The sequence below is a fragment of the Poromitra crassiceps genome (genome assembly GCF_964638095.1).
Source record: "Poromitra crassiceps genome assembly, chromosome: 15".
Classification (NCBI taxonomy): domain Eukaryota; kingdom Metazoa; phylum Chordata; class Actinopteri; order Beryciformes; family Melamphaidae; genus Poromitra; species Poromitra crassiceps.
This window is the reverse complement of record NC_139634.1, coordinates 34,162,704-34,436,318: the sequence shown is the minus strand read 5'-3', so window position 1 is coordinate 34,436,318 and position 273,615 is coordinate 34,162,704. Positions and strand designations below refer to the sequence as shown.

General features: G+C 43.8%; 2 protein-coding genes across 3 annotated transcripts; one reads left to right on the top strand and one right to left on the bottom strand.

Moving 5' to 3' along the window:
* Positions 1-55,269: 55,269 nt before the first annotated feature.
* Positions 55,270-237,918, top strand: fstl5 (follistatin-like 5; the record flags this gene model as incomplete). Of its 2 annotated transcripts, none has more annotated exons than XM_083651485.1 (15): positions 55,270-55,401; positions 67,234-67,264; positions 98,486-98,734; positions 136,944-137,140; positions 144,391-144,511; positions 171,791-171,957; positions 185,113-185,233; positions 194,691-194,852; positions 197,566-197,700; positions 212,191-212,217; positions 212,453-212,571; positions 219,333-219,482; positions 222,435-222,542; positions 225,358-225,482; positions 237,216-237,918. In XM_083651485.1, 15 exons carry the CDS (start codon positions 55,270-55,272, stop codon positions 237,916-237,918), a joined length of 2,547 nt encoding a protein of 848 aa, XP_083507611.1. The 2 variants fall into 2 exon arrangements, with proteins under 2 accessions (XP_083507611.1, XP_083507610.1); XM_083651484.1 differs by having other exon boundaries at positions 67,231-67,264.
* A 20,825-nt stretch (positions 237,919-258,743) lies between these two features.
* On the bottom strand, positions 258,744-262,759 carry LOC310790323 (uncharacterized protein). Its single transcript, XM_083651996.1, has 3 exons — positions 262,129-262,759; positions 261,193-261,265; positions 258,744-261,032 (listed from the first exon to the last, which is right to left on the bottom strand). Exons 2-3 carry the CDS (start codon positions 261,208-261,210, stop codon positions 259,824-259,826), a joined length of 1,227 nt encoding a protein of 408 aa, XP_083508122.1. The 5' UTR covers positions 261,211-261,265; positions 262,129-262,759; the 3' UTR covers positions 258,744-259,823.
* Positions 262,760-273,615: the final 10,856 nt, after the last annotated feature.

Here is a 273,615-nt window from a genome sequence, read left to right as displayed (position 1 = left end):
CTGGGGCTTCCAGTCAATAACAGTCTTAGTTTTTTTTTTGTAAGATTGACCAAACAGATTTACAGATATGAAGAAAATGTGAATCTAGACATAAAATCATTGCAGAACAGGGAAGACTAATTTATACATTTTTTGTTAATAGACACGACAGCTCCAGATCACCTTACAGACCCTGTCGTGGTCCCCAACCTTTTTTAAGGGACCCCTATCTATGAGTGAGTAAACAGACAATCCCTGACGAAGTGACATATTTGATTGATATTTGATATTATATTCAATGCATAACAATAACAGGACAGAACAATTGATTAACCTATAGTTTTAATGCCAGAACCATGCAAGTTATTACGCTACACTATATTACATTGCTGCAGATCTTTTTGTCTGCATACTGTCCTGTCCTGTCAAATAAAGGCAAAACGTGCCCAAAAAATAATATATATTCTTACACATTCCTTGAAACCAAGAAGGCCTTGCGACCCCCCCATGATGTTTTGGCGGCCCCTGCTGGGGGTCCGGACCCCCAGGTTGGGAGCCACTACCTTTGACTGAACAATGAACTTTATTTAATGATTTATTTATTTTTACATATGTATATTTATGATTAGACAAATACCCAGTTGGTGTATTCTGGAGCTGCGTATTTAGAAAAAATATATAGTCTTCCCTGTTGTACAATGCTTTTATTAATATGTCTACTCATGTTTTCTTCATATCCTTTAGATTGTTTTTGAGTAACATATGCATTGTTTAGGACGATTGGTCCTCTGCCTCTCTAATGTTTCTTTTACAATTTAAATTGGAGGTTGTATAGATTTACTGACGAATTGGCATTCATGCCCTAGCTTCATTATGCTATTTATTTATGCAATTGTACATCCTTGACTTGTAACTATTCAATGCCATTCGGGACAGTGAACATGTTTGTTGACAAATTTTTGTCCCTAATTTATCTTCCTTCCAGACATTTTTATAGAATGTATTTACATTGTTTGATAACACCATAAGATTAATGATACATCAACATTATTTCCCTTTAATTCACTTGTTCTTCTTGTGAGTCAGGAGTCCACATTGCTGCAGAGAAGTCAAGATAGGTGGTGGAGGTTATGGAAATTCAATGTGACAGCGGTGGGGGATCTCCAGCCGCATTAAGGAATCCAGAGAGGCCGGTCCGGTGTGCCTCCTCCTCTGCCTCTGACACTGATGAATGTGCCAGTGGCAGTGCCACAGGAGCGGAGGCTGGGTCTTCACCAGCTGTCAGCCATGATGATTTCACCAGCTGTCAGCCATGATGATTTCACCACTTTGGCCTCTTTTCTGTTTAGACTATAGTGTTCAGACATCAGTGCCTCCCCCTGATGTGGCCTTCAGGTTTTGCCACTGGGGTCGCATATCTTGTAGAAGGGGTCATTTCACAGAGTTTACAATAGTCTTTGAGTAAGAGAATCCTCTCCCCATAGCAAGGCACACTCAGGATCAGTCATTTGGTAGCATACTTGTAGAGCCTTGTGCCAAAGTTCAAGCTGGAAAGGTCCACCAGCCCTGACACAAGACTCCAGACGGCACTCAAGGAGCTCACACAGGCTGCAGAAAGAAAACGCATGTATATGGTAGGCAGCCTGTTTGTAAAGAATAGAAGAAATAGACAGAAGACAATAGACAATAGAAGAAAATACATTTAAAGCAATCAGCAACATGAGATGGTTTTGTTTAATTTTGGCATCACTCATTATAGATGATGATACAGTGGCAGCATCTAATTTTGGGGTATTAAACGTATATAGACATGCTGCAGATATAAGAAATGTTAGACCAAGGACACTGAAGTTCCTTACCTTTGGAGGGGGAGACCAGGCACAATTTATCACAGAAAAAGAAATAAATAATAAATCTATCACAGAATAAGTAAAGGATGCCCAGCTGCTTTGCTAAACCATTTATCTATCTATCTATCTATCTATCTATCTATCTATCTATCTATCTATCTATCTATCTATCTATCTATTTATTTATTTATTGTTATAGCAGTGAGCACTAGGTGTCACTGTAAGACTTTGTGATGCTCGTGACACAGCAGCGAGCAGCCTCTCATTACCTGGCCGTGGTGCTTTGTGTTGCCGCGCCAAGCCGCCATACCAACCAGACACTTCCCTGTCCTCATGAATAATGCAAGCCGGGTGGCCTTGGCTCCCCTGTCACTGCCGTGTAGCCCCCGATCTGTCACACTCACCTGGATATGACACACACTCCTGCCACAGGGAATTAATGCTTTGTTTGTCTAGCCTGTGACACACGCACTGACACACACACACACACACACACACACACACACGCATGCTGACACACACACACACACACACACACACACACACACAGAGGATTTCAACACAATAATAACAATGTCCCACTGTCTGCTTTGGACCTGTTTTGAACACTGCAGGATTATGTGAATCAACAAACACAGAATTAGAGGCGCACACACACTCACACTGTAACCTCCATGCAAGGCTGAGTATCTGTCAGCCACTGTACACTCCTTCCTCACAGCACCATGTGGACACACTGGACTGAATATAGCAGTACAGTAGCTGTTTGTATAAATAGTACAGTAGCCTTATTGCTACATGCCGACCTCCATTCAGTCTGACTGTGTCCACATCTGTTTTGGAGTCAAATAACCTCCACCATGTCTCAAATTCTGGGCCATGGCATCTGTCTCTCTTACTTTATGTATCCTTGGTGATATGGTCAACCTTGATCTTCAACACCAACACTCTGGATCCTTCTTGTTCTTGCCCCAAAATACAAATAGGCAACAAACAAAAAAATCTTCTATACACAGCAATGGTATTATCAGCAATCTGGGAATCTATCAGTTTTACCCAATAAGGTAACGCTTTAGAATACAGACCACAATTACAGGGTACGTACAGTACAGGGTAACTTGCAGGGTAAGTAAGTACAGGGTAACAAAATATGAATTTATGGAATAAGGGGGTAACAAATCAAGTACCTATTTTTGTAACTACTAATGTACCTATTCTGTTGTTACATACGTATGACCAATGAGAAATACTAATTTCAATTTAATTTCAATTTAGGAGAACTTATAGTGTAGTTTATTCTTTAACTATCGGGTACCTACCTATACAGGGTAACTACAGGGGCGCGGGCTGTATTCTAAAGCAATGTTAATTCCCTCCTACTTACATGGTTAGTTAATAAATGACTACAGTATAAGTTCTCTTTTAATTCCTCTTGAAATTCTAGGTTCTATGTCAGTCTGCCGCACGCATCATGTAATAATAGCCTATTACAACTGCCCAACTGCTGGCCAGTTCTGCAGGCTTGGGTACTCTCCAAGGTGCTGAAACCCCGTCCACTGCTGTGCATAAAAATTCACATATAGGACAATATATTTTCTTGCTAATCGAAAACCTGTCTTGAGAGATTATCTAATCAGTGAATATATCAGTACAGAACAAACCACAATGCCTGTATCTGTTTTCAGTAAAAACCTGGAGCCCATTAGTTACCAAGCTGAACCTCTCTGCCACTTGATCATCACCTATTTTGTCTACTTTTTAATTGATTTCTTTGCATTTACCCCATCCCCCCAAGATACTTTCTTCCATTTCTGTTTTCTCTTTCAGGTATGGTGTGCTGGGAGGCAGCATCAAGGCGGAGCCAACAGACCGAACAACATGGTGAAGAAGACTGCCTCTGTTGTTGCAGTCAAACTGGACAGTCCAGAGGCAGTGGCAGAGATGAGGATGAGGTAAGGTAAGGTAATGGGAAAGATCAATGCCATCCTGGAGGCCCCATATTATAGATTTACTTATCATGCAGTCAACCTGAATAGGTAATAGAGCAAAATTATCGACTGCAAACAAAAATGTTTTATTGCAAGTAAAAGAGATGTGTGATTAAAAATGTATTCATGCGAATCCAAAAGTTTTGCTTGCTGTTGAGCTGAATGTTGTGGGCTAATGACCTACGCTGAAAGCTGTACAGTAAGACACGTCCCTATTGGCCAGTCTCGGTCAGAATGAGCTTGGTAACTAACATCAGATAGTAAATGAGAGGGAGTTTTGAAGTCAATGGAGAAGACAGATTGGGAGCGGGAGAAGACAGAAAATCAATGTGCAGGACAGGTACTGTATGTTTACACCTAACTTCCTTCTCAGTTCTTCTCCGCTCCCGCTCTGTCTTCTCCATGGACTTCAAAACTCCTTCTCTAACTGTGGATGTTGCCAACTTCACCCCTATCGAGACTATCCCGCACACAAAAGTTAGATCAACAACAAGCAAAACTTTTGGATTCACAAAGCAAACTTTTGGATTCGCATTAATAGATATTTAATCACACATTTATTTTACTTGCAATAAAACATTTTGTGATTGCAGTGTGGATAGTTTTGCTCTCAAATATTTTTTTTCCCACAGCTTGGTCCCAGCAGGCCCCGCCGGGGTCAGAAGATTGCAAGGTCACGACAGTCATGGACTTTTAGTGAGGCTAGGGTATTCGATTCAATTCAATTCAATTCAATTCAATTCAATTCAATTCAATTCAATTTATTAAAGAAAGAGTTTCACAGAGACAGCTCTGAAATGCACTCTTCTTAACAACAAAGATAATAAATTGACAAAGTGTACATACTGCAGTGTAGGCTAAAAACTAAGCAGGGATAAATGATTTAACTACTATAAGTGATTCAGCCTCAACATGGAGATGGTGACGGTCAGACAGTTTTCACTTCTTCACTTCTTAGAGTCTGCAACTGTATAGGGTCGTGCAGGTCGTGGAGAGTCAGGATTTGAAGGGTGGGTAGGGAGAGTGGATAGGGGGATATGGGTGGTGGTGGTGGGGGCAAAGGAAGGGTGGGTTAGGGGAAAGGGTCCAGAGCTAGGGATAGGAAGGTGGTCGACAGTTGGGATTGGCGGGGTGGGTAGGGGGAGTGGCTAGGAGGGTATCGGTGGAGGGAGCGGATGTGGTGCCATAAAGCCCAATGTTCACACCACTGCATTGTAGCCTTAAATGTTTGCGCTTGTTTATTGCAGTGTGGACATTTTTTGCTCTGAAACCTATTCCGTTTGATTGCACGATAAAGACACAAACATAACTCCATAACTCCTGACCAGGACCTGGACCAGGACCTTGGAAAATACAGGAGGGGAAAGTGAGTGATAAACCAGCGCACCCTGGTCGGTTGCCAAGGCAACTTGGCAACTACTTCCAACTTGCCGACGGGCTCGTTGGCAGGCTGCTGTCTCGATGCTGACATTTTGGATAAGTGTTTTCCTTCGACCGCTTTTCAACTGACAAACACTCTCCCCTCTCTCGGCAGGAACTGTCGAGAAGCTCTTGAGCAAGGCACTAATAATGATAATCACCAACAATAATGAGAAAGTTATCCCATTATCTCAGGAAAACGAACTGTTATCTCGAAATAAGGAAAATGGCATTTATGAATGTCCTCAATGGGCTCCCGTACTTCACTTATTTTTTATGAATTAGAAACATACAGTAGTATGCCTTTCTGACTGTGATGATTGATTCTGAAATTCTTGAATGAGTAATACAGAAGAGCATTTGCATGAGCTAACATGAGCACACTACACACAGTACAGTCTTATCCCAGCGTGTGCACAAGCATTCCCAATATTACACTTTCCTGGAATTGTTGTCAGTGTAAAGCTTGCCCACCAGATTGTGTTTGTTTCAAATGCAACATCTCTCTGACGAACCTGTTCTCTTTTTAGCAGCTTAACAACAACAGAGGATTGGAGAGCACTGCTACTATTCATGCTTTGAGAAGCTCTGGGTTATATCTCTCGGTCTGAAAATGTGACAGCAAAGAACCTCTTTCATCCTCGTGTTTCCTGACAGACATGGGCTATGATTTTGGATTAAAGTTTGCAGTCTTTATTCCTGCATAAGTCAAAAGTCTCCGACGCCTCAAGCTATGTGCTAGGCTTTTAACTGGTGAGAGGGAATCATGACTTATAGGCTACTAATCACTGTTAGTGTGCGATCACACCTACAGGTAGTTTGAAGTGGCCAAAACCATAGTGGAAAGGTTTTGGTTTGTTTGGGCTCACATCTGCCCAATCACAAAAAAACAAAAGTCACATGGACGCACAGATAGCTTGTTTATTGGACAGAGTTTTGGCAACCTGACATCCCAGCAGGTTAGCGATTTTGGCAAACAAATCTGATTCTAGTCCCAATAATTTTAGCGAAGCATGATGGACTAATTTCCCTTCCCTGGTGTTCAGGTCCATTAAGAACACATGCAGGAAGAACTGAATATGAGCGTCATTCCAGACTGCTGTTTGCCCTTGCTTCATTTTGTTGTGGGATTTCCAATCCCGAGGAACCTCTGGCTATCAGATGCCAACACCAATCTCCTTAAATCCATTGGACCTTGTGTTTTGGGGTCATTTCCTGCAGTTGATTCAGATTCCGTTCTCAGTCCTAATGGACCGTACCACAGTTCATTACGCTTGCTGCAGTTTAAATTAACAGCTCCAAACATGCATGCTATGAACGCGCCCTTAAAGCACAGAGGTTATTTCTCTGAGGATCTCTTTAACACCTCGAGCCTGAGTGCAGCCTCAGATCCCTGGACAGAATTTAAACTCAAGGAGATAGAGCGTGCCATCAAGACACCTACAACCCTCTCTGAGGATCTTAGGCTGGAAGAATGACAATAACTGTCATCATTTAAATCACTTCTTAACATCCATCTCTACATATCGATGTTCATGTAAGGCTGTTCCTCTTTCCACTTTTTCTTCCACTTTTTCCTTTATTGGATAGGACAGTTAGGCAGACAGGAAAGGTGGGAAGAGAGAGGGGATGAGAGGATGTGGCAAAGGACCACAAATTAATGAATCTTGAATCTTAAGTAAGCCTTGTTCATTCAGTGTATCGAGCATTAACAGTATTGAGATAGCTTTCATGTTGCCCTCAAATGACAACACCTTTGACATTAAATTAAGTGCGTACGGTTCCTCCTTTTGTTCCCGTGGCTTTGGGGATGAAATATTGTCAACTCAATTAGCTGCACTCGCCCTCTCAGCGACTGACACATGTCGTGGGTTGTTTTAGTCTCCGGCTGTGGCAGCCAGTTCTATCCAGCTATATTAGACTGATTCGCTCAATATTGACAGAGAGGCCATGTTTCCATCTCACCCCCAGACAGACTACCATTAGTAAACAGGACGCCCTCCCTCACGTCTTTTTCGCCTTTGATGCTTTTGAGACACAAAAAAGCCCCCAACAACATTTCCTTTCATCCCTAAGCTGTGTCTTAGCCTCACTTTGTCTGCTGCACGACTGCTCCTTCTCATTGTGACAGTGTCCAAATGGGCTGCCTGGAGAATAGGCATGATGCTAACGTCGTTTATTGCATGCTTTATTGACTTGTAATTGTGTTGGGTAGCTGAATGTTTTAGAGAGCGTTTTCTAAAGGGAGCTAACCAACGCAGGGAACAGTAGGGGAGGAGGGACCCAGATAACAGGAGTTAGATGAAGAGAGAGGGAGTCGGTCGGGTACATACACCACCCAGTGCAATCTGTCTGAGCCTGCTCTGTGTTCTGGCCACAATTGAAACTTTATCCCTCGTCGACATCTGCAGGAGAATGTTCCTGCCTGGATGTAAGAGTCAGCTATAGTCCTCCCGAGGCCGCTCATCTGTACCCAGGAAAAGATCACCACCTATAATACATATATTTTTTTACTTTTCCTCAGTCAACACTAGATGTCCCCATAAGGCTTTGATAAAATCAAGCGCAGACCAGAGGATCTCGGCATGGTGACTTGCTCATTGTCTGTGAACACACTGTTTTGATTGTCATGAGCATATATATTCTATTTTATTTGTCCTTCTTTCTTTCAAAACGGGTATAATTATGCAAATCAAGAGATTATGCACTGCAGAGATTAGGCAAAGCAACTGTAGAGACGTTGCTAAAGTGAGGTAGTAAATACTATGCAAGCTGGCAAAAAATACAGGCACCACAGTGTAATAATCGTACAGCCATGCTGGCCTGAAGACAAACTATGAGCTTTCAATAGACAAGCCAGTGTTTTGTGGGCCAGGTGATGTAAACGGAGAGGATTAGATAGTGAAGCCCGAGGGCCATAGAGTCACAGATCTCACAGCAGCTAGGCCTAAAGTGGATTATGAAACTGATATTGGTGTCAGAAGTCTACTGCAGGGCAGACGACGGAGGAACGAGGGGCCCCGAGTAATCTGTCGGTAGACAGAGAGGAGGAGATGTTGAAGGCTGATGTAGGATAAAACTCAAAGTATGGCTTGCCTGGAGTAAGACTTAGGCTCCGTGTGGAGAAGCAATAAGCGATGGTGTTGATACTGTAGTGTCTGTTGGGAGGGGAAGGTGGAAGAGGGGTTTAGGGGGGGAGGAAGCTGTGATTAGAGAGAGATCGGAGGTGAAATCTCAGGGAATCATCGGCGTCTGTGCTGCTGCTTATTGAAGTCTTGCGTTCATGGGTGTGAGGAAACAATCCAAATAGAGCTGGGGAAGAATCAAGAATGGGATCGGTACATATCTGTGCCTGCGACGCCTATCACGTATAGACTATAAATGTAGAATATAAATTGACCCGCACTCAGGAAAAAACATTGATTTCTTTTATTTTAGAGTTACACTATACAGTATGCATATAGTGTAACACACACGAGTTACACTATACAGTATGCATATAGTGTAACACACACACGAGTTACACTATGTATATGTAAAATAAAATAAATCAATGTTTTTTCCTGAGTGCCGGTCAATTTATAGTCTATTGAAACCTTTCGCCATGGAGTGATCCAGCACCAGAGTGAAGTGAATCAAGTAGTTTTTTTGGGGGTGAGCACATTGGTTGTTGAACCTTCTAGACTATAAATGTGCCAGCAGCTGTCAGACAGTAGATTTGATCAATTATTAAGTAAAAAATAAATAAATAAATCACACCACTATCTGTTATCTCAATCGTTTGATTGGGCTAACTCAGAGGTTCTCAAATGTTTTTCAGCCAAGGACCCCTTACAAGATAGAAAATATACCGGGGACCCCCTCATTCTGATTTGTGATTTTGGGCTAAGCTTAATTGTTTCCACAGTAACGTGCTTGACTTTTAATTTGATAGGTTTGTTATTAGAATGTAATCCATGAACCATTTTAGATTTAAAGCATAAACTATTTTCGTTGAACTATGAAGATTTTGCAAAAAAAAAAAAAAAAAGTTTATTTTTTTATTACATTACATTTACATTACGTCATTTAGCAGACACTTTTGTTTTATCCAAAGCGACTTACAATATCACAATTTGTCAACAGTACAGAAAACCACTATGCAACACAATCAATGACAGCCAAGATATTTTGATAGACTAGCACCATGTAGGAAGTAGTTTGAGAAGGAATAAGTAACATGTAGCATTTTATAAAAAAAAAAAAAAAAAAAAAAAAAAAAAAAATACTTTTCGCGAACCCCCTGGCAAAGTGCCACGGACCCCTGGGGGTCCGCGGACCCCCATTTGAGAACCACTGGGCTAACTGGTTTTAGTGTTGTCGTTTTCTTTTTACGCAGTAGATCACAGCATCTGAATCATGTATTGGTGTCGGAAGTGGACGCCTTGTGTTGATGAGTCTCATTTAATTTGAAATAATTAAGCAATGAAACGTTCACTTAATTTGGGGTTTGCTCGTCTCACCTTGCGTCCAGCGTGGAAGCGGAGGCGGGTGGGGATTTTATACACATGGAGTCTTTGGGATGTGCATAAGAGATAAATGCTGGTTTGTGGAGGAGATAAGACGTATAAAGATAAGACATATTTTAAAAGGATGCAAGAGTGTTCAGAAGAGCTCTTATGTGGCACAGTTCAGTCTCCCAGGGCCATTTCTTTTGTGACTCATTCGATTAAAAATAAATTGTGTCTTCATATCTCGCATAATGTCTTTGGAGTTTGGAATGCATTCCGAATTCAAAGGTACATTATATTGAGTTTTTAATATGCATCATTATGGGTCGGTTTCATGCATTGCTGCACATCAAAGATCTGTTTTCTTTGAAAATTTTAATTAAACAAGAAATCGTTTCTCCGATCTTGTCTGCCATTCTGAGTAGAGAAGAAGAAGAAGAAAAAAATAAGCATAAAATATTTTCTGAGTGATAAAAGCAAGATTTCACTTCTGACCTTCTGTTCAAAGTTAAAAAGAGTCAAAGATAACACCTTGGAGGGTGTTTGGAAGATATTTGACATTTACCAAGAACACCAGATATCACCTTGGTTGAATCAAGCATAGGCTAATGCAGTTTCGCATTTCATTTAATCACATTATGTCTGCAAGACATTGCTTGGGAGTTTCTAGACTGCCGCACTTATCAGCATAAAGAGGAAGTTAAAGTTGAGTGTCAGTCATCAAAGTGGAAGGAAGAAACATAGTCTGTACATATGTTGACAGACAGATCAAAGTTAGTTTTACTTCAGACATTTAAACTAGTGCATGTTTAAAATAGCAGCACATGTTACTGATTCAGACTCAGAGCAACAGTCAAATGAGTTGAGGATAATAATTAAAGCTCTAATTATAATTCTTGTAATTTTCACCAATAAATGAAACTCTAGAGCAAAAACGGGCCCCCCAAATCTCTATAGACCCTTTTCACAGCAGCCATGTTGTGTCTCAAAGGCAGGGTAAACACAGGTGCAATAACATTAATGAGGGCCCCGGCAGTGGAACGCCTAAATGGAATGGGAGTTGGAAATGGTCATTAATGTTTTGGTTACACCTGTGTTCACTCTGCCTTTAAGACACAAAATGCCTGCTGCGAAAAGGGTCTTTCTGATCAAACTGTTCAGTGCACAGAAAATTGACAAGGTTTGCCATTTCTAGTCGGCAATTGCACATTTATATACTGTCAATGTATAAATTGACATTTGGGTGTCCCAAATTGAGTAGCTTTTTCCTGTCTCATGCTTCCTTTAGAAACATTTTCAATTATCTAAAATGTCGGTCAAATGAATAGTCTAGTGACAGAAGTGACAGAAGCTGGAGGCAAGAAAAAGAAAGCAGAGGGACACAGTGTGGAGGAGACTGATGGACAATGTTAGGAAGATAATAAACACTGAAAAGGGTTTTAAGAAAAATATATGGAAATATATGTTTATGTTATATGTTGCTGCTGAAGGGAACATTTGAGACACATTTAGACATTTAAATATTTGGCACCATGTTGCCTGTCATTGTGTAAATAGATACAGTATGGATGTAACGCTGTCAATCACATCTTCTGTGGGCTGGCTGACATGCTTGAAGTGCTAATAAGTGTTGTGAGAATCTAGACCAAATGTTGATGGAGGTTCTCCAAAGTAGGAGGCCTCTGGATGTTGTAGCTTAAATGCAAAAGTTATTTTACTTGTCACTGCAGTCAAGTTCAAGATGAAATCTGAAAGACAGAAATAATGAAAGACATCAACATGCAAAAGCTCCCTCTTGGATAATAGCCATTAGCTGTCTAAGCTAACAGCTAATAACAACATATTAACGTTTAGTTGTATGGGTTTAACTAACTATTGTATTGGTATGCTGATTGGTCTGAAAGCTTACTATTGTTGAAAAGAAAAGAAGAGTGTGTCAAAAATGTGTTTTAAATTCTTGCAATCATGGGTGGCCATGTTGAAATGACATCAAATGATGCGCTGGGAACAACTGGGGTTTGAGAAATCATACCCAAGTTTGCGAGTATAGGAACTCCCAGTTAACGTGGCATTTTATTCGATTTTTGCTAGTAGCAACTGGCAATTTGCCACTTGCCAGTTATCAACGAACGCAGTATAAATATAGAGTGTTTGCAGAAGAAGTATCCCGCCACGGGGATCGAAACACACCGCTGGACCCCACTCTGAGAACCATAAAGTCATGGGTAGAGTAATGACGTCAATGCACTCCTTTTCCGTTAAAAATGTAAAAAAAAGCTTCTTCCTGTGCTCTGGAATGCAGAACGTTTATGGAATTTCAAATAAAAAAGTATTAGCTGCTATTTAGAGAGCAGCTCATACTTGCTATGCTCATCTTTGTTGGCAATTAATGGCAGTGTGGTATATCTGTCATCATAAAAACAACACATAGCATTCAAGGCTCCAAGGTCCACTGGGAAAACACAACTCCCAGTTCACATCTGTGTATTAATTTTTGTGTGTGTGTGTGTGTGCGCGCATGCGTGCATGTGCGTGTGTGTGTATGTACGTGTGCGCGTGTGTGTGTGTGCGCGTGTGTGTGTTGGTATGTGCGTGGTGACTTATTATAGTATAATGATGTGGCCTTGTGTTGTGGGGGTGTAAATCCCATTGCATTTTAACATCATAAAAGGCTTTGATCAAAGTATTTTTTCCATATTATCAGGTCTGTCCATATGTGAGATTTCTTTTAATCTTGTTGGTTTCTCCTTTGTGCAGATTCTCTGGGCAGGTATGTGGCTGGAAAGAACCTGACTGGTCCATCTGAAAGATGTTTTTTTTTTTTTTATCCCTTGGTATGGATCCAGCAACTAGCAGACGTAACGGTAGCCATCGGTGGTGCTGTGTAGTGAGTAAAGTTCACTCATTAATGCCTTATAAGAGATGCTAGCAACAGATGCTAGAGCCCGAAGTTTTAGCCTCCTTGCTAGAGCGTCTGCCTCCCATGCCGTACGTTCCACAGACATGACCAAGGCCTGTTTCTCCACTTCCCAAAACCTCAATTTACCTCCCCTGACTCCCTTTACACTATTAACATGCACTAAGTAGCAATCTGGAGTGCGTCGAGATAATGATTGATCTGGATTCCATTTCCACCTGACATTAAGATGCATCTCCACTCCACAGTGAAATCAGATTTCACTTTCCCTCGTGAAACCAGATTCCTGCACATCACTTCCTCCAGGAAATGTTATGTTGCAAAACCTGTTTTTTACAAAAGTTTGTTACAGTATCTTATTTTACCTTTATTTTACCAGGTAGTCACTTGAGATCAAAGATCTCTTTTACGAGCAAGATCTGGGCTGCCTGCCACCTGTTTGCATGCATTTCCAGGTCAGATCCACATGCAAAAAGTGTATTTCTGTCACTGCTATATGCGGAGATTGCACTTACACTTGTGTGCCCAGTGCTGCCCACACTGTTAATGTGGCCAAATGAGCCTCTGACCTCTTTCAGAGGTGGTTTTCTTGGTGTCTTGGGTGCATTTACCATTTGGATTTTTATGTGTTTTTGATTGAGCTAAAAAAACAACCTGCTCACCTGGGACACATGTTTATGCCAAATATAAAAGAGATCTATGAGAGTGTTTGTCCACTTGGCCTGAAAATGCCTGTTATGTGTCTCCTGTGGCTGTATTCATTACCTCGGCCAACAGAGTGGGCTGGGAGGTGACGTTTTTTGCCCCGTTTGTTTGTCTATGCTTCTTGTCTGTTTGTCAGCAGGGTATCTCAAAAATGACCGGATTTTCACAAAGGTTTGTACAAAGGTTGGTACAGGGCCAACTTAGAACTGATTCACTTTCCACGCCCGCTGGCCCAACAAGGGGTGGAGCAATGGGCGTAGCCAGACACAAAAGGCCCCTGTCTTCCTAACGGATTCACGCAACACCAGAAAACTTTGTAGAAAGGTAAATCATTGGACCAGGAAGAACCGATTAACTTTCCACGCCCACTAGCCAAAAGGGGGTGTGGTCATTCACAAAATGTGCCTAACTTCCAAACGAATTCACGCAATAGAGACATGATAGATAGAGACAATAGAGACAATAGACAATAGAGACAATAGAGCATGTCTGGGAATGCCCATACAGCCTCTAGGAACGCCCACAATAGACGCTGGTTAGCTGGCTCAGCCTGGCTGTGGGCGTGGTCAGGGTGGGGTAAAAACCCCCGTTGTATCCATTCAGCAAAGTTAGAATTTAGCTGCTAGCCCAGCCCAGGCAGACACGATCGGGGATCTAACCACCGCAGTAAACGCACATCTGAGCAGATGTCTTGTGTTCTGCTCTAGAACCCCCAAACCTGTAGTTTAGAGCCACATCACCGTCTTTTGGTGAGTCAGCCCATGAGATATATCGGCGGTTTTACCCCACTCGCGCGCCAGCCGTTTAACATTGTGTGGGCGTTCCCAGACATGCGGACTGTCTCTATGCCACAAGACTTTAAAGGTTGGCAGAGGTACAGTATGCTCTTGAGTGCCCTCTAGAGTCTAGTTTAATCTGTGTTTCATGGTTGTGGACTTTTGCTTCTTCTTCATTTGTCTAGGTTTTTGTATTCCTTTGTGTATTGTTACTCATGTCTTCTTGTAGTTCTGTGCGTCAGGTTCTCTGTTTGGCTCCCCCGCTGTGTCTAATTGTTGGTAATCACCTCCTCATGTGCCTCGCAGTCAGTCTTGTCGGATCATTGTTGCTGTTATGTGTCTGTTGATCTGTGGTGAGCTCCGTCTGTTAAATACACTCTTGTAAAGCGCCAGCTCCTGTCTCTGTGTCGCTGTCTGCATTTGGGTCCTCACCACACCACTCATCGTGACACTGCGTCTTCTACATCAGCCAAGGATGCCAGTAATATAGAACAAAAGTAATAGAACATGCAAAAAAAATAATCAGCTTAATTACAAAGAGGGAGTGTACTCTCTCTCTCTCCTTTCGCAGTACTCTCTACCTCCTACAACTTTTGGCATCTTGTTGAGTGCAGAAACCCTTCAATGTGAATTCTGGCTCCCTGCTGCCCTTGGCAAACATGCAATAATTTGATTGTAGAGCACACTGAACATGAATGAAGTTGGGGGCGGTCCGGAACCACCGTGACGACGCGCCCCAACTTGGACGCTCAGGTTCCGACCCCGCTGCTGTCAGACTGATGTTTGAACTCTGCCCTCCTGCCTCCAAGAGCCATGACTGCTGCATTACCAATGTACTCGTGGAGTATTCCGTTAGGAATGACTCAGCAAAGACTTGCACTCATTTTCTAAGTATCACTCAAAGCAGTTATATTGACTACGGCTAAAACAGTCATCACTGAGGCCTGCAAAAAGCATTTGAGAGCACAGAAACAGCTATCGTTTGGGCTATCGTTTTCCTCTGTCTGTTGTGTGAGACTGTTGTCATTATGCCAGGCGTGCCTTTGTGTGCTGGAGTTACTTTGTTAACGTTTGATTTTTCTCTGCACCCGTTGTCACCATGACAACTCCATCTACATTCATTGCGCATGACAAATAAAGTGATTCTGAGGCCAAGTTTAATACATTTAAGACTTGAACAGTATTTGTGTCTTTAGCCAAGAGCCAACAATCTCACAACTGCTTATGAAAAGCTCATTCGGGTACCAGTTGCTACATTCCTGTTGCATTGATTCAATGTGTTTATTCAACATGGTCCCCTTTGTAAAAGTCTTCTTTTCATGAGCCAAGGACTAAACCAACATCATATCCTGTTGAAAATACTGTGAGTTGGTTTATTTTTATGAAACCAATCCTTTTGTAATATTATGTGCATTTTCTTTCTTTCTTGTCAAACGGTGGAAATCGGATTTTGGAAGCTCTTCAAGTGTATTTTTCCGGCCGTCCTCACAAGGAAAACGACCGATGTTTGCGAATGCGACTCTTGCCGTAGTGTGAGTAAGTGCATGCGTGCAGTGGATACAGAGTTGGGAGCTTTGACCAGGAAGTAGCGGGTTGTAGTTAGGGTAACGACCAGTCTGATTTTGAAATTGGTCTCTAACGGCGCGTCCCGGCGGCTCACCTGGTAGAACGCATTCAAACAAAGCCTTAGTCCTCCGCGAGGCCGACGCAGGTTCGAATCGGACCCATGGTGCTTTGCCGCATGTCATCCCCTCTCTGTCTCCCCACCTTTCCTGTCTGCATACTGGCAAAATGCCACAAAAAATAATCTTACCAAAAAAAAGAGAAAGAAATTAGTCGCTAACATGATGTGGTAACGCCCTCCTCGTCGCGAGAGACCCGCTTCGCCTCCTGATGTGTTCCGTTTTTAACCGTAACCCAAACCATAACCCTCACCTTAACCAAGTTGTTTTAGTTGCCATCCATTGGAAATCGACTCATTCGGTCGTTTCAGTATGAGGACGTGTTATTGTTTTTGGCTTCCACATACTGCATGAAATGACAAATTATCAGCACTATTTCTGCTTGAACGCACAGAGGTCAAATGGAAGGCCTTTGTTTGAGAAGTTGGCTCCAAACTAAAGTCACTTTCTTCCCAGGGGGAAGGTGTGGGGAGGTGTGTGTGTGTGTGTGTGTGTGTGTGTGTGTGTGTGTGTGTGTGCGGCAGAGCCATATGCTTGGTCCTAATGCAGCAGTCACAGTGAATGTACACCGAGTTGACATCGCAATCTGGAGGCGTGCGCGACAGCGTGCAGTTTAACGGATAATGGAATGCGAAATTGGTCACATATCACATCTGTGTGAGCGCGCGCCTGCTGACGCCACCCATAGGATGTGTCAGAATCTATTACACTCTCTACCACACACACACACGCGCACACGCACACACACACACACACACACACACACGCGCGCACGCATGCGCACACACACACGCGCACACACACACACACACACACACACACACACACACACACACACACACACACACACACACACACACACACACACATTTGTACAGTTATGAGGACATTCCTTGACATAATGCGTTCCCAGCCTAGCTCCTAACCTTAACCATCACAACTAAAATGCCTAATCCTAACCTAAACCTAAATCTAACCTAACCTTTAAAACCAAGTCTTAACCTTCAAACGGCCCTTTGAAGGTGTGTGAGAAAGTGTGAAGACCGGCCAAAATGTCCTCCTCACTTTCCTAAAATGTGACCTGCTCTGATGAAATCAGTCACATGGGCCCGTTTGTGTAGAAACGTGATTTTATGAATTTCTTTTATTTTGGCTGTTTTGGGGGTTTCACCAGATTTGAGCAATATAAAGCCTTGCTTTCATTCTGTGTAAAGATTATTGTGAAATGTGAACGTTAAATATAGATTTGAAGCTCATAAAGGTAGAGTGACAAGCAGAACTAGAGTCGTTGAGGCGTTTTTTCAAGACATAAAGGAATGCATCTCACTCAATCTCTGGAGTAGAAAGAGAATTGTGATATCAGCAGAAAGCTTACATTCTCCTCTTTCCAATCGTGTATAAAACTCAAAATGTGTTTCGAGGTCAATGTGACTGATTTATTTTGATAGAGCAGGTCACGAATGTCCTCACTTCCATGCAGGTACAGTATAAAAGTCAAATTGGTCCTCGCAAAGGTAGCTATACAAACACACACACACACACACACAAATACACATACACACACACACACACACACACACACACAGTCAGGCACACGCACGCACAAATTATTTCACACTGTTTCCATAACAGCGTGCAACGACAAGCATATTTCACCTATCGAGACAATTGGTTTCCCCCCTCTTCCTTATTTAACATGCAAGGCATTAATTGTCCACATGATAAATGGCTGCCATCTCAGCAGCACCCATGTGACAGATCCACGCGGGTTGTTTATAAGCACAGATGTGGCGACATCATCTCCGCATCCACACAGGGAATGTCAGGGGAGCGCTTCTTCTTATCGGCTTTAATGAATCACGCTGTAACTTCATTTTGCAGGAGCAGCGGCACATTTGGCATATGGGCCGCACGCGCGTCAGTGTGTACATCATGTTTGATTAGCCTATGGTGATGTGTGACTTGCGGTAAATTTAAACTCGCGAGGCTTGAATCCACTGTCTGTTGAAGATTTATGTTTGTGTTTGTTAGCTCAAGCGAGCGCTGTGGTGTTTCTGCTCTGCACTTCACACAGATCAGCTGTCAATCAAACAGTGTGGGCAGGACTGTGACGTCTTTTTATAGCAAGACCCCGCCACCCCACCCCCCGTATCCCCTCCCCCCCCCCTGTTTTCTCTCCAATTGTACTTGGCCAATTCCCCCTAGGCTGTCCCGGGCATTGCTCCACCCCCTCTGCCGATCTGGGGAGAGTTGTGTACAAGCACATGCTTCCTCCAATACATGTGACGCCAGCCACTTCTTTTCACCTCACAGCGAGGCATTTCACCAGCAGCATTTTCACGTAGCACATGGGAGGATCACGCTGTTCCCCCCAGTTCTCCTCCCCCCTGAACAGGCGCCCTGACCGACCAGAGGAGGCGCTAGTGCAGCAACCATGGACACATACCCCTAATCTGGCTCCCCACCCGCAGATACGGCCAATTGTGCCTGTATGGATGCTCGACCAAGCCAGAGGTAACACAGGGCCTTGAACTTGCAACCCTCGTGTTGGTAGGCAGGGAATCTACCACTGAATGTGTATGCTGAGACAATGTATTGTCTTCAATGTTTTTATGTTGTGTTTTATGTTTTTATGACATGTCTTATGGTGGAACTGAAGACAAATTTCCACTTGTGGACAATAATGTTTTCGTAATCGTAATCGTAAACAAACTGCTGGTACTGCAATACTCGCCCTACTCTGCCTCTGAACGCCCTACTCTGCCTCTGATTGGCTTACCCTGATATTCTTACCCTTAACTCCAACCAATCGTCCTCATGCCTAAACACAACTCAATCAGAGGCATATCTATCTAACTTTACACACTATCTAACTTTACACACTTGCTAGCTTAGCTAGCAAACAAACATACGTTATAGGCTACATGTTGCAGATACGTCATAAAACCTTGTTACCAGATACAATGACAGTTTGTTATTGTCAGTTTTAATCTGTCTATAGGAACCTAAATTGAACCGCTATGGAAACAAACCGGGCAGGAGATGCAAATCGGGTAGTGTCAAACTCAATTCTAACGTGGTTTGTCCAAGTGGTGTGTCGCCGTACGTAGCTGTCCGAGACAGTAGTAACAAACCTGTCAGTTCTGTTATGCAAAGTAACAGGATCACCAGTGACAGCATTGCAAAACAATCTATAATGAATACATATACAGTACATACTGAGTCAAATAGGTCAAGAGGAGCAAATGTTAATCCAGATTAAGGGTGATTATTTGAAATGAATGGCTTCTGTCCCGTCAACCCTGTCATCAACCCTGTTACATGTTTTGATTATGATGTCATAACCTCACCAAATGGCATGCAAATATTAGTTTGTATGTGTAGGGAAAGAGGAGACAATACTGTATCTATATCGATATAAAAGAGGCAAGTGGACAATCTCTGTATGTTCTCTGTTTCAATTTTTGTCCCACTGATGATGTCATAGGCATTTGTGACATTACTGATGTCATAGGCATTGTGACTTTGGTGTGTTCTTTCACCAAAGTTGCAATGCCTATGACATCATCAGTGATGTCACAAATACCCATGACATAATCAGTCATGTCATAAGAGCAATTGTGATGTCATCAGTGATGCGAAGTTGTGACATCAGTGATGTCATAAGAGCAAGTGAGCCCACATAGCGGATCGGGCTGCAGGGCGGGCGAGGCCGTGCAGCGGAACAGCTACGTATGCGAGCTGCAGGGCCAGCTCTGCAAGCTGCAGGGCGGGTGAAGCAAGCCCGCACAGTGGGCGACCCTAGGAATTGAGCCTAGTATCCTAAAATAATGGGGAAATCCTAAAAGGGAGCAAGTGGGCAAGATCTTAATTCTTTCTTGTGTGTTTTATTTGTCTTAAGTGTTGTTCATGTATGTGTTTTTCTATGGACCTTGTGTCTGATAATAAAAGTTGATTGAATCTGTTTCAATTTTTGTCCCACTGATGTTGTCACTATGTCTCCGACATCATCAGTGACATCATGATTGACCAAATCATCTTATGACATCACTGATGATGTCATAGGCACTGATTATGTCATAGGCATTGTGACATCATCAGTGATGTTATATGCATTGTGACATCATCAGTGACAGTGCTGTCATCAGTGATGCGAAGTTGACCATTGTGCGCTGCGCATGCCAATAGTGCAGGTGATTGTGCGCTGCACATGCCAATAGAGCAGGCGAGGCCACGCAGCAGCCGAGCTGCGGGCGAGGCCGCACAGCAGGCGAGCCATAGGCATAATGGTATTTATTTTAAACACAAGTACCCATTGCATCGCATTGCATTAGAACAATTGTTTTATAGATTTAATATTCTTCTGGTAGATAAGAAAATGTTAAAAGCTTTAGAAACAATAAGAAATAATTGTAACAGCTGGTTGACTTATGTGGTTTGTTTTTCAACATTTTGTCAAAATCCACAGGATTTTGTTGGACCAACAGGATATATTTTTCTGCAAGTCAAACCTGTAAAAAGGTGGTAAATGGATACTTGAAAAGTAGACATCATTGTGTCTAAAAAGCACTCATTGTGAGGAATGACTCATGCTTTCATGATGCTTGAGCTCCTGGAGGGTAATCCCATGAAAACCCAGTTTACCTCCCTTATTTGCCAAACAGAGTTTATGTAACGTAGCCAGCGGGTAATGCTGTGCAGTGAGTCAAACCCCCCCATGCCTCAAGAGACGCTCTAGCAACAGATGCTCGAGCCCATGGGTTTTAACTTCCTCGCTACAGTGTCCGCCTCCTATGCCAGAGGTTCTGAGTTTGATCCCCAGCTGCAGGGGTCTATACACGCGATAACACTTGGTGCCGCCGTGGCAGTCATCATCAGTGATGAGGTGGTCATACTGTGCAGTGAGTAACCCCCCCCCCCCCCCCCCCCCCCCGAAGCCTCAAGAGATGCTCTAGCGACAGAGGGGCTTTAGCCTCCTCACTAGAGCATCCGCCTCCCGTTCCGAGTTCGATTCCCAGCTGCTGGGATGCATGTCACATCTACACACCCACACTTTCAGGTTGACATAAACCTTTGATGTAAATTGACTGAATTCACAGTATGTTATAGTAAAACAGTGCCAAACTATAATGTAAGTTATATGAGGACATAGGCTTTTAAGGGGGTAAACATAAATCATAACTCATAAGTGAAAATATAATTGATTTGTTTTCAAGAAAAGAAAAATAGAAAATTAATGATTTCTTTGAAAATCGAATTGATTTGTTTTCATGTCAGAGGTTGTTTTTGCCTCAGGGTGACGACAGCAGAAAAGAAAAATGCCTTAAATTAATGCGTTTCTGAAAATAATTTGATTTTGTTTACCTTACTGGTTATTTTCCCTGGAGGTAGTTTGCCCACCTTTTGTTACTTCGCTGCAGCTGTGGGGGGGGGGGGGCGGTAGGGGTAGGGGTAGGGGTAGGGGTAGCCATACAAAACCCCACTCTCTTTCCCCTCCCTTCAGTGGCAATTTTGCTTGGCACTGGATGGACCGAGTCGTTCCTGATTGTCTGTCCCATGGTCTGTCCTCGTTTCTTTTCTCTTTTTTTTGCTTTACTGCATACTACGGGGCTTTTTGATTGGCTCGTCCCACCCTCCCACCCCCGTGGTTGTATGTAAATCGGGACGGAGGCAGTAGGTGAGGTTGGGGCTGGTGGCTCCTGCCTTGGTGGTGGCGCACACGAGACCCGACAGCGGGCGAGGTGAGATCGCTGCCTGCCTGCGCCGCCTGCCTGGAGCTGTCCACTCTGCCGTGGTGCTGAACTCCACATCCCACATCGGCTCTGCTCTACATGCATGGTGCACTATTTCGGGAAAGGATTAACACCCCCCGCGGCTGTTTAGGTGCAAACTTCTCCAGGACATTGTCTATCCAGAATCGGAAATTACACTACCAGCCGTGGATTTGACCGGACCCAGCTCGAGATAATACTAATAATAATAGTTTGTTGAGAAGTGTTGCGTTTTTCCCCTGCCACTAATCTCGTGTGGATTATCTTCCTGGATGGTTTACGTCTGGACACACAGGTAAAGAAAACAGTGTGATTCTCTTGTGGGTTTCCCCCGCTTATTGTAGTGTAGGCTAATTGATAATACTGTCTCAATGGGCTCCATCCCCGAAAAGTCCCCCTCTGACTCGCCATCAGACAGCGAGTTTAACCCTCGTAAACGCTGAGGCGCCTCAACTCTTACCTACTAATCCACCACCAGGTCACTCTGCTCGACACGGATTTTCAATCCAATGCCTTCAGCGCCTCGATCTTTGTCCCCTTCCAATTTACTTATCGCCAGGTCCCAGAGGTTACTATCAAACACGCTGATATTGGGGCTATCTGAAGTTGAGATCTGGCAGGACGCGGCGCACACGCACGCACAGAGAGAGAGAGAGAGAGAGAGAGGGAGAGAGAGAGAGAGAGAGAGAGAGAGAGAGAGACGCAAAAAAAACACTTCCCATTGTATTATAATCTATGTATTTGCAACGATTGGGGGCACGCCACGTTGCCCACAGCTTTTAATTTATCCGCATAGTACTTAGTGTGTCATCTTTTTTTTTCTCCTTGGCACCCTAATCCTTGAGTGACACCGTTAGCAGCGGAGGGATTTATTCTACTTTTTTTTTCATCCCCAGCTTTGTGCCTGACTCATTTGACAGTATATTACATGCGATTGGCCGGGGATGCCCATTAATTGTGTTGTTTGAATGCTAGGAGGAATAACATTTTGGATCATTTAACACCCAGTAGTGCAGCAGATGCAGTTAGATTTAACCCTAAACCTGATTAAGTTCTAGTTTTGATACTGCTTAGGCCCTTAGCCTAAGCCCCTTTGGAGATGTCTCTCTGTCACGGGATACTATAGTGATCCTATCCTATGAGGAGTTTTAGAAGATAGCCCACTGTACAAAATCACAACAACACTACCTGATGAAATACCGTTATTATATAGGCTAATGATAGCATACTGTATGACAAGGTTAGCATAAACTCACAATTGAATATAATAAACACACTGTAAGTCCTTATTTTGAATATTATACGAGTATTGTTTTCTTTAGGGTTGCTTGAAATGTGTTTAAGTTGAATATTACATGAGTTGCTTATGACCATGTGGGCAAGAAAAGCTTGAATCCAGATTGTATTGTGGATACAACTTCATTAGACTTGTGGTAATAGAGAGAGGAGACAAAGAGAGACGAGCGTGTGGAGAATTGGTAGAGGTTCTTAGGCTCAGCAGGCTATAGATTTCGTTACACTATTTCCACATTCTTCGTGATTCACAAGGGATGATGAAGGTCTTAGCCTCATTGCAGAGTGATTGAAAAAGGCTGTAAAGTGGAGAAAATGCAAGTGGGAATCTGGCATTGGGTTGAATCATAAGGTATTGAACACAATGCATATTCACTTTACGAGTGAAACCCTGTCTTTTACATAGGAGTGGGTCCTGCTTTTCAAGGTTGCACTGAAGTTATTCTCCACTTCAAAATGGATCTATTTGAACCAAGATGATCATCATGGGATCAAGTATGTAACATTCATAGGCTATGCATTATCTATGTATCTGGGGGAGTAGTCATATTACTGTACATGGTGGATCATGGACATACTAGTGCTCAAAAATAACTGGCACACTTCCAGAGCGAGAGAGAGAGAGACAAGGCATTATTCAATCTCGGAAGTGTTTTGTAGTCATCCATACACTCTAAAGAGACTGATATCAGTTCATATAATTGGGATAGGCACTTGGAAACGAGTCTGCAGTCTTCACCTTGTCAGAACATCTTCACAGGGAAATCATTTTGCACCGTAGGAAAAAAGCCCTCGCACCCCGAGCTGCGTTCTCTTGCCTCCGAGCCAATTATGCCATTTAGCAACAGGTAGGAAATTGTGCCAGCTGAGAAGGTGGTGGTAATGGAGCTGCTGGAGCCTCTCATTACCACCACTTTTCTTCAAGCACCACGGTGAGGCAAAAGGAGCACTGGCTCTTTGAGTCAACAGCACTTTTCACGGCAACGAAAGAAAGAATAAAAATGTCAGAAATCAGAAGAAAGCGTTTGAGATTTGAGAGGACTCGCGGTGAAGTGAAGTTGTGGACACCTAGTAGTGGCAGCTGGTAGCGGGGGGGTGGTGGATTTGGATGATATGACAATAAAGCGGTGTGCTGGGGAGGAAAATAGCCCTGTCACTGAAAATAGCAGCGTTTTCCAGTCTTCACAATCAATCATCTCAGTTGACTTGGCATCACAGTGGGTCCAAGGTTCTTTACCAATTACCCCGCTGGAGTTCTTTTTATCGGGCTGTTTCTGAGCCCTGTTCAGAGAGGGGTACTGCCATTGTTTTAAGAAGCTTATTTTCTCGGCGTGTCAACTTGCAGCGCCGCCATTGCGGCCCACGGTGCCACGCGCCAATTTCTGTGTGCTTGTCAGTTGCATTGGCAAATGCTGCAGGTTCACTTGTCAGCGCCAAGTCAGCGCTATATAGAGTTTTTACATTCCACCAGAACCGACCTGGGCCTGCGCTGGCCCTCCTATGGCTGCCATATTCTATAATGTTGGCAACCTATGGTTTACAATGAGATACAGAGAGAGTGGGAGGAGGGCAGCATGTAGAAACCATAGAAGTCTTTTGAAATGACAGTACTACATCTACCACACATTGTATTTTTAGGTGCCTTACACATACTGTACCATTATATTAGGTAATTTAGCAGACATATCGTTATTGAACTGAACTGGGAACAAAACATAAATGGAGCAAGATACCATACTGTGGCAGGATGGGGAAGAATGGCACTATATTTATGCAATGGATGTCATATTACAGTAGACTGCCTTGGTGATGGGATCCTCCAGGCTCTTACTGTATGCACTGCCCCATAGAATAAACCCTCTGAATTCATCCATATGTTCCTATATCCACTGCCAGCACTGCTGCTATTTTCAATACTACCTTCCATACTATACATTCAACAATGAATCCTGTTTTTGAACCCTCTCTTCATTGAAAGAAAGGACAATTTTTAACCTTTTAACCATTTATTTTTTAAAGAAGTTTTGCTGAGCATGCTTTCCCTTTTGAGCAACACCCTGTTTCACATTCACAATTGCATACATTCGTTCATACCTGGGAGTTGGCCATTATAATTGATTGATTGATTGGTTGATGATTATAGCCACAGTTGTCTCTTGTTGACCTGTGCAACTCCCCTGGAGCAACAGGGGAGGAAAGGCATCTTGATCAAAGGACAGTCACAGAGTGCATCTACTTGCAACGAGTTTCCATGTCAGTTTGTGACCATTTTTGGACACATGCATCACAGTTAAAGATATTTTGAAATCAGTTTTGCCAAACCTGTCAAGAGTCATTTGCTCCCTTTCAGTTCTAAATGACACAGAATACATAAACGTCTGTAAAAGTAATCCATTATTACTCACATTTTGAAAGGTTGCATGATCAGAATACTCTCACTCACTGTTCCATAATGAATGTGAGATTTCGGGAATGCCAGGAGAGCCGAGATAAGACAGTAGGGGGCGTGCTACTTCCACTTTCTACTTGTCTGATTTCTGCGTTTTGCTCTCCAACATAACATTTCTGACCAATAGCCTAGCTAACATTATTTGCGGTAAAGTTAAGTACCCGTCTTTCTGTCAGTCATCAAAGCAAAACACGTCCGCCAGCTATATTAAAGTTAAATGAGGCAACAAAGTAGATACATTTCTGTTTTACTGTACATGTAATGTTTTTGTGTGTGAATCAGCTGATTTCCTCAATCAAATGCCCACAAACAAGCAGAAACCCTCAGTTTTAACTTTAAGAATCCTTTCGATACCTCGATACCTCGATACTGACTGATACTGATACACGTTTTATGGTACAGAAAGGTTATCTTTAAAAACAGGAAAGTCCGCACACTGGAGGCTCTGATCAGTGTTTTTTTTTTTATTGTGCAACGTAAAAAAAAACACACACACACACACACACACAGTTTGGAGCCACGGACTTTCCTCTGTTGTTATAGCTACTCTTTTGTCCAGCACCTGTACATTTTTCTTCTGGATGTGTGGATGTGCACATATTTGTTTTTTCTACAGAAAGGTTATCTCTCAACAGTAGCTCAGTCAACTGACCGCCTCACGACGACTGCTCAACATTGCATTCCCCTTTTCCACCCCCCCCCCCCCCCACTCTAAACTAAGCACCAACTGCTGCTAGCTCCTATCTGTGTCTGATTTTTTGGGTTTTTATCTTAAATATGTAAACCAACATATTGACGTTACTCTGCTGACATGTTTAGGACAGATTGCCTCTTGGCATACTTATGCCTGCTGGCTAGCAGGAGCCTTGTTTGTTTGATGATGATGTGAAAACTGTTTTTCCTTTGTGCTGCACGTTGAAAGATTCTTGATACCAGCCTACTGTTGCTGAACCAAACCAAAATAAAACACACGAAGCAGTTACAGATGAGAATAGTTATAATATAATTAGCATTATTAGCGCGCACTTAACGTGCTGTAATGATCTAGAACATGTCTTCCCTTGCGCAGAGTTCCCATTTGCAGAGGATCATATTTCCCCCTCGTTTGTTTGTTTGAGAGATTATTCTCAGAGGGAACAACATGTCTGTTTTCGGACTTCCCAAACAGCCCCGAGGTTTGCCGACGCGTGACCTCGTCCGCTCCATGGCTTGATTGAACTCCAAGTGGATTGTTAAATTGTTATTGTTGTAAGCCATTTCACACAGCATGGCAGGGTGATCAGGGCGGAGTGTCCAGGCGAGTCTTTCTCCATCTCTTTTGCTCTTTGGCAGATGGTCAAATCACTTATCGGAAGGTCCGCTGACCTGGAGGGTGAAGGGCAAACGCACTGTACTAATCTGTGTGCTGGGAGCGGGCGGGCCGATGGCGTGTGGGGGGGCGGGGGGGGGGGGGGGGGGGGGGCTTGGGGGATCGTGGGGGAGGCTAGATAAGGGGCATAACAGTGTTGTTTTTGTTGTTGTTGTTGTTGGCCCGAGATAATACAGTAACAGCGTTGTTGGAACGGTACAATGACACTGATAATGTAAGGGTACGGAGGGGGGGGGGGGGGGGGGGGTGCGTCTGACCATGCGTTGCATTTTAATGGCCTCACAGGTCGCAGTTCACCGCGCGCCGCCGCTTTGGCCCAGTGTGACGACAGTGTTCTGCACACGTCCGCTCTGATTATGTAATGCTTGTTAATAATGGGAGAGTTGTAGCCATACAGTCTGTCTGTACCTCCGGGCATTTGGAAGGGTCCATAAATGAAACGTCTATAAATGAAAAGTCAAGGTCTGTCCCACCGCCGCCGCAGCGAGTGTGGAGACTCCTTAGATCACCAATGCTTGTAATTTGGACCGCTGGACTCGTATAATGTCCAGCGTCACACAGCACATTGAGCTTATAGTGCTCTCCAGTCCCGGCACAAAACGGCCGTGAAACCGCTGCTGTGACAAATAAATGGAGACAACCTGCGAGGAAATGTTTTGTGGCGCTTTACTCCCTGACTTAATTGTTAATTACTGAGGCTTTTGGGTGAATTTGAGGTTACAATTGAGGCTGGTTTCTCAGGTGTTGTGCAGAGCTATACAGAATTCTGTGCATTAGAAACGAGAGAAGGATTTTATTCTCTGTCTATTCAGAGCTTTGATGTATAATGCGGGAACTTTAGTTCATATTTCATTCAGCACAAAGTGGCAGGCAGGCTCGGGCCACAGCGTGATATCTGGCATTTCTTGGAGGACTGCCTCTGTGGATCAAAGACAAATGATATACTCTGACAAAACCTAGATCCCGCTTACAAGGAGTGCGTTTACATGCACACCAATAAACTGATAACTGTGAGTAATCAGTTTATGGCAATAATCTGATTTCTGCGTTTACATGCACTTTAATAATCCGACAATAGGAAAAACCCGGGTTTACATGATTCAGTCAATTAGCGGGTTTCTCTCCAGAAGGCGGCGGTAATTCAACTTTTTACATGCAACTTGTACATGCGCAGATGTATAAACCCACAAGAAACCTGATACGCTGTATACATGCACTCAAAAGACGGGTTATTGGCCAAAAACCTAGGTATGTTTATCAGTTTATTCATAACCTGATAACGGCCATAAACGGATAAAGCTTATCGGTTTATGCTGTTTACATGACCATTTGAATAATCAGGTAACTCCAGAAATCCGCTAATAAACTGTTTATTGTCTGCATGTAAACGCACTCAATTACTAGACATATTTAGAGGTCTTAGCCTACATGTTCCCAGACATTTCCTCACTAGCTCTGTAATTTTAGTGTTGGGGGAAAGTTACTTTTAAAAGTAATTAGTTAGTTACCTTAAAAAGTAACTGTTACATTACAAAGTTACCCTTTGTTAAAAGTAACTCGTCACCTTTGTGTCAACCAATACATTAGCCTCAACGCGAGACTCATCAGTCATTCTTCTGAAGGAAGAATGACTGATGGGTCTCGCGTTGAGGCTACCAATACATTAGCAACATGGCTACCGAGTGTGTTATTGATAATTGTGCACTCTCTTATCATCTGATGTATCCTCACATAGACCCTGCGTGGTCGAAACCGGTCAGCGTTTTTGGACTTTTAAAGACTTTGACATGCCCTAAATCAGTGTTTCTCAACCACTGGGCTGGGCCCACTGGTGGGCCTGCCCCTTAGAGCGCCATCTAGTGGGCCGCGGAGGACCTCTCACATCAAGATATCAGAATAACAGCCTATCATTTATTTGGGAAGGTGGTCCTCGGAAATGTTTTAACCATGAGAAGTGGGCCTTGAATTACAAAAGGTTGAGCTCCCCTGCCCTAAATAATATGAAAGGCATTTTAGCTTCATCCCTGGCTCTGGGTGCCTGGCTCTGGGTGAGAGCCTGAAGCAATTGCTTTCTGTTTGGTTCAAGTTGATATTAAACTTCAAGAGCACCTCGCATCCACTTGGCTACAAATGAGCACTTGGTAATTCTCTTCTTGTTGTTATTGATCATTATTTAAAAATGCAATGGAAGACGATTATTCCGTTTTTATAATCCTAAATTCAAATTTTAAAAAGCAATTGATAACGGATTAAAATGTTGAAAAATTATCCCATTAAGTTAGTAGTTATGACAATAACACTAGCAATCATTCAGTTCAATCCTTCAACAATCTTATAGCGCTCTCTTAGAAAGGATGCATATCATCATGTTCAACTCATCTGTGTCTCGCTCGCAAAACCTTTGTCAACACATTTACAGTATGTCTAAACAAGAATGACAGTTTGTCATGTGACAAACGTGTGGAAAACAACACCTCCTGCTTGAGAGTTTAATGGTTGCAAACCCAGCGTTACAGTTCACGCCCCCCCCTGGTGATCGTTGGAAATACTGCAATAATGGAGTGCTGAGAACAAAGCCGGCCGCTAAGTTGGAAACACATCAGGGACTCATTAGTGTTGCAGTGATTGACCAGCTGAACTCTCGTTAACCTCTCTCTGCTTTTCCTCCCCAAAATCCCTCTGCCTCTCGATGTACAGTACGTGCTGCCTTACACAACCGGCATCGCAATAAAGATCCTTCCATACCCACCATATATAAGGTCAAGTGCAGGGTTTAAACGAGGTGCCGGTGCGTTGTCCCAAGTAAAATGACTGCCTCGATTGTTTGGTTGGTTGTTTTATTCTGGTGCTCGCCGAGTGTGAGCTTAATTGAAATTCCACGTTTGATTTCAACTTACTCATGCCTAGATATATGGACTGTCTGCCAGGATTTCTAGCAGATTACCTTTTGAAAGTGATTTAGCGCTTTGCTTCTGTGGCTGCTACCGGGGAGGGAAAAACAACTTTTTACATCCACTGGCCTTGGTGCTTCAAGGTTTCCAGGATTCACTCAATATGCCAAATATGTTTTATATTTTCAATAGAAAAGCAGCTCTCCAAACAGGGTCTGGTTATCTGCGAACATGTCTGGCAGAGTAGATTGTCAAGATTTACCAGTAGGCCTACTTGACCGCGGGCTGGTGTTTCCCATCGTCAAGTTTCCCATCATGGTTGCTATTTTGCCATCTAAGCAACCGTGCCTCAGTCTATTAGAGATGCAATGAGTTAGCAGGGTAACATATTTGCTGATGCCACGAAAGGAAAACCATATTTGTAAAAGCATATAGAGACAAATTATAGGAAAATACCTACAGTATAGGAGCATACGCACACAGTGCATAACACGCGCGCGCACACACACACGCACGCACACACACACACACGCACACACACACACACACACACACACACACACACACACACACACACACACACACACACACACACACACACACACTTCTGCTGACATTTCTCCATCAGTGGTCAAACGTATCAGGGATTTAGTGGGCAGACACACTATGCCAGCCTCAGGTTCAAAGCTCAGTGTGATCACATGTTATGTGACTTTGGATAGATATCTGAATGAAGCAGATAACAGCCTCGTAAAAAGGGATAATGAATTATGTCGTCACAACATGCAGATGACAAATTCGCACGAGGGCCTGTCTCCTTCTTCTTCTGTTATCTGGTGGCGCGCCGCTGTCATCTGCTTGGCATTTGGAGCCATGTTTTCCTCCTAATGAGTTGGGGATACTGGAGCGGTGATATCCTAAAGGTTACAGAAGCTGTCTGTGAACGGCAGGCGGCTCCTTTTCAAAGTATAGGTTCCCCAATTAGGGAGCTGCTTACCCCCCCGAAAATAATTGGATTACTATGGACTTCAATGGAGAGTTGTGTATCGCATGATGGTCTAAATCTGAGTACACTTGAAGATTGAATATATCTGCACAAAATAATGGACATTGTTGTGTAGCTTATTGGTCTTCAAAAAAAGACCAATAGTCTTACCAATAGTAGCACGTCCAGCAGGACGTGAAGCTCCCCGCTCTCAGGTGAAAAGAAGTGGCTGGCAACTGCTGGTAACTGCTGGCAACAATGTGTCGGGGGAAGCATGGTGCTAGTCTACGGCTCTTCCCAGATCGGCACAGGGTGGAGCAGCAACCGGGGCAGCAGAGGGAAATCAGAAAAAAGGAAAAAAATCAACCAATAGTCCCTACATTTACAAGCCTTCAACCTTATTGCCTCACCAAATTATTAGTGAACATTTCAAACTGAACACAGACTCACACACTACACCTAATCAACTAAACACAGACTCACACACTACACCTAATCAACTAAACACAGACTCACACACTACACCTAATCAACTAAACACAGCTCACACACTACACCTAATCAACTAAACACAGACTCACACACTACACCTAATCAACTAAACACAGCTCACACACTACACCTAATCAACTAAACACAGACTCACACACTACACCTAATCAACTAAACACAGCTCACACACTACACCTAATCAACTAAACACAGACTCACACACTACACCTAATCAACTAAACACAGACTCACACACTACACCTAATCAACTAAACACAGCTCACACACTACACCTAATCAACTAAACACAGACTCACACACTACACCTAATCAACTAAACACAGACTCACACACTACACCTAATCAACTAAACACAGACTCACACACTACACCTAATCAACTAAACACAGACTCACACGCTACACCTAATCAACTAAACACAGACTCACACGCTACACCTAATCAACTAAACACAGCTCACACACTACACCTAATCAACTAAACACAGCTCACACACTACACCTAATCAACTAAACACAGCTCACACACTACACCTAATCAACTAAACACAGACTCACACACTACACCTAATCAACTAAACACAGCTCACACACTACACCTAATCAACTAAACACAGACTCACACGCTACACCTAATCAACTAAACACAGCTCACACACTACACCTAATCAACTAAACACAGACTCACACGCTACACCTAATCAACTAAACACAGCTCACACACTACACCTAATCAACTAAACACAGACTCACACACTACACCTAATCAACTAAACACAGACTCACACGCTACACCTAATCAACTAAACACAGCTCACACACTACACCTAATCAACTAAACACAGACTCACACACTACACCTAATCAACTAAACACAGCTCACAGACTACACCTAATCAACTAAACACAGCTCACACGCTACACCTAATCAACTAAACACAGACTCACACACTACACCTAATCAACTAAACACAGACTCACACGCTACACCTAATCAACTAAACACAGCTCACACGCTACACCTAATCAACTAAACACAGCTCACACACTACACCTAATCAACTAAACACAGACTCACACGCTACACCTAATCAACTAAACACAGCTCACACACTACACCTAATCAACTAAACACAGACTCACACGCTACACCTAATCAACTAAACACAGCTCACACACTACACCTAATCAACTAAACACAGCTCACACACTACACCTAATCAACTAAACACAGACTCACACACTACACCTAATCAACTAAACACAGCTCACACACTACACCTAATCAACTAAACACAGACTCACACGCTACACCTAATCAACTAAACACAGCTCACACACTACACCTAATCAACTAAACACAGACTCACACACTACACCTAATCAACTAAACACAGCTCACACACTACACCTAATCAACTAAACACAGACTCACACACTACACCTAATCAACTAAACACAGCTCACACACTACACCTAATCAACTAAACACAGCTCACACACTACACCTAATCAACTAAACACAGACTCACACACTACACCTAATCAACTAAACACAGCTCACACACTACACCTAATCAACTAAACACAGACTCACACACTACACCTAATCAACTAAACACAGCTCACAGACTACACCTAATCAACTAAACACAGCTCACACGCTACACCTAATCAACTAAACACAGACTCACACACTACACCTAATCAACTAAACACAGACTCACACGCTACACCTAATCAACTAAACACAGCTCACACGCTACACCTAATCAACTAAACACAGCTCACACACTACACCTAATCAACTAAACACAGACTCACACGCTACACCTAATCAACTAAACACAGCTCACACACTACACCTAATCAACTAAACACAGACTCACACGCTACACCTAATCAACTAAACACAGCTCACACACTACACCTAATCAACTAAACACAGACTCACACACTACACCTAATCAACTAAACACAGACTCACACACTACACCTAATCAACTAAACACAGACTCACACACTACACCTAATCAACTAAACACAGACTCACACACTACACCTAATCAACTAAACACAGACTCACACACTACACCTAATCAACTAAACACAGCTCACACACTACACCTAATCAACTAAACACAGACTCACACACTACACCTAATCAACTAAACACAGACTCACACACTACACCTAATCAACTAAACACAGCTCACACACTACACCTAATCAACTAAACACAGCTCACACACTACACCTAATCAACTAAACACAGACTCACACGCTACACCTAATCAACTAAACACAGCTCACACACTACACCTAATCAACTAAACACAGACTCACACGCTACACCTAATCAACTAAACACAGCTCACACACTACACCTAATCAACTAAACACAGACTCACACGCTACACCTAATCAACTAAACACAGCTCACACACTACACCTAATCAACTAAACACAGACTCACACGCTACACCTAATCAACTAAACACAGCTCACACACTACACCTAATCAACTAAACACAGACTCACACACTACACCTAATCAACTAAACACAGCTCACAGACTACACCTAATCAACTAAACACAGCTCACACGCTACACCTAATCAACTAAACACAGACTCACACACTACACCTAATCAACTAAACACAGACTCACACGCTACACCTAATCAACTAAACACAGCTCACACGCTACACCTAATCAACTAAACACAGCTCACACACTACACCTAATCAACTAAACACAGACTCACACGCTACACCTAATCAACTAAACACAGCTCACACACTACACCTAATCAACTAAACACAGACTCACACGCTACACCTAATCAACTAAACACAGCTCACACACTACACCTAATCAACTAAACACAGACTCACACACTACACCTAATCAACTAAACACAGACTCACACACTACACCTAATCAACTAAACACAGACTCACACACTACACCTAATCAACTAAACACAGACTCACACACTACACCTAATCAACTAAACACAGCTCACACACTACACCTAATCAACTAAACACAGCTCACACACTACACCTAATCAACTAAACACAGACTCACACACTACACCTAATCAACTAAACACAGCTCACACACTACACCTAATCAACTAAACACAGCTCACACACTACACCTAATCAACTAAACACAGCTCACACACTACACCTAATCAACTAAACACAGCTCACACACTACACCTAATCAACTAAACACAGCTCACACACTACACCTAATCAACTAAACACAGCTCACACACTACACCTAATCAACTAAACACAGACTCACACACTACACCTAATCAACTAAACACAGACTCACACACTACACCTAATCAACTAAACACAGCTCACACACTACACCTAATCAACTAAACACAGACTCACACACTACACCTAATCAACTAAACACAGACTCACACACTACACCTAATCAACTAAACACAGACTCACACACTACACCTAATCAACTAAACACAGACTCACACACTACACCTAATCAACTAAACACAGACTCACACACTACACCTAATCAACTAAACACAGCTCACACACTACACACCTAATCAACTAAACACAGACTCACACACTACACCTAATCAACTAAACACAGCTCACACACTACACCTAATCAACTAAACACAGCTCACACACTACACCTAATCAACTAAACACAGACTCACACACTACACCTAATCAACTAAACACAGACTCACACACTACACCTAATCTACAAAACACAGCTCACACACTACACCTAATCAACTAAACACAGACTCACACACTACACCTAATCAACTAAACACAGCTCACACACTACACCTAATCAACTAAACACAGACTCACACACTACACCTAATCAACTAAACACAGCTCACACACTACACCTAATCAACTAAACACAGAGTCACACACTACACCTAATCAACTAAACACAGACTCACACGCTACACCTAATCAACTAAACACAGCTCACACACTACACCTAATCAACTAAACACAGCTCACACACTACACACCTAATCAACTAAACACAGACTCACACACTACACCTAATCAACTAAACACAGCTCACACACTACACCTAATCAACTAAACACAGCTCACACACTACACCTAATCAACTAAACACAGACTCACACACTACACCTAATCAACTAAACACAGACTCACACACTACACCTAATCTACAAAACACAGCTCACACACTACACCTAATCAACTAAACACAGACTCACACACTACACCTAATCAACTAAACACAGCTCACACACTACACCTAATCAACTAAACACAGACTCACACACTACACCTAATCAACTAAACACAGCTCACACACTACACCTAATCAACTAAACACAGAGTCACACACTACACCTAATCAACTAAACACAGACTCACACGCTACACCTAATCAACTAAACACAGCTCACACACTACACCTAATCAACTAAACACAGACTCACACACTACACCTAATCAACTAAACACAGACTCACACACTACACCTAATCAACTAAACACAGACTCACACACTACACCTAATCAACTAAACACAGACTCACACACTACACCTAATCAACTAAACACAGACTCACACACTACACCTAATCAACTAAACACAGACTCACACACTACACCTAATCAACTAAACACAGACTCACACACTACACCTAATCAACTAAACACAGACTCACACACTACACCTAATCTACAAAACATGCAGAAGATCAGGGCCCGTATTTATCAAGCTTCCTAGAATTACTCCTAAGAACACTGCTAAGAGTACACTTATGAGCAAAAAAATTCCCAGCTAAAAGCTGCACTTAAAAGTCAGTTATTATGCATCTCACTCCCTCTTTCAGCGAGGTGTAGGACTGAATCCTAAGTGTCAATCTCAGAGCTGATTTACGACAGGTGTGTGTGCCGTAAAGGGAAATGTTGATGACGCAATTCCAAGTACACAGGAATGGCCAATCGCTGAATGGAATCCCTTATGCACGAAATATCCTAAATAGAGATGATTCAACAGTGAAATGCACAATGGGAGTGTAGCATATATTCACCAATAATTTCAGAAGAAATTATCAACAAAATAATACAAGATAGCCTACATTGAAAATCACTCAAGAATAGGCTAAATGTTTCCTAATCCACCCAATTTACCTAATCCCACAACTGACTCGAAACTGGTGTGCTGTCAATTGACTACCCTATATAGCCAGGTTCTATAGGCTGTATGATGAGCAAACATGGAATCCAAAAGAAAGCCGAATTGGAGGGAGGATGACACGCTGTGCTTAGTGGAGAAGATTCGCGCACGTCTCCGTCTCCTGAATGCCATGATGTCAACATCAGTGGTGTCGTCTACGTGATACGCAGGTATACGCCGTATACACACTGCGAAATGACTCAGATTTGCATATGCGCACTGGGAAATGCGCTATGATATGTATCGTTTTCAATTTCCATTCATAAAATTCACCCTGTGCGCTCTGTGTGTTACCCTACGTTCACACACAGCACCCAAGCCTTGCCTTTACCCACGCTTTTAAATAGGCGTCCTTTTTAGTCAATGAGGCTGTGTACACAGGGCGCCTCAACGTGAACCTTCCGTGTACCCACGCGTCGCCTGAGCTGCGCCGATTTTTACGTGAGTTCTATTTTCAAGCCAACTAGGCGCGTGAAGGCATACTTTTTCTGTCAAGCCATGAAAGAAAAACGCGACAATATCCGTGGGAAATGTCAGTCAGAGTCAGTATACCCTCTGAAAAAAGGTAGACTACACCACTGGTCAACACTCAACATTGCCCTGCTGGCAACTCCTAACCACTTAGGCCCAGGACCCGTATTTATCAAGCGTCTCAGAGTGCCATTTTTGGCACTCTGGCACTTTGGCACGATTTGATTAGGGACATCATCACACCACTGACCCTTCGCAGCAATGCCATAACAGCAGAACTGAAGGTAACCATGATGCTACGCTTCCTAGCCACTGGAAAAATGCAACAGTGTAACGCTGATGATTTGGGGCCATCACAACCATCCATAAGTAGGATTGTAATGGAAACAATTATGGCCCTTACTGCTCCTCACCTTGTGATGCGCTTCATTGACTTTCCAACTACATGCGCTCATCATACAGCCTATAGAACCTGGCTATATAGGGTAGTCAATTGACAGCACACCAGTTTCGAGTCAGTTGTGGGATTAGGTAAATTGGGTGGATTAGGAAACATTTAGCCTATTCTTGAGTCATTTTCAATGTAGGCTATCTTGTATTATTTTGTTGATAATTTCTTCTGAAATGATTGGTGAATATATGCTACACTCCCATTGTGCATTTCACTGTTGAATCATCTCTATTTAGGATATTCGTGCATAAGGGATTCCATTCAGCGATTGGCCATTCCTGTGTACTTGGAATTGCGTCATCAACATTTCCCTTTACGGCACACACACCTGTCGTAAATCAGCTCTGAGATTGACACTTAGGATTCAGTCCTACACCTCGCTGAAAGAGGGAGTGAGATGCATAATAACTGACTTTTAAGTGCAGCTTTTGGCTGGGAATTTTTTTGCTCATAAGTGTACTCTTAGCAGTGTTCTTAGGAGTAATTCTAGGAAGCTTGATAAATACGGGTCCAGATCGTCATCGTCATCCGACCAGTGACGACAACATCCGAAGTTGGTCCCCGGGCGCTGTACGAGAACGCGACCACTGCTCCTGGCCTGCCCCCCGGAGGAAAGGACATGCCTGGATGGGTTAAATGCAGAGGACACTTTTCACCGGCCACCGTCAGCATGAGTGTGTTGTGGCCGCATGCATGTATTGTGGTGTTCGTGTGACAATAAAAGACGGGCTTGTCCCGTTACGAGAGTTTTTTTTTTTTTTTTATCAACTAAACACAGAGTCACACACTACACCTAATCAACTCACACACTACACCTAATCAACTAAACACAGCTCACACACTACACCTAATCAACTAAACACAGACTCACACACTACACCTAATCAACTAAACACAGCTCACACACTACACCTAATCAACTAAACACAGACTCACACACTACACCTAATCAACTAAACACAGCTCACACACTACACCTAATCAACTAAACACAGCTCACACACTACACCTAATCAACTAAACACAGACTCACACACTACACCTAATCAACTAAACACAGCTCACACACTACACCTAATCAACTAAACACAGACTCACACACTACACCTAATCAACTAAACACAGCTCACACACTACACCTAGGCTAATCAATATTAGGGACCTCTGGGAAACATGACTGACTTTAGAGGCATACTGAGCAGGATTGGCCCCTGTTGAAATAGCATGAAATAAACCGATAATGATCCTACTCAATCAATGATTGAGCTCATTGGTAGTCTGGGACTGTGTGTGTGCAGAGAGCCTGGCTTCTGTGTGGATGTGTGTGTGTGTGTGTGTGTGTGTGTGTGTGTGTGTGTGTGTGTGTGCAGAGAGCCTGGCTTCTGTGTGGATGTGTGTGTGTGTGTGTGTGTGTGTGTGTGTGTGTGTGTGTGTGTGTGTGTGTGTGTGTGTGTGTGTGTGTGTGTGTGCAGAGAGCCTGGCTTCTGTGTGGATGTGTGTGTGTGTGTGTGTGTGTGTGTGTGTGTGTGTGTGTGTGTGAGTGAGCGTCAGTGTTGCCAGATGGCAAATGTTGAATTATCGTACCAGAGGGTCAAAATTATCGTTTTTGGAGTGAAATTATCGTACGCCCCCTCCCCAGCGCGGCGCGCCTTCGGCGCGCCTATGTCGGGGGGGCTGCGACTGATCACAGGCTACTTTGGGGGTTTGGCATGATTTTTCAACACTGTGATCTCAGCCTGCGTTGCCACAACAACAAAACACCCTGCAACAGCTTTGAGCCAGCCAGTGATTTGCGTTGCTTTCCCATTCAGTCCGGTACATTTGTTTTCTGTATTTACTTTTTGGCTGTCCAGGCGCGGCTCCCCTCTCGGCTCTCCCCTGTCGTCACATTCCTCTTGGTCAGCAGCGCGCTTCGTTTTCTTTATGTTTTATTTGATAGTTTACAAGACTCGCCCCGTATCTTCCCGCATTCTGCTCTGTGACGCGCACCTACTGTGACTGTCTGTGTTGATGGTTTTCAGGTTGTGCGCGGCCGTGCCGGTTTCTATTTCCTTTCCCCTCCCAACCAATCATGACTCACGTTCACATCACGTGCCTCACGCACACATTGGCTGCAAATATGTTGTCTGAAGAGATGATTGTATAAACAGATACAGAGTGATAGACGTAGGATTCGACTGAGTGTCACAAAATGATGAAATTATCGTACATTTGGGGGATTTTGGGATTATTGATCGTACATCGTACAGAGGTCGAAATTATCGTACAAATACGATAATTATCGTACGTCTGGCAACGCTGGTGAGCGTGTGTGCGTGCAGAGAGCCTGGCTTCTGTGTGGACGTGTGTGTGTGTGTGTGTGTGTGTGCAGAGAGCCTGGCTTCTGTGTGGATGTGTGTGTGTGTGTGTGTGTGTGTGTGTGTGTGTGTGTGTGTGTGTGTGTGTGTGTGTGTGTATGTGTGTGTGTGTGTGTGTGTGTGTGTGTGTGCGTGCAGAGAGCCTGACTTCTGTGCGGATGTTCATCTTTATGAATGTTGCAGACATTTCTGGACATCAACCTTTTGGCAGTGGGTGTCCACCTATAACCTAAACCACGGACTTGTTTTATAACTAAAAGCCTACCATCCTGAACTCTAATACAGAGTTAGCGTAGCTCAGCTGTGGTAGAAAAGCTGATACCTACTGTAGCTAATCTAACTGGCACCTTCATGTCAAATAGAAAACAGTGGTGTGTCCAGGCAATTTTGACTGGGGTGGCTGAGGTGTGGCGGGCATAGCTTAAGCAATGGTTTTTATTTTATTTTATTTAACCTTTATTTATACAGGTGAATCACCTTGAGACCTAGATCTCATTTTCAAGTGCGACCTGCGATGCCATGGTGCGGTGGCACCATGGCACTGAGTGCGGTATTTAGGAAGGATGTAGACACATCCCGGGTCAGAATAGTGAATTCTGAGTCCGAATTCTGACTTTATTGTCAGAAATTTGAGATTAATCTCAGAATTTAAATACATTTTTCACATGTGCCCCTTCAAGGAGCGTAGTTTCAGAAAAATAAATGAACTGGCTTGATGGCCTCTAATGCAGAGAACATTGCCATCGGCCAGTCATAGCTCAGGATTTTGGAGTGGCACCTAGGGTGGCCAATCAGATTTCAGAGGTGGCCAGTGCCACCCCCCCTAGACACGCCCAGCTCACCAACGAGTGAAAGCCAACTCCAGATTCACTCTCACATTGGAATGAGCCTTGTCTGCTTGCCATTTAGCCTTGCTGTAGGCTACTTGCATTATTATATATATATATGATATATTGTCTACTGTCGTTCTTTGAAGGTATGATATTCCTGGACCACCTGGGAACATCTTGGTAGAGAATGTGAATGCCCTCTGCCTTTTCTCAACATCTACAGTACCCTTGCCATGTCCTTGAATGGTGCACTTAATCCCCAGTTGTTCCTATGGAGCTGCTCATGGACTGTAGAAAGGTACGGTTGTACCGGATAACTCCCAGGTGTGTACAGTATGTGTGTAACTTACTGCATGGATGTGTGAAGCAGAGCTCGGAGCAGAACCTTCCCTTGATAGTTACTGTAATAAAAATGGTCCCAGCTTCATCCTTCCTCTGAGAAGACGGTCTCCCATAGCTAAAAACCACAGGGAATAATTTGAAACTTTAGACAGAAGAAGAGAAAGCCTTTGTTGTCGTGCATACAAGATAGACAGAAAGGACAGTTTGGATCAGTGAACCATCGCAGTTGTCTTCAGTGACCATGAAGAAGGGAGAAAAGTTTGCCTTAGTGTATAAGCGAACATTCCCCACTGCCTCTGCAAGCTTGACGTGGAGGGGAAATTGTGTTAGTGCACCACCGTCTCTCATACTGTATAGCCAGAAGCAAGAATGGACAGTTTAATTGTCTTACCATCCAGTACTTTCTTCAAATTGGAATTGGAATTCACCCCATCTACAGCTCCATAAAAGAGGATGAATTAGTTATGATGAAAAGATGACCCTATGCCCCAGATCATTTAGGGATGACGGTACATTTTCTGGTTCAGAACTGAGAATGCTACTTTAGTGTGGAACACATTTGGGTGTAAAAAGAAAATCTGAGAAATCCATGGTTTGTCGCTTTGGAGAGTCATATTCGGAGATACTTAGCGAACTGTCTTCGGGTCATATGAATAACAACTACATTGTTGACCACAGTTGCCCATTACATTAATTACCCACCCGAATATGAGTAAAAAAAGAGAAGAAGTAAATTCACAACTATTATAAAACAGCTCAAAAATAGCCAATCTGGCTGCTCAAATAGTTCTCAAAAGTCATAGAGTCTGGAGGTCGCCGCGCACCGTATAATGTTAATTATTCACATATCTAGAAATATAAAAATGCTACCAAAGTTTTTGTCCAGAATTGTCCATATATTACATTTCTTTGGATTGTAAAAAAGGTGCAATGCCATCATTTGTATCTGGTGACTGGGCTGGCTGCAAAGATTTGCATATTAATGAAGAGATTTTCCTAAAACTACCATACATCCTGTTTAAGATACTGTAATAGACTTAATATTAAGACCACCCATCTGTTGTGTGGAGATATTCACATCGAAATGTTAATGCTAATTAATGCATTCATTAAGCAATTCTCGCTCATTGATCTCATTAGCATAACTGGTCATATTGAATATATCATGGTAATTACGGCTGGACATCGGCAGCTCGGGTGCCTCTTATTTGGACCTGGCGCAGAATATCTGAGAGGTGATTAAGGCCATGCCAGGATTGGGCCTCAGCTGTTCAAGGCCAGAAAGAAAGAAAGAAAGAAAGAAAGAAAGAAAGAAAGAAAGAAAGAAAGAAAGAAAGAAAGAAAGAAAGAAAGAGAGAAAGAAAGAAAGAAGTAGAAATTAAGAATTCAAAACACAGCATTAGCACAGACATGGAAACCTTTTCAACCCGTTTTTATTTTATTTTACTGTATCTTAACCTGACGCTGCCAAATGGATGGGTTTGGTTCAGATTCTGTTTCACAAACTTGTGAACCCAATACCGCCCCATCTGGTGGAGTCAGGTTAATTGCTCACTACCTTGCTGTGAATAGCAACTTCTGTGGGCATTTTAAATAGTGCAGTGGGCTACCACTGAAGGTTTGACTTTCATGTCATTTGGTGGGTTTGAAATTTCATGTCACACTTATTTCTTTCATTTCATTTTCTTTCCTTTTTTTTTTTTTTTTTTTACTTGAGTTAATCATGAGAGTGATCTGGTGTGTTCTGTAATAATAAAAACACTTGATCCAAAACTTGTTCCATACGTGTCAGCAGGCTTCTAATTTAGTGACAGCTTACAGAAACCATAGCATAACTGAAACGTCACAGTGAGTTGGTCTGGATACAGGAACGTCAGCTAAATACCGCGCATCAAATGTAAATCCATCCTTCATCGGTCGATATCACTGACGAACTGAAAAAGGTTGCACACGAGGCAGAATCCACGTTAGCTGTCAGTGGATACAGCTGCTAGCACAGCCGGGGGGCTGCGGAGGAAGTGCTCTCGTTGCTAAAAAGCCACCGTCTTTCACCAAAACATCTGTCGCCATGTCATTTGAGATGAATCACCAAAACACCTGCGCGTGTCATTTGAGATGAATGGTTGGTGATTGCACAATGACGGCGTTGTCAGGATGTACCTTCGCAGCCACCTTATTCTGGGTAGATGACAAAAATGGTCTGTGTTGCTACTTCCTTTCGAGGATGTTGTTGGGATGTCTCATGGTCAGAATTTGAAATCAATAAAAACTCGAAATAAAAGTTGAGTTCTAGTTTAATTTAGGAAATCGCGGGCAGCCACAGCTCCGGTGTCGGTGCGATTTCGGCTCGGCTACCAAATCGGCTCGGGCTGTACGTCGGGCACGTGGGATTAACGTGGGCAAAATGGCCGACAGCTTAGCAAACTAAGTTACTGATGTTATCAGACATTTGGGAACATTAATACATTAAAAAATATAAATCATACAAACATTTAATGATGATGATTCAACTGTAGGCTACAGGACCATTTCTCATAAACATGAGCCTTACTTTTTGAAAATAAATGTGAGAGTTTAACTTCATCTGTAGTCGTGGCCCCCGAGTCGAGCACTTCCGCTAGGGTGAGCTGATGTGGTAGGGGGGCGAATAGATCCGGTACCTGCACCGGCTCAAACAATGGAGGTTTGTCAACATCATAGAAACCAGGGCAGAGCACGACAATGCATTCACTGTAGCAAAGACCAATGACTATGTGGCTAGCTAGATAGCTCCTGAAAGTTTGGAGTTTACAAAACTGTGCTCTCCTGCAGAAGAGAGTAGAGGCAGAAGAAGTCCAGTCGTTAATTAGGGTTGATATACGATAATCGCATTTATGTATTATTAGATGAATTAACAACTTCTAAATACATAAATCACAATGGATAGCTTTATTAGACCATCGGCCATTGCATGGACCAAGTCAGGTCAAGTCAAGTCAAATCAAGTCAGGTTCAAGCTCATTGGTGCGCGAGGATCGCACCCTTAGCGCGCTCGTAAAAAAGGCCTCTCCATCTCAAACTCCCGGGCTGAATTTCAGTCCCAGTCCATCCCTGAGACCAGCCAGCCATGCCTGGGAAGTTAAGAGGTCTATTTCCCAACTTTTGAGAGGAGCTGCTTGATCACCTCCAATTGAGCTAAGCTAACCCGCCATGAGTCTGGGTAAGTAGGAAAAACAGACACATTCCCCCTAAAAACAAACTCGCTTTAAGGGAGAAGTATGGTGATTTTTGGACCCATGTTGTCCCTTACATAACCTACCTGTAGGGTATAGGCTATCATTTGTCTCTTACATAACCTACCTGTAGGGTATATGTACTGTAGGTCCAAAATCGACTTATCCTTTAAGTCTTTGATTTAACTTTTACAGACCTCTATATTTTCTTTTAAATATCGAATTATGAACTTCTCACAATGCATGTGTTAATGTTGTAAATCGATATAAAACCTTGCAGTTAGCCTATACCCCTATACCAGGTCATAGCCAAAAACTCTCATAAAAAAAACTCTCGTAACGGGACAAGCCCCGTCTTTTATTGTCACACGAACACCACAACACATGCATGCGGCCACAACACACTCATGCTGACGGTGGCCGGTGAAAAGTGTCCTCTGCATTTAACCCATCCAGGCATGTCCTTTCCTCCGGGGGGCAGGCCAGGAGCAGTGGTTGCTTTCTCGTACAGCGCCCGGGGACCAACTTCGGGTGTTGTTGTCACTGGTCGGATGACGATGACGATCTGATCTTCTGCATGTTTTTGGTGGGGGGGTTATATACGGAGGAACCCCCTGGGGGAGCACGGGGAGAACATGCAAACTCCACACAGAGAGAAAGGCCCTTACGACGAGATACCCCACCTGGGCAGTAGGCACTGAAGATATGGGGGGGAACACAACCACAGCGCCCACAGTGTCCCAGGCGAGAATCGAACTCAGGACCTTCTGACTGTGAGGCGACAGCTCTACCACTGAGCCACCGTGCCCCAGAGGTCTGTTTTCACTGTTATACTTAACACTGAAACACTGACTGTTTTCCACAGCCTGCAAGAGCTGTGGATCATCAGCACGAGACGGTAACACCAACACAGAGTGAGCCATGCTGAGAAACGGCTCTCGACGCTTTTATAATGGCTTCAAACTCCACAATCGAGTAAAAAAAATACTGATCTTTCAAAAGGTTTACAGCCCATAAATAGCTCAAGTTTAACTTATAGTTATTGCCTATATAGCTGCACAGTTTATAGCATATATAGTATACAGTTATGAGACCGGTGTTTTGAAGCACGATGAGATCTGTGAAATGAAAAGAAATATTGATCTCCATCTGCGAGTCTCTATACCGTCCCTCCATAACTTTGGTCAAAGAGGAGAACATCATCTTTACTCCAGAAGAATTTAGACAGAGAATGCATGTTCTTTCCCCACTTGCAGCTGTCCATTACAACCATGTTTACTGCTGGCCAGGCCATGTGCAGTGGTGAATGATGGAAAAGGCTTTAAGGGGAACGCCTCCAGCATTTGTCGAGGGAGAATTAGAATGTTGCTGCTTCACTTTAAACAGCCAGATTGTCTGAGCCGGTCTAGGGATTTGACCCAAAACCCACATTCACGAGCCAACGTCTCTAACCTCCAGGCTAGCTGCTAACCTATTAATTTAGTATTGATGGATTCGCTGACTGCAAGTCTTTCAGAAATAAATAAAATAAAATAAGAGAATTTACCCATGAAGAAAACTCACAAAACTCTAACGAAAAGCGTTTCTTCCAATGCAAAAAAAACAACACTCAGAACCACATAAGAAAACATCCTTTTGAAACCTTAAGTGTTTCGTTTTCATGTACATCATAAACATATGGACTCGAGCTTCACAGACGATCGGAACTAGCGCTTCCTTGATATATCAAAAGCAGGCGCAGTATGCTTGGTGGCAAAGCGATTCAAATATACACACACACTAGAGACATAAAAATACTGCAAGACTCATTTGGGCATCTATATGTCATTCAAAGTGATCCTTGCGTTCCTTTGTGGTCAGGGACCGCTCCATCTGAGAGATTGCCGCAGTATTTTTCAGCGTTTGTAGGGGGAAGAACAAGGACCAAACAGAAGTGCTACCCCAGTGGGAGAGAGTGGCGGCGCCAGAGGTTTTGGTCGCACTTTGAACTTGAAGGAGTCCTTTATCAGTGGTTCAGGGCTGGTGGGGATGTGTGGGGATGTGTGAGCAGTGAGAAGTGGCACGATAACTCTGCCAAATAAGACATGGGGCGCGTGGGGCGCTCGGGCTGAAAACAGACAGCAGATGCGCCAGGCAGCGTTCTCCTGATATCTCGGAGACAAACTGCGGCACTCCAACCAAATTGATCTTTACACAGAAATACCGCTGAGGCTGCTTAAAAGAGATCTGCCCACAGGGGTTCAGGCCAGGGATGTGTTAGCAGAAGCATATGGTGACACAGGGAGCAGAGAGGAACAGAGGGGAGGTTATCTGCTGACTTCAAGTCCCCCTCCAGTGACCTCACTGACAATGTGAGAAATTTCCCCCAAAAAGCCTCCAGCAAATCATTGGTTTACAGAGCAAACTGGGAGTACCAACAGAAGATTCCCTGCCAGATAAAACAGGCACCTGTGCCCCTCTAGTCTCAAACCGAATTTCCCTGCTATACAGACACTGTAGGCTTAATTGGCAGGGATAATCAGTAATACCTTGAGAGCAACCATTTATACAAGAGCTACAAAACTTAAATGAGGTCATGAAGCCACTAACTGCATTGGCCCAATGGTCTTACCCAGTATCTAGTCCGGCCGGGGCCATTTGCCTAACATTTGCACATCCTGTAAAGCGGATATGAAACCAGTCTGCTCCAAAATACAATTTCGCTCTCAAAATCCTCCATAAACCAATGGGTAACTAAATGCAATGCGAGTTATCTAGCTATGTAGCTAATCAAAAAAGAAATAATAATAAATGAACTAGGCCTACGATTTTGAGATAAAAACAAGCGGTGCACTGCAGCATACACCAGAACCACGAACCACCACCGGTCGGTCGGAAGACAAACTGAACACTAACCTCGCGTCAGCAGGCTCTTCTCGGCGAGAAAGACTGAACACTGAACAGTAACCAGGCTCTCGTCTCCACAGAGTGTGTGGAGAGCCTGGTGACGTGAGGTGGTGCGTAAAGAGCGCACACTGCTGGTGTAATTGCAGGTTTTCACGCTGCAGCAAGGAGATGGTGAGTGAGTAGCCTACGCAGTAGCAATAATAACAAATAGCCTACTTACCCATATTAATGCGACGGCGCGGGCATGCATCAGTAAGCTAGGTTGACTAATGTTGAACATTGTTGAAGATGGGTTCTCTGTGTGCCGAAAGTCTCTCTCTCTCTGTGTTTAGCCTAACATGTGGCGAGCTAACTAGCAAAGCTACAGTGAGATGTCAACAGATTGTTGAAGATGATATTAGCACTAGCAGTGTCTGCAGCACATGCAGCAACAGGTCAAGTAGGATACCATCATGCCAAGCAAAAATTATGTTAGACTAATATTGACGGTTTCAACTCGACAACATAAACAACATTCTAAATTGCTCCCAGCTTACTTCCTGTTGCAGGGTTTGCTAGTAGGCCACTGATAGGACATAAGCTAGGTTCCAAACTGTTCTGCTAGCAACACAATTCTGTGAAAACAGTTTATAGAGACCAAAGAAGGAGAACTATGATATTCAAAACAAATGCGTAATGCTGTAATTGGCTTAATTGTAATTTTGGGCAATATAGCATTGTGAAATCTGTTGTTACAAACAAGGTGATTGTCTTTTTTTGTACACATATCTAACATGATTGAAAAAAGAAAAATCTGGTTCTCGGGAAACAGAAGAAGCTTGGTGTGCTAAAAAAAGGACAATCTTTAAAAAAAAAAAGTATGTTACATGCTTAACAGTCAACACAGTAGCAGTTATAGTGCTTCTGGTCTCTATGGGCACATTCACAAATACCGGTAGGCCTGAATAGCCCAGGGCAGCAATAGTCCTGTCAGCTTGTGTCTGATAGGTTTGAACTCTCTAAAGAAACAGCGAGGAAAGTGAATTAGTAACACTCTCTCCTCAACTAGTTTACCCTTGAGCAAGGCCTTACGTTTCAGTATTGCTGCTCTAACAGTTAAAGACTGTAGTTGTCCTGGGCTGCTCCTATGTGTGGATGTGTACTGTACGAATTTGAAGGAGAATCGTGCTGAAAAAAGATCAAGCATGCTCAGTCAAACCCTAGATACAATGAAAAAATAACGTTACATTTTTATTTATTTTTGCACCCCCTACATTTTATGGCTCGAAAACAATACCTGTCAGAGTGCAGAAAAGTTGCTGTGACAGGAATATGATGAACGAAGCTTCAATAATATCATATCAACACTCGACAGGTTTTAAACAGTTTTGAAAAATATCTTTTAAATAAACTAGGGAAACAAAGGAATGTGTTTACTCCTGCAGAACTGATATTGTTAAATTATCTGCGAGCAGGAGCACAGCCTTTCCTACAATTTCTTTAAATGTATCTGTCACCAGTTTGTTTATGTGGCAGCATATGGATCAAAAGATAAGCTAATATGGCAGGAAAGGGACCCTGTGTGTTTTTCATTCCAGGATGAGATATGCAGCGCTTGGAAAACCATGACCTCCTGCTAAATGATTGGCAGCAACTGAAACAAATTGTGCTATGGGATCATAGGTAACTTGGTTGGCAAAATGGAAATGCTTTCATTGACTGGATCATCTATATTTTAAAGATATTGAATGGGGGGGGGGGACTTCTAAAATAGATGTGTAGTGTTTTTGGAATATAACTCTTAATTTATTTATTAGCTCCACACCACATAGTTTGTCAGTCTATTACATTTTATTTTGAAATGTCAGGAGGTCTGGTTCATACTGTACGTTGTATCTGAATAATTCACCCAGCTCAGTGGCCTTGCAGATCGACTAGTCTCCACCCTGAGAGCCTCCCAGTGGTTGTCGTTAACATTATTTATTCGGGGTAAATTGACTGAGCCTTTGTACCGTTACACACATTTAGCACGTTCACGCCTCGAAGCTGCGCGAGAAAAGAGATTCCTCTACTGTTGCCAACTGAGCAGCATGGGAACATTGGGGGTTTAATTATACAGTAGGTCCACTAGGAAACATTTGGCTCCAAATGGCAGAAAAATGTCAGCTTTGAACTTCAATACCCAGAAATCATCTGTGTTTCACTTTCATTTTCAATTCGTTACTTACTGTGGATTAGGGTTAGGGTTAAAGAAGTGTCCATACTGTAGTATGGACACTGGGTATGGACTCCATACCCAACACCAGAATTTCTCTGGGACAAATACAGCGGATCTACAGTCTTTCAATTATGGGGATGGGAAGCTCTTCTCTCTTGCAGCCCCACTTTGCACTTTGTGATATACGCATATAAAATAAATCTACCCTCTTACATAAAATCTCACCCATAGCTTTACTGCCTTGTTCAAGGACACCTCAGTAGAAGTTATTGCGCGGGGGGGGGGGGGGGGGGGGGGGGGGGGGGTCTGAGTGGATTTTTCATTCACTTTCTCCCGACTAGATTTTCCTAGCTGGTCCAGGGATTTGAACCTGTGACCTTGCTGACACCTATTTTATGATGTTGCCTCTCAACATCATAACCGTATCTCTCTGAGGAAGGCCTGATCTAGTGGGTCTAAACAGAAATAAGCGAGAAAAGAAAAAAAAACGCTGTAGGAAAAGTTGGCTCGTAGTTCTAAACAGATGCTTGGGGCGAGCGCTTCTCACATTGCTTTTGTTGTTGCTAAAATATTCTGCACACTCTGCTCGAGTGAGGTGCTCTTTTGCTACAAGTTGGAATATTTGCAATTTTTTAATGCTGTGAACGGTAAAAAGCTAAGCTGTCAGCGCTGTGGGGAAAAGACAATAGCGTTTTCTATCTAGTGAAAATACGGAGAGAAAAAGCCACAACGAGACAGAGATGATCCCGGTGGACACAGAGCAGCCTGACTCATAATTCAGAATGGCCTAAGGGCTCTGTGTAATTATATTTCAGACTAGCTGACTGTAATTAGGAAGCTATAATTTGAAGAGATACCACCAATACATCATTATTAGGATCATATGTTGACTTATAACACTTTGTCACAAAAAAGAACAGGGACCAGGAAAACCTTGGCGCCCGTATATCGTGATACCATATTGTGATGCCATATTGTGATATTTATCCTGAAATGTGTATTTTTCTTTTTTTTCTCCATGTAAACTTAATTTACACAGATTGAAAAGATTTTAGCGAGACATCATTTTGCATCGTTCCTTTAAACGTTTCACACGTGGAGTCGTGGACAAGTTGCAGTCAGTGTGTGTTAGTCACACACTGTTAGTCAGTCTGCACTTTGTTGTACATTGTTTCATGTCAATTCTCTGAATAAATACATAATTCCTGCTTTTTGCCTTTTTAGGGGTATTTTTTCCTCTTCAGTTATACAGATGATATCGCAGAATCGCTGTATCGTACCATCGTTATCGAAGACCAAGTATCGCGATGGTATCGTACTGTATCATGAGTTACTCTGCGATTCCCACCCCTAATGAATTTGAACGAAAACAAAACAAATAATAATAATCCCTTAAAGTCATCTATTTTTAGACTCATATTTTGTATTTTAAATGCATTTCTTCCATTACTCTCCGTCTCCAACCCTGTGTACATGATTTACCAAACATGTATGCCACCTGATATTTGGCTTATTCCCACTATCTGCTTCAGGCCAGTGGTGTCCGATACAGTGCAGCCAGGTGGGGCTGGCATACACACATACATACTACGCTCTATTTGAACAACTCTGCTGCGACTCTGCTCTGGTATCTTCACCTGGTGCTTTGAATGGAGAGGGGGAAAAATGCTGAATGAGATGGAAAGGGGGGTTTGGGGAGGGCGACCGGGAGGCTGTCAGGCATGATGCATTGTGTACATAGTGAGAAATAGCTAGTCTTCATTTGAAAGTCAATGTCAAAGTGTAGAGATATGCTCCTGGGGGATTTAAAACTACCAGCCCAAGTTATGACGGCGCTCCCTCGGGGGTTTGGGGAGAAGACTTTCAAACTATTTCTCTCTCTCATTCTCTCATTTTGCTTTTAAGGCAAATAAACAAACAAGATTCAAGAAGACATGTACACACTACACACACACGTCTCTCACACACACACGCACACACACACACACACACACACACACGCACACACACACTCACATATGCAGACTTGCATTCACTCAACACAATATTCTCATTTTTAAGAGTTGATATCTATGACATAAATCAAGCCCAGTATTCAATAGAATATGCACTTGAGGTTTTCCATTTTAAAACTCTGCATTGTGCTTTATGATTTCAGAATTGAATGAGCATATGACATCATCTGCAGTGCACCACTTCACTCTACAGGAGTGTGAATGTTTGTTATTTGAGAAGTGGGCTATATTATATTAATCCCCAAATGACCTTGATGCAGTTTATGAAGAGACATTGAATGGAAAGGGAACTTTAAGGGAGCTATCTGCATGCTCCGCTCAATTACATTTTGCATTTTCTTTTTTTAAATAAACAATGATATTCATAACGACATTGCCATTGTGCCAAAGTCCCATTTACATGTATGCACATTCACAACAAGGAAAAAAGGAATAGACTCAATGACAAGAAAAAAACTTGGACAATGCACAAAAAGACATCATTGCAGTGGGAGGACTACACACACCAGCAGATTGACCTTAACTCGCCTACAGCCGCAAAAACTCAGAGAAACTCTCTGTGTCCACTCTGGTATAGAAACAGGAACAAAATACAGATGTGCATCGTTCAGTCCACAGTTAAGACACCTTCACCATCGAAATAAACCATTTCTAGCAATTACATTACATACAGTATAACTTATCTGGCATTTTATAAAGTGTTTTTGACTTCCATTAGTTGGTAGAATATCAAAAAAATAGGAGCCTTTAACAAGAGTTATCCAAATTCAGCACATAAATCTCCCTGGATTATTGCCATATTATTTATGCATCGTATGCATCGCAGTCGTGACTGATCACAAGCAATTAAATGTCAAACGTCTGAATAGCAGTGGCAGTGGCTATGCAGTACAGTATACCAGCAGTATGACACAGTAAAAAATCTGTACATATGTCTCTGTCTCTGACACAGCATCCAGCCAAAAGTTAGTCCATTAATAACCCATTTAACACAGGGACAGCAAGAGGAAGTTGATTGATTGCACTTGCAGATATGGTAATCTGCCTACTGTGGCTAAAAGAGGGTATTAGCTGCGAAGGGGGAGCGGCAGCAGCTGCAGGCCAGGCAGGGTACCTGCTTCTGGAAAGTTTGAAAACACAGACAATTAAAATAACATAAAGGGGCAATAAATACAATTTGTACTACAACACTACCATCATATATCTGCATGGATTAATTGGGTTGTTGATTAATACCAACGTCGTCTTAATGATTATTTTGCATTTGAACTTCACTGCCCAAAAAAGTGAATGACACAGCAGTAGTATTATTATTATTCCGGTTTCAGATGGATTCCTTCTGCTCTAATTAGCTACCGGTAGTTGTCTCTATCTCTCTATACAACTTAAATAAAAAATACAACTTTCATGTTTGTGTCTATTACAGGCCACCATCACTCAAGGTGACTATGATCACTGATAGAGGTTGATACAGGACAGGAATGATCTATTATATCTCAATGTTTTGAGACTTCACAACATTTGAAGTAGCTACTGTAGAGTGCACAGCCACTCATTTTCACATACAGCATCTTCAGCTTTAAAGTCGCCTAGTTGTAAGTAATATTCTTAGCCCATATTCCCATATGCACAAATCATATACAAAAAGCATTGACCAAACTCTTCATATTCGTTCAAGAAAATAAGGCAGCCGGGGGGGGGGGGGGGGGGGGGGGGTATGGAATTTCAAAGTAGTAAAATGTGGAAGTCTAAGCAGGTGCCTGGCTGCTCGGGAGGAAGGCAATAAAGCCACATAAACCCACAACAATAAAGTTTGGGCGGCGCCTCTGCGTACGCCACATCATAGTGACACGGCACTCTGTGGGTGCGACCTCTGACCTCCGGTGAATAGCCTGTGGGCCCACAGAGCTGCCACTGGCGCGCCGCCGGTGTCTGACTCGGTGTCACTCCACAAGAAGAAAGGAAGCCAGGTCACCGGCCTGCTGTCAATCATCTCTCTGCACTGGAGGACGAGGAGCGGGCGGGCGGTGGTGGATTGAGACTTGAGGCGTGTAAAGTGCAGCTCAGTGTCTCTCTCTCGACCGCTGCCGTCTCTCTCGGCTCCCTCGCCGCTCTGCGACTGTGAAAATCAACAGCAAGTCAAGTCCGGGCGAATGTATTGACTGTATAAAACGCTTTTAACAAACGGGTTCGTCACAGTGCTTTGCAGGGAACAAATGTGGTCTAAAACGCAGATAAAGACAAGAGCAGTCATATTACAACACTGTAAGATACGCTTGTGCGTGTGAGGCTGAAGGGATATGGGAGCACCAGCTCCCTTTCCCTTTGTGTTTCCTGCCTCTTCCAGTGTCGTTTCTGGGACACAAGACTTTTTTTTCTCTCTCTCCGCAGGCCATGTTTTTTTTTCTTCTCCCAAACACTATTTAGTTGAATTCATGTCATGCTGAGGTCAGGCTTGTTTTCATAGTGTGTGATGAATAATTGAAAGCACAGATTTATTGGGAGTGAACAGTGCATGTTTGTGCTCCTTTTAAATAAATATAGCGGGGGCTGTTAGCTCGGCGGGGGGCGTGAAGGAACTGTTTGCATTCAGATGTAATCTCTGCGCTGCATCACAATTGCCTGACTTCGACACTGGGCCTAATTAATCCAAAGTCCTCACTATAATTATCTTAATATATTGGCTCCTTGTCTTCTTTATCTTGATTTTCTCATGACGCCCATTTCCCCTTAATTGATTCAAAAGGAGATCTAATCTCCCCGCCAAGTGCGGGGCACGTATTGATAGCATTAGTTTAAGGCCATGTCCACACGGAGACGACTTTAGGTGTATCCGCTAAAGTTTTTTGTCATATAGCCGTTTCGTCCAGATGGAACCGCGTTCTGGGACTATACGTTCTGGCCGTATACGCTAATTTTTCAAAACGGGTCCCAGAGTGATTAAATCTGAAGACGCCACCCTTGCATTTCCGTGTTTACAACCCATACGCATCTTTCCTGAAACGATGACGCCATAGCCCCACCTCTCTCCACCAGCAACAATAACAATCATGGCAGTAACGTTCGTGCTACAGCAGTGGGGATCTTGCAGCAAAATATAATGCTCCTCTATTACCACCGTCAGTAACAAGTGGACACGGAGAACAGCTTGTAGCCTACAACATCCTCAGGGCTCCACACAGCTGACTCTACCCATCCACCCCTCCCCTCCCTTCATCGGATATTTCCCAGAAGGCTTAGCGGCGGCTACATTTTTACAATAACACAAACAAAATCAGGCTTAACGTGTTAGATAGAAATTATATTTATTTTTAATACAACATGCAATTCTGGAATATTTTAATATTGGACAAAATGAAATGAAATGAAATCTAAACCCTGAGTGTAACCAACATACTTTCTTGCCCTATATATAGCCCTCGTAAATACAACGTGAATAGGGAAGTGAGAGGTTTGAGGAACATGCGGTTGCACTGTGATGTCTGTGATATCCGCTCGTGTCCACTCCAACAAGACTTTAGCTTACTTGACGCAACTTTTTCCAATAAAAACACATTTATGCCATGAGTTTATATAATGTATATTTATGTTGCATCATTTAGCCTGTGCTGTGATGTGCAGGAGCGGCCAATACGCTGGGATGTGTTTGCAACATGTCTAAAGATCATGGAAGTGGATGATATCAGGAATGTCACCGATAGTTAACGTTCTATATTGTAGGCTACAGGGAGACCATCAGCCCTGCTGAACAGCTCTGCATTTGCCTGTATACTGTAGATTTCATCATTTTATTCATCGACATGGCAAACCTCCCCGCAAAGCCAAGGGTTTAAGCTGCTGCTACAGTGAGATACACATTATAGACTGTGCGCGCCTAGAGGTTGTATGCCATTATTGACGAGATTGTCTTTCTCTGTTATTCTACAGCGGTTTCAGTGGTTTCATGTGGATACACACATTTCTTGAAACGTTTCCATGTTTATGGAAAACTTTTCTGAAACGAAAAAAAAAAAGATAGCTTCCGTCTCCGTGTGGACATGGCCTAAATCAGCGACAGTTTTGCGGTTCCCATTGTCTGCACTAATTACAATGGACTTGATGTATTGTCTTGGCCAACCGGGTATTGAGCCTCCGGAGTTGTGGAGAAGAGCACTCACCATTCGTGTCTGGTTCTTGACAGGAGAAGACCAATGAGGACGGCCAGATGGTGGTCGGCGGCCGTTCTGCTGTTGGGGCTCGCTCTGCTCGGCGCCGACGGAAGTCCGAGCAAGGAGGGCTTCGGCACGCCGCTCTATCGACCCGTTGTGAGATTCCGACACAAGGTATGGATTACCTTCTTATTCCATTTGCCGCCCGCAACAAGAGGACTGTGTGTGTTTTGTGTTGTGCCAATTATCAAGTTTTCTTCCAGATCCCCCCCCCCTGTTTTCTCCCCAGTTGTACTTGGCCAATGTCCCCCTGCTGTCCCGGTCATTGCTCCACCCCGTCTGCCGATCTGGGCAGAGTTGTAGACTAGCACATTCTTCCTCTGTTACATGTGCAGTCGCCAGCTGCTTCTTTTCCTGACAGCGAGGAGTTTCACCGGCAGGACACCGCGCGTGGGAGGATCACGCTATTCCCCCCAGTTTAACCTCCCCCCTGAGCAGGCGCCCCGACCGACCAGAGGAGGCGCTAGTGCGGCGACCAGGACACATACCCTTAATCCGGCTTCCCATCCGCAGACACGGCCAATTGTGACTGTATGGACGCTCGACCAAGCCAGAGGCAACACGGGGGCTCGAGCCCGCGACCCCTCGTGTTGGTAGGCAGAGAATCTACCGCTGCACTAACCGGGCCTGGTTTTTGCCAATTATGAAGCTAATTACAGTGACGTATCAACCGACACTCCTGTTGTTGTTGTTGTCGTTTTTCTGCCCACCAAAAAATCCTTCATGATTCATTACCGCCTCTCCTGCGCCAAGGGACTGTCTTTTCAAAGACAACATCAAATGAAAGCTATGCTATTTCTTTTAGATATGGATTCAGAGAGCCACACTTTAGCAGAGATGGATCAATTAAAGCCTGGCTGGAAATGAAATAGTCTACTTTGGCAGGAGGGGACTTGGGGAAAGGCACATTGTTTTGTCAAGAGGCATTAGTTGGATTCTGGTCCTTCAGTACACATTTCCCAGAAGCCCCCTTTGCAATTCTGAGCACTGGTAAACACTTCTCTCTGTATTATCCAAGATCCAAAAAAAGAAAGAAACGATGACAAAAAAGAAACAAGCATAACTGTACGGTCGTATATATTTACTTCAACGCAATCCGTCATCATTAAATAGAGACTTAATATTGTTCTGCACGACTCTTTAAATTGGCTTATTAGTCACGTCTGCATACGAATCAAAGGCAGCGAACTTGGCGTGGGGGGAATGAGAGAGAGCGATGGAGAGAACAGATGGTAGGAGCGTCGTCATTGGACAGAGGTAGGAGTTGAGGCAGAGTTGATGCTGCGAGCGGTACAAAGCTGACACAAGGGTCAAACACATTCTGACTTTTTAAACGAGGCTAATTTAGAAAGAAATCATTTAAACACACAAATCTACCCGCTCTGCAGGAATTCAGGTTCTTTCTAGATGAAGTTCATTACTGGCTAGGGGAGGAGAGGGGAAAGAATCACACGTGAAATAATGATAGTATAATCAAAATGTAGGAGATCTAGAAGTTAAAGTCCCAACGAATCAGCATTTTGAGATCATCTTGCTTCCTTAATGTGATGTATTTCCTGTTGAAGCAGGATTTTGTGGCGGGAGGAATCATTCAACAGTGTAAACCAATGGGAGATCAGTTAGGGGGAGATTGAGAAGGGCCGTTTTATTTGAAAGGGAGGGGCAGAGGGGCGGGGCTGTTCAAATTCACTGATAGTTTTATTGTATGGCATTTGAGTTTACCTCCTGGTACACGATGAAGTCACCACTAAAGAGTTTCTATTTTCCAGGAAGTACAAGTCATGAGATATACAAATTCAATAAAGCAATAAATTGTCAAATAGGTGTATGGTATGAGTTATAATGAGATACAAATGCAAAACAGGTTTCCATTTCAGTCAGACTTGAAAGCTTTGGTGGCTGCAAATGGTGTACAGCAACTGTTTGAATAATTTCAACTTCAAATTTCGACCAAAAAAAAGCATCAATTCAGCACCCCCTGTGGGGGGAGAAATGTACAGCACCCCCTGTGGGGGGAGAAGTGTACACACTTGGTGCCAGAATTGCAATATTGTGGATATGCGGTGAATCCACATGGGTGTCAATTAGAGGGGATAGGATGCTGTTCCATATTGGCTGAGAAGACAGGAGTAGCTTGGCATCATCATAATAATAATAATAGTAGCTAGCTGTTACTATGAGTTTTAATGGTTAAAGAGATATTTAGAGACAGTTCTGTTTTGGCATCACATTCTCCTTTCCCATAACACAATCCCAGGAATCCCTACTTCCACTATACACTGCATTGACTTTGTACTAGGTATTTTTCACCGTACTGCAATGTCAGTACTTTGGATGCATCAGTGGCATAGGGTATTCATGATAGGCCCCAGTGCAAGCAATTTAGACAGGGTCCCCTAGGAGGCTAGGAGTGTGTACTTCGTTAGTTACGAACGAAGTACACACACCGTCACGCAAGCAATGCACAGACTCACTCACACACACACACACACACACACACACACACACACACACACACACACACACACACACACACACACACACACACACCATGTGGCATAGGCTATATACAGTATATATTACCAACATATGTTGGATTTTACAGTTGAATGAGTTACTTAGGCTATTGTGGGGGGAAAATAGAGAGGTCATAGAGCAAGATATCAGAACCATGGACAGCGCACCTGGTAAGAGAGTAACAAAGTAAGCAGCATCTGAGAGCAGAAGAGCTGTCTCTTTCACTGTGGTTCTGACATGACCAATGACTTTAACGTATGTTTAATGAATGTAGATTTTTATGCTGAATAAGCATAATTTTGTTCTAGATTGCTACTGGCTATTTTACAAAAAAAATAATGACATGACAGAGATGGCATATACAAAGTAGCTGGCAGGACTTTAGATCTAATGTGTGTTCTTATTTGAACACGGGCGTATTTCTGGGGTGGCAATTTGAGTACCGTAAATTCCGGACTATAAGGCGCACCGGTATATAAGCCGCAGCACCAAAATTGACTGTTTTTTACATATATAAGCCGCACCGGACTATAAGCCGCGGGTGTTTTGATGTTTAATTACCATATGTAAGGGTTCGTGCACAGAGAGGAATGTCGGGAAAGAGATGGCTGTTTGGGGAAGCTCCCATTTATTAACATTTCAACAAAACAAGCATTACGGTAGGCTATAAGAAGCTCCCATTTATTAACATTTCAACAAAATAAATATAAAAAATAAAACAATAATAATAATAATAAAACAATCCTCAAAAGGATAATGTGCTGTAAACAATAAAACAATCCTCAAAAGGATAATGTGCTGTAAACAATAAAACAATTCTCAAAAGGTTAAGGTAAGGTGCAGTAAACAAATTAACTGGAAAACAATAATATAACAATCCTCAAAAGGATAAGGTGCTGTCAACAATGAAACCAGGTACCGTAATCCTTGTCTTCATCTTTTAGGTGAAGGTGCAGCAAACGGCTGTAAACAGAGTCAAAGTCAAGTCACTAATCCTCGTCTTCCTCTTCTTCCTCCGTACTGAAACCAGCAAAGTCCTCAACTTCAGTGTCGGAAACGAACAGGTTCAGGGTGGCTTCGTCAACCACTCTCCTCTCTCCTTCGTTGTCACTCTCAAAACCAAGGAACTCCTCTTCGTCACTGTCGGTGTCGGAATCGAACAGCCTCTGAAGGCGCCCAGCTGTGCCGGCGTCATCATCACGCAGCAGTCCAGCCTTTCGGAACCCGTTGGTGATCGTGGATGTTTTCACACTCCTCCACGCTGTCAGGATCCACTGGCAAACTTGAGCGAAAGTTGCTTTTCGCATGCGACCTGTTTTGGTGAATGATTTATCGCCGCTCGTCATCCACGCCTCCCACTCAACGCGTAGTGCCACTTTGAACGCACGATTGACACTGATGTCAAGTGGCTGCAGATGCTTCGTTGTGCCCCCAGGAATCACAGCTGGAATGGAGTTTGTGGTCTTGATGGCTGCTTTCACGGAATCTGTTATATGAGCCCTCATGCTGTCGAGAACGAGCAAAGCTTTTTTTTGGTGAAAGAATCCTCCAGGGCGCTTGACGTAGCACTCAGCCAGCCACTCCTTCATGACACTTTCCATCATCCACCCTTTCTTGTTGACTCTGAGGCATATCCCACTGGGAATTTTTTTTTTCGGCATCGTAATCCGCTTGAAAATCACCATTGGCGGCAGCTTTACTCCAGATGCTGTGCAGCCGAGAACACAAGTGAAATTCGTTCTCTCGTGCCCAGTGGTTCTCAATGTGATCGACGATTCACCTTTCTTGTTAACAGTCCGAGTGAGTGGCAGGTCGAACGTCAAAGGCACTTCATCCATATTTATGATCTGCTCCGGTTCGATGGAATATTCCTTGATCTTCCTTTGTGTGAATTCGCCGAAGTTTGTGATTTTCTCCTGGTAGTCGGGAGGGAGTTGCTGGCACACAGTCGTCCTCGCCCTGACGGACAGTCCCTTTCGTCTCATGAATCGGAAGCACCAAGATGGCCCACCTCTGAAATGTTCAATTTTCATTTCGGTGGCGACTGTTTTGGCCTTCAGTCGGATCTGCACCGTGGAAACGCCTCGGCCGTCTGCTCTCTGGGTCAACACCCAGTCTTCAAGGGAATCTTCAAGTTCGGGCCATCTGCTTTTATGACCTCTGAAGGACTTTTTGGACTTTTTGGTCTTCTTGCACTGAGACAGTTCCTCCTGCTGCGCCTTCCAACGCCTCACCATTGACTCATTGATGCTCAGGGTACGCGCTGCTGCTCTGTTTCCCTCTTTTAATGCGAGATTGACTGCTTTCAACTTGAAAGCTGCGTCGTGTGAATTTCTGCGTACCTTCCCCATGGTAAGTGAGAGACTGCTCGTCTTGTTGTGATTGCGGGCGGCTGATGAACTTTGAACCGGTAGGAGTAACCGGTTGATTTCCGCCAATGATGTCAAGTCTTTAATACACAAAGGCAATTCAAGGTGCTTTACAAAAAAATAATCGAAAAAACAAGCAGCAAAGCAATGCACATAAAATGTGCTGATGAAGCTGTGTAACCTGTAAAATCCATCGATTTTGGAGGTCACCGAGTGGCCGTTTGCTTACCGTAATTACCATATGTAAGGGTTCACGCACAGAGGGGATTGTTGGCTGTTTGAGGAAGCTCCCATTTACCGTATTACCGTAACATTTCAACAAAACAACATAACACAACACCACCTTTGTTTATTTTTACAGTGCACACAGTGTCCGCGGTGTGGTGAAAAGAGGGCAAGAGAGGAAATTAAAACAGAAGTGGATTTATAGGTAGAAAGAGTGCTAAAAAAGAGAGATTTTATTTGTATTTGTATTTTTTTTTCTGAAAAAATCCATAGATAAGCCGCACCGTTATATAAGCCGCAGGGCCAAAAAACGGGGAAAAAGCCGCGGCTTATAGTCCGGAATTTATTTGCAAGGGCCTGTTCTCTGCCCAATAGGCCTACATTGTTGGAGAGCCTGCTCTCTCCAGGGGCTCCTCTACCCCAGGGGCCCCAGTGCAACCGCACTGCAACTAGCACTACACCCCTGGGATGCATACTTTCTTAAAGTAGTTTTGACCAACAACACATTTTCTTAACCTTTATTTATTCAGGGGAGTCTCACTGAGAGCAATGCTCTCTTTTTCAGGAGCGCCCTGTTCACATTCATACACAGGTTCACACCTGGAAGCTGACCAGTACAACCACAGTCTGATCTGCTGGCCACTGATCAGCTCCACTGGAGCGGTTGGGGTTAAGGGGTTAAGGGCCTTGTTGCTCAAGAGCACCCCCCCAGATTTATCTTGTCGGTCCCGGGGATTGAACCCAGCACCTTTCCGGTCACAAGCTCGCTTCTCTATCCACTGCCACACATTTAGAAGGGATAGCACTTTATCTTCTTTAGTATCAAGAGAATAGAGTCGCTCTTGTTAAAAGTAGTCCTCTTCTTCTCCCTTGTTATTAAACCCTTGTTTCAGAAGAAGCAGAGAGTGACTAATTAAATTACTGTCCATGTCCACATGTGGACTGGTGGGAATTTGACCAGAAGCTACAGAGATGATGTATGTGCGTTTTCCCTCCGATGAAATTTATGTGCGGCGCGCTCTGTGATTACATGGCACTGGGAACGTCATTACAGCATCTGCATAGCGTTACAATTCGTCTTGTGAGAGGAGAGCGCTAAACTCCGCTCATCTATAACAGCCTGTCAAATAAGTCTGAGGAAATGTACGCCCTTTGGTGAAAAATGGCCCCCGTTGGAAGGCCTTTTCTGAAATGTCACACACCTTCTTTGTTGCTGAGGGATTTTTTTTCCTCCTGCTGTGGGATGGATTACAGAGAGGCCCGGGGGTCGTCCGCTTGTCATTGCAGTTGACTGAGCGACATCGAATACCAGTTGAAGAGTTTTCCCTAAGTGATATCCACTATTTGACGAAAAGCAGGACTCACTTTTACAAAATAAATGATTGTATTTTTTTAAAGGATACCAGGTAACATAAGTCCCTATGATATGATAGTCACAGTTTTACAAGACTGAATCCTGCCAACTTTTCGACAATGGATACTATTTTGGTGTCGAATTTCCTCATTCCATTCATATTCCATTACCCATTCATAATGGGTAAGAGCTAATATAAGCTGGGGCTGCGTTCGAGAGCGCAGCAGTGCGAGCTGCGATAACGCTTTGCCTTTGCTTTGAAGGACAGTGTTTGACAGGGGTAACGGATCGGCTATGACCTCATAAGCTTTCCTCACAGAGACTTCAATCATCCGGAGGAAGTCAGCCGTAAACAGTCGCTCACATCCTCCACCCATAATTCCCATGGTATTGTTTTGGAAATTCACTGTGAAATCCTTTCCGGAGGAGGTTAGGTATAGGACAGAGATCTTGTCTACCAGCAGCAACGCAGCCCCCCAACCATAATTGGTTTCGCCGCGATTACCATTCAAAGTGGGGGTCGCTTTTTTACAGTGTATTACTGTACATGGGCGTCTTCATTCATTCATATGATGTTAGTGAGTCGCGCTCTTTTCAAGAGGGGTTTCATCGGGAGAGAGCGATGGAGAGAGTCCGTGTGGAAAACCGGCTGGTCTGTTGTTGTCACGGGGGACAAAAGCAATTTCGGAGAGTTTGTCGCTCTGACATCAAGCTGTTCTGGCAGGACAAACAAAAATGGCGGCAAGGACAGTTACTGTGTGTGTGCAGAGTCCCAGCCACCCAGCACTAGCTTGGCCACATGGCAAATCTAGATTAACAGGGGATAAGCAGAGAGAGAGAGAGAGAGAGACAGAGAGAGGGGGGGGGAGGGAGAGAGAGGGGGGGGAGAGAGATAGGGAGAGGGGGAGAGGGAGGGAGGGAGGGACAAATGGGATTGAGATAAAGAGGGCGAATGAGAGAATACTAAGACGGAATAGCAAAACGGCCACGTAACTCAGATCTTGGTAAGGTTGAAGCTACAATATGCAACTTTTTTTTGCCTTGACTCAGCGTGTGTTAATCCCGCCCTCCTCCTGCTCAGTTGGTCAAGTTCCCGCCCCTAACACCTGTCACTCAAAACGATGAGCCGGCTAACTCGAAATGGCAGAGCCGAGCATCTGCGAGGCGTCTGCTGGCGTTGGAAAAGCAGACGGTGAACGTAGCCAATTTGTGCCAAAAAGCATAAACATGTTGACTGTCACACATTTAGCTCTGATGTGCTGTTGTTTCTTACCGCTTTCCGCCATTGTTATTGTTGATACGACTTCTCTGCATCGTGGCCAACTAGTCTCACCTTGTTAGCAGCCACAGTCCAAAACATCACTGAAAAGCAATTCTCAAGTCAAAGTAAGAAATTTACCACTTGAGGAAGGGGGTTGTGGCCACATTTACCACTGGTACAGGGTTGTGGCACGAGGCGAAGCCGAGTGCCATAAACCCTGTACCAGTGGTAAATGTGGGCACAACCCCCTTCCTCGAGTGGTAAATTTATTTTCTACAATAGCTACCACATAATATAAAAAATACACAATTGTAACATTCAATTCATTTATTTACAATCATTACTGGTTTCAGAATACATTTATCCTTCCGCCACAGAATATAGTTCCATACATCGCAACATCGAAACATCGCATTGCCCAATTTGTTTGTTTGACAGTCCCAGGTTCACTCCGTGACAACTCAAGCTCAGCCAGTTCTCTCTCCCCAATTTCACCATGTCGTTCTTTGTTCACTTCACCTTCATCTTCATCTAACCACTGCTCAAAACTCAATCCACCCAGTAAATCAAACGTTACTACGAAATCGGACATTTCCTTGTTAGAGATTTGTAGACTGACAGGCTAACAGTGGGCGGAGTCAGCACAAGTGTTCTTCATTCATCAGGGAGCGGAGTGATACTGCGGTTGGAGCCGAACTGTAGATTGTTGGCCTATTTACCACTGTTGCTAGCCAATCAGAATCCAGTATTCACTCATGCTGTTGTAGAAGGGGTTATTTAGGCAATAGGACGAGAGAGTCACAGACTGGTAAAGCTATAATATAATCCTATTTAATTATTATTATTATTATTTGAATGCGGGGAAAAAGTTGCATTTTGCAGCTTTAAGTTGAAGTGCAGTTGTTTGTTGTTGTGGAGGAATGAGGGAAGGGAATGTCACAGCAGGAGAAACAGGGTAGGAGGAGGAGGGTGGTGGAGGATCAGGGGGATAGAGGGGGGGGATCAGAGATAAAGACAGAGACAGAGAGAGAGAGAGAGAGAGTCTGTGTGAGAGAGACAGAGAGAGAGATAGATAGAGAGAGAGTCTGTGTGAGAGAGTAAGAGAGACAGAGAGAGAGTAGAGAGCGGGGGAGATGTGGGCGGTCAGCCAGCTAGCTGTGACAGGGACTTGGGGTTGGGTTGTACAGCTGGGTGCCTCGGCGTCCCCAGAGAGCCGGGGCAGCAGAGACGAGCCTGCCAGCGGCCCGCGGGAAATCACTCTCCTCAAACAGATGAAGTGTGAACGAACGCTGGGCCTGCCGTATGCAAAGAAGAAGCCTGGCTCGTTTGAGATCTCCGCTAGCTGCACTGGCATTCTAAATGTCCTCTCCTCCAGGAAGAATTACCGAGAGTGTCACAAAGCCACAGGTGTTTTCTGTGATTGGTTTCTTCCGGTTCACTACCAGGCGACATTTTGGTAGAACATACAGCGTGATGATCTGCATGAGCTGCTCTAACACTTCTAGCCTGGGTTTGCTTTATTTATTTGCAGTGATCGAACTGAAAGGATACAAGAAAGCGATATAACAGGGAGCAAATACACAAATACACATTTCTGACAGCGAGATGTTCACCTTTATATTCAGGGGAAGTCTCCCTGAGAGCAGTGCTCTCTTTCTCAGGAGGTTCACTTTCACACTGGGGAGCTGACCAGGACAATCACAGTCTGATTTGCTGCCCGCTGAGCAGCTCCACCGGAGCGGTTGGGGTTAAGAGCCTTGCTCAAGGGCACCTCATTGGTGGCGATGAGGGATGGATGGGCAAGCACTGCTTTTCAACTTTCCCCTACCCAGATTTATCCTGCCAGTCCAGGGGATTGAACCGACGACCTTCTGGTCACAAGCTCGCTTCTCTAACCTTTAGGCCACCACCGCCCATAATATAACTCCTCTAAAGAAACCAAAACAAACATTCAGAAATAGGCTGAATTGCCTATATATTTTTTTTTGGGGGGGGGGGGGGGGGTCATATTGCTGTAAATATATTGCTATACCCATTTGCACACTTTTGGATCTGATTGACATGTTTTCCAAACTGAAGGTCGCTCACCACTTCCCTGTCTGCAACATGATTAATCTGTATGGATTAGAACCCAGCTAGCCAAAGATCATTTGCCAGCACCAATATGGAATTATATAGTGTAATCTCTGTTTATTCATCCATTGTATAGCTAGATGACTGATGGCTAGAAACCTGAGTGGACTTTTATGTCTTGTCATTTCCAGACACAAAAGACATTTGATGTGTTTGGATCTGAACTTGCATAATATATTATAATATATAAGTTATTTCCAAAAATATGGATGCATTGTTCTTCAGTATTACCCAAAAGACAGACAGTGCCACCATAAAAAAATATTTTACGTAACAGTTCTAAAAATGCCACATAACTGTTTTTCCATAATACGTGTTACTTGTCTGCACCCGTCTTGTCAGAGTAGATGTTGTTATAATTGACACGGTAGTGTTTCCTTGTCAATCTTCTTGTGACACTGAAAGCAGCAGTACATTAGCATCAACAGCTGTGATAGGAGCCTGGATGCTAAAGGGGGGTCTATGCTTTTCAACGTAACACATGCAATAATAACACACCCGCAAGGGTATTCTTGACTGTTTTGGGCCTCAATTCACCATGATTATGGTCTCAAAAATATCTCCTGGGTACTACCTGTTCTGCTGTAGTAGCAGCACCACTTTTATACAGCTGTTACCAATGTGACAGAATATTTTTTTCCCCCTCAAGGTTGTATGCATAGATAAAAATACAGGAGAAAAGGAGACAGATTCTAACTGGCATCATGGTTACCATGAGGGTTATAGCCATCCGCTGAGATGGGAATTAAAGGAAGTGGGAAACCTATCTCTAACCAATCAGATTACTTTGTTGCCGCTTCCCTTTGTATAAACGCAATGTGTCACATAACTCCGATCGATTGATATGGAACGAGATGAGCTGATTTAAACGAGTGAAATTGATGCAGGCTTTCTGTGCGAAGCCGAGCCTCGGTGTAAGTGTGCATCTGCTATTTTCAGTCGGCAGTCAGAGAGCGTCGCTCATTATTGACTGTAGACCTGTTGCATAATGCATCTTCTCCATAGCACCACCCTGCTTGAGCCGCGAGGAAAACCAGCTCTGAATCTTCTCTACGAGAAGAAGGATGAGCTACAGTACACTGTGGAGGAATCAAATATTTATCCCTCTTTTCTATCTTATTCATGGTTTGTGGTGAACAGCTAGTCGGAATGGTGCTCCCGATCGCAGCATTTTCTACAATCTTCATCACATAGCAACACAGTAATGCGCTAAATTTGGTTGATTTTATAGGGCACCTTTTAAGAATTAGCTTAGAATGCAACGGCGAACGGATCATTGTTCTTTTGCTCTTCTTCTTATTCGAATCATCTCAATGAGTCCACTTACTACTGTATGACTTTGTCTGTCAAATATAGTTTTGTTTCAATTAAGTTTCGATGCATACAACAGAAGTGATAAAAAAACCCTCATAAAAACACATAAGCAGGAGATGCAAATGGCTACAGTAATTTGGTCAAATGAGATAGGAATATTGCTCAATACTAGTGTATGTTCATCAAAGCAAGAATAATGCCTTTGAAAAATTAAGACGGAGAAAGGGGATAGTTTGGATCTACTTGTAGATTGCGGTCAGCGTGCTCCCAGTTTAGAGAAGCAGAGAGCTGCAGCACAGAAGCAAAGCTTAAATCTTATCACTCTGTGTGTGTGTGTGTGTGTGTGTGGTGTGTGTGTGTGTGTGTGTGTGTGTGTGTGTGTGTGTGTGTGTGTGTGTGTGTGTGTGTGTGTGCGCGTGTGCGCGCGCTTGTGGGTCAGCACTTAACATAATGGCACGTACTTGGCTAATTTAGCAACATGTCGTTAATTGCCATTAAAACAGGCACTTACATAATGGTGACATTGAACTTGATTCAAACAGTGAGCATTTGACTGCGAGAGGCGGCTGATGTGTAAAGTGTTCACATGTTGTCTACGCAGCGCAGGGATTTCACTGATTCAGCGTAATGGAAAAAGGGCTGTGTGTCTGGCTGCTGACGCCCCGGCCTGCTCTGCTGCTTTATTATAACTGATCTGTTCTCCATTGTCTTTCTGTGTGTGGTTTATTATAACTGATCTGTTCTCCATTGTCTTTCTCTGTGTGTTTCAGCAGGATGGGATCCCTGCGAGCCTCAGGATAAAGGGTGAGTTTTCTATTCTTTCATATGTGCCCCCCCCTCTTCCTCACTGCCATGGAATAGAGTTGAATTACGTTGCTGTAGCTCATGCAGTGTGCTTATGTTCTGATAAAGGCCACAGCATGGCCGGAACATGTTTTGTCTGTTTAGTTGGAAGAAGGGTAAACAAAACGTAGCTAGTAGTGGATAAGAAGAAAGATGGCTGCAGTAGAAACGTTGGTGTACTGGCTTTAAATCAATGTAAAGAGTGAGAATCTATTTTGAAGCCAAATGTGCTCTTCCACGTTTCCGATATAGCTGTTGCTTTTGATTGAGCCTTTTGGAATGCACCACGTCCTTGTAATTGAAACCAACAACATTCTTGACATTGAGGAGTTTTTTCCCTCCTGCGTCTTGTTTCCAGCCTCGTCTCAGGAAATGTAGTGAATGAAATGTCTCAAAATGCAGAGAAGGTGCACAAAAAGAGACATCTGTTTCCCCAGCACAAGTAGGAACATGCTGTAATAGTTTGGTGGAAAGTTACAGGCAATGTACACCAGATACGTGACGGCTGGGTTGCGGATCCGGCAGAACCAGAGCCAGATTAACACCCCCAGGGGCCCCGGGGCACTGAATCTCCCAGGGGCCCCCCTACCCATCGTCCGGATGTTTGGATGTTTTTTCGCCATATTTAGAGGAATATCTCATTTTAAATTAACATTAGTATTATACTGTTATGTCATTATTCAGTTTCTCAGATTCAGTTTCTCACTCACTCATAGGCGATTCTAGGCTTTGCAAACAGGTAGCACCAGCAGGATAAAAATATTAGTGTGACTGGGGGGTTTGTAGGGGGGGCTGCGCCCCCCCTGGACAAATAAATTTTGTACATTTTAAAGTAAAATGCATGAATCTGATGCACTCTGAGAGCAAAAGGAAGAGGCTAATCTTCACATTAATATCCTCTTCACTGTGCTGTGGCTTTACAATGATGAAAAAATAATTGACATTACATTTCCAATACAAAACAGCAGAGGGTGCCGCAGCACCACAAGCACCCCCACTTCCCGCGCCCCTGGTCACCACTTGCCCACAGGCATCCAATGAGACTAAATCATCAGACCTAATCTTCTTGGAAACTAGGGATGGGCATCGAATTTCGAATTTTCCAATAATCGTTGTTATTATCAAGGTCGACTTTTATTATTGAAATTCGAAATTCGATTTTTTTTTTTTTTTTTTTTTTTTTTTTTTTTTTTTTGAGTGAAATGTTGCATTGTCTCCCCTGATTCTAAGTATAGTCAAATCGCTTGGTTTGAGCAAGTAAAACAATTTTTATAAGCATTTTAAGCAAGGTTTATGGAAAAATAAATGGCGGATGAAATCCCATGAAGAGGGAGAGGGGGTGACTTTGGCACCCCTTTGGCACTCAGACCTGAGCCTACTAAATATTTAATGAACCACTCATGATTGTCAAAACTGTTTTTTATTTTCGAAAATGTCAATGTCATGTAACATGTTCTTTACTTCAGTGGTGCAATGCTTGTTTGAGCTAAAAATCCACAGCAGAAGCTTTTTATATTAATTAATAAAGCCGTAGACTTAGAATCAGGGGAGACAATGCAACATTTCACTCACAAAAAAAAAAAAAATTTTTTTTTTTTTTTTTACATTTTTTTTTTAATTTTCGAATTTCGAATTAAATTCGAATTTGGCCAGCGAATTTCGAATAGTGTTTTTGCTAGAAATGCCCATCCCTATTGGAAACACATTTTATTTTGTCCTGATTGGTCTTAGATTTGTGTCATAGTTCTGTGGAGCCCAACATGAGCCTGACCAAAAAAAAAAAAAAAAAATTTTTGGAGGGCCCCTTCACCCCGAGGGCCCCGGGACACCTGCCCCGGTTGCCCTATGGTTAATCCGGCCTTGGGCAGAACTGACGGATCGACTCTCGCCCATGTTAATTGATGGGTGATGCATGCGGTACGGAAAGATTACGCACCTGTTCTATTTTTGTCGCATCCCACATCTGTCTGACAGATGACATGAGTGTGGGTCTGTTCGCAGCCGTAACGGAGGCGTACCGCATCTGTTTCGGAGGCGGTGCACATTAGCCCTTAGAGTGTGAAGCTCGGTGGATTTGGACGGGTATTCGCCTCATGTAGCCGCGCCTACTTGACCCGTTTGTGTTATGACTTCCTGTTTAAAACGCCGGCTGTTTTACCTGCTCAAACCAGAGATCGTCTCTCTGGTCAAAGCTAGTGACTCACTGGAAGCAGGCTGCGGGGATAAGCTCTGCCACAGGAAGTGTAAACACAATCGGTTCTGTGTTTATCCTGTTTATTTATTTTTATTTTATTTTATTAGTTTTTTTTGTCAGGGACATATACAAAAAAAACATTAAACCCCATAGGGGAAGAGATGCTTTGTAACAGATTTAGCCATAGGCTACTTTCCATCTGGAGTCCCTGGGCAGGTGGATACAAAGGCCATTCAGAGTAAAAAAAAAAACACACACGCAATAAAATACATAAAGTGTAAAAAACAGGGAAAGGGCACAGGTTAGTATAAAATAGATAATAGTACAAAAAAATAAAATGCATACATGCAAACATCTACAGTATATAGGTGCCAAGAATAAAGAATAGTCTCTCAAGCCAGACTGTCTCTTCTACATAAGGTGAATACAGCAGGCTATTTTCTTTTTAGCTTTTAGTAATGACAAATTTTAAACAAATGCAAATGAATGTAATAAAAAAAAAAGTAATGTTTATTGTTTCACTTTTCAAATAAAACTAATATATTTCAGTCAGGACCACTTTAGTCAAAAACACAAGACCACTTAGAGGAGTTACATTTGGCGGTATGGCTCTGTTCTGGAGGCTCCCTGCCCTTCCATGCGCATACATGGAAAGCCTAAGGCAGGGAGAGCAGCAGCAGCAGATTCTGGGAGCTCCTTGCCCCCTCAATGAGCAACATGGAATAGCCTTAAGGCAAGGAGAGCAACAAAAGACCCCCAGGTACAGAACAGAGCAAGCAACATTGACAACAGAAATGACATTGTTTAAGTCAGACACAGCATGAAAGGAGGAGCTGGGGAGGAGGTGGGTTGCAAATAGCTTGTAGATGAAGCAGCCATGTTAGGCAGCAGACTAACGCAGAATTTAAAGAGGGTGCCCTGTTTGAGTTGAGCCAATTGAATGCATCAGCTAAGCAGTCAGCTGATGTGGGCTGGGTTTGAGATCAGCTCCTAATCAGCTGTGGGCTGGGTTTAAGTGGAAATAACAGTAACCAATAACACACTTTATCGATCTACCAGTATCCCCCCACAGACCAATTTTGTCCAAAGAAATTTGAGCTATGTTACCCCTGCTTACCAGCTAGCTAGCATAATATGGCTGGTATCTACCTATTCGGTATCTACCTATGTTTAGTTTCCAATAATACCAGAAGCTCCACTCTAGCTTAAAAACTAAGCTCGCCAGGGCTTTGCCGTGCCATAGGAAATAATTACAGAGGTCTGGACCTCAGTGACCTCATATAACTGGCTATGGCCATGCTCGCTGGGCCACTCGGAGGTTGCTTCTGGGCTGGATGTGGACCGCGGACCACCGATTGATTTGAATAGGCCTGGTATACAGTATAATGTACATTTAGGCCTACTGTACTTTCAACTCCGATGACCAAGGCTCAATTCCCAACTCAAGCAAAGAGGTTTTCTACTGCGAGTGACATTTTTACTTCAAGCCAAAGTTTTGACTAAAATCTTACCCCAAACCAAACCTCATAAGCAAAGTTGTTTTATCAGGTTAACTGCTAGCTACAGTAATCTTTTCACATGCTGAACATGAACGTGAAAATGTCGTGTTCAATTCATCCTCGTCTTGTCACATCATCCTGTTATGGTGGAAGAATGTAATCTTCATATTATTTGTGTCCACAGCATGTCATCCACATTCAAGCGTTTGTGCTGATTTCACATTTCTTGAGACTGTGTTGATTGATATCTCCCTAATCTTCATCAGCACAGCATCATCACCAAACGAGAAGAGAAATCCCATTACAACCATTGCATCTGCAATTCTCATTTCCCTTCCACTGAGAATTATTATATCTTGTGTTCCATAAATTGGTTTATGATTTTCTCCGCTGTCTTTCTGTATAAGCCACACAATGGATCAAGACGCTATTGCACTGATTCAGCATTATCCTGCCAACTAAAATCGCGCATTCTTTATCTGTGAGAGCAAAACACTTTTGTGAGCACAAATCTGCATCTGTTCTAAATATGTCTCCGTCCACACCATTACCTCCTCCAACCAGCTCCACCTCCCGATGTGGCAGCAGGCCGCGTGGGATGCTCCACTGCACCGCGGCCCCGCTCGCTGTTTGACAGCTGCATCTCATCGGTCAACCTGTCACCTTTCTAATGTCGTCTCTGTCTCCTCTAAACAAGAGTCAATGTCAGGCGAAAGGTGGCCCCGCTGTCCGACATGTCTGCCACTAAGTGTTTGGAAGGGCCGCTAAATGGACGTCTCCTCATTTTTCTCCGGCGGGGGGAAGGTCAAAGCAGTAATTGTAGAGGGTGCATTATCATAAAGGGCGGACCCCAGCTGTCTGCAGTGATTCACTTTAATGCACCGTGTTCTGTAAGCCGAGAGGGGAGATCTCACTCTGGCCAGTTTTCAGCAAACTCATTTCCAGGCCTGATAACGAGAAGGCAAGTGAACTGTAGGGAGAAATCATAAATAATTCAAGCTTCACCTGGATATTGGAGGCTTCTTGCTATTACGCAACTGAGGCCAATAGCATTGAAACGTCCATTTTACCAGCTCTGGTCAACATCCGAATTTCGAAATCGAAATCGACATCTACACTTTATTTTCCAGCAAGATTAGGATAGAATAGAACTTAAACCTTGCTGTTGGCTTTATTGTGTGTTATAGTTAAAAACAATAATACAGTTTACAGTTCATGTAATGTTCATTACAGTACAGGATACAGTTCATGTTTCAAATAAAAAAAGAAGGTGCAAATAGTTCCTGGTGGAGAATTGGCGGAAATTCAGATTTCAATTATTGCGCACATATCAGTAACCAATATCACAAAAGTCAACTTGTTGTGAATGCCTTGGGGAACATGTCACAGCCACAGTATTTAGTAATTCAGTCCAGTGAAGCTCTATATGCATAGCGTGTTTACATGTGCGTGTTGACAAAATTGTCTAATATTGTTATTTCTACATTTAGGCTGGGAACACGCAAAAAAAACAATTATCAGCCGAGGGACTCCTGCAGTCGATAAATCAAACTGACTAAGTGCTCTTTTTATGCACGCTGCCAGTGAAATGCAATTTTGCGGAGTAAATAGACTGATTGTGCCATATGAAATACCGGATTTCAGCTTTAGATAATCTTCCCATCCTCATTACATGTAAAGCGTCAGCGGTGGAAAGACTTTTATGAAACCCTCCTGGCGGGTAAGCCGAGCAAGGAAAGTGAAACCCCACCACTGTACTGCGAGTGTTTACCGACCACACTCGGCATACTAAAAGACTTCTTCCACTTCGCAACACACCTGGCATTAACATCCCTTTTCTGCCATCAGATTGCAATCAGATTGTGCTTGACCACATTAGCCTGATGTAATTTACACCTGGCGTTAACATGCGTTTTGGGTGATCAGATTGCAATCTGATGGCAATTTGATCACCCAAAATGGGTGTCCTCTCAATCCGCGTACAGTTACTGTATCCAGATTAGGAGGACACATTGCATTTACACTTGTGTTCAATGTGTACACAATGCGTCCCTGACCACCTCGGGAGGTCGTTTGGCCGATCAGATTTCAATCCGTCTTCAATGTGTCTTGGGGGCGTTTACACCTGTACTTTCAAGTGGTCAAACACAATCTGATTGCAATCTGATCGCAGAAAACTCATATTAATGCCAGGTTTAAATGGCCATGCACTGAGCATCTCCCTATCCCTATAGCTACCGGCCATACTCTGCAGGTCTTATTCAGGTTAAACTCTTTACAGTACACGAACCTTTGCTACCTGCCGATTGAGTCTCTTGCTGCTCTGAATAACAGAACCAGTTAACAGAATATTTCTTTCTACCTGTAGTATCCCACAGAACAGACAGATACCTACCCCCTATTTGAGTGAACAGGTTACTAGTTAGGGTTGTCAGTTCCAGAACTTTAACACCAATACCAATACTTAAAAAATGTGATGGTACTGCAATACGATACCACAGCAAATCACTGTCACAGAACAAACACTGTGCTTTATTCTAACCAAAAGTGGCATGCAAAGCACTACCACATGGGTCTTAATGAATTCAATAGCTTCATAAATATTTAACTTAACGAGAAGAAACAAAACAAATATCCAGAATTTGCATAAAACTGTGTGATAATGTCTTCTAATAATAAACTGAACTTGAACTTGAAGTTGAACTTCTAAAAGTCACTGAGATGCTTTGCAACTACTTGCTTTGTTACTTGTGTTAGCTTGAATTGACTTGGACAGTTTCTGCTGTCGGTACTAGAAGGTGTCTTTTGTGCCACAGTCCTCGTTGTTGTCATCTTCCTCTAGTAGTGACAGACATTTGTTTATCTGATAATCAAACATAATGCCCAGCCATCAGTCATGCATTCATTAAATATCGTCAAAACACAAAACATATTTTCAATGTGGTTGCCATTCAAAAGACAAGAATACTTAGAAAACATGTCATTGGCTCAGCAAGAGTCACAGAACATACTGAACAGTACCATAAGAAAACACATCGGATATCTAATATATATAAAAAACAGGCATATACAATGAGCTTGCTAATTATTACAATGTTCAAGAAACGCTTGCAGAACCGGTCCCTCACAATGAAGATCGAATTAATATCAAAGTAGTATTGAAATTCCAGTTATAGTGACACCGCTTCTTGTAATATAAGGGAAAGAAATGATCCCATACTGCTCGCTATCAGTGTTTTTTGTGTGTTGTTTTGGCATCTGTAGCGATAGATAACACTGTGTGAGTCAGAGCACATATTAACCTGTTTAATAATGGAGTAAGCCAGCCAGGCATTTTAACCAGGTTTCTCATAATCAAAATATGTCGACCGAATCCAAAGTTACCTGAGTAACTTGGTTATTCTCTGTGCATGTAAATGCGGATACTGCGCAAAGATTTCCCCGAAGACAAACTCCAATATCTGCCTTAAATGACAAATCGAACATCCTACTATATGCTATTCCCATTAGTATGGTTCAGCCTTTCAGGTTTCAACTCTGCACAGGAGCAAACATCTCATTTTGTTGCCCGGGCACCAATGTTTCTGTTCCCCCAATCTTACAGTATCGGCTCCCATGCTTTCATATACTGACATACGGTAATTTATTAATTTGTATGCATAGCAGCTAGCTGCCCTCCTCCCCTCCACCAGACCCAAACCCATAGCAGAAGTACATTTGAATAATTCAGGGGCTGCAAACACCAGCTCCTAAATTGTATATTAATTCTAAAATTACACAGCGCCCCCTGGGCCCGGGTTACACTTTTAATAACTCGGCACAGCTGTAGTGAGAGGAGGAGCGGTAAAGATTGTGGCACGCAGCACTTTTCTCAGACAGAATTATTGGAAGACTCCCTGTTGTTCCATCCCGCATTTTCACAGTCTTGCCACAATTTAATTTGTAATAGCTTTGCTACAGTAAGTCTTAATCAAGTTATTATAGTTTTTTTTCTCTCGGTAAAGACAGAAGTATTTTTTAAAGATGTAGAATGGAGGGTTGCATTGCACCGTCTGGTTAGCAGCACCGCTGGCAAGCTTGCAGTCGTGGATGTGTTACCTAGTTAAACCTGGCCTGCAGGATTGTCCCTTTTAATTCCTAGGAGACTTGCTAGCTAGTTTTACAGGCCACTAATGCTCCTTGACCCACTAAGCCATCATGGGACAGGTGGGCCTGGCCTAAATACCACACAAGTGTGTCACCTTCTCCTGGGAGGAGGCAGCTCCAGCCTCCACCTCATGGTCACGCTACAGTACACTTCACAAAGCATTAAGCTTCTGGCATACTCTTCGCGCACGCGCTGGAGGAGGGGCTCCGGGGAGGGTGCACGCACTCTGCGCAGGCCAAAACAGAACATACTCAGTGCTCAGCTCGCTCCTCCAGGCAGTCTGAATGAAATTGATTGTAACGTTCCCAATTCTATGTATTAAATTCTAAAAAACGACCCTCAACATTTGGGAAGGCTAAGCCACACAACTAGTTCGTTATAATCGAACGTCATGCTTCAAAGGTGACTTTACAACGGTGAGGACTCAATCACAGCAGATATCCGCTGATAGCCTACCACGGAGATCTCACAGGCACAGGCAGCAAAACCCGACGCGCTGATAGAAAAATCTCCATGGACGCGCCGCGCTGCGCTCAGACCTCACCCCCCGACACGCCCCGTGCGATGACGTCATAATCGCCGCGCGCCCTATGCGCTTGGCTGGGCGCGAAGAGTATGCCAGAAGCTTTAGGCTTCATTCACACCGCAGGCCTGCATGCTAAACTCCCAAATTGCTGCTCATATCTGATTTTTTGGATGACTCTTCATAAAAATCTGAGGATGTACTCAACTGTATAAGCCATTTCTGATGCCAATATGAACTGGCAGCGATGTCGGAAGGACACATTTTCACAGAGTAACAATAGAAGACACCACATCCGTTTCTGTGCCTACACATGGGTACCAGTCTTCTACTGAACATGGCAGAGCCACTATGGGCCTTTGCTCTTTGATTGCTGCTCAATTTCTGTTGAAGATGTAAACAACTTTGTCAGCAGATGATGGTGCGAGCAAGAAGCAGATACCGGTTTATGGCAACTTACTTGGTTGCTGACACATTTGGTTTTGAGTGTTGAAATACAAATTGCATGTAAGATGCATGCCTTGGGATCTTATTTTGTACCACATATCCATGTGGTCCAGATCAAACTTGGGGGGGGGGGGGGAATGCAACTCCATGCAGCTTTTTTGCTGTTCATACAGATTAAAAACCCTCAGATAAATATGAAGGAGAAACAAATCTTTCAGCTGCAGTGTAAATGCAGCCTTTCAAAGTACAGTATCTGTGTGTAGACTCAACTTACTGTATATAATGTAAACCATATTTGCCACACGGTGTATTATCTATAACGGTGTATTATATATATAAATTTGGCAATGTGGGCAATGTTTGTTTGTTACAATTCTGTGTCCCGGAAGTGATGTCACACACACACACACACACACACACACACACACACACACGGTTAGAGGCACAGTGAAATTTGTCCTCCGCATTTTTCCCATCCTGGCTCATCCTCCTCCACGGGCTGGCCAGGAGTGGTGGGCAGCTGCAGTGAAGCGCCCGGGAACCAACTTCTTCCAACCGACGATGATCTTCTTGCATGTTTTTAGTGGGGGTCCATATTGATGTTATATGGAGGAAACCCCAGGGGAGCACGGGGAGAACATGCACACTCCACACAGAAAGAACCTTTTCATGAGATAACCCACCTGGGCACCAGGCACTGACAGCGTGGGGAGACATACGCTCAGTGCCAACAGCGTTCCAGGTGGGAATCAAACCCAGGACCTTCTTGCTGTGAGGTGAGAGTGCGAGGCAAGAACACTAGCACTGCGCCACTGTGCCCCCTAAAATTAGAACAAAGGGGCGTGTAACTGATTACATTTCGGTGAAGCTACATTATGAGGAATAAAATAGACAAAAAGAATGAACAGCGTGAAACGCAGTATTTGTGAATACTGCTTTCTTTATTAGCAGAAGCGTCTCTTACATTGCCTTTTCATAACACAATATATTACCATTGAACAAAAGCATGAATCTAAAAAAAATAAGTCTTTCAGGAACAACATACTGTATAATATATATGCTGATGTATTACTGAAAATGATATAGTTTAACAGGTTTAACAGATTTGGTATAATTAAAATATAAATTAAAAACAAAGCAATTGTGTGAAGATATTTTCCACACCCAAGCCTCGGTGGCAGCTCTTGGATATATTTGCATCAGCTGAATATTCATAACCAGTAGCCTACTGTGCGTCAAGACCCGAACAGCTGGCATAATGAGAAAGGCTATTGTTTCCAGGGTAAAGATCTAATAATGAAATTTGCATTTGCATCAGCATAGAATTTGATGGTAAAGTGGAAGAACAAGTTTAACAAATCTATGCATGTTATTCGTACTGAAAGTCAGTGATTTATGATTGTGAACAACTCTCTTACCAGAAACTGGGGAACGCTTGACACGTGTTTTGAAAAAAATGAAGTTTTGCAAAGTATACTCTACATTAATATTGTGTAGCCCCTCCAGTTAAAATGACACAGGTCAAATAAACACAATAGTTCTCAAACTTTGTTGGCTTCAGTATACTGTACCCCCTTTCCCCAACTACAACATTCTGCTTAGAAAACGGCAAGAGAAAACTACAGCATTATGATGCAATGGATGAATGATAACCCACCTTTTGAAGAATATATCATTACAAAATATGAAATGAAGTGAAAGAGTTGCAATTAGTGCCTCCTGAGGAGATTTATTTTAAATGTTTCATTTATTTTCATGATTCTTACATTTTAGCATTTTACACTTTTTCTCTCAAGTACCCCCTGTAGTACCTCCGCCTACCCCTAGGTACCCGAGTTCGGGAACCACTGAATAGACCCTTCTCACGGTGGCCATTTTGTGTCGTAATGGCAGGGTAAACACAGGTGCAAGCAACACACTAATGAGGGTTTCCAATTTCCATGATTGGAAGTTGGAAACCCTCATTAGTGTTTTGCCTGCACCTGTGTTTACCCTGCGATTTCGACACAAAATGGCCCCCGTGAGAAGGGTCTATAGTTGGTTAAGTCATACTGTACTTCAAACTTTGCAAATTCTAATTTTGCCAGGGCGGAGGCTGGCACTGGTGCTTGCTTACATGTTTACTGTCAACGATGGAAATCTGTTCTACACTACCCGGGCAGAAAAACAAGCTAGATGTTTTCAAGGGCTTGTGTGTGAATCCTATTTGAAATTCAGATCAGCTCAATGCTGCCTTTAGCTCTGCAAAGGGTTTGTTATATGTCATGTTTTATGTGGAGAATTCCTTCAAAACCAACAGGAGAATGCCAGTTCATAAACATTGCATCAGATACTGCACATTTTATGAAACAAGGCAAAGGAAGGTTAGTGAACCCGCATGACCTTGACTAGTTTTAGCATGTTGGTGAAGAGAAGAACAATTGTCTACAGAAGTCCGTGGTACAACCTATCATTGGCGGTGTTGCTTTGTGGTTCAGTCATGATTGTGATGTCATCAGTGAGGATGTCATTAGTCATGTCAGTTGAGCAATTGCGATGTCATCAGTGATTTCACTTGAGCAATTGTGATGTCATCAGTGATCTCACTCGAGCAATTGTGGTGTCATCAGTGATGTCACTCGAGCAACTGTGATGTAGTATGAGCCGATGAGCGCACAGTTGCACGATGGCGCCTACTAGGTGGGTGGGCCGTGTCTGTCTGTATGTGTGTCAGTCACGATCATCTGCAGAGTCTCCACCCTAGGAATCCATTCCTAGTTATTTTAAATTACAATAATCAATTTCATTGTCTCTAATTTTGTCTTTTCACATTTAAACAAGATCATTATGGAATATCAGTATCTCAGCAACTTACATGTAGGGCATTTTAAATGTTTTACTCTGCTTAAATCTATTTTTTATACCAGTAATTTTACCTCTACACAGCAAAAGTTGAAGCAAAGTAACAGTACTTCTCCTTCAGCAGGATGTTTGCACAGTCTTTCCACCCCTGGAAATTTGGAAGTGCTCCAACGACAATGAACAGATTATTTTGTGGGCTCACATATTTTTTTATTTTTTTTCCACCAAATGAGCTCTAGTCCTGTTATCAGCTCTCATGTAGGAAAAGCAGCCTTATCTCCAGGAAACCTTTCTGGGCCCTTTATCCCAGTCATTTCATTCCACACACTTTCATTCTACAGATTTTAAATTCTGATTACATCCCAGGGTCAAATCATCGTTCTCTCGCTTCTGGCAGCGCAACTGTTGTTCATGTTTATAAATATTGATTAGACTGTCCTAGGCACAGGAATAATTGATCAACCCTTAAACTGATTGGCATACTGCTTTAAGACATAATAGTATAGTGTTATGGCATGCAGAAGTGTGTGAAACTGCTCATGTAAAAATGCTAATAACACAAGATTGAGTGATGGGTACATCATGTCTTGATGATCACCACTAGTTAGAAAAATAAACAGTATTACCATCAACACTTATCTTCAGGCTATAAATGACTCCCTCCCAGGATGTTGATACCATAACCATTTTTATACCATTTTTAGAATTAAATGGAGTGAGAATAATCTAATAGAGATTCATCAATAATTCTCAGTGATCCACATGAACCCCGGTACTTACTAGGGATGGGCATCGAATTTCGAATTTTCGAATAATCGTTGTTATTATCAAGGTCGACTTTTATTATTGAAATTCGAAATTCGAATTTTTTTTTTTTTTTTTTTTTTTTGAGTGAAATGTTGCATTGTCTCCCCTGATTCTAAGTATAGTCAAATCGCTTGGTTTGAGCAAGTAAAACAATTTTTATAAGCATTTTAAGCAAGGTTTATGGAAAAATTAATGGCAGATGAAATCCCATGAAGAGGGAGAGGGGGTGACTTTGGCACCCCTTTGGCACTCAGACCTGAGCCTACTAAATATTTAATGAACCACTCATGATTGTCAAAACTGTTTTTTATTTTCGAAAATGTCAATGTCATGTAACATGTTCTTTACTTCAGTGGTGCAATGCTTGTTTGAGCTAAAAATAAAGCCGTAGACTTAGAATCAGGGGAGACAATGCAACATTTCACTCACAATTTTTTTTTTTTTTTTTTTTTTTTACATTTTTTTTTTTTTTTTTGAAATTCGAATTAAATTCGAATTTGGCCAGCGAATTTCGAATAGTGTTTTTGCTAGAAATGCCCATCCCTAGTACTTACAGTGGATAACGATGAAGGCATGGTGATATCGGTCTATTTTACTATTATTTTTCCATCCTCTGAAGGTCACACAGTAATCGTCACAGGGAGAACATTATCTCAAAGGGCGGTTCCTGCTCTCGGCGGAGATTCACTTTAATGTACCTTTTATCTGAATGGAGGGACCGCTGCAGAGTCCCATCTTAAAACAACCCCACAGCGCTCTCTCTCACACACACACACACACACACACACACACACACACACACACACACACACACACACACACACACACACACACACACACACACACACACAGTAATAGCAATAGGGGAGTTATTGTACTGTAATAACCGAAAATGAATGCCATTTCTTAAGTTGTGTAGCAGCAACCCCCCCCCCCCCCCCCCCCAAAACAACGCCATTAATATCTAACTCCAGAGTTTGGGGTCAATTTAGGAAGCACACATAGACCTTATAAGTCAAAGTGGCGACGGTCTGTCCTGGTCTCTGCACTAGCGCCTCCTCTGGTTGGTCGGGGCGCCTGGTCGGGGTGGAAGGGAACTGGTGGGAATAGCGTGATCCTCCCACGTGCTACGTCCTGCCGGTGAAGCTCCCCCTGTCAACTGCAGCGATAAGCTAAACCACAGCTGAGACAGAGACCATGTAACAAGACAAGAGTCTACGGCCAATCAACATGGCTTTTACATCGCTCAGCATGCAAACACTGATATTGACTCGGCAACAAAAAAAACAGCTCACAATCATAATTTGGAATCTGAGTGTGTTAGAGACACTAAAGACCGTCGTCACTTTTTTTTCCTGAAAATTTTCCCTATTTTCTCCCAATTGTACTTGGCCAATTTCCACCCCCTGCTGCCCCGGTCACTGCTCCACCCTCTGCCGATCTAGGGAGAGCCGTAGACTAGCACCATGCTTCCTCCGACACATGCGCAGTTGCCAGCCGCTTCTTTTCACCTGATGGGGGAAAAGTACAGAACTGCAATTTTGTTGTCTTTCTAGGCGGCGATCACACTGAGGAGTGTCGCTAGAAATGCGTCGCCACCAAAACCATTGTTTTCCTACGGTAGGGCGCGCCTGCCGCATGTCCTCTGTGACGCACATCTCGCTTTTATGGCGGTTTTTAGGCACACATGAAAGTTAAAATATTCAAATTTGTCAATGTCACACTTGGGCTAGGCAGCCAATCAAATCAAGCAGAAGGCGCAATCTATGTCCTTCCTGGTTTGATGCCGTTTTTCATGTGATAGGAAGGAAGTGGGACCGAGGAATACACAGATGAAAAGCTGATATTATCGCTCTTTAACCCGGCCGCACACGCAGCCCTGCTCTACAGGCGGCCAAGCTGTTCTGTCCGACGCGGCCTCTGCGTTTTTGAAGAGGATGTGCCTGCAGCGATGCTTCTCAATGTGATCAACCTCCCTAAGATAGTCTTTCATCAGTCCTATCAAAAATTTATTTTTGCAGATGCGTTTCTTTTTGTGTGTGTCGGGCAGGAGCAATATCTGCTTTAACCTCTTCACTATTCACTTCATGTCCCATTTTCTGGTGATTTTTTTTTTTTTTGCACTTTGAAAAAGGCCCCCATTGAGTTTAAACGGAATAACCCTCCAGGGGATATGCAATAATACCTTGATCCATCTCATTTGCTTTCATACCTCGAGCAGAGACAGATGACCATATTTAATGTTTTTACTCCAAAATTAAATATCCAATATTTGAAAGAAGAAGAAGGAAAAAGAAGACCTCCTTCCTATAATATGATTGCTGGACATAAAAGAGGAAAAAAGTACTTCTGCACTTCTGATTCTTATCTGCTATTATAAATTATTAGTGATATGGCATGCTGATTATATTTGAAACTTGTTTCACTTTTCACAAGAGCACTCGTAGAATTGTGCTTAGCATTGCAGGAAAGCACCTGCTCCTGAAACCCTAAGTGAGGAGTTGCAGGAGACTATTTTCATTCAAAATTGATATGTAGCCTTGTGCGTTCCGGAGTGAGAAAGACTTCATAGTGAAGCTAGTAAATCCCACCAGGCAAGTAGGGAGATTGCCCCGAAAGTTTCAGCCTCGATAAATCGGCTTTCTCATTAATGTCACTTGGAATATGTGCCCATGCAGGCACCATTTCAGAAGGAAAAAGGACTCCAAGCCCAGAAACATGCAAGGGACTAATATACAGTAGTGGAGGCAGGGAGAGTTTACTTCTATTACACATAAATCACTTATATTCATAAATGGAATATGGAATAACCGAATAGAAAAGAAGGTAGATGCTACATTGTGTGTGTGTGTGTGTGTGTGTGTGTGTGTGTGTGTGTGTGTGTGTGTGTGGGGGGGGGGGGGGGTTGTGTCCAGGGACTGACAGATGAACACCCGGGCCCATCTCCTGCGCACTCCTGCTTCTTCATCATGGAGCCTTTGTAGCTTCTTCTTCATCCTTCTAAAAAAGCGCACACCAGCGTTGCCTTGAAGCTGGAGTAGACCAAAGCACACGACTGGCACACTTTTTTTCTCTTCATCATGAAGCTGTTAGACAGAGGCTTTTACACACAGGCTGACAGCATGCGGCTGTTAAGATGAGTGATAATGATGTGGCTATGAAAGACAGAGTTGACATTTTGAGTTACTGTAGAAGAAGAACATTAGAGACAACTTGTTTTCCATCAAGTGAAGAAGCCCTTCAAAACTCCCGGCCCTCAAAACTCACAATTTGGGACTCAAACTGAAGTTTGTTTGATGAGTATTTATTTGGAAATCTCAACTAAATCTATTGCTGTTTTACTCCAGCATGGCGAACTATGGCGACACACGTCGCCCGGTTAACCGTGAAGTCATAGGTTTGATCGCTGCAGCAGCCAGTGTGTCCTGTCAAAGTGCCCTTGAGCAAGATACTGAACCCCTACGTGCTCACTCCTTGTTAAAGCATTGCGTGTTGAATGTCTTTTCAGTCATTTTGAAGGGTCGAATAAAATGTTCAATCCAAACCAGATCTATCTGTACCTAGTCTCGCTGGCCAGCCTCCTCTCCCTTCCGTCCGAGGAGTCTGGCGCCACGGAAACAGGCAACTGGGATAATTAAACCCTCCCCTTCTCTACAGCTGCTCTCCCATTGGAGCGACTGTTTCGGTGGCAGCCGGATGTCCGCTCCTGGCTTATTACAAACTCTGTCATTGGCTCCGACCATGTCAATCAGAGTGGCTTCCGCTCCCTCCTCCCTGTGTGTCGCTGTAAATAGTGCCCTGCCGCCTCAGTGAAAACAACAACGTTAACTAGCTAGCAAGCTAACAGCAGAAACCTACACGCTAGCTTGTTGATACATGCTGAAAACGGCAAATTGGATTGTTTGAAACTATTTTCCAAGGGCACTGCCGCTAAGCGCGCCCATCGCAATCCCACTATGGAGACCTGCGGCGCCAGACTCCTCGGACGGAAGGGAGAGGAGGCTGGCCAGCGAGACTAATCTGTACCATACATGCTTTTGTTTTGATTTCCATTGATGAATGTGTATTGATTGCAATAATTTCAGAATCAACAATAAACGTTCTATCATGTTTTATTGCGTTAGCACATTTTTTAAGCGGTACAACCGCTTCTATGAGTGACTGTGTGTATGAGCATGATATGTAGTCACCTGATAGTTCACCTGAGATGTAGTCACCTGGAAGGGGGTTAGGGGTAGGCAGGTGTGAAAAGTCCCCTGGGCGAATCCATCTCATCCTGGCTCATCCTCCTCCATGCACGGTCAGGCCAGGAGCGGTGGGCAGCTGCAGTGAAGCGCCCGGGGACCAACTTTTTCCAACCGCTGCTGGTCAGAGAAGTGGCTAATCGCGCTGCTAATCAAGCTAGCAAGTGAAACAGGTTTCACTTCCTATACGTACTTCACAATAAAAGCATCCCATTATTTTGTCAGCTGAAAACTCCTTGTAAGGATTTTTGATTTGCGCCATACATATAAAAATAAAGGGGCACACACATTTAGATGCATTCATTCACACTGTCATCTCAAAAGCATGAGCACAAGCACAAAATGAGAGAGCAAAGCAAAATAGTAGCAGACATAAGAGAAACCACACAGCTGTTTTCTAACAACAGACGGCTTACAATTAGCCGGCGCTCCTTGACAAATAGGGTTGTTGGTTCACTTGGTTGAAATGGTCCCAGTGCTGCATTCTGATGGGGACAGAATGAGAGAGAAGTCGGCCCACGTTCGCTCATTAGGCTGGGGAACGAAATGGACGCAAAGTTACCAAGTGGCTGCCAGGTGCTCTCAAATCCACTCTCACACACACACACACACACACACACACACATGCACACACACACATGCACACACACACACAGACGCACACACACACACACACGCATGCACGCACGCACACACAAACACACACACACATTCGCGCACACACACGCATACGCACGCACACACATACACAAACACACACACTGTACACACCTTACACACAAGCACGCACCGCACACACGCATGCACCAGAGACAGACAGAAACACACACGCACACATGAGTGGAAATAAATTACATTTACTCTTGTTAATGCAATAGAGTAACTTTGTACTTTTTAAAGCTTTTTTTTAAGTCAGTAGTTTTACTATACTGTACATCACTATATTTTACATCACATCTAATACAGAGTACAATTCTTTTCTCCATAAATTGGCTGATTGGAAATAACATCTGCATCTGAATCTGCTAAAGTATGTGACACTGTTTATGTACCTGTAGCATTAACTGCTAAAAGTGATCTATGATAGTAATTTAGTTATTGTCAAGTTGTCATGCCAAAGACATCGACAAGTTATGACGCCTTGGTTAATGTCAAGTTCTCATAACGAAGACATCTCAAACAATATCAACTTTGCATTAACAGTGACATAATTTACCGAATGACACTTAATGACAACAGTCATAAACATTCATAAAGCCACCTTAATGTTTATGACAGGTGTCATGACAGCATTATGAACACCCCTTCAAAGAAAGTGTTACCAAACGTGTAATATCACATAACGTTACTCTCTGTCCTCTTGCACGGCATGGGAAAGGCTGTAGCCTACTGTAACTGTCTTATTTCTTACTCTGTATTTCTTACTGTGTACATTTTAAATGAGCTACTTTTTACTTTTACTAAAGTAGATTTTTACGCTAGTCTGTTTAGGCCTACTAATTTCAGCAAACTAACAGTACTTCCTTGAATAATATATTTTGCTACTCTGGACCTGCACACACGCTCTGTGAAGTAGTTGTGAATTGAAATATTACTAATTTGGAGAATATCTCAGAGAATAGCCATGATGTGAAGGTCGCAATAAATATTAGAGAAAAATATTCTGAAATGAATATCTCATGGAACCACTGACAGGGTGGAAAATGGAGTTTATTCATCCATTTTTTTTAAAGCACTTTGTGATGAACGTCTTTGTTAGACAGAATTTATGAATAAATTTGACATGACTTGATTTGGTTGCTCTGTCAGAGCTCAACTGACGTACAGTATTCATGTGCTGTCATTTGTGTTTGGAGAAGAACTACAAGATGGATGTTCAGGGGTAGACATCCCCCTCTCCTGTATCTTCCTCCTCCAGATGCACTGAAAATGCTCCTACATTATCTGGCGCGGTTATTCTTTACGCAAGAATCAGTTGGAGCTGATCGATTATAGGTGTTTTAGGTCCAGGCGGCTTTTCGGCTAATGATATTAATAAATAGCTGCATATGAGACGTTGTCAGACTGTAAACGATGATGGAAGGGGCGGAACTCTACAGTCCACTCTACTGCCAAAACCCCGAAATATTGTCCGTCTGTCCCAGAGTCATATTAATCTTCAGACTGATAGACTCTGAGTCTTATTAGTCTTCAGACTGATAGACTCTTGAGTCTTATTAGTCTTCAGACTGATAGACTCTTGAGTCTTATTAGTCTTCAGACTGATAGACTCTGAGTCTTATTAGTCTTCAGACTGATAGACTCTGAGTCTTATTAGTCTTCAGACTGATAGACTCTGAGTCTTATTAGTCTTCAGACTGATAGACTCTGAGTCTTATTAGTCTTCAGACTGATAGACTCTGCGGTTCCCAGAATGCTACTTTCCTAGAGAGTTTCAAAATGCTTGGCTTTAGGTGCCAGTCGGCACCAATTCAGATTCTGCTTATGTTTGCAATGTTGGCAAGGTAAAGAGTAAAGTGGCTTTTACTGTTCAGTCACCCTGGATAAGAGCTAAACATCTGAAATGTCAACGTAAGCTTTCTCTCAACCTGTGTGTGCAGCGCTTTTTTTATATTTGGGAGGAAAAACGGCTAGTAAGATGGCTGGCACCGTTTCAGAGTGCACCCTTCATTAAACAGGGAGAGGCCAAGCGATGCCAAGGCATTGTCCTCTGTTCAAGTTTAGAGTGGATTGAACTCGAAAAACAAAAAAGTGGTAGCCTACAAGAAAAAAACCTGCCAAATAAAGTTACAGGCAAAGCCATCTTCAGTCCAAGTATGCATCCATGATATGAAACTCTCGAAAGTGATGTACTCCAGCCAGCAGTCACTCATTATGTCATGTGATTAACTAACCAACCAACATCAGAAAGAAGAGAAATGGCCTTCACTTCAATGGTGTCCCTGTCACTCAAAACTACAAATCTAGAACAAGGAACGTATTTGATCTGCAGGATAACGTTAGTTCTTTGTGCCTCAGTATCCATTCAGTTTGGGTTTTTGGTTTACTTGGCAAGAACAGCAAAGGTAGCTAAGGGACACGCCACTCAAATCTATTTAGGCGTCACTGTGTGCTGCATTCAGAGGAAGGTCTTTGGAGCCATTGAGGTGGAAGGGAACTCATCAATGTTTTAAATGCAGTGAGGCACCATAGGTTCCAGAGGGTTGGAAAAAAGCTTGTATGCCTTAAATAGCCTCTCAAGCCGAGTGAAAGCGTTGTCACAGACACAGTATTGCAATTAGCATAGGGGAAGGAGAGGAAGTGCATTTCAGCTGGTGTTAACACACAACACCTCCATAGGCCCTTCCATTTAGACTCATGTATAATACTGTAGTTGCAGTTATTATTTTTGGGGTCAAATGAGGATCAGTTTGGACAGTGGAATTTGAAAACAAGTAATACTTATGCTATAGCCTATTGTGTCATATTTATTGCAACCTGATATCGTGACAAAGCGTGTAATAGACCCGCCGGCTTACCATGTCAGTGTCACATTCTCAGTCCAGCGTGAGCAGCTACTTCCTAGTTACAGCACCGCCCAGCTGCCAGCGTGAGCAGCTACTTCCTAGTTACAGCACCGCCCAGCTGCCAGCGTGAGCAGCTACTTCCTAGTTACAGCACCGCCCAGCTGCCAGTAGGCATGGGTCGATTTCCGGTTTTACCGGTTCGGTTTGGTGTACGAGCCCAAACCGGTTTGATCACGTGCGAACCGAAAAAACCTATTTATTTTTTTATTTTTTTTGCCAGTCCATTCTGATTGCACTATTGTTCGTATTAGCCTCTTCTCAAGTTGCACTAGTATGCAAAAGTCTTATTTTGTTTATTATGTTGATGTTTGAAGAAAAGTTAAGCTGAATAGTTATGAGAAATAAATACAGGGTGTGTTTGTTACACAGGTGTCCTGCTTCTTTTTATTCAGTATCATTGCTGGTTGACAATACCAGCTTAGAGGTGTATTATCGCTATCAGGTTGACTGAAGTTGCACTACAGACAGTTATGGGCCACACTCGGGAGCCCTGCTTAAAAAATAAATAAATAAAAAAAAAAAATTACAAAAAAAATCGGTATACCGGTTCGATCCGGTTTAGACGGCAATATCGAACCGGTTTTAAAATTTTCAAACCGACCCAGCCCTAGCTGCCAGCGTGAGCAGCTACTTTCTAGTTACAGCACCGTCCAGCTGCCAGCGTGAGCAGCTACTTCCTAGTTACATCACCGCCCAGCTGCCAGCGTGAGCAGCTACTTCCTAGTTACATCACCGCCCAGCTGCCAGCGTGTGCAGCTACTTCCTAGTTACATCATCGCCCAGCTGCCAGCGTGAGCAGCTACTACCTAGTTACATCACCGCCCAGCTGCCAGCGTGAGCAGCTACTTCCTAGTTACATCACCACCCAGCTGCCAGCGTGAGCAGCTACTTCCTAGTTACAGCACCGCCCAGCTGCCAGCGTGAGCAGCTACTTCCTAGTTACAGCACCGCCCAGCTGCCAGCGTGAGCAGCTACTTCCTAGTTACATCACCGCCCAGCTGCCAGCGTGAGCAGCTACTTCCTAGTTACATCACCACCCAGCTGCCAGCGTGAGCAGCTACTTCCTAGTTACATCACCGCCCAGCTGCCAGCGTGAGCAGCTACTTCCTAGTTACATCATCGCCCAGCTGCCAGCGTGAGCAGCTACTACCTAGTTACATCACCGCCCAGCTGCCAGCGTGTGCAGCTACTTCCTAGTTACATCATCGCCCAGCTGCCAGCGTGAGCAGCTACTTCCTAGTTACATCACCGCCCAGCTGCCAGCGTGAGCAGCTACTTCCTAGTTACATCATCGCCCAGCTGCCAGCGTGAGCAGCTACTACCTAGTTACATCACCGCCCAGCTGCCAGCGTGAGCAGCTACTTCCTAGTTACATCACCACCCAGCTGCCAGCGTGAGCAGCTACTTCCTAGTTACATCACCGCCCAGCTGCCAGCGTGAGCAGCTACTTCCTAGTTACATCATCGCCCAGCTGCCAGCGTGAGCAGCTACTTCCTAGTTACATCATCGCCCAGCTGCCAGCGTGAGCAGCTACTTCCTAGTTACATCACCACCCAGCTGCCAGCGTGAGCAGCTACTTCCTAGTTACATCACCGCCCAGCTGCCAGCGTGAGCAGCTACTTCCTAGTTACAGCACCGCCCAGCTCTGCAAGCGAGCCAACGTGAGCTGCTGGATCTCCAGCCGTGGCTTCGGCTCGACTGAGTGGCGCAACAGCGGGGGAGACTCGGTGTAACTATTGTGAGGCCGTTTCCTGGTTATGTTTAGGCGAGTAAAACAAGTTGTTTGGGTTTATGCGAGTAAAACAACTTAGTTCAGGTTAGGTTTATGCTTTGGTTCGGGGTCAAAAACGGGACATGTCGGGGGCATAAACTGGCGCTCTCGCGATGAGGAAGTTGGGAGCGGGGGAGCCAGGTGCACCCCATCTCCCTCCTGTCTCTAACGTGTTTTGCGTCTACTTGAATGTCGCAATCCCGTGGCGTCACTTTCACCCTGCGCTCCCCCTGCTGGTGTAGTACCTTCATACACCGTGTACTTGAGCCAAAACATAACATCGTAACACTGACACGGTGCCTCGGCGGCTCTATTACACGATTTGTGCTGATTTATTTATATTTTCCTTAAAAGGCTTATCGGCTGTGCTGTGCAGTGGCTTTTTTTTGGCAAGACCTTATGGGACAAGGACAACTACAGAGAGCCAAAAAAAGAGAGGATAAAATAAATGATTTTTCATTTTTAAAAAGATTAAAGTGGCACTAATATGTGGGTATGTATTGTCCCAGAAAACACACACACATACACGCACGCACGCAGGCACGTACACACCACACACACACACACACACACACACAAAACTATGAAATGTTTTTCAATGTTGGACAAAAGTAGATTACCACGTTGAGTTATGAGGGGATAGGAAATTTGCTGTATTTTCCTGTGCGGAAATACTGGCAGGCAGACTTGTGAAAAATCATAAATTAAAGGTTGCAGGTTTGATCCCCACAACAACCATCTCTTCTCAAAGCGTCTTTTAAGTCTTTAAAGCAAGACACTGAACTACCTGTTCACTCATTGTACAGTAAGTGTGTCTGCTAAAAGGTCTCGCATAATTGAAATCTATAAGATTGTGCAGAACGGAACCTACAGCTCACAATGCCGAAAATAAATCACGCTTTGAGCCATTAAATGTCTCTGTCCATAAATATGTCACAGATAATTCATTGCAGACAAATTGCTGACATTCTGCTGCTTTATTTGCTGTAGAACTCGCTGTTCCCGAGACGTTGCTAATGGTCACAGTTTAATTCAGTCAATGTGTGAGAATGAAACCTTCTTGTTAGGAGCCGAGTGATGGCTGAGTTAATCACCACGTCGGACCTTCAGCCATGAATTCATTCAACTGTTCTTTGCATGACAACAGGTTGGCTAAAAATACGCTTGGTGCCGCTACTATAAATGTTAGCTTATCTGCTACAGTACATGTAACGTAACGTTGGCCAGCGGGTAGTGCTTTATAGTAAGAAAACCTCACTCTCTGAAAGCTCCAGAGCTCCTGGGCTTTAGCCTCCTAGCTAGAGCATCCCCCTCCCATGCTGAGGGTTCCCGGTTCGATCCCCAGCTGTGGGGGGAGGGGGGGAGACTACACTACGCGGGCTACATTGGTGTCGTGACCCGGGTGCGAGTGAGGTTTAGACGCCGAAGCGAAGCTGTACCTACGCTGTACCCACAAGTTTCATTTAGGCGTCCTTGTTAACAGGTGGAGCCGTTCACATCACACGCGCGCGTGCCACGCTGACGCCGCGCCGAAGGCACGCTCACGCCACGCCGACGCGATCACTCAGGCCTGACGCCGAATTTCCAAGCGTGACGCTGAAGCCGTGAAGCCCTGAGGCATGAAGTCAATGGGGGTTGTGGGCGGGTTCAAGGCGCGAGAGTAGGCGCTGAGAGGAGCTGAGAGGAAAAGAGAAGGCGTCTTGTGTGAACGGTAACGGCCGGGACACACATCTTGCATGTGCGTGGCGTGTGCGTGTGCATGGCGTGCTTGCTGTGGCTGGCACGCCCGCGGCATCCACACAGGCAGCGTGGCTGGTGCGTGGCAGCTGCTGCGCTGCTGTCTGTCTGCCAACTGTCTTCCTATAGAGTTTACCTTTTATTAAATTTGCTATAAACAATACAATGATGATTTTAACTGAAGATCGCTTGGGCTCACTTCAGAATCGAGGCAGTATGATTTGTGTGTGTGTGTGTGTGTGTGTCTGTGTGTGTGTGGTGGGGAGGGGAGGAACGAAGCCACGTTGTAGCCTGGTTTTCAGAGGGCAGGAGAACTGCAGCTGTGTGCTCAGCTCATCCTCTCGTCTCAAATCAAAACGAGCCTTGATTGGCTGTGGCTGCCCCTGTAAAATATCATTGTAATGTCTTTTTGTGTCTATTTGTGTAGAGACGCTAGAGACACGTGCGCGGAAAGCTGAAAAAATAGGCTTCGCTTCTATTCTCTAGATGACGCGCGTCTCACGCTCGCAAGACACGCGCCTGAGACGCGCGTCTGATGCCGGTGGTGTGGCTGCTGTAACCTGTTAACATGGGAACCGAAATGAAAACGCCACGCCTGCTTCAAGCTTCAGTTCTGCTTTACGTTCGGCGTCCTGTGTGAACGAGGGCTTGGGGGGGTGAGTGTAACGTTGGCCAGCGGTCGTGCTGTGCAGTAAGTTAGTAGACCTCACTCTCCAAGACCTCGAGAGACACTCTAGCGACAGATGCTAGAGCTGATGGGCTAGAGCATCTGCCTCCCATGCCCTAGGTTCCCGGGTCGATCTCCAGCTGCGGGGGGGGGGCTACACAACGCGGGTTACACACATACAAACTCACACACATCCTAGTATCCGCTGCTCTCCACAGAGCCTTGCGTACCTGCTCGATGTCTGCTGAGACTTTCAAGGAACTTAATCGAGCGGAGTGGCAGCTGGCGTGAGAGAATGCAGCGTTGTTTATGTGCCGTGTAAAGTTTTAGCGTTGTGTTCGTCGTCGTTTATCCGGATTTGCATCCCCTTGTTCTCCTTCATGGGCCTTGCGGGCCGGCTTAGCTCTGACTGTTGTTTACCACACTCTGCTCGCTCCCGCAGGACTCCAACGCAGCTGTAATGGAAAACATCAGATGGCTACCGGACGAGCAGTCTTCAGTTTAGGAAGAGAGGAAATAGGAGATGAATCTTGTTGAAAAAATAGACATAGACGTCTGAGATGGAGTGCGCTTCAAAACGATTGGCGGGTTGCTTAAGCGAATGTGAGCATTTCAAATTCATCCTGAGCTCCTGTGATGATAGAAGGCGGCTCAAGGATGGCTTTACAAAGAGAACAGGTTGTTGCACATTTGCGGAGGAGAATGTCCGTTTTGTGTTTTTCTTGAGCTCGTCTTTTTACCGTGGTAGCGGGGCTTTTGATCCATCCGCAATGCCGATCTGATGGTGTCGGCCATGTCCAAGTACATCTGTCATCCTTTTACTCAGTGTTCACCTCATTATGCATGCATCAACGCATAGTGCCCTTCAAAGGAGGCACAACGGAGTCGTACAGTATATGTCAAGGCCTTGGTGCCGTGTAACGCGTTCTGAATAAACACCAGCGCCGTCCCGCCTGCATAGAGCACATTTACTGCCTGCCTCCTTTTTAATGAGAGGTGATTTCGAAAAAGCATTTTCTTCACATCATTTTCTTCGCATACACTCAGAGACAGTTTCCCTATTACTTGATTTTCTGACAGCATTGATCATCTTATCGCATAATATAGTTAGTATTGTACAGAGGTGGAAAGTAACTAAGTACATTAGGTACTCTACTTACAATTTTGAGGTAATGCCACTTTTATATTGTACTTTTTACTCCACTACATTTTGTCTGAGGACTGGAGTTATTAGTTACATGCAAGGTTTTGCATGCAAAACATACCGTTAGGGTAGGCGACTAGGCGTGTTAGGGTTTAAACTCCCCAACAGTATATGGAGGCAGTTAGACTTGCAATATTAAAATATGTCTTAATGCATCATAATTTTACATCCTGAAAGGGACCGTTCTTCAGAATGAGTACTTTTACTTTTGATACTTAAAGGGGGACTAACCCCCTAGATATGTATTAGAACAGTGATTTGAAAATACCTGTGGAAAAAACCAAGAAATGACATATACTCTTGTCTATACTAGACTCTTTGGCTGTGTTAAGTCAAGATTTTTTTTCGGAAATCGACGCCATTACAGTTTGCCTACTGCCTCAAAAATAATTTATTTGAGAGGGGCAATATCTTTATAAATATCAACAACTAGCCAACGCTGGTGGCCTGTATGGAAACAGAAAATCCTGAAATGGTTGATAGTTATATCAATTTGGCCATTCAGTGGCGAACTAGAAATTTAATTATTTTTCTGCATGTATCTCTATGGAAACTACTCAAACTACGTTACGAGAGCAAAGTGACATGGGCTCGTTAACAGCAGCACACCCACAATAGGACAAACCTCTCGCTCTGGGGTAACACAATGCGAGATTTCTCCACGTAATTCCCTCGTCTAACTAGAGATAAACCGCGCAATGAAATCCGTTTTTAATTTGCGTTTTGGGGCTTTTCGTGATTCTTGTTGAAAGTTACAACACCTCTGATTTTTCCTCTCAGGGCGCAGGCAGAGCAGGGCAGAGACACACACACGCACGCACACGCAGAGCTCACACACACACAGACAGAGCCAGTCGCTCTGCTCTGCTGACTTCAAAGCCCCCGCCTCTCACTGCTGCTGTGTGCTGCTGCCGCGCGCCCCCGCGGGTGCATGAGAGAGCAGACTTTCCCGTTTGACTGGCCGAGAGAAAGTGCTTCCAAGTCGGACTGATAGCCGCGGAAATGTCAGACTGTGCTCTCTCTGCTCTGGCCGAGTCCGAGAGAGCCCAGCTGCTGCTGCGCGCGCGCCCGGAGCTTGGTGCTAGTGCATGAGGTTACAGTAGACTCTCTCCCGCCCGCTCCCGCCTGGCTGGGCTGGAGACAGTGCTTCCAACTCGGACTGATAATATAAACATCATCATTCGAGCTTATCCAGGTAAGATATTAATAAAGTAGTGACACATTCAGTGGGAAACTAACTATAATTAAGACATGTGCCAACTTTGACGACGTTTGGTTCAGTATTTTAAGAGCAAACTTCAATAGGAATAGGCTTGGAGTTCTGAGGAGCCAAAAGGGTACAGGGGGGGTAGGGGAGTAATTATCTTGAAATCCCATAGTCTTTGGGTCACCGTGACGTCACGACGTGTCAAATATCCCATTCATTTGAGAAAAAAAAAAAAAGCAGTGTTCGACCTTTAGAGGGCGCTTATGCCAGGTATGCTGCTGAAAAATGATACAAATGGTAAAATGGCAACAGTTTGGTGTCAAATGTGGAAATTTTGACCAGAATTCTTCACACATCACCCCCAAAGTCATATATATTGGTTAAAAGCTGAAAAAAAGTGTTTTGGAGGTTAGTTACACTTTAAGTACATTTTACTCCAAATACTTCTATACTTTTACTCTAATTACGTAAACTTTTGAATGCAGGAACTTTTACTTGTAATGAAGTAGCCTACTTGTCCTTTATGATTTTGCTACTTTTACTTACTAGGCATCTCGTGTGCTATGTGCGCTCGATTCCTAGGCTCGCCCTCTGCACACGGTCTCACACCTTGCCTGCTCTATTTACGCATGCGGGTGTGTGTGTGGCTCAAAATGTTATTGCCCTTAAGTTTACATGCACGTGTGTGTGTGCCCCTTAAGTTTACATCAATGCCTATGACATCATCAGTTATGTCACAATGCCTCCTATGACATCATCAATGGCATCATCAGTTGTATGAATGTCTCCTATGACATCATCAGTGGGACACAAATTGAAACAGAGAACAAACAAACATTGCCCACATGCTCCCTTTTATATAGACAGACAGACAGACAGACAGACAGACAGATAGATAGATAGATAGATAGATAGATAGATAGATAGATAGATAGATAGATAGATAGATAGATAGATAGATAGAAGTAAAGGATTTCTGTACTTTCTTCACCACTGGTATTGTATCAAATCGTGTCATGTCATGATGTAATGGGCTGCAGGGTGATATATGTGTAGGCAAACTCTGTGACCCAGTTGACAGGCAGCATCTGCTCAGCTCAAGTGTCCTCAAGCCAGATACAGAATCACATTATTTCCATGCGTCTATGCTCCTTGTAGGCATTTTACATTTCAGCGAACTTCCCAGCGCACAGTTTAAAACTCAATGACCCTCGGGTACGTAGTGGGCATGCTCATCCCTATCGCTGCCGGCCCCCTCCCTCCCTCCCAAGCAATATGCCGCCAATAAACCAATGCTGTGCAGAATTAATCATTACTGCGATGCCAGCTGATGGCCAGGCTGTGGGACGTGCGTACTGATAACAAATGGCTCTGCCCTTCGCTGACCCCGCTAGTGGCAGATGACGCCTGGCTGTGCGACACAAATTCCCATTGAATAATCATTATGCCAGGGCACCGCGGGGGAATTAATAAACTAGCAAATTGACTGGCTCCAATCAGGACACAGTGTACACACACTATGTGTCGTCTAAATCCTCTGTGACGGCTGGAGGATAGCGTCGAGCCGCGTGCGGCGGTCCGACTGTGGCTTAGCGCTTCAAGTCGGTTTGTTTGCCCTTCCATCCACCTGTCGAACGTGAGGTTGATATATTCATGAAAAGCACACCTGTGTTAGAAAGGAGGATTTTCAGGAATGAAGAAAGAAGTGAGAAACAAAAAAAAAAAACACAACGCTGAAAGTCGAAGTTTAGCCGGCGACAGCAATATGCTAAACCTCCGTAAAACTCCAGACTGCGCCGAGGAAACAGGTGTCTATAACTGTTTGACATCAACACACTGATACAGAACTGAAAACTCGAAAGCAAAAGTTTCTGCATCACAGCAGCGATATACTTTCTAATATCTTGTTGTGAGCCATGACTCGGACCAAAAACCCACAAGTCAGAGCACAGTTCAAGGGTGTTGTTTACCGAGTGTTTGAGTAGAAGATACAGGGGGCGCTGAGGCCAGATTGTGCACCAGATGAGAAGAGCAGGGACTTGAGTTGTAGCGTGGCTGTGGAGGCCAAGTGGAACCAGGTTACCAGGCGGAACCAGGCTGCCCAACCTCAGCCTCGAGGTGGGCTGGAGGTGCGGCAGAGCAAAGCCATGATGGCAGTGTGGCTTGAGAAGTCCATGAGAGGCTCATCAGTCAGTCAAATGATTGTACATTTTCCATTCCATTTTGTTACATTTGATGATCTGGACACTCCCATCCAGAGCAGCTTTAGCGTGAGCGAGTAGACTGCTATAGTACAATATGGAAGACTGCTATAGTACAATATGGAAATGGAGCCAGCTGCTTCACTGGCTGCTGTGGAGACGGTCTCTCAGCTCGGCTGCCCTGCTGTCCTGTGCTGCAACACAGTCCCACCACATCTCTCACAAAGGAAGATGCTACATGGTACATTACTCCATCATGAAAGCATGATGTGACCTGTTATCTATAGTGTCACACCATTTTTACATGTCCGTCATGGGAAAAGGTTATCTTAAAACAACTTTAAAACAACATAGTCTGCCTTCAAATTTAAATTTATATTAACGTTAATGTTTGAAATCAAAGTAACCCACTAAAATTAAAAAGAACAATCTGATTTTTGTGTGTGTGTGTGTGTGTGTGTGTGTGTGGGCAATTCACTTTCCAACCCAGTTCAAGATCACTGACACTAAATCCAATCTGACGCTCCACACTGAAATGAGAGCGCGGATCTACGGCACATTACAGCGGGGTTCCCCAATTTACGAATGGTCCAGTGTGCAGTCTGGCACTCGGAGTGGCTATTTCCGAACGCACCCTAAACAGTGGGCAGCCAGCAGGAGCAGCAGGTGTGTGCTGATCCACTGATTGCAGGCTGCGAAATGGCTGAAAATAACGGCGTTACCACAGCCGTCACAACGGCTGTGGTAACGCCTTTTAACGACTTTTACTTTTAGTACATAAGTATTTGATAGTTGATGCACTGGACTTCTAATTGAGTCATATGTGAGAGAACTTTCACTTCACTTCTACTTGAGTTGTTCTTTGTCAAAGTAGCTCTAGTTGAATTTAAGTACACGTTGTGAATACTCGTTCCACCTCTAATTGCAATGCCATTCCTTTGATTTGTCTATGTGACCTTTTTACAAAAGAGTAAGCGGTGAACAAACCTATAACCATTATCTCTAATCATTGCCAACTGTCGCTATGTTCACAAATTAATCTATAGCCATTATGACTATTAGCTCCCTCGGTTGTGTTTTTCTCCGCCCATGAGGACGATTCGAAAGGGCAACAGAGATGTTCCCTCAGAGACCATGAGGAGGACTCTTGGAAAGGGCAACAGAGATGTTCCCTCAGAGACCTGCGAGCGAGCAAGCCTGCCATTAGAGAGGCAATACATCTGATGTGGTTCATGGGTTACTGTACAGGCTGATCTGTGGCCTGTCAAGACTCGTTAGTGTTCACGCAGTTGGAGATGGCGAACCGAAACATAATCTCCCCTCCCCTCCCCTCCCCCCCCCCCACAAGCTACGAGAGAGTATCACACCAATCTTTTCTTTAGGGCAAAGTCAACCTTGTTCTTGTAAATCCTTTTGTAAGTGAAACAATCGTCAAAATCCTACCAGCCAATTTCTATGAATATATACAGTGTACTCTATCTCCCCCGCACACTTTTATACAAAGAGCACACGGCTGCACTTTTGCTTTCTCTTATGATCTTTCCCCCCCAGCTCAACGGCGGTTGGTCTCACTCCTCAATACATCACCCAGCTGCTCTCCCAAAATGTACTTCAATTGAAAGTTTAGATTGTTAATGAGTTTTATGATCTTTCAGTCCTGTTTAAAACCCACGTTATTGTTTCAACAATACATGCGCATCGATAAGAAACTGCATTTTTCTCCCCTATGAATGTATTAGTCTTTGACAGATACACGGGGATGCACGATATTTTTTGGGCTGATATTCCATATGCTGATATTTTCCATCTCTTTTGGTCGATTGGCGATATTGATATAATGTGCACATTCTTCTTCCACCTAATTTCAGAGAACATCAAGTCTCTCCTGTAGTGGAATTACACGTTGTTATTATTATGCCTACACTTATCGTGATGGCCCCAATGGCAGATGCAGGCATGAATAAATAAACACAATGCTTTTCAAGCGAGCATTTATCAAGCATTGAGCATGTGGGCATAATTAAAGTGTCATTTTATCGGCCTGTTATATCAGCAGAAATGTTTATTTCCAGGTGGTGGCGATGTTTCATCTTAAGCCTTTAATCTTTTCTTTGTGTGTTTCCCCAGGTTTTATGGGACACAATGGCTACGCCGGCCCATGTGAACACAAGTACTGCGGATTGGGACATCACTGTGTGGTCAACCACGAGACCGGCCAAGGGGAGTGTAACTGTTTGGACCGCTGTAAACCGCACTATAAGCCTGTGTGCGGCTCGGATGGCAAGCTGTACCAGAACCACTGTGAGCTGCACCGGGCATCGTGCCTCGGAGGCCACAGGATTACCATCATGCACAGTGAGGAGTGCTTCTACAAAGGTAAGAGCTCACACCTGACCTTTTTATATGAAGGGATGTGCATGGCCTCTAGTGCATATTGTATGTCTTGCACTGTCTGTGGTGTCCTGTTTGCCCTGTATGGTTTGATTTGATTGGGTTTGAGGAGTTTGATTCTTACTATTGACAGGGCTACAAAAGTATCATAGTACTGTATATAGTATACATGAATTACTACATTTTGAAGTATGGTTCTGCACCAATAGTTGGGTTTCCGTCCAAACGTATCGCAAATTTGAATCGAATTTTCAGAAAGTCTGCAAAAGAAAATGCGTAATAATTCGCGTTTCTATCCGCTGCTATTATGCGAATATAGAGCTGTCAATCACCCGTGTTTTATGGCTGTCTGCCTCTGCTGATCTGCTGCTAGACCCGATACATGTGTGGTCTTGGAGGCAGGCAGCGACCAAGCTCTATTAAAGCAGGACTAAACCCCAAAACACTTTTTTTCAGCTTTTTACCAATATGACTTTGGGGGTGGTGTGTGAAGAATTCTGGTCAAAATGTCCACATTTGAGACCAAACTGTTACCATTGTACCATTTGTATCCTTTTCAGCAGCATAAGTTCCCTCTTGAACACTGCTTTTTTTGTGCCCTCAAATGAATGCGATATTTGGTACATCGTGACGTTACGGTGGGGTTAGCACGCGCCCCACTCATGTGAAAAATTGTTTTGCACGGTGGCTCAGTGGTAGAGCTGTCGCCTCGCAGTCAGAAGGTCCTGAGTTCGATTCTCGCCTGGGACACTGTGAGCGCTGTGGTTGTGTTCCCCCCCATATCTTCAGTGCCCACTGCCCAGGTGGGGTATCTCGTCGTAAGGGCCTTTATGTCTGTGTGGAGTTTGCATGTTCTCCCCGTGCTCCCCCAGGGGGGTTCCTCCGTATATAGCCCCCCCCCCCCCATTAAAAACATGCAGAAGATCAGATCGTCATCGTCATCCGACCAGTGACGACAACATCCGAAGTCGGTCCCCGGGCGCTGTACGAGAAAAGCGATCACTGCTCCTGGCCTGCCCCCCGGAGGAAAGGACAAGCCAGGATGGGTTAAATGCAGAGGACAAATTTCACCGGCCACCGTCAGCATGTGTGTGTTTGTGGCCATCCGTGCATGTGTTGATGTGTAATCGTGTGACAATAAAGACGGGCTTGTCCGTCTGAAATCGGGCTTGTCCGTCTGAAATCGTGTGATTATTACTGTAGTTCACGCGGCGCGAGCCCTTTAAGACCAATGCATCCATGGGTAATGCCTACTGTGGCTAATATTAGCCGCTAGTTAGTTATGTTATATGGCAGTAAAACGCCACTGAATGACCAAATTGATATAACTTTTAACCATTTCGAGTAACACTGTTTCCATACGGATCACCAGCGTTAGTTTGTTGTTTATAACGTGGCTATATTCATAACGTTTTCTATCTCGGATGCGTTATTTCGAATCCCAGATAGGTTACGCCAAAACCACCCCCGAATTGTGTTCTGGCGCAAAGCGAGTGGGTTTCAGGACGAAACAGTCTCGAGCCACTAACGTTATCTTTAGAGCACAATATTCCTGGAATGCAAGTTTAACTAAACAGTTACATGTCCTCTGCATTCTACATCAAATGAAGATATTACGGGTTGTTTTATTTTGTATGTTACATACTTATATGCCAAGATATCTTACTTTATGGGGGAGGAATTCTGCCAGCTAAAGGAGGGAGTATAGGCGGCCATCTTGCCTGCAGAGTTTTCAAATCAAGTAGAATACCGTTTTGCAAGAAATCTGGGGGGTTTAGTCCTGCTTTAAACACATCAATGTTAACGTAACGCTATTCATTTCAAGTTTCTTGATGATCTACAAAGGTACAATAAAATGCAATTTCTGGATTACCAGGTGCCGCTGTTCAACTAACGTTACATATAATCCACGGAGCAGTTAGTAAGTGAATACAATTTCATTAAATTCTAGAAGTGAATCACAGTAAAAGTTAATATCCCAGTCTTCTTCTGTTTGAACACCACGGCGGGCAGTCTAAAAACTGTGCTGCTTATTTCACATTATCTACCTTACAAGTGTCTAGCCCTATTGTACTGTAGGCTACTCCCACATGTCATGTTTTGCGATGATCAAGGCAACGTGAAACTGCATAGTTTTTGAATGGAGAGACAACGGAATATTCGTTTAATCTGTTTCCACTGTACTTATCGCATTTTCCTTTTATCGATACACCCGACTTTTCCACCCTCCCTCAAGCATGAAAACTTTTTTGCGATATTTGGATCCCCCCCCCCCAGCGTTTTCCACTCAGTTTTTGTATGCTCAAAGTGAAATTTTGCATAAAAACAGGTGGATGGAAACCCAACTAACCAGGATAGATTTCTCTACATTTAGTGTAGTTAGTGACTCTGTGGAAGAAAACTCAGGACAAGTGAGTGGCAGTTTGACAAATGTATTCAATCTGCAGGTTGGGAGCCAAGGAATTCACATCTGGAGAGAGTTTTATAGTGTTGAATATTCATGAGTATGTTAATACCGAATATAATAAAGCTATTAGTCAAAAGGTATAAGGTCATATAACAAACCAATTATAATAATTATAGTTGTAGCACACAGAGATGCGTAAGAGGTGATAAGTAAGAGGTGACCCCCTTCTTCTAGAAGACCGCAAGTTGTTATTTTGTCAAGGCCACTTAGTCAATGTTATCTATTTGCATATTCCAGGCCCACAGTTCTGTGAGAAACACACAATGTTACTTTAGAGATTAATATCATGATGGTGAAACAGATTCAGTATTTTTTAAGTTTGAGGTACTTTTAGGTTAGATCAGCAGGAATGTTGCTTGGTATACTGTACTGTAGGTACTTTTCAATTTCTTCCTCAACAGGGTTTAACATACTGTAGATGGCAGATCAATTACTGGTGACACTTTTAGTTGTCTCGCTAGCCAGCCTCTCTTCCCTTCCGTCAGAGAGTCTGGCGCTGCAGGTTTCCATTGTGGGATTGCGAAAAAAATGCTCTGTTTGGGTTAGCCAATCAGCCTCGTCTTGGGCGGTGCTTAGCGTTAGTGCCCTTGGAAAATAGTTTCGGGGTGGAACTTGTGCCGAGCAGGCCTTCTTTATTGCACAATCCAAATTTTCTTCAAAACTTGCCATTTTCAGCGTGTAGCAACGAGTTAGCCTGTAGGTTTCTGCCGTTAGCTTTCTACGCTAGCTAGTTAGCGTTCGGCGGGAGCATTACAGCGACACACATGGGAGCGGAAGCCGCTCTGATTGACATGGTCGGAGCCAATGAACAGAGCGTGACAGAGCTTGCAAGCGGGGGAGCGGATATCCTGCAGCCACCGAAACAGCCGCTCGAATGGGAGAGCAGCTTTAGAGCAGGGGCGGGCTAATCCCTGTTGCCTGTTTCCACGACGCCAGACTCTCTGACGGAAGGGAAGAGAGGCTGGCTAGCGAGACTACACTTTTAGTGACAATAAAAGAAGTATAAGAAAATTACCTACAACACTTAGACGATTAGGTTGAATGCTTTTATCCAAAGTGACTTGCAGTAACAGATCAGTGCATTCATTTTTAGTACGGTGGCCCCCATGGGACACAAACGTCCACAACTGGGCGGTGTTAGTGTCATGCCCTATATTGAGCCACACAGGACCTCATCTACGTTACTTATGACATGGAGGAACGGGAATAGGAACGTGCATTAAGTGCCTTACTTTAAACTTAGAAGAAGAGGAATAACTGAAATGTATATATAAACGAGCGGGTAATTAAGCAGTGTGGGAAATTGACACCAGCCATCAGCCAACTGCTGGCTGCTAAGCTGGTCTACTCCACACCACCCACTTTGGCAGGTATACCAGCCATTATTGTGAAGTTCTGTTATAATCTACTTCTAATTGGTTGGTAAAATAGTGAAAAGTCTCTGGGGAATTTTGGGAAGGATCAGCCACGTTGGCGGATAAACAGAAACGGTTAGTTTCACACCCGGGGCTTAAATGGCTCATAGAGTGGATTTGCAAATACAACAAAATGTTCTAACAAAGATACATGTTCTGTCACTACACCCATTAGTGAATGGAGTGCAGCAGGAACATCTTCTTTGTGTGGTTGTTTTTATGTGTGACATGTTGGACACATGATTGCGTGAGATGTTGTGGCACTGACATGGCAGCTAGGCAAAAGTCTAAGAGGACGACTGGTTTTGGGACACCATCTTACTGTTTTAATTTACTTGAGGGGCCGTGGACATAATTTCAACACAATATCTGTGAAGGCAGGAGCTCATAACCACTTTCACCCAACATCCAAGCTAAGTTTCTACATCAGAATTCACCCCTGTCAAACAGCAGGAGGAATAGTTACATCAGAACCAGTGTATTGGTAAATATTGCATAATTATATACTGTAGAACATCAACTCGAGCGATGTGATCTTCATCTTGTCACTGAGAAGATGATGTTGTCAGTGACCCCGCGTGGGATTATTATACAAGACCTACTGTACATCAAAGTATGAAAACATACATGAAATAACATAACAGAGTGAACATAATATTAGTATAGCACAGAGCATACCACGGTTTACAGAATATATAGTAAAAACATGACACATGAGCTACTCCTATTAGAGCAAACAGTACAGAAGATATGACATACAATACTGTATGCGTATATATCATACCACAGCTAAGAAAACATATCCAGTCACTTTGCACGCGTTTAAGGACACCATCCGAAACAGCTCTGTGCTTCTTTGTGACACGCACGACTTGCTTGGGAAGCAGGAGCAGGTGGTAGCGCAGTAGTGCTCATATTTCCCCAGAGAAGGTTGACTGCTTTCTACCATTGATTGTATAAACACACCAATTATTCCTGGTCCCTGGAAACAAGGCTACTCTCCCTTCTGTAAAGCTCGACATCAGGCAAGCTGCAGCTCCTGACACCGCCGAACCCGTGTTCCATTCGGGGTGTGAGGGGAGAACGCCCAAAAGTGCTCACAGCTCACATATTCATAATATTCATGAACCATTGGACTGTGACTCTCTCCATTGATTCGACAGTTCCTCAGCTCCCTCGCTAACTTAGCTAAGTCACTTTATAGCAGACTGTTAATGGCATTTTGGATCTATATACGCGTGCACATCCAAGCCTCTGTCTGTAGCCTTTCTTACAGTTTTTTTTTTGGGATGTGGCTCTCTTGGATCCTGAATCAAAAAGAAAGACAAACGAAGCAGCACATTGGCCCTGAGCACGGCGTGCGTTCTTCCTTTGAAACGTTCCATTTAGCGCTGAACAAAGCTAAAGCAAGAGGCGGCGAAACAATTACAGCCTTTACACCAATTCCCTAAACCGTACTATTTTGCCAACATTACCTCCCCCCCCCCCCCCCCCCCCACATACAGTAACAGCATCGTGACTTGGCGGTTGGCACGCATTGAGAGCAGCCTACACAGAAGTAGCAAAGGCAAAGCCATTGTTAGCAATCAGGGCATCTGTTTCGTCCCAATCAAAGAAAAAGGCATTCAGATCAATGGCTACATCCCTGGTGGGTGACATCCTAATCAGCCTCTCTCATGTGTCCTGTCTTGTCTGACGACCCCCCACCCCCCTCTTCCCCCCCCCCCCACCCCCAAGGCCACCAATCAGCATCTCTCATTGCAATGCAGAGTGGGATATTTGACCAACGTCAGGCAATCAATATCAGATCAACAGCAGCCGAAAAAGAAAAGGGGATGTCACATGACCAGTCCAGACGTTTCTTCTTCTTCTTTTCTTTCTTTTAACGCTGACTGATATGTAATCAATTTCTCATTGGATGCGAGCGCCGGGGGAAAGGACATGTGGGAACCTGCTGCTGGAGCGGTTAGAATCCTCTGACTGACTGAAGGCATTGTTTTCTCTTCAACACTGCAAATATTTAGCCTGTTTTTGTCCACTGCTTGTTAATTAATTTACCCCAAATTAGCCCCTCCATAGGAAACAGAGGGCCGGGCTTCATAATACACGACGGCCGCAGAGCATTAGTTATTTTCTGTGGATACAAAAGTCACAGAGCCGTGCGCGCGGAGGAGGGGGAAATGGATAATTGAGCAAATGTAATGGAGCTTACAGCCAAATAATCCAGATGTAATTACAATGCAGGGGGTTGTATGAGTGAGTCAAATGGAATGTGCCCTAGATGACACGTTAAATGTGTCATTTAATTACTTCTCCTCCAGGTGATGGTGATGGTTTCAATTTACCTACTGTAGCGCTAAGGAGCTATATGCTCGTTATTACAGCATAATAATGAATTCCTGTCATTTCGATACAGTGGTTAGCTTAAATTGTTTTGCAGTCTGAAACTGCCGGCGGAGAGATTGTGCCATTTTTCTGCAAGGCCGTAGGGTGCTCAGACCAGTAACCATCACACTAAAACAATACATGGTTCAAAAGGGTTTTCTATTAGTGATATGTAGCTTATTTTAGACTGACACCTGTCCAGTCTACCAGAGATCCAAGGGAAAACCTCCAGTCCTCCCATCACACAACCGCCAGTCAAACACAGATCCAAACACACAGACACATTTTTATATAGTGAATTTAAAGATTGTATTTTTACAGTATACACTACCAGTCAAACATTTGGACACACCTGATACTAAAAGGGAGCATGTGGGCAATGTTTCTCTGTTTCTCTGTTTGTTTGTTTCAATTTTTGTCCCACTGATGATGTCATCAGTGATGTCATAAAGTCATTGTAAAGGCATTGTGACATCACTGATGATGTCATAAAAGTGAACCCACACAGCGGTCGATCTGCAGGGCCAGCTCGGCGAGCTGCAGGGTGGGTGAGGCCGTAGTGAGCCCACGAAGCAGGCGAGCCTAGCGCGCGCGATTCCTAGTTATTGGAAAATGGGAAAATCAGTAAACAAAGAAAAATGCATGTCCAAACTGTTGACTGGTAGTGTGGATATCCAAGTGTCATAGTGATGTCTTATTGCAACCAGATCCTGGAAGCAGATAAAGTCCATGGCATCTAAGATCATGGAAAAGATTCTGCTCTAGATTAATTTGATAGACAGACAATTAGTCCCTCGGGCTACCGAGCTGCTGGCAATGATTGCTTTGGAATTGACAGCCATATGCAGATAAGCCGAGCCACGTTTGGTTCTGCTCCCAGCTAGATGAGTCCAAGTTGGAAACGGCCTTGTCAGGCAGACCTTCTCTCTGACTCGTATGTATCTGCTATGGAAGACAGGATAAAAAATGACAGCCATGTGTTGACTGAAGCATCTCATTAGCGCTGGGGAGGTCGTATGACCCCCCCCCCCCCCCCGCGCGCTCGCCGCACGGCAACTTAGCCAGGATTGGATCTGATTGAAAATTAAGTGGTGCACAAAAGCCTGTCCAATCTGTGGAGGGCAATGTGTGCACGAAGGCAAGCGCTCCCTGCAGGCAATTGCCACAACCGCGCAGAGAGAATTAAGGCTAAGGTTGTGGCGCACCAAGCAAGTGGTTTCAGTGCGTTCAGCACATCCAGTTATCTGTAGTTCATACATTTAGAAAACATTTGGTTCCTCATACACCTTGCATGCGGACGGAGCATATTATTGATTTGCTATTTAAGATTGTGGCTGCAACTTTCATCTACTTTGTAAGATATGTTGGAAGGTAGATGGAGGTTTTGCCTAAGCTTTGTTTCCAGTTTGAGATGAGCTCACATCACACGAAACGAAACCAGGACAAGCATGCTTGTCTTTATTGTCATCACACAACACATGAATGCAGCAGCGACACACACACACACACACACACACACACACACACACGCACGCGTGTGCGCGCACACGCACAGTTAATGGTGGCCGGTGATGTCCTTCCTTTTGGGAGCAGCCAGGAGCAGCTTACAGCGATCTTCTTGCATGTTTTTAGTGGGGGTTTTTATCTGGAGGAAACCCCAGGAGAGCACGGGGAGAACATGCAAACTCCACACAGAATGGCCCCTTTTCACAAGATAGATAACCCACCTGAGCACTGAGGACATGGGGGGACAGGCCCTCAGCGCCAGAGCGTCCCAGGTGGGAATCGAACCCAGGACCTTCTCTCTGTGAGACGACAGCACCACCACTGCGCCACCATGCCCACTACTGTACCTACTTAAAGTATAATCGCTTCATATGCTGTAGACTTCATGTACAGTTCAGGCACGATAGGCTGCTTTTGACATGATTAATATGATGAGTTATTTTTAGCAGTGGAGTGGGCAGCCTATCCTGTGCTTGTTTATTGACAAAGTTGAATATGCACTCACAGATAAGAAGATCCTGGTGGAATTTCTCATGCATTTCCTACCAATATGGTGCTTTACCACACCGCTCATTGGCTCATTTCAGGGAAAACATACTGAGATCAAGTCCTCTACAAATATGTCCTGTTTACAAAATAGCATGCGGCCAGCGAGCGCCCCCTGTGTGGCCCGTGCTGGAATTGCAAAAGAAAAAAAAAATTACAGTGCACCTGAACGCAACATGCAAGATACATTTCGTTTCAGTCTGGAATATGGAATAACTTTCAATAATCTTTATGACTAAAAGGCTAAAAGTAATCTCATGTGTAAGAAATGACTGTTCTACATTGAGGAAGTTTGAAGGAATTATTTTTATAATTAACTCGTTGGTTTTGGATTTATTTAGCTTCAAGAGTGCATTTTTGTTCTTGTGTGACCCTCAACACAGGCTTTGAGAATCCTGGGGGCCACTTACTGATAGTTATGCTTAATTGATTGATTAATGACATCACAACTGTTAATTTAAAATGAGTTATTCCTCTAAATATGGCTTCAAATGCCCCAAATTTGTTCGGCCCCCGGCCCTCGGCCCTCAGCAAAATGTGGCCCTTGGTGAAAAGTAATTGGGGACCCCTGGTCTACTGTAATGTAACTATCTCTTGTGTTATTAAAATAATGCTTGTGTAGAAATCTGGATTGGATGTCAGAAAAAAAGAGCAGATCAGGTGTGTCATTGTGGCACCTTCTATTCAATATATTTCATTGAAATAGGCCCACAACTCCTCCATAAAGGCTCAAGAGTCAATTTCGGCATCTACCCCCTCTCTAAAGGTGATCGTAAGGCAAAATACTCTATAGGCTAGAGGAAATTGTATATTTTATTGTCACTATACACGAGAAGTGTCTTGTTTATATGCATTTTGCTTACGCCAGCCTACTGTGTGTGCCTCAACTTTCCAGAATCTTAGCTTACTGTCAAAACATGTACAGTATCCTCATTAAATAATCAACTATAACCTTTATCCACCAAGAACCCACCAGTGTGATACTGCAAGCTACTGTTATATGTCTTTACAACACACACACACACGCACACGCACACGCACACACGCACACGCACACATGCTTACTCTATATGCTGGGATGGCAATTAAGATTGCTATGCAGCATTTCAGAGCCAACTATAAATAGTAAACGATATTCTACAGACCACTCTGTCTCATAGCAGTAGCCAGTGGTTTTCACCGGGTTGTGTTCATTAAATAGAGATATTTTCAATTAAATTCAAAACAAATTGTCGGTTTAATTTATCACTAGTATAGATTGTTGTTGTTGTCGTCGTTGATTATCGGTTTCTGGTGATTATAATAGGCTTTGTGTGTGCACACGTACACACAGTCTGGCATTATGGACTGTAGAGCATGGATCCACTGTAACCAGCAGGTTTGATTATTTTTACTGTACAGTAGAGGGTGGCAACTTCAACATAGTGAATTAGTCTGGCACACAAACAAACCAACCAATGAGAAACCGCATAGGAAAATGTATTTTTTTGAGGTTACAATGAGGCGATTTGTTTTATTGTATCATCCTTGTGTGACTATTGTAAAATGCACAGTTTGATTTCCTTGTACCAAACTAAGCACATTATGCAGAAATTAATGGACATGTGTAATTGGGCTCTGTCTATAAAAGTAGGCCTCGTTGAAATACAGTGCTTTTGTTGTCAGCCACCGCCCATGATGCATCTCACTGGAGCTAACTCCTATTGGACGAGTCCCCCGAGCTCTGCAAAGAAAAATACGCTCATGAAGCATCATAGCTTCCTGCCTCAGGAGACCCTCTACCTTAATGATGTCTCTGCATCCTTAACGATGTCTCTGTGTCTTCCCCGTCCCCGGAGAGACGCTCCGCTGTGATCAGCCTGTGTACAATCAGGAGAGCCCCCTCGTGCGTTCTGGCCTTCCTGTAATGACTGGGCAGGGCCGTTAATGTGGCGACCTCTCTCCGAGACCTGTCAGCATCATCGGCTGCGGCGCCAAAGAACAGGCTCCTCGTTAAAATCTGGACCTGTGGATCATTAAGTTCTCAAGGACGCCCCAGCCGTCGTCGGCCGCAGGGTCTCGGTGCCAGTCGACCCTGAAGTTAGATTGCCTGTTTTCCCTGCTCTGCTTTAGAGATGAAGAGTCCTGCTCTGAAATGAGATCCGTTTGTATGAAGTGCGGACAGCTCTACGAAAGGATTGATACTACAGTACAACTGAAAGAAACCATTGTACCTTTTTGAGGGATTGTAGTTGACTGGATTCTCTTTCCCCCCTTCAAAAGATATTGAATGACGATCTTCGAGTAATACAGTTTTTCTTCTAAAATAGTTATTCTGTGTTTTGGACATGCACTCTTGTGGCTGTGGTGGCTGTTTATTGTGCGACACCCAATCCAGCCAGATGATGTGATCATCTGACAGTGTGTCAGATCAGCAGATGCAGGAACAGTTTGGTTTGTTTGTAATGAAGAAAGAGGCACATAAACATCACATGCTACAGATGCTGTGAGGCCATCTTTAGTGTTTGTGAATTAACACCAAAACAAACGTTCACACGTTATCACACAGTTGTGGATGTTTCTTTCTCTTTTTTTTCAATATTTAATTTTCAGTTTTTCCTTATAACACAAACAACAACAAGCTCAGACAGTAAAATAAAGACAAGAAGAAGAAAAAACATAAATATATACATACATGTGTACAAAAACATAACAGAGATCATGTCCGCCAACCACAGCTGAAAAGAAGGTGGGGAGGGGGACTTCCATTCCTTCAGAGTGAGTTTCTTAGCGACAGTTGTCCCCTGTGTCAGAGACTGGTGCACAGCTGTAGGGAAGTTCAGAGAGGACTGGATGTCTCTTACTGGATGTTCATAACAGCTAACAGATTAATAGAGAGATTGAATTAATGTTTTTGCCGTATGGCCTTTGTCAAGTCATGATGTCAAGCAGCCATTAGGTGGCACAAAGAGAGCAACACAGCACACATCCAGAGCCTTCAAAGTCCTGGGCTTCGGCTTGCATAAGCTCACTGGTGCCATATCACAGACAGGCAGAGACTTTGTTTGACATGACTCGCAGAAGTTAGGAAAATGAGGCTCCTGTCGATGGCATCACACTTGGAAGAAAGTGATGGAAGTACAGTACTTTTTGGAAGTGCTTTTTGGAACAGGAGTGAATGGTGCTTCCTTGACTTTGTGCCAAAACTTTTGAAAGAAGCCATTGAGAGCACTGATGCCCGACTCGTGTTCACATTTTCCTTTCCAGTAGGCAAATCAATGTTTCCAGTTAGAGTGAATTTCACTGAAGATCGAACTTGAAGATGGGGGGGAAACCTTACCGGGATACAGGTTCCCCCACATTGTGCTGGTGGGCAATTCGGTTTTCATTGATTTGTGTTGCTTTGTCTGTGACACGGGTATCTGCTAATGATAGTCATCTCACATGGCCCCGTTACCCTCCCTTATTATAGCTGGATGAAGACAGATGCATTGGGGAAACAGTGTAGATGTACGACATAGCTGTAGGGACTGGCAATGGTCCATTTGTTGGAAACTGATATGGTCAGGGAAATTTCGGCTCAGAATGGTCTCATCACTCTTTATGTCTGGGCTTGCAGTAACAGCTAGTCTCATGCAGAACTTGTGGAAAGATGGATTGGAGAAGGAAAAGGCATATCACTATTAATACACGTGAAATTAGGTGAAGAAATTGGAAATCTAATGAGGGGAAAATGTTAAGTCAAGGTGAATCAAAAATCCACACCTGTACAGTCTAGAGTGTATACAGTATATATTTATTAGGGATGTGTAGAGAGCCCGGTACAGTATTCTGTATTTGTTGACGCAGCACAATTATTATTTGTATTTGTTATTCAAATATTGCAGCCCCTCTGCCGATCTGGGGAGAGCCACAGACAGGTACATGCTTCATCCGTGCAGTCGCCAGCCGCTTCCTTTCACCTGACAGCAAGACGTTTAACTGCCGCAGCACGTAGCGCGTGGGAGGATCACGCTATCAGTGCTGGAAATGGCCTTGATTTGCTCTGGGAACCCTACGTATGCAGGGTGGGGGTCCCCGGACGCGATGCGGCCCACCGCCTGCCCGATATGCTATTTCTGTATGCTTGAATGCTTTTTCTTATTGATTTGACTCATTACCATTACAGCCACATAAACATCTCTTTCAAAAGTGACTCAAATAAGATTGCCGAGATCTACCGATTATTTCCCCTTGATTTTATTCATGACAGAAACAGTGCTAAACATCCACTGTATACGCTTTGTTTAAGAAAACAAAACTCGGACCCTGAGGAATAGGCGAAGAGCGTTCCCATGCGATGATCGCTATGGGAACCCCGTTCCCAACCATTTCCACCACTGCACGCTATTCGCCCCAGTCCCCCTCCCCCCGAAACTGCCGCCTTGACCGACCAGAGGAGGCGCTACTGCGGCGACCAGGACTCATACCCCACCGGCTTCCCACCCGCAGACACGGACTTGTTTCTGTATAGGAACGGCTGACCAAGCCAGAAGTACAGCTACCGGGTAATGTGCACCTCTACACGACCCAGACGCCCCTGGATACGTATATATTTCAGGTTTACAGAACATTTCCAATTTCCACAGTCAGCATCCAGCAGTAGGAGGCCCGCGAGTCAATAGCCACCGCTGGCATTCAGTACATTTCTCCTCGCTCCTGTTATCGATTAAAAGGCAACATTACCAACTGAAAGCCTCAGTCATGGTCTCCGTTACAGGAGAAACAAGGATATCTTTATTCTTCAGTGAGGTTTCAAAAGTGGAAAAAGCTCAGGGCGAGGTGTCACTGCAAGATGACTGGCATAGTTAATATTTATTGAGAGACGAGGCCTGAAGCGAGTATCATGCTGTTCCATTTAACTAGGGTGAGCAGCTACAGAGGCTTGGTGGGGGGGCGAGACCATCACACAAGCTAAAGGCTGCCATTTTACTCCGCGCTAAGTTCATGAACCGGCCGTGTCTCCTGTCAAAATGAGGAGACACTGAACTCCCACCTGCTCCCTCATTGGAAGTCACTCTGGATGAGAGCGTGAGCTAAATTATTAACCTAGGAGCCGGACTTGGATGTTAGAGGAAACGGGTCGGGTCGGAGCAGGTCAGTCAGCAGGTTTGTCAAGTGAGCAACCCCTACCCCCCACCCCCCTTCCCCCTTACAGTAGGCTTTTGATATGATCTGATACCTCCTTAAAGTCTGCTGGCTTGAACCGCCTCCTTCTATAGACATTCTCGGAACTGCTACACCTACACTTAGCCCGCATCAATTCAACAATATTGGTGAGATGTGACTGCGGTTAATCATTTTTCATTTTTTAATGTAGAGCCTCTGAAAGTAAGGGCTAAGGGTTACACGCGGAACCTTTGAAGGTGTCAAACAATTACTGTACAAATCAATTAGCACTTCATTCAAACCCTGCAGTGATTTTACGCCTTTAGTTGCAGTTGTTTGGACAGGTGCCATTTCAACGTGAGTGTGGACCACATACTGTAACTGCACCGATACGCTTGGAAGTGTTGATCTCTCACTCCTCTTCCAAGTGAAATGTGGTGAGGTTTGTTGATAGTGAAAACATATTTTGCAAGTTGTTGTGGGTAAAGTATAAGGAGATGGATTTGATAGGCAGCATACGGGAGCCAAGAAATCGACATGGTGGTGTGGAGAATGTGATGTGTCCAGGATATACTCCATACTATATGTTATTGTTATTGTTATCTAGGCAGATACTTTTTGTCACGATTTCTAGTTTTGTTCTCCCGAATTGGTGTTGTTTTGAGGACAGTATGCAAGCAGGGGGAGCAGTAGCCTTAAGATGCCCTGTTGCTTTAAGACAGATACGGCACTGTTAATTAGATAGGTGTCTCGTGGAGGAGGGAACGGTTATAGTTGCAGTTTTTGGCAGCCATGGAGCCACACAGTTTTCTTACCGTTGTTGGGATTGTCAAGTAAAAGCAAATACTTCTCGTCATCTACAGTACTGTGTATGCTAATAAAAGTGTGAAAATGCAGGAAAAGTGGATCCAATGACTCTCACCCACGTGCAAAGTCAAGGCTATCGAACGGGGGGTGGGGGGTTGGATATACACTAGTCTCGGCTCCCAGACGTTTGGTGAGCGGCGCCGACAGCGCCACCTACACCAAAAGCGGATACAGACTGAGAACTGAGTCTAGATATACAGTAGCTACACAGCAATTACAACACTTATGTTTGGAAAAACACTGTGCAATAAACCATATCTAAACATTTTATTACAGGCCGACATCAAAGCCTAATCACCATAAACTGATAATCAACTACATTACCATATATTAATCAACATTTGATTTGATTTGATTGAAAATATCTCTATTTAATGAACACAACCCCCTGAAAACCACTGGCTACTGCTATGAGTCAGAGTTGTCTCTATAATATATTGTTCACTATTTATAGTCATCACTGCGGTGTTGACCACCCCAGCATATACAATACAACTGCAGGTGTGATCGCACCCTAGAGATCCACTCAGTCATGTTGGTACATGTAGGGAATACTCATGTAGCCTACTGTATGTTAGCTCTCTCTCTCTCTCTCTATTGCTGTTAGCATTACAGTTATCAACTCTCATGATTTAGCTGTCTGCTCACAGAGAGCACAGGCAGAAAGGTACTGCAAAAATGGCCATGGCTAACCTCATGACAAACTAACACAAAGTAGTCATTTAGATTTGGTTCACGGATCCAAAAATATGTGGTTGGAATCTACAAGCTGGGAGTGAATATGAACCCTCTTAGCATAGTTATCCCTTCCCCACACACACACACACACACACACACACACACACACACACACTCACACTCTTAACTCTGTGTGCGTGCGTGCGTGCGTGCGTGCGTGCGCGCGCGCGTGCGTGTGTGTGTGTGTGTCTATAAATAAGATTGTGTCAGGGTCCTTTATAACAATGAGAGAACCCTGGAGGATTTTCTCACAGGATTCTAATTTATTCAGTGTACATCTATGGCTTGTGTGCTTCACTGTTCTTGTAATATCCCTGCGTTTTCCTCGTCGACACCACACAGTCTAGACTCGTCTGGGGTTTAATTTCCCCTGTTTGTAATTAGCACCAGCTATTTTGTCCGTGTTACTGGGAGAGAAAACAAATGTTTTGGCATCTCTGTAGCTCTACAATAAACAGTACAGTGGAGGGTGGCTGGAGAGATTTGGGTAGGGAAGTGAGGACAGGGCAGGTTAATTCAGGCTAAACTCAAACACATGGCTAATGCTATTTACTTAGTGGTGCTCACACGCTCGATCTGCCGTGCCTTGTTCTTTTTACTTTTTGAGATGACTCTATCACCTGATTATGGGAAAAGAGATTTTTTTTTTTGTACAGCTGTTCCCTTTTTGGATGGAATGCAGTGTATCTCCAGAAAGCTAGTGAACTCTGTTGCGCTGTCTTGTCAAAAAAGCGTGCTATTTTTATTTGTTCCCCATTGCAATTCCATGTCAAGTTCTATACGCAGTGCCTTTACAGTAGACTGGAGGGTGCCAAGGGAGATGGGGGAGAGAAGGGTGAGTACAACGATCTGAATTCAAACCCATGCCAGTGCATGATGCATGGTTCCTAGTTCCTACACGGGTCTAGAAAGTCAGGACAACTATTGAAGATGAATCGGATAATTGTCTGTTCTTGAAAAGTTTTTGAAGTGCACAAAATGATTGAAAAAATAATGAAAACCCTTTCAGCGTCAGTATGTTCTACTCCTACCTACTGTACAATATGTGGCTGTATACCTCTTGGTCCTTGCCCTACCTACACCCATTTCACATATTTACCTCTGCCAGCAGAGCTCGCTCGAAGGTCATGTTTTCACCCCCGTCTGTCCGTCTGTCTGTTTGTCTGCAGGATATCTCAAAAAGTTAGGAACAGATTTTCACAAAGCTTTGTAGAAAAGTAGGTCATGGGCCAACTTAGAACTGAATAACTAGGGGCGCCCATGTGGTGTAGTGGTCTATTCCCTCACCTACCAGTCCAGTAGGGAGGACGCTAGTTCGCGCCCCCGTTGTTACCACCGGCTTGGTCCGCCGTCCCTACAGACACAATTTGCCGCATCTGCGCATGGGAAGCTGATAAGCGCCTCTTCTGGTGGGCCGGGGGGCCTGTTCAGCGGGGAGGGGAACTGGATAACGTGTTCCTCCGCATGCGATATCGCTGTCATGTGACTGCACATGCATCGGAGGAGGCACGTCAGTTTACACCCTCCCCAGGTCGGGATCCTTTAGTGAAAAATCCGCTAATTACAATGGAGAAAAATGCTGAAAATGGAAAAAAAAAACATTTTCCACGCCTGCTGGCCAAAAGGGGGTGTGGCAATGGGCGTGGCCATAACTCATACTCTGTTGCTCCGATTGCCTCCAAATTTGGGGGGTGCGCTTAGGGCGTCCTGATGGAGTGCAGTGTGGAATTTGGTGAAATTCGTACAGCGCTGGCAACACAAAAAGTGTTTTATCTCGAGAACCGTTCACCCGATCAACTCCAACCTTGGGGAGTGCACTGCTGGGAACCCGATGGAGTGCAGTAGCCAATTTCGAACACGTGCATAGTAATTGCACCACCTACTGGCAACCGCTAAAGCGACTTCAAACTTGGGGGGTGTGCTGCTGGGGACCCAAGAAAGTGCAGTGTTGAATTCCATGCAATCTGACCAATCAGGACATGGTTCTGACCATTCTGACAGTTTGGTCACACCCCAAAAAAGTATCCAGAGTCTCCACCCTTGAAATTACTAGTAACAATAATAAGTACATATTAGTATAATGTTAGACCAGCTAAATTACACCTCTGACCAAGACCTTGCAGCAAAAACATGGGTCTGAACCCATACATAATGTGCTGTCATATTTGTACAGTACAATGTGGAAAATGCCAGAGCCCCCGCAGGTTTGTACACTTCAAGACAAGGAACCATTGTCTTTGATCGATGGGTTGACTTATAGTTTGCTCAGCTTCAAAACATCCCATATCCATTTGCATGCTCATTATGTGACTGAAATGGCCAATTATTCCATCAAAGGCGTGTGCAGAGGACTGGGCCATGGATGCCAAACAATCATATGACAAATTAGCCAATTAAACCGGTTTTGATGCCCCTCCTCCCTGTTGTGCTGAGTAAGGCTTTGACAGTGCATAATAATATCATTGATGTTAACAAGAGGGATGTCTGAAAGATGAGAATGACTAAACAATTGTTTTGTTGATGACATTTTATTGATTTTTTACTTTCACCTTTGCTTAATCATCAGAGGTCCAATGAGCATGCACCCTTTATTTCCTCATCACCCTGCCTTACACTCACACCGTTCAGACACCCGGGAGCAGCCCTCTACAACAGTATTCTGCTCTTTTCAATTGAGCAGCTCCACTAGACTAGAGCTATACTTACTGTAGCTGTTTAGTGGAAACCTGTAAAACAAAACAAAAAATCTATATCATGGAATAGCAAGCCACCATCCTCAATTATAATATAACAACGACATGCATTGGCTATATCTGCCATATGTGATTGTTTGTTTCCTGTTCTAGACTTTTTATGAATCGGCCAATTGAGGGGCCATTTCAATTTCATTGACTGAACACTGAGTGGATGGATACCAGAAAGATTTCTAGTCAGCACAGCATAGTTTTTCATTAAATCATTGGTAAAAAAAAAAAAAAAAAAAGCTCTTTTCTGTATTTAAGCCATTATACTGATAAGTTTTAATTCCATTGCTCCCTGTCTTGCTCTCGACCACTTTCCTCTCTGTGTTTCCACCCACTTTCTCCATCCTGGATATCATCCCTTTGAACAATTTGGTGAAATAAAAGCAAACAATAGCTGCCAAGATTGCTTGAAGCGGTGTTTTTGTGAGTAAGTCAGAGATGAGGGAGAGAGAGGAGGAGAGCGTGTGGGGGGAGAGTGTTGACTGGGTTACAGTGTTGTAGGCGTCTTCTAATATCAAAGCGTTGCCTTCATTCTAAGTATAGCGCGCCCATCTGACCCGGTGACATGACAAATGTTGTTGGATTTCAGGCACTGGACAGGGCAACAAACAATGGGTGTATCTCTATTAGTGTTGCAACGTAAAAGAACTCGCGATCGATTGAACTAACACAATCTTTGATTGACTGGTGCGGCCATCTTCTGGGGGAGAAGAGGGGTTGAAAGGAGGAAAAAATAAGCTTGAGCAGCACAGGTTGAAGGTGATGCTTGCTAATGGACAGGTTTGGGGAAAGAGCTAGGCACAAACAGTCGGTGTACAGTACAGGAACAGCACAATATTGACAAAACGTCATAATGAGTGTTGTGATTGTGATGTGAATTGCAATACTTGTAGACAGTGTTTTGTAAAATTCTGTTTTCATACTGGGAATTTGAGTAAAGCTGCATGGAGAATTCGTAAGGCATGCAACTTGATTTTTAAATCAAGGATTATGGATGGACCTTGTACCTAGGATGCTGTCTGCAACAGCTTACCTCTGATTTGAAATTACAGCCCAGAATATAATGACAGAGGTGCCTATTCATATTTCAATCATGAGAGACCAGTGGGTAAAATTTAACAAGCAAGCTTTAATCACAAATGGCATGGCAACTAATTTTGGCGTAATGACTCCATGATAAGATGTCGCTCCACTTGTGGTGAGAGAGGAGTGCATCAGCTCAGACTAGGATAGAGAATCCCCCTTGGCTGGATGCTCTTTCAACACCTGTAAACTGACTTCCAAAAATTCATGAAAAACATGTCAAAAGATTTGAAAAGTATAAAATACTTGACCTTAATTTTGCCATATTTTGTATTGGCCATATAAGGCTAATACACTTGAAAATAAGTGTTTATAGAGTACCGCAGGTATGATTCCGGAAGACCTTGATGTTAGCACTTCTGGTTCCTACGTGTAAAAGTCAATGGGATTTTTGTATGGGGGATTTTGATTAAATGCTTGAAATAAGGTCTGTGGTTAACAAAAGTTTATGAAGCCGCAAACTTTGTGTTCAGCAAGATAATCTTCACAACCGCTGGTATGGTTTTCGAAGCATGTACATGTAAATGTGTGTTTTTATGTGATTCAAATGCTTCAAAAGTCATAAAAATGGTCCTCACGTGTGAAAATTATCTTTCTGAATACAAGGTTCGCTGTTTCATAAACTTTTACTAACCACAGACCTTACCATGGATTTAAACCAACATTTCCAACAAAAATATGTCATCCCTGCGGTGCTCTATTAATAGAACATTTTAAATGTTTTGTTAAAATCTTGGTGAAAAGCCACAATATACATGTAGTATTTTCTTATTTGGAAACTGCAACACTCATTGTTGCGGTTTATTTTGCTTATTTTTTCCATTCAATTAAATGTTCAGCCCCTGTGCACACAAAACCTCCTCCTATAAGATTCTAGCCGAAGAGCTTCCCCCCTGATGGCTCTATACGTTTGAATGAGAGTCTGTCAAGAGCAGGAATGACTGAGCTGTCTGCCAATACGGCAGATTACACCATACATCAGAAAACATTCTGATTTCTGACAAACCATCAGCGAGAAAAATGCATGTAATGTTCAGAGAATAAATGCCAAACAACCCGGCTGACCTCGACCCGTTTGCTCCTCCCTGCCGATAACAGATGGTCAAGGTGAACGCCATGCACTTCAACAAAAGAAGCAATACGCAGGATTTATGACATTTCATGATGATGGCAGTCTTGTACTGTAAGACCCCAACATGTATAGGAAGGAAACTAACTTGTTCTAAAGGTCATAATGACCAGTAAATCCCCAAAGTCTTTCACTTTACAGGGCTTGACATTAAGGCTTGTCCGTTTGTCCGGGACAAGTGGATTCTTTTGTAGGACAAGTGGAAGAGAAATTGACTTGCCCCACCGGGCAAGTTAAGTCCCACATAGACTTTACTTGGGTGGGCCGCCAAGGTATATGAATGGCTAGCCAAGTATATTAAAGTCCCTGGAAACCAAAATCCACAAAAACCTTCTAACTATTAAATTTAGGGTCTTACAGTATGTGAGTAATTGTGTGCCTCAGAAAGTCGGAGACATTAGTTTCAACCGAAACCGCCAAAATCGCCACTTTTCTACAAGGTCTGGGTTTCCACTTCCTCATTGAAGAGAGCGGTGCGCACGGTGCTAAAATGAATGATCCTATCACGTCATAAGATTTAATCGAATCACACGCACACAGGCACGCGCGCACACACACACACACACAGTAGCGCTGTGCACTCGCAGCGGCAGTCTCTCTTCCTCTCTGTCAGTATGCGCCGAGCTACGAGCGAACACACACACACACACACACACACACACTCCATCTCTCTTTCCTTCTCTCTCTCTCTCCTCTCTCTCCGTTTCCCTCCCTCTCTCTCTCGCTCTCTCTCTCTCTCTCTCAGAGGAGGAGACCTGCAGTCCTGCACGCACACACACGGGACACACCCACACAGTCAGCGGGAGAAAAGACAGTCTAAAATCTAATTGATTCTCATGACTTTTGTCATGACTGTCAAACCTAAATTTAGATACTTTGCGACGTTCATCATCATTCAAATTTGGCTGGTGGCTTATTAACATAGGTTCCTGTGATGTGAGGAACTCAAAATGCTAAATAATAAAAAATTATTTCTGGTTTCCAGGGACTTTAAGTGGGGACCCATTTTAGCATTTTTGTTATTCTGCTTTTGAAACATGATGCAGAATTCATCAGAACTGCGTGAATTGTGAAAAATCAGTTTAAAGGTACATTCAACAATGTTTCTGTGTTACAATAAGTGTTAAATGGCTCTATATATTCTGACAGCAATCACTGAAATAGAGTGTTTTGGTCAGTGACTTGAAATCCCCAACCCCCCGCTGTCCTCTATCTCTCTCCTGTAGTCCTGCAGGCAGGCCGGACGTATCTCCGCAACTGTAACTCGTAAAGACTCCGTCATGGCGGCATTGGATTCGGGGTGAAAAAATACATATAGTCCTTTATAGGCATCGCGATCCGACCTTCCTTTTCCCAGAAAATCTCAACTTTTCTCTGATTGGATAAAAAATTGCCGCCGGCCTCAAACTATCCAAACTGTTTCCTACGGTCGGACAAAATGAATGTCCTTCAAAATGAAAAAAGTAAATCATTGTAAAATGACTCATTGTTGGACAACTAACTTTTTGGACAAGTGCCTCACAAAGTTAATGTCAAGCCCTGCTTTCACTATACGAGCAAATTCTGTTTTACAATAGACTATGAAATGAACCCGAGCCACCTGCCAATTGCTGCTTAATCTTTGGCTGGAGCAGGTAACTGAAGTCTATTTTATCAGGGACTTTGGCATGTAACCACAGATCATTTAGATATCTCATTCTACTCTTAAAGAAATCAATTTGGCTGGTGAGAAAGTGGCAGGTGGATGATGACATTACCAGCTACTGTGACATGCAGACACAAAAAACAACAAGATTTGTTGCCATGCCTGTTTGTAATCCTGCATGCTATTTGAGCAGATCGATAACAGCTGAGTATTATACCATATCTGGGATAGCAGATCTATAAGCATCAACTCTTTATAGTTCCCAGCTGAGGGCCCAGAGGCTATAGATGGATGCTAAGAGAGTCATTTAACCTCGTGGTGACCCCAGCGTGGGATTAAAAGAAGGGCTCATGGGGACATTGTGATAATCAGAGTTTCAGTCCTGGTCAGTAGCAGTATATTATATCTGCTGTATGTTTAGTGAATAGGAGACTGTGTGTGTGTGTGTGTGTGTGTGTGTGTGTGTGTGTGTGTGTGTGTGTGTGTGTGTGTGTGTGTGTGTGTGTGTGTATGTGTGCGCGTGCATGCGTGCGTGCATCTGTGTGTGTGTGTGTGTGTAAAGCTAGATAGATTCAAGAGTGGATGTACTGTACATGTATTCACCTTATGTAGCCACGCCTATTTGAGCCGGTTGTGTGGTCATGTGACGACTTCCGGCAAAAAAAAAGAAAAAGAAAATGGCTGGCAGCTCCAATATCATCTAACTCTGAATTAACTAATAATTTAGCCAATTGTATGTAACATACCAAATAAAAGCAAACGGCAATGTCTAAGAATGCAACGCCATGTAACTGGCTCGTTAATTCTCGCATTCCAGGGAATTACGTTAACGTCTGTGGGTCTTATAGACGTAAGTGGCTCGAGCTGCGCTCGGAGGAGAGAAACCCATCTGAAGCTTTCTTTGTTGGAGTCCACGTATGTTTTACAAGAAAGTGCTCGTCATTGTCGATGATAACGTTATCTGACCTGGCTAACAGTGGATACTCGCTTGCTTGCTGTGTACCGAGCTCAAAGTAGTAGGCTACGTTCTTTGTTTTACCCCCTGCACTGTCCGCTACAAAGACAACTCTCTTCTTCTGAACGTTCTTTTATATTTCGCGCCGTGACCGCCGGAAGTGTTAACACGACCCGGAAGAATTTGGCCCACATAAGGTGTATAGGAAACGATTTTTACTTCTACAAACATATCTCAGAGGCAGAGGCTCTGGAGGCAGAAATGATCTCATTGGTTGAGTTACAGTTTGATGGGCGGAGGCAAAGAACCACACAGTGTCTAACTAGCTTACCTAGATAGCTAGATAAGCTAGTATGGCTCCGATGATCAGGAAGGCTTCTAACTAGCTAACCTATTTTGGCTTGTGACGCCTTAAAATGAGGTGATGATGAGGCAAAGACGTTGTTTCATTTGATTCATTATCTGAGGAGGCCTAGACGCTGAGAACTATTGAATAACACAGCACCAGTGGATCCTGCATTACTGGCTTTCCTGGGAAGCTAAGCAGGTCTGGCCTAGGATACTCCTTGGATGGGAGACTGGTGCTGGAGGTGGTGTTGGAGGACCAGTAGGAGGTGCTCTTCCTCTCTGGTCTGAATGATCTGATGAATAATCTGATCTGATGAATAATCTGGTCTGATGAATAGGGCAGAGACAGGGACTCTGTCCTGTGAGTGAGCACCGTCCTTCGGATGAGATGTTAAACCGAGGTTCTGACTCTCTGTGGGCCATTAAAGATCCCATCAGCACTCTTCACAAGAGTAGGGGTGTAACCGCGGTGCCCTGGCTAAATTCACACACAGTCCTTCCTTCAATCATGGCCACCTAATCGTTACTTAATTGGCGCATTCAGTCCTCAACTCTCCACCGTGGGAGCTGATGTGTGGTGAGCGTTCTGGTGCAAACTGGCTTGCCTTGCAGGCCCCCCCCCCCCCCCCCCCCCATATGAGGCGATGTGAGTGTCTAGACCAGTGGTTCCCAACCTTTTCCAACTCAGGGCCCACTTTTATGTCTCAAAAATGTTCGCGGCCCACCTCCGACCCCATAAATACAAAGGCCATATAATGCGTTCTCAGAGCACTTTTTTATTGAAAATTGAACATAAAGGACTGAACTGAATACAGGAGAAACATGTTGGAAGCTCCACAGTCACTAACACAGCACCTGTAACATGTTGCAACACCTTCAGCATTACAGTTTTCAAGGAGCTGTCCACACACACACACACACATACACACACACACGCACACACACACACACACACACACACACACACACACACACACACACACACACACACACACACACACACACACACACACACACCAATCATTCAAGGAGCTGTCCATCAGCACCACACAGATGTCAGAAATGACAAGCAAGGGGCTGTCTGTAACAGGCTAATTACCACATGATTAATAAATAACGGTATCCTTCAACAATGGAAAAATGCATTCTCATAACAATTTGACATCCAATATCAGATCCAAACAAAATCCAAATATCAGAAGAAAGCCCATTAAATCGATAGGGTTACAAATAAACACAAACCCAATATAAAGATGATGTAAAGATGAAACTTCAATTCAAGCAAAAGCAATAACATCAAAGAAACAAAAATCATACTTTTTCAAGTATGATTTTTCAAAATCTTTAAAAAAAAAAATTGAAAAAAAAAAAAAAATTTTTTTTTTTTTTTTTCAAAAATCATACTTTTTTGGAAATGATTTGGCGGCCCACTTGCAATACCTTCGCGGCCCACCAGGGGGCCGCGGACCACAGGTTGGGAATCACTGGTCTAGACTCTAGAAAGATGCTATGAGCAGCAGTGGAATGGGAGCTTCTATATTATTTCTAACAATGTGACAGACAGCAAACCACAGGCTGCGCATGTAGCACAGAGGTAAATAGATCATGATTTTACTCATTGTATGATATAATAAGGATATGAGCCGCTGAGGGTCGGAAAATAAGTTTTCAGCTCACACGTCAAAACAGATTAACGATTCTGTGCTTGTTTATCAAACCGAAGTTATCAGGGTGAATAAAAAATGCCAAATAGGTTATGTGCCATTTGTTCGTCTGCCTGACGGCAGGATAACGGAGAAACTACTGGGCCGACCTTCATGAAACTTCTTGGAAGGGTGTACAGTACATGTAGCATGGACCGAGGAAGAGCCCATTACATTTTGGAGCGGATCCGGATCCGACTCACCAACAAGGAAAGATAGCAGCTCATTGGTCTTTGTGGAGGACTGCGCTCTCTCTCGCACTTCACACTGCGTGGCACACGCACATGTTGTGTGAGTGAGAGAGTGAGAGAGAGAAAACACAAAACACTTCAGCGCAAAGTGCGCACACTGAGGCTGCAGGCGAGAGAGATGCAGGATTCAGAACCACGGATAGCTCCCTTCTTCACACTGCAGCCTCAGAGAGAGAGAGATGGGTGAGTAGGCTCTTCCCGATAACTAGTAGCAATAATAACAATAACAATACCAATGGCCAAATACCCAGATGACCCATATTAATGCGATGGGGGGCCTGCATCCTTGCACAAAGCTCTCAGATGTTTGGAGCAACTGAAGACAGTTCACCCAGTTCAAATCTTTCTCAACAGCATCCAATCTTTGCCAATATTTAGTCTTCATATTTAGTCTGCTACACTGCTGCTATAGTTACAAAGGACATTTTTAAATATATTTTTATTTGATGAAAAATCACAAATGACGAATTACAAACCACCATTACATTTTTCCCTCTCGTGCACCCCCGAGCGGCAGCTCGCCACGCTTTTTTCACTGGGCTTTAGACTAACAGGAAAAACTGTTTCTATCCCTACAGTAAACCTCCAGTCTGTCGATGTAGGTGTTTGCTCTAAGGTCTAAATATAGACCTGGAGCCATGTGTTGATGTGATGTCTGGGGGCCCTAGGTGCGTTCGACCCCTGGGTCACTGTCCTCTAGTCATGTCAACAACAAGAGCAGCCACCAAAGGAGCCAGGTCCATCTAATCAACTCTACTGGGATGAGCTTTGGGAATTCTTCTGCCGCCTGCACTGATCAACACAAACACATCGCATGTCCTCCAGTACACACCCTGAGCTTTGAGGGGGCACCAGCCTGAGGCATGGGATGTTTTGAACTAGTTAAAGTGTGTTAAACATACAGATAAATCTCGACGCCATCTGTGGCTTGGCTGGCTCATGTACTGTATTTACTTACTTAATTGGAGCTCCAGCTGACACTCTCGGTCTCCCGTGCCGTCAGCGCGACGCTGGAGTCGAGATGAGTCATAGGTTCGCCCCGCGTTCGCTGTCATTAAATATGGATGCGTTCCATCAGCACTCGGAGCACACGACACACGTACACCGTGGACCCGGCGCTAACGGGGGTAGAACAAAAAGCCCAGGAAAGTGGAAGGCGTCTGGGCCGGGGTGCATCGTAAGCTTTGGGCAGCAGAGGGCAGGGAGGCGCTGACATTCTTTAACGAGGAGATTTGGAGGCTCGGAAACACCTCCGGAGGCTCCTGTCAGAGCTCGGTAGGGAAGAGGAACGGGTGGAGGGAGGGGCGTGGGGGGGGGGCGGTTCGGATGATAATGATCTTCTTCAAGGTGAGAGAGGAGGGGGTGGTGGGGGGTGGGGGGGCGAGTGGGGACAATACATCAAAGATAAAGACATGGGGAAGAGCGGTGGGCCCGGAGAAAGATGGCAGGGAGAGAATTACACCCGCGTCCAGGGAGGAAACAGAGACAGGGTGAGGAGAGAGAGTGAATGAAGGGAGGCACAGTAAACTGTCACGTGTCCAGTGGCCTTACAGACCTACCAAAGTGCCAGGTAGTAGAAAAGCAAAGTCAACCGCCCGAAGAAATATCGCCACTATTTAGTGTGCATCAATTTGAAACTAAAACACACCCATGAATGACAAAGTCCTGACCTGAAAATGTGACTTCCAATACAGCAATATGTATGCTCAAATCTCGCCGGATTAAAATCGCTAGATATTGTTGGTCCCTGTTTGATGAATGAGATGTAAAACGGAGTACTCAGTGCTGCACTGAGACACATGTCCAGCCAGGGGCGTGGCAAGTCCAGACAGGGGCGTGGTAAGGCTTTCAAGATGACAAATGTGTAAATCATTGACATATGCAGTATTATATATTTTTCCAAATTGTGAATACAATTGTAGATGTGTATATGCATGGAACTATGTATTGTCTGTACATGTATGTACTAATGTACATGTACAGTATACAACACTGAACTTCAGGCTACTACTTACTGGTGAATCAGTGATGCTCCATGGGGCCAGTATCACCTGTAGTTGATTTTTTGCAGTGCAGGGTGTAAAGTTACCATCAGCCACCAGCCAAATGCTGGTAAACTTCACCTGTGACTGTAAGTGTGTCCACCCTGTTACACTCGAGTTCTCGAATGTGTTTAACTACAGTATGATTCATTTAGTCTATGGTCTAGGGGTAATTATCTTTTAACAGCCACGCTCTCACTACAGTAGCTCCAATCAACACATCTCGAGTCCGTCGCTATAACTGTTAATTCAACAGTGACAGCTAGGCTGACGAATAGCGCACCTCAATGATGTCACGTCATCACATAACATCATTTTTCCACTTTTTATATCAAATGACTAATCAACCAACATTTGTCCAGCTGACGGGATCTGACCGTCACAACTCTATAGCAGCCACTTTGGCAGGGAGCTAACCATTATTCGGAGTCCCATACTATTCTCAGTGGATGGTGAGAACATGGCCTGTCACAATAGGATGATCGAACCAGCCACTGTGACTGGTTACTTTCCCTTCTTGCATGAAATTAAAAAAACAAATTACGTCTCAACTCTCTAATCGTGCACAGATGCACACATCATCAAGCATGCATATTAGTCAGAGCCTGCATTTGTTATTTGATTCTAAAACGCAGCAGGAGTCCCTTCTCTGTGCAGTTGGGCTGTTGTGAGGATTTGTTTTTGCAATCGTATCATCCTGTGGTGAGTGGCTGTGAGGAGTCTGCAGACCTCTGCCCAGATATCCATTTCAGATGCAGTCAGGTGTGGCGGCAGTGACACCTCTAGTTGCTCTTAAAGATTGCAATCAGTGACCTCTGATTTGGGTAGCCCAGTTGTCACACAGTGCCCACTTGATGTATGGCGGGTGGTGGCAGTACCTGGGGCCCTGGAGAGCGAGATGGAAAAGGTGGAGGAGGGCGTGGAGGGGAGGGGGGAGACTTGACTCTCTCTAGCTATTCCGCTGAGCCACCCTGTTCTTTACATAAATAAAACAGTGGTGCTTTTAAAGGAGTGGTTGGGGGGGAGGGGTTAATCCACGATCAGTCCATAGAGACACTGCATGAAATAGGCCACGCCCATCACGGGGGAAAGCACTCCATTCTCTTCCATACACCAGCGTCGTTTTCCTTGAATTAAACATAGCTAAAAGCTGTCATGTGGTGGGCTGCGCAGTCAACAAATGTAAAAAATCGCCTATTAAAGTTTTTTTGTACTCCCGAGCAAAACAAGGAAGCCATTGAGAATTGGCGAGAATGAAGTAAGTTGGAGTGTTCATCTTCCGTATATATGATCTTTGTGTGCAACACCCGACCATGCACGCGACATAGGAGAACGCCAGGATTGGGGGGCGGGGGGGGGTTTGTGTTTTCCCCCGTTTTGGGCGTGGTTTCTGAATGATGATGCGCTCCGCAGTGTCTCTATGAACAGTCTTGTTATTTCTGTCCTTCTTCTGAATAGCTACTTAGTAACTCGTATGTGCATGTTAAATAACTATTTTGGTGAGTTTACTTATTTATTTATTAGTTTTTTTGCCATTTCTGGTGTGCTACCGACGGGGAGATGCAGCAGTAAAAGCCATTGCATGTGGGTTTACAGTGATTGCTTATGCATGAGCAGTTTCTCCGTGTTGTTGGACAACGTGCACATCAGTGACTGAAGATGCCCTGTGCACAGAGGTGCTCTTCTCTCAGGTGCTTAGTGAGCCGGAATAATTATTCATACTATGTGCAAAGTTTTCTACTGCACACCAACGGCAGACCAGTTCCTTATTCCATTCCTTATACAACAAATACACTTTAGACCAGGGTTGGGCAAAAAAAAGAAATCCCAGGCAGCCATACTGACTTACATCAAGTAAGTGAAGGGCCACACATTGGAGATCATACCTGCCAACACTCCCTATTTTGAACCCTCTCTCCCGTTGTGTTTGGTCATTTATTGTTGATCTCCCGATATAATAGTGATACAAATCCAATGGCTGTAGCAGATGAGATTTATTAACCTAATTCTGCCTTTTATTGAGTTTTTGGGGGTTGTTTTGTTTCTCTTTGAGGACCTTGGGGGCCGGATTGAGATGGTCCAGGGGCCAGGTGTGGCCCTGGGACCGCATTTTGCCCATGTATGCTTTAGAGTGAACAATGTTGTTAGCCTTCACTCTTCATCCAGCTTGCTCATCATCATCATCATCATCATCACCACCCCAGTATACCTGCATTTTCCTGTGTGGATGGGGGCTTATATCCTGCCTAAAAAGAAGAGAATTTATTTTCATTTTGATGAATGCGTTTGCTTTTCACCCTGCTGAAAAATAAAATCTAGCTAGTTTAGGTCAGTCCTTCAACCTCAAGGTTTTTTTGCACTCTCATAGCCAGGCTGGTGGTATTTGTTCCATTACAGATGGATAATTAGTCTGACGTGGACGACTCAGAATGAAACACAATGGAGAGACAAAGCAAAGTGCAACAGTGTCATTACTATAAGGTACTGCATTGAGCTTCACAGAATGACACATTCAAGTGACAGGAAACAATATGTGACCATGAACTATAGTGTGAATGGAGGTGGGAGTTGGACGGTGGCTTGCTAATGGTAAGAGTCCAGGATTTGTACACACACACACACACACACACACACACACAGACACACACACACACACAGTGGTCATGGTGGGTAATATAGTCTAGTAGGAACGGGGGGTCCCCCCGTTCCCCCCGTTGAAATAGTGTCCCATGGGTCCGTTTGGCGGCCATCTTTGCGGGCATATTGCGATGTCTGATGAAAATGGATAAGGGTCATAACTTTTGAACTAGATGTCATAAGTGAATGTGTGGCCCTTCACTTACTTGATGTAAGTCAGTATGGCCGCCTGGGATTTCTTTTTTTTGCCCAACCCTGGTCTAAAGTGCATACAGAGACAAATGACACCACTTTTCTGTATGATTTCTGCATGAGGAATTGATTGAGAGGGTTGTTTTAATGGTTTTAACAGGTTTGGTATAGTAAAACTCAAAAACATTTGAAAAAAGTGTCTAATTTACTCTCAAAATCTTGCAAAAGAAATCTATCTACATATTAGTCCATGGGCCAGAAGGGTTGGGAATAATGCTCATATTGATTTTTGGCAAGGTATACATCTCTAGAGTTAGAAAATATGTGAGAGCATTGCACCAATGGTAGCTAAATGTGTGTTATCACTCGATTTATAACACCATCCAAAACATAACATAACCAAGTTTCAATTGCCTAGGTGAAACGGGGTGGCCGGTAGGCCCAGTTAAGTTTCACTGCATGTTATAGCGCCCCCTGTGAGCTGGTCTCCAAGTGGTTTTGTCCCATTTTGGCCTCAGGGGGCCACAGGGGGCGCTATAACATGCAGTGAAACCTAAATGGGCCTACCGGCTGCCCCATTTGACCTAGACAATTGAAACTTGGTATGTAGCTGTCATTTGGCATGCCAAACAAATTTCCAATTAAACCCATAAGGTCTGTCTGGGTAAAATGGCCGCCATCTTGGAAATTTGAAAATCCTTTGAAAATCTTTTCCTCCTCAACCGTAAGTCCAAATAACACCAAATTCGGCATGGATGCTCGGTGGACATACGAAGTTATTATGTGAGTTGGTTTCACATTTGGTTCCACAACAAAATATGCATTTTATAGCGGCCATATTGAAAATCTTTAAAAATGGCCGAAAAGGCAGATCTTATCTGTGTCTTTGGATAAAAGTTTTTCTATGACCCTAAGGTACATACCTGCCAAAGGAGACATTTGTTGCATGAAGTAAAGTCAACAAGGTACTGTATGTTTTCTGCTAACAGCCTCAACTATAATTCATGTTGCTGTATTGATTTATGAAGTGCATACAGTACCAGTATCCTCTATATTAACACTGTTGTAGCAAAATAGCAAAGATATAACTGGCACCATAATTATACTATGTTGATTTTAATTTACTTGAATACATCTGAAGTTTGAGCTACAACCTACAGTGACAAGACTGCAGCATATTTCCTCCATGTATTTATCCTGCATCAAGATAGGATATATAGCCTGTAAAAAGCCTGGATGTTTTTGCCACATTTTTGCCTGTTTAAACTAGCAGTGTACAGTATATATACTGTACACTGTATATACTTTACATCTGTATACTGTATATACATTATAGAAGTCCATGTTCATGTATTCATCCTGCAGATGCTTCTTTCTGGAATACAGTAGAAGCAAATTCAAGACTTTAAACAAAACAAATAGTGTCTCTCAACCAATTAGTTAAAAGAGGGTTCCTTGAAAAAAGGAGTTCCAAGGCACTCCTCATTAAACAGCAACTCCAAACCGAAGAGCGGCCTCAGCAAATGCCCTCACTCACACACACACACACACACACACACACACACACACACACACACACACACACACACACACACACACACACACACACCCACCCACCCACCCATTAGAAAGACTTTCTATCCTCTCTTCTTTCCATTACCATTCCTTGCAACTTCTAGTGGCGAAAAAGAGTGCAGAACCTGATCTTTCACTCTGGCCTCTTGGGGACGGAGCCAGAATGCAGCAGTAATTCAATAAGCATGCTGTAAAAAGAGACACTTCCTCTGTGTCTAATATATTGCGTTACATTGTGGTTCCTGCATTCAATCGCTGGCTTGCTGCGGGAAGCTAAGCCGGTCTGTCCTGGCCAGTCCTTGGATGGGAGACCATTCTGCTGGAAGTGGTGTACCAGTAGAGGGTGCCCTTCCCTCTGCTGGTCTCACGAATAATATCGCCATCCCCAACGCCCCAGGGCAGAGACAGGATACCATCGGCACACTTAGCAAAAGTAGGTGTGTAACCCCTTCCATCATGGCCACCTAATCATCATCCCTCGATATCTAATTGGCACGCTCAGTCGTCAACTCTCTACCGTGATACAGTAGCTGATGTGTGGTGAGCATTCTGGCACATTAGTGACTGCTGTGTGCATCACCCAGGTGGATGCTACTCTACATCAGTGTGAGTATGTCCCCCCCCCCCCCCTCCCCTATGTGAAGCAATTTGAGTACTTAAGCGTTATATGAATGCAATCAATTGTATCTCTAGAACCTTGTAGGGGTGGGAATCACCAGATGCCCACGATACGATACTAAAACGATACTTGAGTCACGATACGATAGTATTGCGATATCGCCGATATTGCGATATATTGAATATTGCGATATTTCGATATATTGCGATTTCTTACTTTTTCAACTGCAAATGATGTCCCCAAAGGAAAACTTTGTCAACATCTGTTTTATATAAGAACAATTTTCCAGTCTGTTCATCTGACTCCAACCATTTTATTGCAGCAACATTGTCAAGTAGACAGACCAACAACTTTCAAACAGTCATAAAGTCATCTCATAGTTGCATGCACCTGACAAACTTAACTGTTTGTTACAGTCTACTTACAGTCCACCTTAACTGGGTGTGTCTGTGGACTGCTGTACTTGGCATGGCATGGCCTGCAAAATTATTATTATTATTATTATTAATTTTTTTTTATATCGATACTTGGCGTCCAAATATCGATACAATATCGTCAGGCAAAATATCGCGATACTATGGTGTATCGATTTCCCCCCCCCACCCCTAGAACCTTGGTAGGTGTGTTTGATCGCAAAGATCTGGACTCGTGTGTGTGTGTGTGGGGCCGCTTTCTGCCATTGCGTTACTCTTTTCGACAAATGGATTTAATCAACTTCATCACTTGCCCTCAATCGATACAGGCGCATGTGAGTGCTTTTGCCCCGCCGTGTATTTCCATCATGGCGGGGACTTGACCTGCAAATTATGTGACCGGCTCATCGCAATTAATAACCGGCAATGGCTGCTCGCTGTGGAGCCCGGCCAGGCACTTAGCCATGCAGGGCCTGTCGCCAGAAACATTTGTCACAAACAAGGTCATCGTGCAGTAAAATAAACCGTGACAAGTCCGCTCCTCCATAGCTCACTAGCAACTAAATTAAAATTTACACCAGCCACCAGAGAAATACCAGTAAATTTGGACTAAAAGCCACATTGACAGATAAGCAGCCGCTGCTGGAAAATAATATATTCACCTTTTCAAAATAATTAAAGTGGGATGGTGAATTTTGGAATATATTAGCTACTTGAGGAGAGTGGATGAAGACGTTTCTTTCTTCTTACCCTGCAATCCCAAGCCCTACCCCACACCACCACCACGCAAGTCAGCCAATGTTCAATGCTTTCCACAGCACCTTTCAGTCGTATGTTCTTCCTGAATCATGTTGACAGAAGCATCATTATAACGAAGCCCTCCAGAGGGAGTCTTCCTGCTGATGGCTCTATACAGTACAGGACTGTTTACAGTCTGTTTACTCACTTTGTGATGGGATTTTGCAGAAAGGTCTGCAGCATTGTCATCGACGTGTGTTAAAAATGATCATAGCCTGTTGATTTTCCCTCTACCTGATGCGTCCACTATTGTTAAATCACACTCTTCCACCAAGTGTGCTATATCGATTTAATGAACAGGGGTTATGACATGCAAGACAGAAACATATCTGTATAAGCCTTGGTTTATGATCGTGTGTGGCTCATTTATACATACACTGTACATATACTGTACTGTACATTCTTTCATATATGATGTCATGACATGTGCCTTGTTTGTAACCCTAACCGGCCAATAAAGCTGATTCTGTTTCTGAGATAGAAACATACTTGAAATGGAAAGCTCCCTTTACATTGCCTGCTTTTTCACCATACGGTGGGAAATAAAATAGAACATGCAAAACAGCGGAGGGACTGCCTTTGTCAAAAATGTTTATGGATGAGATAACGAGGTGTTTTTGGAGTGGAGTGATTACCTCCACCTACAGTAGAGATTGAAGATGCGCCTGGAAATTAAGTGCTGGTACATGTCTCTACATGATGATTATCCTGAGGAGAGTTGCAAATCTACCTCAGTAAAACAGGGGAACGTGAAATGTCTGTGTTCGTCAAAAAAATGTTTATGGATGATGAGATAACTGGATGTTTTGGAGTGTAGTCATTATCTGCCAATCACATCCAGCGGGCATGCAGGCACATAGCTTTCCAATGGGTCCGGCTCACAGTAATGTTCGGCGCTCCGAAGCAGTATGCAAACCCTGCAGGACCCCTGTCTGCCTTATCCAACCTGTCAGTGGATCTAGATGCAACTTTATGGAAGAGTTCCAAATCTATATTATCTACTATAATATCCCTGTGTGACTTAATCAGGCCTCGCTCACAGAGTTGGCATGCAGCCTCTCCTCTCTCTCTCTCCCCAGAGGGTTTTTATAGTCCACTCAGCTGTGCTCCTTCACTCAGGTGAGCTCCATCAGTAGCTAACGAATGGAGCTCTCGCTCTCCATGGTGCTGAACCTGTATTCACTCATTTTGGACACTAATTAGCCATTTTTGCTCATTTAGTCGTCCATAATTACCTAATTCAGAAGTCCGGCTTCGTTAGGTCAGCCACAGGGGTGCTCTTTACACTTCCTGAAAGATTGTAAAATCGTGTAGCTGTGGCCGAATACAATTTCTGCTCGCTTGCTCACTCACTCACTCACTCACTCACTCACTCACTCACTCACACTCTCTCCCTCTCTCTCTCTCTCTCTCTCTCTCGCTCTCTCTCTCACACTCACACACACACACACACACACACACACAGGATTGGATGGACTTTTTTGACTAAGACACATGGGCAGGGTTATTTTGAGAAGAGTAATGGAAAGCCATTGTCTAATGCTGACACTCTCCAGACATGTACTGTATTGGGTACGTGTGTGTGTGTGTGTGCGTGCACCCGCGTTCGTGTGTGCGCATGTGTGTGTGCGTGTGTGTGCTCGTGTGTGTGCTCCTTTGACGACACTGACCTTCATATCCCCATGGCACTCCAGTAGCCATTTATCTTTGATTCATTCTGCCATGTGTGACCAAGGCAGCATCTCTGCCACTGATGCTCGTCAAAACAGACCCTGTCACATGATGTGTGACAGGGTGTGTGTGTCCGCGCCTCCAACGGCTCGCCGCGGAATAGGTGACCCAGGGTCCGCGGTAGGAATGAAACTTTTTTAGTCCCATTCCCCAAAAGTCAGAGGTGTTACTTTATAAGTACACAAATTCCTCATTCAAGTAAAAGTACAAATACTCATCTAAAAATATGCTCTAGTCTGTTGAAAGTTGAAGTACCAAATCTTTTCAAAATCATTTACTCAAGTCAAAGTATAAACGTACATGGTCTTGAATTTAATTAAAGTTTGTCCGTTCCTCTGAATCCCAAATGAGAGTCTGCACTCTCAAATCATCACTAACGCTGATTCAAACACAGCTGAATTCACATTCATGTTATAATGATCTCCTCTCTTTGCTGCTCCTCTCGTCTTCGTGCTGTCCCTTTCCCTCATTTTTTGCTGGTGTCACTTTGGTTTGCAGCCAATCGCATTTGGCGCTCGATCAGCTGCTTCCAGGATGGAAGCTGTCTGATGAAAACAGATTAGTTGATGTTTTACCGAGCGTATCGAGTCTTCAAAATGCAGTGACTAGAAAGTATAGGTTGTTCTTTTTAAATGTAGCGAGTAAAAGTAAAAAAAAGTGAAAGAAACACTTGACTAAAGTAGCAGATACTTGAAAATGTTATTCACAGCAACAACATATTTTACTTTGTTGTTGATGATACTTCCCACCTCTGCCAAAAATGTGAGTCACTTTCACACAACGGCCAAATCTGTTTGGAATCAGATACCTCCGACTGATTGCTGTGGAGACAAGCTCACCAGCCACTGGTGTTGATCACACCCCACTGGTTTCACAAAGCCTGACTGAGCCTACAGCTCAAACATCTGTCATGAGCTCAGCGTGTCTGCTGCTGCTGACTGAAGCACCTGTCCAAAAACACACATCTTTCCAAACTTCTCTCCGACTGGCTGTAAGGGATTAGTTATTCTAGCAATTATCAGGGAGTTATTAGTTATCAGAACGCAAAGTACAAGAGGAGATGTTCTGGTTAGATGCTATTTCTACATCCCAGAAACAACTGAGAGCTGTTGAACACACATCTCTAAATGCTCTCTAATAGACAGGCATTCCATAGTATTTTACAGTCATTCTCTGTATCTACACCTACTGTACAGTAGGGAGAAGGTGAACAAAGATGAAAAGCTCTAAGAAAACTCCACAACTACAGTACTGTACACCAGGGTGGGAATTACATGGAGGCCATGGCCGCCGTTGCACCTCCCTCTGGCCGTGATGCCCTGAGAAGTGCACGGTCACACCATACGCCAATCCCACGCCAATCCCACGCCAAAGCCACGCAGTTTCATTTCAGCGTCCTTTCAGTGACCAGCCGCTCGCCACGCCATGCTGAAGCCACGCCACGCTGACGCCACGCTATTCCGATAGTTTCAGCTCCAAGCTGGGCGCTGAGGAAAAGAGACTGCTCCTGGTGTGACCGGTTAATCGTCAGATCAGCTTGAGCCTGCCTCAAGCTTCAGTTCTGCATGGCTTTGGCATATGGTGTGGTGTTGAGCTGTAAGACCACCTTGGCAGTGCCCTGCTAGCAGCCTGCTACTGTCAGTTGCTTTAAAAGCATCAGTGGTCTCAGTTTATTGTAGCCTGCTGCCCTATGCAAAGGATGTGTCATTGGATCATTTTAACACACATTTCATAAAAAATCACTCTTCATGATGTCAATAGAGCAATGGCCTTTGTGCGCTGGCATGTGGCCTTGTGCCCTAAGAAGAATTGCGATGGCCTTGCCCCTAAAATGACAAAATTCCCACCCTGCTGTACACCAGGGTTGAACTAGAAAAAGACTACCGGGCGGTAACTGTGTACTGTAGGTCACAACACCTTCCTTACAATACAAGGTGTCTGCTCCCTGAGATATTACAACACCTTCCTTACAATACAAGGTGTCTGCTCCCTGAGATATTACAAGGTCACATCACAATTGAGATGAAAATTACATTTTTTGTTATAGCATCTCTGGAAGCTCTGTGAATTGTGTTGGGGGGGGGGGGTGTGGAAGTCGTCTTTTTATGACTCAGGCTCTCATACCCAATTGTCTTCGCTGAGCATCTCATTTAAATAATCGCTGATTGCTCAAGTTGTTTCGCTAAAGGAACGCTGGGAGAAACGACGAGACACACATGAGATCCGTGCCCAATAATGAGATGTCATCAGTTTGGATATATTGAAACTAAACTAGTCATCAGCCCTCAGGTTGTACTGCGTGCAAGATCTCATCACTACATCGACGAGCTCATTCTCGGCGGATTGTCGCCGGCAAAGTTCATTTTGTTCTCGCGGAAAAGACTCCGAGCCACATTTATTTGTCCATATTTTCCTAGGTGATCACACCGAGAACGGTGACAGGGATGAGGAGCAGATCTCGGAGAACAACAACGTTGTTCCCCGTGGGGGCCCCCGGGTTGCCATCAGCTAATATAACCGTTATTATTAAGGGGGAGAAACACTTCCAAATCTGACGATGACAAGTTGATGTGACATGTGTCACGCGCTAGTCCTAGTCATTATTTTCTCCCTGCCTCCATGCTACTCTGCTGCACCTTTTCATGTAGTTGACTCCTTTGATCTGCAGCCTTTGATGGTGGGTTGTAAATACAACACCATCATGTTTTTTGATGCTGTCAAGGGTGGTGCTTGACACCGGGGTGATGGATGTGCTCGTCGCTTGCTTTGTGTTGACAGGGACGCAGCTTTTTTTTTTTTAAGCTGTGAGGTTGTCATTGTTCTCGCTCCCCTCGCGAAAATAATCCTCACCATTTGTTGTTATTGTCATACAGACAAGCTCAGATTTTGGTCTTGCCATACACTACAGTATGCAAGCAGAAACGCATTGTTTAATAATGCACGTTTCACGGGGATAAAAGATTTTTTCCAGCTACTAATTGTCTAGATTTTAAACATTTTATCCAATTTAATTTCCACTGACAGGAAATCACAAGTGCGACGCTTTTAATCATGTGCTGTTTTCAGCACCGGGGATTTGTTTGAAGTAGGTATTTAGGAAGTATCTGTTTTTAGACATCTTGTTAACATATAAATGCTATTTTCGCTAATCCAAACAAAGCGCACTCATGCTGATAGTTTCCCAGCAGCTCTTACACTGTAGTGCCTGCCGTCAGTTCATGGTAAATATTCTCTCCCTCCTCCTCCTGTAACCATTCTTGTCCTCCTTTCTTTTCCAGATGATCATTGCAGATTGAGCGACTACCGCAAGCTGAAGACCAAGATTCTGGATCTGCATGACAAGAGATACATGGGGTCTAACGTCTATGGGAGCCACAAGGACAACATGGCCGCCAGAAAGCAACTGGTCGACATGATGTTCAAGCGCTTTGATGTGGATGACAGCGGTCATGTGGACGCCAGCGAGCTTTCACAGGTGAGAATACTGTACAGAACACAAGATGAGTTTTGTTTGAAAATTAGATAGACTCGAGGGCGTCCGGGTAGTGTAGCAGTGGATTCCCTGCCTAGCAACACGAGGGTCGCAGGTTCGCGCCCCCGTGTTACCTCCGGTTTGCTTAGGCGTCCATACAGGCACGATTGCCTGGCGCCTGGTCGGGGCGCGAGGAATCTGGTGGGGATAGCGTGACCTTTCCACGTGCTACTCTATACGTCCTGCCGGTGAAGCTCCCCGCTGTCAGGTGAAAAGAAGCGGCTGCCATCTGCGCATGTGTTGGAGGAAGTATGGTGCTAGTCTACGGCTCTCCCCAGATCGGCAGAGGGTGGAGCAGCGACGGGGGCAGCAGGGGGAAATTGGCCAAGTGCAATTGGGGAGAAAATGGGGGGAGAAATCAGAAGAAGAAAAAAAGGTAAACTCTACTCTATCAGCTGACATGAAAGAAAAATACAGTAATCCAGTCTTGACCAAATCTACTGTAACATTGATCTTATGAGCTATTTTAGAGCATGTTACTTACATAGTATGATGTTGGAGGACGGTATTTGTATTTTTTAAACATTGAACAATGATCGTCAGGTAGGCTAACAATCTTTTTTCCACAATGGATAAATAGCGTTATATGCAATGAAACCCTACTTCAAGACGTCATGCAGCACCTCTCAATTCTCTGAGAGAGGAGTTAGCTATTTTCCCTTCTTATCCATGAGTCAGAGGAACTTGTGTTTTCCACTTTGATGTCTCTTTGTGCCGTTTGAAGGAATGGGAACGGTTACAGTAGCTTAGCTCATTTGTTGGAAAGTCTACAAGATTATAGCAGTTCCGCTCCAAAGTAGGGGAAAGGACCAGCTCAGTATATTACAGCTCAAATACATACGGCTCTGAACTATACTAGTCTTACTTAAAGTCAGACATGATCACTCTGTGGTCATTTTCTGTCACAAAGAGACTGCCCACTTCCACGCGGGGAAGAGGTCCCAGTTTCCCACTAGCACTGGCAAGTTGGGACAGAGGTTTAATTGCGTTTTAACATCCGTCCCTAATCGGAAGTACAAAGTTTCCCAGTTCCCATATATATATATATATAGTATTGTATTTTGCCAATTCCCCTTGCCAAGCCGTCCTGATTGTTGCTCCACCCCCTCTCCCGTACTGGGGAGAGTTGTAGACTAGCAGATGCTTCCTCCGATACATGTGAAGTCGCCAGCCACTTCTTTTCACCTGACAGCGAGGGGTTTCACTGGCAGGACATATAGTAACACGTGGGAGGATCATGCTATTCACCCCAGTTCCCCTCCCCCCGAAAAGGCGCCCCGACCGACCAGAGGAGGCACTAGTGCAGCGACCAGAACACATACCCTTGTCCGGCTTCCCACCCGCAGAGACGACTAATCGTGCCTGTATGGACGCCTAACCAAGCTGGAGGCAACGCGGGGCACGAACCTGCAGCCCTCGTGTTGGTAGGGAGGGGATCTGCACTACCCAGGTGCCCCAGTGTAAAGTATTTTAATACATGCCATCCATCTAACGAGCTGCTAATTGATCCCGTTGATTTCCAGCAATTGAGCTAAGCTAACTGTCCCCATTCATTCAAACTACATGCAGGCATAACAAAGTCTTGAATTCATCTGAGTCTCAAGTAGGAAATACTATCCCTTGAACTATCCCTTTAAATATCCACCGAACATTTGACTTGAAATGAGCCCCCATCTGTGTACTTAGGTGTTTAAACTAGACATTTTGATGTCTGTCATACTATTTGTCTTTTCTCCTCCTCTTTAGCCTTTCCTCTTGTAGCTGCTGCGCGTGGCGTAGTTCAGTCTTTTGAAAAGCAATATGGGTCGCAGGAGTCTTTTGCTCATGGGAGATTGGATCGGGGCTGCCAAGAGCCATCGTAAAAAGAGCTTTTCTTTGGCTGCCGTGTGGAAGGAAGATATTCTGTGCATAATAAATACATGTCTCCCAGTACCTGAGGATTGATTTAATACAGAATGCATTTGAATGATTTGAAAGGGTAAGCAGCCCTTGTTGGTTATAACCACAGAGCTGTTTGCTGTCCTTGGGACAGTTTCATGCAGATCCAGTGCAATATCCAATCCATCTAGGAGTCACACTATTGAGCTTTGACTGCACCCTCTCCTCCAACAGGGACCAATCTTTTGATTATCTGTAGTTCACCCTCTACCCCAACAGGGACCACTCTTTTGATTATCTGTAGTTCAAAGCATCCTCAATAATGGCTCTCAAAACGATTGTTATTATTTTCATATTATTTACATAGTTTTACATGGAGAGCTGCGCCCTGTGCCAACATGGGAGAAATCAATGCTTAGCGAGTGAAATGCATAATCACCAAACCAATGGTGTGCTGCGTTTGCTCGAATAATGCGGTCAATCATGCTCTGAATATGAATTTGAATATTCAATTTAAACTTATTGAATATTACTCGAGGCAGATTTCCCGACCTCTTGGTGATGCCCGGAGCCATCTATTCTATTCCAAGCCAGGGCTGTGCCAGTGTGGCCTCCCCAGGTGTTTGAATGCCACAAGCTGGCCACTAATAATTAACATTTAGATGGAGAAGCACTTTTCAGGGGTTCCTCAAGGGCTGCTGTTAGCCCTCTTCCCCTTTTTATCCTTGACACATATGTGTGGTGGAGATGTTGGCACGTTCCATACAGCACCAACTACACAAGGCAATCTCAGAGGAAAGAGAGAGCATTACAACTCGTGGAATAAAATACCAATGGCTTTTAACTCATTGAGTGCCAGCCACTTTTGGAGAACGGATGCTCCCAGTGCCAGAGTTTCAGAGCGTTTTCAGTGATTTCTCGAGGCCCACAGAATATTGTGTGATATTACTATGTAAACACTGAACACGCACAAAGAACGATGAGACTCTATTCTATCATCTGCAAAAAAAAGTTTATTGATCCCATTTTCCGTTCTTTAGTTATGAGCCGGAGAAGATAGCTTGATTCATCCAAAAACAGCAATTTTTTTCTAGAAGCTGAGATAATTGGCCTTTTGTGAAATTAAACATTTCAAGCACATCACTGACTCTGAAGCTAATCTTTTCTAATGTAGTCACACCTCAAAAATAATTTCCTTCAATAAAACAGTGAAGGCCAGGGAATTCTGTTTGGCAGAATAATATTTTTTAGCTACAACCAGCAGCGCTGGCCCCTGCGTGCGCTGCTGGTTGCAGCTTCTTGCTGGTCTTGATTTGCTGCTGGTGGGCATCGGATATTCTGGCTTGCGTTTGTCAATCCTGTCCTGCTGCCTGGGTCTGTCTGGGTGTTGCGCGCTGCTCTGCGTGCCCCCCTTCCCCCCCCCCCCCCCCGCCCCGCCCCGCCTCGCCTCAACTGCACACTCCTCCTCCTGTCTGTGGTGGCTCTCTGCTGAGTTTGCTGTGCGCACAGTGAAGGGACATCGACATCCTGCTTTTTTACAGCGTTCCGCGTGTGTTTGTCACCGGCAACGATGCTTCCAGTTGAGAATAATAACAACTCCACGGTGTGGATGTGCGGATGTGCTGTCCGGCTCAATTGTGGGAGCAGATTGGCTGCTGCAGGCACAGCTGCAGTAACGTGCTTCAGCATATCGATGCATACGGATGCGATGCGATTTCCGTTTCCATAACGACTTCTTCTTTGTTTTTTCCTTGCCTTTCTGTTATGTGGAGAGCACTGTCGCCACCTAAGGGTTCTGTAAAATAGGTTAGACACATCCAATAGCTATAATATTTGTACATCAGAGGCAGAAGGCTTTGATCGACGCCCCACCGTCAAAAAACGCAATTGACGAACATGTCCGTCCTTGGCACTCTACGTTACTATTTGAAATGACGAACATGTCCGTCCTTGGCACTCAATGAGTTAAGTTGCGCTTAGGTAACAACCATGCATATTGCTGTTGACAGACAAACACCGTGTCTGCAGAAATCGTTCAGAAATGGAGAAAAGAATCCCAGTGCTCTGACTTGATTGCTTTATGACTTGGTTGACTTGTAGCTGTAAAAATAAGGTTTTTGGGTCAACCCATTACAGTGTAACTAAACTCACAATACGGGTCTGTTTTGCTCCAGTGACTGGAAACATCACAAATTTACACACACACAGTTACTGTTGAGCTGCTGCTAGTCCTTGTATTGAAAGCCCACACAATACATTTCAGAGTGAAATAACTCCATCAATATAATAAATCTTTTGAGAAACAAAGCCTGGGTTGACAGGGTCTCAACAGTGGGCCGCCTGATTGTAATTATGGATCGGCTCTTTTATGTTAAGTGTATTAATTGTTTTGTCTACACATTTCAGAATATAATTAATGGGTCAAATTTATTAGTAATCCATTACTCAGAAAAATACAATTTCCCTTTCCCTCTAGAGGATGTGAGCTGTGGTTGATAAAGATCCAGAGGCAATAATGGCCCAGATTCACTAAGATTGCATTGCAAGGGCAATCTACACATTTTTCCCTCCTTAGTTCAGGGCCCATAGCAGGACACATTAAGTGAGTGAAGCCGTATTTAAATTTTATTTAACAACACTGGTTTGTACAGCATGTGGTTTTAGAGTAGGACAATCATAGTGTAACTGTTAATTGTGAATAGGTTAAGTTAAGTTATCCTTTATTTATCCCCATGGGGAAATTCATCCTCTGCATTTGACCCATCCTCTACTAGGAACCTTCCTAGAACTAGGAGCAGTGGGCAGCCGCAGTGCAGCGCCCGGGGACCAACTCCAGGTCTTTGTCATTGCCTTGGTCAGGGGCACTGACAGGAGTATTAACCTTAACATACATGTCTTTGATGGTGGGAGGAAAGCGGAGCACCCAGAGAAAACCCACACAAACATGGGGAGAACATGCAAACTCCACACAGAAAGGACCTGGGACGGACCGGGGTTCGAACCTGGGACCTTCTTGCTGTGAGGCAACAGTGCTAACCACTGAGCCACCGTGCCAATAGATGTTTTATCTGATTGACCAGGCAATGAAGCGTTGATCTGACACCGGCAGAAGCTGCATTCTAAACAAGCATTACAGCTGTTTCTTTTTTTATTATCATCAATGATGTGTCTCAGTTCATTTAGCTCAGTGTTCAGAGTGCGTCCGCCTGTTAGCCCTCTTTTAACGCAGCCGAACTCTCTCACTGCTGCATAAAAGTGACTGCGAGAAATGTAAAGTAACCAGAGGGGTGGAAAGCTTGCGTGCGGCGACGAAGGCCGTGTCATGAAACATTTAAGAATTACATGTAGAGTTAAAGCATCAAAGCCTGTGATTCAAAGACCACTTAGAGTATAAATCTCTCAAAGGCCATCTACATGAATCACAGCCAGCCAGAAGAAGGAACCAAGGAAGGAAGGCAAGAACATTTTTGAGCTTCAATAAATTTTGCCCTCTGGGAAAAGTCAATTAAGTATTCAGAGTTCACTGTACGCTACAAAGTTGAGATTTAAGGACTTTCAACCCGATAACTTCTTGAGTTTAGTTTTACTTTAGTTTTAGTTCGGCTGCAGATACTACTGTATGGATTGTAAAACACTGGAAGAGGAGAGAGGAGCAACTATTAATTTGTGCCGACAAGATAAAACAAGTGGAGATACCAAAGACACACAGGTATTGGATAACAGTGATTCTATTGTACAAGCCACCGTTTTGTGTTTTGTAATATTTCCCGGATAGACACCAAAGATATGCCATTATCGGTGACTCCTAAAGTTTGCGTATGCGTCCTCTGGGGAAAGGAAACGCACTGATCCGAGGTATGAGACACCATGCAGAAAGCTGTCCCATGTGATCAGCGTTCTGACAGCTGAGCGAGTGTGATGGATGTCTAACCGCCACGGTGGTGCAGACGGTGTTAGGACGCATCATGTTTCAGCACAATGATGATAAAGGCTGCACACTGTTTGTGGCCTTTTCAACATTTATTGTGACAAAGTCCTCGCGACAATAAAGGGAGACCAAGGCAGCGAGGACTGTGTGGGTTTTGCCAACTTGCTTCTGCGTCTCCTTCAACTTAGAGCTTAGATCTAAACCATACTAAGATTGGGCGATATACAATTTTTAATATCATGATGTAATCCTGTGTGGATAATGCTGTATCCTTGAGGGCCATTACATAAAGACATTTACAGCAGCCCAATCATGTTAAAGATTTGAATCATTCCCCACTTTTCTTGCCTAATATAATATGTGTGCTGGCCTGGGAGAACCCTTCTCATGTCACGAGTCATGAGTTTTGCAGTTTATTTTGAGATTTTGAGTGATTTGGTTACTTTCCATCATGGTGAATAGTTATTTTCATAAAACAAATGGGAAAGTATTTATTCTTTTTATGGTTTTGGTGGAACGCCACTGTAGAAAATAGAATGTTGTGGGATTTAGCCATTTTCCTCACATTTTACTTTTAGACACATATCAGATTAAAATATTCATAACTTGATATGAGAGAGCTATCTCAGTCATTCAAAAAGTTATATTTAAAGAGAGTCTCAAATTTATGGAAATGTCAAACAATTCAAAATACAAGTGTTCACCATGTGAAGAGTTTTTGCAGGCCACCACACATATTATTAGTAGTCGTGTATTATTGTTTTATAAACTGTAAAGCACTCCAACTGTGTGAAAATATAAAATAAAGACAAATACAGATTGCTATTATGATATTTGTATTAGCTTATTTCAATCACTTCTGCTGAGACTTTCTGCAGTTACTCCCTTCTACTGAGAGAGAGATGTTTCTTTTCATGCAGCACTCAAAGTGAAAACACTGGCATACAGTTTTGAAGAATAATTGGCATTTTATTTTATTCAAAATGTATTTTAGATTTGATTCTTATTTATGGCTGGGAGTCAGCAGCACAAGTCTTTGCTTCATTATTATAGTTTTGTTGTTTCGCTTCTTTCGTTTGACAGCTCTTTGTCAAGCACGCTACAAATCAGGTTATTATCGTTATCATTATTACCCTGCTTGAAGACATGTACAAAATGTTCTTGAGCACACATGTCAGGGATGATGAAAATAAATGGCAAACATACAAACAATTTGTATCCTGCTGCTTCCACATATACGGTACTTCACAAATGGCCTGTGTACCATTCTTCACCATCTAGCAGTGCTAGCCTTCAGTGACACAAAATGAGCCAAGTGAGGACAATGATGCAGTAATTACAAAAGTGTATGACTGAACATCTCCATGTATGCATTCTCACATTGAAGGTTATCAAGCAGGAAGGCCTATCGAAGGACACCTCCGAGTGCAGCCTGTTCGACCTCCTGAAGTACAGCGATTGCAATGACGACGAGCACCTGACAAAAGAGGAGTTCTACGCTGCCTTTGGTGAGTTTTGAGTTTGTTTCGGAAGCAGAAGGCTTTGTGTCATGAGAGACATCATTACAACATTATATATATATATATATATATATATATATATATATACTGTATATATACTGTTTATATATATCTATATATATATATCTATAGATATATATAAATGCCCACGTTCCGCTCCCTCCAGCTTATGTTTTAATAATAGCATAGAGGCCATCTCTGCCATAAACATGGGCTCCATGAAAATAAGTGACGTCTAATTAAGTTTGAAATCTGGAGAGGAACTTGCTTAATCGTAATATCTGAACTCTCAATCTGCATAGTCTCAACGCCAGACCCATGAGGGTTCTTACTGTACGCTCGCTCATACACTATGTTACTGCATGCTGCAGATCTCTCTCTGGGTCTGGGACGCTACATTACTGCATACTGCAGATCTCTCTCTGGGTCTGGGACACTTCTACCACAAAACTGATGTTGGAATCCTTGCCAGTGATTGGTTCTCCAGAAACCCTGGGGGCACAATCAGTAAAGATTTTAGCGATCAGGTGTGCCACCCAACCTGACTCTGTTGACGTTTGACAACTAACCAGTCTCTCATTGGTGCTACGACCTGTCAGTCATTCAATTTTGACCCCCCCCCCCCCCCCCCCCCCCTAGACCCGCCCTCAAAACAGCTGCAGCGGGGGCTGCAAAGTGGCACAGACTAATTTATATAGTATGCGGAGCGCAGCGATTCAACGTGAGTCTGGGGAGAGACTACGATGATGGTGATGATGGTGAACTTGGCATAGTGTTATTTGACTTTGATATCTGTCCAAAGGTTTATTCATTGAGAACTCAAGATTGTTGCCAACTGTGTTATAGGTCATGAAACGTCTGGTCTACTGAGGGTACGTGGATAACAAGGGTTTCACTATGGAGTCTGTGCCAAATGAACCAGAACAAGAGGCAAAACTGAGATCAATTTAGCATCAAAACAAATCAAAATTCATTTGGCAACATAATGATGACAGGTGCTCTTCCCTATCTCAGTAACACTAACACAGCGATTCCCAAACGTTTTAGGTCATGCACCCCCCACCCCCCCCCAAAACAAACAACAACACATGCTTTATAGTCTCATCTAGTTTGAGGATTTTCAAGTGCAGGTGGCTCAGAGAAAGAGAGTGAGAGAGCGTACCTCTCTCAGCTGCTCCTGTCTGTGTGTAAAGATCACACACACTGTGTGTGTTTTTTTTCATGCACACATCCGGGACCCACTCAAAATCGCCCCACGACCCACTTTTGGGTCCCGACCCAGCAGTTGAGAACCACTGCCCTAGAGCACACTTTAATAATCCCTGCGCTAACACATGCATGCCAGTTTCCTGCTTTTGTTTCCTCCGCTTGGTCTCTTTCATGATCCCTCCCTGTCTGACATTTTCACTCAGCTCAATATCCTCTGACAGAATCTCCTCTGACATTTGGCTGGCTTGACACATCTAGCAATGGGGGAGAATTTATAATCAATCTCCATCTCATCAACCCTTTGTATATAAAGCGTTTTATGAGCAGACGAGGGAAGAGAAAACGTCACGAGAGCAAATGGCACAGTGTCTGGTCCTGCTATTCTCCGCATCAGGCGTGAATGTGTGGGAGCAAACCCCTTCTGGCAAATCACAGCCGGCCTGTGGAGAGCTGAAAAGTTGAGTTGCACTAACTCCAGCTACTGTACTTCCCCCTCGTTTCACAGCTCTTTTTTTCCCAGCTCCATCAACCTTAACTCCTCACAATGAAATGGGATATTTTATGTGACTATAAATCTCTCCCGCCATGACAGACTTTCTTTTAACCTGGCTCACTCCCTCTCTCTTTTCCCCTTTGCATCCTTTAACTTTATGTGTGACTTCTGAATACTTTTATTCTTTAGCAAGAATCGGGAGACGACCAAATAAATAAATGACTGTGAAGTAAATGTGATGCACTCCTGTGGCTGGTGTATTCAGTCAGCGGCTGTATTTCTTCTTCTTTTGATCAAGTCCCCCCCCCCCTTCCCTCACATTTTCTCCCAAATTGTACTTGGCCAATACCCGCTGCTGTCCCGGCCGTTGCTCCACCCCCTCTGTTGATCTGGGGAGAGTTGTAGACATATAGCATGTGCTTCCTCCGATACATGTGGAGTCGCCAGCCGCTTCTTCACCTGGCAGCAAAGAGTTTCACCAGCAGGACGTAGAGCGTGGGAGGATCAAGCTATTCCCCCCAGTTCCCCCCCCCCCCCCCCCCCGAACAGGTGCCCCAACCGGCCAAAGGAGGCACTAGTGCAGCAGGACTCATAACCTTAATCCGCCTTGACAATTGTGCCCGTAGGTCCAATGTAGGCGAATGCTTTGACCTCTACACTACCCAGACGCCCCACTGACTGTATTTCTAATGTGTAATGTGTACTGTAAGTCATGTGTGTTTGATATTACTTCAGTAGTTTATGTATCTCTCTGTCAACAACTCAGCTTGACTCAACAATATTGTGCACAATTTTGATGCGCTTAAATATACTTTTGCCTCTTTCCCCCCCCTAAAGGTGAATTCAGATAAGACTGTTTTACATGCACACTTGGAGGCCAGTGTAGCTCCCTGCTGGAGTCTTGTTGACAGTTTATTCATTGCTAAAGCTACTTCACATTTCCAATTACTTATGTGCTTGAAAGATATGCCCTCACTGAGACGCTTCAAAACAAATAGCTGATGTTGGGGTCAAACATATGTACAGCCCCACGGCCCTTGCGACTACCAAATGCATTGTGCATTTCAATTCAAGTCAAAGCATCTTTTTTGAGTATCAAGCGCGTTGAGAATTTGACTCTTTGAGACCTGCAATGCTTCTGCAGGTGCTAATGTGGATCCAAATAAAGGAAGGAAGGACTGCATTTATATGGTAAATGGATTGCATTTATATATAGTGCTTTCATCCAAAGCGCTTTACAATGTGCCTACATTCACCCATTCACACACCGAAGGCGGCAAGCTGCAACGCAGGGTGCTCACACAGTCATCGGGAGCAATTCGGGGTTCAGTGCCTTGCCCAAGGACACTTCGACATGCGGACTGGAGGAGCTGGGGATCAAACCACCGACCTTCTGATTGGTGGACAACCTACTCTACCTGCTGAGCCACAGCCGCCCACAGCGGAAAGAAAGAAAGAAACAAACAAACAAAGAAAAGTGCTGTAGCTACAAGTATAATGTATTAGTTCAGTAGAACCTTATTCATCTGACGAATGATGTGGGCATGGGGTCAAAGATCCAAACCATTAAACAGCAAGACATGGATTCATCAAAACATGTTCACATCAAGTGAACCTACACAGAGCACGTTTTGACTGCTGATCGTCTGGAAACAGTTTATTATACACCAATTTCGATAGCATACTGTAGTATAATGGCTGTATAAAAATGAGATCAATCAATGATACCAGGTGCATGTTTGGCTTAGTAAATTTGTACAGTATTACAACGAAAGGTAACGCTTCAGGATAGTCCGATGTTAACACTCAACTAACTATCAGGTAGATGTTCAACAAAGATGTCCATATTTCTAACATCCCAGGGGAAACGGAAGTCTTGGCATGGACATCCGTCCCATACCGGAAGCCCCCGAAATAGCTGCTGTCTGTCCCAGAGTCTCGTTAGTCGTCAGCCTGATAGACTCTGGGTGCCCAGATTGACCCCGCTCCAAAGATGAACCCTAGCACAGACATTATACAGAGACCTGGCGGATAATGGATGACGACTCGTTTTCCGTTTTTTTAATTATCAAAGAAAAAACGGGAAACGACTCGTTTTTTGTTTTTTGTTTCCTCATTACAAAACAAAAAACGGATGGCCGCCAAATACACAGACCCGTGTGGCGCACAACTGCCTGACTGTGCATGTACGAAGCAGTTGAGCAGCGATGAGATAAAGATGAGCGCATGAAGTGCACGATATTTCTAAAGTGTGACCCGACAAATGACACCTTAATGATCCCTTTAAGAAAATGATCTTTTCACTTAATCCACTCAGGGAGGTCACAGCACAGAAGGAGCTAGAGTTCTCAAATGGGGGTCCGGGGACCCCCAGACATCCTTGAGGGGGTTCCAGGGGGTTCCCAGCCAAAAGGGGTAATTTATTTTAGCTATAATTCCATTCATAAGTAACACAATGACTATTTTGGTCATGGGTTTTATACACTTTCTGTAATAAAACATCTAAAAGCATCAATCTTATTATCATAAGGGGGACCGTGGGATAAAATCCTATCAAATGGGGGTCCGTGGTCTAATTTTTGTCCATTTTTTAGGGGTCCTTCATGTGAAAAAATGTGAGACCCACTGAGCTAGAGAACAGCTGGTACAGTAGGGACATAGAGCCTTGCTGGAAGACACTTCAGCAGGCTAGCAGAAGCAGACCGTCCATGGAGCAATTGTGGAACGATTGTGGAACAGATAGACTGGCTTGATACGCTACATATGCCCTAATATGTGCTTTCCCCTTACATCCATAACACAAACACCATTTACAAGATGTGTGCCAGGAAAAAGCTGTAAAAGCCATCAGGTTTTATTGTATAATTGAATTGACTTCAAAGCATTCAGCTTTACTGCATATTCTAAACCTGCTCTGATTTGTTAGTGTTGCAATTCTTCCACATACAGACCATAGTTATAGCTATACATCTTTTTTTTATCTGACTTGACCAGCTGTTCACACATTACGATTGATGACATCTTATATAATTTAACTGTCGTCATAGGATTGCATAGACATATTGCAATTGTGATTTACAGGATTGGCATTGGCAGAACCTGTACACTATAAAAAAAAACAAGCCATTCGTTCATAAATCATGTGCTATCTCACTTCGCCAGTGTTTTAAATCATTTTTGTGGGTTTTTTATTTATTTATTTCAGATTTCTTTTGATCTGACTTGGCCAGTGTTCAGACTTAAACAGAATGCAAATATCCCAACTTCAAAATCCCACTCACTTTATTTGACAACGAATAAATGTTTAATTAATTTAAAGGTACAGGACGGACAAACCCCGTCTTTATTTGTCACAATGGACCAATGCACACTCACGCTTAGAGGTGCAGTGTAATTTGTCCTCCGCATTTTCCCCATTTTTCCTGGCTCATCCTCGTCCACGGGCTGGCCAGGAGCGGTGGGCAGCTGCCCGGGGACCAACTTCTTCCAACCGCCGCTGGTCAGACGATGATCTTCTTGCATGTTTTTAGTGGGGGTCCATATTGATGCAAATTCAACACAGAAAGGCCATTTTTATGAGATAGCCCACCTGGGCACTAGGCACCGAAGGCATGGGAGACATACGCTCAGTGCCAACAGCGTCCCAGGCAGGAATCAAAACCAGGACCTTCTTGCTGTGAGGCGAGAGTGCGAGGCAAGAACGCTACCACTGCCCCACCGCGCCCCCAATAATTTATGCTCAGTAATGTATCTTTGGGACATTGAAGGAGCACATCGATGACAACATCCATCATGTTATCCATACTGTCAAACCACCAGGCACTAAGCAACAGGACCTACCTGCACAATAGACAGCAGAACATAGATTATAGATTATTTTTCTTCCATTCTTTCCCCAAGTGTACTTGGCCAATTCCTTGTCCCGGTCATTGCCCTACCCCCGCTGCTCTGCCGATCTGGGGAAAGCCTGAATATAGCACATGCTTCCTCCGATACATGTGCAGTCACCGCCGCTTGTTTTCACCTGATAGCGAGGGTGTAGCGTGCTGCGTGGGAGGATCACGCTATTCTCCCCAATTCCCCTCCCCCCGAACAGGCACCCTGGTCAAGCAGAGGAGGCACTATAGTGCAGCAACCAGGACTCATACCCCACCCCGGCTTCCCACCCGCAGACATGGCCAATAATGTGTCTGTAGGAAGGTCTTTAGTAGCGCTGCTGGGAACCCGAGTTTCCGCGGTGGTAGGCGAGTGCTTTTACCTCTACACTACCCAGATGCCCAATATACATATGACTTATACATTTTTAAAAAGCATTATATTTGTGCATTCAAGCAGCACGGCATGCAATACGTTGCAGCCATAGCTGAGTGAACAGCAGTTCAATGGAGCAACATGCCATGAGATAGTGGCACTGAATAGGACAGAAATGCAAAGAATAAATTGTGAGCCTTGCGGAGCACGATCATATAGTTCTTGAGGAGGCGAAATTTCATGGTAAATGGCCTGCATTTATATAGCGCTTTTATCCAAAGCGCTTTACAATCAGTAGATAGTCTACATTCACCCATTCATACACCGATGGCGGCAGGCTGCCACGCAGGGTTGCCTACACGCCATCGGGAGCAAGGAGGGTTAAGTGTCTTGCCCAAGGACACAGCGACAGCAGCTGGGAGGGAGCGGGGATCGAGCCGCCAACCCTTGCGTCATTGGCCGACCCGCTCTACCTCCTGAGCTAAAGCCGCCCCGCAGTTCATCGCAAGAGTTCTACTTTTTCACTTCATAGCCAGCATCATCTCTGAAAGGTGGCTATAAAAAAAATCTATGCAAATACTTTAAGCACTGTCGTAAAACCGGAACGCCGCCATAAAGTACATCCCTTGATCCAGTGTATCCGGGATGATGGCGGCGTTTTGCGACGAACAGCAGTAAAATGCAGAATGAGTCGCCATGAAAACGGCACCTGTCCCACTATTCTGCTAATAAGCACACCTTTGTGGAATATTTGCAGCGTGGCAGCGTTGTTTGTCAGGACTGGAGATAAGACGTTAATGTCCATGCATTATTCATTGCTTCCTGGCGTTCGACGAGAAGGGGGTGGGAATCAATTTGCTTCAGCTAGCAGTAAGGAAAGTGTCTGGCAGAAGTGATGTCTTTTAATTAGATGATGTTAGAGATATGACTGATTTCTGCCACGCTACCGATAGTCAGCCCATTGTCATCCTCCAATGATTTGGTGAGTGATGGCCCAGTGCATCGTGGGTAGTCAAGTAAGGCGTCATCTATCATAGAAACTCTCATTAACCCTTGGTTGGGGGGGATGTTGCAGTACAGTGACGCTGATGGCACTATGCGACTGTGCTGATGGCACTATGCGACTGTGCTGATGGCACTATGGCTACGTTCACACAGCAAACCTTAGTGCTCGAATCTGATTTTTTGATCAGATCAGATTTTTTTGTGTGTGGCTGTTCACACAGACTTTTTAAAAGTGGCCCAGTGTGAACAGGTCCCGGACCTGAAGTGACCCACATGCGCAGAAGAACCATCTTCTTTGACATCTCTTTCATATTGCATCTATTCTGCTTTAGTACTACAGAAAATACTTTCTGGCATGTTATAGTGTCAGTGCATAATAAAACCAAATACGTGGCTGTAAGGATATTGTAAATCTGATATCACCAAGTATCCAGGAACAACTGTTACTTGGTGATATCAGATTGTGCAGATGTGCTACACAGTAATGAGTACAGTACTTACCCACGTTACAGTAACTGTACAGTATAAAGTGTCAAGCATGGAAAGTGTATTAATACAGTATGCATAATGCCCTAGTAGGTACAGTAATCACACTACACATACTTTTTTTTTTAGCAGTTGTTACTTTGTGTACTGCACTGACTGTAGCTGTTGTTCATCAGAGGGTGAGGTATTGATCTGACCTTTGACCCTCCCTGGCAGATCACACAGCCAGGTGATACAGCACTTTGATTTCTGCTGAGGCTAGAAGCGTACACTGCCCATTAGGTTCCTGAGGGGGCTGCTGGGAAAGATTGATTCAATTGTGATCCAATCATATTTTGTTTGTTGGAGATGTGTGCTTATTCAGATGGAATCAGATGAAAGTATTCTTGTGGGAAAGCCTCTGAATCAGCATTTATGTGACATTAAAACGAAATCTACTGGAAGCGAGACTGATGCTATTCTTAGTAGTAATAGCTCTGGCAGGATCACCCACCACACCTATTCAATGGCAGGGAAACCCAGGGATAGATTACTATCATTAAATGGAGAATCAATTTGGGATGTCCATTATGGATGTAATAATAATAATAACAACGTAATGGATGTAATCATTAGGATGTCATTTAGAACGTCCATTATATCGCTGGACAACACTGAATGTCCGATATCCGATGTTATCGATCCAGCATAATAGGCTATCAGCAGACCCATACTGCACAACCGTCTCAATCTAGCTGAATGTGTTTCGTTTGTTTTTTTGTTTTTTGTTTTTTCTCCATGTGGATGTCCAGTAGCAATTACTTTTATACTTCCAATGTTTTCCATGTACAGTACGGAAAGAACCACCTGACGCGAAGTGCTATTATTACTATTATTAGTATTATTATTAGTATTATTATTATTATTATTAGTAGTAGTAGTATTATTATTATTATTATTACTATTATTACTATTATTATTATTGTTGTATCATTATCCGACCCACCTCCCTGCCCTCCATCATATGTCACTTTAAAGTACTTTATATTTTGCACTTTATATTTGTTTGTTTTTCTGTATTGCTTTGTCTCCTACTATTGATGTGACCGCTGCGATGCATAGTTGCACCAACTCAAATTCCTCGCTTCTAATCCGATTACTTACTGTGGCTATTAAAGTGAATCTTGAATGTTGAATATGTCACATTTTCCACATCAAGAGTGAATTCTTTAGACTCGTGCACAGAGGTCTAGAGAATTCTCATAGCTGATAGACATCCAAACCAACAGCCTGGTCTCCTCCAGGGAAGGCTACGTCTATTAAGGCAAGTGCTGTTATTCGCACTCATGGTACAGCGACAATTAATGGATAGTCAGGCTTTCACTTGTCAAACTCCCTGCTGGGCATTCCGCTCACAGGCTTCAAGAAGTTCTGTTCAAATGGTTTCATAATACATGGTTCATTTTCCAATGTGTGATTTTTCCACCCGCAGAATGTATTAGTGAGATTTAAGAGAACTCGGATCTCTTTTTTTCCATTCCGAGTGATCCTCCATTGAAGCGATGGCCAATTTAGTCTCGACAATTCCCATCGGAGGATTGTTCTTCCCTCTTGAACTTCAACTCATTATAGCAAATTGCATTTTGTGACTAACTCAAAGGCGATATCTTTTTATATTGCGTTCTCTTCGTACAACACAGGCATGCACACATTTTGATGTTCTTTGCAATAGAAAGTATCTTAAGTAAGTTTGTTATCATTGTATCAGTGTCATGAGAAGGATGAGTCAGTCCTGGATCAGCTAACTGGGATATTAATTTATGCTGGATAAAACAAAATCGTTTGGACAGTTTAGCGCAATTCAGTGAATATTCCAAATGATGAACAATCAGTTTGAATCTCCAAGCAAGTCTTAGATGCGCTAGTAGAGAAAATAGCTTGATCAAGGATCTAATAATGCCATCCTGCCTTGTGGTACTCATGGTCATTCATTAGAAGAAATTGTGTATGTGGTACAGATACACTACTATAGATGTTATCTTTGACCTGTGTAAATATGTCTGTCTGTACATCTCACTACTGTAATAGGGTGGCCGGCAGTTCCGCGGCTAGGAATGAGCGTGCAAAACCCGCGCAGTTAGAAATGAGCATGTGAGGTGCGCAATATTTCTAGTGGACTTAATAAGAAAGTAGATGTTTTACGTGTAGCACTTCCTAAAACATTTTCTACAACATTTTCATCTAAAATAAATGTACATTTTCAGTTCATGAAAGCTTTTACATTTGCGCTTCTCAACACCCAGTATCTGGTCGCTCTTTCCTCTGCTACACAGGAAGTGATGTGTTTCACGTTTGGCAGCAGCAACAGCCGTTTGTTTGGAATACTCAGAAGTTAGAACTAGCATGAGCGGCGATAGCCACCATGGCTCAACAGAGAAAGAGAAGAAACGCAAACACAAACTGCATCAACAGACAATCCAAGGAATAAGACGTCCTGATGATGATCTGTGGGAACAGCAACATAGGCATTCATACCATCCGTCTGGGACAGACGGATGGTATTTCGGGGGTTTCCAGTGTTGAGCGGATGTCCGCACCAAGACTTCCGTGGGTCGCGCGGTCATTGTCGCGAGAATGGAGTTGGAGTTGATCAATTGATACTTTTTGTCTGTGTTTTAGGTCCAGAGGACATTTTGGCTAATCTCTATGTAAGGGTTAATGCACGACGAGGTGTCCATTATCACTTTTTAAGGGACGACGTGGAGGCGTGAACCGTCCGAGGTGAAGTGATAATGGTTCTGATGAAGGTCTCACGACCGAAACGTCATTATAACAAATAAACTGTGAGTTAAGTGGATGCAGTGTGCGGACTTAACTTCTTTTTGATACTCGAAGTGATAATGGACACCTCGAAGTGCATTAACCCGCTTATACCATGGTCACTTGCCAAAGAAACAAAACAAGACCATTCATTTATATTTCCATGCATTTTGCAATCAAAATCTAGTTTTCATAACCTTGAATATGAGTTGAGAACCGGCGAGACAAAATAGTCCCCTCGAGATTAGGCTATCATTGGATAAAATGGCTGCTTAGTTTCTACACCTGGCACAATTCTAGAATCAAGCTAACTAATAATTTGGCCAATTGTAGCCTATGTAACAACATACAAAATAAAACGGCAATGTCTAAGAATGCAACGCCATGTAACTGGGTCGTTTAAACTCGCATTCCAGGGAATTGCGTTAACGTCTGCGGGTCTTATAAGACGTAAATGGCACGAGGCAGGAGTAGAGTGAAAACTATCTGCTTTCAGTATGTTGGAGTCCAGGTATGTTTTGTACAAGGACGTCTCTCAGTGTGCAATCCCGCACCGCATCGTCAATACACGTTCGCTAATAAAACTGCTTGTTTTGCCATCTGCGGGAAGGCTCAAACTGTCAATAGTGTTTGGCAACATACAACTTCATACGCAAAATGTGCGTATGAAGAGGCGAGAGGAGAGAGAGAGAAAGGAGGACAGCACAGCGCTGTTGAGTGCAAGCTTCCCTGCTCCTCTCGCTCTCTCTCTCTCTCTCTCTCTCTCTCTCTCTCTCTCTCTCTCTCTCTCTCTCTCTCTCTCTCTCTCTCTCTCTCTCTCTTTCCTCGGCTGTTCACGCCCATTTTCTCTGTCCGGAGAGTCGTTTCCATGTTGCCAAACACTATTGACAGTGGCTCATAATGGCTCAGAGCCAGCTTCTGTCAGGGGAGGGAAATCTCCGAAACGAAAATCAAAATTGTAAATAAGAGTTATTTTTGATAAACTGAGCACACAGGGGTGATTTAAATACTTACTTTGACCAGTCAATTTTTTTCTCAACATCCAAAATTGTCATATTAACCCTTAACGGGGGTATAGAGCTCAAACAGCTCTCTTGATACCACTGTGAAACTATGGCGCATTGATATGAACGGTGAACAGACCATTTAGCTAGGTGTCCATTATCACTGTACAATATCACAAAATAATGGACACCTTGCAGCCAATCAGAATCGAGTATTCACCCAGACCATGGTATAAAAACAGATAACTGCATACTGTTTCAATCATGAGAGACCAGTGGGTAAAATTTGACAAGCAACCTTTATTCACGAATAGCATGGCGACAAATTTTGGCGTAATGACTCTGTGGTAAGATGACCCTCTTCTTGTGCTGAGAGAGGAGGGCATCTGCTCCGACTAGAATAGAGAATCCCCCCCCCCCAACTTCCCCCATAGGGAATTCTTCAGGAGTCAAGACGTTGGTGGTGGACTGGGGAGGTGGGTGGGGCGAAACACGGCTCCAGAGAAGACCATCAGCCCAGGTACAGCCACCACTGAGGTGAACGATCAGGGAGAGGATGATGACGCGCTGACCATGGCTATAAAGACTGCCACGTCATAGGCTCAGCAGCGACGTCATAACAGACGTCATATTGTCAGGGGCTGATAGGCTATTGAGGATGGGGTGATGAGTCAGGAGACACACGTCATAACAGACGTCACACTTGACTTATGTTGAGAGCTGATTGCTATTGTGATATGAGGTACCATAACTGGTCTTCATCTTGAAACTTGGTCGAGAGACCACCATATGAGATGTCGTCGAACTGTAAACTGCGGGAATATCGACCATCTGTCCTTTAGTCATCAGACTGATAGACTATGGGTGCCCAAGTTGAATAAAAAAACATGGATGTCATGGATTTAAAACTGGATTTAAAAATGCTACATCAAAAAATAATAACGTAGAAGAGATCACGTGACCGGCAACCGCGATGGCCGCAGACAGCTAGAGCTCCTCATAAACCTCCATATTTTATCACTAAGTCAGGTTTATTTAACCACTAAATAGGTGGAATGGCTACTCTATGGGTCCAGGACGATGTCTAGTGGTACAAGGTCGAAAATAAAATCGTTGTCTACACCTGCGGACAAGCAAAAGAGAACAGCGAAAACAGCTAGCAAACATCCAAGAGCAGCTAACGTGGCTAACGACAAGCAACCGGGAGTAGCTAGCGCGGCTAGCGACAAACAACTCAGAGAAGCTAACGGGGGTGACGATAAAATGGAGCACGACATGGAGGATATTATCGCCAAAGTGTTAGAGAAACAACAAGGCATGCTCGAAGTCGTTGTTCACAATGCAGTAAAGGGAGCAGTGTCTGAGATCAACACTTCACTACAATTTATTCGGGCAGAACTTGAAACATATAGTACCACTGTACGCAACGGGTGGACAATGCCCAAGGGGAAACACGGGAGATGAAAAAGTCAGTCAATGTCTGTATCGGTGATCACCTGAAAATTGAACACAAGATGGCCGAAATGGAGGACAGGTCTCGGCGTAATAATATACGCATCGTTGGGCTGACAGAGGGCCGTGAGAAGGATGACCCAATCGGCTTTCTACAAAAACAACTGCCGGAGTGGATCCCCGTTCTGAGCAACAAGCCTGTCATAGAGATTGACAGGGCTCACAGAATATATGGCAGAGGCTCCACACGCACCATGATATTCAGGTGCTTGAGATATCAAGACCGCCAGGCAATTCTGCAAGGCACGAGAGAAGCACAGAAGAACGGGCCAATTCGTGACTCTGGGAAGCTGTTACGGTTTAAAGCAGACTACAGCTCATTCACCATACAACGCCGTCAAGCATTTGTGGACGTGCAGAGAGAGCTTTACGCCAAGGGAATCCTCAACTTCCTGATTTACCCGGCCACTCTGAGGGTAAATCACAAAGGAAATACGCACAACTTCACCACAGCCAAGGATGCAGAAGAATTCTGTCTGGAGCTGAGAGAGGCAAACAACAGGGACAAGGACCCCAGACCACGACAGGACACCCCACGACTGGAGGCAGGACAGGAGAAGGAGCCGGACACCAACGATTAGCTTCTGGAATGCGTGGGATAATCTTCACTTTTACAGCGGGACATGCGCAGCCTACTATTGTGATTACGTTCTTATACTGACTGCTGGATCCACGGAAAAGCTGACTCTCTTCATACGGAACTGGCAGATTTACGTTTTGTTGTGGGCGCACGTTTATTGATATGATTAGGACAGCCATGCATTTCGCCTATCACGGTGGGTAAGTTTTGCTTTCACTTTATTTGGAATAGGCTGGACTCTTTGCTGGACTGGGAAACTTATGATTTGCGCTATACAAATGGAAATAACTTGTTTAACACTGCTCTGTCTATGTTAAGATAAGTCTGATTATTGTTTATACCCTGCTAATAGGTTAACGTTACGAATGTTGATGCTAGTTGTCACCCGAGCTGTAAGGGCTAATTTGACTATGTAAACAAACCTGACTCATTCTAGTGGGGAACGTTCCAGCCTACGTGACAGCTGCGCTTGGGAGTAGCGTGATTCATGTGAAACAAAGTGTCTCTAAACACACATTCACACAAAAATTATTTGGGTGGTCACGAGTATTTATCTACTCAGTAGTAGTGTCACAGGACAGACTATAGTTAAGGAAGTGATATTTCACATACTTTATGATTGTGTGGGAGCAGCACTCCAGAGCAGCGGATGTGGGTGGGTCCTGGAACGTCCCCACGCTTCAGTTAGAAGGAGGTAGAGGGTTAGTGTGTGCGATCTGCGTTTGATGTGGTCGCGTATCTTGACAACAGGGGAGGGGTTTTGCGGTCTGAAGGAGGAGGGGGTTTTTCTTTTTTCTTTATATATGAATCACACTTTGCTCAATGGTTTATACATATTACTTTCTTCAGTAATGTCCGACAGGGGAACTGACAATAACCAGCTACAATTTGATAATGGCTGATCTCTCGCTCCTTTCAATCAATATTAGGGGGCTCAATGGACCAATCAAACGGGCTAAATTCCTTGACTACTTAAAAAGAAAGAATGTTGATGTGGCTCTCATACAGGAGTCACACTTACGCAAAGTTGATGTTAACCGTTTACAAAACAAATATTACAAGGTGGCGGCTTCTTCTAGTGAAAGTACTAAATCGAAGGGCTCAATTGTTTTACTCTCTCGAAAATGCAACTTCTCAATAGATAAAATTAGCAAGGATCAAACAGGTAGAATTTCCTACATATGTACCACCATGAGAGACAGGAAAATTGCTTTTGTTTCTGTGTATGCGCCCACGGTATTTGATGCAAACTTCTTTCCACACTTAACCAGTGAATTGCTAACACTTAGTCAATACTCCTTAATTATAGGGGGAGACATGAATGCAGTATTAGACCTGAACTTAGATAGATCAAGGGCTAGCCACACCAATGTTCAAAGTCAAGCATCAGACATGTTTAAGGCAATGGTGGAATCCCTAAATCTCACTGATATTTGGCGGCTACATAACCCCTCGAGTAGAGATTACACCTTCTTTTCTACACGACATCATACACATTCCCGTATTGATTATCTTTTGTGCTCTGGTGAATTCAAGACTCTTTTTAAAGCAATAACAATGGATCCAGCTATTCTATCTGATCATAACCCACTCATAACTACATTTGAGTACACTGCATTGGGGGAAAAGTCCAAACGATGGCAGTTTAACACGTCCCTTCTCCAGAACACAGATTTTGATCTGAAATTTAGAGCCAAACTCAATGACTTTATTTCAATTAACTCAGGTTCAGTCTCTGACCCCTCTTTTGTGTGGCAAGCAACTAAGGGTTTCATCAGGGATTTCACATCATCATTTGCTGTACATTTGAAAAAAAGTAGAGAAGCGAGAATTGTTGAGTTGGAGGAACAGTGCCTTTCTTTAGAGCAGTCCCTTAAGACAGGTTTTTCTAAATCCACACAAAACCTTTTAATGACACATCGAACAGAATTGAACGACCTGTTAAGAAGAAGAGCCGAATTCATAATGCACAGAGTGAGGCAAAACTACTATTTCAATGGCTGCAAACCAAGTAGGCTACTCGCTCTTAAACTTAAACAAAGTGAATCCCGAGCGGCAATTAACAGCATTCGCACACCCAGTGGTGTTTCAGCCAATCCAAAAGATATTAATGCGAGCTTTCAATCATTTTATTCAAAATTGTATACAGCCGACTCCAATTCAGACATGACCCAATACAAAAAATTTATAGAAAACTTGAATCTACCCAGTCTTGACCCCGAGGAGGCAGAAGAAATCGGCCAACCAATTCAACTACAGGAACTCCAATCAGCTTTGAAAGGGGTTAATAAAGGCAAAACACCAGGGCTAGATGGAATCCCGTCTGAGCTGCTACTACAGTACTTTGATATATTAGGGCCAACCCTTCTTCAAGCCATAAACTCAGCTGTAGAGAGAGGCACTTTTCTTCAACAGACAAACACTGCTTTAATTTCCTTAATACCCAAAAAAGGTAAAGATCACTTGGACTGTGCTAACTTCAGGCCGATCAGCCTCCTGGGGGCTGACCTTAAGCTGTATGCCAAGGTGCTGGCACTCCGACTGGAACGTTTTATCCGTAAACTGGTTCACCCCGATCAGTCGGGTTTCATACCTCAGCGCCTGGGCGCGGACAACATACGCAGGCTATTACATGTGATTCATGAGGCTAGCACATTCCAAGTACCTACTGCAATTCTATCAGTTGACGCTGAAAAAGCCTTCGATCGGCTAGAGTGGAACTACCTTTGGCAAGTTATGGAAACGCTTGGCCTCGGGGCCAAGTTTATTGAGATGGTTCGCGTGTTATATGCAAATCCCACAGCCATGGTCTCAACAAACGGACTGCACTCAAAACCCTTTTCGATTGGAAGGGGTTCTCGGCAGGGGTGCCCACTTTCTCCCATGCTTTTTGCGATTTCTCTTGAACCATTGGCACAAATGATAAGGCAGAAGGAAATTTGTAATATCAAAATTAAGTCATGTAACAATTCAATCTCGTTGTATGCAGATGATATTCTGTTATATATCTCTGATCTCAAGGAATCTATACCAAACATTCTCAAGACATTCAACGAATTTGGCTCGTTCGCCGGCTATAAAATCAATTGGGATAAATCTAATTTGCTCTTTCTAAACAATAAGACAGCGACACCATCCGTGTATGATAAGATACCGATTCAATCCAAAATTACATATTTGGGTATTAGCATACAATCCTCACTAGATAAGATTGTCAAAGACAATTATGAGACAATATTAAAAAACATTCAAAGTGATCTGGCCAGGTGGTCCACTCTTCCAGCGTCATTACGATCTAGGATTGCTGTGGTTAAAATGAACGTGTTACCTCGTATTAATTTTCTCAGTCAAATGATTCCTTTGCCCCCACCAACAACTTTTTGGAAAAGACTTGATTCACTAATCCGTAGCTACATATGGAACAATAAGCAACCTAGGTTAAAATATTCTACCCTGCAACGCACAAAAAACAATGGTGGTTTAGCTTTGCCTGATTTTAAAATGTATTACATGGCTTATCAATTACGATGTATAAAAGTGTGGATTGATCCCTTGTCTACAGTTCCATGGAGAGATTTAGAGCAACAAGTGATTGGAGTGCAAAGATTGCAGGATGTGGCTTTCTCAGGTGTTAAGTTAAAGAAGTGTAGGTCAACCTTTGGTCCCATCATAGCCAATACCATAGTCAATCTCAAACGAGTGGAGGAACATTTACGTTACACTAACAAATGGCATTTCCAAACTCCAATTTGGAACAATATGCATATACTATCTGGGAATAAACCCTTTGTTTGTAAGCAATGGAGTGAGAAAGGCATCTATAATCTTAATCACATGTATGACGGGAATGGTTTATTATGCTTTGAGGATCTAATAACTCAATATGATGTCCCAAGAAATACCTTTTTTGTTTATTTACGTTTACGTTCTGCCCTGAAAGGTTATGGAGCTCCATGGGGGAGAGGTCTTGAGGCACACCCAGTCATTAACTGGATTTCTGGTTCACCCTTTAGAGGATTGGTGTCGAGATTGTATGCCAATCTAACAGATGCATTCATAGGACAACTGCCAATAAGTAGAAAGTGGGAGGAGGATTTGACCTCAGAGGGAAACTTGATTGAGTGGGACACAGTCTGGGAAAATATCTTCAGCTGCTCCAAGAACCCAAATCACCAGTTGATACACTTCAACTTTTGTCATAGGACATATTGGACTCCTCAGAGAAAACACATGATTAGAGCCATTCCCAATCCTTTCTGTTCCTTCTGTCAACCGGAACAAGTCGGAACTTTTTTACACATGGTTTGGGAATGTGAACTAGTTCAAGAATTCTGGGATAAAACAACTTCAATAATATCAGATTTAATTGAACATCCACTCCCTCTGGACCCAATACTTCTATTAATTAATGATGACTCTAAGCTTAATTTATCGGGGAAGCAGAGGAAGATTTGGCTTGCTGGCCTAACCGCAGTCAAGAAAATGATAGCCCAAAGATGGCTTCCCCCTCACTCACTTAACATTCACAAATGGCTGGCATACTTTCGTGATATAGTAATGCTTGAACTTTCCACTGCGAGGGTCAATAGAGCGAAGGCCTCAACTCTTGAACTCTGGAGAGGTGTAGCATCTCAGATCTCTGACTTAATGACCTCAGTGCCTCAGGAACCAGTGCTCCAATAGCGAAGTGTGAGACAGTTAATTTAAACAAGAGACCGCGGGGGGGTGGGGGGTGGAGAGGGGGCTCTCCTACATTTTATTTCATTTTGTATTTCTTTTGTGTTGTGATAAATACAAAACTGATGTCACTCTGCATATATTCTGATGGGTATTGGGGGGGTGATATGAGTGGGCAGGTGGGTTGAGGGCTCATGCATCCTGACTAATGTCTGTCATAATGTCGTGTAACTATGCTGAACCACTGATGTCAATAAAAAATTGATCACAAAAAAAAATAATAATAACGTAAACAACCAAAATGGCAGCCACGAATTAACAACAGGGTGACAGACAGCTAAATCAGACAAAGGAGAACGCCTCTCTAAGAGTGCATCTTAGCCCCTTGTGTTCAGACAGAACGGTTCAAAGTGTTTTCTCCAGCTGTCAGGACTGCTTAGCTTTTCAGTGTAAACAACTTGCTGCATGCCTCCACTGCTCTCCACATAACGTCTCATGTCAACCAGTTGGAGGTGTTGGCGTGCACCATTTGATGTAGTGTGCACAGCTATCCAAGCGTGTTGTGATGTTGAGTGTTATGACATTATTATAGAGTCCCCCCCAACCCCCCTGGAGTCAGAGAGGGTTTAGTTGCACACATATTGCTACTGTACACAAAACTACATTCACACACACACACGCACATGCACGCACGCGCACACACACACACACACACACACACACACACACACACACACACACACACACACAGGGTACATTCACAGACAGGCACTCATACAGTACACTCATACATCGGCACATACTGTACACACACCCACACAAAGCACCCACACAGGCTGAGAGAGAGATACTCGCAGTAGAAAGCACACACTTTAAACACCATTTTCAATAGAAACGGGGGTTATTTGTGTGAAAATATGGCACCGTCAAGCATGGCCTCTCGCTAGAGCTTAAGTGCTCTGCTCTCATTGCAGCGAGATAGGGGCGTTTTTCATTAGTTGTTTTCCACAAGGTAGCTGTGATAAAATTAGTCCAATTAGAACTCTTCTTAGGCTGTGTTGCATACTAATTGCATGGCCCGTCCCCCAGGACCTCTCCCAACAGCTGCTCTGGAAGCAGACCTGAGGCAGATCAGCCAGAGGTAATGCACTCACCAAGACCATTTGTTAATGTTTTACAGCCAAACTCATGTTTATAACATTTGGAGATGAGGAGAGGGGTAATTATTATCCTCTGGCCCCTTTGACTCATTTCTGCCATTTAAGCGTTTTTAGTCTTATAATGGCCATAAACACAATTGCCTTGTTATTACTATATTTGTGGACAGGTTAGTCTAGATTAGTACAAAGGGACAAATATTTTCCAAAATGAGGATCAGACTGGAGTTGTTGTATAGTGTCAACCTAACACTGAACAAGAGACTGACATTGCGGTTACTGTAGCTGTGCCCAGGTTTTTTTCCCCCTTGCTTTAGAACTGTTCACACCACTATACCTTATTTAAGGGTCAAAGTTATCCATGGATCTGCGCTCAAAACGATGGAAAAATTCCCAGAGTAAAATTCAAAAATAAGTACTTTCATCTGGGAAAATGAAAGGGAGTACAGATGCTTCAGCGCTCAAGCTATCCCCTTTCTCAGTCATTCAGCGAGTCCATCGGGTCAGTCTTCTGCGGTATCGCAAAGACAGACTCCGTTCTCAGTCTTGCTTTGGGAGAAGAGAGTTTGCACACATCCGCTCAACCATCCAAGATCAGAGAGTAGTCACATGAATGTGTAGCCTATGTCTGTGCTTTTTTGGAGGGGGTTCTGGTTTTCCCCTTTGAGCCTCTGTGAGTACGGGTTGTGAATACCCACCATCAGGGAGAATGCTTTTATCTCCACTTCCAACATGTCAACCTCAAGCAATTGTGGGGCTACACAACCATCCACGCTCAGCAACGTTGAACATCATTGAGAGGGAGAGAGGGAGTGTTGGAGAGAAATGAGAGACCTGGTGAAGAGAGACCGAGCGAGAGAGACAGAGAGAGTGAGAGAGAGAGAGAGAGCAAGTGTTGGAGAAGGAGAGTGATAGAGCATGGTAGAGACGGAGAGAGAGAGAGAGAGCGAGCGAGCATGCGTTTGAGAAGGAGAGTGATAGAGCGTGATAGAGCATAGAGCAAGGGGGTTGGCTAAGCAACCTTTGTGCAATTTGTCTTCATGCAGCCGGTCCGTTGCAACATCCTGCAGGCCCAGGCTATTTTCCCTGACAAGCTCGTTTCTTCCAGTGCAATAGGTGATTTACCTCTCGCCGTGGCACTGACCAACATCCCATTCTGGGAGCAGCTGCAAAGTAAATCAAAAGTCTGGACTTCACCGTTAATCACTAATTACAGGCTGGACGGTGAAGGTTGATCCTACCCAAGGGGCTGAACCCCACCAGCCTCAAATCAGACCAAAAAAAGAGGAAGCCAAGGCCACTTCCCCCTCTGATAAATCTCCTCCAGAGGAGGTCGTGGTCTCAAAGCGTCGAGTCTGCTCCAACAGCTTCCCCATCTCTCAGGAGATTCTTCATTCAGGTCGCATACTTGGCCCGGCCCTCCCCGTCCTCCCTCCAATCGCTAAAGCCGTGATGGAGCCTGCCTGTCTGCCCACTTTCTTCTCTCCCTATAACTTCACACATTTTCCTTCAACGACCCCCCCGAGGGATCTCCGGCAAATGGAGTTTGTTGCTCGCGGCGTATTCCAAAAGCATTGAGATACGCGGGGGGCAGTAATTGAATGGTTAGGGAGGACATCATTGAAGAAGATTTTTGTCAGCAAACCCCCACAACCACTTCAACACCATAACGAGTGCCGAGTGGCTGCGCAGCGTGTCGATCTGGTGGCTATGGTGCTATCAGTGTCAGTGTCAGAGGAGGAGGAGGAGGAGGAGGAGGATCATGGCTTTTCCATGCGTGCTGATGGAAAACACTTGGCTTAATTTGTCGTTTTTCCTTACTTGGTATTTATGCATTTTATTCTTATACAGTACGACTTTCTCGAGTTTTGTTGTCATTGCTGCTTTTCTGTTAAGGTTGGCTTATGATACTTGCAGCAAACACAGATTGATTTTACAGTATTTAGGACGACACGGTGGGTCAATGGTTAGCAGCACTGTTGCCTCACAGCAAGAAGCCCCGCCCCGGCCTAGGCAGTTTCTGTGTGGAGTTTGCATGTTCTCCCCGTGTTCATGTGGGTTTCCTACGGGTGCATCCGGTTTCCTCCCACCATCAAAGACATGTATGTTAGGGTTAATACTCCTGTCAGTGCCCCCTGAGCAAGGCACTGGCAAAAGAACTGTGGCTGCCCACTGCTCCGAGTTCTAGGAAGGTTCCCAGTAGAGGATGGGTCAAATGCAGAGGATGAATTTCCCCCACGGCGACAATAAAGGAGAACTTAGAAGCTAGAAGAAGAACAGTTAGTTAAGACAGAAACCTCTTATTTAAATCTGCACTAAGCAACTTTGCATGTTGCCGGCTCCAGATAGAAGCAAGTTTGAAAAATGTGATCATCAATAATCAGAATCCATGTATGGTGTTGTTAGTAACCTACACACAGAAAGCATAAGGTGTTGTTAGTAACCTACACACAGAAAGCATGTAGGTGTTGTTAGTAACCTACACACAGAAAGCATGTAAGGTGTTGTTAGTAACCTACACACAGAAAGCATGTAAGGTGTTGTTAGTAACCTACACACAGAAAGCATGTAGGTGTTGTTAGTAACCTACACACAGAAAGCATGTAAGGTGTTGTTAGTAACCTACACACAGAAAGCATGTAAGGTGTTGTTAGTAACCTACACACAGAAAGCATGTAGGTGTTATTAGTAATGCCTACCCCACACTACAGGATAATTTGCAAGATTATGGTCAAGATTCCCCCCTCCCGATTTTCTCGGGGGTGCTCCCGATTTGAAGCGCGTCGGGCAGATAATCTTCCCAAAAGATCCTGTAGTGTGTGGGGTTCAAAGATTCACAATCGGGAAGACTGCCTCTTCCCGATTGTGAATCGTGCATATCTAACATGTTAGATATTTACAACCCGACAGGCGATTGCATCTTGAGCAGAGAGCCAGTAGTAGCTGCGTTTCCATTACAGTTTTTCGCAAAATAATCTGGTCCGCCCGCAGCCCCGCACAGAAACAAAGAACGAGGAAATTGTCCTCGAGGTGAAATACCCGTGCGTCTTTGAACGGGACGGAAAACTAATGCTATACTGCAAAGCATGTAGCCTACACGGAAAAGTGAGTCAAATCAGCAGACGCCCCCTCCTCCACAAGGCACCTGTGCAGACGGTTTTCGCCTGGCCGTGCACAGTAGGCCTACATCCCGAATGGACGCGGCTGTCCGCGCAAATATTAGTTAAACAAATCCTTTCAGTGCAAATGCATTATAAAAACAAAAAATAAGATTTGTTTAGAAAACGAAATGACACAAATGTATTATTATTATTATTATTATTATCATTATTACTACTACTACACCCGGTGCGCACACTGAATAGGCATTTTAAAAGTTAACGTCGAGCCCTGCGGGGACACCTCGCCATTCCGAAGTGTCGGCATTCCGATCATTGACTTCTATGCTTTCGGAGAGGCGGCCCTTTTTTATCTCCAAAAAATGTTTCGCCAAGAGGTTAGGTTAGGCTTAGGCGTGGGGGGTGGGAGAGGTTAGGTTAGGGTTAGGGTCTTGGGGAGGGTGAATGCCGAGGTGTCCCCGAGCCCTGCTTCCAAGGTGAATCTTCTGCATAATCTTCTAGTGTGTGGGGTTGCGTTTGAACAGACGCGATTGTGTGTGTGTCCCAAGATTGAAATGTTAAAAAATCGGCTCTCTCTGTCCTGTAGTGTGTGGGGTCTCAAGATTTTTATAATCTTCAAGGATTTGAAAATCCTGTAGTGTGGGGTAGGCATAACCTACACACAGCAGACTCGTGTTTAGCCTCCCGGGCAGCCTGTGATGCTGTAGGAAACCAACGAGATAAAAGAGGAAAAGATCGAACGCGTGTGAGTCATGCTGTCTCTGGATGAAGTGCTCACTCACCACACTGACAGTTTGGATTTCACCTCTTCTTTCTATTCATCACCTCCAGAGGAAATTATTCAATGCCAGAAATCCCAGAATTTAATTTGGGCAAATCTATTGTGTCTCAATTAGTTGTGACGAGACGTTGCTATTGCAGTCTCAATTTGCGATGAGGCTGAGTGAGAAGAAGACTGTTGTACATGGACAGAAAAATCTTGTCTCGTCTAGCTTTAAATTATGAAGGTGAGCTTCTTTGTTGTTTTGGAGGTGTGCTTCATTATCGCTAATCTTTGTGAGCGAACGGCAATCTGTAAGCAATGAAACAACCATTTTGCGGAGAGGAATTCTTTTGAACGTCGCTAAGCTCCATTTGAAGACAACAAGGAAGATGCATTGTAGCCACATTAGTTAAAATTAAGTTTTAATGAGGCGCTGCGGAAATAGAATGTTGTCGTTCTCCAGCCTTTTCCATTGTGAACTCTATTCAGTCTCTCTTGAGCCGTCTCTTCTTACCCCATTACTGACTGCTGCTGTGATGTCTTTGTCACATGCAAACAGCACTTAACTGATCAGACACGTCCCACTAAATGATTTTTGTCATATCATTATAACGTTTCAATTGCCTTGTAGTTGAAATTGGTTATTGTGTTTCATGTCTCTCTCTTCCCTTCATTCTTTCAAGATCAATAGAAGTGACACGTTAGGATCAAGAACCATTTCCCCCTGCGCGGGCCGACAGTGTTTGATCATCAGCCAATGAAAGAGACTCGCTAATGAATCAGCAGATGTTTGCTTTTTGGGAAGTGAAAGACTGATCCGCTCACGAGTGGATGTTTGAGCCTATTCATTATTAATGCGTGTGTGTGTGTGTGTGTGTGTGTGTGTGTGTGTGTGTGTGTGTGTGTGTGTGTGTGTGTGTGTGCGTGCGTGCGTGCGTGCGTGCGTGTGAGCGCATGTGTGTGTGTTGGGGGTTGAGGGTGTTATCACAATGCATTTCCAATAGGAATACCTTTGTCATTGTAACATGTACAATGAGATTCAGTTCAAATGTAGATATAGAAAATTCCAAAATACGGATAAATAAAAAAGATAAATAGAATAAAATAGGCATGGACAAGTGCAGCATTATACATGCTGTGTGTGTGTGTGTGTGTGTGTGTGTGTGTGTGTGTGTGTGTGTGTGTGTGTGTGTGTGTGTGTGCATGGGTCACAGTCTGGTGTCTCTGGATGTGATACTGAGCATAGGTCCTACAGTATGTGTGTATGACTTTAAAGTCCAGTGTAGTTGAACAGTTATATACTCTAAGACATTATTAGACATTAGCATGTCTGTTATGTGATGTGCAAATGTCAGTGCAGTGCAGGTAGGTGGCAACCTTATAGGCCTATGTCTGTGGTCTTTGGGCAGAGTGGTTCAAGAGACGTATTGCTCTTGGGTAAAAATGGTTCCTTAGTCTGGCATTACAGGCACTGATAGACCTGCAGCACTGCCCAGAGGGCAGGTGGCAGGTGTGTGGGGTCACTGCAGATGGTGGTGGCTCTACGGAGGCAGAGGGAGATGGAGAGGTGGCAGCTGGGCCCTGATGACTCTCTGGGCGGAGTTGATGACCCGCTGCAGAGCTGTTCTCTCTGTGGCGGGGCAGCTGGTGTACTATGTTATCGATGCTGCAGCGGTAGAAGGTGACGAGCAGGTCTTTGGTGTGTTTTGCTTACTTTAGTTATCTCAGAAAGTATAGTCGTTGTTTCCTTCTTACCAGTGCTGTGGTGTTAGCAGTCCATCAAACATCCTCCGTGTCTCCGTCGATGACGAGAGGAGCGTGTCCACATCTGGCCTTCGTGAAGTCGATGATGAGCTCTTACTGCTGTTGAGAGATAAGCTGTTATCTGAGCACCACCTCGCCAGGTGCTGGACCTCTTCTCTGTAGGCAGACTCATCGTTATCTGAGACCAGCCCTGTAGGAGAGGGGGCTTAGGACGCAGCCCTGAGGAGCACCGATGCTCGGTGTTAGAGTGGAGGAGTGATGTGTGCCCATTCTGACTGACTGGGGACGGTCAGTCAGAAAATCCATGATCCAGGTGCAGAGGTGTTGGTCGAGGCCCAGGTCCTTGCTCGCACGCCCAGCGCTCATTTCTGTCGTGCCTCCTTGGATCGCCCTCGAGGTCTCACACACTTCGCTGAGATCACATTTTTTTCTTCATTCTGATGTTTGATGTGAACATGAACTGAAGCTGCTGACCTGTATCTGCATGATCCTGTATCTGCATGATCCTGTATCTGCATGATCGTATGCATCGCACTGCTGCCACAAGTGCTCAGTGAGTATAATACATGCATGCATAGAAAAAAGGCTCCACATAAAAAGTCATGTTTCAACAGACCAAGAAAATAGGAAATTAAAATTGTGGTGTACAGTTAGTGATCTACTTAAGAGTCATACTCCACTCAGTCTCAAAGGAAAACGGTGTGTTAATCCTTTAATTTTGATGTAATCCTGCCCACGATTTGCCTGGGCTTAAGCAGGGTTTCAGAGGGGCAAAGGAGAGATGAGAAATCTTTACTCAGAAGTTCCCGATGAAGAAAATGCTTGAGATGTGAGTTATCTCAGAGCTCCCAGGTCTGATGGTCTTGGGATCTACATGGGGTTGGTCAAGTTCACAGTTCAAAGACACAACAAGTGGGGGCAAACATAGCAAATGAATAGGAAGGTTGAATTAAAAATGCATTGAGAAGCCACGGGTAAGAGGGCCACCGGAGTCATGCTGTGATTGAAGGCACTCTCGTCCTTCGTCTGTGGGCGGAGCCTGTGGCGAGCGAACACTGTGTGTGGACCTGCTCTTTCATTAGGTTTTTGTATTTCATGCACTCAGGAGCAGAACAAATTGACTCTCTGTTTCCTTTTGCTCCATTGCTCATTAGCCAAGAGGAAGATTAAAAACACACAGTGGCCGTTACATAACTGCACCCAAAGCTGGTAGAATGTAATGTACTCGTTGACTCATTGGACACACAATGGCCGTCAACTGACTGTGCCTATGCTATTTATTTATTTATTTATTTATTTGAGGGACAATGCACACAGCATGTTAATGAACGTTACTGTAAATGTGCCAGTGTTAGCCAGATGGCTAATTTTCAACTGCTGCTGTCCCTTGGAGCTCCAGTTTGCCAGTGCCTCACACACACTGACAGGAGTATTAACCCTCACATGTCTTTGATGGTGGGAGAGGAAACCCCACACGAACACGGGGAGAACATGCAAACTCCACACAGGAAGGACCTGGGACCGACCGGGGGGTTCAAACCCGGCACCTTCCTGCTGTGAGGCAGCAGCACTAACCACCAAGCCAATCTATTTTCCCTCTTGTTGGCGATATTTGTACTCATTTGTACGCAGACATCATCTGTAAAGGGTGCAGTCATGTCCTTTAAAAACTAAAAAATAGACCCCATGAAATGGCAGCTGTACTTGAAACAGGATGTTGGGGTGGGACATAATCCAGCGAGGGATAATTTTTAATTTTAATTTTGGGATTTTATTTACTTTTATGATCTGTTTTTTTTTTTTTACTGTCAAGCACTTTGTAAATTGTTTTTGAAAGGTGCTATATAAATAAATCTAAATCAATGGAATATGAGTCCGGGAGAGAAAGTACTTCAAAGTATTTATTTATTATACACAGCATCTAATATCTTCCAATTATTTTTCACTTTGCACTAAACTCAGTGGATCTTGCGGACTCAGTGGAAAAACAAAAACAAACTAAAGAAAAAAAGCATCTAGCTCCGTAACACAGCAGCAGCTATTTGAGACACCCTTGTATCAAGAGCTCTTGTTTTCAGGCTTCATTAAAACAACCGGGCAAACATAGTCTCACAATCATAGAGAAGTATCTCATAGGTTTTTGAACCCCAGGAAGAGGCAGCTAATGGGGATCCTTTTTAATAAACAATAAACAATAGGTTTCCCTCTAAGTGCTCTGAAGTGTCACATTTTGAAATATGGACAGACTCTGGAGACTGTTTGCCCCCTCTCTTGTCTAAGCCAACAAGCTCAAATTAAAAGTTTTCCAAACAGCTGAAAGTACAGCCACAGCACAGGAGACTAGTAGTTCATCTTTGTTTCTGAAAACTTAAATTGAGCAAAAGTCCTCCTCCTCTAGTCTGGATGCTCTATCTGACTTTTGTTTTGTCTTGTTCCTTTCCTCAACAGAAGTGTACCTGCTCACTCTTCCTGATGACCAGAAAGTGAGCGTCACCACGGTGACAGTTGGCCAGAGTGTGGTGTTGACTTGTGCCATCACAGGCGACGGGAGGCCTCCTATACTGTGGAAACGCAACCATCAGCTTCTCAACTCCTTGAACCTGGAGGACATCAATGTAAGTAGAGCAGAACCAAGCCAAGCTACTCATCGCTCTGGTTGATCTCTTTTGTTTCCTCATGCACATTTGACGTACACTTGTGTATAGACAGACAGACAGACAGACAGACAGGCAGGCAAGCAGGCACACAGACATACAGACAGACAGACAGACAGACAGGCAGGCAAGCAGGCACACAGACAGACAGACACACAGACAGACAGACAGACAGACAGACAGACAGACAGACAGACAGACAGACAGGCAGGCAAGCAGGCACACAGACAGACAGACAGACAGACAGACAGACAGACAGGCAGGCAAGCAGGCACACAGACAGACAGACAGACAGACATGAAAGAAATCAGGACTCATACTTACTGAGAGTCTATAGCAGGATCCTTCTAACACATTGTAGTGTAAACGGGTCTAATCATTCAAGTCATTCAAATTTGTTATAATTATTTTGGAGCCATTGCCTCTTAGCAAGAGGTTTCAGAAAATGTCACCCTTGACTCAATAATTTCCTTTATTTAGATTAGATTATGAAGAACACGTTCTCTTTTACAATAACGACCTGGGCGAGAAGGCACACACAAAATAACAACAATACAGATTTGATTTGATTTGATTTGATTTGATTTGATTTGATACTTTATTGTCCACCATGGTGGAAATTTTTCTTTGGCTTCTCTTCCCATCAAGATACATTGTGCACAGTCAGCACACCATAAAACATAAAGACATAGAACATAAAACACACATGTACAAGTTAAGACATAGATAGTGCAAATAAACATATGATTCCAAATACAAACACCTAACTAAAAATGGCTTCCTACCTATCTAAAATACCAGTCATATACCTACCTACCTAAAATATTACAAATACAATACCTAACTAAAATGGCTTCCTAATTCCTAACTATCTAAAATACCAGTCATATACCTACCTATCTAAAATATTACATAGCGCAGCAGTGACAGCACACAGGACAGTTCATTTATTTAATGACCGTATGGCACAGGGGATAAATGAGTTTTTGTAAATGTTCCGGTTGGCCCTTGGGACCCTGAATCGACGACCGGATGGAAGCAGCTGGAATGCAGAGTTCAGTGGGTGCGAGGCATCACCACTGATCTTCCTTCCTTTCCTGATAACAGCCTTTTCAAAAATGTTGGAAAGCTGTTTTTGTGTTTTGCCAACAATTTTACTTGCTATTTTAACTATTCTAGAAAGTTTGTTTTTGCTCTTTACGTTCAGGTTGCCGTACCAGGCGGTCATATTAAAAGACAGGACTGATTCGACCAGACTGCTGTATGCCGTTTGGAGAATGTGTTGGCTGACACCAAAACTCCTCAGTTTCCTGATTAAAAACAGACGCTGATTGGCTTTCTTATATATATCGTCTGTGTTCTCATTAAAGGTCAAAGTCTGGTCAAAGATTGTCCCCAGATACTTGAACTGTTTGACCTTTTCCACAGGCTGGTTACTGAGCATGATAGGGACCATGTTACTTTCCCCTGGTTTTGTTTGCATAATGAGTTCCTTTGTTTTGGACACGTTAATTTCTAGTTTGCATGCTCGGCACCAGTCCTGCAGTGCAGTGGCCTGCTTGAGGTATGCCTCTTCATAGATGGCATCATCTTCCCTAAGAAGACCAACAAGGGCCATATCGTCTGCGTATTTAAGCAGCTTCAGGTTACAGTTATTTACACACATCATGTTTACATAAATTGAGAACAGCAGTGCGGACAGTACACAACCTTGGGGTGCCCCAGTGTTTAAGACAAGTTCATCTGAGTACAGTCCGTTCATCAGGACTCTCTGAGGGCGGTCCGTTAGGAAGCTCCTAATTAGATGAATGAGACCCCCATTCACATTCATCTCTAATAGTCGTTCCAACAGAATATCAATTCAGATAGACAAATACACTGGGGGCAGGGGTGTCAGGATAGTTGTCAATTGTAGACATGTGTTAAGAAACACTTCAATAAACTGCCAAAGGCAGCCAAGTCAACAGACTGACCCAGCTGTAGTGATTTATTAAGTCCATTCCAAGCTGATGCAGCAGCAGAGCAGAAGGAGGAAAGTTGTGGCGTCTGTTGGCAATAATGAAATGCTAACATAATGGGGGAAAGTGTTGCTAACTTTTTTGTGGCTATGCCTCAGATTGTCAGCACTTTTTCTTTGGACTGTTGGCCCTGGCTTTGCATTGCGTCTGATCCAGTTAGTGATCCAGGCCAGGGTGTCAGCTTGTGTTCTCGGTGTCTGTGTTTAGAGACTGCTGGGAGGGACAGGGCTCTCAGACCAAGAAGGATGAAGGAGGTTAGGGGGTTCAGCTCGAGAGGAAGGACCTACTTTTACAACTCAGTGAAACAGTGTGTGTTTGTGTGCGTGCCTCTGTGTGTGTGTGTGTGTGTGTGTGTGTGTGTGTGTGTGTGTGTGTGTGTGTGTGTGTGTGTGTGTGTGCCGCCGCCATAGCCCCAGACAGCCCTCTGTGTCGCTTTCATCCACATCAAAGGAGCAGGCACAATCAGGTGGTGAGCTGCAGAACAGGCAGATCTCCCTTCCCCCCACCCCTGCTCAGTGTCAGCGCTGACCAAGACGAGTGTGCAGCCGCTGTGCATAATTAAGTCAACACTGTCGCAGTAGATAAAGGGAGATCCAGCGGAGCCGCTAATGTAACATTAAATGTTGATGACCCTTAAAATGAGTAAGAGGCGACCAGCTGTCGCTAGTCATACTTGGCAACATCAACCGGTGCTAAACTAGCGCACTGCTTCTGAGTGTTGGTCAGGTGTAATGCCAGCAAACGGCCAGCGCTAACCCATATGGTGTGTGTTTTTTTCTTATTTTATGCATTTCAAAATGAAAGCTTCGCTATTGTTTCCTTTTTTTGTTATTTTGAATAATAAGCAATTCATAGTCAAATACTGTGGAGACTAGTGCTGGGTATATCAGAAACAAAAACAGCAAGTCTGTCAAGTCTGATTATTTCTTGAACAGGGAGGATTCACTGGAGAAAAAAACAGGAACAAGTGTGTATCTTGTAGGGTCAATACAGTCTTTGATCTACCTTTCATACAGTGTGTTTTTCCAAAGCCTGATTTTCAGATTCAATAGCAGCAGTGTTCTTTTCATCCTGATATTGCCTGAAGACAGATGGAGTGGAGTGGAGGGTCTCGATCGGGGGTGGTCTTTGTCTCTGCTTCACACACAATCACAGATATTCCCTAATACCAGCGGACACAGATTTATTTTAAATTCAAATCGCAGCTTGGAAATGAAAGCCGCTGCTGCCAAATGCTTTTCAGGATATTCATCAGAGCACAAATAAATAAATAAATAAATAGCTTTAATATAGTGAGTATACAGGAATAGCTTTAATATAGTGAGTATACAGGAATAGCTTTAATATAGTGAGTATACAGGAATAGCTTTAATATAGTGAGTATACAGGAATTATTTTCAGACATCACAACAACCAAGGACTTGAAATGTATCCTTTCAAAATGTCAGAGGTTGTTTTAATTTCTATGTTTGCACCCCCCCCCCCCTCCATTTTTTTTCTTCTTCTTCTCCTTCAATTTCATACTGTAAAAGCAAAGGCATTTTCTTTCTTCATTTCCCACGCGTGCGCACGCACACACGTGCACACACACACACACACACACACACACACGCACGCACACACACACGCACACACACACGCACGCACACACACACACACACACACACACACACACACACACACACAAAGGGGGGCCCATTTAAGGAGAAAGTAGTGATTGGAGAGGCATAGCGGGAGAACGGAGAACAGGTTGTGGTGAGAATCGATCGGAGTTTGCTCATGTGTGGCTACCTTCTCTGGAGAAAGCATCAAAATTCAATTTCAATCTATATCTCTTTGCTTGACTTATACATGATCAGAAGCAGCAGGGCAGAAAGCAGGATGCATTTAACTAATTGCATTTTAATTAAGTATTAAGTTAACGATGTTGCATAAAATTACACTTGCTATATCTCTGTGGTACAGTAGTGTAAAGTGCATCTGCTGGAGGCCCATGAATTGAGACGGTTAGCTAAACTGATAATAGGGAGTAGGGGTGGGACGATGTCATGTCACGATTATCCTGTGCAAAATAATCACGATATAATCATAAAAATATGCGAAACCCTCTTTATACCCTCTTTACACCACTAAAACATACCTGAATCACTTTCCCTTACATTTTGTTAGCCCGGGCAGACACCTTCGTCCACCTTCTGCAGGTGGGAACCTCGTCTTTCTGTCGTTCCTTGTTTCAAAATAAAACAGGAAATCAATAGGACTAACTTGTTAGTCAGTTAGTTAGACAGATTTTTCAAGTCACTAATGACTCGAGACGATATTCATTCTCATGTGACAATATTCACGATTATACGATTAAATCACCAGTGTTATTATCGCGATAGACTATAATCTTATATCATCCCGCCCCTAATAGGGAGTAATCTATCTCTTCAGAGTGAGAAGTCACTGTAATTTGGCCCTTGAGTCTTATTGTCCGTTTTGATTTTCTGTTGACGACTAACAAAGATAGGTTGGATTGTGCACACACAGGTTACCTCCAGAGCGGCTAATCTAATGCAAAGGGAATCAACGCGAGGGCTAATAGTCCCGTGTGGCTCATCGGAAAACGTGTGTGTGCGGACCGAGCAGGACCGAGAGCATCTACTGATGGAACTTGAGCCGCTTAATCCAGATTTATTTCTGGCTCTTGGGTAGCCAGTCAATCACTGTTGCTGCTTCCCGGGAGGGGAATGGATTTTGTCTGCACCTGGCATGGGCAGACCCGCTCTGAATCGCCTCGCAGACAATTTCTGCATAATTGCTGGCTGTTAATATTTGTGAGCGTCCGCATGCCAGCCCTAATTACAGTCGTAGCCCTGTGAGTGCGCGTGGGAGCTTTACGCCCGTCTAATCCCAGTTTTAAGAATGTGGTTATTTTGGAAATATTTGTCGACATTCACACTCACTGGATTGCACATTAATATCTCAGTGGTGCGCCTGGCTGTATCCTGCAGTTCAATAGAGACCCTCTACATTTTGACAAAGCAGCTTACTGTAATTCCATGGAGTTGACAGTTGCTGGCTATGGCATCATCATCCAGGGGCTGTCGGCGTTTCAATCCTTCCAGAGGCAAGACCGAGCCGTGAGCAAGACAGTTGTTTGTGTGTGTGTGTGTGTGTGTGTGTGTGTGTGTGTGTGTGTGGGGGGGGGGGGGGGGGGGGGGGTGGTATCTAGGGTTCTTGAAATGGATTTGATAGTTTCCAGTTCTTGAAAAGTTTATAATTTAGTTTGAAAAGTACTTCCAACAAGGGTTTGCCTCATGCTCAGATAGTGGCGCTGTATAACGAGGGGAAAAGTGATGCTTGTGAAGGGTAATCTTCAGTTCCAGTTCCAATTACCGGTAGGCTAATTGCCAGGTCAAAATTTCCAGTCAGAAAAAATTGTTGTCTGGAAAACATGGAATTTTGAAATGGAAAACTTATAGGAGACTGGAGATCCGTCAGGAATGGAAATAACACTCTTCCCTTATCTCAACATGGGGTTAAGTGTATTTTATCTCCTATACCTGTAGTGCTCAGTACTAGGGGTGTCAACGGTTACAACATTTTCTAAACATGTACACTGGACCTTCTGGCAGCGTGTAACCGATTAACCGGATGTTTTTTTTTGTTGACCTGATAAAGTTTAACATCTGTAGCTTACAGGCAGCCTATTGTTGTGTATGCGCACGTCAGTGGGACTGGCCCTTTAAGAGTGTTACGACAGTGCCGTAAGTGGGGGTGTTAGCCTGAACTTTTGACTGTTGTATCAGAGTTGAGCCTGCTAGAGACGTAGCAGCATGAGAGTTTAGCCTGTACGACTCACAGCTGTTAATAAAACGTTGAACAGCATGTCGTGGTCCACCAGTTATTCAGACATAACATTGGTGACGAGGATGATGGGACTGGCGTTCTCACCGCCAGGACGCAGATTGAAAATAACGTTAGCAGCGGTAGCTAGCTTGCTAGCTAACAGATAACACACAACACTCACCAGAAATATTAAGTGTCTAGCCAATCTACTCCCACAATTGAGCCTTTCTGTCTCTGTTGTGATAGTTTCTCCATACGATTAGTTGGCTGAAAACGAGAGCCCGCACCAGCGCCTTTCTGAAGCCACTGCTGAGTTAACGTTATTTTCAATCTCCTTCCTCGCTGGGATCACCCCACCCCAGCGTACTGACAGGAATACACTTAGTGGGCACACGCACAGTGTATTTTTGATGAGAAATGAATGATTGCGAGTCCAGAACACAGTAAAATCATTGTCAAAACTTTATTTAAAAGGACACACAAAAAAAGACATGTAAACGGTTATTGAATTTTCTAAACGGATATGATTTATTATAAAACGGCTCTCTCAAATCAAGCAATCTGATTGGTTCACAGCCATTGTATAAATCCAATAACCCACTCCAATAACCCATGGCCATGGGTTATTGGTTGCCATGGCAACTCTCTTACTAAAAGCCTTTGGTTACCTCAAAAAAAACAAATGGCGGAGACAGCTGTCAGATCCTTGTGAATCGATCTTCGCTTATAACTTTACTAATACTTCGCAGAAAATTATGTTTTGTACAAGAATAAATGCGGGCTAATGTCTTCTTTGCAAAAAAAAGGCTGTTAACCCCGCATTTAACCCCGCATTTAACCCCGTAACGTTAGTTGGTGTCAGGCTTTGCAGAAAGCACTCAGCTTCTCAGCAAGCGCTGAGAATGCAGCGCTGCGCTCGAGCTGCCTGTCGGCTTTCCAGAAAGCTCTCAGCTTCTCAGCAAGCGCCAGGATTGGCCAATGTCAACTTCAGTCTCCAGAACGATCCAATCAAATCACCCGCACGTTCTTGCGGTCCCGCCTTACAGTAGTGTTTCAACTGACTCTATCAGAATACCATGCCAGTCGGACTCGTGGGCCTCGTGGGATAACAGCTTATCAGCGGGATATATTCGCCACAACACACTTGCTCTCATGCTATATTGCTTAAATATCCGTGTACCCGTGTAGTCGTGTACACAGTAGTCTCGCTAGCCAGCCTCCCCTCCCTACCGTGAGAGGAGTCTGGCGCCGCAGGTCTCCATAGTGGGATTGCGATGGGCGGCGCTTAGCGGCAGTGCCCTTGGAAAATAGTTTCCAACAATCCAACTTGCCGTTTTCAGCGTGTAGCAACGAGCTAGCGTGTAGGTTTCTGCCGTTAGCTCGCTAGCTAGTAGTTAGCATTGTTGTTTTCACTGAGGCGGCAGGGCACTATTTACAGCAAGACACAGGGAGGAGGGAGCGGAAGCCGCTCTGATTGACATGGTCGGAGCCAATGACAGAGCTTGTAATAAGCCGGGAGCGGACATTCGGCAGCCACTGAAGCAGTCGCTCCAATAGGAGAGCAGCTGTAGAGCAGGGGAGGGCTTATCCCAGTTGCCTGTTTCCGTGGCGCCAGACTCCTCTCACGGTAGGGAGGGGAGGCTGGCCAGCGAGACTATGTACACGGTGACATCCCTACTCAGTACCTTGTGTTTGTGGCTATAGCATTATTTCTCTTTATGGTGGAGTATGTATGTATGTATGTACGTACGTACCGTATGTACAGTATGTATGTATGTATGTATGTATGTGTATGTATGTATGTAACGTTGAATGTGATTATACTTACCGTAATTATGTACATTTGGCTCTGCTCAATATGTACCACCTGTAGCGATACATTCTTCCGGTGCTCTTTTGATTAAAAAAAACCTCAAGCTGTGCATGTCTTATTGAATTGCAGTACTGTGTTATACCAACGCACAGCATGATGTATCTGTCATTTGTGGTATTTAGAGCAACTTCTGTTCATTCAGAAACCTGGATTTTAGCAGGAAATCACACAGTATATCATTATTATAAAAAAGATATGACTTTCCTGATATTGCACCTGCAGACATTGTGGCCAGGCGAGTTTAATTATATAGCATATTTCATAAACAAACGCAATTCACAGTGAGATGATAAGGTGTATAAAAATCAATAATGAATACATAATTAAAATGCATAAAAAGAATAAAGATGAGTTGCAGAGGCAGTGCAGAATGCAAAGGGTTTTGAGCCTAGTTTTAAAAGTGGCCAAAGTTGGGGCGCGTCTCACACCTACTTGACAACATCATACGATTTCTGACCACAGCATCATAATCGATTGTAATAGTGGTAATGAAGCCTGTCCGCTTCATACTCCCTTAATCCCGTGTTTGAACTAACCCTCTGAATGTTTCACTTCTGCTCTTCTCCCCAACAGATCCCGTCCCAGGTAGGTTTTTCTATTGCTTCACTATGTTGTGCACCATTCACACACAAAAAGCCCGCAAAGCTAGTGAGTCCCTGCAAGGTGTGCCAGATGTGTGATGCTGTCATCCAAAAAACAGATTATGTGACTATAGAGACACTGCGGAGCGCGTCATCATTCAGAAACCACGCCCAAAATGGGGGAAAACACAAACTCCCGTCCAATCCTGGCGTTCTCCTATGTCGCGTGCATGGTCGGGGTCTTGCACAAAAAGATCGTATATACAGAAGATGAACACTCCAACGTACTTCATTGACGGCAAGATCCACATTTTTCTTCTCGCCAATTCTCAATGGCTTCCTTGTTTTCCTCGGGAGTACAAAAAACTTTAACTGTTGTTTGCGCAGCCCACCACACAACAGCTTTTAGCTATGTTTAATTCAAGGAAAATGACGCTGGTGTGTGGAAATGAACGGAGCTTTTCCCCTGTGATGGGCGTGGCCTATTTCATGCAGTGTCTCTATAGCACGGATAAGAAATTTACTTTTCTTGCACGGAGCACCGTGCTCATTTTCATGACCAGGCTGCAAAACCCTCCTTCAAGGCCCATTTGCTGAAAGTCACGCCCCCACCTGAGTGTACTGTAGGTGGCTGCTCGGTGTCCTTCCAGAGGTCACCTGGCTGTGACAGCTTTATTAATTATAGTTCTTTAAAGGCTATGGCCTATCTGTAGATCCACCCTCCACTATGGCCTATCTGTATATCCACCCTCCACTATGGCCTATCTGTAGATCCACCCTCCACTATGGCCTATCTGTACATGTATATCCACCCTCCACTATAGCCTATCTGTAAATCCACCCTCCACTATGGCCTATCTGTACATGTAAATCCACCCTCCACTATGGCCTATCTGTACATGTATATCCACCCTCCACTATGGCCTATCTGTATATCCACCCTCCACTATAGCCTATCTGTAGATCCACCCTCCACTATGGCCTATCTGTACATGTAAATCCACCCTCCACTATGGCCTATCTGTACATGTATATCCACCCTCCACTATGGCCTATCTGTATATCCACCCTCCACTATAGCCTATCTGTAGGTCCACCCTCCACTATGGCCTATCTGTAGATCCACCCTCCACTATAGCCTATCTGTAGATCCACCCTCCACTATGGCCTATCTGTAGGTCCACCCTCCACTATGGCCTATCTGTAGATCCACCCTCCACTATAGCCTATCTGTAGATCCACCCTCCACTATGGCCTATCTGTAGGTCCACCCTCCACTATGGCCTATCTGTAGATCCACCCTCCACTATGGCCTATCTGTAGATCCACCCTCCACTATGGCCTATCTGTAAATCCACCCTCCACTATGGCCTATCTGTACATGTAAATCCACCCTCCACTATGGCCTATCTGTACATGTATATCCACCCTCCACTATGGCCTATCTGTAGGTCCACCCTCCACTATGGCCTATCTGTAGATCCACCCTCCACTATGACCTATCTGTAGATCCACCCTCCACTATAGCCTATCTGTAAATCCACCCTCCACTATGGCCTATCTGTACATGTAAATCCACCCTCCACTATGGCCTATCTGTACATGTATATCCACCCTCCACTATGGCCTATCTGTATATCCACCCTCCACTATAGCCTATCTGTAGATCCACCCTCCACTATGGCCTATCTGTAGATCCACCCTCCACTATGGCCTATCTGTAGGTCCACCCTCCATCTGCCCTTGTCTGTTTCCCTGAGCACTCGTGCCCTGGCTCTGCTCTGCCTGTGGGGAGCCCGGTGCCCGGGTGCTGCTGGGTGCCACTGATAGCCAAGGTGAGGGTGCTGAGGTGGGGGAGGGAAGGGGGGGGGGGTCGTGTCGACAGGCTCCGCCACGGCTCGTTCCACCCCTCTGAGTTTCATTTCTCCCCCCATTCATTTTTCATTTAAAAAGGTGACACAATATGCTCTCAGCCCAAAGGGCCAAAACGCGCCATCGATTTTCCCTCATATTACGAAGCTCTCTGATGCTTCACTCAGCCGCTCCCCGACTCATGGTGATACACACAGTGAATGCCTGTAAACATGATGGCGGCTTCTTCCTGCTCTTCTGTAAATGACTCATGGTGATACACACAGTGAATGCCTGTAAACATGATGGCGGCTTCTTCCTGCTCTTCTGTAAATGACTCATGGTGATACACACAGTGAATGCCTGTAAACATGATGGCGGCTTCTTCCTGCTCTTCTGTAAATGACTCATGGTGATACACACAGTGAATGCCTGTAAACATGATGGCGGCTTCTTCCTGCTCTTCTGTAAATGACTCATGGTGATACACACAGTCAATGCCTGTAAACATGATGGCGGCTTCTTCCTGCTCTTCTGTAAATGACTCATGGTGATACACACAGTGAATGCCTGTAAACATGATGGCGGCTTCTTCCTGCTCTTCTGTAAATGACTCATGGTGATACACACAGTCAATGCCTGTAAACATGATGGCGGCTTCTTCCTGCTCTTCTGTAAATGACTCATGGTGATACACACAGTCAATGCCTGTAAACATGATGGCGGCTTCTTCCTGCTCTTCTGTAAATGACTCATGGTGATACACACAGTCAATGCCTGTAAACATGATGGCGGCTTCTTCCTGCTCTTCTGTAAATGACTCATGGTGATACACACAGTGAATGCCTGTAAACATGATGGCGGCTTCTTCCTGCTCTTCTGTAAATGACTCATGGTGATACACACAGTGAATGCCTGTAAACATGATGGCGGCTTCTTCCTGCTCTTCTGTAAAGGACTCGTGGTGATACACACAGTCAATGCCTGTAAACATGATGGCGGCTTCTTCCAGCTCTTCTGTAAATGCCAAGCTGGATGTACACACGGGTAACAAAGATGTGGCTGGAATGTTAAAAGCAATCCGATGAGAGTAAAAAAAAAAAAGCTCTTTTGTCCCTTTTCTTTTTACGAGCTCTCTCAAAGACGGCGGATAATTAATGATGGCACCCTAATGATGGCCGAGCGCCGGAACACGTTCACTTCCGAATGCTGCTGTGCATTCCAAAGTGCTGAAACCTACTGTAGTATTGGGAGTAGAAACACTTCTTTTGTTTCTAAGTACTCCCTGAAGAACTATAGCATAATCACTTGAGAGACTGAATGCAGCACTGCAAAAGATATCCATCTTAACGAGTCCTGTAGTCAAGAATTGAATCTTAATATCTTCTTTTTTACCATGGCGCTGGGCCAGAGGCCCCACCGGGGTCATAAGATGGAAAAGTCAGGGATATGAAGGTGGCAGAGAGTTGAGATTCAAGGGGTGGGTAGGAATAGTGGTTAGGGGGATATGGGTGGTGTTGTTGGGGGGGGGGCACCATAGGGATATGATGGTGATAGAGTCGGGATCCGTGGGTTGGGTAGGATCAGTGACTAGGGGGATATGGGTGGTGTTGGTGAGGAGGGAAAAGTGGTGCTGTGGTCTAAAAGGTTTGCGTTTGTGTGAAACTAAATCTGACAATGGGATGATCATTTCAATCGTTTCCAATGGAGTTTCACCTGTTTAGAGAAGTTTGGTAAAACAATCGACATAAATAAGGCAGATGAGTAGTGTCAAAGTAATATCAAGAACATTTTAGAAATTAGCTAATTTGCATATTTTTTTTCACCTTAAGAAAAAAAAAAAAAAAATCCCTGATCAAATTAGTTAGTTGCAAATCCTTTGCCAAGGTGACAGATATTTGCTTTTTGCCAGATGGATTCATCACACCAACACTCCATTGAGTGGGCTCATTAGCTTCGGGGGCTTCTATCAGTGATAGAGCTGAATAATTTATTCTTATGTTTGCCTTCTTTTCTTGTCCGGCACCCATTATTTTGTGTTCACCGGCTTAATAATTACAACACAGCATGAATTCATTAATTATGTTTCAGTTGGCTCTTCACACATTCACATCACGGATGGGCTTCGGTTTAATTAGAACTTTTGTTTTGCTTTGAATAGGCCACAAGAGAATTGGAGTGAAACAGGTGTTGTGCATTTGTGTTAACGAAAGGGTACCAACTGTCATTCTGGCCTTTTCAGGGACGATGATTCAACATGACATTTGAGATGATTGTTCACAGAAGCGGCAATATTCATTCTGATTGACCCTGTGTATAGACCCTTCTCACAGCGGCCATTTTGTGTCGAAAAGGCAGGGTAAACACAGGTGCAAGCAAAACACTAATGAGGGTTTCCAACTTCCATGATTGGAATTTGGAAACTCTCATGAATGTTTTGCTTGCACCTGTGTTTATTCTGCCTTTTTGACACAAAATGCCCCCCGTGAAAAGGGTCTATTCAGCAACCAATTTTGATTTTCTTTGTTTCTGTTTTGAAAACAGCTGACATTGCATGTTTTCTACTCTGATCAATTGTAGCTCTAGTCCTTCTTTCCTATCGGATCACTTCCCTCTTATTTGGGAATATGGCATTTGCCAAAACCACTAGAGACTATCTTTCCTATCTGTGATTGCAATATTCATTTTGCACAATTCTTCTTTGTGGCACCACAAGGATTCATCCTTTGACTGAGATCGATGGATATTTGCTACAATGCTCCACCATGTGCCTTTTTGAAACATTGCTATATTTTTCATTTCCTGTGCTGCTATGGAACATGCTTATCTTCTCATCTGGCATCATTCCCATTTTAACAGCTGATTTCCACCTCCAAACGCCTCATCATCACCGCAGCATTGCTGATCCAATTCTGTCAATAATTCTCTCTCTCTCTCTCTCTCTCTCTCTCTCTGGTAGGACTTTGGGGATGATGGCTCCCTGTACATCACCAAGGTGACCACAACCCACATGGGCAACTATACCTGTCATGCCGATGGCTATGAGCAACTCTCACAGATACACACTCTCCAAGTAAACGGTAAGACACGCACGCGCACACACACACACACACACACACGCACACACGCACACACACACACACACACACACACACGCACAATGGGACCGGAATGGCTATTCGCTGTATCTACTCTATCATCCAGTTTGGCATTCTCTGAATCATCTTTGGTGGGTATAGTGGAAATGGCTGTTGTGTTTTGAAATCCATCAGCCACTGTGGCTGGCTGATGGTAAATTGAGTTCCCCGCCATGCTGAAGACCTTGAAAGGACATCCAGATCTGCTGTTATTGTGAAGGTCTGCCGAGTCTTGTTGTGATCAACATAGTTTAGAGGAGAAAACATGTTGATTAATCATCCTGCCAGGCAGGTTTCACATGAATCCAACGTGTACACGAGCCGAGGTGCAGCTGATGAGCCCATCAGTGGTGAGGGGGGGTAAAAGAGACAGAGCAATGTTGTACAGCGGGCGAGCCTAGGAATCGAGCATAGTTATAAAGAAGTGCATAGTAAAAGTATTTTAAAGTGAGGGGAGGGTGGGGGTAATGTCTATAAAATGGGGGGGGGGGACCCAAGTCGTTGCAGAGCCGGTTGTGCTCAGGGGGCACCGGGGTGGGAGACAAAGTCCTAATTTGTGGGGGCTTACGGGTCTGATTGAAGAGACGGATGGCAGTTGGGAAGACGCTGTCCTTGTGTCGAGAGGTTCTGGGGCCGGTTGCACAAAACACCTTGAGTTAAGATTTTCCTTAAAGTCTGAATGAAGGTTTCCATGAAATAAAATCGGTTGCACAAAGCACCCTTAAGCCTTCTCCTTACGGTTAAACATTTTAAGAGTTTATGACCTGGGTGGGTGGGGTCGGCCATGATTTTCCGAGACCGCTTTAACATCCTGGTAGTGTGTAGGTCCTGAAGGGATGGCAGGCTGCACCCGACCACCTTTCCAGCGTGGCGGATGATGCTCTGCAGTCTGGAGATGTCCTTGCGGACAAGGATGATGAGACATACGTTTGCAGTTTCATTGGGAATAGCTGAGTGAAATTTAGTCTAGACATATTCATTTTTTTATGAAGCAACTCTTTTGATATATCTGTGAAGACTGCCAAGTAGGCAGAGAGGAGACGGGGTTCAGTACTGTAAACTCTGTGCAGTGAATGGCAGAGCGTTATCCGTAGTTCTTTGATCCTTATTGTACTGACTTCAATACAGCAGAGGGACTGCTTACCATCAAACTGACTCATCAAAATGCCTCCTGCTTAATGGCCATATTAAACTTGTAGCCTATTCGTATTGTTATAGTATCACCACTATGTTGTTTTCATTGGCATTATTTGTTTTGATCTTCATTACCATTATGTTCTATTTGGTCTATTTCTTTCTTTCTTTTTATTATTATCTTCTCCCCTTTCTTTCCAGCTGCAACAATCCAATTTTCTGACAGGAATCAATAAAGTTACATCTCATTTACACCATCTATGGCTCTCTATTCTTTTCAGGGATTCTAAATTGCTTTGATTTGGATTTTTCTATTTGGTTTCCCAGCAAGTAAATAACAAACCCAGAAAACAAAACACCAAAAGCACGCAAATGAGCGCAGCTCCCACACACACACGTACAATGACTCCTCTCTGAAAAACTTGAGAACAAGGTATAGCGGTATTCCCGGGAGTTCCATAGTGCTTGCTAATTCCTGTCCCAGATCTTTCTCTTAACAATGGCTCCAGCATTTTTTCTTTATTCTTTTGTTGTTCTTTTGTTTTACCCTTGAAACTTTCGAGTACTTTTCACTTCACAGGTTTGGCATTGGATTCAGGCCTTGGACAAAACTGAGCTGGTTTACTCTCCACCTCTCCCCAGGGGGCCTAGAGCTGCAGAGGGAGAGAGAGAGAGAGTGAGTGTGTGTGTGTGTGTGTGTGTGTGTGTGCGTGCGTGTGCGTGTGTGTGTGTGTGTGTGTGTGTGTGTGTGTGTTTGTCTGTGTGTGTGTGCGCGTGTGTTCGCGCGCGTGTGCACGTCTGTCTCTCTGTCTGTGTGTCTGTCTGTGCGTCTCGATGAATGTCTGGGTTGAACTTAAGTCAAAATTGGGAACACACACCCGACTTAAGACCAGGTGATTGGGGGAAGGGGGGGAGCCGGGTCCCCAGTTAGTAAAACGCTGGTTTGGGGGTTAAGGTTAGGGTTAGGCAAGTAATGGTTATGGTTAAGGTCTTTGCACACACAGTTCGCTTGTTCTTCGTATGCGTTTTCTTAAAGCAGCTACGAGCAAGATTTTCGATTGTTATTAAACAGTCTAAATTTAATATCAATGCATCACATCTTACCTCTAATAGTAGACGAGACCAACGCAGAGTAGTCTCGCTTGAACCCCGAGTGAATCGGCCAGTGTTAGTCTCTCTGTGGCCAGGGCAGATCAGGAAGTGAAATGAAACGGTTTGCAGCAGCCACTTTGGCCATAACCACAAAATAACTTCTAAAAAACCTGTTAGAATATAACGAGAGATGTTCGCGAGAGTATGCATGGCGTTCACATTGTTTATGTTATGTTGCTAGGCAGCGCGAACGGGGTAAAAGGCAGGCAGCTGCGTTTCACTTCCGGGTTTCACTTCCGGGTTTATCCGGTCCGGCGGTAAGGAGAGAGAGAGAGAGAGCCCCCTGTTGACGCGAGTTTAGACAGACACAGACTTAAGAGAGCAATCGCAGAAAATCGAACCTCATCCGAAAACTTAAATGACGGACGTAATTGTCGGATTCGGTGTGTCAATGATGATTGACTCAAATGAGGTCGTATTCTTTTTTATTTTGTGCGTCAATTTCGGACGAAAAAACTGACTATGTGTGCAAAGACTCTTAGGGTAAGTGTGCATGCGTGCATGCATGCGTGTGTGTGTGTGTGTGTGTGTGTGTGTGTGTGTGTGCGCACGTGCGTGATCGTGCGTGCGTGCGCGTCTAGTCTAGTCTGAACAAACAGCACTGTTTGTGTGAGTGTGTTCTTCTTCGTCTTCTGGCAACCAGCTGGCAGGTGCTGAGTGTGTGTTAGAGATGGAAGTGGAAATGGAATGCAGGGAGAATTATCAAAAATCTTGGGGGCAATTTTTGCACCTGGATCACGGTTTTTAGGGGCATTCTGAGATTTCTTGCGCCTGGCTTCCTACACTGGTTTACAGTACAGTATGTCATGATGACAGTGAATATGTTTGTGTATGCATGAAGGAGAAGCAGTTTTATGTGTGTACAGGATGTACACTAACACTACACATAAAGTTTGTGAGCATGTGGGGAGGGAGAGTCGGGGGGGGTCTGCAGTTCCTGCAATACTTATGACCAGCAGAATGTTTTTCAGCAACAGCCACAAGTTCAATTTGATGGAGGAGTTGTAACAAGTCTGCCAGGCTTAGCTGGAAATCGTCCAGCAACGGGCTGTCGGAGTGGTCTCCTGCCATGGTGTGTGTGTGTGCGTCCGTGTGTGTGTGTGTGTGTGTGTGTGTGTGTGTGTGTGCGCGTCCGTGTGTGTGCGGGCGTGTGTGTCCGCGTGTGTGTGTCCGCGTGCGTGTGTCAGTGTGTGTGCGCGCGTGCGAGCGTCTGTCTATAAGCGTGCTCATCTCCCGGAGCGGCGCCGCCGCCGGCAGCCTCGCTGAGTGATTGACGGCTGGCTGGGGAGCTTTATGATGGTGCTGTCAGCTCCGCTGTGTCGCGCTCTCAGGCTGTGGCTCTCCTGACACACTCAGGAACACATCAGAATAGCACTCCTTCGCCCATCTTGTCCGAATTGAGTTTTGAGTGGAAAAAGCCCAACAGAGCGGCTACTTCCTTTCATCGCCGTGTCCGTCCAGGCAAAACCAAGTGGTGTTTTAAACACAAATCAGGTTTATATGCACACGTTGGCAGCGCAACCGAGGTGTTTGCACAAGGCGGCGGGGTGCCGGAGGGGGGAACACGCTTTCCTATTGGGTGGGAAAAAGGAAAGGTGCCCGGCGAAACAAAATGCTGTAGTTTGATTGTTATTCATATAATAGGGCATTTGGGAATATGGCAAAAGATGCAGAGTGGAATATTTATTGAGAGAGGAGGCGTACATTTCAATCACACGTTTACCATTTTATTGTTAATGACTTCTAGCAGCAAAAAGGCACATTTTCAAAGCTTTTTGAAATGCTTTATATTATTCCGTTCACACATTATTATCTCTTAATTAGGCTACATTTGATTATTAAAAGAAATAGGTGCATATATTCCATATTCATATCAGTCACAATTCATCATTATGCTACTGTATCAGTAATGATCTGTTTTGTTCTTTTGAATGGCTGATTTCATACACTAGGCGGGCACAATTGCCGGATAGGTAATTGCAATTAGTGCTTGTCGTGAACTAATAATGATCCCAATTCATCTGATAATATCAAGTCAATTATATATTGAACTTAATTCTGTATAACCTTCAACTCATTGTCATACAACAATGTTCATTTTGAACTCATCCAGCGCCTTCTGAACCCATTTCGCGTTCTCAGCAGCCTACTAATTTAATAGATTTGTACCAGTGGCTTGTCAGCTCTTTGATCCCACCTTAAAGGGACATTAAATAATGAATGACTTTCATCAACTCCTCTCTCTGCCCAGAAGGAATTGCAACTAGGATGAATGGAAAACTACAGCTTGACAGGATAAAGACACTCGAGCACCTTCTCACAGGACAAATTCACTCAGCTGAGGGGGGCATATGACCTGTATTGACCTCTTACGGCAACCAGTAGGAATCGCAACAACAACAATTATTATTCAATCACCAATCAATCAAGTTGACACAAACAATAAAGTGACATTTTCACAACAGCGACTAATTAGAGCAGAAATATCTAGAAGATGGCATGCAAAATACTGTATAATGATGATGATGATACTGCTCTGTCATTTGTTTTTTTTGGCTTGAGAACGAGGCTTCGCTTTAGTAGCTGAAATGTGTGATGGCGGTTACTTGCTCGTAGCACCGTTCTCCATCGCTGAGCATTTGAAAATGCGAGTGAGTTGAAATGAACATTGGTGGAGAATTAATTTTTCTTCCCAAACAGAGGTGAGTTTTGAAAACTCATCTCAGCACCTGGCAAAGTAATCGGTGAGTCATTAGTTTTAATCACCAACCCTATCGACCCCCTACAGATTTGTTATGGCCATGTTATGCCATGCAGTAAAAATCATACTTATCGCCCCGCTTATTCCACATCATTTGTTGAAGAATCAATTCAAACACCACTCTATAGTTAGAACCTTAATCAACTCAATACATTGACAAAAATGTAATTAGATGTTAAGCAATGTTTCTGTGTTTACCATTTATACATAGGCTGAGATGCTACGTAGTTACCTGTGCCTCATGCTGTTAAACTAGGGCGAACACCTGCATACCTGTAAACCAAGTGTGGATGTTCGAGGAAACGGGTACTGGCAGGCAAGGGATCCCTCCAATCACAGATGACGGTGATGGGAATGATGTTGTCTGCTGGGTCCAGGCATTCTGTTTGGTTGAATTAAATCCATGAAAACTAAGACCCCACTGTAAATTCTGGCATCCTCCTAGAACCACTACCTCCTTTATTCCCGTTCTTCTCAGCACTTACTGCACTTGCACTCACTGATTGGACCACGGGCGAAGGTGTTCAGCAGAAAGCACCAGCCAGTTCCATCAAGTCAAATGACAGAAGCATTTGACACAAAATGGTATGAAGAAGGGCTGGTGCACTCAGTGTCAGGCTTTCCATCATATATCTATCTAGAAAAAAAGGGAGCTAGAGCTCTGTCTGTCTGTTTGTCTGTCTGTCTGTCCCACTGATGACATTAACAGTGATGTCATAAATACACACACACACACGAGACAGACACATGCACACGCACACGCACACACAAAGTCCCAGTGATGATGTGATCAGTGTTGTCATAAATTCTGTGACATACAGTAATCAGTGATGTCAGAGGCATTGTGACATTAGCACTGATGTCATAAGAGGTTGTGATGTCATCAGTGATGTCATAAAAGCAGTTGTGACATCATCAGTGATGTCATAAGAGCAAAATCAAGTCCCAGGGTCAGACACTGAAAGAAGTGGGAGTCTGGCTTCAGACCACCTTCTTCAGCCATGGACAGCTGTATGTTGCCAGCTACAGGACAGGTGATCCAGCATGATGAGCAGCCAGGGCGAGGCTGCATAGCGGCCGAGCTGCGTATGCGGGCTGCAGGGCCAGCTCGGTGAGCTGCACGGCGGGCGAGGCTGCGCAGCGGGCGAGCCTAGGAATCGATTGCCTAGTATATATATACACACACACACACACACACACACACACACACACACAAACACACACACACAGCTGCCGGCCGACAACTACAGTACTGTACATCTGTATATCTGATTATGTGCGCAGTGCGCACTGCAATTTAAGTGAAGCGTCCTCCCCTGAGTGACTGACCTGAATTTGACTCTTAATGACACTGACTAATGCCGTGTTTAAAAGTAAAAAAAGAAAAGAAAATGAAAGCCCTGTGGATGCATTCTGAGTTTTAATTCCAGCACCTTAATGAATGTAACCTTGTGAGACTGCCTGAGAGGTTCAGTTAATGAGCTGCTCATGGGGACCTGCTCCATCCATGCTACTATAAGGCAGCTGATTAATGGGGTGTTGTGGTAGCGGGCCAGCAGGTACATGCCATGTATTCCCCAAGTCACGGGTTCAAATCTGACTCACCATCTCTGTTGCATTTCACGCACGCACGTAAACACACACACACGCGCGCGCGCGCACACACACACTCTCTCCCTCTCTCTCCCTGTCATCCTCCACTGTGTCCTGTCTAACAAAGAAGATAAATGGAGATACATGGCTTCAGGAAATCTGCTGACCTATAAATCTGACAATACTTGACAAACAAGTGACAAGCCAATGTGAGCTTTGTATCAGAATGACAATGAAGAAATACCTTTAACGTTCAATATGATCTATTTGGGGGCGTCTGGGTTAGTGTAGTGTGTGTGCAGTGTAGTGTGTAGTGTGTGGGTTGTGTGTAGAGATAGAGGCAGCCGTACTTATGGCTTGCTCAGGCGTTCCTATGAGACAGTTGGTCTTGTCTGCAGGTGGGAAGCCGGTGGGGTATGAGTCCTGGTCGCTGCACTAGTGTCTCCCCTGGTCGGTTGGTGGGCCTGTTGGGGGAGGGGGTTGGGGTGTACTGGGGGAAATAGCGTGATCCCCCACGCACTACGTCCTGCCGGTGAAACCCCTTTGCTGTCAGGTGAAAAGAAGCAGCTGGCGACTGCACATGTATCGGAGGAAGCATGTGCTAGTCTACAACTCTCCCCAGATCAGCGGACCAGGACAGCATTGGTGAGGTACAATTGGGGAGGAGAAAATATGGGGGGTTGGGGGGGTGGAACAAATCTAAAAATAATAGTTCAATATGTTCTATTTGATGTATTTATCCTCTATTCTATGCTAATGCCGTGAGCCCAAATTCCCACGGGGATCATTCAAGTTTCATCTAGTCTTTAAATAGCCCGTCTTAAAATAAAAATGGCAGCTGTGAATTTACAATCAATTTACAACATTAGTTTCACATCCGCTTAGCTCAATCCAAGGACGCCTGCGTTCCTCTCACCCTGTCAGGACATGTGACAAGATGTCTGACACGACTGAACTGAGCCAAAATCACTTTATTATTCCGCGTTATAAATATATAGCTGTAGAACTAGTCAGAGATCATTCAGCGAGGCAGCGTGGCATGACGCGTGCAGCTGCAGAATCAAGTCACGAGTCAAGCAACGTTTATTTCCCGGCCGCGCTTTGAACAACCAAGGCTGTCTCAACGCCATTTACAGAAGAAGAAGAAGAAGAAACGACACAAAAAAACAATCCTAACCCTCCAAAAAACGCAATGATAATGAAGAAAAAAGAGAGAGAGAGAGAGAGCAAATGCAGCACAGACTCCAAGAAACGGGGCCAGAGCTTTGTGTATCTCTGTGGGGGCGTGTGCGTGGATAATGAGTCTATGCTATATTCTAATCTTCAGTCACCAGACCGTACGAAATGTAATTGTGTTCGTGGCTTCTGTTTAATCATACCTTGTTACTGCTATAAGGAGCATGACCGTGACTGGAGTGATTCTCCTCGTAGTAGTGGTGGTGGTAGGTAAGAGTCACCTGGCTGTCGGTGCCATGCAGAGCCGTCGGTGACGCACTGCGGATGGCGTGCTGGCAGTGCGGGTCTGACGTGAGCTCCAAAGCCCTCGAGTGTCACGTTTGCCAGATGGCCATGGCAACAATCTTTAGTCCTCCACTCACCTGGCCGAGGCCACTTCCTCTCGCCCAGGTGCCCCGCAGGAAATGGTCTCGAGAGCCTTCTCTGGCTTCTGCCAAAGCCTGCGCCTCTTCTAACCGCCTCTGCCTCGCTACCTCTCAGTATCAGAACCCTGTTTCAGAAAATGGGGGACGTAGGACAGTGATTTGGGCCACAGAGGCTGCGAGGCGAGGGGGATGCCCAGGAGAGAGATGTTTGATGTCCCTACTTAAAGCGCTGCCAGTGCCAGGTCGTTATCCTTATATGTGTCAGGGATGATTCATATTGCTTTTTTATGGCCCCTCTGTCAACTTACAGTTCATTGTCATTACGCAAGTTTCACTCGCCAAATCTGTGTGGACGGCATCCTCAGAGAAGAGCTTTTGAAGGGGTTTGCCATTTTAGTGCTTTTCTGAGGAGAGAGGCTTTTTTTTCCCCCCCTTAACAGATTATTCAAATTCATTCTTTTGATATTTTCCAAGTTTTATGGCGCCAGATACTAACAAGTTAGCCTACGGGTGCAGACGTGTGTCATATTCTCGGCTAATGCATAAATGCATATTGTTAACGTATTTGCGTGTGTTGTTTTTATTGATTTATGTTGATTCATGGACCGTGAAAATATGTAGGTTTTGTTTTCGAGAGTTTGTTTGTTTTTGGCTCCAGCAATATAGGGTAAATAAGTGAATCTCCAATTATGACAGTTACACGTTGTGTATAAATGTGTGAAGTCAGCTTTTTCAACAGTTTGTAGAAGAGAGCTACATTTAATGTATGCATTTTTCTATTTCTCTTTTGTTTTCTCCACTTATATCCCCTCATCTCCTTCCTGACAAAAACCGATGTCAAATCAATGGCCACCAAGCAAAATCAATAGCGTGCAAACAGAGGTTCCCTCCCTTATTTATCTATCTGATTTGTTTGACTTCACAGTGCACGCTAACCTTATCGAAATGCATTCGGCGTATGCATGAAATACTCTTGAGCCTATTGATAGCATTATGCTAATGCCAAACCATAAGTCCATAGGACTTGGCATCCTCTCTAAAAGAAAACTTCTCATTCAATAAGGTTGCCTCGATCCTCGAAGGAGCTATTCATGTCAGCAGTATTGAGGGATGGGCCGCATTCATCTCTTCTTCTCTCCTCTTTCTCACCGCCCTCCAGTTCCTCCTGTCATCCGGGTTTACCCAGAGAGCCAAGCCAGAGAGCCAGGGGTGACCGCCAGCCTGCGCTGCCACGCAGAGGGCATCCCCAACCCCCAGCTGGCCTGGCTGAAGAACGGCATGGACATCACAACCAAGCTGTCCAAACAGCTCACCCTGCAAGGTGGGGACCAGCAGCAGCATCTTCAGCAACAGCAGCTTTAGGGAGGAGATACACCCTCGAAATATACTATTACTCTAGTAGTAGTAGTAGTAGTAGTAGTAGTAGTAGTAGTACAGTAGTAGATAGAGTAGTTAAGTACTACTACTAGTCTACCTAATCATACCCCTACTACTATTACTACCACTACTCCTACTACTGCTGCTTCTACTAATAATAATACTAATACTAACTGCTGTTACTCTAACTAACATTACGAACTGCTACTGTATCACTGTGTGACCTCGACGATTCTTCGAAGGAGCCTGATTCGCCTACCAAGCTCACAGTCGAATCGTCGCAAAATGTGGTTATGAAACAAGGATCATTCCATTCAGGCGATATGGGGGTGCTGAATGTCTGATTTTACATTACAATTGCTTGGTTTCTCCCAATAAATCATGATATACAGTATAGCCTATTTAGGTATAAATATCAGCCTATTAATATCGTAAAACTTCAACAAAAAGCCAAGTCCCATTTACAGTAAACGCAGAGTCCCTTTTACTGGGATGTGGCTCAACATTTTGACAAATAAATGCCGGTCTCAATTACAGCAGAAGATGGTTGTCATTTTCGGCTTTCATCCTTTCTAAGGGAGGCTACTGGTGTTTTGATATGGGGCTCCAGTGGTGTAGTCTAGTTTATTGTAGTGGGTAAGTTTCAGCTTGGAGTGAGATTTGTATGTGGGGCTTCCTGGGGGTCCCCCTGCAAATTGATCAATGGTTGTTGTTCCATTATCCACTATCTTTTAGAGAATAATAGAAGAATGACTGTTTTGATGGTTTCACTTTCTCTGTTATCTCTCTACCTAAAATATAGACAGGCATGGGACTCTGGACAAAATCACATGTAGAAATATTCTCAGATTTGTATCTGAGAGACAAACCCTTATCAAATGGGGGTCTGTTGCCCTGATGTGGACTAAGGCCATGTTCAGACTAGGAGGCCAAATCCGATTTGTGAACTTTAGTGACCTATTAATGACTTTATCCAGATTGGTTTTATGAGTCTGGACGCTCCAAGTCTGATTTGTGTCACTTGTCCCAAACCACATATGGAGGTAGTTTCCAATCTGCTTCAAATGTGCTGATTGACTGATGTGTCTTCAGTGCGGACGCGCAGCTCCACCAAATCTGATTTGAACGTCACTCGCAACTCGTCATCAATTGCTCCTGCGCAGGAAAACCACGTCACCAACGTATGTATTTACTGGCGCCCACGTCGTTACCATAGCAACCCATGCAGATAGGCTGTTTAGGTCTGGACACACAGATCCGACTTGAAAATCAGATTTTTGGCAGTGCGGACACACTCCCAAATTAGATTTGGGAAACCAATCAAGATAATGATGATTAATGACTTTATCAGCAAATCGGATTTCCCTGTAATGTGAACATGGCCTAAATGAGGGGTCCTTGATTATATGAAAAAACATGTGTAGCCTATAGGTCTAAAACTGTCACAAAACTACACTGTTACATATCTTTGCCCAATTGTAAGTGGGTATACTCAAATCCTGGAGCTTTCCTAGTGGGTATTCTGCATATACCTGCGTATCACATAGACTACACACCACTGTGGGGCTCTGTCTCTCTCTCTCGTCTCCACCTCTTCTCTGGCGCTGTACTGGTCATAATTGACTCTGTGATGGTCATAATTATGCACGGAGAGACAGAGGGGGAGAGAAGGCACAGCGGGCAGTGGTGCCCCTGCCCACACTAGCATTCTGGGTCTTGGGTGGCCTTTGATTGACTGCTGATGGAAGTGTGGTTGGCACAGGGGATTGACGGTTGGACTTTGCGGATTACAGGGATATCTGAATTACAGAGATCTGTTCAGGATTGAGGATTGCAGAGAGGAGTTGGAATGATGGAGGGTCTGTTCATACAGTAATCCATTCAGGTTTTCACTGCCGTGGCTCTCCCTCTCTCTCTCTCCCTCTCTCCCTCCCTCCCTCTCTCTCTCTCTCTCTCTCCTTCTCTCTCCCTCTCCCTCTCTCTCCCTTTCTCTCTTTCTCCCTCCCTCTCTATCTCTCTCCCTCTCTCCCTCGCTCTCTCTCGACCTCTCTCAATGCATGAAAGAGAGATTATTCCGATGCCAAGTCAAGAAGATAAATTGTTTAATTGGATGTTTCAGCTCTTTTGTCTGGTGTGGAAAAACAGCCAATGTCTCAAATGCGAATGGATCAATGAGTGAGCCAAATCAAAATAAATAAAAAATAAGCCGATTGACAATCAGTCGACGATAGGCAAGACTTGACCAATCAGATTCGACCATGCAAATTCAAACACCCCCTTATTACTATAACTAATGCTACTGACTTTGACAAAGTAAAGTGAAAGTTATAAAGTTCTTCACAGTCAGGAAAATAAAAAAAAGTAAATAGAACTATCTTCTCCATGAATGACAGTATAGGATCTAAGTCTTTTGAGGTGTCACACATACCTCGGCAGACAAACAGCTGCAGTGCTCGCACAGAAACACAACGTGCGCTCCTGTGAAGCTCACTCCTTTTTCCAATTCCCACCCAATCCAATTCAGACCTCTCCTCTCCTCTCCCATTAGTGTACTATTAGCCAACAGTCTAACTTTGGCAGAGGATGCTAGCACAGACGTCGCCTTTCATCCCTTTCTGGAAGGCAAACTGTCTCTGTGTGTGTTCTTTCCCCCCCAGCTAATGGCAGTGAGGTGCACATCAGCAACGTGCACTTTGAGGACACCGGCGCGTACACCTGCATCGCCAAGAACGAGGCCGGCGTGGACGAGGACATTTCGTCGCTATTTGTGGAAGACTCGGCGCGCAAAACTCGTATGTATAACTTATATGCTCTGGGTCTAATGGAGCTAAAACTCGTATGTATAACTTCTATGCTCTGGGTCTAATGGAGCTAAGCCAATGGAGCGCTTAATAATTCATCCAGGCGCTTCTTAATAGTTTATATTCTGTGATGCAATAATAGAGCCTCTGCTGGGGAGATAATGGTCATACTATCTATATTCTGTCTCTCGGCTGCTTGGAAATATAACCAATCATATACGTACGTCTCCACCCACTCATCTCGTGTCGTTTTACATTTCTTGTCAGTGGCATATTCTGTGTTAGTAAAATAGTTATGATAGTCTCACTCATCTGTCATCATTCCATCTCCTCCCAGTAACGGCACGTGCCATCTCCACTGACTCATCGTGCCGTTTCAAAGTTCTTCTCATAGTCCACTATTTGGAGGAACCTTCATTGATTAAGCTGGTATTTGGAACGGTCAAGATTTAATGAATTTAATGAAAGCTGTGACAAAAGTAACCGTCGTCTTCAGACTTAGCCCATTTTTTAGGCACAACAACAATCTCCTCCTGTATAGCGTCTGACGCGGTAATCAACGCTGGCCTTTTTGGAAATGTCAGGATCTGCTTTTCGGGGTTTCAAGATGGATTGTTAGTGTGAAATACTTTCTGTGGGTAATTAGGAGTTGCCTTAAGCAGCCACATATTGCTGCGACTTTACAGTTGAGCGACTTTGCTCGAGTCGAGTCACACGGGGCGAACGCGCTGTCCCCGCCTCCGCCGGAGTCAGTGATGTCGATGTCGTCGTCCCCCCGGCGCCGACACATCCTCCACCCAGTCAGTCACGCATCAGCGGACGGGCGCTCTCTGAGGTCAGAAGTCAGCCGTGTGCTTTGAAGCTTTGGCGGAGGCGAAAATTGCCCCAGGAGCTGGAGGGAGATTGCGGGCCATTTTGGCTGTGCAGCCCCCCCCCCCCCCCCCACAGGACAGGAGTTCAAACGGATGTCAGAGCACATGGCCCAACATGGCTCCACCTCTAACGCTACGAGGGGGAAAATAAAAACAGATACTACACCGCGGTCGGTCGTCTGGCCTGGATATCTCACTTCATATTTGACCCACTCTAGTTTTCTTATTAGATTGCCGGCTTCATTCAGGAGCTCGTTATCTGAGCTAATGGAAGCCTGACTCAATCTGTGCTTCCTGGACGGCCTGTCTCTCTGAGCCGGAGGCTAATATGGACTGTCTGCTCGCACCGCCCGCAGCACGCCACGCTCCTCCTTGCACCGCCCGCAGCACGCCACGCTTCTCTCCACTGACACCCTCATCATCTGCTCGCCCCAAAAAATCTCCATCTAGACAAGTCATTTAGTCTAGCCGAGAGTCTTCCAATCTTATTTTCGGGTAAGATCATTTCACTTGCAAATGAAGAATTGTTGAATCAGTGTCAGTGACATCGCCTTGATATTATTGGAGTGATCTTCCTTATTTCGATATATTGTGACTTGTTTCGAGAAAATTGTCAGGACAGAATTCTCTCTCACCCCTAGACTTCCTTGATAAGATGGACATGTTCTTATACTGCGAGCTGAGTTCTTTAATTAGATGTCGGAATCGACTCAGGGTGGAGGAGGCAGAAGCTTAGAGTCGGTGCTCGCAGGGGGAAAAAACGGTCCACTCAAGAATAACCTCTTTTGTGTCGATGTGTCATGATGCATTTGGTTTTCCTTCAGACTTTAGACCTGCTGCACTGTACCTTCACTACGTTGGTGTAAAGTATATGCACGGTTTGGGGTATGTGTGCAGTTAGCGATTGGCTAGAATTTCCAGGATGACACGATAAAATGGCTAATTATTGACTCACAATGAGGTTGAAAATAGTTTACAAAGAACGGCTTTCAAAGAAAAGGAATTCATCTTTTGTGGCTGTGTGAGCGTAATGTTCTGTATCTATCGAACAAAGGACTTGTTAACTCAATAGTAGTTCACATCTATTCATGTGTTGTCCACTAGGCAATCGGTTAGTCATGGCCACTTTTACATCACCACAGCCATGTTGGTCAATTCAATCAAGGCCAGACACATGGTTCATGTATCCATAGGAAACTATAAGCCTCATCCTCTTCATATAGAACACAGAGAGAGAGAGAGAGTACAAGATTGTTCATCTTTACAAGTATAATTAGTTTAATAGCTACATAAGGTCAAATCGATTCAGTTTTATTTCTAAAGTGCTTTTAACGAACACTCAGAGTGCTTTACAGAGAGCTTCTGTGTGTGTGTGTGTGTGTGTGTGTGTGTGTGTGTGTCCGTGCGCGTGTGTGTGAGTGAGAGTGAGTGAGTGTGTTTATGTGTGTGTGTGAGAGAGAATGAGAGTGAGTGTGTGTGTGTGGGTGTGGGTGTGTGTGTGTTCACTTATTATTGTGTCTGCCATGTATTTTAAAAGCACGCTTACAGCTTTTACCATCTAAACCTAATCTTTCCATCTGGCTTCCTGACAGCCATGCTCCTCACAGTAAACACCAGGATCACGAGCAGATAGCTGAAATCTCACATCCTGAATGCTTGCCATACATACAGCAACGTAGGCACGGCAGAATAGTGGATATCAAAAGATATCCCTTCTATTTCCAGGCGTTCTATAAGCATTCTCCTGTTGAAGCCGAGCGTGTTCAGTCTGTGTAGCGAGGATTCACAAGTGTCCTTTAATATCACAGCTGAAACCCCTGATGCTGCTGTTGTCAAAGTTCTCAGATAGGTACTTCTGACTAGCCTATAGACGAGGAAGCCTTTGACCGAGATGCTGAAATACCAACTGGAGTAGATCATTGCACGGCTATAGTGTCAACGTTTAGTTTTGATGTTTGGCAGCTTGGGTCATGTTTAGAAGCTGCTTGTGAGGGGCCTTCAGATGGCTGGTCTCCCAGCCTAAGAGAAGGGCCAAACAGTTAGCGAGGGCTTGTTCACTATCTGCTATCATCAGAGAAGAGAAGAGAGAAGAGAAGTCCAAGAAGTGGATACTGTCTGTTATCTTTCCACCTGCCACTGCTGTCATCCTGTATGCAACACTGGTTGCCAATTAGGCACAGATGTAACTGACTGACTCAATATCTGACTGCATTATATCTGTTGTAGGGTTGTATTTATGCGGACATCAATACTTCTTTCATATATGTGAGGGTGAGATGAAATATGAGAGCACCGCCAGGGCGAGAGCAGAAAGTAAGTGAAAGACTGCAAGGAAGAAGGAATGACTGGTATGGTGGGAATGAAAGTACATTGTGAATTTAAATGAATAGATTTCTACTTAATGCTGATGGGTCAAGGTAACCCACTCTCACAATGATCAGAACTCTCTGTTCTGAATCTGACTCACAGCAGCCATTCCCTGTGCTGTGCAGCCACTCTGAAAAGCAACGGTCACAAAGCAACAGCATCTGCATTGTCACGCCGTAGCAAAGGTTGATGTTTTTTTGTGTCATATGTAGATTATTTTTCTTTCTTCTTTCGGGTACAAAATGCTGCGTTTTTCGCCTCGAGGCAGCGAAGTGTGATAGCTGCTAGTCCCGCCTTTCCTCCCCATCAGTTGCCACTCATCTCGATGGGCTGTCAACCTTGAAACAGCGGCTAGCCTGAGGCTGGAGTACCTGGCATCCATAAGGCCACCACAGGCGATGAGGAAGCAGACAAGCTAACGCAGGGAATCTGCAAAAAGAAAAAGGAATAAGCAAAGCTGTGTTTTTTAAGCCAGTCAGTTTGAGTTGACCAAAGCACATTGAGGTATAATCTGCAAAACAATCATGGCGCCGTTCACTTCAAAGCTTTTAACCGTGCGGATTCTTCCTGTTTTAATTAATCAATTAAGGAGTTAATTTACTATCATCCAAGTCCTTGCTGGTGCTGCCATCTTTGTAGTTGTTTTTGCTCTGTAAACGCTCAGCATAAGTACAGTAGGTTTGTCCCGCCTACATCGACCATCCAATCAGGTACACTATGTCAGACAGAATTTGTGTATAGTGCTACTGACTGCAATTCATGGGGGCTGGATACCAGGCAAGTGCATTATCATACTATTTATTTATTCATTAGTATTGTAATTGAACATTTTGCAATGTACACATACATTTAGCTTAGATGCTGCTATACTCTGCATTGGCACAGTCAGCAACAATAGCAGCTAGCAAGCCACACAGCCGACCAAGGTATTCTCCTTCTGCATATCTTCTTTTCTCATTTGTCCTTTCACTGTCTAGCTGCCTACTGATTCAAGATTCAAGATTATTGAGTGTCCCAGAAGGGCAATTTGGTTTGCAGCGAGCGTAAAAAAAAAACACAGAGACATAGGCACACATGATTAAAACAAAACATAAAAACAAACACAAAGCAGCAGTTTAAAAATGCACAACAGTTCAAAGTGCAAGTAAGAGTAAAACAAAAACAGATACAAAGTGCAACTAAACAGGCACAAATAGTTTAAGATGCACAATGCACATCAGTGCAAAGTGTAAGTAGATGCTAAGTGAGGCCAAGAAATTGCCTTGACAGACTCAGCGCAACACATTTCAAGAAAGATGCTACAATGTATCATTGTATAATAAAACGCAATAAACCCATAAAACAAGAGACGTTTCTGCAGTTAGGTTACTGAGTGTGAGTGGCCCCCAGCGTTGGTTCTCATCAATAGTCAACCTCACTACTACCTACTGCATATGGAACCAACTTTGATCGGAGAGCTTTTCACCGTATCGACTACAGAGGGCGGCCAGTGTGAACCGCCTCCCCAGGCAATAACTGTCAGGTCGGAAAGCTGTGGGTTTCTTGCAGATATGAGAAGACATGGTGCACAGTCGTTTAATTAACCTGGGTCCACATAGGGGATGGTATGACATGAAATTATCATATTATAACGTGAAGGCTAAATATATGAATAAAATTAAACAAGCAAGAGCAGGTACAGTATGTAGTGTCATTGTGTGAAATTAATCTAGTCTAATTATCATTTATTCAAGTACTGTTGTACCTACATGGTTCAGGAAGTTAATCAGAGTGCTGGTGTAAATTGAACCAATCATTTAATCTTTACGTAAAAATGTCAACAAAACATTTTAAGACCGAAATCATTGTTATTTTTCATTAGTGCATGAAGGAGATCTCTTAACCACAAAACAAACCATTGACGAGTGAGGAATACAGTGGATTTAACCATAGTAAGTGGCCGTTCACACCATACGCCAAAGCCACGCCAAAGTCACGCTGAAGCCACGCAGTTTCATTTCGGCGTCCTTGTTAACACATTGACTGCCAGCCGTTTTTTTTTGCTGTAGGTAGCTTCTGCCAAGCCGTTTTTTGAGGATTCTGGCTCATTTTACAAGAGCCGAGGATTCTTTTCTGCTTGGAGTTTGTGAACATACAATATCTCAAAAGTACTAATAGAATGTGTACTTTCTCTGTCTAAAAGAGTTAGTTTGTAGAGTTAGTAGTTATGTAAGCATTAGCAATTGAATACAGCATGGTTTTAGCGTCAGAAAAAATATTCAGAGATAAACAGCTTTTTGTGAAATTCGATAGAACAGTCACTTTAACCATTCATTTTTGGCATCAGTAAGACCTAAACAATAGTTTTGAACAGTAATTTCCTCCATAACAGCAGGAAACTCCCCTCTGCTCAACTCCTCCCTCCGTGGGCGTTCTTCTTGGCTGCAGCGCCATGTCACAAGCACTTTCCTACCTGTGCAAATGCACTTTCTCATACTCTCGACCTCTCAAATAAATTTCTGAATAGAAATTAAATTACTCTAAATTAGAGCGAAAAAGAAACAAGAAAGAATGGGTTGAAAATCCCATTCTAAAAGCCTTTTATGGCTGTTTCCAATTTGCAAAATAGCCTGCTGCACCACAAGCGTGTCACCAGTCTCACTGCCCCGCTGCCGCTGTGCGGCTGTGCCTGGCTGTGCCTGTCTGCGTGGCCGCTCCCCGAGGAAGCCCGGCTGGACTCGCCCGCCTCCCGGAGCCCTGGCCGAGAGCTCCGATGAAGCCCCTGCGACTCTGGTCATATTTACGCTGCGTGCCTCAAAGTGTGCTCCATCCGCAATCCACTATGCAAGTTTGCAATCCCGCACCGCCAGCAATCAGCGCGGAAACGAAAGCGCCTCCGCCAATCCATTTTCATGAGAATGGAAATGGATCACACTGCTTTTTGCTTGCCTTCCTACTTCCTTGTCGCCACTTAGTGGGTCGGTGGAATGGGTTGTACACGTTGTACACGTCCAATACTTATATAAGAGACGTAAAAGGGTTAGATCAACGTCCCACCGTCAAAAAAAAAAATCGATTCTGAAAACGTGTTTACACGTCGCTGGCAGTCAACAGCTGGATTCTGAAAACGTGTTTACACGTTGTTGGCAGTGAACGTGTTAACAGGTGAGGCCGTTCACACCAGCTGCGCTGGAGCCGCGCTGAAGCGATCGTTCAGGATTCCGTCCTATTTTCCAGGAGTGACGTGTGAAGCTTGAAGCTGCCAGACAGGAATTCAATGGGAGTTGTGGGCGCGTTCAAGGTGCGCCGAGCAAAAGAGACTGCTCCTGGTGTGACCGGTTAAGCGTCAGTTCAGCTTGAGCCTGCCTCAAGCGTCAGTTCTGCCTATGTTCTGCCTATGGTGTGAACAAAAACCCTAACCGTGCATGTTACGATGTGGAGCTGAGAGCACATCCAAAATCGATGTCTTCAGTTTTTTCAGTTAGGTCACGGTACCCAGGAGGCTTTTGCGCGGAGAAGCACATCTAACTGGTCCAAAGAGTGCTGGTGGGCATGCTGTGGCACCCAGATTACCATTAGGATCCTTTAGGTGCAGATCAGATACAGGTTCAGGTCCATTGGACATGTTTGTTTTTTCTTCTTCCCCCCCCTGGCATTGTGGGTAGTATTGATCCGTTCTGGACCAGTGTATTTTGTTTCTGTGTTCAGCTGAAGGAATTAAACAAAGCAAATGCAGCTCATCACACTATTATGGGATTTTGACCTTTTTATTCAAACCCCTCACAGGACAGAATAAGTGACTATGCCTGTTGTCAAAGGGCCGAATAAATAATTAAGCAGGAGATGAAGTGAAACAAATGATACAACGAGTGAGCCATGGACGGTCTGCAAATAGATGAATTCACCGCTGAGTGAGGAGCTTGAAGGTCAAAAGCATCTCTTCACCGCCGCGCCACTAAAGTGAATTGTTTTCCTGGCAAATGTACCCAAACGCTTCGTTGTTTGGGAAAACCTAAGCAGACACTATTCTAAGATTCCTCTAACTGACTCTGTCATCAGCGGGCAGGACACCATCCATCTCTGACAGTCCACTGCTAAACTGGCATAAATATCTGCCCTTCACAATGTGCCAATGATTTCTGCAGTGTCAGAGGATCTTAGGCTGAGGAGGGGCCCCCTGCTTTGGTCTGCCTACTTTATTGTGTCTACGTCATCTACATCAGTGGTTCACACATTGGGGCTACGTGTACCCCTAGGGGTTACGTGGAGGTACTACGAGGGGTACTTGAGAAAATGTGGGAAATTGAAAAATTTAAGAATAAATCATGAAAATAACGAAGTGAAACTTTAAAATAAATCTGGTCAGGAGGAGGCACTAATTGCAACTCTTTCACTCCATTTCTTATTTTTGTAATATTATATTCTTCAAAAGGTAGGGTTATCATTCATTGCATCAATGCTGTAGTTTTCTCTTGCCGTTTTCTCAGCAAAATGTTGTAGTGGGGTAAAGGGGGTACTTGGATTCAGAAATCAGGGAAAGGGTACTGAGCCCAAACAGTTTGAAGACCCACTGATCTACAGTACATCATGCTACAGTATGCTTCATGCCCCAATACTCACATCTCCGGTATCTACTCCATAAAGATCTAAGGAGGATTGAAACGAGGACGATAACACAGAGACAGTAGACTGTAAAAACAAAGGAGGGGGAGGGGGGCTTTCAACTTGCATGAGTCGCTTGCAAATGACGGTGGGCTGAAAAGTATGCTTGACATAACATCATCAAGCACTGAAAACGTTGTTCTATTTCCAACATCCTCATCATATCCCTCTCCTCTTCTTTTGCACAAACCCACTACACACAGTCATTGGTGAGTCAATGGTGAATACACGCTGTGCAGGCAATTTAATACCCAAATGTATGAACGATGCGCTATCTATATATAATTAATTATTATTATTTGGCAATGTGGACTCTGTCTCTGTTTGTTTCAATAATTTTGTCTGGCCACAGCTATGCCGTTTCACGTCAAAATATCAGTGTGAGGCTATAAGTGATGGGAGTATACAGTAAGTACCGGTAGGTAGAATCGGGAGGAACCAGACAGAGATGATGGCTTCCGCCCCTGGGCTGTGCGGGTGACTGATGGAACCAGATTTTTTAATTAGGTGATTGCCCTAATTACGATGTCAATAGAGCAGGCGAGGCCGCAATGCGCAGTGGTCATCAGTGATGTCATAAGAGCAAGTGAGCCCAAACAGCGAGATGCCTAGTGTATATAATGCCCATTAAAGCCTTTATTATTCTTGGCTATTTCATGTTAAAATGCTCTTATGACATCACTGATGATGTCACAACTTCGCATCACTGATGACATCGCAGTTGCTCTGATGACATCACTAATGATGTCACAATGCCTATGACATAATCAGTGATGTCACAATGCACAATTGCTCAAGTGAAATCACTGATAGGGACATCACTTCCGGGACAAAAATCGCAGAGATTGCCCACTTGCTCCCTTTTAATAATATATACAGTATATAGATAGATTTCATTCTTCTGATCAATACTAATCATTCAGTTATTGGAATTTATCAATAATCCTATCAACCCCCTGCTGATAAGCTACTGTATCATGGGCATTTTGTGCTATGGGAGAATAAAACATTTACTCATCATTTGCTCCTTTAAACAATGTTCAACTTCGTCCTATACACCATGCGGTCTTCTCTATCCTTTACCTTATATTGTACTCCAGTAGGTCTATTTTCTATGCGCTCTACCTCATTAGACTCTACGCCAAGCTATCTTTTCCGCACTCTACGACAGTCTCTGTTCCACACTCTATTCCATTGCATGTCAGATCATGTGTCCCGAAGTCTGCAGGTTTTTGTTCCAATCAAACACCACAGTGATGAATACCTCTCTTCTTCCAGAGAGGTGTCTCACCAGTGAAACCCGGTGGTGTGATGATTTGGTCGGGATGAAGACCTGCAGGCCTCCACGGCCAAGGTTATTACAGTGGCTTTCTGAACTTGAGAACCATTCTTTCCGATTGACTTCAAGCTAATTGGGATCCAAGAAAGTAGTGTCGAATTTCGTGCGATTCGACCTAATATATAATATAATATAATATAATATAATATAATATATACTACTACTACTATTACTAATAATAATAATAATAGTACTCAAATAAACTTTTTAAATGATGACAACTCTCTGGAAACTAACTGAAACTAAACTGAATTGAGAAACAAAAAATTACGAATGAAAGATACAAAACTATAATAAGTCTTGACGGCAGTGGGCACACGGTCGAGAAACCGCTGCTCCGGCCGTGGCCTTCACAATGCTGTGTTCGCTCTCCACGCTCCTCTGCCATCCTGTCCGCTGCATCCTGTACTCCACGCTCTGAATAGGCTAGATGAGCCTGCGCCCACGTAACATCTGTGTTACCGTCGCAGGCGTCCCTCTCATCACAGTGTGGGGACACGCTGTCAGCAACAAGGAGCTGTAACCAGGCACAGACGCTAGCCACGGTGTGAGCAGCCCACTGCCTGTCCGCTGAGTTCCATGCTATACTAAGGCTTTTGTGAAATGGAGAATGTCATTCGGGTGGTGAGTGTGAAACGCCTATAAGCCTATAAGTGCGATGTGACAATGTCCTTTGAATATTTCTCATAATGCCTCCTTGAAACATCCGTGAAAGGCCGATGTAATAATAAGAATAAGAATAATGAAACACAGGTCTAAAGTGCGGAATACGATATATAAAAGATAACATCAGCCGTCAAATGTAAAGAGCAGTGTTGGCAAAACAGAACATAATAAGCAACACATAACAAGACAGAGCAATTAATTAACAAAAGAGATAATTATTGCACATAATATAAAACAAGGTCTATAAAAGCGAGTTTTTCTCATTTTAAAGGATGATACCAATTGAGTCAGCCTATTCTCCTCTGCTTGTAAAGGCATTGGACACGTTGCATTGTTTCCTATCCTGCAGTGATATATTGTAGCCTACATCAGCAAACGCTTACACAACCTTATGGAAAAATGAACAAAAATATCCAAATGAGTTCAATAGGAACATACAGTAGCAGCCATTTACATGATAGCAGGTGTCCCGGGTTCATGTCCAGTCCTTTATCACAATAGATCCAAAAGACAAGGACAGCACTCAACTTGACTTTCGGCATGGGAGAACAGCAGATGATTTATTTTTCCAGTGGATATTTCAGGTTCTGTCAGTTGATGGTTTGCGGAGCTTCTCTTAGACGCCCAAAATCCATTGGTCTTTCTAATGTTAAGGCATTGAAAGATATCAACATGATTTTATGAAGTACAGTACTGACTTTTTAGAACACCGTTTTTTGACTCTCCTCCTGGCCCTAACTGTAGGGGTTTGTTTAAAGTCTGCTGTCTCTTTTTAAGGCTGTCGGCATATCTGGCAGAGTCATGGAAATGTGGTGTACCTGTTCTGCGCATGTGCTTCATCATAGAAATCACATCTGTTCTGCATCCACGCTGAGCTTGAAAGAAAAAAGGAAAGAAAAGATAAAGTGTGTTTTCCCCTCTCAGTGGCATTACTGTACTAACACAATTATTATTGACCACAGCGGCGAGGGGGCACTCAGCTTTGAGCAATTGCTGCAGTTTGTCAACAATAAAGTAATTGATTGGATTCATATGGTGCTTTTCAAGGCACCCTGTGTGTGTGTGTGTGTGTGTGTGTGTGTGTGTGTGTGTGTGTGTGTGTGTGTGTGTGTGTGTGTGTGTGTCACTTCCATATTGAGAGCAAACCTATGGTCTATGGGCTTTTCCAAATGTTTTTTGGAAATAAAGAAAGACATAACTTTTTCAAATTCACAATGTTTTTTTCAGTATGTACAAAATTTGACTATCATAGAAACTTTTTATACAGATCATATCGACATCGGTAAATATTGGTTATCGGTCATAACAGCAATGTTAATATATCGGTTATCGGTATCGGCCAAAATGTTCATATCGGTGCATCCCTACCATCAATGTGTAGCACCAACCTGATGCACGGCAGCCAGCAGTCTGCGTCAGAACGCTCACCACACATCAGCTATCTCTGTGGAGAGTAGAGGATTGAAAGTGCCAATTAGATATCGAGGGATGATTAGGTGGCCGTGGATGGAGGTAAGGCCTGTGTGGGAATTTAGCCAGGGCACCGGGGTTACTTACTTACCCCTACTCTTGTGAAGAGTGCCGATGATGGGACTGACCACAGTCAGACCTGCTTAGCTTCCCCAGCAAGCCAGCGATTTAACGCAGGAGCCACCAGGGAACTATTTCATTTTGCAGTCTCATGTAGGAATTAGCTAGCAGCTAGCGGCTGTAGTTCGGTCAAAAGAAAATAGTTCCTCCATGAAACTGCTCATAACAAAGTCTGTGGATTATCTTGAGTAACGGGGTCATTATTTCTGGAAAGAGACATTGCTGTTGAGTTTTTCAAATGTATTTCTTTGGGACTTTGAGCACCACAAGCCGAGTGCCATCCAATTCCATTGTATTGGAGAGAAGGCAGAAACCTCTGCGGCCGATATCTCCAAAACTCAGGCAACTAACACAAAACGATATAGAGGGATAAATAGCACTACAGGTGAGAGAGAAAATGTGTATTTTGGATTTTAGGGTGAGCTGTTCCTTTAAACGCTATAGAGTGCGGGCTCTGATAGAGCAGAAGAACGTTAGACACCCAAGGCAATCATTCTGGGCTACCTTTTCCATTTGCATCTGCTGTGACCCATCTATTTATAAAATGCAGTCCCTGTCTTCCACCATGTCACTACGGTCAGCACCTGCTGTGTGGGCTGTTTGGCCCACTGTCGCAGCATTGCGCTCTTGTAAGAGTGGATGTAACCTTGCGGAAAGAACCGCAGAGTCCAGGCCCGCCGCACTCTCGATGTTAGGAGCCCGTTGGAAACACAGTTATTATGGCCAGAGAGTGAACTCGCAGCCTAAAGTGACACACTGCTTGTTTTGTTGTATGGATGACGGAGTTGATGTATGGGCCCCTCTTATGCGCAGAACAGCCACAGTCTTTCTGCCAAGTGATGAATAGCATCAATACTGGGGTCTATTGGAAAAGACCGGGGCACACACGATCTCATCTCACAACTCTTCTCTTCCATTTTCTCCATTTTCCATCTCAAATAAAGTGTATAGTTTTGTTTCTTTGTTTTGCCCTTCCTTTCTCTTATCCCATTATCTAGACCACTCCTCTATCTAGACCACTCTTCTATCTAGACCACTCCTCTATCTAGACCTCTATCTAGACCACTCCTCTATCTAGACCACACCTCCACTCCTCTATCTAGACCACTCCTCTATCTAGACCACACCTCCACTCCTCTATCTAGACCACTCCTCTATCTAGACCACTCCTCTATCTAGACCTCTATCTAGACCACTCCTCTATCTAGACCACTCTTCTATCTAGACCACTCCTCTATCTAGACCTCTATCTAGACCACTCCTCTATCTAGACCACTCTTCTATCTAGACCACTCCTCTATCTAGACCACTCCTCTTGTTTAACTTCTTTAATGGACTAAAAGGTATGCAAGAGGGTGCAGGAAACACTTGACAAAGCACTTCAGAAAGAATAAGGCTAAGGAACGGTCGGCACTGTGGTGTCTCGTCATCTTTGTCTCTCTTGTCTCTCTCTCTGTCTCCGTCCGCCCCGGCAGAGGCTGAGGTGTCTAGTTGTCTTTGTCTCGCTCTTCTCTCTCTCTGTCTCCGTCTGCTCCGGCAGAGCCTGAAGTGTCTAGTTGTCTTTGTCTCTCTCTCTGTCTCCGTCCGCCCCGGCAGAGGCTGAGGTATCTAGTTGTCTTTGTCTCTCTCTCTGTCTCCGTCCGCCCCGGCAGAGGCTGAGGTGTCTAGTTGTCTTTGTCTCTCTCTCCGTCTCCGTCCAGCCCGGCAGAGGCTGAGGTGTCTCATTGTCTTTGTCTCTCTTGTCTCTCTTGTCTCTCGCTCTGTCTCCGTCCGCCCCGGCAGAGGCTGAGGGAATGAACATTGCAATAGAGGCGAGATTAGAATCGGATGTGAATTGGGTGGAGATTGCTTTGCAGACTGAAAATGCCTGAAAATGGAAGATGGAATGGAAGCAGAGGAAGACTGGGGACAGATGAACAATGAGAGAGAAGGTCACAGTTAAAAGGGGGGGGGGTATCATGGTGCTGGGGATGGGGGGTGGCTTAGGGTGGTTGAAGATCAGAATTTGGTCTGATATTTGCATGGAAAATATATATTATTTCGCACTCGGCCTTTTGCGTTCCTTTTAATCAGCATATCATTTGAACATCTCTCCTCTTGAGTGGTTGCTGGAGGATTCGAGAGCCCTACAGCGTGTCTGCGTTTTAGGTCAACCATTAAAGCACTCTGGGTGTTATGTGGCTTTCATTTCACATTCCCTATCATTAGTCACCTCTAAGTGAATTTCATGAGAGCCTACCTCAGTTTCATGAGCCCAAACTGGTTTCACTGCTGAAGTGGGAGCAGACTAATCCCCCCTAATGACTTATGATAGTGATCAGAGCCTGAAACTGTGGACTGCTCATGGGTGTCTAAGACGACTACCTGCTGCTAATCCATAAAACTCCTATCGATGGATGATTACCTACAGTAATGTCGAAGATTTTGTGGGGCTTGTTTCAATATTTGGCGCAGTAAGTTTGCATGAGCTGTTGTCTTGGCTCCCAGACGATTGGAGATCTCCGCCTACCAATCATCTGGGAACTTCTTGTCAAAAATAGTAGTTTTAACGGCCGCTAACAAGCCTACGCCCCCTTGTCAAGTTACCGGAATTGAGGGCCGCTCTAAACACTCTAAATTGGTTCTGCAAAAAAAATCACTCTTATATTGTTTTCACCCAGTTTTAACAACGAAAGCTGGGAGAAAGTTCTCAGTCTCTAGTTGAGCGAAGCGGATAGAGACGAGCTGCTACAGCAAATAAAAATCACAAACAATCCTCCCACAGTTGTAGTTTGTCGACTGCACTCCTCTCTCCAGTTTTTGGTACCAAATGTAATTCATTTCCAAGCAGAGGCCACTATTGCTTGTTGTTGCACTGGGTGTCAGAGAGACAGTTTCCATTAAACATTCATGCGCTTTGCTTTCCTCTTTGGCTCAAAAGGTGTTAGCGTGTTAGCTCTCACAAAGGGACCCTATTGATTCTTGCATTTCTTTTCAACGTGCTCTTCTTCTCTTCTCTTTTCACAGTAGCAAACATTTTGTGGCGAGAGGAAGGTACGTGCGCACTGCTTCTGCTATATTACAAGATACATTAATTATTAAAGAGAGTTAATTGAATTTTGTTTGCAGTGAGATTATTGAACTGCGATGTTCGAGAGTGGTGAAATGATTTGATGTTATGAAAATGGCTAACACTGCTGTAGGGCTTATTTCTGTTGCAGCTGTGAGTATACTGTACAGTGTCAGAGCCTATTTTCAGGAGAATAACCAGACTGTTCTTGTCCCCCAGGTCTTGGAATTGGCAACATGTTCTATGTGTTTTATGAGGACGGTATAAAAGTCATTCAGCCAGTGGCGTGTGAGATACAGCGACACATCAAGCCCAGTGAGAAGCTGCTGGCTATAGAGGTGAGTGGTCCCGAAAAAGACACAAACATTCAGTCTCAATGGCGAAAGGGCTAAGTTACACTAGGTGATTTTAGCGGGCATTTTTTAAAGTCTGACAACACCATCCTGACTGTTAGGGTGAGTCAAAGCTGGTGGTTGGGTGGGCACTTGTGCCTGACCGTCAGCGTAGACCGTAGATGATCCTGTGGTGTGAATGTGCTTAAGACTGGAGAGTCTGATCCCTTCGAACGACTCCAGCTCAGCCCGACAAGTCCCACGAGATTTGTTGTTATTTTGTCGTGCCTCGTCTGGCCGGGCTCATGTAGTGTGAAGCGGTCCAACTCGCTAACAATGAAATCTGAGAGTGATCCTGGCAACAGTCAATGGGAGTTTAGCTCATGGAAAGCTGTAGCTACAACACACTACAGCCTGTAATTGTATTTAAAGTCAGCTGCTCTGGACAAATGGGAAAATGTTTTGGAGTGACAGAATGTGGTAGTGTGTGATTTGTGATCCCCATGACGACGTGCCATATTTTTCATACATAACGTGCATCGCTGTCACTCATATTCTTTGTGCCGTACAGTAAAAGAGCAGGTGTCTAGCTTGAGGACATTTGGACAGCACAAGGCTGTATGTTGTCCCTGTGTTAGTTACAGGTAGGCTAGCAGAGATATGACTGCATTTATGAAGTGTATCATTGTGAATGATCAATATTCAAATCAACCATATGTATATTATATATACACAATATAAGCAAGCTATATACTGTATATATATGTATATATATATATATATATATATATATATATATATATATATATATATATATATATATATATATAGATAAGTATATTTTGCACTCAGCTTTACATTTGCACAAACACCTGCATGGTAGATATTAGGTCCAATATCAGGTGGACATTAGGCATTGAATGTCTAAGACTCTGCCTACCTCTACCTCAGAGGTCAACTCTTCTGTCCATAATACTGTGCTCTTTTGAGCCAATTTAGTCCAGTTTTATTCCAAGACCTCGTGGACTCTGTGTCTCAAAAGAGATTTCCCCCCAGTCGCATTGTGCCTACTTCCACCCTTAAAGAGATGCTCAGTGCAAAAGGCCAATACCAACTTTTCGTTGTAAATATCTCCCTTAGTTCCTATTTTAAACTTTATCTAGCTTTATCTCCCAGGAATACACACCTACAGTGTATCCAAAATGTCCTTTCAGAATCCGTGAGAAAGTAGTTGCCAAGAAAGTTAGAGATGCTAGTAAACAGTAACATTTTTGAGAAATTCGACTTTTCACCAAAAATATGCTCCTCTCAAGGAATCTGAAGCTACAGTAGTTTGATGGATCTCGGCACTGTCTTTGACACTATTGATCACTCTATTCTCCTTGACTGTGCCAGTGTGAATAGGAGGTGCGACCAGCGAAAATCCTGGCGTACTGCTATCGTATGATGGAGTGGAAAAATTGTGTCTTGACGAGCTGAGACCCAGGTCTTAACGCAGCGCAAGGTCGGCGCAGTATTATTCTACCCTCCAGGATGCCCTGCAGCTCAAATCCGCTGAATTAAACAAATTAATTCCACAAATTAACCAAATGAAATTAATTCCGCTTATGTGGTGAAAAGTGCTAGAATAGTGGTCGAAAGAGTATACAACCACGGTACCAAAAAAAAGAAGAAATAATTAAAAACACACCTCTGAATAATTCTGGTAGTTAATTAACCCAGCCCATTTCAGCGTTGCGCAAAGGGGCAAATCTGTTGAATTAGGAAACGACTTGGACACGCCTCCAACTGTGCCAGCGCCCCCTAGCGTCACTGCTGCGCCACATACGCAAGCTACGGGCCCATGTCTCTACTGTACCAGCTCTAGCCAGTACTGGCTTCTTTTTCTCCTTTTTCTCCTCAATAGAACAAACGGACAAATTGTTCTGCATTCCCGACAGGGCAGAGAACTTGGCAAGTTTTTTCGTGTTGAGAATCCTGCTGAGGGCTGGAAGTCAAACATATTTCAACTTTTAGCAAAAGAGCACTGTACTTCAAATTGATTTTTCAATGGACTCAAAGCAACAGCAGGAGCCATGGCCTGTACAAGCCACATTTGTCTGTTTAGCGCTACTGCACCAGCTTAAGAATAAAGAGAGAACCAGGACACAGGGGCTACCTGAGCGTGTTCAGCTAGTCTGACATTTGATTCACTGACAGTCAGACCCACAGTCTGTGGCAGGGGGTTACAGCTCCCGGCGGACCCCTTAGAACCAGGCTCCTCATCGAATCGCCGTTTATCACCGAAGCTTTCAAGCGACAAAATATGCAGAGCGGTTCACTGATAGATACCTGTTAGATTTACCGCTGAATAGGTACCTGTTAGATTTACACGTGTTCTCAAATGGGCGCGCTTTTGCTCTGAGCCGCCTTTCATCCAGGAAGCGGATGATTGGATGGCTGTTATACATAAAGCAGTGCCATGCATGCACAGCTCTCAGCCAGCGTTCCTCTGAGATGTGTGCGCATTAGGATATCAATCACTCTGTGAGCGCTGTGTGATGTCTGTACCAATGCCGTGATAGGGAGTGTGTGTGTGTGTGTGAACACACGCACTCCCGAGCTCAGCCTGCGCCCAGCATGGCACTCACGTTTTCTCTTCATTGATTGATTTGTTTATGGTAATAATGTCCCGGCCGATCCATTATTCTTAACTAGAATATATGGTGTTTTACTCTGATGCACACGGTATCGGGGAGAACGGCGCGCTGCACAATTGCAGTGAGGCCACCCCCAGGAAGTGTCCCCATTGTTATGAAGCTTCCCTCTTCATCCAAGGACAAAAGCTTGTCTTTTTCTCCCTGCCAGCAACATTTTGAATAATGTTTTGTCCAGGTACAATGGACAAAATGCAGTGTCTACACACCACAGCACATACAGTAAAGCACAGTGCTGTGTGGTGTTTGTGCTTAGACAATTCTGAGCCTTTCATAAGGAGGGAATTGTTTGTTTGTTTGTCATGTTTATTTCGAATATGTATATGTAAACAAAACAGACAATATACGGGGCCTTCAAAATTACATGTTAACAAGTCGATTGTTGGTGTGTATATGGTATATTTTGTTTGTTTCATCTCTGCTGAGGCAATAACACTGTGATTCTGAAAAGTTTCATTCCAATTGAGTTATCCACCATTTTAAATTATGTGGTCCCTATTGACAAAGTGATTACTGGAATGAATGGACTGTAGTCACAATTTGTGGGTTTATCCTTAATTTTTTTAGATCTGAATTGGGCTTTTGTATTAATTTTATTATATATATTTATATGCACACACTGGATTATGGCATAAATAACATTTTGGAATGAAACCTTTTATGTATATACACCATGGGAGCATAGAAATAAGTGAGTCTAGTTTTTCCAGTGTATATTTTACAAAAGAGTTCCTCTTTTTTGACACATTGGATGTGGCTGCTTCGCTGTTTTCCACAGCTTTGCTCCCCAAAGACCACTGAAGTTGTCTGGCACATTCTGCATTAGCACTACAAATCATCAAGTGGCTTAACCGGAGAATGTCAGAAACCTCATATTTCTCAATGCAGACCTTTAAATGTCATTATTCACAAGTGCCAAGATTTTAATCCCTTTCAAAAAATATTTCTCTGTAATATTTTCAGTTTCTGTTCAAAATATACTGTAAAATCAGGCATAAGGTCCTCCATATTGCTGTGTGACAGGAGCACTATCAACATGAGATGCAGTAAGGCTGTTTACTGATTCCATGAAAAATATATACAGTACTGCATCTAAAGCTGCTTCCTGGATGAGAATGTAGGCATTGCATAGAGAAAATAAACAACAACATCTTTGCTGTCTTCGGAGGCTGTCAGTTACAGTACAACATAAATCACACAGTCGTACTATATCCCCCCACCCACACACACACATGCACACACAGAGATGTACACAACACACACAAACACGGGTAGATTATTGTCTCCTCCATTCAGATGTTGGATTTTACACCTCTTAAAGGTGCAATATGTGAGACATTTATTGCCCCGTAGCACAAAATTACCATCTGCTGGGGTTTGATAGGGTTGTTGATCAATACCAAAATCAATACCAATAACAATATCAATATACATGAAGGTGCAGCCATTTCTGGCTTGCAATACTTCTCAAGCCAGAGAATCAAATAACCAAACCAGCAGTATTATTACATTATTTTGCATCTTTTTTTTTCTTCCATATTTTATTTTCCATTTTTGTCGGAACACACAAACAAAATAAGACGAACAGGCTCAGACACAGGAAAAGAAAAGAAAAAGCATACGTACATCATCGACATTCAATATTACAACATGGTGCTACCAGCCGCATAAGGTGCTAATACTATGTGCTTGTAAGAGATGTTATGCATGGGATCCCACGCAATGGGTCCATGAGAAACCAGCCAGGCGAGTCAACCATCGCCCCTAACCTCATCGAGGTAGGCTAGAAACAGGTCCCAGATGTTAAGTGGTCCTCAGGAACCTGAGTCTCTCCATCCGTATAACAGAGATCATGTCCGTCAACCACAATTGAAAGAAAGGTGGAGAGGCTGTCACACAGTGGTGAGACAGAAGGGTAAATCTTGTGCAACTTATGCATAGAATAGTGAAGATGGTGAGCGACTTTAAATTGGATCAGCTGGTGTCTACTAACTGAGCAGAGTTGTATCACAGACAGACTCCTATTCCATATAATGTCAGATAAGTCAATACCAAGTTCCTCCCTGCCACGCTTCTCTAATCCTCTAGAGGCCATGGTGCAGTTGTCAGACATACAAATCTAGAGATGAGATGCTTGGAGTGAGGAGGGCTCAGCAAAACATCGAAAAAAGCATGTTCATTTGGGAGCGCTTCAAAGTCATGAATCTTGGATCGGACATAATCTCTGACTTGTAGGTATGTGAGCCAGTGCATGTTGGGCAACTCAAATTTCCTCTTCAGAAGATCAAAAAATGCGAAATGACCATCTATGTATAGGTCTCTGATGGAAACCAGCCCCTTCTCACTCCAGGCATGGTAGGTTTTGTCTAACAGTGAAGGTAAAAAAAGAGTGATTAAGACAAATGTGTGTGTGGACAGAAACATCTGGTAGACTCAAAACACTCCTAACTGGTTTTTTCATAACAAAACTTAAATTGTGTAAAGTCCCTGTCCCTCTCTAGCTTAGAAAATAACATGGCCTGCAGAGAGGAGTTGGCAATAGAGCTGGCCTCCATTTTCAGCCACAGGGGGCCCCGAGAGTTAAATTGCCAGGAGTCCCTTGAGGCCAAACAAAACATTAGAGCCCAAACATTCATTATTTAGCATCTTGATATATCACTTCAACTGTCATTTACTTGATAGTAGTGCAGTGATCTCTGTCTTATTCTGACTTGTTTCAAGATATTCGCACTCATTTCTAGAAGATTCCTGAAACCAGTGAAACGGCACTGGAAACGAGCAGAGATATCTCACGTCATTAGTGGAATGCTTCACTTGGTTTAAGAAAAATAAACGTGAACATTTCAAGGCTGCAGACTTAAATGACCTGTTAAGGTGGACTTGTACTGGGTTGTCTCTATTGTGAAAATGTAGTGGACAGGAGGGGGGGAGGGCTGTAGCAGTTGTTGCTATCCCCACCGTTTGCCAATAGAGGTTGCTAAAGGTCATAGATTAATGAATGTCTCTTTAACTGAGAGAGGGTTGGCATGTGGGCAGACTGTCTGTCACTGCCTCTGTGACGGTGAATGAGAAAGAGTTCATGCTGCCACGCCGGAGCTCTCCATTCATCTTGGCTGCCAACGGCTCCCTAAATCGTCCCCACTACAGAGACGACTGGGTTCAGCCCAGAGGCGTGGAGGGGGCCGGGAAAGGGGGAGGAAGGTGCGGGGACAGAGGCCTGGAGGGGGGTGTGGGGGGGAGGAAGGTGTGGGGACAGAGGCGTGGAGGGGGGTGTGGGGGGGAGGAAGGTGCGGGGACAGAGGCGTGGAGGGGACCGGGGGGGGGAGGAAGGTGCGGGGACAGAGGCGTGGAGGGGGGTGTGGGGGGGAGGAAGGTGCGGGGACAGAGGCGTGGAGGGGACCGGGGGGGGGGAAGGTGCGGGGACAGAGGCGTGGAGGGGACCGGGGGGGGGAGGAAGGTGCGGGGACAGAGGCGTGGAGGGGACCGGGGGGAGGAGGAAGGTGCGGGGACAGAGGCGTGGAGGGGACCGGGGGGGGGGGAAGGTGCGGGGACAGAGGCGTGGAGGGGACCGGGGGGGGGAGGAAGGTGCGGGGACAGAGGCGTGGAGGGGACCGGGGGGGGGAGGAAGGTGCGGGGACAGAGGCATGGAGGGGGGTGTGGGGGGGAGGAAGGTGCAGGGACAGAAGGCGAGCGGCGCGCTGCCGGTACTGGAAGCTAAACAGTCACAGAACGTCTGCAGGCTTTGTTCTGTGGATTAAGCCCGGACAAACGGGAGCGATTGCAGAGATTTTTGCAGGACCTAGCAGAGCTCATTTATCTAAGTTGCCAAGATAACACTTCTCACATCAGGATAGGTGATTTTATTTTATTTTATTTAACCTTTATTTAAACAGGTAAAAACACATTGAGACCGAGGTCTCATTTTCAAGTGTGACCTGATAAGACTACAAGTAGTAAACAACGCAGAATAATGATTGGGGTGGAGATAATTGGTTTTTAACGAGACATATTTCCCTGTGTTATGAAAAACGATCATTTAACAGGGTGTGTGTGTGTGTTTGTGTTTTTCAGGAGGAGGTGTGCCCCAACTCAGCAGGAGAGGCGGTCCAGAGATGTGTGTGGTCATCAGCGGTCAACGTCAAGGACAAGTTTATTTATGTGACACAGCCAACCTTGGGCCGAGTGCTCATAGTTGACATCCAGTCTCAGAAGGCTGTCCAGGTAATTTCCACACCAAATTGGAAAACCGGGTTCATGTCCACACGAGCACAATGTGTTTCGTGAAAAGCGCAATTAATAAGAAGCATGTTTGTGCCTTTTGTAAAAGGTTCTCTCTGCCAGGGAAGGGAAAGCCTCATTCCATCTTTCCCAACAAAGCTCAAGGTTGCAAATGTAAAATAGGAATCTTTTTTTCTTCTTCTATTTGAATTATTTCTCCCAGGGTCATGTCTGAAATCTATAATGACTGTAAGGTGATAGAACACGACCTATGTCACAACAACTGTCGATAGTCCATCACTGTACGTGGGTTATGGCTATTTGCTTTGATTGATTTGGCTGAATGAAGGACACATTCTTTTCATGAAAATATCCCGTTCGACCCAGGATTCATTTTGATACAATACAATACATTGTCCTTCATCCACAAATTCAATTATCTGAGAGCTTTGGGCTTGGACGTGCTCAAACTTTCTTCCAAACTTCTGTTTTTGGTTTCTCTATGTGGAAACAGCTACTGGTGCACATGAGGGAAGGTGTGGAATTTAATTTTCTACTCGAATAATAATACACTTGGTGCTGTGGGGTACCTTTTCAAACCAGTGTGACAAGCAATTGATAATCAGCTCCTATAGGTGTGCGTTAAACAATTTTAATACATGACGTGGAGGCGAAGAACCTCCGCGAAGTGCATTCAAATGGTTTTACGCACACCTAGGAGTTGATTATCCCGCTTATACCATGGTCATTTACCAACAATATAAAACAATTGCATTCGCAGATTTTTGGTGCAAGTTTAGCAATCAAAATCGAAAGTTTTTCACAAACCATAACTGTTTACCTAGCAACACCTGGGAAACCGACTAATACCTGGAACAATCATTCCCATCCCTTCAGCTTGTCATGCAATGGGAACGTTGTTCACCCTTCCAGTACATAAGACGAGCCTTGGATATGAACCGGTATGGCGCTGGGAAGTCCGCTCAGCTCATAGAAGAACCCTTTCATTGGCTCAGCTGAGCCAGAAAGTGAACGGAAACAGCTGCGCAGGTTGGGTAGCTGATGAATTTACATAGACCATAATATAAAGGGTTTTGCAGACCACAGAGAAATATTATTCAAGAATTAAAAAGGGGGGGGGGCATCTTTGTTGGAGCAGCGACTGGGGCCGCTTAGACAGGGGGAAATTGGACATGCAAAAGTGGGTGAAATGGGGGTAAATAATATTAATAATGATTACAAAACCGACCCATACAACAGGATGAAAACTGGTACATATTTGTTTGATGATGTAATGATTACAGATTACAGGGTTCTGTCTCATGTGACCCATCCCGGTTGAGATATGACGAAATCTGTTTCGCACTGGTCCAAAGCCCTGGCAATGCATCACTTATGCTCTGTTCCACTTGAGCTGACAATCTGTCAGATACCGTTTTGTCAGCTTCAAGATGAGCCTTCTCACCTTCAAGTCCACCGCTAACCCCCCCACACCTTCTCCTGGTGACCCATAACCCCACCTCTCCATAGCTGTCGTAACCTGCCACGCCTTCATAGATATTGTAACACGGCCAACCCGACATTTTTCTTCATAGACAGTGTGAAGAGGCTCTGCCATAACCCTGCGATTTATTTTTCCTCTGGGAATGTCAGCTTGCGAGGCTGGCACAGATCTTACAGCACAGTGAACAGCACAGCCCAGAGTGCATTGGCCAGTGAACACCAGTTAAATCGCCAGTGTCACGCGGGTCACGGGGGTCTCTGGGTGTGTCGGCTTAATCCACCGGGTCCCTCACATCCCCGTGGACGCTCCTGACATCATGCTCGCTGTTTACAGCTCACAAGGCTCTCAGGGACCTGCTGGTAAGCAGGTTGTTGTCCCAGATAGTGTCGTCACATGCTCATTATTCCTTCGCCTGGAGGTTTAGCTTCATTGCATTGTATTAGCAGTCGCTAATTAACCACCTGAACCTGTCTGCCATCGCAAAAATAGTCAGCGATGAGAGTGGAGCTCTTGTTTTCGTTGCTTTTCCATGTTCACGTTGAATTTTTCGGTTCAGATTGACATGTTTAAAGTACTAATAGTCAGCGAACTGCATTTTGAAGCTTGTACCCAATTAAATGCACAGTGAACCCTTTTTAAGAAACAGATTGTTTTATTGCATGTTGTCACCAATTAACTTCAAACTAGGCGTGCAGAAGAAAACCTTAAAATAGACACAATGCTTCCTGTTGTTGTTGTTCATTTCTGACACATCCACTGTGGCTGCTGTTACAGGAGCATATTGGCTGAGCATCTTCTTAATCCACCTCAGCCAGAGACAAGTTGTTATTTAAAGGCGGGGGAGAAACAACACAAACACCTGTTTTCTCCAGTGACTTGCAGATTAGTTAGGATTGGACAGATATTCTTGTCGTCTAAGGGGATTTGGGAGATACACGATTGCGACAATTTTCTTGAAAGCATGATGATTGCTTTTCTTTGGGTGCACTTGACGTAAAAGCTATCTCATGCATGGCTTTCCCTTTTCCCTTTGACCTCGCTGTCAATCTGCTCTCAGGCGGACATAACGAGGAGAGGCACTTGCGACTCATCTGTTTTTTTCTGACTTGGAATATTGCAAGCAGGTGTCAAGGAATGGATCCAGATTGAAAGCAATTACTTCAGTGTGGTATAGCAATTGTGTCTGTCACCACTTGATTTGAAATGCAGCTCAATACGTTTTAAACCTCATCCACAAAACACGCGCGCGCGCGCACACACGCACACACCTACACACACACACACACACACTCCAGTCAACCCCATCTGTCTGCAGGAAAGTTTTCAAATGCATTACCACCGCACATCAAAGGGGGATCTGTTCAAAAGCGCCGTCTACATTGACTTGAATTGTTGTTCTGTGGCCCTGTCATCTTAAAGGCCTGCTGTGCCTTGCTTGTGTCTCCTTCCAGACGGTTAACACAGACCCTTATCCTGTGAAGCTGCACTATGACAAATCCCACGACCAGGTGTGGCTGCTCAGCTGGGGAGACGCGGAGAAGAACTTCCCCACTCTCCAGGTAAGCAATTACAGTCGGTCTAATTAATTGTTTATTGCATTCAAATGTAATTACTTTGAGTGTGTTGTCTTTATTGAGATGGCAAAGGAGACACAGGAGGTTAGACACAGGAGAGGTGGTTCTGTCAGGATTTGATCCCGGGTCAAACAGGGGTTCATGGCGTCTCCAGAAATGGGATGTTCAACATGCCGTGTTCACATCATGTGGGATTTATAGTAAAAGTACGAGCTGCCGACGGTTCATATCAATCCTACTGGCAATAGAGCACCGCAGGAATGAGGCCGGAAGTAGCATTTGGATCTTACAGGGGAAAAGTCAATGGGGTTTTAGAATGGGGATTTCACTTAAATGCATAAAATAAGGTCTGTGGTTAACAAAAGTGTATGGGAGCGGTAATTCGGGTTCAGCAGGATAATCTTCACAAACGTGAATCACTTTTATGGCTTTTGGAATATAAATGCGTTCGTGAAGATTATCCTGCTGAACCCAAATTACCGCTCTCATAAACTTTTGTGAACCACAGACCTTATTTTATGCATTTAAGTGGAATCCCCATTCTAAAACCCCATTGACTTTCCCCCGTAAGATCCAACATGGCCGGGACTTCCGCCTTCCGACTACAAAAATACATCATCCCTGCGGTGGTACTCTGTTACAAGCAGGATTGTCAGGATTTTTTCAGAGCGTGTGTCAACGCAGGTGAAATGATCAGTTACAGTATATTCACACTGTTACTATCAAGTCTACTCACCAAAAGCGAGCAATATCTGCTGCAGGTTCATTTTAAAGTAACTTGTTCATAACAACACAACAACTCACACTTACGATTGCCATCTTGGATGTGGCCGTTCGGAGTATTACACATGAACGCCTCCAAGTTGTATCAGCGAGGTGTCATCCTGTTCTTCCATTTTTCTCAAATATGATTGTGAACGCAATATTAATCACGACATCATCTCTGGGATCTAATTTTTTCTGTCGTTAATTTGTGTGTCACGCCTGACGAGGGGCAATTAACTCATTGAATGCCATGGACGGACATGTTCGTCATTTCAAGTAGTAACGTAGAGTGCCAAGGACGGACATGTTCGTCAATTGCGTTTTTTGACGGTGGGGCGTCGATCAAAGCCTTCTGCCTCTCCTGTACAAATATTATAGCTATTGGAGGTCTATAACCTATTTTACAGAACCCTTAGGTGGCGACAGTGCTCTCCACATAACAGAAAGGCAAGGAAAAAACAAAGAAGAAGTCGTTATGGAAACGGAAATCGCATCGCATCCGTATGCATCGATATGCTGAAGCACGTTACTGCAGCTGTGCCTGCAGCAGCCAATCTGCTCCCACAATTGAGCCGCTCCGTGTCGGTTGCGACAGCACGACAGCACATCCACACCGTGGAGTTGTTATTCTCAACTGGAAGCATCGTTGCCGGTGACAAACACACGCGGAACGCTGTAAAAAAGCTGGATGTCGCGGGTGGCACAGCAAACTCAGCAGAGAGCCACCACAGACAGGAGGAGGAGTGTGCAGTTGAGGCGAGGCGGGGCGGGGCGGGGGGGGGGGGCACGCAGAGCAGCACGCAACACCCAGACAGACCCAGGCAGCAGGACAGGATTGACAAACGCAAGCCAGAATATCCGATGCCCACCAGCAGCAAGCTTCAGAGTCAGTGATGTGCTTGAAATGTTTAATTTCACAAAAGGCCAATTATCTCAGCTTCTAGAAAAAAATTGATGTTTTTGGATGAATCAAGCTATTTTCTCCGGCTCATAACTAAAGAACGGAAAATGGGATCAATATACTTTTTTTTGCAGATGATAGAATAGAGTCTCATCGTTCTTTGTGCGTGTTCAGTGTTTACATAGTAATATCACACAATATTCTGTGGGCCTCGAGAAATCACTGAAAACGCTCTGAAACTCTGGCACTGGGAGCGTCCGTTCTCCAAAAGTGGCTGGCACTCAATGAGTTAATACTCTCAGATGATATGACACAAATACATTTTCAATATCATGTTAATTGCTACAAATGGAATCAATTGCTATGCAGTATAATTGGAATTTCAAAATGTCTACTGTAGGTTTGATTACTAGTGTCTGTCTGCTGAGAGACATATTCAAGCCCATCAATTCTAGTGTTATCAGTGTTTTTGTTTAGTTTGTTTGTTTTTGGTGTGGTTCTGAGCTAAGGCACGTTCCTTTGTGGCCCAATTAAAGTAAATCCTGCCTGCACACTCTTATACAAAAACAAGCACATGTCCGCAAGCTCCCATGCATGTGTAAACATACCGCGTTTGTCTGGTGAATACCTTGTGTCTCCAGAATGTCAACTTTTCAGAACCTAAAAAAACAGCCTTGTTTTTACCTTAACGACCATGCATTTTTGAGTTTAATTGGTTTTGAACATGATTCATAAACCCAAGGGACGTAGAATTTTCTCACCCCACAGAGGAGCAAGTAATAGGAGGAGCAATTAGGAGGTTTTCACCCAGAATGACAACATTTAGATTCAGCTCACACTAGCCCCTCCCGCTGTGATTCTGTCAGAAATGATCCAGGCAAGCAGGGCGAAAGATTGAATAGTTTCATTTCAAAACAATGTATCCACTTTGGGAAAATAAATGCTACCTGAAATCCATCTGCCAATCAATACTTTATATTAATAGAAATCTCTCAAATGCTTTATTTTCTATGTCAGCAATCATTTTGTCTGAGTCGATGCTATTGGCCGGTGGATATTGTATTTTCGATTGAAACTCTTCATATCAAACACCCCCCCCCCCCCCCCCCCTCCCCCGTGCCTTGGTACACCCAGGTGATCAATCAGGCCAGTGGAAGGGTTTCCCACCACACCGTCCACACCCAGCCGGTCGGCAGGCGCTTCGACAGGGTGGACGACTTCTTCATTCCTGCCTCCAGCCTCATCATTAACCACATCAGGTATGTGCTGTATGTCTTATTGTATGTGTCATCCAAGAAAAAAATCACCCCATTGGCCGATTTAATTGAATTGTTGCCTGAAAAATAAGATGTTAAGTCCTAGTTAATAGTTAAAAATGTATTGAGCTAAAGACCATATAATAAAAACCACTGACAACTTTTTATAACGAAAAGGTAAGTCTTCTTAGTCCAGCGAGCAAGACCTCCCATCCAGCTGTAGATGGAGGCAGACGGTCTAGAAAGCGGAAGGAGCTGAGCTGTGCTGTAATCAGACCTGCACTCAACTTTTGAGCAGTACGTTTTATTGGTTGCCAGATATGTCACTCAAACATCATTAATTTGCTAAACACCAGGCATGTACTGTACCTGATGGTACATGATAGTGAATGATTTGATGCCCGTCCTGTGGACCAAGCAGTGAAGGCAGCTGTACGCCAGCTTGCTCTTGTTTTGAAAGCTGCACAGGTTGTTTATGTCCCCTCTAAAAAGACATGTGCACACACACAGTGTACATGAACCTTTACAAATCGAATCAGCTGTAACGTTTGCACCTGTTGACATTTTCTCTCTCTCTCGACAATGACAAGACGGATCAGAAGGAAAATGCTCCAATCACAACATCACCTGACTACCCCGATACTAACAGAAAACAGTCAGAGAGTCAGAGAGTGGTTAGGAGCAGGCAACAGTCTTCTTATTTTGGATACTACTCATCACATGCAAAGTGCATGTGATGAGTAGTAAGTGTTGGCATCATTGTCTGTATAAAATATGGTCCACCTGTCTCCACTTCCTACCGCTATGCAAAAGTGGAGCCGAAATACCTGCAATCAGCTGCCATCTTGCTTGTGTGATGTCATTTGGAACCCCGAGTTGGGCTGAACCCCCCTGATGGAGGTTTGAGAGTGCCTGTCACATCTGTCAATCATCCCTTTTTATATCATCAAATAACTCATTAAAAACAAACACATCCGGGGCGTCCTGGTGGCTCACCTGTTAGAACGCGTACCACAAAGGCTTAGTCCTTCACGTGGCCGACCCGGATTCGAATCCAACCCGTGGTGCTTTGCCGCATGCCATCCCCAGAGCCGGCCCTCCCTCCCTATAAGCAAACTAAGCAGCTGCTTAAGGCCCCGCAGCCACCAGGGGGCCCCCGTGGGAAGAAGATGGCAGGGTGCAGTCCATGTTTGACGGCTCTAACTGCAATGTTTTTAGCCTGGCTCCAGACCTTCGAAGCCACGCCCACTCCACAGTTGTGAATTTGGCTCTTCTTGGTCTGGAATCACCATGTGCAAACGCCTTTTGTCCGGTTGGAAATCCAATGACGGATGCTGATTGGCTAACGCCGTTGTCAGTCATCATGCACAAACAGCTGTGGCCAAAGCTAACGTGTCCTATAATGTGGATTCTAGCACGGACCGGTTTATATGACGGACATGTAACTTCCTGGTCAGACATAAAGTAAAGAGTAAAGCACGTTACTGATATTCTGCTCTCTGTCTCATCATTATGTGATCTTAGAGGCATAAAGATTACACAATAACGTGGCTAGCTAATGCTAGCCAGCTTCTCCACGTTAAGCAGCCAACTTTGACCGACTTTCTGCAATGTTTTTAGCCTGGCTCCAGACCTTCGAAGCCACGCCCACTCCACAGTTGTGAATTTGGCTCTTCTTGGTCTGGAATCACCATGTGCAAACGCCTTTTGTCCGGTTGGAAATCCAATGACGGATGCTGATTGGCTAACGCCGTTGTCAGTCATCATGCACAAACAGCTGTGGCCAAAGCTAACGTGTCCTATAATGTGGATTCTAGCACGGACCGGTTTATATGACGGACATGTAACTTCCTGGTCAGACATAAAGTAAAGAGTAAAGCACGTTACTGATATTCTGCTCTCTGTCTCATCATTATGTGATCTTAGAGGCATAAAGATTACACAATAACGTGGCTAGCTAATGCTAGCCAGCTTCTCCACGTTAAGCAGCCAACTTTGACCGACTTTGTACTTGTCGTTTTAACGAACGTCTTATTAGTTACTGCAGTGTACAATAAGACTTATTAGTTACTGCAGTGTACGATAAGACTTATTAGTTACTGCAGTGTACGATAAGACTTATTAGTTACTGCAGTGTACGATAAGACTTACGTTAAAACATCTTATTAGTTACTGCAGTGTACGATAAGACTTACGTTTAAACGACAAGTACAAAGTCGGCCGACTTAGCTGCTTAACGTGCAGAAGCTGGCTAGCATTAGCTAGCTACGTTAGCTTGTGCTTGTGACTACAGTAGCAAGACTGCAGGCGGCTGCCCTGCCGATTGGTTAGGGAAGACCGAAGCCCGCGCCCTCATAGAATGCTCTGAAGTGAGTGCAATCTCAGACGAAGAGGCAATGAGTTTATGAATAGACGATGCAGTTTGAATATCAGGCTACAATGTTTTAGCTAGACTAGCGCAGAGCTTCTGGTATTAGCAGAAACTAGACATCCAGACAAAATCCGTCAGGACCAACCATGTGGGGGATGCCCACTGGGGAGTGGGCATAAAATAGCTGTTTTTTTTTACAAAGGTAAATGGCCAGGACTATTTTCAAACTGGTCCCTTTCCCTCTCACATTAAGATAGGCTATCAAGCTGCAACTTAAATACAACAACCCTGCCTTACAGATTAATCTTTTCCTTCTTATCTGTGTAAGTTCTTTTTCAAACATCCAGGTGATAGAAAGTTTTAAAAATAATTTATTTTTTAAAAACACTGGACTAAAAAAGGCAGAAAACAAAGACGTTTCCGTGTTCATCCAAACACCATCAGTAGTGAATGCAGCAGGAAGTAACTGGCAAATAAAGCACACACACACACACAAACTTTTTAAAACTTTCCCTCTTATACATGGCAATCATTTTGTCCATGTTGCCTCCATGTAATGAATACAAATTGAGGCTGGTCTGGCTGTAATCAAATAGAGTGGCTGTTAATAGAAACCCCTATTGTGTAGTGCTCCATGTTCCACATGGGGTAACCTCTGTATGAATGCCATGTCACAGCAGGCACGCACTTACTGGGGCCATTCAAAAATAATGATAGAGTAAAGCTAAAATATTTGCAATTAAAAAGTGCAAAAGTACAGACAAGCCATATCAAATATAAAAGATGAAATTAGAGTCATTAGACCCGCAGGAGTCTAGCTTTCCAGCCATGTTTGACAAATGTCAGCTAAGAGTTCCAGGGTCCTAAAAACAGTGTCCTGCATGCATGAAAATGTTATTTCAACACTAAGCATTCAGACAAAAACAAAGTACAGAAGTAAAAATGGCAAGTGCAGTCAGCTTTACTTTGACTGTCTCCATGAGTGTATTTAATTAGCAGTATACAAACTGTAATTAGCAGTATAAGAATTGTAATTAGCAGTATAAGAACCATCATGTTGATAGCTCTAGGTACAAATAAAATTCATAAGGGTTATACCAGTATTTTGCATACAGTAGCTGGTTCTACTGTATGAATACTTCACTGTCTATCCACTGCGAGGCAGGGCCCCCAAACTTATCCTGCTTAGGGCCACCAGATGTACAGGGCCGGCCCTGGCCATCCCCTCTCTCTCCCCACCTTTCCAGTCAGCCTAAAGGCAAAAATGCCACACACACATACAAAAAATGTATCTGAAAAATTAGCACTTGAACATACAGTACATCAGCGTGATACGAACTACCTAAAATGACCGAAACCACCTTTGGGAAAATTTTATTTGACATTCTTTTTAGTTCATGGATGACTTTGGTGACAAACAACAACAAAACTCTGCGTATTCCTTTAGAGGGAATATGGGGCAATTGTCCAACTTGAGAGAATCTTTATGCTCAGTAGCTGCAGCTCACCTCTCTAACGTTTTAGCTCATCATCAACAGAGCACGGCCATATGCAGAGCGTATCGACTTGACCCCCGTGGTTTTGACAAGTCATGAGTAGCTGACACTCCCTGGCTTAAGTTGGATCGAGAAAACTGGCAGCTTCCCGACCGCTTGGCTGGAGTCATGGAGAAGCCAAGTGCAAGCAGGAGGGCTGGAGGATTTGAGGATGTTAACGGTCTCCTGCAGAGGAGGGGGAGCGCCGGCTTGCTGGCATGGCTGTAATGAGATCCACCTAGACCTGCCGGGAAGACCGCAGGAAACTGGGCTCACTTTTCTTTGCAATTTTGTGTTTGGAAATTGCACCTTTTACCACTTAATTGCATGTATTTATTATTATTATTATATATATTTTTTTGTAATTCAAATATGTATTGTGTCAACCCGTACGGTACACTGGAGTGCAGTTATACATTTTGATGTGATGTACATTGCAGATAAGTCCAAAATGGCATACATCTAGGAAAATAAAATAAAAAGCACTTTAAAATAAGTTAACAAATAAACAAACAAATGGATAAGAAGGGAATCCCAGGACATAATCATCATTATGAGTTTGTCAGCTTAATATAGTTCCAAAATCAACCCAGGGTGCTGGTAGTGCCTCCTTCCTCTCTGCACTATTCATCTTATCGAGCATTAACTCGTATGAGGCTGTTTATGTCATTGCATCGGCCCATTCACGTAACTCCGATATTATCTAAGTATTACTCTGGAGGCAGTAGTGGTTCCCACCATAATTCTGCTGATAGACACAGCCTTGGTGACACTGGTAATACTAGTCCTAGCCAATTACCCAAACATGTCAAGAATTTCCCCCCAAACAACTGGATATTTCAGAATTCCCAAATAGAATGCAATAGTGTGCCAACCTCCCTCTGACACTTCCAGCACAGGTTATTTTCTAATATGCCCATAGAGTCTTAATGGTGTGCTTGTCATTTTTGTTGAATTTAAGCCTATGCTACTGCTGAACTCACTGTAAACCACTCTCATTCTGACGGTTACATTGATTAAACTATGAAAGGACAAATAAAGAAACATCATTACTTTTTCACATGGAGATTTCACCAGAAAGCTGAAAAGAACTATTTGATGTGTAATTCTATAGCATTTGATGTCGTACAGCTCATTACTGTAGTTATGCAAGACGCCATACTGATGATGGTGACTCTTGCCGGTAATGCTCTTTTGTTGCAAAGCTGCTAGGCTGTTGGTGGTAATTACAGTGTAAGAAAAAACATGTCATACTTTCTCAAAATGAAACATAATTTCAGCTCGGGTCTTACACACTTGGATATGATTGTAAACTTGCTGTCACTTGCCTGCTTTAGATTTCTTCTTCCTGCTCAGTGGGTAGAGCAAAAGCACTGACTGGAAATGTATGAAGTGCACTGTGGTAGCCTTTGTATGGCAAGGCTTATAATAACTGCCAGATAATGCAATAATTTGTCAAAAAAGTAATAGAAAATCTTGCTCTAAATGGGTCAAAACATTTAAGAAAACCTTAATTCAGCTACATTAACTGGCAATTATTACTTTGAAGGGGCACTACTGTAGAGGCACTAATATGTTTTTAACTGATGATGTAATACACTGTAAAAATTGGAAAGCTGTCCAGTGATTTTAAATCTGACAACTACAGTAAGATGATTTCACTAAACAAAATCCTAATTAAGCTTAATAAATCTGTATACAAGATAAAATAACATCATCAGTTCCCCTAAAAAAAAAAAAAAAAAAAACCTTAGTTATTTCTGATGACAGAGGTTACCAGAGCCAGTGAGTATGAAGGTCATAGTCGAAGTAAGCAATAGTCGAATTAAGAGTATTCCGATCATCTAATCATCACACCATGATCAGAGTTTTCGCAGCATTTTGCGAAAACACATACATACGGCAGTCAAACTGCTTGACGACGCATGCTTTTCCAGCTGGCTTTGACATGCCAACAAGACAGCTCCATGTGTTTGGTTTCATCTTGTTAGGCCTACAGTATATACACAGCATATCCTCACTTCTGTCATGGCTTGGAGCATTTTGTTGACACCGGTCAACAAAAAATAAGTCCCGACATTTTGCCCTTAACTTGGTAGAAACTTGACAGAAAGGCGTTCAGGGTAAATCCAGGAGGCAAGCCCCAACGTGGGGACATCATGTGGGCGTGCGTCTTCAGTCATTAATCGGACTATGCTCTGTAACATGTAAACCGGAATATGAATGGGATAATCTAAAGCAGCTCATGTAAACACTTTAATCAAAATATTGTCTAATTTAGATTAAGGTCAATAGTCTGATTATTTCAGTCCATGTAAACGAAGTCAATGACGAACTTGCTTCTCAGTCAGGACAGTACGGCATACTACTGTAGTTAGAGAAACTGTCCTATAACCAAAAGGTGACAGATACAATCCCCCCTCTCATACTGTAAATTGCTCAGGTAAATGTTTGAACTGTGGAATGTAAACCCAAGCTAGTCTTAAGCCAGGCTTAACTCATTATTTGACAGAGGGGAAGACAGTGGCACTGTAGAGACTGTAGAGACAGCTCTCCCAAGTTTTATTACAAACCCAAAGTTTAACAGTGTAAAGGAAAGTAACCATCATTTGAGTGTAAGAGAATGGATCATTATGCTCCTAAAGTACACAAAAAAGCTTTAGATACGTGTGCGTATCGATGTGACTGTGATATATTTGGACAGTTATTGTTTGTTATTGCAGATATTGGGACATTTTAACATAACTGCTGCCTTGAGGCCTGTGATATTGCTCTAGTGTCCTCACCGCCGCTGTTTGTTGGCAGAAATACAGCATAGATGAGTTCATTTCACAGCTAAACAGTATGAGCAGTGTGAACACAAACACATTCTCCAATTTCCTGGGATTGGTTAATGACAGGGGATTCCCCCAGTAGCCACATTATAGCATGCAGGAACTTCTGGTGGCTGACATTCATTAAAAAAACATCGACTTACAGTCAAGCAGCTCTGCCAGTCAGCAAAAAACAAAAACAAACAGCTACTTCTTATTTGTCCCACTGCCACCCTGCAGCTTGAGCTGCCCCTCGCCTATTTTTCACAAATTTCTAATCATCACTCAGACTGCCTTTTGGCAAAACAAGCCAAGTTCGATGTTGATTTCATGTAGATATGCGCTGGAGGATAGGTGAACAAGAATTGCTGTGTTACAGATATCTTTGCGGCGTGCGTTGTTTTGTTTTCTGTTCGCGAGCTTTGCCCTGAGGATCTTTAACTGAACTACAGAGCAAACATTACTTTGGTGTTAAGTGTTCAGAGCTAGTCATATCTAAGCGGAGTATACTGACAAAGATACAATGATCAAACTTGAAATGGCTTTAGTTCTACAGAAGCGTGTACTGGAGCATCAGTGAGAATCTTTCATGCATTAATAATCGTGAGTAGAAACAACAAAGGCAGCTGTCAGTTCGTTTGGCTGAGAGCAGTGCAGGTCTGCTGAGGCTGCCACCCAGCTGTGATCACAGAGAGTCAAACAATGTTTGGTTTCATTATCACACATCAAAAAGTTCTAGCTTTACCCCACTATGAAAATATTGTTTTCACCATGAAAATATTATTTTCATAGTGGTATGAATGCAGAATTGTCTTGACCTTTATACATGTCCTAAGGGCTAATGTACACCGCCTCCGGAACAGATGTGGTACGGCTGCGATCAGACCCACACTCATGTAATCTGTCAGACGGATGCGGGATCCGACAAAAATAGAACGGGTGCGTAATCTTTCGGCATGTATCGCCCATCTATTAACATGGGCGAGAGTCGGTCGATCCGGCAGTTTTACCGGATCCGCAACGCAGCCGTGATGCATCTGGTGTACATTGCCTGTAAGCATGCATGTTACCATTACATCACGGTTGGTGTGCGCTGCCTACAGATCTGTCAAAACAGCCACAAAACTGACATGGCAAAAACTGTTTCAGTGATGTCGGACGGGCCACAGTGGTAACACGAGGTCGTTCAGCCCTACTGATGAGGATAAGGCCATCTTAACAAGTCAGTGGTCCTATTGACGTGAGTTTTTAATATTATATTTTCCTTAAAATATGTCCAAAACAATCTGATGAAAATGTCACTTGTTCTCCAGAGTTTAAACAAATCTTGAAACAAGAGACAGTAGTTTCTTCAGAAAAAGCAATTGTTTCAAAGATATTTTGATTTAAGAAAATTCTTGAGACAAGGTGATTTGCATTATCCTGGTAAAGCTATACTGATCATGCAAACTCACTTTCTGTTTGAGTTCACGTGATCAGGCTAGATTTGCATTGGAAGCAAGTGGAATAATCTCAATTTTATCCACTTGTCAATTTTTCCCCACTTGTTTTAAGAATAATAAGCGTTTGGGCTAAATTAACCAAACATAATAAAGCCCTTGAGGGGGCAGATTGGATATAGTTTCAGACGCGTGTGGAGTCAAACAGACTGTTTGACTGATAGAATGTCGTTATCGTTGAATGCCTCACCAGCAATTCATTTATTCTCATGCTCCAAAATGCTCACCGGTAGACAGAGTAACAGCAGTCCATCAAGCTATGATGTTTCCATTATTATTAATCATCACACTCTGAATTCATGGAAGTACTGCTATAATACACGGTAGAACAACAAACAAACAAATGGTGTAAGACGCGACACGGTCGAAAACTGTTTGCTCTTCCAAAACAACACACCTGATTTCCCACACCTGCGAGCATACCTATGTGCACTTTCTGCTCACGCATCAATGCACCACCCAGCACCCAGTGTCCGAATTACAGGCACACATGCATGAACACAATACCCCAAAAACGGCTCTTACAATAAGATTATCAGACTCAATTTGAGTTTCAAGAGAAATGATGGATAAAGATTGAGTTGTTTTTCAGTGAGCTCCATACACCCCCACGCTGCGTTTGTCACTCCTCTTTCATCCCCTGCCTAGCCTCCAATGGCCAGCGCAATCTCTCGATCAATGATTCCCTTCACAGCGCTGATAATGTGCTCCGTGGCTTCCAAACGGCCATTTTCGGTTCACATGAGCAGACAGCTTGGTGTTCAAATGGCATAAAAGGAGATGAACGATAGCCAGATTGAAGTGCCTGTCAGCATCGATCAGCTGGTATTCACATTTAATTGAGGCTTGTCGGCTCCGTGAGTATCCCCCCCTCTCCCCTGTAATGTGCCATTATCCCAGGCTTTGGGTTTTGGTAATGAGCAGCATCTCCACTGATTCATGGCCACATACAAAACTGTTATCATTCTATTAGAGGGAACGTGCGGGGTAGGTGACGCTCCACTGCCATGCTAAGATTGTCTGGTTGCTGAAGATGGCTGGTGAAATTGAACCTCACCTTCCCTCGTAAAAACCCTGTATTGACTGTTTCTCAAAGGTGCCGTCATTTTACAGCTAATAGACAATCTGTGAAATCTATTGAGCACTTCTAATGTAACATACATGTACACTGCAAAAATGTCTACCTGAGCTACGCATTTAATTGCGTACGACACTTTAGTCCTTAGTCCTTTTTCCCCCCCTCTCTCAGCACGAATAACAAATTCTGCCAATGATTTCATTTCCCGGTGCAAATCAGCTTGTGGTCTCTTATTTCTGACTTGGTAGACCTACAACTGTATCTTGATATGAGTGGATTGTGCTGCTTTATTTTTAGTTAGTGTCACTTGTTGGGAGACATTTTTTGGCGGATTTTTGTGCTTGCTTTGAGTAAAGTAAGATTATAAGACCCAGTACAAGATGAAACATGCGAATAGTAAACATGTTGTAGTGATGTAGATCCACCCTTGGGTCAGTCCCATTCAAGATTCAAGATTTTTATTGTCACTCCGTAGTACAAGTATCACGTGTGAAATTCTTGTGCTGTAGGCTCCGTTACAACATAGTGCAAAAAATAAAAGATATATAAAAAAAAAGAGGCAACGAGCAATAGAGCAGTAAGACACGCCACAGACAGTGGCGTATTCACTGCCCATAGTGCAAATGGCATGAACATACTTTAAACATAATAACATTCTGTTAGGTGCAAATAGCGTATACCTAATTAAACATACTATTGAACATTAGTCATACATAATGGTAGCATCTACAGTGCGGTACAGTACGGCTACTACACTATTTGTATATGTTAAGGAGTCTTGTGGCCTGTGAGAAGAAACTGTCCCTCAAGCGATTTGTGCATGCTCTTGGGACCCTGTATCTCCTCCCTGAGGGTAGCAGGGAGAACAGACTGTTGTGGGGGTGGTTTGTGTCTTTGATGATCTTGAGGGACCTCCTGAGGCACCGCTGGTTGTACAGATCTTGCAGTTCTGGCAGCTCACATCCTGTTACGTTACATTCATTGCCAATGCTGCCCCCTAGCAAACCCAACGTTAAAGTGTGACTAACGAACCATATCCAACAGCACCAGTGTGCAGTGTCTACGGTGAAATCCTATAAGTTCCTGGGTACCACTATCTCCCAGGACCAAAAGTGGGAGGCCAACAGAGGCACCGTCATCAAGAAGGCACAGCAGAGGTTGCACTTCCTACGCCAGCTCAGGAAGTACAAACTGCCCCAGGAGCTGCTGATCCAGTTCTACACCGCCATCATCAAGTCTGCCCTCTACAACTACTCCATCTCCGTCTGGTTTGGCTCAGCCACCAAACATGACAGGCACAAACTGCAACGGACAGTCAGGACTGCAGAGAAAATCATCGGTGCCAAACTGCCCTGCATGGAGCAACTGTACTCCTCCAGAGTAAAAAAAAAAACAGGCAGGAAAGATCATCACAGACCCATCTCACCCCGGACATGATCTGTTCCAACTCCTCCCCTCTGCTAGGCGCTACAGAGCACTGTACGCCAAAACTACCAGACACAAAAACTGTTTCTACCCACTTTGATCAACACTTAAAATCTTTCACTGAAACACTGGTCCTGGAATCACTTGACTTGACTCTGATCACTTTGAACACCTTGTGAACTTGAACACTATGTACAATAACCTGTAGCACCTACCCCTGTGTATATAACCCACCTCTCCCACGTACACACACGCACACACACACACACACACACACACGTTTGTGGTATGTTTACTGTGAAATAACTGCACACCACACACACACACAACTTGAAATATGTTTTACTGAGTAATATATGTGCAATATCTGACTCAAAGTCTCATTTACATTGAACAGTAACTGCTAAATAACTGCAATACCTGATACCGGATTGTTTACACATGTGTACAGCTTATTTATAGGTAGCTAGTTCATTTATGCATTTTTTCATTCATATACTGTATACTGGTACATGCTGTCCTTTCATACACATATTCAAAATAGATGCTTTTTCATACACTCATTATTATTGAATTATATAATAGTAGTTCATGTAAATGTTTAACTATCCTTTGTTTGTTATTCTTGCCTGTTTTAGACTGACCATTCACTGTTTTTTTGTGTGAGAGCCAATTTCCTTGTATGTGCACATACTTGGCCAATAAAGATGATTCAGATTGTGATTCATTTAATCTCAGTGATAAAAGACTTAATATTTATGAAATTTACTCCTTGCTCCTTCTTAATCAGCCTAAGGAGCTGGGGAGCTGGTGCAGACGCTCTTAATAGCTGGTATCTACTATCAGGTCAGAGGTCGCTGTTGCTCTGACACTTGCACATTGGCAGCTTATAATTTTGACAGTTTATGAAATTAATGCCTCAAATGCCATTCAATTTAATATTCCTATGAATGGAAAGTGCATGATTATAAATTATAATTTTTACTTATTGTGCGTCTCTTTTTATCGCCCACAGATTTGGCCTCATCTTCCATCGAAATGAACCTTTTCTCCATAAAATTGACCTGGAGACCACATCGTACGTGAAGAACATCAGTTTGCGGGAGTATAACTGTATCCCCAAGTCCGTGGCCTACACCCACCTTGGCGGCTACTACTTTGTCAACTGCAGGCCTGACTCCACCGGTGCCACCCAGCCCCAGCTCATCCTGGACAGCGTGACGGATGCTGTGATCGGCCAAAACGGCGACGTCACCGGCACGCCCTACGTGTCTCCGGACGGCCACTACCTGGTCACCGTGGATGACGGCGACGGTCTAATGAGGATCCAGAAGATCTCGGCGCGGGGGGAGATCCAGGCGCCGTTCGACATCCACACCAACCTGCACCTCTCGGATCTGGCCTTCCAGCGCTCCTTCACGGAGGTCCATCAGTACAACGTGTTCGGAAGCTCCAGCCGCCAAACCGACGCCCTGTTCGTGGAGCTGAGCAGCGGCAACGTCAAGATGATCAAGAGCTTGAAAGAGGCCAGCAAGTCGTTGGAGTGGCCGTGGAGCAGGAGGAACCGGGTGATGGCCGGCAGCGGACTGTTCGGACAGTACCTCATGACCCCGTCCAGAGAGGCCCTCTTCATCCTGGACGGACGCCTCAACAAGCTCAACTGTGAGATCACCGACGTCCTCGAAGGCAATGTCGTGGTGTGGGTCGGGGAATCCTAGGTCGTACGTCGTGACCCAATGATCGTTTTTTCTTAAAGGGTACTGTTGCACTGAATTTCGTTGCAGATTTTTAATTTTGTGGGGGCGTGACAGAAAATATCACTGATTCAAAAACCAAATTGACCATTGGGCCGTCATCCAAAAGAAAATGAGAGAGAGAGAGAGATGGAGTAATTTATTGGCATTGTCTTCAAGTCTAGTCAAAGTTTGCTTTTCCACTGGGTCGTTTGACTTGTAGTCAACCTGAAGTTCCTTGCCGGTATGATTTTATAGGGCATATGATGTGTCGCAAAATTCATATTATTAAAATGTGAAACCGTAAATAGGTGCAACTTTGTGCATTGTTAATCACAAATTTTCTGCATTTAGTGTTTGGGTCTACTGTAGATAATCTCTGAAAACAATTAATTATTACAGCATTGAATTGGCAAAAAAAATATATACGTTTGTCTTGATTATCCCTCGTTGGTTAAGTTTCCCCATTCCCAACTTTTTTCCTGTGCCTTCAAGGAAAACTCGCCCCCCTATCCGAGGAATTAGCGTAATTATTCCCGGTGTGACTGCAGATTATGCACCTCTTCCTTTGACCCTGCATTTGTGGTGAGAGAGGCTCCTCACAAATCCACGTCTCTCGTCTGTCTGTCTGTCCGACGCTGAGCCGTCTACGTCTAATTAAAATGAGCCCTCGCTGTGATCCCATCCCTTTTGAAGTGGAGACGGAGAGATTGAGTGGTTTATTACGGTTGTGCACTCGGCAACCTTTGATCTGAAAATATAACCGATGCTGGAAGGTTTTGAATGTGATTTTTTTTTTCTTTTAGTCCAAAATAATGGAAGTTAATGACAATGTTAGTTAAATTGTGCAAGCTTTATACAGTACACTGCATTGTGAAATGAAAACTATTGAAACGTCCCCTAGAAAGGAGTCAATAGGGCACACGTGTGTGAAGAAAATGCCATCATAATTCCAATATCCCTGGACCAAAAAAACATTGTAGAATACAATAGAATGTACTATGGAAAACATGCATTGTATGCTCTGTTTGACAGTGTGTTTCTAATGGGTGTTTTAATGAGGAGTAATGGCGAGCTAGCTCAGTGGGGTAGTTGGGGTAGTTGTAGTGTGTAGAGGGTCTTTGAAGATCAGATTTGAATATATGAAGCACTCGCAGTTCTTTTTGAATGCGACTATACAGTCGATACACAGCTGGAGGAAGGATCTGTCATACATGATAGCTGGCAAGCACATTAAACTGTTTCCTAGCGGCACACATTCTATGCATTTTCACCCTAGCACTCTGACAAACACAATGAGGAATTGTATAGACTATAGAGAGGCCTTATTGTGAAGTGACCGCCTACTTCCTGCTTCAGCACTCTACCAGATATTTTCATCCGCCATTTATTTTCCCATAGACATTTAGTAAAATGCTTATAAAAAATAGTTTTACTTGTTCAAACCAAACAATTCAGATATATTTAGAAACAGGAGATACCACAGAACATTTCAATCGGACCAAAACATAAAAGAATTGCGGATTTAAAGAAAATATTCTTTCGATGTAGTTGTTTTAAGTTTTGGTCCGAGTGAAATGTTCTTTGGTCTCTCCCAATTCTAAATATAGCTGAACCGTTTGGCTTGACGAAGTAAAACTATTTTTATAAGCATTTTGCGAAATGTCTATGGGAAAATAAATGGCGGATGAAAATCTCTGGTACAGTGCTGAAGCAGGAAGTAAGCGGTCACTTTGCCTCTCTATTTCAGTTGAGCTCAAATTTAGTATGGCGTTTTGATGTATACAGGTTATATACAGCTATCCTGTTATTTATTCTCTTTTACTTCTTTGTATATTTTGGTTTCGTTTAGTTTCTTTGTTCCCTCTATCACATGTTGTTGGCCCAACCTTTAAAACCCACCGTCGTCCTTTTCTCTATTGTGTTTTGCACATGGCGGCTACCTGTGCGAGTCCATAATTGCCATAGTAAGTTCCATTCATGTACAGATCTTCAAGGGTTCCGTTCACTTTCCGAGCGACTAATCAGCACACTCCTTTTTAAGAAATGAAAACAACTGTCATTTTCCAACATCTTGTGCCCAGCGCATTGTTGTGACCACCTGCACCGCTTTCACCTCCATATATACAGTAGCCATGTCTTGTATGTTCATTCATGTGATCGTTATTTATGTAGAGAAAACACGCGTGTCATTTTAACCAACAATTAAAAAAAACTATACCATTAAAATACGCCTCTTCTGTTCCTTTCCTTATTCGTATACCCTGTTGCTTCTACATTGAGAAATATGAACTGAGATTAAGCAGGCTGTTGACAAGGTTCATGTTTAGAGGTGCAACAAATTCAACCTTTTGGTCAATCCAGCTTGCAGTGAGGCATACACCACAATTTATTGCCATAGATCAGAGATTTTCAAAGTGGGAGGCGGGCCTCATCCCCATGGGGGGACTCCAAGCAGTTTCAGGGCATTACTATTAGATTAGTTATTAAAAGGAGATCACATAGAATAGCCTAAATGTGTGTGATTTGGTTAAAGCGATAGTTCAGAGATACAGTAGTTTGGGGGAAATGTGTCAGTTTTTCCCACTGTCCCAGATTCAGGAACTAAGAAATGCCATCAGAAAGAGACTTTTCTATGTATTTGGTGTAGTCTCAACTAAGTATGTCAAACAGCAATATCAGGCTGTCTTGGCTCAATTGCTGAGTATCTATGGGATGAAACAACATATCATGATCCTATAGGCATCTAGGAATCGAGCGAGGGATGCTCCTTTTTACAGGCTTTGTCTTGGGGGAGGCCCACAGTCTCCGATTTTGAAAACCCCTGCCACAGATAACAAAGAAATAAACTACGGAAACTCTAAAGAGATTAAAGAAAGACAGTAAATTAATGAATTCTACAGAAAAAGAAGTAGATTGGATGACCAGGAAGGTAGGGGAGTGGAAGCATGGTTTGAAGTGTCTAATTGAGTAGACTTATGGCACAGAATTTCAATCTGTTTGATTTAGTAGTGGGTGCCTGAACACAGAGATGGCTGAACGTACGTACGGTCTGAAGGGAGAAGCACCAATCCTGCCCATGAAGGCTGATTGAGAGTTTTTGATGCTCTGAACGTGTCTTACATGATGTCTTACATGATCATCATGTGGGATAAAAGTGACCTTCAAACGGTTTGGTTCAGCCTGTGATTGCCTGGAGGCTAGTGAAACAGATTTAAGGAAAATGAAAAATCCACCCTGGGGAGGGGGGGGGAGAGAAAGAAGCTACTGGTGACGTACCTTGCAGAATAAGTTACTGGTGACATACCTTGCAGAATAAGTTACTGGTGACATACCTTGCAGAATAAGTTACTGGTGACATACCTTGCAGAAGAAGCTACTGGTGACGTACCTTGCAGAATAAGTTACTGGTGACATACCTTGCAGAATAAGTTACTGGTGACATACCTTGCAGAATAAGTTACTGGTGACGTACCTTGCAGAATAAGTTACTGGTGACATACCTTGCAGAAGAAGTTACTGGTGACATACCTTGCAGAAGAAGTTACTGGTGACATACCTTGCAGAAGAAGTTACTGGTGACATACCTTGCAGAAGAAGCTACTGGTGACATACCTTGCAGAAGAAGTTACTGGTGACATACCTTGCAGAAGAAGTTACTGGTGACATACCTTGCAGAAGAAGTTACTGGTGACATACCTTGCAGAAGAGGTTACTGGTGACGTACCTTGCAGAATAAGCTACTGGTGACGTACCTTGCAGAATAAGTTACTGGTGACATACCTTGCAGAAGAAGCTACTGGTGACATACCTTGCAGCTCCATTCAAGTTTGTACAGTATACAGTAGTTTTGCGCATAACACCGTCAGGGTTTGTGGGTTTCCCCCCACTGGGCCCATTCATGCTTAAAATACATCCACTCCAGGCTGCTTTGGATAAAAGAGCCACCAAATCATTATGGCTATATGGTTATCTTTCAAATCCATATTGAGAGGTCCTTCCATCGGAACAACCCTTGGAGCTCACATTCTGAGCTTATGTATATACAGCATGACATTTGAGTTGTATGAGACTCAGTATATTGTCTACTGCATTACTGTCTAATGTCTACTGCAACTCAATCAGGACAAGACTGAAATCCTGGTAATTGGTGACAAAAAAAAAAGGGAAACCATTGTTACCCACTTAAAAAGCAGAGGGCTTCATGTCACCTCCCAGGCCAGGAACCTGGGTGTCATATTTGACACAGAATTAAACTTTGATGCCCATATTCGAAATGTAACAAAAACTGCTTTCTACCACCTTAAGAACATTGCCAAAGTCAAACCTTTCCTCTCTCATGAAGATGCCGAGAGACTAATTCATGCATTTGTTTCTAGTCGTCTAGACTACTGCAATGGACTTCTCACCGGTGTTTCAAAAAAAGTCATTAATAAGCTGAAACTGGTTCAAAATGCAGCTGCCAGAGTGCTGACAAACACTAAGAAATTTGACCACATAACTCCTGTTTTAAAGTCTCTCCACTGGCTACCGGTTGATTTTAGAATCGATTTTAAGGTGCTCTTAGTGGTTTTTAAAGTTTTACATGGACTTGCCCCCCCGTATCTTAATGACCTTTTACCAGTTTACGCTCCTCTCAGAGCCCTTAGGTCCTCAGAGTTATCACAACTTCACATTCCGCGGTCTAGAACAAAAAGATACGGAGAGGCCGCTTTTAGCTCTTATGCCCCTAAACTGTGGAATACCCTTCCCCTAGAGTTGCAGAACTCCTCTTCCACTAATGCTTTTAAGAAAAATCTTAAGAGCTATCTTTTTACAAGGGCATTTTCTTAACATTTATCTTCTTTTTATTTTAATCTGTATCTTGTTTTATTATATCTATCCTGGGCCCCATTTGTTCTAATTTTTTTTAACTGTTTACTTTACTGTTTTATCTTTATCCAACTGTTTTATCTTTCTGTAAAGCACTTTGAATGGCATCTTATGTTTGAATTGTGCTATATAAATAAAGTTTATTATTATTATTATTACTCTTAATTTGCTCTGTGGGTAGTAATTACTCATCAATAGGGTACCGCAGGAACGAGTCCGGAAGCAGGACTTCCGGTTTGTACTTTGTAGGGGGAAACGGCAATGGGATTTTAGTATGGGGATTTCGGTTAAATGCATGAAATAATTATCTGTGGTTAAGAAAAATTTATGAAACAGCGAAGTTTGTGTTCAGCAAGATAATCTTCACAAACGACCACTTTTATGACTTTTGAAGCGGAAATGTGTTTTTTAAACATAAAAGTGGTCCTCGTTTGTCAAGATGTCAAGGTTGCTCTATTGTGTTGTAAAAGACCTTGACTCACTTTGTTCTTGGTGACATTGACACGTTTCACAGTATACAGAGCAGGACCTCACATAAAGCAACAATGCACATCTCACTCTACATTCTCTACATTCTAATTCTGTGTGTATTCACCGCACAAGGTTGACAGAGGATCATTTTTCATATGCGGGAACTATTGAAACATTTATGCGACATCAATATGTGATGCAAGACTCACTTGAGAATGAGAGGGAAAAGGGGCTATATGCATTTGTGCGACAAATGGTTCTGCCCAGGAGCCTGATTTGATTAGTTCAGTACAAATTACCATAAAATCAAAAATGAACGAAACGGTGTCAGTATCTTCCTAAGGTAGGAAACTACCTCTGGGATGATACGGTTGGCATCATTATTTAATAACAATGTAGTGGCGTAAAAGCCATTTTATTTGCAATTGATTTTCCAAATTAAATAAATAAATGTTAATGGGATTCTTTGAAAGTATACAGTGTGGGTTTTAAACAGATTTGGATCGTGAAACGCACTTGACACATACACGGCCATGTAAAGATACATCCTTTTAATAATTATGGCCCAAAGCTTTTGAGTGGAGTTTTGTACTGCAACTCTGTTGAGTTGATCTCATCCGATGAACCGTGCCGAAACTCCAGCCAGCCTCATCAAAGTCTGCACCCAACTCTCCTGATCACCATGTGCCCCACTGTGCTGCTGATAACTGCTCCCTAATGCATTCTTCTCCGCACTGCTCCCAATTTACATCCATCTCTGAGTCACACAGGCTGGTCGTTGATATTAATATTCTTCCTGAATGAATTCCCTTTAATAAAACAGCCGTGTGAATAGAGAAGAGGTCCTGGCAGTTCCTTAATTATCTATTGTCAGTCCTTTATCTTCCCTCGGTCACATGGGAGCGGTGCGGACTCCCCCCCTTTCCCGGACCCCCCCCCCCCCTTCCTTCCCCGGACTCTGCTGTCTCGCCTCCATCTCCTGGAGGAGAATTTAGTACCAGCCTCCCTCTCTCCATTCATAAGGCGAGTACCGTAATCATGTTGGTGGCTCCTTAATCATGTTGCTAGGGTCTGCCAACCGTACAGCCTCTCTCCTCCACCCGTACCAAGGCACCTGATGACTGATTGAGGCCACCGCCAGAGCTGCACTTTGTGCCAGCCGTAGGTCCCTCGCCTGCTCTCTCTGTCTGTCTCTCTCTCTCTCTCTCTCTGCATCGAGAATAAGAGATGTACCTCCTTATGCAGATGCTAGGAGATAAAACATGGATTTTCTATCCGAAACCACAAACATGACTTTCCAAGGCAGTGCAGTGGGCATACAGATATATCAGGGTGTAAATTGGACTGACAAACATGCAACTTGGACTAAGCCTATCTACATTTTGCTCCGCTGCATGAACTCTGTCTGAGTCATAACTGTACTGTTCTGTAACAGGTTTGTTCCATTTCAAAAAGAAAAACAAAGCAAAACAACTGACAGAGTGGAAATAGTCTCCCTCCGTCTCTCCTTCCATCTCGCCCTCTCGGGGTCGTGGAGTTTGAGGCCGTTTGTTCATCTAGCCGGTATGCAGCCGTCCTGCGGGGAGTCTGGGATCACACACCATGGTGAGTTCACTTCTGATCGGCACTCATCGCAACAGTAAGGTTGTAACCCCGGTGGCCTGGCAGCATTCCCCAAACAGGCGCTCCTTCCTCCCACCTTACCTAATTGGCTCTTTCAGTCTCCTAGCGCTCCACTGAGACAGCTGATGTGTGGCCGTGCATCACGCAGGTCGAGCCAAGCCAGGCGAACTTTGGGGAAATTACCGCAAGTTTACACTTTTGCAGTGTTTTGTCCTACACATCGGGGGGATGGTGCGTGACATGACTACCACCCCCCACCCCCCACCCCCCTTCCGGAATGGGAAGTGCTTTTAGTACTTAGAAAAGCTCTATATAAATGTAGTAATCTATTATTATTATTATTATTATTATTATTATTATTGTTGTTGTTGTTGTTGTTGTTGTTGTTGTTGTCGTCCAGTGGTGCCCAACCAGTAGATCAGGATCTACTGGTAGATATCAGGTTGCTTACTGGTAGATCCCCAAATCATTTTTGGATAACGAGTCTAACTTTGTAGCGTCAGTGTCTCGCCTTCATGCATGTTTATTTTGTTGTCACATAGGCTACTGCCTGCATGTCAAAACGTGGTGCAGAAACTTGCTTTTAACTACGCATTGGCGTGCGCATGATGGCTGCAGGGCCTGACATACTTTTCCTGTGTCTCTTTGGAGCGTAATGCATAGCGATGTGGATAGGACGTGCACGACCAACAGTCCAAACAGATGCAGCACTCCGGCCAACCTTTCAGCGAATGGCTCTGCGTGCGTTTATTTGGGGTGCGGGTGGGGTGGGGGGTTGGACGGACAGGTAGATCTTGTGCTGTTGAAAATTCTTAAAGCAGATCTTGAGTGTAAAAACGTTGGGCACCCCCTGGTCTAGACATACTGGATGATGGACTTAAGATGATGATTTGTTTCTTCTTCAAACTGGATGCTCATCTTCTCATGTAGACGTGGGGACATCTGGGAGCAGCAGCAGCAGCAGCCTGCGCTCTGCGTGACAAGCTGCTGACAGCAGAATGCCTGGTCCACCTTGTCCCATTGTCATGCTGAGCCGTGACGCGGAGGCTGGGGGACAGCGGAGAGCAGGCAGCGATGACAGGGACACGGGGCGGAGGCTGGGGGACAGCGGAGAGCAGGCAGCGATGACAGGGACACGGGGCGGAGGCTGGGGGACAGCGGAGAGCAGGCAGCGATGACAGGGACACGGGGCGGAGGCTGGGGGACAGCGGAGAGCAGGCAGCGATGACAGGGACACAGGGCGGAGGCTGGGGGACAGCGGAGAGCAGGCAGCGATGACAGGGACACGGGGCGGAGGCTGGGGGACAGCGGAGAGCAGGCAGCGATGACAGGGACACGGGGCGGAGGCTGGGGGACAGCGGAGAGCAGGCAGCGATGACAGGGACACGGGGCGGAGGCTGGGGGACAGCGGAGAGCAGGCTGCGATGACAGGGACACGGGGCGGAGGCTGGGGGACAGCGGAGAGCAGGCTGCGATGACAGGGACACGGGGCGGAGGCTGGGGGACAGTGGAGAGCAGGCTGCGATGACAGAGTCCTGTCACCCAGACACACCCCACTGATCCCACTGTGATAGCGCCCAGGCCGACCGTGACAGAAGCCACCGCCTCCGATTAACATCCACCTTGACTGCCCTTTTGCTGTTAGTGTGCTCTGAAAGGCAGCAGAGCGAAGGGCGAAGGCCTCTGAAGGTCGAGCTAAGCCAAAGGAACGTTAGGGTTATTACTGGAAGTTTACAGTTTCACAGAATTGTATCATAAAGTGACACAGCAGTGCTTTAAAGGAAAACTTGGACGTTTTTCAACTATAGCTTTCTATCATCACAAAGTCGGTAGATGGAGATGAACTGTGCTCCTCGAACCAGTAGAGCAGATCCTGAAGCCATACCCCAGAGACAGAGCATCAAATAAACTGATGTTGTTTTTCACACTATATCCCGATTTGGGCTGGTTGAAATGTGGCAACGTTCTCTTTTAAGACGCAACTTGGCAATGGGTTTATGTGTTATGCTGTATTTAGCACAGTGGTAGTACAATGCAGTTTTCCCACCATTGATTCCAAGCATTTCTCTATACAGCGCAGGACATCACCAGGACCCATCCTACCTAGTCTCTTAAAACAGACTGTCTCATCTACATCCGGTGAATGCAGCTATACAGTCTGTACGTTACACCCCCAGAACATGCACAAGGAAGTTGGGAAAAAACCTTCAGACAGGAAAGAAGTTCGACGGAATCCGACCAATCACGACACGTGTGTCCACGAAAAATGCGGCATATTGGATTCTGATTGGACTAATGAGCGGAAGACCCGCCTTTCTACTTCCCATTCCGGTTGGTGCATGATTCTCCCCCACGAAGTACAGACGGTATGGCGGAAGCATTTGAAAATTGCGGAAGCCAACTCGTCTGTTCTAAGAGACTACATCCTACCAGACCTGGACTCAATCGACAGCCCACGATGCCTCCGGCGAGTCTCACAACATCATAAAAGATCCATCCCAGCGCCACCACCTGTTCAACCTCTTGCTGTCTGGAAGGAGATATAGGAACACTGCAGCTCGGACCAATTCCAGGAAGAAAAACAGCTTCTTTCACAGGGCTGTGGTAGCCCCTCACCCCCCAGGGTGCAAGAACTGGAGCACAAGCCCAGTACTTTTATATAGCCAACATTTTATATTATTTATTGCACTATACCATGACTTTACTGCCGGACATATCTGCAATAACTTATCCATAACTAGGACTGACCATGTTTACCTGTCCTTCCCCCCACTTCTTTTATCTATCCATCTATCTATCTATCTATCTATCTATCTATCTATCTATCTATCTATCTATCTATCTATCTATCTATCTATCTATCTATCCATCTATCTATCTATCATCTATCTACAGTATCTACTATCTATCTATCTATCTATCATCTATCCATCTATCTAACTATCTATCTTATCTATCTATCATCTATCTACAGTATCTACTATCTATCTATCTATCTATCTATCTACAGTATCTACTATCTATCTATCTATCTATCATCTATCTATCCATCTATCTATCTATCTATCTATCTATCTATCTATCTATCTATCTATCTATCTATCTATCTATCTATCTATCTATCTATCTATCTATCTATCTATCTATCTATCTATCTGTCTATCTATCTGACCATATCTACACATAATACCCAGCAGAGATATATGCAAGACAATGGGAATGTCTGTCTGGTTTCAAGCTTTCCTCATGTCCATTCCGGCACTGGGTGGAAACCCCTGTAATGTGCTCACCATAATAAATCAAGGCTGGCTGCCATCATTAGATGTCTGTCTGCAGTCGAGCAGAGGGCAGCTTTACATCCAGGCCCTGGCAGATCGGCCCGCAGGCCAACCAGTCGTCATTAGGACCATTTCATTCTCGCTGCGGCGCGAGCAGAGGACCAGATGTGAAGCCAGTCTCCTGGGTTGCCAAATACAGCGAGACGCATCCTACACCAGGGGAAGCCATTCTGGAGAGCAGCTATATCACTGCCAGGAGGAACCATCACACAGCTCTCTCCAGCTTGACGGCGCTTAGCCAAAGAGCCAGCTGTTAAGAGGGGAAGTTGGAGTGCACCGAGAAGAAGTCCCGTGGTTTCACCCAGGAGAAAATCCTCCAGTACGCAGCGCTCTCGACTGGAGCAGAACCGAATGAGGAGATTCACTGCAGTTTTGATTTGTTGCTTTATATGCAGCCACAAACTACACTCTAACTACTAACTAACTAACTAACTAACTAACTAACTAACTGGTTAATTATACTTGCTGCTCGCTTTTTGGGTTAGGGTTGTAATGCTCAGTAGCATCTACTTTGACATGTAACCAACAATCATCTGGATTTTGTTGCTACATAGCATTTTTAATCATCAATTTGTCTGTCAAATTAATTACAATACCTTGGTATAATTCATTTGGCCGTGGTATAATATAGCCTTGGTATATAACTGAAGAAATGAGAAACGTTTAGCAGTCTGTATCTCGTGCCAGTGGTGCTGTTACTGCTAGTATTTGTCACATTTCCCAAAAGCCCCAAAGCCCCAACCCTCATCATGGACCTTCACCTGTCCTACCATCTGAAACCTTTAGCTCCGTTTGCTCTGGAAGAACTGCTGCCTTTTCCTGTTTTGTGCCGTAAAGCAATCCAGCAGATTTCCCACGAAATCCCAGACAATGTAAATGCACTAATGCAGTGAAGAGACCAGCAGCGGCTGCCAACTTCTCCCTGATGGTTTTGTTTTCTTTACTAGGCTACTCACTAGAAATATTGCGCGCTTCACACGCTCATTTCTATCGTCGCCTGCCCAACTGGCATGCGCGAACGGGCAGTTGTGTGCCACGTGCACCACAGCCCCTCGCCTATTATACAGTAGTAGTGCGATGTCTCAAAATTCATGTGGTAATATTTTGGTGATTGCTACATACAGTAGTGGGATTGACCCGCTGTACAGTAGCCATGTGACAAAAACACATTTTCTTGCTGTTGTTGGACAAGGGCAAGAAAAGCACAGTGTTATTTCACACTGGACACCTCTGCTTTGTGACAGCGGCTGGCACCATGCCTTCAGTATAGCTACTGTACATCTTCGTCTAGCTTTGGCTGTCTTCTATTTTGCGCCTGCCGTGTTTTTGAAACATCTCACAGAATTCACAGCTAGCACTGAACTGTCAGTCCTTTTTTTTTTTCTTGGTGAGACTATTCATTTCAAATCTTTAATGTCTCAGAGGGGGAATTTAGTTTGCAGAAGGGGTTTTAAAATAACATATATAACGAACGCCAATATCAGAAACCATAGAGACAGATCTCAGAGATGTGCAAAGTCGCTAAGACCAGAGAGGGAATCAATAGGTCCATACAATGGGAAAGAACAAGCTCGTCAGTGCAGTTTTTATAATAGTCACAAGAGGCAAACATCATTATATGTGCAAATTAACCAATCTCATTATAGTGGGGATAAATGAGTCCTGGTTCACCAATATGGCGATAGTCCCCCTCGACTAATCATACTTGCTGCCTTGTTCACATTCACACCTGTTGGACAGTGACCAGCTTTGCTGTATAGCTGCTGGTAATTAATATAAATGCCTTGCTCAAGGGCAATGATCTAATGCTGTCGGCCTCCAATCTTTTCTGGGCAGAAAGCCAAGATAAATGTATCACTGTTGCTGGGCAAAAAGCGCCTGGGCTGAAATGATGTTGAACAAAACAAAGAATGCATATTTTTTCATTGCCAGTGCCACCCATGTAGGCTATTTTTGTAATGCAATGGGTTTAGAATGAATCACTCACTCAGCACTAAATGACTGTGTAATTTTCACAGCTACACTTGGCAACCGCGTACATTGGCAGATCCAAAAGGCAGCGGGAGGTAATTCTTTGACATTTTTTGAATTTTACACCCCAGAAATCGACATCAGTGAAATACACAGCACACTCATGTTTGCCAGCCCAGTCACTAGTCAGTCAGTGTGTGATATATGCTTTAACAGCAAAGGGATTAAAGATGGTTTCAACAGACAGAGCGCTCACTCAGTCACTGCTATTCAGGAGACAGGTTTGGATTTCACTCCTCCTGTCCTGTGTGACTGTACACCAGAATCCCATGGCTGACTAAGTGACATCACTGTTTGGAGGGACGGGACCACAGAATTTGAATGGATACAATGGCCCCCCTCCCGTTCAAATCAACGGATGGTCGGTGTGACGGGCATTTTTCTGACTTATGGCAAGTCACAGCAAGGACAAAGCAGTGGAAAACTGGCATATTTTCTCTCAGGGAGGCACGTATGTCACATTTAATTAATTTAACATTGGTCTTGCAACCACTCATGATGTGATACACTCCACATGCTTAATGGCCAACGTTCCATTGTTAAAAAGAAGTAGGGTATCCACACACCGGAGTAACTCCCACTATTTATTAAGTATTAATTGACTTGTAGTCAATTAATAAATATTGGGAGTTACTCCAGTGTGCGGACATCCTACTTCTTTTTATCGTCATTTTGGGGAACACTACAATAACGTACACAAATAATGTAGTAGTTACTAGTAAACTAATCATTAACTAATAGTTAGTTAATGAGTAGCTAATGAATAATTTGTCATTAGTCAATCACTAGTTAATCATAGTTAATGAGTATAGTCATTAGTTAATGATTAGTATCTAAGTTCCTGAGTAGAGTAGTTAATCATTACTTGTCAGCTTGGGAATATAGTAGTTAATCATTAGTTACTGATTAGTTGGTCAGTTCCATGAGTAGAGTAGTTAATCATTCATGTTTAATAAATGTCAGTTCGTGAATATATTAGTTAATCATTAGTTACTGATTAGTCGGTCAATTCCTGAATATATGGTTAATGATTAGTAGCCTAAACGTGAGTTTGTGAATATATAGAGTAGTTAATCATTAGTTAATCATTAGTTAATGATTATTTTGTAGGTATATCAAAGCTGTTCACTCCAAAGAGTGACTCATTCATTATTACTTAACACCACTTACCTTTATCGTTCCCGCCTTAAGTGCTGCTCCAGAGTTGTTACTGCATGAGTACCGAATCATTACTTAGCTACTTATTACCTGACCATTAGTTATTGATTGATTGATTGATTGATTGAAACGATTTATTTCAAACAGTTGAAACAATACATAAAGTGAAAAAACAGTAAACATAACAGTCTAATAGACTTCATCAAAAGGAAAATACGTAAACGCAAACATAAAAAAGGTGAACTGTTTGAAAAGGGGCAGGAAGAAGCCTAGGCTTATCGAGTCCTGCCCCCCAATCATTCATAAACAAAATCATACATCCCTATATTATATTATTATTATTATTCTTTTTGTGTACAAAAAATCATCTTAAAAAAAAGAAGACTGCAGGATATTTACTGAAGATTTTCAGGCTCTTAAGTCCGGTAAAGAACTTCCTAACTGTGAAGCACAACTTTCCTTTTCAAATCACACTCATATTCCTCTCTTATCTCCTTCTTGTCAGACCTACTTCAACAGTCACAGATCAAGGTTTAAAGCTACAATGTGAAAGCGTTGCAAGAGGAAGTGGGCTGTAGCTCACTCCGATAAACATGTGCATGTGTGATGTTCGAAGGTTGTTTGTTCAATCCCTGCCTCAGGCAGCACCCGTCGTGCCCTTTTTTTTATCATCATCAGTAGTTTGAACACTGATAGAAATAAGCTGATGTAGAAGTCTCATCAGTCTCTGACTCTAGCTCAGTCAGATAACAGCCGCTCACTCGTTCAATTCCAACCTATCTCACTCTTTATGCTTTGTGTTGTTGTCAGTGTGAACACAGTGTGTATAATTCAGAAGGTGAACTCTTAACAGTTCATAGCTCCAGGATGATTCACTCTGTCTGTGTCGCTACCTGACAGGTGGATTATTGGTTATATTCCCGATGGAGGAGACATACAGCAGATATGGGAAAAGTACACACTTTCTTTACTTAAGTAGTTAATTGTGTAAAAAAGATTCTGGTAAAAGTACTGATTCAACTAAATTATTCAAGTAAAAGTAAAAAAGTACAGGCTCTGAAATGTACTCAAGTATAAAAGTAAAAAAGTATTTTCTGTGCAGGTGAATATAAACGCATATAATTCAAATATTATTCAACTTAAAAGATCCCTTCAAAACATATTTTAAGATGCATAAAGACTATACTTTGATTCATAATTTGTGTATGTTTTCCCCCACAAAAAAGGTGCACATACCGTAAGCTTAGTCAATTTTGAAGTCGTGGGTTCGAGCCTCTGTCAGTTTTGAATGGCGATAGCCAGAGCAGAGGAAAGAGTGATTTAAAGCCCTGAGAAAACCTACCTTCAGAAGTCTGGCCTGGTGGCACAGACTTAGTATTATTGAGACCGCAGTCATGTTTGAGGTTGTGGGTTCAGTCCTAAGTCAGTTTTGAATGTTGACAGCCAGAGGAAAGAGTAATTTAAAGCCCTGAGAAAACATGCATTAAGAGCGCAGGTGCATCATTGAGGCCTCAGTCACCCTTGAGGACGTGGGTTCGACCCTCAGTCATTTTTGAATGGTGACAGCCAGAGGAAAGACAAAAGTGCCCAGAGAAGAGTTGTGAGTATGAACCATGAACATCACACACATGGACTTAGACTCTTAGATCAGCTTACTAAGTTAACTAGAAGCTCAATTATATTACAGCCATTTCTGGTGATTAATTGCCCAAATTGTCCAACAACAGAGGAGAAACACAACAGCAGTGGCAGTGTCTTGGTGGCACACTGTGTATGTCAGTTGCCTACAGAGTTGGGGCCATTACTCAAAAAAGTAATGTATTACACATTACACATTACTTTCAAAAAAGTAATGCTGCAGCCTTACTTTACTTGATTACTCCCTGGAGAAAGTAATTCGTTACACTACTCGTTACATTACTTTTGCGTTACTCCGTAACATCGCCTGAGATGCCTTGCCACGTAATTTGCCAGTTAACAATACAACATTAAACCTTAGCCTACATAATGCGCTATATTAGCACAAATCTCTATCATAATAAGGTAGGTTGCTAAACTTTTCCTGTCTGATGGTGGCTGTCCATTCCCAGCCAATCTGTATTTTGCTCAATATGTTTCTGAAAAATGGCGATTTCATTCTACTGTTGAAACTGGCAACATTTCCTCTACCATGTACGAGGCAACAAGCCTGTCCATCTCTGATTTTGATGTTACCTGGTGAAAAGCAAGCTTTTGCTGCTTGCTTGGGGTCGAGGTGAGCGACTCAGCTTGGCTCTGCGGGTCTCTCGCAACCAGCTTTGTGTTAGCATGTTTCCTCTGCAGATGCTTTGAGAGGTTTGATGTTCGCAGTGGTAGCTAGCTGCTTCTGTCCAGGGCAAAGTTTGCAGTGTCACATTCTTGTCCTTCCGTGCAACAAATTCGAGTAATGTGCTATCTCCACCCCTCAAAGGTTGTTGTAGAAGATGGCGAGAGGCGGGTGTTTTTTGGCATTTTGGCAGATTGCAATCCAATTATTACGGAGCATACCGCACTGCGCCCACTTCACTATACCACGTTGTATTTGCGAGGGGTATTTACCCCATCGCTGTATGTGAGTTTCTCTTATGGTTTACATTTAATTAATTTTTATTTTGTCCAATATTCAAATATTCCAGAATTGCATGTTGTGTTAAAACTATTTCTATCTAACACTTTTTAGCCTGATTTAATTGTAAAACAGAGTGTAAAAACTTATGCAAAGCTTTCTGGGAAATTTAACCTGTGGAAGAGGAAAGTGGATGGAGTTCCCAGCATGCCCAAGGGTAGTGTGTTTTGTTTGTCGATTTTTTTGTCAATGTTTGTCAATTGTTTGTTTGTCAATGTGTTTTGGAGGTTAAAATGATTTCTTGTTCTATATGCATGATGTTAGTTATCTCCAAAGTTATGTAAATGGTAAATGGCCTGCATTTATATAGCGCTTTTATCCAAAGCGCTTTACAGTCAGTAGGTACATTCACCCATTCACACACCGATGGCGGCAGGTTACCACGCAGGGTGCTGGCACACCAACGGGAGCAATTTGGGGTTCAGTGTCTTGCCCAAGGACACTTTGACATGCAGACTGGAGGAGCCGGGAATCGAACCACCGACGTCTTTTTATCCAAAGCGATTACTGAACTTAGGGACAGTGTTGCCTTACACTACTCGTTACCTACAAAAGTAATGTGATTACAGTAACGCGTTACCCCCACCACTGGTTGCCTACTGAGGTAAGGTTTGTGAGGTCAAGTCCAGGATGTCCACATATCTTTGGGTAGCAAAAATATTTGTATTTAAATAAAAGTGGCAATAGGCATACAGCAACAACCAGTGTTTTTATTACACTTCTAATTAATCAAAGATATTAAAGTTTTAAAATAAATGTTCTTCAATAAACTATACTGCAAAGGACGGTTCCCATGCACAGCAGGTTTTGACCCCTGGTCTACAAGGACACACTGCACTGACTGCACTGACCATACAGACAAACCCACAGACCTGTGTCTGTTGTTGGAGAATTGTTTCTGATTGGCTGTTCAATTAAGTAATCTTACATAAAAAGTAACGTCTGTCTGTCTGTCTGTCTGTCTGTCTGTCTGTCTGTCTGTCTGTCTCTTAATTGAGTTTAATGATTAACTACTATACTCACAATGTGACCTTAACTAATGATTAACTAATATATTCACGAACTGACATTTATTAATCATTAACGAATGATTAACTACTCTACTCATGGAACTGACCGACTAATCAGTAACTAATGGTTAACTACTATATTCACGAGCTGACATTTAGTAATCATTAAGTAATGATTAACTACTCTACTGAAGAACTTAGATACTAATCATTAACTAATGACTACCTACTCATTAACTATGATTAACTAGTGATTGACTAATGACAAATGATTCATTAACTACTCATTAACTAACTATTAGTTCATGATTAGTTTACTAGTAACTACTACATTATTTGTGTACATTATTGTAAAGTGTTACCGCGTGAGGTTCTGGTCCTGATAGACCGGAACCTTTTTGCCGAGTGGAAGTCTTTGGAAAAGCTGGTGACCAGGATGGGAGGGGTCTTTGTCTTTGTCTTTATTTAAGATCCCCATTAGCTACAGCAGAGCTGCACCTATTCTTCCTGGGGTCAAACAACTTGCATACCTAGTTTCAAGATATCACATACAAAATTTACGTTCTGTACATTCTGTACAAAAAATTTACATTCTGTACAAACGGTACAATTCTGGATATTACATACATACATACATACTGTACCTTTCAAGATATTGGATACATCAGAATTACCTATTACAGTACCATTACAGATGTGTAGAATACAGTATACATAAAACTACATCACATGGGTCGGCGATGATCTTTCCTGCTCGCTTCTTGGTCCTGGAGAGACGGAAGGTTGTAGCCAATGATCTTCTTGGCTGAACGGATGACATCTGTCTTGGAGTAGCTTTAAATTCAAGTAAAGAAAAACTCAGGAAAAAACGCAGTATAGAAGCTACAGCCAGGTGGCGCTGCTCCTTAGAACTGTGTTAATGATCTAAATCAGGACACACGCTCCACGGCAACAATCCCCAAGGAAGTTTGCGTTTGCGCTACTATCATCTGCATCAGTTACTGCTACAGTGGGCCTCAAATGAACCTAACATATAGCCTACGACTCGCTCGGCTAGCAGCTGAGAGGCCTGTTGGGAGTGGCAATTCTGAGTTGCTCTTGTATACCATGAGGAGGTATAGTGTCTTTCAAATCAATACACCATCTATAAACATCCATCCAAGCTAGTCTGAGACGTAGCAACCCTGGTGGTTCGTCTATCGCTGCTGCAGGCTGCCGTTCACAGTCTACCTGGCAATCTGATGAAGCAACTCACTGATCACGTCACATCACAAAATGCATGAATGATAGCTTGACGCAACCACGCTGTGTCTAAACCAATATCTCATCATTTGGAGCCATACGCCTACAGAGCTCATGTGGACTCTGTTTTCCTCTGTCTCCCCTCTGGGATTCTGCCCTCAGCTGCATGCTCTGCTTCGTTTAGCTGAGAAATTCAAAATAACATCTTTTATTGACTTCACACACACACACGCACACACATGCACGTGCACGAACAGGAACACACACACATGCACGCACACACGCGCAAACGCACACACACACACACACACACACACACACACACACACTCGCACACACACACACACACACACACACACACACACACACGCACACACACACACACACACACACGCACACACACACACACACACACAGTGCAGTGTAGGAAATTAGCAGGAGCTCAGCGCAACAAATTTTTATTTCCCTTTGAATTGGGATGGCGGGGGCTTTTAAATGCCCCCATAAAATAAAGAGTTAACTTTGTGTATTTTAATGTTACTCTGTATTTGCAATGCATGACTCGAAAGGCATCCATACCTGCCCAAACCCCAGCCCCCTCCTCCTCCTACTAGTGTTATTTACCTCAGTGACAGGCAGCACTAAGCTAAGCTAGTTCACTAGCTAATGTGGTCGTGGAGCGATTTTTAGTAATAGGCTGCTACACAAACCACCTACTGAGTCAGGAGGAGAAACAGATCGAAATGAAATAGAAACAGTCGCTGACCCTCCCGCCTCCCCCCCAGCCTGCACAGAGCCTACAAAAGCTGTCAGAGTCTATATTGTGGACTGGATAAGTAAGCCCGCACAGCGGGCGGGCTGCAGGGCGGGCGAGGCTGCAGCTCAGCTCAGCTCAGCGAGCTGCAGGGTAGGAATCCAGCGTAGGCCTATGTCAAAAGGGCAAACTGATAATAATAATAATGATTTCCTACCCTGATATACACAAACATGCTCAACACACATCTATGACTGACCTTTTACTGTAATGTGTGTCACTTGACTGACAAATTCTCAATAACTTTCACACACACACACACACACACACACACACACACACGCACACACTCACACACACACACACACACACACACACACACACACACACACACGCTACTGAAATTCCTCTGACCATTTTTGTGTAACTAAGCGAGACTCCTTACATCCTCAGTCATTTTTGTTGATCCCGCTCGGCTCAGTCTTAGACACCCTGCTGTGCCGCTCCAAATCCAATCAGATTTACTGCACCAGAATGTTGAAACCAAATGAACTCCTTGTGGAGCAGAAATAAATTAAAGGTGTTACATGTAGCATTTTTTTAATATCATCGTCAACTACATTTTTAAACCTTGTAGAGTAAACAAATTACATCATGATTGAGGCTGTTGGTGCTGATCTGCACCATGCATCACCATAAGAGCAGATCAAAATACTTTTTACACACTGTACACATACTGTAGTTCCTTGCCCAAAGGTAAAGTGAACCTAACACTGAACACTATTGTGCAATAAATAAAGTGTTGAGATTGAGTGTGTTAGTTTGACATTGAAGTCTTTGGGGGAGGATTTGATTTGCATTCTCAGCGATGAAGCTGTCAGATGGTTCATTGATGTTCAACACTGTAACACGCTTTTAATCTTCCTCAGAAGTCCCTTGACCAGATAGTTTTCATATTGGAGGGAGAATAGGAATACTTTACATGGAGCTTCAATAAAAAATTGTTTTTGTTATGGCTAAAAAGAAGGAAAAAAGTATGGCACACGTTAACAATTATTCCCTCCAGGGTGCTATACCCAGGTGAGTGGGAGGCAATTCAAATGCACCCATAACACACTGCTACAGGGCCCATAACACACTGCTACAGGGCCCATAACAGTCTGCTACAGGACCCATAACACACTGCTACAGGACCCATAACACACTGCTACAGGGCCCATAACACACTGCTACAGGGCCCATAACACACTGCTACAGGGACAGATGCAAAGGAAAATATGTGAGTGCATGTGGCTATTTGTGTGTGTGTGTGTGTGTGTGTGTGTGTGTGTGAGAGAGAGAGAGAGAGCTTGCACAGGAAGGGTATACCTCTATCTCTCTCTCAATGTTGCGCTGCTGTTAGTCAGCCTACATCAAAGATAAACAAATAAATAAATAATGAAGAGTTCATTTGCAGAAACAGTTAAATGCCATTCTTAAAATGAATAACAACACCTGTTTGATATACTGCTTGGAGTGCGCATTAAAAAACATGTTTATTGGGGTGATTTTTGTGAAAATTATCAGGTGAAAATAAAGTCTGAGACTGTGACACACACACACACACAATTTCAACAATTGAGAGACGTTACCTTGAGATTATAAAAAATGTCTGTCTGAAGGCATTTATTTGTTTCTGACTCTGGGAAGGTGGGAAAAACCCTCTTTACCCAAATCACAGACATTTACAGCAAATCACACACATTTACAGCAAATCACACACATTTACAGCAAATCACACACATTTACAGTAGGCTATTCTATGTGATCTCCTTTTGATAACTAATGTAATGACTAATGTAATATGTTGTCACTTCATTCACTGAGCCTCCCCTGAAACTATTTGGAGCCCCCCTGGTCGAGGTCCACCTCCCACGTTGAAAACCTTTGGTCTATCTATGCTGTAACTCATATCACCTATCTTTCTTGGCTATGTACAGTCCAGTTTAATCACAAATGAGACACTTGGACCATCACAGTTTCACAAGCTCTCCATCCAAACTATATTATTACCTTTGCAATGCATTTCTACATTGTTTACATTCTAGCAATCCAATGCCAAGATGGCTGAGAAATAAACATAATTCTGCACAGTCAGACTTGAATGAACTTTCATCTCCTTATGTTTGGTTGGACAGTAGAGATGAACAGAACAAACAATTATTAGAAAATAAAATGAAATTGCAACATGAACTTCTACAATTTCCAAATCAGAGGCAGCAATACATTTCTTCAGAGAGTTTGATCCAAACTGCAACAGAACAAACATTTAACTCAGTGAATCCTGCACATTGGCAACAAAACAACTTTTCTTTAAACAAATTTAAGCTTCTAAAAGATTTATTCCAAGAACAAAAAGTCTAACAAATAATCACAATTAGATTTTTTTGTCCGTATCATTCTCAGTTCAGTCCTATTGGACAGAGAGAGGCTGGTTCCCGCTCCAGACAGTGGAGGAGCTGCTCTTCAGCAGGTTAGATGCAGCGGTGCTTCTTCACAGTAGATGCATGTCTGAACATTTTCTTACAGCCGACACAGTAGAAGGGTTTAGCTCCAGTGTGAATGCGTTGGTGTATTTTTAGGTCACCTAACAGACTGAACCTGCTCCCACATTGGTCACAGCTGTAGGGTTTAGCTCCAGTGTGAATGTATTGGTGTCTTTTTAGGTGACCTAACTGACTGAACCTGCTCCCACATTGGTCACAGCTTTAGGGTTTAACTCCTGTGTGAATGTGTTGGTGTCTTTTTAGGTTACCTAACTGACTGAACCTGCTCCCACATTGGTCACAGCTGTAGGCTTTAGCTCCAGTGTGAATGCGTTGGTGTATTTTTAGGTCACCTAACAGACTGAACCTGCTCCCACATTGGTCACAGCTGTAGGGTTTAGCTCCAGTGTGAATGTATTGGTGTCTTTTTAGGTGACCTAACTGACTGAACCTGCTCCCACATTGGTCACAGCTGTAGGGTTTAACTCCAGTGTGAATGCCTTGGTGTATTTTCAGTTGACCTAACTCACTGAACCTGCTCCCACATTGGTCACAGCTGTAGGGTTTAACTCCTGTGTGAATGTGTTGGTGTCTTTTTAGGCTACCTAACTGACTGAACCTGCTCCCACATTGGTCACAGCTGTAGGGTTTAGCTCCAGTGTGAATGCGTTGGTGTATTTTTAGGTCACCTAACAGACTGAACCTGCTCCCACATTGGTCACAGCTGTAGGGTTTAGCTCCAGTGTGAATGTATTGGTGTCTTTTTAGGTGACCTAACCGACTGAACCTGCTCCCACATTGGTCACAGCTGTAGGGTTTAACTCCAGTGTGAATGCCTTGGTGTATTTTTAGTTGACCTAACTCACTGAACCTGCTCCCACATTGGTCACAGCTGTAGGGTTTAACTCCTGTGTGAATGTGTTGGTGTCTTTTTAGGCTACCTAACTGACTGAACCTGCTCCCACATTGGTCACAGCTGTAGGCTTTAGCTCCAGTGTGAATGCGTTGGTGACTTTTTAGGCTATCTAACCGACTGAACCTGCTCCCACATTGGTCACAGCTGTAGGGTTTAGCTCCAGTGTGAATGCGTTGGTGATTTTTTAGGCTACCTAACCAACTGAACCTGCTCCCACAGTGGTCACAGGTGTAGGGTTTAGCTCCAGTGTGAATGCGTTGGTGACTTTTTAGGTTACCTAACCAACTGAACCTGCTCCCACATTGGTCACAGGTGTAGGGTTTAGCTCCAGTGTGAATGCGTTGGTGACTTTTTAGGCTACGTAACTGCCTGAAAGAGTGCCCACACTCCTGACAGGAGTAAGGCTTCTCCCCTGAGTGAACTTTCTGATGTTGCTTTAACAGGTGAAGTCTTGTGAATGTTTTGTCACACTGATCACAGCGATGACATCTGGGTCCGCTGGTGTCTCTCTGTTTCTATAAAAGGATATAAAGGAAAAAATCAGGACAGAGACTGTGTGTGTGTGTGTGTGTGTGTGTGTGTGTGTGTGTGTGTGTGTGTGCGCGTGTGTGTGTGTAGGTGTGTGTGTGTGTGTAGGTGTGTGTGTTGCAACATCAGTGATATATTTTTTCTCACCACTTCTGAAGAATTCATCTTGACAACGTTCCTCTCCTCCTCTGCCAGGTGTCTCTCTTCCCACCAAACAACTCTGACATCATCAAACAGAGACAGACGGTAAGAAAGGGTGAACACAACACCCACAACAACAACAATAACACCACCAACAACAACAACAACAACAACAACAACAACAATAGCAGAAGACTAAAACCTACTGAAGAAATAATAGAATTGAAAAACTGTCCAACAGGCAGCATCTGATTTAAAAAAAACTAGAGGTCCCTGGATTTCTTGGTGGAGGAGACTTTCTACAAAGTTTTGTGGAGTTACTTGATTCCGTTTGGAAGTTAGGCACCTTTTTATGGCCCCACCCTTCACCGCAGGGGAAGGGGGGGGCTAATGCTAACTTACATCCATCTCACGTTAACCCACCTGTCTACCGCCGCTGCTATGGGACTTTGCCCTCCTCAACACCTGATAACGAAACAATTAAGCCCCCATCCTGCATGAACTGATCCTGGACAATTCAATCAACTCAATCGACTATCTCCTGCTCACTGAAACCTGGCAACAACCTGTCAATTTCTTCTCCCTCAATCAAGCTTGGTTTGTGTAATAGTTTTATTTTACATCTGTTTTTATTGTTTTGTTTGTATGCATACAGTAGTTTTTCCTCTGTAAAGCATTGTGACGATTGCTCTTGAAAGGTGCTACATGTAAATGAAGTTACTTACGCATCATTACTCAATGCCGACTGAAAAATAAGTGGGTATACTCCGTATACCTGCGTATACCCTGCACTACACCACTGGTCACCACTGCATCACAAGTTGTACTTTACAGTAGGAAATGTCTGTTTGGAAATCCCATAGAATCCTTCAGCAGTGTATAATGCAGCAAAGTGACATGCAGGTTTTCCAAATAGTCCAACTTCAAAATTTACTTCTTAACCTTTTAGATGAGAGTCCGCTTCAACGCCTCAGTCAATGGTCCAAACCAGAGAGCCTATCTACTTCTCTCACATTTCAAAAATCAGGATTCTCCCCCTTCAGTCGGCTCATTTCTTTGATCCAAAAAGACACACACTGTGAAATCCCTCGTCGGGTCTGGAAGTTCTCCTCAAACGTTAATAAGAGTGTAAAAGTCCAAAGTTTCTCTGCAGAAAAGTCAAACACCTGTGTGGGGAATGGACTAACTTGTGTGTGTGTGTGTGTGTGTGTGTTGACCTAGTACTTCTTGCGGGGGGAGGGGTGTTGGTGTTGGCGGTGGGTGGGGACTGGGGAGGCTATTTGGTACCACCCACACACTCACTGTAGCTCCCATCGAATAAAGAGTAAAAGCCTGGACTGGTGGTTTTATGATGTTTACTGTGGTTTTCCTTTGATCCATTCATCAACCAAGTAAGAGCTAAAGAAAATGTTAGAGTAAAAGAAGTATTTTCATATCTGTTAATGTACTGCTTATGCGCTCATACTGCAATGTGACCTGTGCCTTATACACACTGTGCTGTGCTGATGAGTTCAACAAGTTGTCAGACGGCCTCAGGCCACAAGGTTATTTATGAGCGTCTCTCTGTGCAAACGAGGACCTCAAACTGTCAGCTTTCAAGTGGCAGTTTGACAGCTCAAACACCCACAGGGTATAAACGTTCTAACTGTCAACTGATGTGTGAAAAGGCTATGTCATTCCTATAAGCAAAGGACTGGAAAAACCAGTTTCCGCATGTTGTATGTAACCACTGAAGTCTCTCAATAAAAGCTTGGTGCTTTGAGCAAGAAAGCAGAAGTGACTGGAGCCGTTGCAGAGGTGCACGCTCAGGCACTGTCTCCTTGCTGCGCTGCTGCAAGTAAAAGATTGAAACTCCGGAGTCTCTGTCATCTGTGATTCATTGGGTGTTGGTCTGTGGAAAAGAACAGCATTGGGTTTCCATTCAGAACCCATCAGAAAATTAAACAGACAGAAGGCAAATCAATACATTTACGCTCTGATAGCCATAGGTGGTTTTAGACCCTTTTTAGGCGGGCTTGAGCCCCTCTAAATTTCATCTGAGCACCCCTAAAAATGACTAGACATCCAGACTAATCTGTACCAGCCATGTTATGCTAGCTCGCTGGGAAGCGGGTGTAACATAGCTCCAAAGTTGGCAAAGTTTTTGACAAATGTAAATGCGCATGACTACTCAATTGGCTCCCTTGACCTCTCACATCAAGATATCTGAATGAAATTGGGCTAATTAGAACCACGAGTTTTAGCCATGTCTGACAGTCAGCTACATAGGCTATATGAGCTCCAGGGTCCTAAAGTCAGTGTCCTGCATGCAGTGAAAATATGTTATTCTTGCCTTTTTTGTTTCCCCATTTCTGCATGCTGTGGTACCAAAACAGTCATGGAATTGTAGAAATTGGGCATGGCTACAAAGCTGAGACTCTGGTGAATCCAAAGAGCCAAATCGCATTAATGTGGGATGAAATATGGCCTTCAGAATGTGATGATACTTTTTTTTTTACATGACCTTATATTGTATAAAATGACCTATTGTGAGCTCTAGGATAATCACAGCCTTGTTAAACTCTCTGGTCTAGACCCAGAAAGTAGATACATAAAAATGTATGGGATGTCCAGGTACATTGAAGATACATATTCTCTTCTGAGCCATTTTCGGAGAATAGTGCTTGTCAATTGTGGAAGAAATACAGGAGGATTTATTGAATAGAACAATTCATCTGTACAGAGGAGTTGCTACAGTACATCTACTGTCAAAATGAAAGCAAAGCCCAGAGAGAAAGTGCTCCATCGTTTATGAAGTGAACAGTCTGACCCCTCCCCTTCTGACTTCTCAAGCTGCTCACGTGACCCATTTATACATGAGGAACATGCAGTTTGACAGTCAGCTCTCTTTGAGATCAAAGCTTCCTGTGTTCGTCGACTGTACGTGCAGTTTGAAAAGTCTGCAAAACGGCCGTTTGTGGTTTAGACAAGGTTTCCTGTTGAAAACCTGTCACAGCTGCCTGCTCTTCAGACAAATACTACCACCAGAAGAGGATTTATAAATAGAGAGACGTTCATCCACACTGAGCACAGTCAATAATGATCACCAATCAATCAATCAATCAATCAATTTTCCCCCACACATCCGGTCGTCAACATTGTCAGAATCGCACAAATCTCCAATTCTCAAAAGTTATTGATACAGCATCAGGTTTTCCCCCCCAAGGTCATGATGTCTTCAGGTGGTGTTTTAGGGAGATTATAACTTATGCACTTTATTATTTTAGTTAAAGTAGTCACAGTGTTTCTTATTCTGAATTGTGCTTTATAGTATATTTACAGAACATTTATGGACAGTGAATTGAAGCATTGGAACAAATCCTCAATCTATGGCAGTTAGATTTTGACTGCCACAAATAGATTTTGACTGCCACATATTAATTTCAACCAGTTGACTGCAAACTGCTGCTTTAGGGCTTATACAGGTATTGTCTTGCCTGAACATCATTCCAATCAAAATTAGGAAATTCCCCTTTTGTTATTTTTATTATTTTACTTTTGTTTATGCCTAAAATGAAATGTTACTCTGTACTTGAGTTCTGCCCTGGAAGTAATTTTGGTATATATGTTGTACCCTGTACATTGTATTTAAGCAAGCAGTATTCTAGTGACCTGTATGCAGAATATATATAGGGAGACAATTATTTCCATTCATTATCATTGTAAAGAAACAGAACAGTAAAGAGGATATTAATGTGATGCGTGTAGTTCTTCATAGATCTAGCCTCTTCATTTTGCTCTCAAAGTGCACCAGATTGATCCATTTTACTTAAAAAATGCCCCTGGCTGGAACCCCCTAGAGTCCGAGGTCAGCCACATTTGAATTGGGGGCTGAGCCCCCCTAAAGGTCTGATCCTAAAACCACCCCCTGCTGATAGCACTAGAAAATACACAAACTCAAAAGTTATTAAACACAAATAAAACAGTTACCTTGTTGCCCTCTAAACCTTTTCTCTCTCCAGTTAGACCTAGGCCGTGCTCTGTAACTGTGCTGTGTGATGCTGCCAATTTCCTTCAGAGTTTTTACTTCCGTGTTCCGTCAAGTTGCGTCAATTTCTACGTCTACAGTTTATTTTTTCAAAATAAAAGCACTTCCATGTTAACAGGATATATCAAAACCAAATAACACATTTAAAATACACATGAAGTAGGGTCATCATTATACACAAACACACACTCACACACACACACACACACACACACACACACACACACACACACACACACACACACACACACACACACACGCACAGCTGTAGACTGATACAGTGATCCAGATATGCAGAATAGATATGTGATCCAGTGTTCACCAGATCAGAGTCAAGCTGCTACATTTGTGATCCAGTGTTATGCAGATCATAAGTGATCCAGTGTGATGCAAATCCATGTCTGACAAAACTGAGAAAAGACCTCCAGAGGCAGCGTGTGTGTGTGCCGGGGGGTGCACAGCACTCACAAAATGTAAGTATGCATGCCAGAAAAGGAATAGGTTCTTGTACTTGTACTCCAATTCACTCTGCTGTCCTGGTCGTTGCTTGTTTGTGTCTCATTAAATCAGCTGTGGCTACACACAGCACTGCCTAACTAACTTCTATCTGTGTGGACATGAGGCTGCAGTGTTTGTATGTGTAAAATACCGCAAAATGCCTTGTTATCAACTATTATTGCTAACAATGGCTAGCCTGGCTAGCGACTGGATCTGACCGGATCTGACGAAGAGCTGACTCGTTTAAACGGATGTGAGACAATTCAACAGTGAACTTCCCAGCTCCCAGTTTTCTGCAAATGGAACGCTAACAAAATGGATGTGACGTCATTCAACCGCTACATCCCAGTTTGTTAGTGATAAAGGAATGGGCCATCATACCCCATCAACTTCCCACCCACATCGCAGACACGTCCAATTGTGTCTGTAGGAAGGTCTGACCAAGCCAGAAGTACCACTGCCGGGAAATGAACCTGCAGGTGAGGGTGTTTGTCTGTGTGTATGTGCGTGCATGTGTGTGTGTGTGTGTTCTCACGTGCACGTGTGTGTGTGTGTGTGTCTCTCGATTATTATGGGACTATGACAAATAATTTCTCTGCACGGGTGTTGGAGAAAAAACTGCTTTTTATGTTTTTAATAATTTGATCATTTATATATATCTACTGTTCATACATGCTTAATATGTCTTGACCCAAGGTTCTGTTTAAGTTAGACTTTCACCCTTACTCACAATAACAAGTGCTTTGTACAAACCTGCTTATGACATATTGACATCCAGAGAGAAACAGTTGACTGCAAGACGTTTCCTGTTCCACCACAAGAATTGCGCAACACGACATCTCAGAGTGAGAGGAGACGCCATCATAGTTACCTGAAACGCAATGTGGGAAGTGGGAACCCATCGGTTAAACAAACAAAAAAAAAATCTCTAACCTTTGGGGGCAGTGAGTCCCGTTTCAATGTGGTGCAACAGGAAGTCAAGAGGCGCGGTCGGCAGCGGAAGAAAATCCCTTTCCGCTCCCTGCAAGCTCTGCTATTGGCTCCAACCGACCGGCTCTGCCCATTAATGGATTTATTTCCGCTCCATGTGTGTCGCTCTCAAATCCATCCGTCGCTATGAAGCAACAATAACAACTCTAGCTCGTTGCTAGTAGCAAGTAGCAACTTGCTATACGCTGAAAATGGTGAGTGTTACTGTTGACTACACTACAGGGCCCATAACACACTGCTACAGGGCCCATAACACACTGCTACAGGGCCCATAACACACTGCTACAGGGCCCATAACAGTGCTACAGGGCCCATAACACACTGCTACAGGGCCCATAACACACTGCTACAGGGCCCATAACAGTCTGCTACAGGGCCCATAACAGACTGCTACAGGGCCCATAACACACTGCTACAGGGCCCATAACAGTCTGCTACAGGGCCCATAACAGACTGCTACAGGGCCCATAACAGTCTGCTACAGGGCCCATAACAGACTGCTACAGGGCCCATAACAGTCTGTTACAGGGCCCATAACAGTCTGGTACAGGGCCCATAACAGATTGCTACAGGGCCCATAACTGACTGCTCCAGGGCCCATAATAGACTGCTCCAGGGCCCATAACAGACTGCTACAGGGCCCATAACAGATTGCTACAGGGCCCATAACTGACTGCTCCAGGGCCCATAATAGACTGCTCCAGGGCCCATAACTGACTGCTCCAGGGCCCATAATAGACTGCTCCAGGGCCCATAATAGACTGCTCCAGGGCCCATAACTGACTGCTCCAGGGCCCATAACAGACTGCTCCAGGGCCCATAACAGACTGCTACAGGGCCCATAATAGACTGCTCCAGGGCCCATAATAGACTGCTACAGGGCCCATAATAGACTGCTCCAGGGCCCATAATAGACTGCTCCAGGGCCCATAATAGACTGCTCCAGGGCCCATAATAGCCTGCTCCAGGGCCCATAATAGACTGCTCCAGGGCCCATAACAGACTGCTCCAGGGCCCATAACAGACTGCTACAGGGCCCATAATAGACTGCTCCAGGGCCCATAATAGACTGCTCCAGGGCCCATAATAGACTGCTCCAGGGCCCATAACAGACTGCTCCAGGGCCCATAACAGACTGCTACAGGGCCCATAATAGGCTGCTACAGGGCCCATAATAGACTGCTACAGGGCCCATAACAGACTGCTACAGGGCCCATAACAGTCTGCTACAGGGCCCATAACAGTCTGCTACAGGGCCCATAACAGTCTGCAACAGGGCCCATAACACACTGCTCCAGGGCCCATAACAGACTGCTACAGGGCCCATAACAGACTGCTACAGGGCCCATAACAGACTGCTACAGGGCCCATAACAGACTGCTACAGGGCCCACAACACACTGCTACAGGGCCCATAACAGACTGCTACAGGGCCCATAACACACTGCTACAGGGCCCATAACAGACTGATACAGGGCCCATAACAGTCTGCTACAGGGCCCATAACAGACTGCTACAGGGCCCATAACACACTGCTACAGAGCCCACAACAGACTGCTACAGGGCCCATAACACACTGCTACAGGGCCCATAACACACTGCTACAGGGCCCATAACACACTGCTACAGAGCCCACAACAGACTGCTACAGGGCCCATAACACACTGCTACAGGGCCCATAGCACACTGCTACAGGGCCCATAACACACTGCTACAGGGCCCATAACACACTGCTACAGGGCCCATAACCAGGGCCGGTTCCAGAACAAGATGACTAGGGATGCATCCTAGATAGGAAGGGGTGCACATGCACGGGCCGACCCGGGTGGCCGGCCGAGGGTGGGCTGCCCGAAAAATTTGACCGTTTATTTTACTAAAAATAATGCATTTTACCATCATTTCAAGTAGAATGATACCAGGCAAGCAAGAATATTTCAAGTGTTTCAAGTGCTTTACTGAAATATTTGGACCATATAATGATAATACAATTATCTCAACCTTAAAAGGTTACATATACTAGGTGCCAAAAAGCCATAAATTCACATCGAAGAACAAAGAAAAACAACAATTATAATTCAAGTTTAAACAGTAAGTTTGCAGCTGCAGCATGGAGATTTCATTGTACCTTTGGTTAAGACCAAATAATCTGCCATCTTGACGTGACGTCACCTGAAAACACGCAATGAACGTGCAGCAAGGTCACCCGCACTTGTGACAGTGAAGTTAGTGAACAAAAGCAGATATTTTATTTAATTACTGTCGAATGAAAACTGGCAAATAGAATATGGTTGATGGTTCATTACCAATGTTTTATATTATTATGACATAATTTATTTTTCATTTATATTTTTTACCACTCTTTTCAACTGAGCATGCAGACAATTAAAATAAGGGTGCAATGCATGCTTTTGCACCCCTGTAAAACCGGGCCTGCCCATAACACACTGCTACAGGGTCCATAACAGACTGCTACAGGGCCCATCACAGTCTGCTACAGGGCCCATAACACACTGCTACAGGGCCCATAACACACTGCTACAGGGCCCATAACAGACTGATACAGGGCCCATAACAGACTGCTACAAGGCCCATAACAGACTGCTACAGGGCCCATAACACACTGCTACAGGGCCCATAACACACTGCTACAGGGCCCATAACAGACTGCTACAGGGCCCATCACAGTCTGCTACAGGGCCCATAACACACTGCTACAGGGACAGATGCAAAGGAAAATATATGTGAGTGCATGTGGCTATTTTTGTGTGTGTGTGTGTGCGTGTGTGTGTGTGTGTGTGTGTGTGTGTGAGAGAGATAGAGAGCTTGCACAGGAAGGGTATACCTCTATCTCTCTCTCTCTCTCTCTCTCTCTGCAATGATGCGCTGCTGTTAGTCAGCCTACATCAAAGATAAACAAATAAATAAATAATGAAGAGTTCATTTGAAGAAACAGTTAAATGCCATTCTTAAAATGAATAACAACACCTGTTTGATATACTGTTTGGAGTGTGCATTAAAAAACATGTTTATTGGGGTGATTTTTGTGAAAATTATCAGGTGAAAATAAAGTCTGAGACTGTGTGCCCCCACCCACCCCCCGGGATAAGACCATCACAGTTTCACAAGCTCTCCATCCAAACTATATTATTACCTTTGCAATGCATTTTTACATTGTTTACATTCTAGCAATCCAATGCCAAGATGGCTGAGAAATAAACATAATTCTGCACAGTCAGACTTGAATGAACTTTCATCTCCTTATGTTTGGTTGGACAGTAGAGATGAACAGAACAAACAATTATTAGAAAATAAAATGAAATTGCAACATGAACTTCTACAATTTCCAAATCAGAGGCAGCAATACATTTCTTCAGAGAGTTTGATCCAAACTGGAACAGAACAAACATTTAACTCAGTGAATCCTGCACATTGGCAACAAAATAACTTTTCTTTAAACAAATTTAAGCTTCTAAAAGATTTATTCCAAGAACAAAAAGTCTAACAAATAATCACAAGTGGTTTTTTTTGTCCGTATCATTCTCAGTTCAGTCCTATTGGACAGAGAGAGGCTGGTTCCCGCTCCAGACAGTGGAGGAGCTGCTCTTCAGCAGGTTAGATGCAGCGGTGCTTCTTCACAGTAGATGCATGTCTGAACATTTTCTTACAGCCGACACAGTAGAAGGGTTTAGCTCCAGTGTGAATGCGTTGGTGTATTTTTAGCTGACCTAACTGACTGAACCTGCTCTCACATTGGTCACAGCTGTAGGGTTTAGCTCCAGTGTGAATGCGTTGGTGTATTTTTAGTTGACCTAACTCACTGAACCTGCTCCCACATTGGTCACAGCTGTAGGGTTTAACTCCAGTGTGAATGTGTTGGTGTCTTTTTAGGCTACCTAACTCACTGAACCTGCTCCCACATTGGTCACAGCTGTAGGGTTTAGCTCCAGTGTGAATGCGTTGGTGACTTTTTAGGCTACCTAACAGACTGAACCTGCTCCCACATTGGTCACAGCTGTAGGGTTTAACTCCAGTGTGAATGTGTTGGTGACTTTTTAGGGTACCTAACTGACTGAACCTGCTCCCACATTGGTCACAGCTGTAGGGTTTAGCTCCAGTGTGAATGCGTTGGTGACTTTTTAGGCTACCTAACTGACTGAACCTGCTCCCACATTGGTCACAGCTGTAGGGTTTAGCTCCAGTGTGAATGTGTTGGTGTCTTTTTAGGTGACCTAACAGACTGAACCTGCTCTCACATTGGTCACAGCTGTAGGGTTTAGCTCCAGTGTGAATGCGTTGGTGACTTTTTAGGCTACCTAACCAACTGAACCTGCTCCCACATTGGTCACAGCTGTAGGGTTTAGCTCCAGTGTGAATGCGTTGGTGACTTTTTAGGCTACCTAACCGACTGAACCTGCTCCCACATTGGTCACAGGTGTAGGGTTTAGCTCCAGTGTGAATGCGTTGGTGACTTTTTAGGCTACCTATCTCACTGAACCTGCTCCCACATTGGTCACAGCTGTAGGGTTTAGCTCCAGTGTGAATGCGTTGGTGACTTTTTAGGTTACCTAACTGCCTGAAAGAGTGCCCACACTCCTGACAGGAGTAAGGCTTCTCCCCTGAGTGAACTTTCTGATGTTGCTTTAACAGGTGAAGTCTTGTGAATGTTTTGTCACACTGATCACAGCGATGACATCTGGGTCCGCTGGTGTCTCTCTGTTTCTATAAAAGGATATAAAGGAAAAAATCAGGACAGAGAGACTGTGTGTGTGTGTGTGTGTGTGTGTGTGTGTGTGTGTGTGTGTGTGTGTGCGTGCGTGTGCGTGTGCGTGTGCGTGTGTGTGCGTGTGTGTGTAGGTGTGTGTGTGTGTGTGTGTGTGTGTAGGTGTGTGTGTTGCAACATCAGTGATATATTTTTTTCTCACCACTTCTGAAGAATTCATCTTGACAACGTTCCTCTCCTCCTCTGCCAGGTGTCTCTCTTCCCACCAAACAACTCTGACATCATCAAACAGAGACAGACGGTAAGAAAGGGTGAACACAACACCCACAACAACAACAATAACACCAACAACAACAACAACAACAACAATAGCAGAAGACTAAAACCTACTGAAGAAATAATAGAATAGAAAAACTGTCCAACAGGCAGCGTCTGATTAAAAAAAACTAGAGGTCCCTGGATTCCTTGGTGGAGGAGACGTTCTACAAAGTTTTGTGGAGTTAGGCACCTTTTTATGGCCCCACCCTTCACCGCAGGGGGGGGGGGGGGGGGGGGGGGGGGGGGCTAATGCTAACTTACATCCATCTCACGTTAACCCACCTGTCTACCGCCGCTGCCTCCTCAACACCTGATCACGAAACAATAAAGCCCCCATCCTGCATGAACTGATCCTGGACAATTCAATCAACTCAATCGACTATCTCCTGCTCACCGAAACATGGCAACAACCTGTCAATTTCTTCTCCCTCAATCAAGCTTGGTTTGTGTAATAGTTTTATTTTACATCTGTTTTTATTGTATTTTATACCTGTTTTATTGTTTTGTTTGTATGCATAGTTTTCCCTCTGTAAAGCATTGTGACGTTTGCTCTTGAAAGGTGCTAAATGAAGTTACTTACGCATCATTACTCAATGCCAACTGAAAAATAAGTGGGTATACTCCGTATACCTGCGTATACCCTGCACTACACCACTGGTCACCACTGCAGTTGTACGTTACAGTAGGAAATGTCTGTTTGGAAATCCCATAGAATCCTTCAGCAGTGTATAATGCAGCAAAGTGACATGCAGGTTTTCCAAATAGTCCAACTTCAAAATTTCCTTCTTAACCTTTTAGATGAGAGTCCGCTTCATTTCTCCTCAAACGTTAATAAGAGTGTTAAAGTATTTTTTAGGGGGGCTAAAGCCCCTCTAAATTTCATCTGAGCACCCCTAAATTACTAGACATCCAGACGAATCTGTACCAGCCATGTTATGCTAGCCCGCTGGGAAGTGGGTGTAACATAGCTCCAAAGTTGGCAAAGTTTTTGACAAATGTAAATGGGCATGACTACTCAATTGGCTCCCTTGACCTCTCACATCAAGATATCTGAATGAAATTCGGCTAATTAGAACCACATGAGTTTTAGCCATGTCTGACAGTCAGCTACATAGGGTATATGAGCTCCAGGGTCCTAAAGTCAGTGTCCTGCATGCAGTCAAAAGATGTTATTCTTGCCTTCTTTTTCTTCCCCTATTTCTGCACGCTGTGGTACCAAAACAGTCATGGAATTGTAGAAATTGGCTATGGCTACAAAGCTGAGACTCTTGTGAATCCAAAGAGCCAAATTGCATTAATGTGGGATGAAATATGGCCTTCAAAATGTGATGATACTTTTTTTTTACTTGACCTTATATTGTATAAAATGACCTATTGTGAGCTCTAGGATAATCACAGCCTTGTTAAACTCTCTAGTCTAGATCCAGAAAGTAGATACATAAAAATGTATGGGATGTCCAGGTACATTGAAGATACATATTCTCTTCTGAGCCATTTTCGGAGAATAGTGCTTGTCAATTGTGGAAGAAATACAGGAGGATTTATTGAATAGAACAATTCATCTGTACAGAGGAGTTGCTACATCTACTGTCAAAATGAAAGCAAAGCCCAGAGAGAAAGTGCTCCCTCGTTCAAGTACCCCTCGCTGCAGCCCGCGGAATCGGGCGGAGTCGGATATGGGGCGGGGTCGGACATCAGGGGGGCGGGGCTTACTGCGGGGTCTGACATCAGGGGGGCGGGGCTTACTTACGACCACTTATTTCTTAAAGGTGTATGACGCTCTTTTTGCAATGCAAAAGAGAGGGGTACTTGATGCAAAAAACAATTAGACAACATTAGAATTAATTTGATAAAGAATAAAGAAGAGTAATTAGTGT